Source organism: Lepidochelys kempii, chromosome 1 (assembly GCF_965140265.1).
Source record: "Lepidochelys kempii isolate rLepKem1 chromosome 1, rLepKem1.hap2, whole genome shotgun sequence".
Lineage (NCBI taxonomy): Eukaryota > Metazoa > Chordata > Testudines > Cheloniidae > Lepidochelys > Lepidochelys kempii.
In genome coordinates this window covers 95,462,818-95,719,415 of record NC_133256.1, presented here as the reverse complement: position 1 = coordinate 95,719,415, position 256,598 = coordinate 95,462,818, and the positions used below count along the sequence as shown (strand labels likewise).

At 40.5% G+C, this 256,598-nt stretch overlaps 1 protein-coding gene across 12 annotated transcripts; it reads left to right on the top strand.

The window, feature by feature from the left end:
• The first annotated feature begins 29,436 nt into the window (after nt 1-29,436).
• Nucleotides 29,437-243,879, top strand: ABCC4 (ATP binding cassette subfamily C member 4 (PEL blood group)). Of its 12 annotated transcripts, none has more exons than XM_073347816.1 (32): nt 29,547-29,637; nt 30,404-30,532; nt 55,234-55,344; nt 62,038-62,158; nt 62,991-63,215; nt 71,613-71,702; nt 73,348-73,511; nt 79,209-79,334; nt 82,844-83,093; nt 89,772-89,876; nt 93,754-93,843; nt 94,542-94,733; nt 95,707-95,801; nt 95,928-96,014; nt 103,628-103,724; nt 104,946-105,161; nt 108,059-108,199; nt 109,837-109,874; nt 110,301-110,401; nt 113,086-113,232; nt 153,946-154,025; nt 173,526-173,676; nt 174,370-174,489; nt 177,079-177,189; nt 178,579-178,679; nt 180,634-180,825; nt 188,217-188,372; nt 196,096-196,185; nt 196,632-196,804; nt 201,740-201,845; nt 232,275-232,409; nt 240,354-243,877. In XM_073347816.1, exons 2-32 carry the CDS (start codon nt 30,522-30,524, stop codon nt 240,459-240,461), a joined length of 3,930 nt encoding a protein of 1,309 aa, XP_073203917.1. In that variant the 5' UTR covers nt 29,547-29,637; nt 30,404-30,521; the 3' UTR covers nt 240,462-243,877. The 12 variants fall into 12 exon arrangements, with proteins under 12 accessions (XP_073203909.1, XP_073203986.1, XP_073203967.1 ...); XM_073347824.1 differs by lacking the exons at nt 29,547-29,637; nt 30,404-30,532 and adding exons at nt 31,021-31,217; nt 31,338-31,408 and having other exon boundaries at nt 240,354-243,876; XM_073347808.1 differs by lacking the exon at nt 30,404-30,532 and having other exon boundaries at nt 29,437-29,637; nt 240,354-243,875.
• The last annotated feature ends 12,719 nt before the right edge of the window (nt 243,880-256,598 follow it).

The window sequence follows — 256,598 nt, the reverse complement described above, 5'->3', positions numbered from 1 at the left end:
GCTCAAGGGAGTATACCAAAGTTGTTTTGTTCAGGCTAGACAATAGGAACTGATCATTCCTGCCTATGGGCAGTGTTCCTTGGAGGGAGCTCACAATGCAATTAGGGAGCTTCACTATTTAGGATACTAATAAAGGATTTATTAGTAGAATTGGTCTGATAACTACTGAGCTGGGTGTGTGCAGGCATGGGTTCATTAACATCTGAAGCAGAGATCCCCCATCATGCAGTGCTTCCTTGCTTTTCTGGTCCCAGAGTTCCATACGGTTCTTGCCTTGGAATCTCTATTCTCCATTCTGTATGTTAATGGAGATGCCTCCCTGTCCCATCTTTGATGCAGATGAGGCTAGGGGAGTTTCCTTAATCCTGTCACTCTTATCCTAGGGGTTTAAGTGTGTCTCCCGTTGCCTTTTCATTGCTTTTTGTAAGTCTTTCTTCTGATCAGCTTTGGTTCGAGCAGAGGCAGGGAAGAAGGGGGAGGTCTTTTGAGTCAGACAGGCTGGGTACTGCACCCTGGTTCCCCAAGAACACAGAGCTGATAGGTAACATTTCTGAAGTTAAGCTCTGAGGAAAAAGTTAATCAGTTATTTAAGAAGTTCAAGGCAGAATTAAAAATTAATCTGTTAACATCTTGGAAAATGCTGATTGTCTTCTTTGTAACTGAACAGACATAACTGTTGGAAGAGAATTTTGTCCTGATAGCTTGCTGAATTTCCAAACGAAAAGGGAAGGAAACGTCAGAGCATAGATCCTGATCTGTATTACACTATTGATCTAAAACTTCAAATAGACAAATCATTAATCACATGAAATATGTAATCCTGTGGAACTTAATTGAAAATCATGCGAACAACATGAAATACTGCTATTGCTACGGGCATGCTCTTATAAAAGCATACCAATGCCAATTCCTAAAATATAGTTGGCAACTGAAATTGTTTTGCAGAAAGCTATTAAAGTTTATGTGGGCAAGTAATAGTCTGACTTTTATATTTTGTATATTTATATAAATTAATCTCTTTAACCTAAAATGAAGAGTTCAATAAAAACATACTATTGACTCTAAAATTTTTGCTGTAGTAATGTTTGCCAGGGTGGACTAAAACAATTTTCATGCAAAAATGGCTAAATTCAGATAAAACTGACTACTCTGGTGATCATGTGTATACATGATCAAATCAACTTAACTATATTAGGATTATTAAATGAGTACATTAAAAAAATCCCTATATAAACAATTACTATTCCCTGGAGTATTACATTTTATCACATTATTCAAAGATATGTTTTATAAAAACTAAAAACAACCCACGTGCATTTTCCCACCATTTATTGGATACCAACGCTTTTATTGTTACTATCATATCTTTTTTGTTTGTGAAGTGCTCTGTAAATTTGTGGCACTAGATAAGCAGCAGTGTGCACAAGGTGGGGTAAGCAGGGGCATGACCCTCCACAAACACTGGGGGCACAGAACTCCTCCCAGCCCTGGGAGCTGCGGGGCAGGGGAAGGACAAGCAACTTCCTGCTGGGCCAAGGTGGGGGGAAGGAAGAGTGACCTCCTGCCAGGATGGTGGGTGGGGGGAGCATGCCCTTCCACAAGGAGTCAAAATTAAATTACTGCACACACCCCTAATGATTATTAGTACCATACAATGTTCTGTGTGGCACAGATAATCAGCCTGGTAAAGAACAAGCAAGTAATTTTATCTTGAGGGTTATCTTTAGGTTTATTTTTAACTATGCTTGTTCACATTAGTAAAAAAAGAACTTAAGAAATATCACCAGGCACACTTGAAATGGGTCTAAGAACATACTGATTAAATCAACTCATTGTGCAAAAAAGGTGTCCATTGACTGGGCCAGTCATGGAAACCATAAGTTATGATTACTTTTTAAATGCATATATATCTTCATTCTGCTTTGAATTTCTCTTTAGCTTGCATTCATACTCGTATTCTTTTAAACACACAAATACAATAATCAAGGACCAAAGCAATCTCTCAGATAAGAGTGTTTAAATCAGGGATCGGCAACCTTTGGCCAGAGGCCCACCAGGATAAGCCTCCTGGCAGGTTGGGCTGGTTTGTTTACCTGCCGCATCCGCAGGTTCGGCCGATGGCAGCTCCCACTGGCCACGGTTCACTGTTCCAGGCCAATGGGGGCTGTGGGAAGCAGCGGCCAGCACATCCCTAGGCCCGCGTCGCTCCCTGGTTTAAATACACTTGATGTCATGTGGAGCTGGACATGCATGTTTCTTGACAGAATTTAACTTAATTTTTTATATCTATTTAGGGTTTTTAAATACACCCAAATCATGCTCTGGGCACAAGCACACAAAAGTGCAACATTATACAACCCATGTCTAAATAACTGAGACCTCTCAGATGTTCTGGAGGTCTCCAAAACCAGAACTCTCCTACTGATGCCCCTCCTCTTCCTTCCCTCACTTTTAGGAAAAGCCTGGGAAGACAATAAATGGACCTTGCAGCATAACATGAAATTCAACAAAATCAGGGTTAGACAAGGTAAAGCAGAAAATGTATTCCACTGAGAACCCCTCACTGAAAATGCTCTGTGTCCAGCTCCCTCAAGACCAGGAGTTTTTAGATCAAGGACTTCAGGTCCTCTTAATGGCTGTGGTTATGGTACAGTGAGAAATGACTCTGAGGTGACCCAGGACTCAAACCATTTAAGTTTATAGTGTAGGATATAACCAACACCTTAAATTGCCCCTGGAAATGAATCAGAAACCATTGCAGATTACAAAGTATAGGATTCATATGCTGTTTATGCAAAACACCCTGTAACAAATGGGCTGGCACATTCTGCATAAGAAAAGGTTGTGAGTAAAGGCAACAGCCTATGCACAATGCATTGAAATAGCCTCATCTCAAAGTGACAAAGACCAGGAGCACTGGGGCAAGGTCTGTATACAAAAGAAAAATCTGAAACTTTCTCAACGTGCAAATCGTGGCCACTGCTCCTATCTGAGCATACTGAAGCAGCTGTGGCTCCAACAGGATCTCCAGATTGCAAACCTTATTAACAGAAGGTGGTCAGACTCCCTCAATAGAAGGAGCTGACAATTCTGACTTTTCTTCCATTTGGTTCCCACAACCTACTAGCCTAATATGACTCTTCTGGATTGAGTTGCAGACAGTGCAGTTTTACCCAAATCCCAGTCCCTGCTCTTGATGACATTGAGCAGCTTAGCCATCCCATGGATGTGATGTAATAGACACAGAGGCATAAGCAGTAACAATAGTGGGTATGGTGCAGCCCATGCCCCCTTACTATATCCAGTTGTGTCTCACACACTGATTGCCCTAAGGTCTCTGTAATATTGGTTTCTTTATTTACAATTAAGAAAGAGTTACACCTCATGGATTTTCACTTCTGCTAAACGGTTCTTTTTAGATGTAAAGCAGCAGCAAAACAGTGAGCATAACTCATCATTCTTATGAACAGATTAAAGAGCTTATTTCTTTTTGTTCTTGCTACCAGGAATGATCCTTCCTTCAGTTCTGTATCCTCCTGGCACTGTCAGATCTGTGAGCCATCATTTGCTTTCTGACATTGCCTGAACACTGTTAACAATCCTGATCTTCTGCTCCCTTGCATACAGTGCGCGCACCAAATCAGAGAGATCAAAAAGTGACTAAGTAAGAATATTTTCCAGATAGATTATTGTACAACCCTCTGGATAATGCTGCACTAAAGCCGTTATTATTTCGCACATACATTCCGGTATTCCTCTAATGTGGCTTTAAACTGATGTAGAGTGGGCACAGAAGGAAGAGGCCTTTTAATTTACATAGCTATAACCAGATGTCACTATAAATCTCCTTTTTCATATCCATAGAAGGTACAGTTCAAAAAAATCACAAATACGTAAGATATGCTCTTTGCAAAGAAGTAGTGTTTGGTCTGAACATCCTTACAAGTTTGGTACTTGTAATTGTTCCCATACACTTCAAGTCAATTAGTTCATTCTTAAAAGAAAATATTCTTCCCTGGCATATTCCCAGCTATTTGATTCGTACTTCGTGACTTATAATCTTCTTCAATTCCTAGTATATCTTAGATGCAATGGAAGTAGGACATGCATGTTTACAATGAAGAGTAGCTAGTGTGATAAATTAGTAACAATAGTGAATTCTCACCTGCTCAGCTAAGTGCAATCTCCATCAGGAAAGGAGGAGGAACACATTGTTTGAAGTGTGGATTTGCTTTTCTTTCTAGCACTTTCAGCCAAGTTACACGTTTGCTCTGGGAATCTCTCTGTACATAGATCCAGATTCATAAAAGAATGAAGGTGTTGCCGCACCAACCCCGCCAGGTGCCCTGCTGCCTAGTGGAATTCTCAGTCCTGAGTTAGGTGCCCTGCTTCCCCATCCAATGCATGGGAAGACTTAGATGCCTAAAAAAGGGATTCTCAGAAGCCAGCAAGCTGAGCAGAGAGATACCCAAGCTAGCCAGGAATAAAGTACAGATGAAAGGGATGGGGTTTAGGGCTCAAATCCTCAAAGTCATTTAGGTGCCTAACTTTCATTGGTTTGGAGCTTCGGGAGCTAACTGATGGGTCAGACATGCACACATTCCCAGCTATAAACCCCTCCTCTCAAGTTAAGCACCTAAGCCAGGTCAGCCCCTTCTTGTGAAAAATCCTGCTCTGCTTGTTTTGGAGCAGGGACTTGAACCCACATCCCAGCTGAGTGCCCTAATTACCAGGCTATTGGCTCTTCTGGGACACACTCCTGTCCCACCTTTGTATTTTGTGCTGGGCCCAATCCTTATGTGTGCTGTGAGAATGCCCACAGGATTGGGCCCTACTCGTGAGATAGGTGTGGGATATATAGTTTAAGAATCCTTCGCTGAGACTTTGGCTTGTGCTAGGGCTCCAAGCAGGTCATTAGCTCTGGGGTAACATCAGGACTTAGACAGCTTTGTGCATGCCCACCGCTGTGGACTTAGGTACCTGATAGGTTGGGTGGCAGCTGAGGTTTTGAGAATGGCAGTAGTGCCTAAATGGTGGACTTAAGTGCCTAGGTACTTTTGTGAATCTGGCTGATAGTCTATATTCTAATTTTGGGAATAGAGCCTCAGCTAGTGTTGTCAGCTCCATTTAAGTCTTTGAAGCTATCTGGCTTTACTTTCCTCAAAGCTGCCATTTTTTAATTTTTTTCTTCTTCTTTGGGTTGTCTAGTGCAATATTACCTCCAGCTGATTGATGCGAGTGCTATTTCTTTAGCACAGGTAGACAGATAAGAAATGCTCGAAAATTGTGCACATAAGAAACCACAGATGTAGTTTGACTTCTATATTTGGGGGAGCAGCTCCAGTCAGGCCAACAGGGCCAAACAAATTCCATGCCTGCCCATGGGGGAACCATTTCAGACCTGGGGGAGAGGGGACTTTAACCATGATTCCAGTGGTTACTTAGGCAACTGAAAACTCTAGCGTTTTTGCAGATAACTTAGAAATATCTGACAGGAGCACTGCATCTAATTCCCATATCAAGAAAGAAAATGAAATAAATATTAGACGCACTCAGCTCTAATACTAACATGTTCTGACATCTTGTGGCAAGTCACTTATAGGTCACTGGTTAGCTTTAAAATTGTAATGTATATTCTTACTTAGACACTCTTACTACAGTCAGAAGTGATCATCGTGATCATCTAGTCTGACCTCCTGCACATTGCAGGCCACAGAACCTCACCCACTCACTCCTGTAGTAGACCCATAACATCTGGCTGAGTTACTGAAGTCCTCATATCATGGTTTAAAGACTTCAGGTTACACAGAATTCACCACTAGTTTTAACCTGCAAGGGTTCCATGCAGCAGAAGAAGGTGAAAAATGTGGGAAAGAATTCTCTGTAGTAACTCAGAGCACTCCCCTTCTAATGTCCCATCTCTAGCCATTGTGGATTTTTGCTGCAGGCAGTCGCTGATGGGCCACATGCCACTGTAGGCGGTCCTGTCATACCATCCCCTCCATAGAATGATCAAGCTCAGTCTTGAAGCCAGTTAGGTTTTTTTGCCCCCACTGCTCCCCTTGGGAGGCTGCTCTAGAACTTCATTCCTCTGATGGTTAGAAATCTTTGCCTAATTTCAAGCCTAAACTTGTTGATGGCCAGTTTATATGTATTTGTTCTGGGGTCCACATTGATGCTTAATTTAAATAACCCCTCTCCCTCCATGGTATTTATCCCTCTGATGTATTTATACAGAGCGCTCATATCTCCCCTCAGCCTTCTATTGGTTAGACTAAACAAGCCAAGGTCGTTAAGTCTCTTCTCATAAGACAGGTTTTCCATTCCTCTGATCATCCCAGTAGCCCTTCTCTGCACCTTTTCCAGTTTGAATTCATCTTTCTTAAACATGGGAGACCAGAACTGCACACAGTATTCCAGAAGAGGTCTCATCAGAGCCTTGTATAATGGTACTAGCACATCCCTGTCTCTTCTGGAAATATCTCGCCTGAGGCACCCCAGGACACATAAGCCTTTTCATAGCCACATCACATTGATGGCTCATAGTCATCCTGTGATTAACCAAAACCCCCAGCTCTTTCTCCTCCACTGTCACTTCTAACTGCTAAGTCCCCAAAAATTTATAGCAAAAATTCTTTTTGTTAGTCCCTAAATATATGACCTTGCACTTCGCACTATTAAATATCATCCCATTTCTATTACTCCAGTTTACAAGGTCATCCAGATCTTCTTGTATGATATTCCAGTCCTCCTCAGTATTGGCAATACCTCCCAGCTTTGTGTCCTCTGCATATTTTATTAGCACACTCCCACTTTTTGTGCCATGATCAGTAATAAAAATGTTAAAAAAAGGTTGTCCCAAGACTGATTCATGAGGAATTCCACTAGTAACCTTCCTCTAGTCTAGCCTGAGAGATCACCTTTCAGTATGACCTTTTGTAGTCTTCCCTTTAACCAGTTCCTTATCCACCTTTCAGTTCTTGGATTAAATTTTTTTTATTAAAACTAATGTTAAAAATTATATAATACACAGATTTTAAAAAGTGTCTGTACATCTGGGTGTAGGGCTTACCTTATCCAAAAGTGCAAACTCTGGTTAAAAAGACATGAGATACTTACAGTACATAATCTGCAATAACCCAAATTGAGGTGAATAAATTTAATGGTACAGTTTAGATATTAAAATCTGAAAACTCGGGTACATCACTCATGAAAAACTATACTGATAGTTGGTTGTAAAAAGCAAATATGGGAATGAGTGTAGATTGTCCCTCAGTAATTGAGCATTTAGGATAAATTGTCCCTTAGTACACATAATCCATCAGAGAAATATTTCAGTTACTTTCTGATTTTGCTTCTCATCGGCACTCTGGCTCATCCCTCCTGGTATTGCCAATGCCCAGTGATGTGTTCTAGATAGATGTCCGTCGATCACCTGATGGCGTCCAACAATCCCCATCTTTTCCTATTTAACTAATAATTTCTCATGTGGATCTGTATCAAATGTCTTACTGACATCCAGGTAGATTAGCTCTATTGCGTTTCGTTTGTCTGAAAAATCAGTTATCTTCTCAAAGAAAGATATTAGTAACTTTGTTACAAGCTCTTGAATACAACAACTGAAACAACTGTAGAAAAATCTACAATTATTTTCTATCATTTAGGCTACTTACTTTTTGCAGCTCACCAAGTTTGGAACAGATCATTGAACTTAAGTCTTCTTATCTTAATCAACTGTTAATCACTCTGTTTATAAAAAGAAAAGGAGTACTTGTGGCACCTTAGAGACCAATGGTTAGTCTCTAAGGTGCCACAAGTACTCCTTTTCTTTTTGCGAATACAGACTAACATGGCTGTTACTCTGAAATCTGTTTATAAACAAGATTCTGACTCCTTGCCTCAAGGGCACAAACTGGGAGTGGCACATCTTGTTTCCTCTGCAGAACTCATTGCATTGCACATTCAGGCTGCCTGCCCCTGAGGCTTGCAGTTTGGTGGAGGGAGGGACACCCTCCTTTGCCCCCCCAACCCTCCAGACTCCACCTGTGTCAGACAAGGTCTTTTAAAAAAGCCCTGGAATTCTTACCTTTGCTATGGAATGCTATCTCTTGGGAATATTAAGATTAGGGTGTGATTATAAACAAGGATTGCCAAAAGTTTATCCTGATCCCATAAGGTGCTGTGTACGTTGAAGTCCTGCAAGAGCTGAGAGTGCTCAACATCTTTCATGATGAAATCCAATGTGAGAAAGAACTGCACAAGGTCTGATCCTGCAGTCAATTAAGTGGGAGTTCTGCAACTGACTGACTTCAGAGGGAGTCAAGCTCTGTCCATTGTGAGCTATTTCAAAGATTTTTGTCACCTGGGTGCCAGGTTTACTTCTGGGTATTTCCTATGGGATTAGATGATGGACACTTATGTATTTTAACACAGAATAGTGTAGGAACCTGTTAAAGTATGTTGAAAGGTTTTGCTATTTTTAGGTGAATTGAGTATGGATAGATAGGTCGCACATGAAAGAAGGAGAAAGTCTAGAACAGTTTTAGTGGCTGGTGAGTGTTTTTGATATCTACATACAGGAAAAAAGTAAGTAAAAGGTTGAGATTGGTATGTTGGGATTTGAGGTGATTTTGTTAAATCTGACCTAATCTGGAAAAAATTGGCCTTGAAAAGGAATTTTCTGGTCATTTGTCTATGTGCCATTTCAGAAGACTAAAGCAGAATTTATCTGAAGGTTTGGGACAATCAGAACTATTAGATAAAGGAATGGAGACGAGACGAGTGCTCTGGCTTGAATTTGCATGGAAATTATTTTGTCTTGTAAAATTTTGTTTTGGCAGTGATCCTGGGCTGAGCCACTGAAAGTTGTTCATTGAAATTCAGGCAATGCTGACAATCAATGTCCTGTAAACCTAACAGCTATTCCTAGTAAAATTATGGAAGAAATATTAAGAGAATTTTTTTTTAGGTCTGATCCTGAACAAATGGATGTGCTGATGCACCTGCAAGCATGTAGATAATCCCACTGACTGCTTAAAGGTCAGTGTATAAATCTTTGCAGGATCCAAGCTCCATGCAGAATTAAGTAGTGAAGGTTTATAAAGAATAAATCTTTCCCAACCAACAAGATTCCCTACTTTGCTAGAATCATAAAATGAGTGGATAAAAAAGAATAAAGTAAATGAAATACATTGACCTAGTGAAACATATTATAGTGTGTCCTATTAAATCCTAGATCAAAAATAATTCATATTGTTTTGGATAGGAATACAGTCATGTGGAATAACAACTAGATAAAAAAAGGTCTAGTTCTACCTGACATCTTCATTAACCCTTCAAATCATTAAAGCAGAAAGCACATCACATCTGGTGAACTTCACATCTGGTTTGCCCTCCAGTTATAATCAACATCAACTGGGGGGGGGGTCATCCTTTTTACACTCTATAATACTTGTTAGGATCTTTAGGACAATTTTTAGGACAAAGCGATAGTACATCTTTATAATTTTCACAAGACTGAAGTAATATCTCCTGCCACATGGTGCAGAGGCAACCTGTGCAGAGTTCAATTTCTGGATGCAGATTTGGGCTCTTTGTATTGTGGTAATGCTTCAATAACTTTGTACTCTTTATTTTCCAAAAGGTGAGTATAGTGTGATCACATTGCCAGAACCACTTTTTCTCCTTAGGTCTTAGGAGAGTCATTGTCACTAGGCCAGTTTTACAAATTAAAAATTCCTGCATTGCTAAAGATGGGATCATCTGCAAAGCCTTTGGAACAGTTATTAATTAGATTCAAAGTCACAGCAGCTGCTTTCTTTGCTTCCAAAGAACAGCAGGTCTACCAGTTTCTTGAAAAGCTTGAATAGAATCCGAGCTTTTACCTTTCTCTGGAGAGAAGCTTAATTCTTTTGTACTTCAGTGTGCCATCTACCTCAGTTATATCAGTCTCCAGAAAGATCAAAAGCTCAGCTCTTCTAAAACAGGGGTAGGCAACCTTTGGTACGTGTGCCGATTTTCAGTGGCACTCACACTGCCTGGGTCCTGGCCACCGGTCCGGAGGGCTCTGCATTGTAATTTAATTTTAAATGAAGTTTCTTAAACATTTTAAAAACCTTATTTACATTACATACAACAAGAGTTTAGTTATATATTATGGACTTATAGAAAGAGACCTTCTAAAAATGTTAATGTATTACTGGCACGCAAAACCTTAAATTACAGTGAATACATAAAGACTCGGCACACCACTTCTGAAAGGTTGCCAACCCCTGTTCTAAAATGTTTAACTTCACCAAAATTGGAATATTACATTTGGAGCAGACACGAACGTAATGTCTGGTTTTTGAAATGCCCCCCCCTTGCAGGTTCAGTTGATACAACGTTAAATGCCTCTCCTAAACGGTTATGTAGTAGTACTGCCATCTATTTAAAAAAACAAACAAGCAGTAGTTTTTACCTCCCAGCAGGGGTGAAAGTAATTTAAAGGATTTACCGGTACACCGGAGTCCTGAGTGGGGGCGTGGCCTCAACTGGAAGAGGCAATTTAAAGGCTCCGGGGCTCTCGCTGGGAGCCCTGGGGCCTTTAAATCACCACCAGGGAAGCCGGTCCGGTCTGGTCTGGCATGGCGTACCGGCTCTTGCTGGTATACCGGACCGGACCAGCTTACTTTCATCTCTGCCTCCCAGGTAGCATTTCAAATGAGAGATGAAGTGATCCTTAAGTATAACTTATATTTTTCACTGAAAAACTGTGGGTGTCATCAGTATTATCTTCTGGAGTAGTTGAAAACTCCTTCCAAAAACAGTATGTTGCAGTGATGTTATTGGAAAATACATTAAAAGTGAAAGTGTAAAACAACAACAACTAGTAACGGCTAGTAGATATGAAATAAATATGCTACAGTTAAGGGTGGGGAGAGTAACTTAATAGTACCTCAGTTCAGTGCATGGAGAAAATTATCTTGCAGTTACCTAAGATGGATGACAGCTAAAGTTCTGACCCTGCAAGCAATTACATGTGTGAATAGTGTTTGGCAAGCATGGCCAGCTGCAATAGACATGACCCTGGGTGTCTGTAGAGAGGCGCACGCTGGGTCCCTCTGGTTTCAGCCCCTATTGCCCTCTCCAATCAGTCAGGAACGCCTCAGCTTGATGCAACACCAGTGTTCTTTATTTACAGTTGCCTTCCAGCCACCACTTTCCACCTATGTACAGGTTTCATAGCCAACTTTGCTAAGTGCAGGCCTAGCCAGCAACAGATCAGAAGACTCCCAGCTCCTTATGTGCCTGGCTTTTGTCTTCCTCCCTTCTTTCTGGCTTCCTCCTAGCTTTTATAGGCCTGGCTAATGACGCTGGGAGGTACTGCTCATTATCAGACAGACACAGGGTTATCCAACCAGCCCCAATCCATTCCCCTTGATTGGGGCTGGAGTGGCAGAGGCTGATTAGTTAAAGAAGTACGGGCTGGATGAATGCACTATAAGGTGGGTAGAAAGTTGGCTAGATTGTCGGGCTCAACAGGTAGTGATCAATGGCTCCATGTCTAGTTGGCAGCCGGTATCAAGTGGAGTGCCCCAGGGGTCGGTTCTGGGGCCAGTTTTGTTCAATATCTTCATAAATGATCTGGAGGATGGTGTGGATTGCACCCTCAGCAAATTTGCGGATGATACTAAACTGGGAGGAGTGGTAGATACGCTGGAGGGCAGGGATAGGATACAGAGGGACCTAGACAAATTGGAGGATTGGGCCAAAAGAAATCTGATGAGGTTCAATAAGGATAAGTGCAAGGTCCTGCACTTAGGACGGAAGAACCCAATGCACAGCTACAGACTAGGGACCGAATGGCTAGGCAGCAGTTCTGCGGAAAAGGACCTAGGGGTGACAGTGGACGAGAAGCTGGATATGAGTCAGCAGTGTGCCCTTGTTGCCAAGAAGGCCAATGGCATTTTGGGATGTATAAGTAGGGGCATAGCGAGCAGAGAGAGGGACGTGATCGTCCCCCTCTATTCGACATTGGTGAGGCCTCATCTGGAGTACTGTGTCCAATTTTGGGCCCCACACTACAAGAAGGATGTGGATAAATTGGAAAGAGTCCAGCGAAGGGCAACAAAAATGATTAGGGGTCTGGAACACATGAGTTATGAGGAGAGGCTGAGGGAGCTGGGATTGTTTAGCCTGCAGAAGAGAAGAATGAGGGGGGATTTGATAGCTGCTTTCAACTACCTGAGAGGTGGTTCCAGAGAGGATGTATCTAGACTATTCTCAGTGGTAGAAGAGGACAGGACAAGGAGTAATGGTCTCAAGTTGCAGTGGGGGAGGTTTAGGTTGGATATTAGGAAAAACTTTTTCACTAGGAGGGTGGTGAAACACTGGAATGCGTTGCCTAGGGAGGTGGTGGAATCTCCTTCCTTAGAAGTTTTTAAGGTCAGGCTTGACAAAGCCCTGGCTGGGATGATTTAATTGGGGATTGGTCCTGCTTTTGAGCAGGGGGTTGGACTAGATGACCTCCTGAGGTCCCTTCCAACCCTGATATTCTATGATTAAGTGCTTCTCATTCAGCACCCTGTCACAGTATCCAACATGGAGCCCCAGGGAACCAGGATCCCCAGAAAGGTTCCATGAGCATCACCGAAGCCTCAGTGAGGCAGGCTGGGTTGTGGCCACTAATGGAGGTGCGCTAGATGAGCAGAAATGGGGCTACTGCAGATATGTTGGTATCAGGCCATTAGTCCTGGGGGACCAGATCCTACTCAGGCAGCAAAGGTGCTTCAAACTGAATGCAACCTGGGGCCCTGAACTGCACATTGTCTGTGGGATCCTGTACCCCAGATGGCCATAATACAAGATACGAGCAGTGTTGGCAGATAGAACAGAGACGGTGGTCCACTGGAGCATGCTGTGGCCTTGCCACTTTGAGCCCAAGCCACGAAATGGGGAGGATCATGAGCCTAGTTCTAGAAGCCAGGAGACAGGCCAGAATGAGTCACTGGGCCCCTACTAGTGGGGTGGCTCACTGGAAGCAACTGACTCTAGTCCTGGCTCCATGGGAGGCAAGGAGCAGAGAGGTAGGAGCAAGGAGGGAGGAAGCACCTAAGCCTGGCCCTACAGTAAGGGGACCACAGAGCAATGAGGCAGGAACAGCCTGACAGTCTCAAAGCCCAAATAGAGGGGTTCCCCCTACCTGGCTCATACAGCTGTGCTGAGGATGGCCTAGATACCGGGCTTGAGCGCTACCTGGGGACCGGTATATTTAAGTGGTGAGGTGTGTGGGGGTGGGGTGTGCCGAAACAAAATTGGCTACAGAGCTCCTGGGCGGGTTTGAGCCAATGAGCAGATTGTGGGAGAGAGAGAACAAAGCAGTAGCAATCCCACTGCTAGTGGCAGTGAGCAAGGGGCAGACTGACACCAAAGCACAGGGGTGTGGAGTTTGAAGGAATAGTTGCTAGTGGGAAAGCCACCTGCTGCACTGGTGATTGCAAAGGGGACCCCTGCAGACACACAGCCTGGAGTCACCAGGACAGCTGAAATCATACAGCAACACACACCTTTCTGAGCTCACAGTGCATACCACTCATACATATCAGAATGTGCATACAGCTTAGACTGACCAAAGGCGGGTTGTGGGGCATACAGTCTGTGTCTGTCTAGCTAGCGTTGAGGGACTTGTGCTGTACAAGGGGCAAGGGAGTCTGTGTAAATCCTGCTAGATATCCTTCTCTGGGTTTACTCCCGGCTTTACCTGAGTTAGATCAAGGTTTTGTTCCATTGTTAAATAAGATACTTTTTCCAAGGTGTTAATGGTGACCTCCCTAGGAGTGAGGGCTGGTGTTTGTGAAGAGACATAGGGCTAGGACCTGGGAGTTGTCCCTTCCAACCCCTGGGGGTTGTTCACCTGCCAGTAACGTTTTGCCTGAGGTGGCCTATTGATTTCAATGGGACTAACTGTATGCACAGTGGCCCAAATCCACAACAGGGAAAGTTAGGCATTGTAACACCTAACTTTAGTTGACTAGAAAATCACTGGAACAACACAAAGCCTGAGTTAGGCACTTAGGCTCCCTATATAATGAATGGGAGGGATAGGCACTTTAGAATGCAATCCACAAAAGCCAGTATGCTAGGCAGCTTAAACCAGCCAATGGGAGATGCCGCCCAGAGGGGTGTGACTTAAGCCCCATCAACTCACACAGATAAGTGCTTAAGTCTAGACTGCAGAGGGACACCTATCTCTAGTAGGGATCCATAGCCAGGAACCCCTCTCCTGGAGCCAGGCAGCTTAGGCACCTGAGTTGTTTCTTGTGAGAAAGATTGGGGCACCTGCCTCACTCCACACAAAATAGTGTAGGAGGAGGTACTGCCCACCTTTTAAGTTTTACCCCAGTGGTTAGAGCACTCACCTGGATGTGGGAGACCCAGGTTCAATTCCCTTCTCTACATGATTGAAAGAAAGGATTTGAACAGGGTCTGCCATGCATGAGAAAACCTTTGCCAATCCAGAAGTGGGATGTTATGACCTTCTGGAAGCTGGCTACCCAGACTGCTACAGATCCACTGCAAACCTGTTTGGTGTTAGAAAGTCAGCTGTGGTTAAAATGGTGGCAGAGGTTTCTGAGACAATCAGGCATGTGGTTTACCCCAAGGGGGCGGGCATAAAAGATATTCCTGAAGTAATTGATGGCTTTGAGACAATGGGTCTTCCAAACTGCACTGGGGCCATTGATGGGACTCATGTGCCCATAGTTTGCCCTCCTCAAGGAACACAAGCCCATAAACTGCAAAGAGTGCTACGCCATTGCTATGCAGGCCCCCATGGACCACAGAGGGTGATTTTTTTGAATGGCAGCATGGATTGCACTGGGAAAGTTCATGATGCCAGGATTTTTCACTGATCAGGATTCTACAGTAATGGATAGTCTGGGACACTATTCCTACCAAGTAGTATTGTCATAAATGGAGTTGCTGTCCCCACCATTATTCTGGGGGACCCTCTAGACCCCTTTTGCCTTGGCTTATAAAACCATACCCTGATTTCAGAAGCCCTGGCAAAAGACGGTTTAATTTCACTGTCAGCAGGTGCGGAATGGTTGTTGAATGTGCTTTTGGCAGATAGAAATCCTGTTGCAGACGTCTACAGACCCAATGGATTCCAATGTCATCAATGCTGTCCACATTACTGTGGAGTGCTGTGCTCTTCACAGTCTTTGTGAAGCCTGGGGTGAGCTATTTCCCCCTGAATGGACCCGTGACAGGGAGGGACTGCTGAATCAGTACACTCAGCCAGAAAGTGCAGCTAACACATACAGCTGGAGCTGGCTTCACCTGGGCAACAGAAATCAGGGATACTTTGTGCTCCCACACTATGGGCTTGCATGAAAGAAGGGGCCTGATGGAAGAAGGGGAAGAATGTCTTTATGAATATGCTTGTGGAGGTTGGGCTCATTGATTGTGGGGGGGATTCAGTGCATGGGAGCAGTGGGGAGTTGATTGCCATGCAACGTACTTATGAATGACATGACCACCTATGAAATGGGGCAGGGTGGGATACACAGTATGGCTTGATGTAGGAAATGATTGGAGTATGGATTTATGTAGCTAACTGTATGGAGGAATAGTGTTTACTTACTAATTCCTAATTGTCCCTGATCATGTGTTTATTATTTTGGGTACACATTGTATGATGTGATGCAGTGATAGTAATAAATGTTCTTGAAGAAATATAAAGCTTTATTTATAAAAGTGTATTAGAAAAGTACAACATTCATCCAATGCCAGGCAGGCCAGCTGCCATTACCATGCCAACATACCAGTAACAAAAGTACCTTGTGTAACCCACACACCTCCTAGGTGTGGTGTTCTGTCACATCTAGTGGCACGAACACCATTTAGAGAGAGAAAAAAAATGAGTCTGCTTTACAGCCTTCGCTAACACCCAGTCAGCTTTTAGCTCATGCGGTAGAGGCTCATGCACTAAGCTCAAGAGGTCCCAGGTTTGATCCTGCCTGCCTGCGACCAGTGTCTGTTGGCGTTACACTAGCAGAAAAAAAACATAGTGCATGAACAAGTACAATTAGTGAAACCATGTACAAGACAAACTCCTCATAAAACAGGGATGATATTAGCAAGTTGTGCAAGGTGAGGTTTTAGTCCCTGGTTTTTCAGTCTTGACCCATTTAATCCACTCCCTGCACTGCTCACTGTGCCGATAAATTTGCAATACTGCCAGCTTCTTTGCTAGTATGTGTGAACATTCCACAGCTGCCAGCTTTCACCCGGTAAATAAGTACCCTGACTTTCACAACTGCCAAAAAATCAAGCTAATCCCATTTCAAAACAAGGCCAAAACAAGCCAATCCCTAAAAACCTCAACATTCTATGTGACTAGATCCTCCTGGCATGCAGTTTGGGACTGTGGTGGGCCTTCTGTGCACCCTGACTCTCTCCCCCTTGCCCCCCTCCCCTTGCTCCTGCTTGCTGGGAGCTGATCAAAAAAAAAAAAAAAAAAAGGGAAGCAGCAACAAGCTACAATCCAAAAACGAGCCAACCAACTCACAAGCCAATTAAGCCAACAAGCCCAATTTTTGTGCTTTTCTCATGGGTTTGGCATGTCTGGATCATTCCTGTTATTTTTACTAAAATCCACTGTTTTGATGGCCTTGCACTAGAGGTTTACCAAAACCTGGATGTGCTCCCATGACCATGAAGCAGAACGCTTTGCAAAAGACAACTTCTGTTCCGTCTTCATTGCAAACACAGAAGGCTCTCTGCTGGTGTGTTTGCAGCTCGCCTGTCAGAAAACAATGGAAGAGTTAAACGCTGACTTGCTGAACTGCTGCATTAAACAAAGGAGGGTTGCTTCTGTTTCCCTCAAGTTGATTAGAGATTGTTGGGATAAAGAGGACAAAAGAAGTTGGCCCATGGTATTGTGGGACACCTTTGGTGGACTCCCAGGACCTGAGTCAGTGTGTGTATGTTCTGTGTCTACGCTGCAAAGCAATAGGGCTTGAACCCTGGATCCTGGCTTGAGTTGAGCTTGACCCCTCCACTTCTCTGGAGTCTGACCTAGGGTACTAGGCCTGAGCCCAAAGTCTGAGAGATTTGTGTGTAGACAGAAGGGGGTTGGGCTCAAGTCAGAGTCTGAGATCGGGCTTACATTGCAATGCTTAGGGAACATTTACTCTGAATACCTAGGCATCTACAGGATTAGGTGAAAGCTGAGCAGGGGTTTTGTGGATCGGATTTGCAGTGGTGACTAAAAAGGGGATTTAGGTGCCTAAATATCTTTGTGGATCTGGGCCAAAGTTCTCAAACATGTGTTTGCAGATTCAAGGCCTAAATGTAAATAGCTAGGTTTCATAATCTAAATCAATATAATAATCTTAATTGCACTGCAACAAAACTAAATAAGAAGAGATGGGTTTGTTATGGACATATTTGTATCACAGATGCATAGTAAAAGAATGTACACTCAAATTCTGCAGTCCATACTCACAAGGGTCACTGAAGTAGATCTGAATGGACTATTTGCAGCAAACTATTTCATAACTTTATCAGCTTTTTCTGTTCAGGAATTATTTGCTAACAGACTTCAGTTTTACATATTTGTCTGTGGCATGACCACATCTTAAGTGGTTTGTATAGAGAGCAGAATGTGGCCTCAATTCTCCTTTATACCTCTGGAAACTCCTGCAATACAATAGTAATGAAAAGTCAAAATTCTTTAACAAATGATTTGAGAATATTTTTTTCAGCCTATGGATTACTAGCAAACTATTTGCTGTAACAGTTGCTTTGAGTTATCACTAATTTGCATTTAGCTATTTGGACTCAGTGATTAGTCACATAGTATTGATTCTACTTCCTGACTGGATTAGTCAAGCCCATAAAGAGCTTTCAAGATGGCTGTGGGAACACTTTTAGCAAGAGTATTGTGAATACATAGATCATATATATGTCTGTAGACACTGGTGAAATCCTAACCCTGTTGAAGTCAGGGGGAGATCTGCAACTGACTTCAGTGAGGTCAGAGTTTTATTACTGTGATGTTTGATTCAGACCACTGTACTGCCCATATGGCAGAACCTAGAACTATAGATTCTGGCTAAGGAATGCAAAGAACTTTTCCAAGCCCCTGCCAGTCAGACAGAGAGCCTACATCACTCTACAGTTTGCAGATGGCCCTGGTATGCTTGGACATCCATTGAAATATTTATATTTTGTCACATGCCATGTTGTTGTAGCCGTGTTGGTCCCAGGATATTAGAGAGACAAGGTGGGGAGGTAATTTATCTTTTATTACAGAAGCTGGTCCAATAAAAAATTATTACCTCACCTACATGGTCTCTATATTTTGTCACACTGAGGTACGGATTTTTGCTGAAAGCAAGTTTAAGGCTATGCAAAATAGTATAAATTTACAACCAGTTTTCTTTAAACAAAAGACTTTTTCTTGATAAGAAAATGCCATATCATATAAAGAGACATGCAAGCAATTATTAATTAATTTGAATCAAAGTAAACACATGATGTAAGAACACTCCCTACATTGACTTGAAATAGCCAATGTTGTATTGCCATCAAGTTTTTTTAAAACAAAACAAAAAGCTTACATAGCATAAAACTTACCAAACAGAAGTAAAAAAGCTATAAGTCAAGGAGAAATTTTATATCCAATTAGATAACTAACAATTCTTACTCATTCATGATTGGGAGTTCAACCTATACAAGGCAGGGAGGATATTATTGATCCTTTCTGGCCACTTACTTTATTTCCTCAGGTAGCATGTACATAATGGTCACCACCAGAAAAAAATCAATATGCATTTATGGTTCCCACTTATTCATATCTGCAAAACCATCACTTATTTTCCTCTTCTATCTCAGTTGCCAACATGTAGATAAATGATTATTTTAACTGTTAGCACTGTTGTGCTCTGTCCTAAGTCCTCCTATACTTATTTGCTTGGCTACCTCTAAAGTCCCTTCCTTTTCAGATCGCTCTGTCCTTTACCCTAGCTCCTTTTCCCTAAGGGTTACTCCCAATTTCCTTATACAAGAGTGGAGTCTAATGAGCCATACCTACCCTAAAAAGTTGGCCACAATTAACACTTGCGTGTAGCGTGAGGTAGTGAAAAAATCCTGCCATTCTGCTGCAGACTTCAGTAAGACCTAAATGACAGGTAACTTCTACAGTCCAGTATTAGTCCCTTAAGGTCAAGTCTGAAGCTCTTTGATAGAATAGTTTGGCAGAAAATTCACACTGCCAATCCTTCTTAAAACAGAAGATGTTGTGCTTAGAATTAGTCAAACCAATGTGCCAAATTTGTATGCATTTTAAAAAATTGTGTTTATGTATTTAGTATTGTAACAAAGTTCCTCCTTTACCTTGGTGGGTCCTGCACTTATTGGTAGATTTTGCTCTCCTCAGAGATTCACAGTAGCTCTCCATTTGGCCACTTTCATGGCTCAAATCTGCCATTCACTCAGATAACCTCATCACTGGCCAGCAGAGGGAAAAGGAAGGAGAACAATCCCCACAGTCTCTGCTGGTCCACCTAGTGGGTCAGGGGACAGGCCAGGGACCTTCCCCTCTGGTGGGACCCACAGTCCAAGTCAACTCCTCCTGTATCCAATACAGAGTTGGGGTGATAGGGGGAACCCAGGCCCACCCTCTATTCCAGGTTCCAGCCCAGGGCCCTGTGGATCACAGCTGTCTATAGTGTTTTGTGTAACACCGGTGTGACAGCTACAACTCCCTGGGCTACTTCCCCATGGCCTCCTCCCAACACCTTCTGTATCCTCACCACAGGACCTTCCTCCTGGTGCCAGATAGCATTTGTACTCCTCAGTCCTCCAGCAGCATGCCCTTTCACTCTCAGCTCCTCGCGCGCACGCGCGCACACACACCTCACTAACTGGAGTGAGAGCCTTTTTAAACCAGGTGTCCTGATTAGCCTTAATTAATTTTAGCAGCTTCCCAATTGGCTACAGGTGTCCTAATTAGCCTGCCTGCCTTAATTAGTTCTAGAAAGTTCCTGAGTGTTCTGGAATAGTCCCTGTTATTTTACCCAGGGAAAAGGGATCTGCTTAACCTGGAACTAATGTATCTACCTTCGGCCACTCTTTTGTAGCCATCTGGCCTGACCCTGTCACAGTACATAAAAAGGTTTGCTTGGGGACAGATTTTGTTTTTTAAGCAGAATTTTTGCAATACCTCCAAATTTGTTGTGACATCTATAAGAAACATCTAGATGGGGAGGGCTCTGAGTTGCAACAGAGAATTCTTTCCCAGGTGTCAGGCTTGTGGGTCTTGCCCACATGCCCAGGGTGTAACTGATCACCATATTTGGGGTCACCATATTTGGGGAATTATCTCTCAGGTCAGACTGGCAGAGACCCTGGGGTTTTTTACCTTCCTCTGCAGCATGGGGCAGGGGTCATGTGAAGGTTTAAACTATTGTAAATGGTGGGTTCTTTGTAACTTGAAGTCTTTAAACCATGATTTAAGGACTTGGTAACTCAGCCAGAGGTTATGGGTCCATTACAGGATTGTGTGGTGGGGGTGAGGTTTTGTGGCCTGCAATATGCAGGTCAGACTAGATATCATGATCGTCACGTCTGAATTTAAAGTTTTAGAGTCTAAATCAGCTAATCAATTACACTGGCTAGTTTGAGGGGTAGGTGGGGATAGTTGGCACTTGATAACTTAGTAAAATTGCAAACATATAAGTATGTACAAATTATATATGTTGCATTGTATCCTTCTCCCTTCATCCGTTATATTACACTAGTCTTGTAAGGCAACTGCTTCCATGCAGATATAGGGGTTTGCCTGGGTGGAGGCAACTGAAGGATCAGGTATTTAAGGTCACCGTGGCTATGCTAGCAAAACCCTGTAGTGTAGACACAGCCTACACTGGTGGAAGGATTCTTCTGTCAGTGTAGCCAGGAGTGACAGTAGTTTTGTCAACAGAAATACTCTTTCGTCAATATCACTGCATCTAGGCATAGGTTAAGATACCTATGTCAATCTGGGGTGTGTTTTTTTCATATCCTAGACCAATGTAGCTATCTCAACCTAACTTTTAAGTGCAGACCAAGCCTTAGACTATGAGCTCTTCAGGGCAGTGACTATATCTACATATATATTTGTACAGTGCATAGCACTGATCCTGATGGGTGCCTCTGGGAACAACTGCTCTGTAGATATTAAATAATAAATCTTCAATGAATAGACCACTTTAGTTCCAAGAGTTGTAAATCCAGCTCCTTCCATGATCACTGTTGCAATAAAAAAGAAAAAAAATATTTTGATAACTGTGCTGATGTTGTTGATGATGTCTTTTATACAAAGAAGGAAATGAACAAAGCAGAGCTCTGGTACTTGGTGCTTCATGAGAAACAGAGACACAAGAACTACACTGTGCCAAATGGAAAAAAGACAAACCCTTCAGGAAAAGAAAAGTTAAAAGTCTGGTGGTATTAGATGCTTCAGAGTAAAATATAAACATTAAAAAACTATGGAACAGTTCTTCACATGATCACCTTCGTTAAAAAAATTCCTTTAAAGTACTCTAACATAAAAATCAAAGCTTTATGTTCTAACAATCCATCAGCAATGCAAATGAAATCATCAGCTGCTTATGTGTACTGTGTAACAGAGTGGTCTGCATGTTTAAGGAGCAGCAGGGCTGGGGAACAGACAGCCCTCTTCTGGAGAGGTGCCCAGCAAGCAGGTGCTGGGAATCATCTGACCCAGCAGGACAGAATCTAGTGATTTGGTCTGACAATTCCCAGGTAGGCGATATACAGGACAGCCCGAGCTCCCTGATGGCTATTGTCTCATTTTCAATACAAATGTACAGAACAGCATTTGTCATCTATTTTGAAAACTGATTAGGCCAGATTTGCTCCTGTGAGCATAGAAGGGTTGTTTTTACAAATGCCACTCCCTGAATTTGTGAAAGAGCACTAATGGTGGGATTCATTGACTGAGGGAGAGTGAGTGGAACTACCATTCCCATTCTTCCAGGATTTCTGCTGGGGAAGCCAGCCAGGTTTCACTATAAGCCTCTTTGGCAAAGACTGCCTGGGAAATGGGTTGCATGAGGGCATCTCCTAGCTGGTTAGGCACATGTCATGGGCTGCACCAGCTGGCTGTGCGTCCCCGATGACAGCAAAGTTTGTGTGTGGCTTGAGATGCTGTGTTTTATTATTTCTGCAGACTTTCCACTTTTCGATGTTCTCTGTTGGGATATGGCTGTCCCACAAGGACTTTTTTGTTTTCCTTTTTTTCAAATTAATAAACTCTGAAATAAAAACCACAATGAGCAATACATTTACATTAATATCACAATCAATATTAGCAGCATCAGGACAAGGGCCTGAAAACACATAATTGGATAGCTGTGTGCATCTAGCTATACTTTTCCTTTTATATTTTGACACAAGCGAGGGCTAGTCATGATCATCATATCAGTGCATACAAATATAACACAAATATTTTAATAATGAGTTATATCACAATGGCATTAATGCATCCATGGCTATTTTTTCACTTAAGGTAGTGACAGAGTAGGGTATGTAAACTTCTATGCCTTTGTAATAATATTGCCCCTTTTATATAGCATGACTAGTTATTTACAGTATTAGCTAGTTCTCATGAAGGTAGAAACCTGCAGCACTTTGTGCCAGACGTGAACTCTCAGCAATCTGATCCATTCTCAGTAACGCTAAGAGCTGCAGGGATGCCATAGTGTCCTATTCTATCTTTAGACTAACGTGGAGAGGTGGTATAACAAACAGAGAGGGTGACTTCTCTGATTACTATGGGCCTGGTAAGTTTTTGGGGGGGAGATACACAAAGAAGTTGTAGAAGGGGCGGCACATCAACTGTGTAGAAGTTTTGAAGCCAGGTGTGGTTCAAAATTCCAGTTTAGACACAGTGGCTCCAATACTAATCGACGAGGAAGCAAACTGAACAAAGCAAGTGGGTGTAACAAGAAGTCAGTCTTGCTGAGTAAGAAATGGTTTAAACTGGCTTCCTGTATGATTGAGAGAGTCTACACAGCATTGTCCAGTTCACCCCCCACACAAGAGTTCTGACACAAAAGCTATTAAGGCTACAGGCTGCCTTCTCTGGGTGGGTCTTAAATCAGAGAATGACCTTCCTCTAAGGAAACATTAGGCTCTCAAGATTACTAAAGGAAAATCTCTTCAGAGAATTGAAAGACTGAATGACTCATTCAAAAGCCCATTGCTTGACATGCACAACAAAAGTCTGCAAGATGAAAATGTTCTTCCATATTTAGAAGTTTAATGCTCTTGAATTTGAAAAAAAAACTTATTTATAATGTTTGTTTACTAGCAAAAGAGGCAATTAGGGTGATATTGAGCCTTGTCTTGTAACCCACCATTTTCACATTCCCATAACTGTCAGAAAATTTCTTTTCAGCTGAAATATTCTATGCTTAGTCTCAGCTCAAAAGTGAAATAGTCTTTTGTTTGCTGTTTTTTGCAAAGTTTGAAATAAATACATTCATTGTTGATATGTGAAAGTGTGAGAACCTCCAGGCTGATGACACATGTTTTTCACACACAAATCTCAAAAATGGTTGTGCATTAACAAGCTGAAACCATCCAGACAGCTAGCTTCACTGTGTAAGGCCTTGATCCTGCAAACACATATGCACACATTCAACTGAAGGGTAGTGCTGGTAAAGGCACCTCTGCCCCTAAACCCTCACCTGCGGAATCCTCCAAGGATCAATTCTATCTCTAGTTTTATTCAACATTTATATGCAGCCCCTAGGTGAACCAGTACAATGACGTAAACCCAAGCACTAGCAATATGGAGATGACACATAGCTCTAGCTATCCTTCACCACATATAACTATACCATTACCACCAAGACAGCCTTATAGTTGGACAAGGTCAGTTCATGGATGAAGAACAGCTGGTTGAAGCTGAACCCAAGCAAGACAGAAGTTATGCTAGTGGAGAGATGAAAGCAGTTTGAAGAATGCAGCCATGATGTAGTCTCCTATGGTTGAAGGTACACACCCTCAATTAGTCTTTTCAGTCCCCAGTTTAGAAGTTCTCCTGGTTGCCTCATGCAGCAGCATCTGTGAGTCTACTGGAAAGGGGTAGGATGGAGGACAAGGAGTTCAGCATGGGGTGGATAGGGAGACTGAGATTGGATGAGGAACCTACGGAGGGATCCTGGGAGCTAATGGGGAGAGAGGGAAGAGACAGATTGGACGATGAGCCAGGAAGTGTGGGGAAGTGGGATTGGCTGGACAAGGAGACTGGGTGTGGGGAGAGATTGGGAGTCAAATAATAAACTTGGAGGGTGAGACTAGGGTAATGAGATTGAGACTGGGATGAGAAGGAGTGGAGACTGGGACTGGATGGATAAGGAGAACTGACTGGGACAAGGAACTAGGAATGGGAAGAGACATGACTGGGATAATTACAGATTGGAGGGGACAGGGAAGAAGAAGTCAAGTTGATACTGACTCTGAAACTTGTTCCTCCCCCTGATCCAAAATAGCATGAATCTGGTGACCTGGGCACTCTGCAAAAGGTGCCTGTTCAAAAGGGCTTTTTGAGAGGGCCAATGGTATGTTTCTCAAAATGATGGAAGGATGATAAAGAACTTTCTGTAGGTGGCAAAGTTCCTTTTGGAATAATATTTTAATGCTGCTTGAGTTTTTTGGTAGTATTAATTATGTTAGGGCACTGAGAGCCTTGTATAAACATCTTTTTATTATATTTTAAAACAAAAGAAATAAAAGGCACTAGAGTTAGGAGAGAGAGCAAAACCTGATGGTGTGGAACAAAACCTCGAGAGACTGAAAACAAAGAAGAAAGAGGGAGGAGGCATATGGATGAGTAATTTGTTGTGCTCACAGGAACATGGGGTCAGAAAAGAGGTTGATATTATATGTTTTGCGTCTTGGAATCTGGATCTATGAGGGCTTTCCTTTTAGTTACTCAATGATCTCTGAGTATGGCGTGGGAAGGAAGAACAAATACTAGCTAAAGGATAGAAAAGAAACTTCTAAAATTCTGTCAATGAGCATGAGATTCCCATAAGCAATGTGTCACACTGATGGTAAATAGAAGAGTTCCCTTTGTGGCACCTTCTAAAAGAGCTAGGAGCTAGGATATATATATATAAAGGAAACTTGGCATCCTGCAGAGCCCCCAGGGCTGTGAGTCAGAAGAGGGAATTTATGCCTTCATATGCTATTGGACTAATTTATATTTGCAAAACCCCCAAACTTTTCTAAAACTATTTCAGTTCTAAATAATACAGGAAAAGCAAGCTCTGGATTTCTTAGTGAATAGTATGAAAACTTAAAACCTACTAAATCTCAAAAGAGGACGGATATGCCATCCACTTGGACTGACAGTTCTTATTTACTGAGCATGGTGTGAAAAGTATGTCACCGATCCATCTCTCCCAAACAGGGCTCACATTCTGTGCCTATTGCCTATTTAAGAAAATGGCAGAATGTTGTAGCAGGGCCTTGGTGAATACTTACATACACAATCTTCTGTCATTACCCAAAGATGCCTTTTCAAACACATCTTTAAACTGTCTCTGGATCACCCAGATATTCCTGGTCTGAAGTCCTAAACAAGGTAGACAATCTGTCCAAAACTCTGCAAGAGCAACAGACAACCAATCTCTTATGAAATGACACTTAATTCATTTCAGTCTATCCAATCAGATAAAGCTACAACTTATTCTAGAAGCAAATACACTGGGAAAGTTGGATATAGTCAGAATGCCTTAGTTTCCAGAAGAGAAAAGCTCCCAAGAAAATTAAAATAGGGACTGGTGAACCCATCTATCCACATTCAGCAAAATATTTTTATAAGTAGATATACTTCACAGTAACTGATTTCACAGTGTCCAGTATTCAGTCAAGATTTGAACAGAGACTACAAAATTGTTTGAAATCTGGAAACTCTCAAACACTCCACATATAAGAGAAAAGTAAGTTCAAGATGTGATTTGGGTGTAAGGTTCTGATTTCAACCCTGACCGACGGATTACTCAACTTCCTTTGTAAGCCATCTGCCAACCTATGGAAAGACTATTACTCAGTGGAATGACAATAATCTACTTCATGTGGTTTTTTTTTTTTACAAATAAAAAAATGAAAGTCACTTTCTGATATTGCATTGTTGCAAAAGACTTCTGAATGACTGAAATTAATCAGAGAATTTTTTTTAATACCATACCCACAATAAGAAAAATGGTGTGACAACTGTAATTCACAAGCAACTAGATTTTTGCTATTTTGCCCCAGGAAAAGGATGGTTATGAATACAGGTTAAGATTAAAATTTACATATCACTTTTGGTGATTCCACTCTTTTCTTAGCCACATGAGCCTAATTCAAATAGCATTGAAGTCCATGGGAGTTATATTGGCCCCTATTATAGCATTAACTTTTCTATTAGTACATAGTTGGACAAATTTGATCCTCTGAAAGCACTGGGTTGACCAATTTAACTGAGGGGTAGAATTTGCTTTGTATGTTTTGGGAGATGATCTAAATACTTCAGATCCTATAATATACATTTTTCTGAAATCTAAAATTAAAGTCCTTTCATTACTTCAGCCCTCTATAACCAACAAGTAAGAAGTATACTGTTCCTCCCAAGATCCCAGGGGACAGACTGAGCTAGGACACAGCAGGACACTAAACTAGACCAGCACTTTGCTGTCAGTCCCATCAGTTTCTACTGAATGTGAGCTTACGTTTGGGGAAATGGGATTTATTAGCTTTACGGTTCTAAACCTTTCAAATGTGAATTTATGTAGTGTCTTCAATCTCCACAAAGACAGCCTGAACTGTCCTCTTTCATCTCAACAATGTGGTATCTGGAAGCTATAATGATAGTTTAAATGGCAGCCCTACTAACTATTTCATTGCTGATCATCTAGCAGAAAAAGTCAGACATCATGGAATGGGAAGGCAGAACTTGCAGAGACTTCCATCTCAGTCTCCTTCCTCCTTCCCTGCAACAATCTAACTCTAGCTGAGCACTACCAAAATATAGCGTAGGAAACAATCTCTGACTACTGGGGGGTGCACTATATGACATAGCAAAGATAAGATCTGGGAAAAGCCCTATGCTTTATTTAGATTTATTTTTAAATAGATAAGTATTCTTATGATTCTTTTCAGACTCCTCTCCCATATTTGTATCAATTTAAAAAATGTAGTTTTCTAACAACTTCTCTCGTTGTATCTGTTAGTGTATCATACCTACTTTTCTCAACAGCACCCATTCATGGCTGGCCACAATAACTCTCAAAGCATTAGATATACCTAAGCCCCTTCATTTTCAGTTTCAGCTGATTCTTACTGAAAAATTCCTGGGTATTTTAAAAAGTATTATTCAGTTTTTTTGATTAACAGTATCTTTTGTATCATTCAAATATATAAAAATAACTTGTTTTATTAGGAAAATACAATACATCGTATGAGATATATGTATTATGATAATACGTTAGTCTGAGTGTATATGCAAAGCTGCCTGTTGAAGTAAGGCTATGCATTAGTTTAGAAGATACACACAATAAACAAACAAGCACACATGCTCTGAAGTGCGTGCACATCTGAACGTACTGGTGAATCTCATGCCCACCACATACACATTTCAAACTGTTAGCAGATGACAGTTTAAAGATTTGACACACTAAAATGGGAAGAAAATGAAAATCTGTATTAGAATACATTTCAGAACACAAGAAAGTATTCAAAAGTTTTATTAAAACAAAAACAGGAGAAAAGGATGAAGTTGAATGTATGTCTGTAAATGGTGTGGCCCAACTATTAAATATAAATACTTATAGGCTAATAGTCCTAAGTCTGCAACAGTAAACTGTTTATTCAAATGAAAAGCTTTATTTGGGGATTAGAGATTTATTGTTTTCTTAAACTCAGAGGAAGCATTGTGTTTTGAGTTCTGTTTTAGTTCCACAGCAAACCACATTGATGAATACAATTCAGAGCATTAATCTACTAAAAACTTTTTTCCCCTTTCTGTCCACTAATGTTTACCCAGATGTTTACCCAGAAAAATAGTTTTTTGCACTGATTTGCACCTGTTTTTGTTGTTGTGGCAATAAACACTGATAAATTCCTGGGAAAAATTAAATAAAATAAAAACTGAAAATGAAGGGCCCTAGAAATACCATATATAAGTTATAAAAGCCACAGTGAGGATGAGCTTAACTCATTCTTTACAGTTGTTTCAAGAAGTTCTGTTTGGCACAAGCTATTATTCTTCTTGATATATTGAACTAGACATTTTTGTTCTACCATCATGAAATTGTTTAGTAGGATTTGGAGCACTTTCACTTGCGGGACAATCAATTTTATTAATATCTAAGAACTCAAGACTGTGTTTTTCTTATGTACATTCAGGCTATAAAGTCTTCATTCATGTAGCAACCAAACCATGCAAAGTTTATCACAGCAATTAACTTGGGACTTGGAACTGAGATTTGGAAATAAAATTTTCTGATAATATCTGGAGGAAAGCTTGGATAAAATGCTTCAGAAGCATTAAGCAGTTATATTTGTCTTATTTCAAATTTTTAAAGTCTTGTGGATACTGTTAAGTTTAGGAGTGATGGTGCTTTCCTCCTGCAGCTGTCAACTGCAATCTAATTAGTGCTTATTTGTATTTCAGTAGTGCAAAAAAGGGTAAGCGCTGTACAAACATGTAGGAAAACTGCCTCTCCCCTAAAGAGCTGCCAATCTAAGGAAGTGGTTTCCAACCTGTGGTCCAGCAGCCCCTGGGGGTCTGCAGACTATGTCTTAAGATTTCCAAAGGGGTCCACAGCTTCATTCAATATTTTTTAGGAGTTTGTAAATGCAAAAAGGTTGAAAAGCACTAATTTATGGTCTTGTTCCTGCAAGTTGCCCCATGGAGCTGGCCTTCTGCAGAGTCCCACTGACTTTGCTAAGGCCCAAACCCTGAAAACAGGCGTCTCAGAAACCTTAGTGTACCTGAGCAAACCAGCTGAAGCCAGTGCCAGGACTGGTGTGCATATGTGTTTGAAGGATGGGGGCTTAAACATCTATGGTGAAATCTTGCCCCCAGTAAAGGCCATGTCACAACTCCCCCCGGGGATCTCCAGGCTGACCAGCCATGGGACTCCTCATTTCTTGCAAAAAGAAAAGGAGGACTTGTGGCACCTTAGAGACCAACCAATTTATTTGAGGACAAGCTTTCGTGCGCTACAGCTCACTTCATCGGATGCATCCTTGAACAGGGGCAGCGAGGAGCACGTGGGCTGTGCGTGGGGACTCAGCCCGGGCGCTCGCTAGCCCCGCGGGGCGGGCTCTGCAGCGGCGCCCGGCCGGGTGTCAGGTTTCCCGGAAGCGGCTCCGGCGCCGGCACGGTGCTGCTGAGCCGGGGAAGCCGTTGCTGCCCGGCAGCCCCGCGCCTGTTGCACGCCGGCCACAGAGCGCCCGAGGCAGCGGCGGCAGCAGGTGACAGAGCAGCGGCTGGCGCGGCCGGGGCAGGGGGATGGAGGCGCCGCGGCGGGAGGAGAAGCCCAACCCCCTGCGGGCTGCCAACTTCTGCTCCCGGCTCTTCTTCTGGTGAGTCCCTGCCGCGCCGGCTCCCCGGCCCGGGGCGGCCCCGTGCGGCAGGGCTGCTCCGGCCGCTGGCGCCCGGAGCCGGGCTGTGCAGAAAGGGGGTGGGAGCGAGCCGCGCGCAGGCAGCCTGGGGAGGAGAGCGCCCGCCCCGCCGCCAGCTTCAGCCCGGCGGCGCCTGGCCCCTTCCCGCGCTTTTCCGCTGGGCGGAGGCTGGGTGTCAGTGCGCCCGGGTCAGGGCCGGGGCCCCGCGAGCAGCAGCTGCCCCCCCGTCCCCCCCGAGGTGGCCGTGGGCCGAGTGTCATCGCTGACAGATCATGGGGGCGGCGACGGCGCTTTGCTGGCGGGGCGGGGCGGGGTCTTTCGGTGCGAGCAGCCCGCTTCTCAAAGACTAGGTCTGGTCAGGTCATCTGAGACCCCGTCTCCTGAGGTGAAATAGTTCCGCCTGGCGCTGCCTGCCAGCCTGCTGCACCAGCTGGGCTGCTACGGCGGGTTCTTCAGCCAACCCTCCACTAACCTCTCGTAGTGAGCAGCTGGTTTGAGAAGACCCCCCTCCCGCCCCGGAGCACACAGCCAGGGGCAGGCTGGAAAGTGGAGCTGCGGCGGAATCAACCTCCCTTGCCTGCTTCTGTTACCCCACAGGTGGTCAGGGGCCTTAGAGGCGTGCCCATTTTTAAGTATCCCCTGTGGCTTGCTACTGTGGAGAATGTCCTTGTTTACCGCTGCTTCAAGCCCCGTTACACTATTCCGTGTGTCATTTTGTTTTATGTAGCAATTGGGGAAAGGGGAACCGTCTTTTCTACTTGTGTCAACACTTACCATTGTCTGAGCCACCTGTGCTGAGACCAGTTCTGACGCAAGTTGACTGAAATCATGCTGTTTCTTACCTAATGGATCAGAGGCAAGCCATTCATTATTCATTCTAAAGAAATCTGCCCTGTCTCTAGCAAACTCCTGTTTTCTTAAATGAGATCCCTCAAGTAGCAGGTGGCTCTCTGGGGAATCTCCCAAGGCAACAGCCATCCAGATTATTAGCTGACTGCTTCCTGCAGTATCATTCCTGACCATTGGTTGTATCCTTTTTGGGGTGGTAGAGTTTTTCACAGTGGGGTGGGATGGGGAGAAGAGCCCATACAAATTACTATGTACTTGGGACCAGATTCTCCACTGCATTTGCTCCTTTGCAAAGCTAATGTAAAATTTGACCATTCTGATTTGGTAGCATTTTACAGTTATTTCACACAGGTGTACATGATTACTCAAGGTGCAAGACAATGGAGAATCAGTCTATTGTTTGCTGCACACTTTTTTTTTTTTTTTTTTGAAAAGGGTGTCAGTCTATCCTCCCATCTGTCTTCTCTCACTTTGTGGATCAGGATTCCAGCAGAGCCGATATGGAAAGTTTCCCGGTAGGGTGACTAAAGGAGAAGGGAAGAGCAGCATTTCCCCCAGTGCAGGCTTCACTTGCAGAGAAGGAGGGAGTGGTGAGGGGAGAAGTGCTGTATTCGTTGTTTGGAGCTCTTGGGAACGCAGGAAGAGTTTGAGTAATCAAACTTTGGCCTGATCCTGCAAACAGTTCTGAGCAGGTACAGAAATCTTTTTTAGAGGATGGAGGGATGAACAAACAAAAATGTACAAACTTGGTTTTACCAGATTTGCCTGTTATTTTGGGGTATGCTCATTTATTAGGGTTACTCTTCCTGCAGCCCCCATTGGCCTGGAGCAGCAAACCACAGCCAGTGGAAGCTGCAGTCGGCCGAACCTGCGGACGCGACAGGTAAACAAACTGCCCCAGCCTGCCAGGGGCTTTCCCTCAACAAGCAGCAGCCCTAGTTTGAGGATCACTGGTCTAGATGACATTACTATAAGGTAGATACATAACTACTCCTCAAGTATGGTCTTTCAGCCAGTTATCAGTGGTTTACTCTCAAACTGGGAGTACATATCAAGTCAGGTCCTGCAGGTATTATTCATTATTTTCCATTAATGCCTTGGATGATGGAGTGGAGAGTACGTTTATAAAATTTGCAGATGACACCAAGCTGGGAGGGGTTGCTATCTTATGGGAAGACAAATAAATTGGAGAATTAGTCTGGAACTAAAAAGACAAAATTCAGAAAAGACAAGTGCAAAGTGCTGCACTTAGGAAAGAAAAAGCAACTGCGCAGATACAACAGGGGGATTAACTGGGTAGGCAGTGGTACTGCAGAAAAGGATCTGGGGGATGACTCAACAGTGTAATGCTGTTTGAAAAAGGCACATGTCACTCTGGGCTGTATTAACAGGAGAGTCATATGTAAGACATGGGAGGTAATAGTCCTGCTCTACTCCACACTGGTGAGGCCTCAGCTAAAATACTGTGTCCAGTTGTAGGCATCTCCTTTTAAGAAAGAGAGTCAAAAGGAGAGTAACAACAATGATGAGATACTTTGAAAACATGACTCATGAGGTAAGGATGAAAGAATTAGGTATGTTTTAGTCTAGAGAATAGAAGCCTGAGGGTGAACATAAGTCTTCAAAGATGTAAAAGGTTGTCATAAAGGGGATGGCGATCATTGTCAAGTCCACCAAGGATAGGACAAGATGTAATGGGATTAGTTTGCAGCAATGGAGATTTAGGTTAGATGTTAGGAAAAAAATCTATCTATGAGGGTAGTTAAGCTTTGGAATAAGCTTTGGAATAGATTCCTAAGGGGGGCTGTGGAATCCTCATCAGGTATTTAAGAACAGGTTAGACAAACACAATCAGGGATGGTCTAGGTATACTTGGTTCCACCTTATCATGAGAGGATGGATAGATTACTTCTTGAGGTCCCTTCTGGTTGTGATTGGTAAAGATTAAGGCTGAAAGTCTTTCAGGGAGGTCACAGAAGTCATGGATTCCATGATCTTCCAGGACCTCCGTGACTTCGGCAACTGCAGTGGCTGGTGCAGCTGGCCCCAGGGCCACCCCAGCTGCTCAGGCAGCCCTGGGGCCAGCTGCACCGGCCGCTGCTCTGGCGGCCCCAGGCAACTGGTCCCGGGTGCTGACCTAGCGCAGCGGTCTGGGAGCAGCAGCAGTGCCCCAGGCCACCCCTGCCCAGAGGAGCAGCAGCAGTGGTGGGGCCCCAGGCCGCTCCTTGCCCGGAGCAGTGATGATGGAGCCCTGGGCTGCCCCCCACCCAGAGCAGTGGCAGCGGGGCTCTGGACTGCTCCTCACCTGGAGCAGTGGTGGTGTGGCCCCTGGCCACCACCCCCTGGGCCCAGAGGAGTGGTGTCAGCGGGGAACCTGGTCGCCTCCCGGCCTGGAGGAGTGGCAGCGGTGGGGCCCTGGGTTGCCCTCTGGCCCGGAGTTGTGGTGGCAGGGTCCCAGGCCGTCCCCTCCAGGAGCAGCAGTGGCAGGAGGGCCCTGGGCCGCCCCCCATACCCAGAAGCAGCAGCGTCCACTGGAGCACCCTTCCTCCCCTCCCACCCCCCCCCCCCCCAGCACCTAAGATTTAGGGGTATTTTTAGTAAAAGTCATGGCCAGGTCATTGGCCGCGACTTTTTGGTTATTGCCTGTGACCTGTTTGTGACTTTTACTAAAAAATAGTAAAAAATAATAAAAAATTAAATCGTAAGCCTTAGTAATGATAGGTATTCAGCTCTTGTACAGCACTTTTCAATCTGATGATAGTGCTATTGGCTTACCAAGGAAGTCATTTAAGGTGAGCGACTATCCACTTCTAGATTTTAGTAATTCTCTTCAGTAGTCTTAGTCAAGATGTCAGTGGAGAAGACTCACTACTAGATTAGGGGCAGACAGGCATTTTGGGTCTGGGTTTTTTTTTTTTTCAGTGACTTGCACCTTGTGTAGTCATTTGCACCTGTGGAAATAAGGGTTGTAGTGTTTTACACCTATTTTGCACAGGTTTAGATAACTACATGCTATTTTTTCATAGATTTTAAGGCCAGACTGGATCATTAGATCATCTAGTCTGACCTCCTGTATATAACAGACCATTACATTTCACCAATTACCTGCCAGCTGAGCCCAGTAATTTGTGTTTGACTAAAGCATGTACTGTATTCCAGAAAGGCATGTAGTCTTGATTTGAAGCTATCAACAGGTGGAGAATCTACCATGTCTCTTGGTAGTTTGTTCCACTCGTTAGTTACCCTGACTGCTAAATTTTTTTGTAATTTCTCATTTGAATTTGTGTAAAAGTCAAATGCCTTACAGAAGTTTTTTTGCCTCTACACAGCCAGACTTGTAATCTATTCAAAGAATTAAATCAGGTTTACTTGACAAGGCCTATTTTGCATAAAACAATATTGACTGGCATTAATTATATTCCTATCCTTTAATTGTTTATCAGTTGAATCCCCTATCAGCTTTTCCATTATTTTGCGTGGGTTAAATGTCAGACTAACTGGCCAGTATGAGGCAATGGAGAACCAGGGACCTTTGTGCATGTTTTGCCTATAGTCTCTAAATATTTACCATCACACATTAGCATTTATTAGGTTTAGAGGTTCAAGTTGAAATATCTGCGGAACTCTTCAGAGAGGGGCTCTGCATAATGTAATGCAACTTGGGTATGAGCTATCAAAGTCAAGCTGTGATTTAGAATGTCAGATTAAAATATTAGTCATTGTTGGGCTGTCTATCAAGTTTGCAATGAAGAAAGGATTCTGTTTTTAAAAAAAATGCATTTAAGCACCAAATATGGAGAGACAGTGATGAGGATAGTTGCTCAAATAACTGAGGTCCCAATCACTTACTTCAATAGGGGTGAGGCGGTCTGCATAGAGCCTATATCAGGACTGGGGCTTTTGTACATCATAAACAGAAGCAGTTTTTTCTAAGATCAAAAGGAGGCTGAGCTAATAGGCATTTTGTAATAGATAAAAAGGCAACCTCCTGTCTCTTTGTTTACCAGAAATATAACACTGTGCTGTATTCAAAGTTTATTCATTCAACAATCACATGACAAACTGTGCTCATTTTAATGTAAATTTTTTTTTCTGAATCTATTTATTACAAGATACTTAGTAAACAAGAATAGTTCTTTTATAATAACTTAGTCTCTTTCGTGATACAGTTTTGTGTGGTAGAGGGTTGCCAAATAAACATTACGGTCTACAAGCACACACTTTTGTCACTAGATCTGCTGGCATTTTCCCCATTTTCTGTGTATGGGAAAAACCTTTGTGGGGATATGGCTTATATGCATTTGCAGTTTAGAACCAATCAAATAACCGAATGATTTTTTGCCTCTGAAATGTCCCAGGTGGTTCAGACTAACCAAAAATTTCTCAGAGATTGCATCCTTCACCCCACCCCAAATCTCTGCAAAAATTGAAAATTAGGGCTACAGTGTGCTGCCTGTTCCTGTCATTCTGCTCATAAATAATACCTCTGCCCCTTTGCTTCCTCCACTTTGAGAAATTCCCACTGAACATCTGGAAAGAAAGGGGAGAGAACAACGTCAAATGTGGGTGGGTGGCAGAGGGAATGTTTTCCTAATTCTGTCCACATCCTACACTCCAGCCACTTTTTAAGACAAAGTGCGATGCAAAGTGAAAAGTTAAGACAAAGCGTGATGCCATTTGCAGTAGACTGTACAGATCTCCATATTATGTCTCTTTTCTGCCTGCTTTAATTATCAACAAAATCATTAATATTTAAATTACCACTGATAGGCTTCAGAATCAACAGCTCTTTTAACAGATTAAGACCAGATGGCATCATTATGATAATCTAGTCTGACCTCCAGCATAACAAAGGAAATAGAATTTCATCCAGTATTACCTGTATCAAGCGCATTACTTCTGTCTGAGCTATAGCATATCTTTTAGAAAGACTTCCAGTCCTGATTCAGCTGCTAAAGAATTCACCATTTCCCTATGTTAAGTTGTTCCAATGGTTAATTACCCTCACTGTTAAAATTTAGCATCTTATTTCTAGTCTGACTTTGGTTGCAGCTTGCAACCACTCAATCTTGTTATGCCTTTTTCTGCTAGATTCTGTCTACTGTTAGAAATCTCTTCCTCGTGTAGGTACTTGTAGACTGTGATGAAATCATGACTTAACATTCTCTTGGATAAACTAAATATATTGCACTTAAGTATCTCATTGTAAGGTATATTTTTCCAGACTGCAAATCATTCTTGTAGCTCTTTTCTGAACCCTTTCATATTGTTCAACATCCTTTTGGAAGTGTGGATCCTGGAATGTGACACAATGTTCCAGTTAATGGTCTCAATAACATCACATATAGAGGTAATACTCCATCCCTACTCAATATTCCTGTGTTCTAAGGGTTGTGTTGTCTCTCTTAGCTGCAGCATTGCACTTGGAGCTCATGCTCAGTTGGTTACCCTGTTCCTGTAAGCCTACAGGGGGCTTACCCTGGCAGGCCATGTGCCAAAGGTTGCTGATCCCTGGTGTAACCTATATTCTTTGTTCCTAGATGTCTGACCTTGCATTTGGCTGAATTAAAACTCATGTTGTTCAAATAAGACCACTTTACAGACCAGTCTAGATTGCTTGGGATAACTGACCTATCTCCATAATTATTTACCACTCCACCAATTTTTGTGCAACGTACAACTTTACTAGCAGTGATTTTATATTTTCTTCCAGATCACTGATAAAGATATAAAACAGCATACCCTGAAATGAATAGTGGCGGTTATGATTTCAGGCAGTTTGTAGATTCAGGCAAATAACACCGCATTGTTTTACCCCTTGTTCACTTTCTGAAGATTTTCTTAGCAACGATGGGGGCTAGAGAACCTCCACCCCACCCCTAAATGAAAGCTGTGATTCAGGAACACAAACTGAGGTCACCAAGCTGCTGCAAGTAGGCATAATTTGACCCATGGAAAAGGGACAGAATATTATGAGAGGTTGAAGGTTTTGGATTTCTGAGTGGAGGGTAAGGCAGTTGAAATGGCTTCTTCTAACATTTCACTCGGCACTTTGATATTGTGGAGCATCGGGGGGGTGGGGGTGGCCAGGGTAATGGTACCTCACAATTGGGGGGTAACATGGAAATCACTGGCTGTGTTACTTCTGCTCAACACCACTAAGTGATAGTGCTCCGCAGATTGGAGGATCAGGCCCTATTGTGGAAAAGCTGTGGACAAAATAACTTTTTCTGAGGCTTCAGGGGTATTTCAACCTGGCGGTGTAACTGCAAGTCCAGAGGGCATTGCTGAGTCTCAAAGGCTTTAAAATACAAAGTTTTACACTGAATGTAATAACCTCTTTTGTAGTGCAAGCAAAAAGCAAATCCACTTTTTCAACACCCAAGGGATTGTTTAAACAGAGTGCCAGTAAACAGCAACAAGTGGCAGCCAATCTGCAAATCATAAGAGTTTTTATAACAAATGACATAGCTCAGTCCACTTACTGTGTTAATTGTCGATAGTTTCTGTGATGGGGGATAAATTTTTTTATAAAAAATTATGAAAGAGAAGAGGTGAGCCTATTAAAGAAAACTTAAAGGGAATAACAAAAAAATAATAGGAATGTTACAGGTTACTTACTGAGAATTCACACATTCTATTGTATGTAAGAATACTGAAGTTGTAGTTTCTATCAATACTTCTGGGGATAAAAACAACCAGAAGGTAAATAACACTAGATTTTTTCCAAACTGGGCCAGACCATTGATTCAATACATGAATAAGGGAATAGTCAGTAAGAGAAAGTATGCAGGAACTTAAAGTCGAAGGTAATAGAACCATGCAAAGAACAAATAATGCCAGAAAACTTTATTGCTTTTTGTAGTCAAATTACAAAGCTGATAATTAAAGGGCACACAATGCATGTTGTATATTTAGCTCAGTATTTAAGGCAGTGCCTAATGAAACTACTTGAAAATAAAATCTGAGTGCAAGGGAAAAATTTGGGTAAACAAAATGGTTCGTGTCCAACTCCTGAAAAACAGCTGGAGGCTGAGTATAAACAGATGATTCCTGTAAAGTAATTTACAAATAGGCTTGAGGAGAATTGGAAAAATGCAGTTTCCAAACCCATCTTCATAAGGAATTAAAGTTTGTGGAAATATACAGCATGTGGCTTTTGTTAGGTATTGTAGCCCCACAGGCAGTAACATCGCTATGTAATTTGAAAATAAAGAGCATGGAAACAGAAGAATTGCCATATTGGATCAGAAGAGTGATCAGATTAGTTTGGTATCAGGGGCTGCGCTAGCTTTAGGCAAACTGAGCAGTTGCATAGGATGGCAAATTTGGCCTAGCCACTTCTTCGTCATGACTGAGGGGCAGCCAGGCCAAATCTGCCACCCTAGGCCTGTGAGGAAGGGGGCAGCATGCTGAAGTTTTGCCTAGGCATCAGAATGTCTTGAGCAGCCTCTGTCTAGTATCTGTCTTCGTGACAGTGTCCAGGGGTGAAATCCTGGCCCTACTGAAATCAGTGGGAGCAGGATTTCACCTCAGATGTTTCAGAGGAAGGTGCAAGAATCCTTGTGGACAGTTGTGGAATAATCGGCTAAGGAGGATTTCTTCTTAAACACAGGCGTTAGTAGTTTACATCCCTCTTTTTTATACTATCTAGTGTAACTATTGATGTCATTATTCATATAAATATCTACTGTTCTTTTGAATCCTGCTAAATGCTTGGTCTCAGTGATAATTTTGTGGCAGTGAATTCCAAAGGCTAATTGTGCATGTAATAACATAAATCCTTTAGGCAATTTCTGGAAAACTCTGCAGACTTCTCCTACAAAGTGAAAACTGTTTTTAAATACTAGCTGTTGTTGAGCACAATATAACAGATACTCACTGTCCAAGTGGTGTATTGATCCACCATCCCTAGACTGAGGGACCATGCAAGTGATTCACTGCCAATCAGTTCAGTCTTTCTGTAATAAATTCTTTCCAGTCAGGGAAGAAATGCCTTTTGGATCACTGTCAGATCTCAGAATAGCAGGGCTTTGTGATTTAGGAGATAGGATCCTATTCTTCTGTGTAGAAAACACCTGACAGTGTTGATTCCAAAAACCATAGCAGGGACCTAATTCTCTTCTCGCTTATACTTGTGTAATAGAGAATTAACTCAACTGAGGTCAATAGACCCACATCTGTCCTCACACAGGTGCAAGACCCATTCAAGTTAATATGAGTTGCACCCACGTGCAGGCAGAATTCGGCCCATGAGTTACATTGATGTGAAACTGCTGTGTGAGGAAAATCAGGCCCCAGAACTCCAAGGCCCCAGAACATTCAGGGCCTACTCCCCCCCTCCCCCATGACTTATGTATACTTAAGTTACTGTTTCTTCAGAGACTAATCACCTACTTTGAGGTTCTGCCACCCATCTAAATGTCAGTGTAGTCACTGTAATTGGAGCTGGAAGAAGTCAAACATTTCCCTGGACAGCCTTGAAGCTATTAAGCCACAGATCATCTGTATGTGATCTTAGAGTCCCAGAGAAGCCTTTTTATATGGGACTCAGGATTGATCAAGATACGTCATGTGATAACATACGAAGGGGAGTATGAATGCAGTTATGTCCATCAAGTCCATGTTTGTAGGATAGTCTCATTTTATAACTGCTGGTCCAGATAATGAGTCCCTCTTCCAGTCACAATGTTCTGGATGGTGTCTTAGAGGAGTAAGTGTTTCTGAGGAGGAGTACATCTTGTGTTGTTGTGTCAGGTTGCTAAGTGACTCTGTCTTGACTCACTAGGGACACAGATTACTTCTTGGATTATTTCCAGAGTGGTGTCCTTGATCCTTGTAAAAAAGTTTTTCTCCCAGATGGGCGGAGACTCTGGCCATGCCCAGTTATCTACCGTGGGTGGCCTATATATAGACCCCGGTTTCCTAGTCCTTGCAAACTGGGGACCGTGCCCATTGTGAGTCTTCTTCAGTATCTTCAGATGGGGGATCAAAAAAAAAAATGTCTGTGTCCTGAGGATAATGTCTTCCTGGAGCCAACTCAAAAGGAAAAAGGCCAACAGTACTTTCTTGTTTCAGTGCTGCTTGCATAGCAGTTTTTGAAGAGTCAGCTGGTTGGGCTCACTCTGTGAGGCTTACATTGGGAATACTGCACTCCGTGTAGGGACAGAGGTGGAGATCTTTTGGATGGGAGTTCCCCTTGTGGCTTTAGGGGTCGCTCCAGCAGTTTCCTGCTCAGGGTGATCTCTTCTCTCATCTTCCTGCAGTTTCCTCCTTTTTAAAGGCCTCCTCCCTCATATACATGACTGACAGAGCTGGAGGGGCGAGTGCTCGGCCTGCTCACAGCGCCTCTCTGGTGACTTTCACATCAGTGTGGTACCTTTGCACTCATTCATGATCTTCTAATCCCCTATATTGGGGAAGAGATGTTCTCTTAGCCTGAACAGAGAATGCTCAGGGCCTCTTCCAATAACATCCCCCTTTTTAATATATGCAAATTACTCTCGAGGAACACTTTTAAAGGCTTTGCACAAGTAGAGTATTTTTGAAGGAGATGGTAATTGGCCAATGCACAAGAACGGGAAGATCATTCCAAACAGTAGAGGCAGCATGACAAAAAGCACAAAGGTGAAGAAAGGAAAAAATATGAGGAGCCTACTTTTTTTAAGACTTGAGTTCCTGATGAATTGCCTGACTTACCATCTGGATGACTGAGTCTTGCTAATAGGAGTACAGAAACCTGACCTCTAGGTTATCAAGTCAAGCCCAATCCAGGTTGGCAGTGACTGCAATTAATTATTCTTTGATGGTTGTGAAGTAGCATGTGGGAAATAAGATGGTCTCAGTTCAGTTCTAAATTGATAGATGTCTATGCCACACAATTCACATTCACAAGTGGTATCCCTGTTGTTATTCTTAGTAAATAGTCTAGGGATTGAGTAAGAATAGCAACTGAACTCTTACCCCCCAAAGTGGTCACTCCAGTTGAGACACACTAAAGGTAGTGAAACTTGCACTGCTGTTGCTTGTGCTGATCCTGTTCTGTGGACAAATAAGGAACTTCAGTCTTGGGATGTCTCAAACCAAAACCTTTCTGAAGGAATAAATTCACTTAAAAAGCAAAAACACCCACCTAACCTTTCTTTATCTGTAAAACTTCACTTTTTTAAAAAAAGTCTTAAAACATGAGTTCCCTTATCTAGAGTTATGATAAAAGTTTACAAGGACAATCTAGACTATCAGAGATTTTCTGGTCTCTTAACTGATTTTGAATTCTTAAATTCTCTGTAGCAACAGCTTTTAAAGATCCTTATTGGTGGAGAGAGCTCTGATCTAATCAAATGTAAGGCACATAATGCTGGTATCTAAGAATCTTAAATGAGGTTGTACCATGTGTCTGTGATACTGTGAACATTTGACTTCTGGTAGATGTTCAGCTTCATATAATCCTATTTTGTACATTTGAATCTGTTTCACTTGAGTCTGTCAGTAGTGATAATCAGTTTGGTTTAAGCCTTTTTTTTTTTTTTGGTCCTTTATCTGTATTCCAAAATCTATAAACTGTGAGAACAAGATTTGTAATCCCTGTGAATTATGTGACTTTGGGATGGTGATGAAGTTTTAATTGAAATTGACACAAAAAATTGAAGAACCAAAAAACACAATGTTGGCTATGATTTATCTTGTGTGGAATTCTGCGTCTCTCTTAGATCCAAAACTGCTTATTAGTGTTTAAGTGTTGGCAGTATACTCAGTAGTGTTCAAAACGTAAAATACGGGTACTTCTTCCTTTGAATAGTGCTCTCTGCATATTTCTTCTCATGGGATGCAGCAATAGATGCAGCCAGAACAATAACATTCTACTAGCAGTAGCCATTGGAGCATACCCCCCTCCCCCACCCTCATTACTGAACTCTGGATGTTCTAGGACAACCATCACCAACTGGATGGTTACATTGTTGCTATGTGGATCTAATAGTAGAGGTTACATTAGTACACAGGGTTACCTAGTTTTATTTAGAGATAGTTAAAGGATAACATGATGTATCAGAAGGCAAAGAAGCCTGAATTCAAAAGATGTGTTTCTCATGCCTGGTGGTTTCCCAGCATCAGATGCACATGTCAGATAATTGGCATGTTTGGGGGAAGAGCATTCTCCCTCTAAATGTCCGATCTGCTCAACGTTTACCACAAGGGCAAGGAAAGAGGCAAAACAGGCTCCAGGCAACTTTATTGCAGGAAGCACTGACAGTGGCAGGTGATTCTCTTAATTGGATTTTTGGAGTTTTGATACAAAACTACTCAAGATAGTTAAATCCCAGGCAGACTGCGAAGAGCTACAAGAGGATCTCTCAAAACTGAGTGACTGGGCAACAAAATGGCAGATGAAATTCAGTGTTGTTAGATGCAAAGTAATGCACATTGGAAAATGTAATCCCAACTATACATATAAAATAATGGGGTCTAAATTAGCTGTTACCGCTCAAGAAAGAGATCTTTGAGTCATTGTGGATAGTTATCTGAAAACATCCATTCAGTTTGCGGTGGCAGTCAAAAAAGTGAACAGAATGTTGGGAATCATTAAGAAAGGGATAGATAATAAGACAGAAAATACCATATTGCATCTGTATAAATCAATGGAATGCTCACATCTGGAATACTGCATGCAGATGTGGTCACCCCAATTCAAAAAGATATATTGGAATTGGAAAAGGTTCAGAAAAGAGCAACAAAAATGGTTAGGGGTATGGAACGGCTGACATATTATAGAATCATAGAATATCAGGGTTGGAAGGGACCCCAGAAGGTCATCTAGTCCAACCCCCTGCTCAAAGCAGGACCAATTCCCAGTTAAATCATCCCAGCCAGGGCTTTGTCAAGCCTGACCTTAAAAACCTCTAAGGAAGGAGATTCTACCACCTCCCTAGGTAACGCATTCCAGTGTTTCACCACCCTCTTAGTGAAAAAGTTTTTCCTAATATCCAATCTAAACCTCCCCCACTGCAACTTGAGACCATTACTCCTCGTTCTGTCATCTGCTACCATTGAGAACAGTCTAGAGCCATCCTCTTTGGAACCCCCTTTCAGGTAGTTGAAAGCAGCTATCAAATCCCCCCTCATTCTTCTCTTCTGCAGGCTAAACAATCCCAGCTCCCTCAGCCTCTCCTCATAACTCATGTGTTCCAGTCCCCTAATCATTTTTGTTGCCCTTCGCTGGACTCTCTCCAATTTATCCACATCCTTCTTGAAGTGTGGGGCCCAAAACTGGACACAGTACTCCAGATGAGGCCTCACCAATGTCGAATAGAGGGGAACGATCACGTCCCTCGATCTGCTCGCTATGCCCCTACTTATACATCCCAAAATGCCATTGGCCTTCTTGGCAACAAGGGCACACTGCTGACTCATATCCAGCTTCTCGTCCACTGTCACCCCTAGGTCCTTTTCCGCAGAACTGCTGCCTAGCCATTCGGTCCCTAGTCTGTAGCTGTGCATTGGGTTCTTCCGTCCTAGGTGCAGGACCCTGCACTTATCCTTATTGAACCTCATCAGATTTCTTTTGGCCCAATCCTCCAATTTGTCTAGGTCTTTCTGTATCCTACCCCTGCCCTCCAGCGTATCTACCACTCCTCCCAGTTTAGTATCATCCGCAAATTTGCTGAGAGTGCAATCCACACCATCCTCCAGATCATTTATGAAGATATTGAACAAAACTGGCCCCAGGACCGACCCCTGGGGTACTCCACTTGATACCGGCTGCCAACTAGATATGGAGCCATTGATCACTACCCGTTGAGCCCGACAATCTAGCCAGCTTTCTACCCACCTTGTAGTGCATTCATCCAGCCCATACTTCCTTAACTTGCTGACAAGAATACTGTGGGAGACCGTGTCAAAAGCTTTGCTAAAGTCAAGAAACAATACATCCACTGCTTTCCCTTCATCCACAGAACCAGTAATCTCATCATAAAAGGCGATTAGATTAGTCAGGCATGACCTTCCCTTGGTGAATCCATGCTGGCTGTTCCTGATCACTTTCCTCTCATGCAAGTGCTTCAGGATTGATATGAGGAGAGATTAATAAGACTGGGACTTTTCAGCTTGGAAAGAGGCGACTAAGGGGGGATATGACAGAGGTTTATAAAATCATAACTTGTGAGGAGAAAGTAAAGAAGAAAGTGTTATTTACTCCTTCTCATAACACACGAACTGGGGGTCATCAAATGAAATTAATAGGCAGCTGATTTAAAACAAACAAAAGGAAGCATTTTTTTCCCCACAGTGCTCTCAAAGTCAACCTGTGGAAATCCTTGCCAGAGGATGTTGTGAAGGCCAAGACTATAAGAGCGTTCAAAAAAGAACTAGATAAGCTCATGGAGGATAGGTCCATCAATGGCTATTAGCCAGGATAGACAGGGATGGTGTTCCTAGCCTCTGTTTGCCATAAGCTGTGAATGGGCAATGGGATGGATCACTTGATGATTACCAGTTCTGTTCATTCCCTGTGGGCACCTGGCATTGGCCACTGCTGGAAGACAGGATACTGGGCTAGATGGACCTTTGGTCTGACTCAGTATGGCTGTTCTTATGTTCTCAGGGACTGGCTTTGGCTCTGACCCCATCCAATTCAGCAGGGAAGAAGCGAGATTCAGCTTCTATGTCAGATGCAGGATCCTAAAAAGCTAAGGGGGAGGGGTGGGAAGGAAAGAAAAGTGACATGACTGAATGAGTGACAGACTCTTTCCAGAGCTGTCTCATTTCAAAGGCTCAATTGTGGTACCGAGAAAAAAAAAAAGTGCACCGTCCTCGATGTCGGACCCATTACAAAGAGCCAATCTGGGAGAGAAGGACTTACAGGGACAGAATCTCATTATGGAGCCAGGCTCTGATTCAAGTTATCAGAATCAGATAACTCTGAAAGTCAGCTCCATACAGTATAAATTGGTTAGTCTCTAAGGTGCCACAAGTACTTCTTTTCTTTTTGTGATAGCAGTAGTTCATCGGGCAGATTTGTCTCCGGCTCTGTTGACAGTTGACCCAGATACTGCATCTCAGGACACACCAGGCATGTTACCACAACCAGTCAGGCTGACTACTTCTCTGAGAGTCAGCGAAGAAGAGGAAAGGGCCAGGAGCTCTCTGCTGCTGCCTCTTCCACTGGCCCCTTTGGGATCCCCGGAGAAGAACATCTCTCTGCTCTCTTTTTTCAAGGAGGTTGTGTCAGGAGGACATTCAGTTGTCAGATCCAACAGATAAGGACCAGCCAATGCAGCTTACTCAGAACAAGCCATTTATAGAAATAGGTGAAATATTATCTGAACTGGAGCTCTAGTCTGCCTCAGAAGTAATGTATGAAAATGTGGGGGACATCTCAGTATCATCACCATCGGAAGATGCTATAGTCTTTCATGAGTTAGTATCTTGAATGTCAAAGATATTAGATATTGTCAAGGTTCCTCCCTCACTCTGAACTCTAGGGTACAGATGTGGGGACCTGCATGAAAAACCTCCTAAGCTTATCTTTACCAGCTTAGGTCAAAACTTCCCCAAAGTACAAAATATTCCACCCTTTGTCCTTGGATTGGCCGCTACCACCACCAAACAAATACTGGTTACTGGGGAAGAGCTGTTTGGAAACGTCTTTCTCCCCAAATACTTCCCAAAACCTTGCACCCCAGTTCCTGGACAAGGTTTGGTAAAAAGCCTCACCAATTTGCCTAGGTGAGTACAGACCCAAACCCTTGGATCTGAGAACAATGAAAAAGCATTCAGTTTTCTTACAAGAAGACTTTTAATAGAAATAGAAGTAAATAGAAGTAAAGAAATCACCTCTGTAAAATCAGGATGGTAGATACCTTACAGGGTAATTAGATTCAAAACATAGAGAATCCCTCTAGGCAAAACCTTAAGTTACAAAAAAGATACACAGACAGAAATAGTTATTCTATTCAGCACAATTCTTTTCTCAGCCATTTAAAGAAATCATAATCTAACACATACCTAGCTAGATTACTTACTAAAAGTTCTAAGACTCCATTCCTGGTCTATCTCCGGCAAAGACACAGCATAAAGACAGACAGAGACCCTTTGTTTCTCTCCCTCCTCCCAGCTTTTGAAAGTATCTTGTCTCCTCATTGGTCATTTTGGTCAGGTGCCAGCGAGGTTACCTTTAGCTTCTTAACCCTTTACAGGTGAGAGGATTTTTCCCCTGGCCAGGAGGGATTTCAAAGGGGTTTACCCTTCCCTTTATATTTATGACAAATATTCCTTCTGTTTTTGTGGAGGAATCATCACATCCTATCTTCAATATTTTGGGACAGCGTCTAGTCAATGAGCCTCACTTCTCTTGTTAGAGGGATTGCTTCAGTCAGCAAAGACAGCCTGTAAAACACTCTCAACCATTCAGTCTCTATGTAAAAAGGCAGACAAAATATATAAGTTCCTTCAAGAAGGACTTGCTATGTTTCATACTCATCCACCTCCTAATTTGTTGGTGTTTGAAGTGGGACTTCACAGATCAAAAGGAGCTCAAGCTCACTCTACTCCGTTGGACAAGAAAGGGAAAAGGCTGGACGTGTTAGGAAGAAAAATACTTTCTTTAGCTACATTAAACATATGCCTATCTGACTCTGAAGCTGTCATGGCTAGGTACCAATACCATCTCTAGAGCAAAATGTCCTCTTTTCTTCGTGCACTTCCAAGGGAACACAAACAGTGTCATTCAGTCAAAATGGCATTTGATAAATGTTGCGAAGCAACAGTTCAGAGTGGCTTTTGACTCCTCAGATACTTCAGCAAGATCAGTAACTTCGGCTGTCTCACTAAGGAGACACACATGGTTAAGATCAGTGGGACTTCCTCGTGAGACAAAAATGGGGCTAGAGGACCTTCTATTTGAAGGAGAAGGACTGTTTAAACCGATGAACCACTAGAGAAAATGAAGGAAGGGTACACTTTTCAATCCCCCTACGTCAGTATTACTGACCATGGATGCATCTACTCTGGGATGGGGAGTCCACTTGACCAACCAGTTGTTGGTCAGAGATCACTGGTCAGCAAAGGAGAAGAACTTACACATCAATATTTTAGAATTGATAGCAATCAGACTAACTCTAAGGTCTTTTCTGCCTCAACTCAAAAACAAAGCCGTTCAGGTAGTAAGAGACAGTATGACAGCGTTATATTATCGAAACAGTACTCCAGGGGGAGTAATAGCCATTAATGGACTTAACCTCCATGAATTTATCCAGTTCTCTTTTAAACCCTGTTATAGTCCTAGCCTTCACAACCTCCTCAGGCAAGGAGTTCCACAGGTTGACTGTGCACTGTGTGAAGAAGAACTTCCTTTTATTTGTTTTAAACCTGCTGCCATTGATTTCATTTGGTGGCCACTAGTTCTTATATTATGGGAACAAGTAAATAACATTTCCTTATTCACTTTTTCCATACCACTCATGATTTTATATATCTCTATCATAGCCCCCCCTTAATCTCCTCTTTTCCAAGCTGAAAAGTCCTAGCCTCTTTAATCTCTTCTCATATGGGACCCGTTCCAAACCCATTCTGGAACAGCCTTCTCAGGGGAGTGGCTGAAGTGGACACAAAAAACCTCACTTACTTCAAGACTGAGCTTGATAAGTTTGTGGAAGGGGTGGTATGGTGAGACTGCCTTCAATGGCATGTAGGTAATCTGCAACTGCTAGTAGCAAATATCCCCAATGGCCAGTGATGGGACACTAGATGGGGAGGGCTCAGAGTTACTACAGAGAATTCTTTCCTGGTGTCTGGCTGATGGGTCTTGCTGAAATGCTCAGGATCCAACTGACTACCATATGTGGGGATGGGAAGGAATTTTCCCCTGCGTCAGATTGGCAGAGACCCTGGGAGTTTTTTGTCTTTCTTTGCAGTATGGGGCACGCAGGTCACTTGCAGGTTTCAACTAGTTTAAATGGTGGATTCTCTGTAATTTGAAGTCTTTAAATCATGATTGAAGGACTTCAGTAATTCAGCCAGAGGTCATGGGTCTATTACAGGAGTGGGTGGGTGAGGTTCCATGGCCTGCAATGTGCAGGAGGTCAGAGCAGATGATCATGATGGTCCCTTCTGGCGTTAACGTCTATAAGCCCATCAGAAGGCAGGTCCTGATTCAGCTTACGCTGTCTTGGGGACCTGATGAACCTGAAGAAATGGGTACTGGGTTTAGTATTTTGTACTCTTCCTTATGGTAATATTAGGGATATATGCCATATTTGATCCTTTACCCTGATTATAAGGTCAATAGCTGCCCTTATCTGTATGTCGTCTTTGGGATGTCCATAATTAAGCATCAAGCATTCATAGTAATGATTTGTATCACTTATTTCTTAATTCCTATATGTAGAATCATAGGATCATAGAGTTGTAGCCCTGGAAGGGACCTCAGGAGGTCATCTAGTGCAGTCCCCTGCACTCATGGCAGGACTAAGTATTATCTCGAGCATTCTGGACAGGTGTTTGTCTAACCTGCATTACAAATCCCCGATGACAAAGATTCCACAACTTCTCTAGGCAATTTATTCTTGTACTTAACCACCCTGACAGTTAGGAAGTTTTTCCTAAACCGTCTTTGTTGCAATTTAAGCCCATTGGTTCTTGTCCTATCCTCAGAGGTGAAGGAGAACAATTTTTCTCCCTCTTCCATGTAACAACCTTTTATGTGCTTGAAAACTGTTATCATGTCCACTTTCAGTCTTCTGTTCTCCAGATTAAATAAGCTCAATTTTTTCAATCTTCCCTCATAGGTCATGTTTTCTAGATCTTTAATCATTTTTATAGCTCTTCTCTGGATTTTCTCCAATTTGTCCACATCTTTCCTGAAACGTGGCACCCAGAACTGGACACAGTACTTCAGTTGAGGCCTAATCAGCACAGAGTAGAGTCAAAGAATTACTTCTCGTGTCTTGCTTGCAAAACTCCTGCTAATACATCCCAGAATGATGTTTGCTTTTTTTGCAACAGTGTTACACTATTGACTCATATTAGGTTGTGATGCACTATGACTCACAGATCCCTTTCTGCAGGACTCCTTCCTAGGCACTCATTTCCCATTTTGTATGTGTGCAACTGATTGTTTCTTCCTAAGTGGAGTATTTTGCATTTGTCCTTATTGAATTTCATCTTATTTGGTCATCAGACCATTTTCTCCAGTTTGTCCAGATGATTTTGAATTTTAATCCTATCTTCCAAAGCACTTGCAACCCCTCCTAGCTTGATATTGTCTGCAAACTTTATAAGTGTACTCTCTATGTAGACCATTATCTAAATCAAAGGTCCCCAAACTGTGGGGTCCCCCCCAGGGGGATGTGGAGGAATGTTTCAGAGGGGCACGGCTGGGGCCTTGGCCAGCCCCCATGGGGACTAGGTATGGAGTGCCATCCAGTTCCTCTCCATGCTGACTGTTACTTATCACTTTATTATCTTCTAGGTGATTGCTAATTATGTGCTACATTATCTTTCCAGGTCCTGAAATTAATCTGACTGGTTTGTAATTCCCTGGGTTGTCCTTATTTCCCTTTTTATAGATGGGCACTATATTTGCCCTTTTCCAGTCCTCTGGAATCTCTTTTCCATGACTTTTCGAAGATAATAATGGCTCAGATATCTCCTCAGTCAGCTCCTTGAGTATTCTAGGACGTATTTAATCAGGCCTTGGTGATTTGAAGACATCTAACTTGTCTAAGTAATGTTTAACTTGTTCTTTCCCTATTTTAGCCTCTGCCAATGAAAATGAGGTAGGATCATTCAGTCTAACTGCTTAGATACTGCATAGCAACCTAATTGCTAAAGGCTCCCCTTCCCCAACTTCTTTCTTGCAGAATCCTGTGGTGTAGTATATCTATTTGTGGTTACTCATTTGTCTCTGAGAATGACAGTGCAAAATAACTGTAGATCAGATATCTCCTTAGTCCTACACTAGTCAGCTAACTCACAGCCTCTAGTGTACAACAGACCTAATAACTCATTTGCTTATGTTTATATATTTTTCCTCCATGCATGTTCCTAATACGCTAATAAGAAATACACTCCATCTTATACTTTTATAATGTCATTTTACCTCTAGCAAGCATAAAATCACCCTTGAGTCAGTGTCATAGGTCATAAAGTCAGGTCAGAGATCAACTGGTGAGATATGCTCAGATGATCCTACCTGATGATCCATGCCTTGTGGTCCAGAAGAAGGCAAAACCCCCTCAAGGTCCCTTTCAATCTGACTTGAGAGAAAATTCTTTAATGACCCCAAATCTGTTTGACCCTGAGCATGTGAACAAGACAAACCAGCCAGGCACCTGAGAAAGAAGAGTGTCGGTCTGTATCACCTTAGAGCTCTGGTCAGTGTCCTGTATCCAGTTATGGCCGTCTCTGAAGCTCTGAAGTATGAGATTTTATGATAGTCATTGTCATAATGTAGAGCTGCTGGTGTTATGAGTATATTGAAGGCAATGCAGAATTTACTGTTCTCTCTATGGCCCATGAAGGAAGGGAATGAACAGGGGGATTAGTAGATTCAGACTCTAAGGCCAGAAGGGACCACCACAACCATCTAGCCTGACCCCCGGAACACATGTAGCATTTCTCCCAGCAGCTGGATTAAAGCACATCTTTCAGAAAGATATCTAATCTCCTTTTAAAAACTCCAGGTGATGGTGAGTCCACCACCTCCCCTGCTATGCTGTTAAATTGTTTAATTACTGTCACTAGTAGGAAATTGCATCTTATTTTAAGGTTGAATTTGTCTAACTTCAGCTTCTACTTTTCACAGAATGATAATGTCATATCTGATCTCTCAGTCCTCTTCCTCAAAGGAAACCTGCACAACACCTTCAAAAGATAAGCCTGGGAACTTAAATTCATAACTCTGCTAGACACCAGAAATTATGGACTTAATAAGGACCAGGGCTGGCCCTAGACCAAATGGTGCCCAGGCGAGGAGCATCTTTGGTGCCCCCCTCCATTTGTTAAACTTTTGAATACTTTATTTTTTTTATTGCATTTGTAGCCCATTTCACGACTTTGATGCATGATTTATCCCTGTCATATAAGACTATAAATTCTTACGCTAGGATCTGTAAATCTGTATTTATTTATGCCACATTTCAGTAAATAAAAAAATCCATTTCCACTAAGCTTATAGAAACTTTTTAATTTTAAGAATAACTGAAATGTACTAATACCAAGAAATTTAGGGAGGAATCATAGAATCTCAGGGTTGGAAGGGACCTCAGGAGGTCATCTAGTCCAACCCCCTGCTCAAAGCAGGACCAATCCCCAATTTTTGCCCCACATCCCTAAATGGCCCCCTCAAGGATTGAACTCACAACCCTGGGTTTAGCAGACCAATGCTTAAACCACTGAGCTATCTCTCCCCCACCCAACTGTGCACCAACATTGGTTGGGCCAATATTAAAATGTGTTACAGTAGGTGACAGCCTTAGAATGTTAACCCTAGTCCATTAGTTCAAAAGGTCGCATTTCTTGCCTTTGCCCTCCCGAACTTAAGCACGGCGTCAGAGAGATCAAAAGACTAGCCAATAACATTTTAAAGCGATAAAATAGCAAGTGATGTCAGTCTCTGGTCGCCCATTGTCAATTGAAGATACGTTTTAATTAGCCTGAGCTTCGAAAAGCTGTGCTCACCACTTGTGACTGTGTCTAGCAGCGTGAGTAGAATCCTCAAAGTGTCCTTCAGCTCTGCATCATGAATGAATTGGAGAACTTGGAGGGGAAAGTGCTTCCCATGTGGCAAAATGTGACACATGTCCAATTTGATATAGAGGCCTTTATCGAACATTCAAACATTCCCCATGTGTCAGCGTCCAGTGAAGGTCCGTACAATTGTTCAAGAGTGTTTTCCTGTCTGCCTGCAGCTTATAAGCCCCTTCCTCCCCCGCCCCCAGTGTTTTCATGGTGTTTCATTTATTCAAACCTTTCTTCGATGGACACTCAAGCAGTGTGAATGAGCGACCAAAAAAACTCCCTCTTGAATTTTTCTTCCAAGATTCCCATCACCTCATCTCTGCCCTTGTAACCAAACTGTCTCTTCTTCCGATAACATGAATTTCCTTGAAGACGGGCCCAACTCCTAAGTTTTTCAGTCCTGGTGATCCACCAGTGCCTGCAAGATCATGGAGAAGTATCCCTTTCGGTTGATGTACTCTGTTGCAAGGTGGTTGGGGGCCAAAATTGGGATATACGTTCCATCTATTGCCCTGCTGCAGTTAGGGAATCCCATTGCCTCAAAGCCATCAACTGTTTTCTGCACATTGTCGTGAGTCACAGTCCTTCATGGTAGGAGGCGATTAATGGCCCTGCACACTTGCATCACGGTAACCCCCAAGATGGACCGTGATTTGTGACTGATTGGTAGCAGTCTGGAGTTGCCAGTTTCCATACAGAGATCGCCACTTGCTTTTCCTCAGTGAGAGCAGCTCTCATTCTTGTGTCCTTGCACCACAGTTCCAGGGGAGAACTCCACACACAGGTCCAGGAAGGTTGATTGGCACATCCGAAAGTTTTATAGCCACTGCTCATCATCCCATACATGCTTCATGATGCGATCTCACCACTCGGTGCTTGTTTCCTGAGCCCAGTACCGTCAGTCTACTGTGGCAAGCTAGTTCATGAATGCCAGCAGCAATCTTGAATTATTTGTTTTCATGGCAAACAGCGGGGCAGGCATCACCAATTCACTCTCTGTTTTGAATCTCTGCTCATGAAATACTGCAGGACCAGCTGTGTTGTGTTCATAATGCTCATCATCAGACTGGTCAGCAGATCAGGATCCATGCTGCCAGGCAGAGATGGTGGGCACATAGTTTACAAGGATGGTTGGAAAACAGCACAAAATGAAGTAGGAAGCCCATGGAATGGTGGGATGGAAAGACCTACGTCACGGGACGGCGAGCACGTCTCCATGATGTGCCATGATCCGTTCCCAGAGATTTCAGTGGCAGAGGGTGGCGAGTTGCACAGTGGGATAGCTACCTACAGTGCAACGCTCTCTCTGTCGTTGTAAGAGCGACGACTGTGGACATGTTCCACCAACACAAGGAGCATTGTGTGGACGTGCACAACCGATGGCATTAAATGACTTATGATTATCGATATTACTTAAGTCCACTTAACTCTGTAGTGTAGACATGGCCTCACTCTCTCTGCTATCACTTAAGTATTGTGGACCACGTTATCAATACTCAGTGCCCATAATTGGGGCCATATTTTACAGTGCTCAGTACTCAACAGCTTGCACTGTGACACTTCTGGCAAGATTTTCAGAATAGCTTTTTTAATATACTGAACTTTTTGAAAATCTGGCCATTTATTTTGCTGTCTAGATTGGAGCTGAGCTCTTCGTTAATAGAAATACGTCCCTTTGTTAATCTGTCCATTTCTTCCTAATTGCATTTTTACTATGTCTTTTATTACTATTAATGCTGATAGAACACTTTGTAATGTATTTGCAAAACACCATAACAATCATTCTATATTTAAAACTTTACAATCTGAACATTTTAATTACCAAGTTTTATATTTGTGAGTGAGCTAGCCAACCGGCAGTTTTCTCTGACATTTTTAAACTTCAAAAGCCTTGTCAGGTCAGACAGAGTAAATCTTTTGGCTAGTATTGCATCCATATTCTGCTTAGTTGAGGTTAGCATCTTTCTTTCCATATATTTAATGAATGGATATCAAGCCGTGAAATGTGTCCCCATATAATTTCTTGTGACATATTTATAACTCCATGAGACATTGCAAAGATTTCTCTTGACTCTTTGATGAAGATTCAGCAGCTTTCAAAAGTCTGGTTACATGTTTTTTTTTTTACCCAGCTTAACATAATTAAAATAAGATTTCTGTGTTCACTCACAACCAGATGTGTCTCCTGAGTTACCCACAATTGGCAGAGCTTGGAATTAAAGGTTATTTCTTTTCCTTGGATTTATGACAGAGGAAGTATTTTATACAGCTCTAGAAATAATTCAGGATAGGACATCAACAGAATTTGAGCAGGGCAGTGCCTTTGGCGATATGGGAGTGCCAGAAAATATTTTCTTTATATCTGGAGCTGGGTGAAATTTTTGGAATGAAAAAACAACAACCACCACCAGTTTTGAGTTGACCAAAACTATTTGTGAATTTGGGTCAAATCTGGCAAATAGTTTTGGCCAAAAAAATGAAGAAAATTTTTGAAAAAGTCAAAAATTTTTTTTTTTTTTTTTTACATTTTCAAAATAAAATGTTTATACTTCTAAATCAACCCTACCCTCAAAAAATTAATTTCAGGTTGAGCAGAATGTTTTGACTCAAACTGAACTTTTTCAGGTTTTTTTCTTCATTTCTGTGAGAAACTGAAAACATTTCTGGTTTGGGGTTTAACCTGAAGTGAGGACTTTTTTTTCTGTTTCTGCATTTTTCAGTTCTGCCACTGAATGGAAAATCAGTTATTCCCTCAGTTCTATTTCTATCCCAAGCCCTTTAGTTAACTACCCAAAGTATTGATGAAGACTGTGTTGGAGATGATAATGAAGTATATGGTTCTTTTGTTTTTTGAGATTTAGATGTTTTATCTGATAGTGGACACTTCCTTCCTGTGTGTGTGGGATTTCAATCTCTAGCTTAGTGTTTTACATTTTGGTTTGTCTAGTCTACATGCTATAATTTGTAGAGTTTGGTATATTTGGAAGAGAAATATTATGAAAGAGATTCCAGTTTAAAGAAAATTCTCTAACAGGGATAATTCTGGACCATATCCGCAATGTAATGATTTATTTGGACATATCACTAGAATTGTTGTATAAAACTGTTAAAGGATTTTAAGAATTGTTATTACTCCTATCTCTTTTTAGTCCCAAAATATTACTATAATAGTGTGTTCATAGTGACACAAATTTACCTTATTTTCTGACTTATTTTCGTAAGTGTCATTTCTAACGTATATTTCCTTGCTATACATTTTGTGACTCATTTTTTATTGATGGGAAATTTTAAGCTTTTCTACTTACCCAGAATTCCACTCCTTTTAAAAGGGACTGATTGTCAAAATATTCTTTATTTCCTGCTTTCTATGCTGGTAAGAGTATACAATACCCAGGGTCTGGACAGTGGAGAGGAAGGAAGCTGGTGAGGGTGCTAACTTGGGACTTAAGAGACCAGGGTTCAATTCACTGTTCTGCCATAGACTTCTTGTGTAGCCTTGGACAAGTCACCTTGGGTACATCTATGCTTCAGTTAGACACCCATGGCTGGCCTGTGCCAGCTGATTTGGGCTCATGGGGCTCAAGCTAAGGGGCTGTTTAGCTGCGGTGTAAATGTTTGGGCTCAGGCTGGAGCCCAGGTTCTAGGACCCTGTGAGGTGGGAGGATCCCAGAGCTCAGGCTGCAGTTCGAGCCCCAACTTCTACATTGACACTGGCCATACCTGGGTGTCTAACTGCAGTGTAGACATACCCTGAGTCTCTCTGTGCCGCAGTTCCTTATCTGTAATATCAGGGTGACTTCTTACCTCTCAGGGGTTGTGATGATAAATATGGTAAAGACTGTAAAGTGTTCAGTTACCACAGTAATAGGGCGGTGGAGGCTTGTGAGTACCTGAGAAAACAAATTAATACATAAATAAATTACTCTTTCTGCTCCATTGACTGAATATAACAATTTTTATTGTATATTCAAATAGGTGGTTGAATCCTTTATTTGTTACTGGTCACAAACGAAAGCTTGAAGAAGATGATATGTATAAAGTGCTGGCTGAAGATTCGTCAGAGAGGGTTGGAGAGGAGTTGCAATGGTAAGGAAAAAATCAACACTTCATGTAGTCACGTCTTCAAAGAGGAGTGCTCTGGGAGGAAAACATATACAGTAACTCCTCACTTAACAACATCCTCCCAGTTAATATTGTTTCACTATTAGGTTGCTGACCTATTCGAGAACATACTCCCTTAAAGTCCTGCAATGTTCCCTTATAACGTTGTTTGGCTCCCCCCCATTCTGCCCGCCTGGCGCTCCCGCTGGAGAGTGGAGTCGGGGTGCGGGGACTTCCCCTGCTCTGCCCATCCAGCATTCCAGCCAGGGTTCAGGCAAGCCCCTGCGCCCCGACCACGCTCCCTGGCTGGAGCGCCAGGCAGGCGGAATGTGGCAAGCCCCTGCACTCCAGCCCTGCTATGCCCCTGCCTCAACCAAGCTTCACAATCATTGGTGAGTACAGTATTAAATTGTTTGTTAAAAATTATTTAAAACTTATACTGTGTATGTATATAATGTCTTTTGTTTGGTGAAAAAAATTTCCCTGGAACCTAACCCCTATTTTCATTAGTTCTTATGTGGAAATTAGATTCGCTTAACATCATTTCGCTTAAAGTTGCATTTTTCAAGAACGTAACTAGGACAATAAGTGAGGAGTTACTGTAAAAGAATTTGCATTATTATCTTTTCTTCAAAGATGCTTCATTTGAATGGCACTCTACAAAATGCCTGGAATCGAAGATTCTGTACTCTGACATTCCAGGAATTATATCTTAATAAAGCAATTCTATGCTGTGGTAAAGATATATTATCCAACTTTCTCCCCTTATAGAGACAGGGGAACAAGTCTATGCTTTCTACATTTTTGCTTGAAAAACAAAACAAACTGAATTAGTAGGGGCAAAAACATTCCCTTAGTAAAGGTGAAAAATGCCACTGATTGATAGAGAGGGTTTAGCTGTACAGGACATCTAAGGGCTTATCTTCATTAGGATTTTTTGTACTGGTATAAAGAAAAGGAGTACTTGTGGCACCTTAGAGACTAACCAATTTATTTGAGCATGAGCTTTCGTGAGCTACAGCTCACTTCATCAGATGCATACCGTGGAAACTGCAGAAGACATTATATACACACAGAGACCATGAAAAAATACCTCCTCCCGCCCCACTGTCCTGCTGGTAATAGCTTATCTAAAATGATCATCAAGTTGGGCCATTTCCAGCACAAATCCAGGTTTTCTCACCCTCCGCCCCGCCACACACAAATTCACTCTCCTGCTGGTAATAGCCCATCCAAAGTGACCACTCTCTTCACAATGTGTATGATAATCAAGGTGGGCCATTTCCTGCACAAATCCAGGTTCTTTCACCCCCTCACCCCCCAGGAACCTATCCTTGCAACAAAGCCTGTTGGTAACTGCCCACATATCTATTCAGGGGACACCATCACAGGGCCTAATAACATCAGCCACATTATCAGAGGCTCGTTCACCTGCACATCCACCAATGTGATATATGCCATCATGTGCCAGCAATGCCCCTCTGCCATTTACATTGGTCAAACTGGACAGTCTCTACGTAAAAGAATAAATGGACACAAATCAGATGTCAAGAATTATAACATTCATAAACCAGTCGGAGAACACTTCAATCTCTCTGGTCACGCAATCACAGACATGAAGGTCGCTATCTTACAACAAAAAAACTTCAAATCCAGACTCCAGCGAGAAACTGCTGAATTGGAATTCATTTGCAAATTGGATACTATTAATTTAGGCTTAAATAGAGACTGGGAGTGGCTAAGTCATTATGCAAGGTAGCCTATTTCCCCTTGTTTTTTCCTACCCCTCCCCCGACGTTCTGGTTAAACTTGGATTTAAACTTGGAGAGTGATCAGTTTGGATGAGGTATTGCCAGGAGAGTGAGTTTGTGTGTGTGTGTGTGTGTGTCCCGGGGTGTGTGTGTGTGTGTGAGAGAGCCTGGATTTGTGCTGGAAATGGCCCACCTTGATTACCATGCACATTGTAGGGAGAGTGGTCACTTTGGATAAGCTATTACCAGCAGGAGAGTGAGTTTGTGTGTGTATGGGGGTGGGGGGGGCGTGAGAGAACCTGGATTTGTTCAGGAAATGGCCCACCTTGATTATCATACACATTGTGAAGAGAGTGGTCACTTTGGATGGGCTATTACCAGCAGGAGAGTGAGTTTGTGTGTGGCGGGGCGGAGGGTGAGAAAACCTGGATTTGTGCTGGAAATGGCCCAACTTGATGATCACTTTAGATAAGCTATTACCAGCAGGACAGTGGAGCCGGAGGAGGTATTGTTTCATGGTCTCTGTGTGTATATAATGTCTTCTGCAGTTTCCACAGTATGCATCCGATGAAGCGAGCTGTAGCTCACGAAAGCTCATGCTCAGATAAATTGGTTAGTCTCTAAGGTGCCACAAGTACTCCTTTTCTTTTTGCGAATACAGACTAACACGGCTGTTCCTCTGAAACTTGTACTGGTATAGGTCCAGTGGTATGAGTAGGCTTGGCAGAACTTGATTTTTTTATAACGTGACAGTTAATATTAATGTTTGTTTTGAAACACTTTGAAAATTTAAATTGATAAAAATAAAAGTCATGCAAAATTATGGGTTTTAAGCTTTTTTCAGTTTTTATTGATTGTAATTTTTCACAGCTGTGGGAAGTTTTGGCAGGATCAGACAATAGGAGGGATCAGACAAGAATTATTTAATGACCGACTGAGATTTTAAAAGTTTAAGCTTTATAGCTGTTAAAACACAAATTATCAACATCACATGTGTAAGTTTACAAAGTAACTATGCCTAAATCAGGCTTCTAAGTTTTCAAACAGCATTTTTCTTACTCTGCCTATCTGTAAATTTCTGTTGTTATCAATGGAAATATTTTTTGTTGGCTTGTGTATGTAGGGTGAAATCAATTGGTCTACTGACATTTACTGATAAAATCTAATCCTTCCAAGCGTAGGTATAAATATCCTTTTTCAAGGCAGGCTTAAAGGTTAAGTGAGTCCATTCCAGATATGTGCCAGGATCACGTACCAAGAGTGTATCTTTATTATAACATGTTTTAAGAGAATAACTGTTTATGCAAGTAATTTTCTTTCTTGACTCCTACAGGAACCTCATCAGTACCTCTGTTATAGGAGAGAGGTTTTTATTATATAGTAACTTGAAACAAGTAGTGTTTCAATATATCTGCAGAGGGCTTTCCTACTGAAAGATACTCTCCTCTCTACCAGAGGAGTGGTGGCATGGCCTCTTAACTTCCTGCTGTTACATGAGGTGAGGCAGCTATGGAGGAGGTGGACAGAACCTTCTGAAAGGTCTAATTGTCACTCTTAACTAAATTGGGAGCAGGAACTTCTCTGTAGAGGAGAAGGAGCAAGGAGAGGCAACAACTTCTTTGATCCTGAGTTAGCTAGAGCAGAAGTAGTAGTTAAATTGATAATCCCCGTGGAATGCAGCATTTAACATCTATTCAGCAGATCTTTGCAGAATTCCAAGAATATTAGCATAGTAGAACCTAATTATGGTGGAGGTGAATATCAATTTGAGCGTGTTCTCATTATAATCAAAGTGAAAATCCACTGACATGCCTTGAAGAGTTCAGGGCTTACACTGTAAAGGAGGGTGAAGTCTTTCCAGTGACTCTTGCAATAATTGCACTTCCTTCCCATGTGGTCAGGAAAAATGCTTGCATAGACATAATGGCATATTTAGCAGAATCTATGGGTCTATGTGTGCATTTTCACTTTCTATTCTACTTGACAACACACAAGGAGAATCATTCGTAAATCATAGAATCACAGAATCGTTGGACTGGAAGGGACCTCGAGAGGTCATCTAGTTCAGTGCCCTGCACTCATGGCAGGACTAAGTATTATCTCGAGCATTCTGGACAGGTGTTTGTCTAACCTGCATTACAAATCTCCAGTGATGGAGATTCCACAATCTCCCTAGGCAATTTATTCCAGTGCTTAACCACCCTGACAGGAAGTTTCTCCTAATGTCCAATCTGAACCGCGCTTGCTACAATTTAAGCCCATTGCTTCTTGTTCTATTCTCAGAGGTGAAGGAGAACAATTTTTTTCCTTCCTCCTTGTAACAACCTTTTATGTGCTTGAAAACGGTTGTCATGTCCCTCCTTAGTCTTCTCTTCTCCAGACTAAACAAACCCAGTTTTTTCAGTCTTCCCTGATAAATCATGTTTTCTAGTTTTTAAATAATTTTTGTTGCTCTTCTCTGGACTTTCTCCCATTTCTCCACATTCTTCATGAAATGTGGCACCCAGAACTGGACACAATACTCCATTTGAGGCCTAATCAGCCCAGAATAGGGTGAAAGAATTACTTGTGTTTTGCTTACAACACTCCTGCTAATACATCCCAGAATGGTGTTTGCTTTTTTTGAAACAGTGTTACGCTATTGACTCATATTTAGCTTGTGATCCACTATGACTCCCAGATCTCTTTCTGCAGGACTCCTTCCGAGGCAATTGTTTCCCATATATGTATGCAACTGATTCTTCCTTACTGAATTTTATCCTATTTACTTCAGACCATTTCTCCAGTTTGTCCAGATTATTTTGAATTTTAAACCTATCCGCCAAAGCACTTGCAACCCCTACTAGCTTGGTATCATCCGCAGATTTTATAAGTGTACTCTCTATGCCATTATCTAAATCATTGATGAAGGTATTGAACAGAACCAGACCCAGAACTGATCCCTGCGGGACCCCACTCGATATGCCCTTCCAGCTTGGCTGTGAACCATGATAACTACTCTCTGGGAGAGGTTTTCCAACCAGTTATGCACCCACCTTATAGTAGCTCCATCTAGGTTGTATTTCCTTAGTTTGTTTATGAGGTCATGTAAAACCATCTGAAAAGCCTTAATAAAGTCAAAATATACCCATCTACCTCTTCCCACCATCCACAGGGCTTGTTACCCTGTCAGAGAAAGCTATTGAGTTGGTTTGACATGATTTATTCTTGACAAATTCATGCTGACTGTTACTTATCTCTTTATTATCTTGTAGGTGATTGCTTAATTATTTGCTCTGTTATCTTTCCGGGTACTGAAATTAATCTGACTAGTCTGTAATTCCCCAGGTTGTCCTTATTTCCCTTTTCATAGATGGGCGCTATATTCACCCTTTTCCAGTCCTCTAGAATCTCTCTTCCATGACATTTCGAAGATAATCGCTAATGGCACAGATATCTCCTCAGTCAGCTTCTTGTGTATTCTAGGATGTATTTCATCAGGCCCTGGTGACTTGAAGATACCTAACTTGTCTAAGTAATTTTTAACTTGTTCTTTCCCTATTTTAACCTCTCATTTTACTTTACTTAAGCAAGCAGCCTGCAAGACTAAGGCTTATAGAAACTTCACAAAATCCAACAAACTGCACTGTGGAGTCTGTCATTTTACCCTATTTCCACTCCTCCTCCCCCCCCCGATGATAAGAGAAAATATCTCAGTAATCAAGATAATATCTTTCTGGTGGCTATTCCGCATGCCCAAAGTTAGCGTGCCATCTTTTAGCAGGTTTGAGACATTGGTGTATTCGCAGTTCTTGGACCAACAGGGTCTTGGTGCACAGCAGAATGCACTTGACCTCCAGAAATGAGGGAGGCACCTTATGTGAAAATCCTGTGCTTTAACAATTGTAGAGTGGCGCTGGTGTATTCTTGAACACATTATATGAGCAGAATGATCACTTGTGTTCTTACTGTCTTTTGATTCGGATTTGAACAGATTGTGCCTTGCTCATGTGCAGGTGCCCAGCCCTGCCACAATGCAAAGGTCAAGCACAGTCATAGTCCCTGCTTAAGGAAGGAGCACTCGCTGGGGAAGCCTGGGCTCCACAGGTGGTGCAATCCACTCCATGATGTTTGACACCATCACATTGTTCTCTCTGCTTGTGTGTTGTACTCCTTCCTCCACCCTGAGTCTGTCTTGTCTATTTAGATTGTAGTCCCTGAACTGACGAGCTTGTCTTTTTGTTCTGTGTTGTACAGCACCTAGCACAATCGTGTCATGGTTCATGATTGGGGCTCCGAGGCAATATGATAATGGAAATAATAATAATAAAAAAATTCCACTTCCCCCTCACCTAAGTACATAACCAGGTGAAGATAAGAGAGCGTGCTTCACAACCTAACGACCTGTGGATGTGCACACTCCTCTGTTCTTCTTGGAGCTCCAAGAGGGATTTTGCCGAGGTGGAGCATCTCCACACTGCCTCAGTGCAGGCCAGTGCCAGGAAGGCTTATTGTGACTTGGCCCTTAACTTCGGTAGCTGGCTCAGTCTGATCCAGGCTAAGAACAAACCAAGGACTGTGACTAGCTAGTTCTGCCTTTGTTGTATGTCTCTATAAATCAGCAGCTAGTCCAAGGTTTGTTGATATTATCAGTGTGTTCTTGAGCACAGAGGAACAAAATGAGCCTGTAATGCTAACCACAGGCTTTCATGAGCAAGCAGAAATAAATCAATAAAATAAAATTTTTAAAAAAGATTATTTTGGTGTCAGGTTCTTAAAGAGAAAGTATATGGTTGTGCCAGATGTGGAGTGACTGACCAGATAATTTGGCAATCCTACTATAGACCAAACTCTCTGTTTTACAACTTTAACAAATTATGTTCTGTTTCTGGTGATTTTTAAGTTAGACTTTTCTTGTTTGCCAGTCTGATTTTACTTTATTTTCTAGGTACTGGGATAAAGAGGTGCAAAAAGCTAAAGAAGAAGCAAGAACGCCATATTTAACAAAAGCAATCATACTTTGTTATTGGAAATCCTATTTAGCTTTGGGATTGTTCACACTGATCGAGGTAAGAGATGGAAAATACAATACAATGTATCTTTGAATATCCTTTTACCCAATAGCAATGTAAATCTTGTCCAATAGGCATTTGTGATGAATACTGGTGATTTAATTCTGGGACCCAACTCTTTCCCCATTTATAATTTCTTTCTGCCAGATAGTAGCAGCTACAAACTCTGTACTTTTTGTTTTTCAGAGACTAGGATGTCTCTCCTTAACCCTCTCTCTCTCTCTCTCTCTCTCTCTCTCTTGCTTTCAGAAAAATACACTAGGGCCACACTCTGACTACTAGAAGTGGAAAACACTGGGTAGGATTCTCCGTTCAGTCACAATTGCATAACAGTGGGATTACGCTGGTATAACTGAAAGCACATTTTCTCTTTGATAGTGCCAGCCCCTCCTGTTCAGGAGTTGTTTCTGAGCTCATATCTGCTGCTGGGCTGTACATTACAGTATCCATAGGTTCCTGGGATGAAGCATAAAAAAAGCTTTTTGCTAAATGTAACTATGTCACAAAAAAGTACCATGTGATCTTCAGAAATTAAAGGAGATCTGTATTTGTGTAACTCGTTATGTGACATGAAACATTTTATTGGTGGCTTAAAGAACTTTTGAAAAGTTTAAAATATTTTAATTTTAATACTATTGAAATACATGTGTTAATATAGAAGTCTAGTTCTTCTGGGTTATGTGGCAATAAAAACTGGCCTGGGTTTTATTATTATAATAATAGGAAGAAGGGTGTGCCAGAAATTTCTTACTTGCCTTGGAAGAAACCTGGATAGAAAACTACAGAATACATTATTTCTATTTGTCCCCCCCTCCCTTCTTTCTTTTAGGAAACACTCAAAGTAATTCAACCAGTCTTTTTGGGAAAAATTATTAATTATTTTGAAATTTTTGATCCCCTTGATACTGCTGCTTTGAATTTTGCCTACGGCTATGCAGCTGCTTTGTCTGTATGTACATTGATTTTAGCCATAACACACCACTTATACTTTTATCATGTACAACGGGCTGGCATGAAGTTGAGAGTAGCGATGTGTCACATGATTTATCGGAAGGTAAGCAACCTTTCATTTTTCAAACGTATGTGTATATAAGTTAGGTCTTCTAATAATTAGTTTAAAATTAAGTATTTGAATTATTTTTCACTCTTGTAATAGTTCTGAAGTCATGGCATTTGAAGGAACAGGGTATAAGTCTATATTAATGAAAATCAGGGTTAGCATATGTATATATGTATTGATTTTTTTATACTGAACTCAACAGTATATGGATGCCTATATAATGTTGTAGGTTATTGTCTGAGGTCCAGAGGATGTGGGGGAAAGGGAGCTGTTGACTGTTGTGTGATCATTCTCCTCCACTCTAGAGATGCATTGGGAGAGAATGCCCCCACCCCCACCCCTGCCACCCGCTGCCTTCCTGTCTCAGCCGGGAGGAAGTTTGGTCAAACAAGTAGGGGAATAGCCAACTCCTGGAAGAGGAGAGCTCATGTCCAGACAGGCTGGAGCCAAGCCTCTCCTTATGTCTCAAAGTGCATGTGGGATTGTGCTTGGGGGAGGGGCTTCTCTGCCTCCCTTTGACCAACCAGGAAGGGCATTAGAGGAGCTGATTGGCTCTCACAGCTCCCTCCTCTCAAATTAAAGCCTCCCTAGGGGCAGTATTGCTGCCCCACCTTCCCTCCCTGCAGTTGAGGTATATTGAGCAGTCTTTCTAGGATGCTGTGGGGCTGACTGATGACCAGTTCCTGGGATCCGGAAGGATTGTTTTTTCTTGGCAGGCCCAGAGGGTTTTTCACACATTTCAGGTTAAAAGGAGTAAGAATAGGATGGGAATTTAACTAGGACGAATACAAAAATGTTAGTCCATTGCAACATGAGCCTGGTGTCCAGTGTGAATAAAGGCTCAAAGGGCCAGGTCCCAGAGGTAAATGAGGCCTGGGATGTGGCTAGTGAACCTGTTGCTGTAAGAAGGGGAGACCTGAAGTCTTTGCAGTCTGAATTCACCCTTAGTACCCTTTATCTCCCAAGTGGAGGGGAGGGTGAGAGGAGTGAGGAATGAGTTGAGTCCTAGGGTTTAGGCTGAAGAGGGTTTGCCCTGAGTTATTGATTATAGTGAGAGTCCTGTGATTCTCTGCTGGACCCAATTAAGTGCTTGGTATGTGAGCAGGGGTGGGCAGATAGCACTCCTCTCCATCGTTAAGTTACTGAAGTTGTGGCCTGTCAGTTAATTCTACCCCTGTGTCTGCATTTTTTTCACCTACATGTGCTGATCAACATGTGGCAATCACTATCTAGGGAGAGGAGCCAGGTGATCAGTGGAACAGAAGCAGAAGTAGCGACTACCAGGCCAGAACAGGCAGGGAAAGTAGCTGGGCATCTCACAGGATGAAAAGCTGCTTTCGTCCATTGCCAGTGTGGCTTTTGAGAAGCGATAGCCTTACTAGCTGTCGGTAGCTTCTTTGTGGCTGGTGGTAGCCTTCAAGCCACCATGCCTCTCTCTGCTTTTACCTCCCATGTAGGTAAGCCTGTCAAGAGAAATTTTGGGGCCCCAGCGCATCATGTTCACTGCCTTCCCTCCCATTTCACTTTGTTTACACAAAACACTTTGAGGGGCCCCCTGACCTCAGGGTCCCAGTACAACAGTCCCTTCTTTTCTCCACCTCTTATCAGCCCTGCGTGTAGGAACCATACAGGAGGTGGCAGAGGGGAGAATGTAGTATCTATACAATTAGGGGCTCTGATGGACTTAAATTACCTGCCTTCCAAATTTTTGGAGCAGTGCCCTCCTCACCCTTGCCTCAGAAATGAAGTTTAGGCAGGGATTAGATATTTAGATTACATTCAGATTGAATTTTAATCAATCTTTCTTTTTAAGAGGGGGAAAAACCCAACCCGTCCTCTGTTCTAAAACATGTAATACCCCCACTTAAAGTTAACATTTAGATTTCTCCTCTCTCCATCCTCATCTTTGGACTCCATAATTTATAGTAAACTAAGAGAGAAAAAAGTAGGGAATAATGTCTCAGGCCATTGGACTGGTGAATTGTTGTTTTTTATGCACATATTTATCCTCCTCCCTCTTCTGATACCTTGGAAATTATCCTCTGGGAACTCAGTTCTAACATGGCACACTTCTTTCTTGTACATAAACATATCTCTAAGGAATTAATTTACTATACTGATTATCATAACACACTTTGCTTGAAATTCATGAAATATTTGTATAGCAAGTGTTGTTTGTTTCAGTGTGGATAATTCACTTGGAGGACTGAAAGCTTGGAAAAGCAAAATGTTCACATTGTGTACTTTATTTCTAGGCATGATTAAATTGAATATTAATCTTCTTTCATCTCATAAATGTTTGCTCCCCAGGGTAAAGATTGAGGTAATGGTAGAACACCAATAACTTGGCAATCAGTTACCTCATTTGAGGTGTGTGGATAGGTCATACCTTTTATAAATCCTTGATATACAGTTTTAAAAGAAAAGCTGAATGCTAATTTCCCCTATACTTCTTTTTGGCATTCATTAATATCTGTCGTAAATATACACCTGTTATGCTAAGTTTCTGTCAGTGGTGGCTGTGTGTCATTATGTGTGCTGGTTTTGTTAACCATAGTAAATGACAGATTCCTAGTACTGAAGTTCAAATGCTAGTTACTTAAATTTTTGTACTCCCTTTCCCTTCATCTGAAGTGATAGAAAACGAATTTTATCTGTAGAACAAATCATTGTCTATTTGTGTTGTTAAAACTCCAAAAAGATGTTTTGTGTATACTAAAAAGTATTAGTAATAAGATGCTGCACTCAGGAAGTCGGTTGTAAAGATGGGACGAGAATCTGTCTCATGACTAATTCTCAGTCCGATACTGTAACACAAAGATCATCTATGCATTGCTTCTCTTAAAAATAATTGGCTTCATTTTCTAAGGATTCTCTTCAGTTTGGCAGAAATGAAAAGAACAGAACAGCTCAAGTTGTGAGACCAGTGATTTGTTGGTTGGGACAGGGTGGGCTAATTACTCTAAAACATGACAACGGTCCCTTCAGTGGAAAAAAACTGGTCCTTTCCTCCGTGATATCTCTTTATCTTTCTATACTTGCAACCAACAATTTGGAACAGGGAGAGAACAAAGATCTAAGAAGGGAGACCAGAATTAGTTAACCTGATTCTAAAACAAATCCTAATCCAGGGATTGATGTCAGTATTATTTAGATGGTATTTCTGGTTGAGAGGAGAGTAGAACTGCCTGTAACAGGGGGAAGGAAATGGACAAAGGACCAATGAGTTCATATCTGAAAGAAGGCAGCATTTCAGAAGAAGACAGCAGTGGGAATAGGATTCACCTTAACTTCTCCATAACAATCATTAATGATTTTATGTAATTCCAGCCTAGTTCCCGCCCCCCCCAACCAGGTGTTTACAAGGATCTGTAACTGTATGGAAAATTCAAAGGGACATTAACCAATCTGTTTTTTGTGCTAGAAAGAGATAAACATTTGACAAATAGAAAAATTTCAAATCAGAGTTTCTTTTTAATGATGAGTTTAATAGTCTGTAACTCAAAAAAAACCAAACCAAAAAACAAAAAAAACCCCACCTTGGTAAATTTTCTTTAATCCCTCGAGAAATTCTCTTTTGCCTTTAGAGTAAATTTGGCAATTTTCAGGCCAAACCAACATTCCCAGTCAGTATTTTAGTGGATTGGGAGAGAGCTAAAATAGGGTTTTTTGATGGAGCCTGGTTACAAGCTTAAGGCCATTGCTTGGTGTTTGACATTGCCACTTCTCTAGACTTAGGTCTAGGCTGGTTCTTTTTGTCGGGAAAATGTAAATGTTTCTCTGAGATTTCTTTTATGACAACCATGCTAATTTGAGAGCAGTTAAGCTGCAAGAGCTGCCAGTGACTACAGGGAGGGTTCTCTCCCACCCATACCAGTGGCAGAGAATGATAGAGTGAGCAGCAGGTGTGCTGTAGGTGTGCTTTTGTGTACACCTTCTCCAAGCCCTAGGTAGCCTTTAGAAACTAAACTATTAATATGGGAAATGTCTGGCTGATTGCTTTCTCAGAGGATATCAGCCTGAATCTTTGTAGGGTGGGCAAGTTGGGGCTGCACTAGTGAAGCAGGTTAGCTGGGGTGCCTAGAAAAAGGAGGGAGAGTTGGTGGAACGTAACACACAAACATAACTAATAAGACTTGTACCTAAGACCACTTCAGACATTTTACTGGTTGAATGGTGGTTTGTCTGTCTTTCCTATTTAGGCCCAGATCCTGAAGTCAGTGAGACTACTTTGCTGGAAGATGAGCACATGCTTATGTCTTTGCAGGATCAGGAGGGCTTTCAATTGCAAGCTCTTTGGAGAAGAGACTATTTGGAAAGCACCGGCAATATTTTCAGTAGTGATGCAATATAAATAACAACTCCAATAACTATTTAATCTGCCTCTTAAAGATATATTTCAAGTATACAGTGGGCATCATTAAAAGTCTTGGCATTTTCCCCCCTGCATCTTCATATTTACAGTACCCGTATTTTAGTATTTGCAGTGTTCTCTATTCTTATCATTGGAAGATTGGGGCAAAGCGTCAGCTGGTCAAATTGAGTCTTCAGGATAGAAATTTCCAGTCTAGTTTTGCTCAAGTGTTCTTGACGGAGGGATGCATGTGGGGGGTTTTGGTTCAGGTTTAATATTTTGCCATATTCATAGAATCATAGAATCATAGAATATCAGGGTTGGAAGGGACCCCAGAAGGTCATCTAGTCCAACCCCCTGCTCAAAGCAGGACCAATTCCCAGTTAAATCATCCCAGCCAGGGCTTTGTCAAGCCTGACCTTAAAAACCTCTAAGGAAGGAGATTCTACCACCTCCCTAGGTAACGCATTCCAGTGTTTCACCACCCTCTTAGTGAAAAAGTTTTTCCTAATATCCAATCTAAACCTCCCCCACTGCAACTTGAGACCATTACTCCTCGTTCTGTCATCTGCTACCATTGAGAACAGTCTAGAGCCATCCTCTTTGGAACCCCCTTTCAGGTAGTTGAAAGCAGCTATCAAATCCCCCCTCATTCTTCTCTTCTGCAGGCTAAACAATCCCAGCTCCCTCAGCCTCTCCTCATAACTCATGTGTTCCAGTCCCCTAATCATTTTTGTTGCCCTTTGCTGGACTCTCTCCAATTTATCCACATCCTTCTTGAAGTGTGGGGCCCAAAACTGGACACAGTACTCCAGATGAGGCCTCACCAATGTCGAATAGAGGGGAACGATCACGTCCCTCGATCTGCTCGCTATGCCCCTACTTATACATCCCAAAATGCCATTGGCCTTCTTGGCAACAAGGGCACACTGCTGACTCATATCCAGCTTCTCGTCCACTGTCACCCCTAGGTCCTTTTCTGCAGAACTGCTGCCTAGCCATTCGGTCCCAAGTCTGTAGCTGTGCATTGGGTTCTTCCGTCCTAAGTGCAGGACCCTGCACTTATCCTTATTGAACCTCATCAGATTCCTTTTGGCCCAATCTTCCAATTGGTCTAGGTCCTTCTGTATCCTATCCCTCCCCTCCAGCGTATCTACCACTCCTCCCAGTTTAGTATCATCCGCAAATTTGCTGAGAGTGCAATCCACACCATCCTCCAGATCATTTATGAAGATATTGAACAAAACCGGCCCCAGGACCGACCCCCGGGGCACTCCACTCGGCTGCCAACCAGACATGGAGCCATTGATCACTACCCGTTGAGCCCGACAATTTAGCCAGCTTTCTACCCACCTTATAGTGCATTCATCCAGCCCATACTTCCTTAACTTGCTGACAAGAATACTATGGGAGACCGTGTCAAAAGCTTTGCTAAAGTCAAGAAACAATACATCCACTGCTTTCCCTTCATCCACAGAACCAGTAATCTCATCATAAAAGGCGATTAGATTAGTCAGGCATGACCTTCCCTTGGTGAATCCATGCTGGCTGTTCCTGATCACTTTCCTCTCATGCAAGTGCTTCAGGATTGATTCTTTGAGGACCTGCTCCATGATTTTTCCAGGGACTGAGGTGAGGCTGACTGGCCTGTAGTTCCCAGGATCTTCCTTCTTCCCTTTTTTAAAGATTGGCACTACATTAGCCTTTTTCCAGTCATCCGGGACTTCCCCGGTTCGCCACGAGTTTTCAAAGATAATGGCCAGTGGCTCTGCAATCACAGCCGCCAATTCCTTCAGCACTCTTGGATGCAACTCGTCCGGCCCCATGGACTTGTGCACGTCCAGCTTTTCTAAATAGTCCCTAACCGCCTCTATCTCCACAGAGGGCTGGCCATCTCTTCCGCATTTTGTGATGCCCAGCGCAGCAGTCTGGGAGCTGACCTTGTTAGTGAAAACAGAGGCAAAAAAAGCATTGAGTACATTAGCTTTCTCCACATCCTCTGTCACTAGGTTGCCTCCCTCATTCAGTAAGGGGCCCACACATTCCTTGGCTTTCTTCTTGTTGCCAACATACCTGAAGAAACCCTTCTTGTTACTCTTGACATCTCTGGCTAGCTGCAGCTCCAGGTGCGATTTGGCCCTCCTGATAACATTCCTACATGCCCGAGCAATATTTTTATACTCTTCCCTGGTCATATGTCCAACCTTCCACTTCTTGTAAGCTTCTTTTTTATGTTTAAGATCCGCTAGGATTTCACCATTAAGCCAAGTTGGTCGCCTGCCATATTTACTATTCTTTCGACTCATCGGGATGGTTTGTCCCTGTAACCTCAACAGGGATTCCTTGAAATACAGCCAGCTCTCCTGGACTCCTTTCCCCTTCAAGTTAGTCCCCCAGGGGATCCTGGCCATCCGTTCCCTGAGGGAGTCGAAGTCTGCTTTCCTGAAGTCCAGGGTGCTGCTTACCTTTGTTCCCTGCGTCAGGATCCTGAACTCAACCAACTCATGGTCACTGCCTCCCAGATTCCCATCCACTTTTGCTTCCCCCACTAATTCTACCCGGTTTGTGAGCAGCAGGTCAAGAAAAGCACCCCCCCTAGTTGGCTCCTCTAGCACTTGCGCCAGGAAATTGTCCCCTACGCTTTCCAAAAACTTCCTGGATTGTCTGTGCACCGCTGTATTGCTCTCCCAGCAGATATCAGGAAAATTAAAGTCACCCATGAGAATCAGGGCATGCGATCTAGTAGCTTCCGTGAGCTGCCGGAAGAAAGCCTCATCCCCCTGGTCCGGTGGTCTATAGCAGACTCCCACCACTACATCACTCTTGTTGCACACACTTCTAAACTTAATCCAGAGACACTCAGGTTTTTCTGCAGTTTCGTACCGGAGCTCTGAGCAGTCATACTGCTCCCTTACATACAGTGCTACTCCCCCACCTTTTCTGCCCTGCCTGTCCTTCCTGAACAGTTTATAACCATCCATGACAGTACTCCAGTCATATGAGTTATCCCACCAAGTCTCTGTTATTCTGATCACGTCATAGTTCCTTGACATCACCAGGACCTCCAGTTCTCCCTGCTTGTTTCCAAGGCTTTGTGCATTTGTATATAAGCACTTGAGATAACCTGTTGATCGCCCCTCATTGCCAGTATGAGGCAGGAGCCGTCCCCTCACAGACATTCCTGCCTGTGCTTCCTCCCGGTATCCCGCTTTCCCACTTACCTCAGGGCTTTGGTCTCCTTCCCCCGGTGAACCTAGTTTAAAGCCCTCCTCACTAGGTTAGCCAGCCTGCTGGCAAAGATGCTCTTCCCTCTCTTCGTAAGATGGAGCCCGTCTCTACCCAGCACTCCTCCTTCATGGAACACCATCCCATGGTCAAAGAAACCAAAGCCTTCTCTCCGACACCATCTGCGTAGCCATTCGTTGACTTCCACGATTTGACGCTCCCTACCTAGGCCTTTTCCTTCCACGGGGAGGATGGACGAGAACACCACTTGCGCCTCCAACTCCTTTATTCTTCTTCCTAGAGCCACATAGTCCGCAGTGATCCGCTCAAGGTCATTCTTGGCAGTATCATTGGTGCCCACGTGGAGAAGCAGGAAGGGGTAGCGATCCGAGGGCTTGATGAGTCTCGGCAGTCTCTCCGTCACATCACGAATCTTAGCCCCTGGCAAGCAGCAGACTAATATGAAACATATTAGTTTCATGTTCTGAGTTACTTCTGGAAATGCAGAGGGAAATAGATTTTTAATATCAATTCTGCTTCCTCCCCCCAATATATTATTCTATATGTGTTTTCTACTTCAGAGCCAAATCTTAATCACCAGCCCGTGTTTTAACTGAGGCCTTTAAACTGCAGTTCCAAGAATTCTCATGTGTCTTCATCTTAAAAATACCTCATAATTCATAGCTCTGATGCCGGATTTGTCAGTAGTACATCTAGGCTTTAGAAGAGACAATGCATCTATTTTGATATCATACAATGTGGTAGTTAATTTAAAATAATTTAAGAATGCTTGATTTTTTTTTCTATTTCAGGCACTTCGTCTCAGTAACACAGCTTTGGGAAAAACTACCACAGGTCAAATAGTAAATCTTTTATCAAATGATGTGAACAAATTTGATCAGGTGAGACTTATTATTGGTGGTCTTAGACAATTCTGGTAAGGAGATGAGAGATGGGTCCAAGCTGCAATATTTGAGGGGTGGCATATGAGGTTTTACTTTACAATCATTGTTAAAGTGACAACTGAGGCTCATAATTTAGTATTGATTTTTAAAGGTGGTTTTACCAAACATATTAATAGCAATATCTTCTTGAAATTGGGAAAAAATCTGTTTTCTTTTTGTGTGTAGATATTTTTGCTGTGTTTATAAACCCGGCGTAGTGCTGGTGCATGTAAGTGTATTAAAGGCAACTCTGCAATTGACTGAATTATTTGAGATGCTTTTGGTTTTAGTTTTTAAAAGGTTGTGCTGAGTGAACTGAAACACATTTAAAACTCTTCATTTTAGCTTTTAAGCTGCAATTCAACCAGGATTACTGTAAAAACTGGGAAACACTTCCATGCTTTATGATAAGGTATCCTGAGCTGAACTGATATCTGAAGGCAGTGTTGCTGTTGAATTAATAGGCAGCACCCTAATGTTGTGTGTGTTTGACTAGAATATTTTAAATTTAAACAAAAAGTTTAAAAAATACCTCCACAAAAAACTACATTAAAAGAACATTATTAAAGTTGCAAAGTCAAGCATTCAAAAGTTAGGAAATGCCTTACAATCTCTGATTACATCAGCACATACTATATTTTCCACAACCCCTATCAGTTTCAGTGCATAGGAAGGATGGAACTCACTGAATGAACAGGCAGTCAGTATTTTGTTTTATCCTCATCAATCAGCTGTGGCCGTAGGCCTTATTTAGTGTGCACTATTCAAACTTTGCCCTGAATACAGATTATTGATTTCCTTATAGGCTCTGTGGTGATGGCCCGTGAGCAATATGTTCAGCACTAGGACCCGTGGGAGGCTGGAGCATGTTCAGTGAGGATAGACTCTTCAGAGATTTAGACCTTAAACTCTAACAAGTCTCTGTTCAGCGTGTGTGAACTGTGATTTTTTTTCAAGGGTTTATTACTTGAGCAAATTTGGGTGGATTTTCCTGGAGATGGCAAAAGGCACATTTCTGATACAATGGCCACTCCTTGCCACATTTCAAGTCCCTGCTCCAAAAGAAAAGGAATGCTAGAGCTTCTCAAAGAAAAGGCTGGTGGAATTTTTAACATGGGCAAAACATATTTTTCCTGAACCTTGTTCTCAGAAATAGCTGAACTGTTTTGGCGGACAATTATATGTTTTGTAAATGAAGCAAGAAAATGACAGGACACATGTTATACTCATGGAATTGTCTTGGAATACAGGGTACTCTAAAGTTACTGATGCATAATTGTACAGTTTTCCCATTTATGCAAATGCCTGCACTCTAACTATCTGAGGATACTGATTTTTAAAACCATTATTTAGTTCTCTCTCAATAACTGGGCTGTGAATCAATCTCTCTCCCCGCCCTCGCCTGCATACCATAATCTTTCTGCAGGCTTATTTTTCAGACTGTCTACCAGAAGCACAAAGCATGCAAAAATTTATATTTTAAAATTGAATATTATATATATTTATATATAAAATTTCCCTGCTGATAAGGGTTTTATTGTTTGTATTTTTGTCTTTTCAATTAATGCTAAAAGCTGTTTTTATATCTTAACTAATTGTGCAGGTAACAATTTTCTTACACTTTTTATGGGCTGGACCACTTCAAGCTATAGCAGTGACTGCTCTTCTCTGGATTGAAATAGGCCCATCATGCCTTGCAGGAATGGCAATTCTGATTATTCTACTTCCTTTACAAACCTGTATTGGGAGGTTGTTTTCTTCACTAAGGTAAGGTAAACTTTTGTGGTGCACATTACCTGTGCAGGTTTTCAAAGTGCATGTGCTTGGTTGGCCTGATGTCAAAACTGCCATGGGCAAGGCCCTTTGTTCAATTTCCAATTGTTTGCCAATATTTTCAAAAAGTAGCACCTAAAATAAGAGATGTGATTTGCAAAAGTGCTGAGCATCCAGCAAATCCCATTAAAGTCACTGGGACCTGCTTAGGTGCCAAATCCTTTTGAAAATCAGGTTGCTTATTTGCTTGCCTACATATGGACTTGGAAGTCTAATATTTTGAAAAATCTTGACCTTGATATCTCGCTGCATGGACATTTAGGGACTGGGATTGTTGTGGACAATACTATTATTCCTTGCAACATGAAAAAGAGAGTGCCTTGGTTTTTCACAAGGTTTGACCTCTGAGGATGATGAAGATGTTGCAGTCAGAAGCTCTAAAAAGATTCCTATGCAAGGCTCCTCATTTGTAAGAATGGTACCTGTGATTCAGGGTCTTGAAAGTGGGGAGAGGGTGTAAGGAAACAATGGGGTGGGGGGGGATGGCAATGGGCTCCTGAGGACTCCAGTAGTGGTGCAAGATTTGTAACAGGAAGAGTTTTTATGTATAGTGGCTCTGCAGTAGCTTTCTAACCAGGATTCAGACCTTATGGCTCTCCCCACCCCACCAGCTTCCTCTCCTCCCCCCCCCTCCAAAAAAAATCACATATTGAGAAAAGAGAGGTTTTTTTAAACTACAGTAGTCTGATTTCCTAACTTTCAAACTTTTGTAATGGCAAAGTTCTAGTAATGTGTTAAATTAATAGATAACTTATTTTACAAACATATTCTGAACACATACACATATTGTTTTAATGAAGCATTTGGTAGCTTTGTCTGAGAATGTTATTAAAGCTCTTTAATTTGAGTAACGAGTGGATGTCTGTGAGCTTGGCCTGGCTCTTCTTTGTGCCATAACCTGTTATAGTGTGAATAGTTTCCTACTTTGTCTTTATATAATAAAAACTATATGGCTAGGTACTGACGTTTTAATTTGTTTTAAGATTGGTTGAAGGTAGAATATTGTGAAAATAGTCAAACTGACATTGCTATTGCATAGCTAAGCACTCAAAAGTCTGGAAATTACCAAATTTGAGTTACCCATAGAATGCTGTTCCTTGTGCATGTTCACTATGATACAGTCTTCAATTACATGGTCGCTTACTATTTCTCAAATAATAAAATAATAGGTGAGAGGTTTTTCGCAGGAGTGGGTGGGTGAAATTCTGTGGCCTGCATTGTGCAGGAGGTCAGACTAGATGATCATAATGGTCCCTTTTGACCTTAGTATCTATGAATCTATGAATACAGTTTTTTCCCCACAACTTTAGTTATACATACATGTACCATGTTTTAATAACTTTTTCAGTCTATACACTTGCACTGTTTTCATTCTTGTAATGATCCAATTTAGCTTTACTGACTTAGGCTTTTTTATATTAACAGTCATTATAATACTTAGCACTTGCATAGTGCATTTCATCCATAGAGCTCAATGTGCTTTTTCAAGGTGGTAAGCATTATTATCCCCATTTTACAGATGGGAAAACTGAGGCACAGAGAGATTAAGTGACTTGACCAAGGTCACACAACAAGGTGAGAAATTATCTTCTCTAAGTTATGTAATAATAATGTAATATTATTACATAATGTAATAACATTATTACATATTATTACATATTATTACTGACTAATTATTACATATTATTACATATTACATAATATTTACATTATTAATAATGTAATATTATGTAATAATAATGTAATAATTAGTCAGTGGCCATGTAATATTCAATGTTTTTCAACCAGCAGCAGATCCTTGCTTAGGCTCAGCACAGGGGAAGGAATATGTTGATGAGGAAGATACTTATCTGCACACATATGCATAAGTCTTTCTTTATTTGCAGTTCAGGGAATGAAGCTGAAGTAGATTTCAACCCTGCAATGAGCTATGTGTGGGCATTGAAGTGACTGGGGCTCTGCCTGGGCACAGGGGTCCACCTGCGTGGAGCTAATTGCAGGATTGGAGCCACTGCTACAAGTTTAGGTGGGCTCTACATGAGAAGCTAACTTTCATTATTATGCAGCATTTTATACTTCTGCCCCAGTCTTGCAAATATCTATGTATATTAGTAACTTGGCTCATGCAAATAGTACCATTGACTTCAATGCCTATTTTTCAGAATGGGACCCTTATTCTGTAATGTCTTGAATAAGACTAACTGGTGTACTTGTCATATAAATTACCTTTGTGGTCTCTGGGACACTGTATTATATGGTACTACTGTTAGCCGCACATAAACATTTATACAAAATGTATGTATTATACCGCATTATTTGAGAAACAGTTTGTCATCATGAAATTGAAGACTGTATTGTAAATATACGCATGGGAACAACCTTCAGATGGTGTGAGCAATCTTAGCATTATAATTTCCAGACTTTTTCAGGACTTAACTATGTAATGGTAGCATTCTCTTTAAATGTACTTAAAAATGTAATATTTTATGTGATTTAAAAGAGAAAAAGTTAGAAAAGATTAATTCCACTATTGGGCTAGGCACGACTCTTATGCGCTGTCTCATGCACTGTGGCTGCTACCATTAAAGCCAGTGGGAGTTTTGCCATTGACTTCGAGTGTAAGCACTTTATGAGGACTATACAAGGGACCCTCTCATGCATAGTTTAGGAAGTCTATAGGAAACCTTCGGTATATTTCCTTTTCACACCTAAATTTGGCGTGAGTGCATGCGTAGCACAGCTAACATGTGCATGTGCTGAGCTTAGATCTGTTCTTTTTTAAAATCTGGGGCCAGGTCTTCTGTTGGCATAAATTGTCATAGCTCCATGGAAGTCCATGAGCTACTCTGATTTACACTAGTGAGAATCTGGCCTCCAGTGTGCGTGCGCAAATATGACTTTGCAATGGGTAATAACTCATTCAAATAAAAACTAATTTTCACTGGAACACTTGAAGACGCTCCCATTGAGGACTATTACCATAGGAAACTTAACTTTGTGTCCTCTGAGCCCAGGTTAACAGTCTCAGGCTCACTGGGCTCATGCCACCACACTAAAAATAGCTGTTTGGACAGAGCTTTTAAGTTGTGTGTAGGTCTGGAACTCGGGTTCTGAAGCTTACCCTCCTCCCTAGACTTCAGAGTCTGAGCTGCAATGTCTACACGTCTGTGTTTAGTGCAGTAGTGCAAGCCCCGCGAGCCCGAGTCTCTTGACCCAGGCTCTGAGACTCACTACTTTGGCTGTGTATATGTACCCTCACTGGGGGAGTTTAAAAACCATGAAAAGGATTATTTTTTATTATTAATCTTCCTGACATGAAACAAGAGTAACTGATACTATATCGTCTTCCTGTGTTCTACTAGCAAACCTTGTTTACATTTGGAAGACATAGTAAACATAAAATATTGATAAATTCTTATAAAAGGTTATAGTAGGGTTTATTTTGATACATCATGTGCTATATTCCTAAGTGACATGGTTTTACAGATATCCTGTCATCTCTAAACACAACTTTTATATGAAAGAAAAATGCTTTGCAGGACGGCTTCTTTGGCTATGCATACACAACCCTATTTTCTCTGAAATTTCTCTCCAGTTCCAACAGTAGTAGCAGTGGTTGGAGCACCGAGATAGAATGTGCTGTCTAGCCCTGATGTGCTAGTGCCTTGGCTACACTAGTGCTCCAATAGTTCCTGCTGTTAGTGGAGCTGAGCTGGTAGTAGCAACGGTGGAAAATTTTAGCACATGATGCGTCAAAATAAACCCTACTGTAAATAAGAATTTATTAATATTTTATGTTTACTGTGTTTTCTTTTCTACATGAATGAATTCAATATGGTTTTAGAATACTTTAAAAATAGGGAACCATTTCATACATACGCAAAAATGTGTTAATTTTTCCCCAGTTTAAACGGTGACTTTTTATCATTTAAGAAGCTGTTTTTTTTTAAATTTGTTCACCATGATAAACTCGGACCTTAGTTATAAGCAGAGATCCTAATTTTCCATGATAACAAGAAAAACGAAACCAAAATTCTCTGTTTAAAAAAAAAAGTCTGTGTTTTTCCACAATTAAAATAAAACACTGTACCATAGTTTCCCTAGCCACAATATATACGGGTATCAGTTGAACACAATATTTTATTGATACAGAGGAACCCCTTTTATCAAGTCTAATTGGGACTGGGGCCAGATCAGATAATCAATAATTTGGATAATCCGGAGAGCATCAGCCCTGGGTAGCAGGGCTGCAACTTCAGCTGAAGCCTGAGCCACGCTGCCTGGGGCTGACAGCGGGAGTCCCGTCGCCTGGGGCTCGGGCTGTCAGTCCTGGTTCGGTTAATCCGGAGAGCTGGATAATGGAGGCTCGGATAAATGGGGTTCTACTACATAGGTTTTTATTCACAAAATGTAAAAACTAAAGATTCTCTGTAAAAATGCAAATTCCATGTTTTTCCATGGCAAATGGATGTCTAGAATCCCTGGTTATAAGCAACAGGAAATATGGGGTTAGAATAGATATGCTTAATGCAACCTAAACAACAAATCCTGCTGTCATATTTTATACAGTTATCAACAAATAGTGATAGTGTTTCTCATTGTTTCCTGTTATCACTTCCTTTCACTTTTGTACCAATATTTTATATTATTTTTGGAAATATCCCTGGTGATTTTAAGTTGTAAAGTCTGGAAATATATGTATTTACAAGAAAATTTCTTCCTTACAATTCTTGCTTTCAGTATAATAGATACCCACTGTCCTTTCCTGTAGTATTAGAGGTGGTCTGCTTTCCCTCTCATATTGTCCTACTGCTTCTCGAAGAAACTGCTGGTTTTGGTAGTTGTTAACTGAGTTTATACGACCTGCGTGTGAGGTGTCAAGAGCTCTGGATACAGAATATTATTATATTTTAAGCTGGTCAGAAAACAAGAGTTCACATTTTTTTCCCCTTCATTTGTCAAAAGAATTTAATCTTGATGAAAATTTTCTCACCAGGCCTAATTATAACTAATTACTTTTAATGCTCCATATCGTGAGTTATGCTGTACTTCAGGCAGAATTAGCCATAGAAGTAACCAAGATCAGGTCAATCCCATTCATTGACCTCTTCAGAAGAGCCTCTTTCCCCACTTTGTGTTGGCAGAAAAAGCAGTTGCTGTCTTGGAGAAATGTTTATATTTTGGCATTTTCAACTCAGATTATTTACTTCTTGAATGTCCAGTATTTTTCCTTCCCTTTTTTTTTATCTTGTCTTTTAAATACGTTTGGAAAATCTCTATTATATTGTATATTACACTTGATGAGAGGCATTTTATTTATCAGGTTGTCTTTTTTTATTGGCAAATATTCTTACTCTGGCCAAAATATATTTCAGTTATTCTTAACCATGCAAAAATACATTTTCTTTTTTAAAAATAGGGCATATAATCACAGTGTCTGTATATATGGGTACATGCAATGCTCTGTACTCCTGGTGTAGACAAATGCTAGGCTATTCACTGGAAATTGCATAGATGAGAACACAAAACCCAGGTTTTTACTGCATGTCAAAGTTTATTGTATAAGTGTAACAGTACAGATTGAACAGTCACTTTTGTTGTGAATCTGAGAACTTTTTCTTTTAATTACAGGAGCAGAACTGCAGCTTTGACAGATGCCAGGATTAGGACAATGAATGAAGTCATAGCTAGTATGAGGATAATAAAGATGTATGCCTGGGAAAAATCATTTTCAGAATTAGTTAGCAGTTTAAGAAGGTAATCCGTGTTTCACTGAAATTTATGCCATGGTATTTGATCTAAATTCATTTAAGTTTTTGGATTTAAAATCCAGAAATTTCCTAGAATCCTTGTAGAGCTTTGTAGTTTTTTTCTTCACCTCTGCATAAGGGGTGACAATATGAGTTTGTCTTGAGGGCAGAAAAAAATTCTTTGATGTTTATTAATTTGGTTTTTTGTAAGTGTGAATACAGAATCACCATTTTTCTTGTTTTCACATTTGGTTTATTGCCTATTAATCAGACGTCCTCTATTGATAAAGAGTTTCATCCTTGCAGTCCTGCTTACTGGCTCTCCTGACTTTAACCTGCAAAATATTTTTCTCTGGGGAGTAGCATGGGATTTCCTTTCTCACCTTAGCTATAAATCTAGAATCCTACAGAGGTTATACTTAGACTCCTTTTGTGTCCATCTGAAGTGTAGCCATCAGGCGAAGCCATTAGCCTGTGATCCCACTGAGGGTTACCAAAAGAAACTACACCATTTGCTCAAGAAAATCCCTGAAAAAGCACGAGAACAAATCCGCACAGACACACCCCTGGAACCCCAACCAGGGGTATTCTATCTGCTACCCAAGATCCATAAACCTGGAAATCCTGGACGCCCCATTATCTCAGGCATTGGCACCCTGACAGCAGGATTGTCTGGCTGTGTAGACTCCCTCCTCAGGCCCTACGCTACCAGCACTCCCAGCTACCTTTTGAGACACCACTGACTTCCAGAGGAAACTACAATCTATCAGTGATCTTCCTGAAAACACCATCCTGGTCACTATGGATGTAGAAGCCCTCTACACCAACATTCCACACAAAGATGGACTACAAGCCGTCAGGAACAGTATCCCTGATAATGTCACGGCAAACCTGGTGGCTAAACTTTGTGACTTTATCCTCACCCATAACTATGTCAGATTTGGGGACAATGTATACCTTCAAATCAGCGGCACTGCTATGGGTACCCGCATGGCCTCACAGTATGCCAACATTTTTAGGGCTGACTTAGAACAATGCTTCCTCAGCTCTCGTCCCCTAATGCCCCTATTCTACTTGCACTACACTGACGACATCTTCATCATCTAGACCCATGGAAAAGAAGCCCTTGAGGAATTCCACCAGGATTTCAACAATTTCCACCATCAACCTCTGCCTGGACCAGTCCACACAAGAGATCCACTTCCTGGACACTACGGTGCTAATAAGCGATGGTCACATAAACACCACCCTATACCGGAAACCTACTGACCACTATGCCTACCTACATGCCTCCAGCTTTCATCCAGGACACACCACACGATCCATTGTCTATAGCCAAGCTCTACGGTACAACCGCATTTGCTCCAACACCTCAGACCGAGACAAACACCTACAAGATCTCTATCAAGCGTTCTTACAACTACAATACCCATCTGACAGAGCCAGAAGAGTACCCAGAAGTCACCTACTACAGGACAGGCCAACGAAGAAAATAACAGAACACCACTAGCCATCCCCTTCAGCCCCCAACTAAAACCTCTCCAACGCATCATCAAGGATCTGCAACCTATCCTGAAGGATGACCCATCACTCTCACACATCTTGGGAGACAGGCCAGTCCCTGCTTACAGACAGCCCCCCAACCTGAAGCAAATACTCAACAGCAACCACATACCACACAACAGAACCACTAACCCAGGAACCTATCCTTGCAACAAAGCCCATTGCCAACTGTGTCCACATATCTATTCAGGGGACACCATCATAGAGCCTAATCAATTCAGCCACACTATCAGAGGCTCGTTCATCTGTACATCTACCAATGTGATATATGCCATCATGTGCCATCAATGCCCCTCTGCCATGTACATTGGCCAAACTGGACAGTCTCTTTGTAAAAGAATAAATGGACGCAAATCAGACGTCAAGAATTATAACATTCAAAAACCAGTTGGAGAACACTTCAATCTCTCTGGTCACTCAATTACAGACCTAAAAGTGGCCATTCTTCAACAACAAAACTTTGAAAACAGACTCCAACGAGAGACTGCTGAATTGGAATTAATTTGCAAACTGGATACAATTAATTTAGGCTTGAATAAAGACTGGGAGTGGATGGGTCATTACAGAAAGTAAAACTATTTCTCCCCGCTGTTCCTCAGACCTTCTTGTCAACTGCTGGAAATGGCCCACCTTAATTATCACTACAAAAGGTTCCTCCCCCCACCCCACCCCTGCTCTCCTGCTGGTAATAGCTCACCTTACCTGATCACTCTTGTTACAATGTGTATGGTAGCACCCATTGTTTCATTTTCTCTGTGTATATAAATCTCCCCACTGTATTTTCCACTGAATGAATCCGATGAAGTGAGCTGTAGCTCATGAAAGCTTATGCTCAAATAAATTTCTTAGTCTGTAAGGTGCCACAAAGAAGGTGCTCCTTTTCTTTTTGTGGATACAGACTAACACGGCTACTACTCTGAGACCTTTCTCAAGGGTGGCATTCTGTAGTTTAACCAGTCTGGGGCTGGATCTCTGGGCTGCAATCTCACTGTTTCCCTAACTGTTTGGTATCTGTAAACCTTTTCATTCAGGAGCCTCTGCCTGTTGCTGTTTGTGGTGGGAGAAGCAGAATTCCTGCTTGCTGCAGCTTCTGTGTCTCTCCCTGCATTTCTGTCAGTGCTCTCTCAACCTCCATATTGAATGACTAATTTATAAATGGAAATTAAAGATTTTGAAAATAAATTTTAGTTTGGAAAACATATGCTCCAGCAACCTTCAGATCTCTACGGGGAGATGAATTAGGTGAACAGCCTTGTATTCCTATGAACTGAATCGGTCCGCCCAGCACCGGGTTGGTAGTGTAATGGTTGGCAGAATAGCTGGCACAGAGGTCACAGCTGTGGATCACAGCTGTCAGGAACTAGATCAGCAGTTTTAGGAATAGGGCCCAAATCCAGTGAAGGATCTGGAACAAGAACAGGGAACATTGCGGGGCCTGTGATTCAGCCAGAGGAATTGGCAACCAACTAGCTACACAAGTTCATTTGGACCAGCATTCCATAGCTGAACTCGTATATTTTTTTCAGAATTGCATCAGTTTCTCAAAGTGATGCTTTGTATCCTGATTAAATTAGATACAAGAAAGCACTTCATTTTGCTCTTCCTCCTTTGGAAAAAAAGTAGTCTTATTTAGAGCTTTCCTTTCCTATAGCTGTTGGTGAAGAACCTTGCATTTAAATATTATTCTAAGCCCTATTTAGAAGCTCCTGTGTTATTGTTTTATTTTATTACTATTTGCCAAATGCAATACTGTTTTAGCAATCATTCTTGAGTACATTATTTTTAACATCATGTATCCTTGCATAAAAGCAATTAAAATATCCCAACAGTTAACAACAAAATGCTGAAACTGGGTGTTTTCCTATTATTAAAAGAAGTCCAGGATGAGAGTGAGCCTGTGTGTATGGTCTAATATAGTCATAGCTTTGAAACTATTTTGTGTTATGTTTTTAGGAAGGAGATTTCCATGGTTCTTAAAAGCTCCTATCTTCGAGGATTGAACTTGGCATCGTTCTTTGTTGCAAGCAAAATAACAGTTTTTCTGACTTTCATGACATATGTCCTACTTGGCAATGTTATTTCTGCAAGTCGGGTGTTCATGGCGGTGTCACTATATGGTGCAGTGAGACTGACTGTCACTCTCTTCTTCCCTGCGGCTGTTGAGAGAGCATCTGAGGCAATGATCAGCATACGACGAATCAAGGTACACTGAGAAACTGAGAAATTTTTGGATTTGATGTTTGATGGATATATATACTGTTCCATCAATATTTTAGCGTCGCCAAAACAAATTTTTGGATTTAATGTTTGACTTTATGTTGGAATTTGTGGCGTTTTGGATTCCTATGGCATGACCTTGTTCCAAAATAGACTATCCCATTTATTTGTATACAGTACTTTGGAAAATATCTGAATTACACTACAGTACTCTAAAGTACAATAGACCTATGTTTCTGGGGGTTGCGGGGAGGTTCTACAGCTTCCTTTCTGTTATATTTCAGGAGAGAATTCATACTAGAGAAGTACTTGCTTTAAAATTCAACAGCAAGGTCTCTTGAGTTTGCTTTGAGTAATATTGTAGTATATCACACTGCATCAAATACTTGTATATTAATTTTCTCTGGAGATATGATAAGGAGTTACACAATGTTATTTTATTTAAATATTTACTGCTAACTGCAAATTTCTTATGTTTCTTAAAGCTGCAACTATATTTTTGTGGTTAAATTCTTCCCTTCAGTGTGGAGGCACCAGTTGCAGCAGGGACTCAGTGCCAGCAGAGCCTCCTCAAAATTACAGCACTTAATTTTTGAAGTGCAGAATTAATTTTTTTGAGAATTTAGAAAGCTATTAATTAGTTTGTGTTAAAATGTAATTAAATACTGGGTCCTTTAAGGAAATTTTAGAATCCTGTCTCAGACCTCTTTTGGTCCCAAATGGTCTTCGTAATGGAATAACAAAGAGTGTTCAAACTTCCCATGTAGTGATAATTCATTGAAAATTTGGGTATTGGGTAAACTTGAAGAAAAATTTTAGGATTAAGGGTCTTTTTTTGCCAGTATTCTTCATAACTGAAAGTTTCTCCCTCAGCAGAGGGGAGAACGTTCTATTGCTCAGAATTCCACAATATGCTTTTTCAAAATGGCTGCCATCTCTTATTTTTCTCAGTGGGACTGAGGCAACAGGTTGCCTTTGGTGAAGATGGCCTACCGCCTCCGTGGCTGCTCCTGTGCTCCTCACAGGCTCATCTCTACTTCCTGATGACAGAGTGGGCCACCATCTTCTCTTGGGACAGCTTGGCTTCACTCCTGTTGGGAACAATGCAAGACAGTGGCCACTTTGAAAAAAGGCATCTTAGCTGTGCAGCTTTTGGCTTCAGTCCCATTGAAAACAATAGGAAAGGAACTCTTTGAAAGAGGTCAATTATCTTTGAATTTCTCCAGAGGAGGAGATTTCATTCTTCAGTCTCTGCTTACAGATAAACTTCTAGTTTCCATACTTAACCTAAGTTAATCCTAGGTGATACTACTCTTTCCTTTGATAATGGTACACCACTGCACAATAATGCGAAGTTGAATTAGTATACTGTGTTTGCAAACATAAGCTCAGAAAATTATTAGTAACTCAGTTTTTTCTACATACTTGCGTGGCCAGATCTTCTAAAAGTTAGCAACCTGTGTATTCTCATGGGTGTTAAGGGCTGATTGGTTGATGCTGCAGAATGTACTGGCATGGAGATGACCTGCAATGAGTCCTCTGTTCCCTTCCTATTATTGAGTCTCATAAAACTATAATAATTAAAAGTAAATTTTTCAAAAGTGCCCAAATCTTATTTTCAAAAATGATGAGCACTTAGTCTAAATCTCATTGACTTTCAGTGAGAGTTAGGAACCTAAGTGCCAAAATCAGTTTTGAAAATAGTGAAATGTCATCCCATATACAGAAGATAGTCGCATCCACTCTCAAGGACAATATCAAAATCCCTGTTCTAAAACAATGTCTGCTTCTCAAACTCCTATGGATGGCTTTTGGCAGCTTAACTCCTTTCAGCAGGGTAGATTCTTGAGGACAGAAGGTGCTAAGGAATATTTTGAGATCCCTGAGTTCTTTAAACTAAAAGTCAGTGAGACACTTTTGAAAATTTTACCATTGTGTTTTTCCTATAAATTCCTCAGAATTAGTCAAACAGCTTGTCCCCTTTGTTTTCATGATTTTTATTCAAAAAATCTTTTTCACATACCCCTATATGAGTTTTGTTTCCCTTGTCGTCTTTGTCTCTTTCTCTCTAGTTACTCTCTATCATTTCTGGAGCGAATCCCCAGTGTGTCTCTCATCTTCAGCCCCACCCAGCCAACTCTTCCGTTCCAACTCTTTTTTTTTTTTCTCCCTGTCCGCTATTCTATGTCTTGGAATTCTGGGGACTATTGCTATAGTGCTCCCTATTGGATTGTCAGCAAAAATCTCCTCCTCCTATACTAATCCTATCTGCATATTTTGAAGGAATATTGGTTAAAATAAAAGGAAAGCCCTTAACGTATAAATATAAGATTGTGCAATTGCTTAAACAAGCATCCACTTTCTGCAGTCTACCTATGGATGTCTAACTATGAATTCAACATCTGCTAACCAATCTTGGCTTCATAATCAACTATTCCAAGAGCTGCCTGATACCCGTTCAGAATATTTTCCATCCAAGAGCAGCCATTCTGGGGTTTCCTGGTTTACTGTGTCTCAGTAACTGCAGATCAAATATGTTTGTTTTATAAATAAAAAAGATACTTTTGGTAACTGTTAACCCTGAAAATTACCTCTGGGATCTGAAAGTCTACTTCTGTTCTTTCTGAATTGCACATCAACCATTGTTGCCTGGTGTCTTAAGTGTGTTAGAGGCTACAATACAATTGAGGTGTATGCTTGTGTACAATATGTAGTAGAGATTCTGTGACTGGAACTTAACAATTCCGTTGAGGAAACATGAGCCAAGAAGGAATGGTGTTCATTTCCTTGTATCCCAAGGACCATAGTGGCTGAGGGATTTAGCAACAGAAATAATGTAATCGTAAGCCTTGTCTTTTTTTGCATAAATTTCCCTAGCCTGGAAGGGAGATAAGGGGAATCCCTAGCCTGCCCTGTCTCCAGACAGTCCTATAAAAATCCACACAATCCTGGACCCCACGCTGAGGCCTTCATACATCACACAGGAGGGGAATAGTTTTAACTCTATAATTTTACTTGTCATATAATTTTTGACAGGTTTCCGTGCTCCCTTTCTATGTTGATGTGCCAATGAGAACCTGTTTCACACACTGTGCTGCTCTTTTTGTCTTGCCCCCTTTTTGTCCAGTCAGCAGGCCGTATGATTTTGGAAGTCCATCCTACTCTTTTCTCCTTTTCTGTGACCTTTAGATATCATGTTTAGATACAGGTATATTTTGTCACCATCGGCTACTTTGGAAAAAAAGTTTTTTTAAAAAATTGATTTAATTTATGCTTACTGGAAACATTAAAAATAAATGAATAGCTATAGCTTTCATGCCTTTTCCTCCTTTTAAGAGGAAAATATGTTTTATGCATTTAGTGCAATACTAAATAAAGTCTAGTAAACAGGTCCACAAATTCTGAATGACAGAAGGATAAAGAACTGTTAACATGCAATTTTAGATAATTTTTTATCTAGTTGGTCCTTTTCCAAATAAAGGCATTAAATAATTGTGCAAAGGCTTACTGACCAAAAAAGAAGTGTTAATACATACATATATATAGACATACATGGATTTTTCTCATTTTTAGAGGAAAATAGTATTAACACAGTACATTTCTAAAGAAAGTCATTAAATAATTTACAAGAATCTTAGTAATGATAGTATACAGTGTTAATGCATAAATATGTTAACTGCATTTTTCACTTTTTTTAGAGAAAGATATCTTTATATGTAGTTAGTGTATTTTTAAATGAAAGCTTTAATGTCAGAGGAATAAAGGAGAAGTGTTAATACATACATAAATACACACCCACACACACACTTCTTCTTTTTAGAGGAAAATATTTTTATGCATTTAGTACATTTCTAAATAGCCGTCAAAGCCTTAATGTTAGAGGAATAAAGGATTATTATATAAAATCATGCATTTTTAGCAGAAAATATTCTTTCATCCAGGTAATACAATTCTAAAGTAAGTCTTGTAATAAACAGGTATACAAAGTCTAAATGACGGATGAATAAAGAAGAGTTAATACATTTTTACCTAAAAGTATTTTATCGATTGAGTACTTTCTAAATAAAATCTACTAAGTAGTTGTAGAAATGCTTACTACCAGAGGAATAAAGTAGGTGTGTGTGTGTGTGTAAAATCATTTTTGATAGGAAAATATTCTTATTTGCAGTTAGTACATTTCTAAAAAAGTAAAATTGCACAAAGATTTCAAAGTATTAGTGACAAAGAGACAGAATATAACTGTAGAGTTAGTTACGTTGTGCAGTGTAGAGTTGTTCTACAGCCTCTTTTCAGAGGTGACCAAGAAAGTTTTTTTAAAGTACAGCTAAAAAAGACAGAGAGAAGTGAAACTTCCCTCACCCCTGCCCACCGACAAATCATGTGGCAGAAACCCCTGATCTGAGAGCTTGCAACAAACCCTACCTCATTGGCCTAGCCTAACAGAAGGTATTCTTTAATGAGTGGGCTTTCTGCAGACTCTCATTGTTGGGATTCCCCTGAGATATCTTCCACTCAGTTCCCCAAGAATCCAGCCCGACTCCAGTTCGTCACTCAGGTTCCTGTATCTGGCATACAGAAAAGCTACATGGAGTTGAACAGACACAGGCATAGGAGATACGTATAGGGCGTATCATACATCTAAAGTTACACAGTAAACCTCTTCCTTTTTATATATTTATACATTATATCACATGTTCTGGGATTGGCTTGGTAACTTTGTAGGAGCCAATCCCTGTACAACATATTCTGTCCATGCACAACTTACTATTTATATCATCCTATGTTCCAGGCTTATCTTGTCCATGGTAAATGATTCCCTGGGTGTTTCCCCTTACCTTAGCTAGTATAGACATTCTGTGTCCAGCCTGCTTATCCATTTTCCTCCCTATTCCTGTCTCCAAGAAATGAGGCCTCATTCATAATTGTTCATGTCAAGCCAAGCCTACACATACATCATAGAATATCAAGTTGCATTGCATTTTCCTGATCTAGTCTGAAGGTTTTTATAACCCCACAGCTTTTTATGGGATTATTCACTGTATCATATTAATATATAAGTTAAAGGGGATAAAACAAAAACAAAAACTAAACAAAAAATAAGCAAAATAAGTATGCAGAAAGACTTCTATCAAACTCTTTACAAAACCTGTGTAAATTTATCAATTAGCCTTATTTGCTTTTTTAATTCTGGAACAGGAATAAAACTTCTTTTTTCTTTCACACAATTCCTTTAGCATTTCTTTTTAAACAGACTGATAGAGAGACCATAATGGGAATACATGTCTAACCTGCACTCCAATTTCTCTTATTCCATTTACTCAAATTAAGGTATTTCTTCATAACCTGTAATATATTTGTTGGAAATTAGCACCTATTGTCTTCAGCTGTATTGGAGGGCTCTTCATTTTAGTGAAGTTTTTGAAGGACAGATAAATGTTAAAAAAAAAAAAAATGTTTAGCAAAACATACAACATGCAAACACAGAACACCACTCACAAGCACCCTCCCCTGCCCTACTTCCTAAAAGAGTTAAGTATACATTCAAGCCCACTTCTGTATTATAGATACACCACTCTAAGCATACATTCAGTTAGAACAAGGTTTCTCACTCCGTAGGTCAGGACCCAAAATTGGGTCTCCAAAATGTTTCAAAGGGGTCATGTAGCAGCTCCAATGGCTTCTGTCCCATGGGGCTGGCTGGGCTTGCCTTCCTGGTCCAGGGACTGCAACCTCTGGGTCCCAGCACCACTCAGGTTTGGCCCAGCTGTCATGATGATGGTCGTGTGGGTAGGCCAAATTTGAGTGAATTGTATTGCAATTCCACTTCTCACAAATTTATTTCAGTCAGCGGGGGGGAGGGGCAAACCTGATCAGTGTTGCAACCCCAGAGAGAGCCAAGCCCAGTCAGCTCCACAGCACAGGAGCTGCAGAACCTGCCACTGTGGGGTGAGTGCTGGGCAGACCCCAATCACCGCCCCCCAGGGGACAGGACATGACCAAAATCACTCTGGGGCCTCCACTCCCGGACTATTTACTGGGATGCGACAGGCCATAAACATTTACAAATGGGCCCTGAGCCCAAAAAAGTTGAGAACCACTGAATTAGAAAGCCTGGGCTAGTGACAAAAGGGGGAGAGGGGTGATGTGTAAAAGGGGTGCTCATTAGTGCAATATCCCAGAAAGGGGTGTGGAAACCTGTCATATTATGTGATGAGTAAAGATATAGAGTCAAAACTACTGACAGGTGGGTAAAGGTGCTATAGATGGGGCAGAAAGAGTGGGGAGACCCATATTGTTTTATTGTAAAAATTTCAAAATAAAAATTCAGCTGATTTTGAAGTTCAGATTATGGTACCGACTTTCTCATAAGAGTTCTTAACAAAAAAAAATCCTGAAACCTCATTGGAAGTATTTTTATTCCATGAAATGCACACTTCTGGATAGTATTGCTGGTGGAACAATAGGTAAATGCACAGTTATGGTTAGTTAATTATGGGATACTGTTTGAAGTTTTTGTACGTTGCTTTGGAAACATAATTCCTAGGTCAGAGTACTTTGTCACATATCGTTTCCATTTTTGTACTGTATACCCAGAAACACTTTTATTTTTAATTCACTTTTCTGAGTCCTGTTAAGCAATCCCTGTTTTTTTCTTTTACTACAGAACTTTCTAATACTTGATGAGGTTTCACAGTTCAATCTGCAATTGGAGAATAGCAACGAAAATGTCCTACTTCATGTTCAAGACTTGACTTGTTATTGGGATAAGGTAAATCTCCCTCCGCAAAACCTCATGGATATAGGGTTTTTTTTAAACATATTGAATTTGGTGCTGCAAGTATTTTGAGTCTAAATAAGGTAGTGGGTATATTGTACAATACATTCAATACACAAACTTCATATATAACCTCTTACATATATGTGAAACCATTTAGCGGGTGAAGTCAAAACTAAAGAATAGCTATGAAAACACTATCAAATTAGATTAATTATAAAATACAGCGATCTCTAAATGTTAAAACTAGTTATAAAAGAAGCTACTGTTCTATGTGACAATTTCTCTCAGCTTGGTTGAATAGCACTCTGCTGTCACGCTGATACTCTGAATCCTAACTCTGATTTGTTGCTAGTCAAGGACACAAAACGTAAAATGGAGTATAATGCTCCTTTCTGGTGACCTTTTTATAGTACATTATCAGGTTTTAGTCTTTCATGTGATTCAGAACAACTGACTGCAGATCAGCCATTGGTCTAGAAACAGCATGATGCACTGCCACGCACATTGGGGTTGAGAGCAGGAGCTCACCATGGCGAACCTGGAGCATTTTGTTCTTTTAATTACAATGGCAGCCGCAGAGTTCATTTACAGATTACTCTTTATGTAAAAAGGGCTAAAAACGCTTCATAAACTCAAAGTGGTGTTTAAAAAAGGTATTACATAGGTGATAAATCTATTACATGGACTATTTGGGTTTTTTTTGAAAAAAGATGGTAAGGTACCTTTTTCATTTTAAAACTAGCAATGCTGTGTCAAACAGCAGTCTATTGTGCATTTTGAAACCTTCATAGTTTCTCTTATGGAATGCATCTGGCAGTGCACAGTGACTTCTATCTGTAGTTGTAAGGAATCTTGAAGGTCCAAGAATTATAATGTATATAAATGTAATGTTATCCATAAGATATGCCACATGGCTCTCCCAGTCTGACTTCAAACCCCCTCCTCCCCCAAAGAAGTTACTTTGTTTTTATATATAATAATTTATTTCAGTTGTGCAGTTCAACGTTAGTCCCTCGTTGATGTCTTTATTCAGTAAAATCAGTTTAATAACAGTATTTTTGATGTGAGAGGACATACAAGCTTTTGTTACTATGGGCTTTAAAGAAATAGATGGAACTTTCAAATCTGTGTCAGAAAATGTTTTGCTTGAACATGGTTTCACAGTGTGATTTAGCATTTTGTCTTGTATCTTTTTGTCAATATACTGGCCATTTGTGATTTGATGACAGATTACAACATATCATGATGCTGTCTCTGCCATCTCCTTCTGCGCTCCCACAGACATTTTCCGCTTTTTTTGGTTGTTTTTTGATTAAAAGTCTTCACATTTCTTATAATGGGCCTGATCCAAACCCTGCTGATGTCAAAAGAAGAATTATCACCCCCTTACATACAGAGCCTGCCACTTAATTCTGTGGGCTTTGGATTCGATCCAGTGTAAAGAAATACCATTCCCATATGTCTTCTCCTAGTTTGTCTTGAGAGAGGGCCAGGATTCTGATGGGGGTCAAGATTGAGGTGCATTGCCAGAACTGTAAGGGGCGAATCTTACATACTAACATTTGCCTGAACTCTGCATGGTTCTGATCAGTGCTATCTGTGTCACATACTCGGGCCAAATTCAAAATATATTAAGAAAACTCCTCTATTTGGTTTACTGTGAGTTGTGTATACGTCTGTAAGTTTTGTCACGGAGTTCTGATTTCTCACATAATTTCTGTGGGGGAAAAAAAAAGGGACCTCTAGGGTTTTACATAGTCATGGGCTGTTTCACCCTGATCTGATGACTGCTGAGCAAGACTCTTCCATGGATGTATACACATTTAGCTCTTTTTGTGTATGTAACTGGCTATCTTTATAGCCTTTAAACTATTAATAATAATGATTTTACATTTTTCCTGATGAACAATGTTTATTAAAAAGAATGTATGGCTTGAACTTTCCTTTTTATTAGAACTAAAATTAACTTCTGCATTTTTGCTGTAACTTTTCCCATATCATACAATGATGAATCACCAGTTTTGGACAATGTACACACAAGGAAAGATTTTATTCTTTTTTTTTTTAGCCAGTTAAATTAACCATCTAATGATAGGAAATAGCTTTCATGTGTGTCTTTTTAATTTGTGTCCTGTACAGCGCCAAGCACACTGTTGGCACTTACAAGTAATACATATTGTTTTTGTTAGTGGAAACACTTTTTCAAATAAATGTTTCAGTAAGTAGAGTATTTCAACAAACCATCTGTTGAAATCATGTTGATTATTTAATGACACTAATAACATGTTACAAATATTGTAAGTATTGTGTGCATATTTGTGTGAAATAATCTAGGGAAGATCAAAATATCCCTTTGTACAATTGTTATACATTCTTAAGCACTGTACCCTCAGGCAAGTTGCACAGCATTCAAGCCCAACCAGTATGATGACTAGAATTAGTCTTAATATGCTGGCTAAAATTAATCTCAAGTTGCAGTTTTTATTTTAATTTTTAATTAGAATAAGGAGGTGAGAGTACTCATTTGGAATGAAGTTGTCTTAAGTTTTTAGTAATGTTACAAAATAGTTTATTAGGGGAGTTTTGCTGAAAAGATCATGGAGAAAGATAAGTTATAAAACACTTGTAATTTCATCAAAATATCAAGTTTGATAAAGGTAGCAGTATTAATGTAATATGCTTTGACTGCTGAAAGGCATTTGACTTTGTACCACGTGACATTTTGATTAAAAAGCCTAGAACAATATAGAATGAACATGGCACACATTAAATGGATTAATAGGCTGGCTAACTGATATATTGTCTCAAAATATATTTGTAAAAAGGGAATCATCATTGAATGGGTATGTTTCTGGTGGCATCCCACAGGGATCTGTTCTTGGCCTATGCTATTTAATATTTTTATTAATGATCTGGAAGAAAACATAAAATCATCACTGATAAAGTTTGCAGATGACTCAAAATTTGGGGGAGTTACTGGTAAATAATGGGGAGGACAGGTCACTGATACAGAGCGATCTGAATCTCTTGGTAAGCTGTGGTCAAGCAAACGATGTGTGTTTTAATATGCCTAAATATAAAGCTGTACATCTAGGAACAAAGAATGTAGGCCATACTTATAAACTGGGGGATTCTATCCTGGGAAGCAGTGACTCTGCAGAAGATTTGGAAGTCATAGGAAACTGTCAGCTGAACATGAGCTCCCTGTGCCACACTGTGGCCAAAAGAGCTAATGCAATGCTTCGATCATAAACAGGGGAAACTGGGTTTGGAGTAGAGAGTTTATTTTACCTCTGTATTTGCACTGGTGTGACTGCTTCTGCAATACTGTGTCCAGTTCTGGTAAACACTGACAAATGGGTCATTATAGCTGCTATAATGTATTTTATGGAATCACTTTCTAAATAAATAAACATATATGTTCCAGGTCCCTAGCTGGTGTAAACTGGCATCGCTCTATTGAACTAAACACCAGCAGAGATCCTAGACTGTTTATGCTGGATTGAGAAATCAATTTATAAAAATACCCTGTTGCTGCCACCTTGTGGGGATTAATTATTATCGTTAAAACGATGGATCGTGGCCGTAAGGAGTTTACAATTTAGAAAAGGAATGAATCTCCATTTTGCTAGAAACTGAAATGTTACAATTAAAGGTTGGAAGGAGAGATGCAAAGCATGTGGACAAATGCTCTGTATGAACTGAAGAAGATTTAGACTAGAAATAAATATTTAACAGTTTCATGTTTATTAAGTGTGTGGATTTATCTGCTAGTTTATGTATACTATTCTACTTTTTAAAAGACATTTTTGATATATTTTTCAGTACTGAGAAAAATTAACTTATTTTTCCCTTTATAAATTCATAGAATTTGGAAATCCCAACCCTTCAGCAACTTTCTTTTACTGTCAGACCAGGAGAATTATTGGCTGTGATTGGCCCTGTAGGAGCTGGGAAAGTAAGTCATAATGTGTTGGCCTGTTTTACATTGTTTTTGCTACAGTTCCGTTGGATATATGCATTCAAGTTTTATGAATTTCTTATGTTGTGTTGTATAATACATTTAGGTGCGCATACTGGAGTACAGAGTAGTTAGGGTAATGCCACTTACTGTGAAGAATATGGTTTGAGGTTCAAAATTAAGACACCCCCCCTCCCCCAATGCTTCACTTTCAGTATAAATGTGACGGATACCAGTACATGTGTTCCTGTTTGGGTAAATGGATGAAATGTCTTACTTCATAGTGTGTTGGTTTTAGAATTCTTTTTTGTCCCATTATGTTACAATTTACAAAATGAAGCTTTTAATACAATAAAAATGGCAAAGTATTTTAAAAATGATATAACCAACTAAGTTAAAGGATGAAATTTTCAAAAGTACCTAAGTGACTTCAAATTTCAGTCCCATTGAGAATTAGGTAACTTTGGAGCTTACATCTCATTGACTCTCAATGGGACTGAAGTTCTGAAGTCACTTAAGTGCGTTAGCAAATTTTATCCAAAGTTTTTTTTTACACATTAAAATGAAAAATTAGTTTCTGAATCTGAAGTGGGGGCATGTATCATTTCTTTTCTGCATGTTCTTTATAGTGTTCAAAAACTGAGTTTAACAACTTTTGTTTTAAACTACCAACCAAACAATAAACTCTCTTGCAGTCATCTCTCTTAAGTGCTGTACTCGGCGAACTGCCTAAAGACAAAGGTTTGATGGATGTTAGAGGAAGAATAGCCTATGTTTCTCAGCAACCATGGGTATTTCCTGGCACCGTGAGAAATAATATACTATTTGGCAGAGAATATGAGAAAGAAAAGTATGAAAAAGTTCTAAAAGTTTGTGCTCTTAAAAAAGTAAGTGATTTTCTTTTGAATGTTGATTCTGTTTTAGCAACAGCCAACTTTGTTTTTCACTTTAATGTTATTGCTATGATAGCTAGTATCTGTTGTGATATGTAATTTATAGAATTAGTTACCAATTTACTTGTGAGATAGATGAATCCTATAATTTAACACCGTACATAGTTGTTTTGTGAGATTTAGGTATAAGAGCAAATTCTTGTAATTCATAATAAATTCACTAGAGGGAGATTGATTTTCTGAGAAGCTAGGACAAATTTGACAGGAAAAAGCTAGTTCCAAATATTTTGTATGATAATGAGTTTTAGCCATGTTAATTGCTTTTATAATAGATGCTTAGAGGAGCTAACTGCCTAAATGAGCTAACAAGGTAGAAACAAACATTCATAACTGATGCCACTTGCCACTTTTGTTTTGCAAATAACCTTTACAGAATGCTATACTCCCTTTAAGATGTACAGTGTGCATATTGCAAAGTGATATTCATAGCTCCTTAACACTATAGACTGGAGAACCTGCTGAGCCCTTGTAGCCTTGTGGAAAAAATGTTTTTGAAAGGGGTGTGTGTGTATGTATGTATGTATGTATAGAAGGCATTTGTCACGTGTGATACAGAAGAGGGTTAAATCTATTTGTCAAGAAATAGACATTTTGCTTGATAGCTAAAAGGTATTATTTTGCTGCATATCCTGCAGCATGTTATGATATTCCTATCAGCAGTAATACAGGTGAAAACTAGACTTTTACTGTAATGGAAAATCTTTTTTGCAAGGTTGTTTTACACACTGTAGATAGAACTTCTTTAATCTCTCCTGCTGTTGTGTAATTTAGATCAACCCCCCCCACCCCCAGAGTAGACCAGGGCTTAGTAACTACTAAATACTTTGGGAAAGTAATTTTGATTCAGATGTGGGAGATATTCCTTTTGTAAAGAATTTTTACCACTGTATGTTCTCTATATTCACAGGACATGGGATTGTTAGAAGATGGTGACCTAACCATGATAGGAGATCGTGGAGCTACATTGAGTGGTGGACAGAAAGCCCGTGTAAATCTTGCTAGGTAAAAATTGTTATTTCTCGTAATACCTGTTGGTACCTATCATAGACACTAGTGACTAATATAAGCAAGTTGACTGTAAGAATGTATTTGGCACTGACTTGACTAACATTTCTTTAAATGTTGTAGAGCGGTGTATCAGGATGCAGACATCTACCTCTTGGATGATCCACTGAGTGCAGTAGATGCAGAAGTTAGCAGACACTTATTTGAAAAGTATGTTACTATTTTGTTTTTCTTTGAATTTTAATTTAGATACACTGATTCCAAACAGGGAAATTTAGAAAAATATTGTTTTTAGAGACAATTCTCCTTCTGTACCTTATATTATCAGTATTTTCTTCCTGAACTTATTCTTTAAGATATTTGTATGAAAGCAGTTAATCTGTTCGTGCTGTTTCGTTCCTCACTTGAATCTATAATCTGTTTTTGAGGCCATAATAAATAGGACTATATGTTTTTTAAGGAAAAACATGCCATTTTTCTTGGAGCAAAATGGCAAATTTCATAATGCAATATTACATTTGGTAAGCTAGTTTTAGTCCCTAGTACCAACCAAACATTAGTTTATAATGTTACACTCTATACCTGAAGAAAGAAACAAAGAATTGTCATTCATTTTTTACATCATTAGAGCTTTATGTTGTTAAACTGCAACTGTTTGTTCTAAAAAAGAAAAGGAGTACTTGTGGCACCTTAGAGACTAACCAATTTATTTGAGCATGAGCTTTCGTGAGCTACAGCTCACTTCATCGGATGCATACTGTGGAAACTGCAGAAGACATTATATACACAGAGACCATGAAACAATACCTCCTCCCACCCCACTCTCCTGCTGGTAATAGCTTATCTAAAGTGATCAACAAGTTGGGCCATTTCCAGCACAAATCCAGGTTTTCTCACCCTCCACCCCACCCCCCCCAAACTCACTCTCCTGCTGGTAATAGCCCATCCAAAGTGACCACTCTCTTTAAAATGTGTATGATAATCAAGGTGGGCCATTTCCAGCACAAATCCAGGTTTTCTCACCCTCCCACCCCCCTCCAAAAACCACACACACAAACTCACTCTCCTGCTGGTAATAGCTTATCCAAAGTGACCCCTCTCCTCACAATGTGTATGAAAATCAAGGTGGGCCATTTCCAGCACAAATCCAGGTTTTCTCACCCCCCTCCAAAAACCCCACACACAAACTCACTCTCCTGCTGGTAATAGCTTATCCAAAGCGACCACTCTCCCTACAATGTGCATGATAATCAAGGGGGGCCATTTCCAGCATAAATCCAAGTTTAACCAGAACGTCGGGGCGGGGGGGGGGAAGGTAGCCTATTTCCCCTTGTTTTTTTCTACCCTCCCCCCCGACGTTCTGGTTAAACTTGGATTTATGCTGGAAATGGCCCATCTTGATTATCATGCACATTGTAAGGAGAGTGGTCAGTTTGGATGAGCTATTGCCAGCAGGAGAGTGAGTTTGTGTGTGTGTGGGGGTGGGGGGGTGGGATGGGGTGGGGTGTTGAGAAAACCTGGATTTGTGCTGGAAATGGCCCAACTTGATGATCACTTTAGATAAGCTATTACCAGCAGGAGAGTGGGGTGGGAGGAGGTATTGTTTCATGGTCTCTGTGTGTATAATGTCTTCTGCAGTTTCCACGGTATGCATCCGATGAAGTGAGCTGTAGCTCACAAAAGCTCATGCTCAAATAAATTGGTTAGTCTCTAAGGTGCCACAAGTACTCCTTTTCTTTTTGCGAATACAGACTAACAAGGCTGTTACTCTGAAACCTGTTTGTTCTAAGTGGCTAGGAAAAACATCTCCCTTCTCTTTTAAATTCTTGAATGATTTTCCTCTTCCCTCATTCTTTATAGTTTAAGCCATCTCAGGCAGATGAAATAAGGAGTCATGTCCTGTTGACTAGACACTTGAGAGCAGTATGAGGAGAAAGGAAATAGAAAACACATTTACCATAGAAGAAAGGGGAATCTAGCCCTTCCCTCATCCCCAAGGAAAATAGAACTGTTCTTTGTGAGAATCATGTTCCCTTTCTCATAAATTACTGTGTTTTTTTTTTCTTTTCTCCCATTTCTGCTTTCAGAGGTTTGCTCTGCAAACCCAGATAACTCAAGAACAGTCGAGTAGGCCAATGTACCTGGTATGCTCCTATCTCTGTTGACAGGTCTCATCCAAGGCCTGTTGCAAGTCTAAAGAAAGATTCCCGTTGACTTCAGTGGGCTTTGGATGAGGCCCTAAACAAGATTGTTTTCTTGATCAAGATTTTCTTTAGTGGATGCAAATTCAATCTGGCACACACTTTCATAGCCATGCAGAAAAGTAACGTGTAGGTTAGATAATTATACATCTGAATACCTATTGGTGTAGGCAGTTCTCTGATTTGCAGCTGCATTTTCAGACCAATTGAAAATTGGGTGCAAAATATGTATTTTTTCGCCTTCTCATTGCATCAGACTTATTTTGTTGTTTCTTCCAGTAGCCAAAATACACTTCTGTGAGCCAGCACTACCTGTCTTGTAGGGCTTAAATAAGACTTTAGTGGTGTATAGGCTTTGTGCTAGCCTTGTGTCCTGGGGAGAATTTTGCCTTCTGTGATTGGTGTGCATCCATGATCACGTATAAAGCTCATATATTCTGATGCACTGCATTCCCATGTACACTGTTTCCTTTTCTGCTTCTTGTGGGAGGGCTATAACAGCTGTTAAATGTGTGTCCGTCCACTGTCACTTACAATTTTAATGTCTTAAATTTTCATTATATAGCGTGCAAATTAAAAAGGAAAGGGCATAAGTACCTTTTAGGGCTTAATCTTCCAGCCTGATATTTCCAGATCCATTAATTCTGAGTTCATACAGTGCCTAGCACAGTGAGGTCCATGACTGGGGCTACTAGCTGTTATCACAGTACAAATAATAATGTTTTCCTACCAATAAACACCATAAAGAGGCTAGATGACATTGGTTCAATGACACGTGATCTCCCATTGCTGCTAAATGGCATGGAGAATGAGATATTTAGAAACTCAGAAAAGAAGTAAAAGTTCTTTTCAGTCTTCTTTTCCAAACTCTAGAGTAAAACCAAGATATATTATGGGGGAGGAAGACTTGGAGAACAACTCTTTCTGTGATTACATATGTCCATTCCAATGACGCAGACTTTGGTGGCATCGGTGGGAACCGCTGAGCCGTGGTCGCCAGACAGAGACTCCTTGTCGTCAGAGTCAGAAGGGGGTTGTACTCCTTCCAACCAAGGAGTTGGCCCTGGCATTCCTCAAGGTGTCCCTACCTGGCTGTGCACCTGGGCCAGGGAATACCATCGAGTACTTGGCCTCCTGGTCACTGGCCTGTGACCATGCAGTGGCCTTTTTGGAACTTGTGGGCATTTCCACCGATGCAGGAACCCCAGTCAAGGTGTTCCTATTCGCTGACCTCTGAAGGAAGGGCACCCCCACACCTTTGAGGAGCAACCAGTTCAGACTCCGGTACCAAGGCCAGTGCTGTGTACCAGGAGCAGGTGCCTTGAGATCCGATCAGCGCAGAAGGTGACTAGGAGTGCCCTCAGCCAGTGTAAGGCTCCTCTTCCTCCTCTCCCAACGTTACCATGTCGGGAGCAGGTGCGTCACCTCCCCATAACAACTAGAAGGCCCACCAGGACTTGTTGAAAAGGGTGGTCCAAAATTTGGACATACAGGTGGAGGAAGTCAAAGAGTCCTTCTATAGTTTGATCGACATCCTGACCACGGTGGGCCTGTCATGAGTAGCCCTACCTCTCAGTAAGGCCATCGTGGATTCCACCTCATTTAGTTGACTTTCTAGGCCTTAGGCATGCTAATAAATGCACAGAAGTCTACCCTTAGCCCGATACAGAGGATAGCGTTTATTGGAGTGGTGCTTGATTCCACCCAGGCCAGAGCCTTCCTCCCAGAAGGTTGGTTTCAGATAATCACATCCCTGATAGTACTCCTCAGGGATCATCCCGTTATAACAGCCTGTTCTTGTCTGAGGCTGTTGGGTCACATGCCCTCATGAATGTATGTGGTGCAGAATGCATGACTACACATCAGGCCCCTCCAGCGATGGCTGGCTTCAGTGTATGCCCCTAACCGCCATTATCTGGATTTGGTCCTTACTATACCTTCTCTGTTCTTCAGCTCCCTCAACTGGTGGCTGGATCCGTGGGTGATTTGTGTGGGCATGCCCTTCTCATAGTCCCATCTGCCGATTTCCCTTGTCTTGGACCCATCAGCACTAGGCTGGGGAGCACACCTAGGACCACTCGGGACTCAAAGCTTATGGTCTCCATAAAAACTCTCACTACACATCAGTGTCAGAGATCTCTGGGCAGTTCGCCTGGCCTGTCAAGCAGTCTTGCCTCACATTTCGGGAAGGTGTTTATAGACAACACTGCAGCTGCGTTCTACCTCAACAGGCAGGGAGGTAGAACACGCTCTTCTCCCATGTCCTACAGAACCATACCAGTCTGTAGATCCATCCAACTCTTCACAGTGATCGCTGAAAGGGTAAAAGTCTCTGCTCTGAGACTTTCGTCATGGATCACATCATGCTTTCTCACGTGATACGATCAGGTCAGTGATCCACCACCAGTTATCCTGACTGCCTGCTCCCCAAGAGTGCAAGCATCATCATCAGCATTCTGGGCTCAGGTGCCTATTCAGGACATTTGCAGAATGGCTACATGGTCGTCTGTGCATTTGTTTTCTACTCATTATGCTATTGCGCAACAGGCTAGGATTATGCCAGTTTCAGTCAAGCTGTTTTACAGTCACCATGTCCATGAACTCCAACCCCACCTCCTATACAACTGCTTGGGAGTCACCTACAGTGGAATAGACATGTGCAATCACTCAAAGAAAAAAAAATGTTTACTAACCTTTCTGTAACTGTTGTTCTTCAAGATGCGTTGTACATGTCCATTCCAAGACCCATCCTCCTACCTCTCTACACCAGAGTTGGCTGGAAAAAAGGAACTGAGGGGGCGCAGGCTTGGCCAGGCCCTTTATACTGGCGCTAAGAGTGTGCTGCACCAGAGGGCACCAGAGCCGACCCAACGGGTACACTGGGGGAAAAATTTCTGGTGACTGTGTTTGGGGCATGCACACAGCTACATTGGAATGGACATGTGCAACACATCTCGAAGAACTACAGTTACAAAAAGGTTAGTAACCATTTTTTTCCATCCACAGTCTTCAGGAATACCTCTTTGAAAGTAGAAGTTTTCTTCTGATACTTCCATAACAGCTGTAGAATTGGGAAAGGTCTAAATTTTATTGATGTTCAGCAGCTAGCTGGAATGAGTAACAAATTTTGGTATATGCTTTAAAGTCTCCTGGTTCTCAATCATGCTAGGTAGACCTGAACTCTGAGCACGATCTTTTGTATTTGTAGAATATCAGGCTGTGGTTTCAAAGATAGCACTTTTGAGTCCTGGTAGCAATTGTGTGAACGGCAGAGCAAAGAGCAATGAATGGGACAGGAGAAGTGAAGTACTTTTTAATGAAAACTTTAAATGAACACATTATCTCACCCACTCTAACCTGCTCTTCCTTTTGATTTTATCAGTTCAGATATCAGTTTCAATATATTAATGCTAAATAAAAAAACATAGCATGTATCTGGCCAACCCAAACCCAAGTACAACTCTACAAAATTCTCTAAAGTTGTGATTTGTGGAGAGCTTGCTGGTAACATTATGCTAGTTCTCTTCCTTGTAGTTCAGCTACACCACTAGTACAGTGCATGCTGAAGCATCTCATGAAATGGGAATATATGTAGCAAAATAAGTGTGAAAGGAGAAATGGCATCATAGACGTTTATGTGCATTCAGCATCTCCTTGCTGTATACCACATATTTTGTTCTTTAGTAAGTTGTAGAGAATTCTAACCTGCATTTGTAAAAGCCTTTGTTACTTAGTTTCTGAAAATGTGCAGAAATACTTTGAGCATGTGACAAAGCTCCTGCTCCTAGCTTGGCGAGTTTGTGAAATATTGGACCTTAAACACGTCAGTTGTGCAAAACTTGACTATTGCCAAATCTGCACTTCAGAATAGTGTAATTTTGGAGGGAAGTTCCACATTTTAGACTTGGTTCTGACTAATGTGGAGGAATTCATTGTGCATCTGAAGGTAGAAGGCAATTTGGATTAAAGTGAACATGAAATGATATATGATTTTAAGGAAAGGAATGAGTGAGAGCAGCAGAACAATGGATTTCAAAAAAGCAGACTTTGACAAAGAACTGGTAAGTAAGGTCCCATGGGAAGAAAATCTAAAGGCTGTTGTAAAGAGGACAGTGATCAATTGTTCTTCATGTCCACTAAAGATAGGACAAGAAGTAATCAGTTTACAGCTTGTCTACATGAACAATTAGATTGAGGGAAGGTGGGGTGTGAATCTACCCCTTGCGAGCCTGCCACAGTCTAACTGTCCATGTGTGTTCTTCTGATGCACATTAACTGTTTGATAATGTGCTTTGAGCTAGTTCCATTTCAAAGAGGGCTCAATCAAAGCACTCTGACTAACTGTTAATGTACATCTGCAGGGTGCACGTGGACAGGTAGACCACAGCAGGCCAGTGCATGGTAAATTCACATCCCATCTTGCTGCAATCTAGTTGTTTGTGTAGACAAGCCCTAAATCTGCAACAAGAGAGAGATAGATTAGATATTAGGAGAAACTTTCTAACTGTAAGGATAGTTACGAATGGAATAGGATTCCAAAGGACCTAACTAGACTTCCTGTTATTGGAGGTTTTTAAGAACAGGTTATACCATGGTTCTTAACCTTTTTTTGAATCATGCTCCCCCTTTACCTTTTTTTTAACTTGGAGCACCCCCATCCCTTTACAAAATGAGACTTTCTAATGTAATCTAGATGGAACTGGAGCCATTAATACATTGATTTCAATAAAGGCGATTCTACTTTAAATAAATCAGCCCTTTGATCCTGCTGTCTGTGCGTAGGCTAGGAAACCTTTAAAAACACATACCTTACTGTTCACAAAATTTTCAGGGCAATATTTCTCAGTTTTAACATCTAAGAATGCTAGTGAACATTGTGCCCTTGTGAGGTCGCAGGGCTACTCACTGAAATATGGCCTGGTTACCCCTCCATCTGGGGCACAAGAGAGGGATGATACCACAGAGACAGGTGAACCCCCTTTCTGTGAAGGTGGGATGAAAGAGGGAGAGCTATGCTTGAGGGATCCACCACCATACGCATATTGGAGTCAATATGGTCCAGGCCAATAATAATAATGTTTACTCCTCTGGTTGGTATTAATTACATACTCCACAAACTTTTGGAAATTTAGCTCACAGAAGTTGAATGTTGCCCTTGTTTTTGGATAATTGTCTATGCTACAATATGTTGCCTAACTTCATTCACTTCTGTGAATTTCATTTTGATTAAATAGGTCTGTTCTGTTCATAGCCCTGTTTACTTTAAGACATGTACATATATTAATAATAGGCTGAATGCACAATTATAAGATTTCCTTAGTAATCTCTTTTCTCTAGAATCAGAAATTTTAATTCACAATTTGGTTTATTTCACCTACTTTGTAAGCATACAGTATTTAAATAAGAGATTCCCATAGTGTGCTCTTCAGTGTATTAGAGACATGCCAAGTTAACATAATTTTGACAAGTACATTATTTTGGGTGTCTGCTTGTCCTGTGGTGGTATTTTTCTTCCTTGATGACAAAGTAATTAATATATGTGGTTTTATAAATTATTTCTGTAATGTACAAAAATGTTTTAGAACATTAATGTGCTGTCCATTTCTTTCCTTCTGTTTGCAGGTGTATTTATCAGGCCTTGCACCAAAAGATCTCTATTTTGGTGACTCATCAGTTGCAGTACCTCCATGCGGTAAACCAGATTTTGATTTTAAAAGCGGTAAGTCATATCACTGGCTCGCTTTTAAAACTCAGTTGTTGCTGCTACTCACTCATACTCTGAAGATAAAAATGTGAAGAGTTAGGAAAAGTGATTTTCTATAAAATATAATTACAGTTTATAAATGTATTTTATGTCTCCTAAAGACATTCGTTAAGTGTATCTGTTATTAACAACAGAAGCTGAGAAGAGTTTTCTTAGAATAACTTGCCTGAAAAATTTGAACTGGCATGTTATCATGTTATATATTCTGCTTGTAGGGAAGTGATTTTTACTGAGTATTTAAAACTTTGTTTTTTGTTAAGATTTATTTTAGTGCCTTAATAAATAGGTAGGGCAGGGGGAAGAGCAGAAGAAGCTGTATTTATTAGACTCTGCAGCTCAGTTCCATTTTAATTAAAGACTGAGAAAAGGCCATATGTATCTGAGACAAACTAGTCTTCCAGCAAAAGCAGAGAGCCCCAGACTTGATGGTCCTAAATACTTAAGATAAAAAAAAAAAACTGCAGGACTGTTCCCCTACTTTTTAAGGTTGGGAGAAGCAGGACCCTTTAGGCCTTCTTTATACTTCATAAAGTTGCAAAAAAAAAAGAAAAAAAAGGCCACAACACCCATCTTTTTCCTTGTCAGATTACCTTGAAGATACAATAATCTCTGGCATAGGTGCAAAAGAATGGATTGTGTTGGGGTTTTTTAGGCTGGAACACATGGGGTGAAATTCTGTGTGGCTCCTCTAAGAGCCCCATGGGGAGCAGAGGGCTAAGGTGGCTTTAAGACCTCCCAATTCTGTGTGGCTCCACAACCCCTGGCATATCACATAAGCTAAGAGACCTGTTTATGATATGGAAGCCTGCCTCTAAGCTGTAAGGCTATCTTGTGCAGGTTCTGCAATGAGGGAATCCTCCCCCGTCCAGATTTGGGTCCCTTTATACCACTCTGACCCATTTACCTGGCATGAAGGGGCTGGTTTGGGGGAGGTAAGGATCTTGCCTGTAATGCCTTGCTATAGAAAAAGAATGGATAATTGGAAGGATTTAACCTTTCAGTGTTATGAAGTAAGGGTTTGTAAGAAATCTCTTGAGCTTTTATTTTCAGACAGTACATGTGTCAAAAGCCATGGGGCTCCAGTAATGAAGGTTTATGCAACAGATTGTTAAATTCACCCTGTACAGAATGTGCACACAGCATGTGAACAAAATTTTAAAAAATATTTTGCTGTAGGGTAAAATGGTGGGGAAAGGGACCTATTCAGAGTTCCTGAGTTCTGGAATCGATTTTGCTTCCCTTCTGAAAAAAAATGAAGAGGTTGAACAGTCACCAATTCCTGGAATATCCACTATGAAGTTAGCAAGGAACCGTACCTTTTCACAGTCCTCTGTCTGGTCACAAGATTCCTTGGTGCAGTCACAGAAAGATGGAGCAATAGAACAGCCACCTGTGAGTACATCAAATATGAATTAAACATCATATGACTTGTTAATTTTGTTCAAACTATGATATTCTTATGGTAAAGTAGGCTAACATTGAGGAGAGATGAGCCACTGAGGCAGGGAGACAAGCCACCAGTGAGGAGTTTCTGAATCCGAGATAGCTGCCCTGGAATTGAACCTGTGACCCTTGCATTCCCAGGCCACTGCGCTAACCCCCTGAGCCACAGAGGCAGGTTGTAAATATGTGTATACATAAGGGCTATGTGCTCTCCATCCCTGTGCCTATAAATACCATTATTTAGTCTTCTGTAAAAAAAGAGCATATGTACATACATATAAAAATAAATAAAAAGGAGGGGCAAGGGTTCTCTGCAGTTTTCTGTATTTTAAGACTTTTCAGAACAATCATTTTAGGCCAACAAAACTTGATATTTTACTGTAATTTGTCAGTGATTAGTTATATTTGTTTAAACTCTCTCCCTGCCAGCTGGTACTAAAGCCAGTGGGCTCAATATTTTCATTTCCCATCAAATGTGCCCATGTCATGCTATCTGGAGTGATTCACGATCGTGAGTGCCAACCTCGGGGCAGACTGTCAAGAAGCAGGGCAAAGACCCCAAACGGGTTGTGAGTTCTATAATTAGATTTCACCAACCCAGTAACAAATATGAGCTTCTAACTCACTGTAACAACTTACCATAGAGTCACAGACATCCTTGGCCATTCCCAGCTGTCTGGCCACCCAGGCAAGCTGGACTTAGTGATAGTTGGTTGCAGTACACCAAAGATCACAACATATGCAGGTTGCTTCCAGTTCCAAGAAACCAGTTACTTACCCCAGGTCAATTTATACCTTAGATCTCACACCAAAGACAATGCTTGTAGCCAATCCTATAGTAAACTAACTAAGGATTTATTAACTAGGAAAAATAAATGAGAGAAGTATTTCAAGGTTAAAGCAGGTTTCCGAAAGGTGACAGAACTGTAGTAATCTATCAGCTATGAATGTCTTTTAGGGCTAACCCAGTTTGACCCTGGGCGTATCTGCTTCTCTTTCGTAGCTCTGGCCCTGTAAAAGTCCAAAAAGTAAAAGAGAGATGAAAAATTTTCTTGTTGGCTATTTTTATTTCCTTCTCCCAGAATGCAAGCTGATGGGATGAGCCCTTTTGCAAGTAGCCTCTTCATGGTTATGAAGGGACAATTAACAAAGTCTTTGTATTGTGATGTCCCACAGTGACTCATTTAGTTCTGATATCCCTTCTTGATGAGCAGGAGATGATCCCCCCCCGACAGGTTCACAGTTTTATAGCAAACAGTTTTTACAGTTACAAAGCAAAAACTTAAATATTACCTTATAGCATTTAATAAAGATATTGTAAGTTGCTGCATGCATTAATCTCACTTACAAGCATTTCATAAAGTCTAAGCACTAAACATATTGTTATAAGTCCAGTACCCATCTTAACCATACTAACACGCAGGTGAAACAGACTGGTTTCCAGCAATGAATTTGTCAGTGCTCAGCTGAGGCCTAAAGCTTTGGCAAGAGTTGGCACCTGGTTGCCAGCAAAGTGACATACACAGCCCATGCAAAGTGCCAGCAGTGACATACAAACCCAGAACAGATTATTGTTCTCTTCTTTGTGTGTGTGTGTGTGTGTGTGTGTGTGTGTGTATACTGAGTTCCTCTGCTCCTCTCCCATCCACAATGGAGGTCTGTCATTCCCCCTGTTCCTACACAATCATATCCCTGGACAGCTAAGTGAAACATTGTGTATTTCACTGTATTATGTTAGTACCAGTCTTTCTGTTTGTTGATAATACAATTACTAAAAGTTACTTATAGTCTCAGCAAATTTTTTCATTTCTTCCTTTTTTGCTCATTTACTGTTTTTTTCATCTGTCTCTCTTCCTCCTTCTGTTTGCTTTTTCGTGTGCTCTGTAATTAACTTTTCTTTTTCCCCTTTCCTCAATCTAATTTTCTCCATTTGTCATCCTCTCCTTCTGTTTTCCCCATTAAAAGCTCTCTTGTGGGCACTTACTCTTTGGAGAATTGGCTGGAATGTTGTGGCTCTTGCAATCTGAACTGTTTCAAGGGAGTTGCTCCTGTTGAGTTTGATCCATTAAAGCAGGGGTTCTCAAACTGGGGATCAGGACACCTCAGGGTTATTACTTGGGGGGGTTGCGAGCTGGCAGCCTCCACCCCAAACCCCACTTTCCCTCCAGTATTTGTAATGGTGTTAAATATATAAAAAAGTGTTTTTAACGTGTAAGGGGGGTCTCACTCAGAGGTTTGCTGTGTGAAAAGGGTCACCAGTACAAAAGTCTGAGAACCCCTAGGGTGCACAGCTTATGGCTATAATCTTTATCTTTTTGTTTTTTAATGCCTTGATTCAGAAACACACATGTTTTAAACTGTTCCTATTCAGGGAAGTATTTAAACACATGCTTAAGTGCTCTTTCTGAATATAGATGCTTTCCCATATTGTGATCTTGGTCTATGGAACCTTTATTACTGATGTTGATACATGACAGAGAAAAAAACTCAGTTTGGCTCTCAGTTGAGGTTTAGTTTGCAGCACTGGCAGTTAGAACAAGCATCTTGTTACTTGTAAACTGAGTACTTATAACATGGAGTCACTGAGAGAAAGATAGAACCCCAGAATCCCGTTTTACAGAGTCAAATTCTTGGAGTAGTACTGCGCTGTAAGATTGAATTTCCTGTTTTCTGTTGTTTTTGTGTCACAATGCTAACATTTTAAAAATATTTTAATAAGTATAATTTTATCTCCTTATTTAGTATATTGCTGATTCATAACTATGACCTATCAGTAACTTTTTCTGGAACCATGACTTTAATATGAATTTTAGCATTAGTTTTCTTATCCATTTTATTTTTTATAGACTGAACCTTTGGTGACTGCACTGCCAGAAGAGAGCCGGTCTGAGGGAAAAATAAACTTCAAGATTTACAGGAAATATTTTGCTGCTGGAGCAAACTACTTTGTAATTTTCATACTTTTACTTCTAAATATTTTGGCACAGGTAAGATATCTGATGGGTGCCACAAATAATAAAGAATAGATTTTTGTTTTGTGTTTACATTAACACTGTGTACTTAACAGCTGTTCTGATGTTTATGTGAAAAGCTTTTGATACATGATACTCTTATGTATAATGATTTTAATACTTGGCAGTATACCTGATCAAATCTGATAATATCTGAATGTGGTTTCTGTCATTTAAATTTGTATTCCAGTGGGACATTAGGGTAATAATCCTCAGTTCAATAGTCCTGCTGATCAATTTAAAGCACTTTTGTGTTGTATAATTTATTTTATATTGCCATTCATACAAATTGTATTCCACTACCCTTCTCAGAGATACATAATGTAATTACTAAATTAAATAAAAATAATGGCAGCCATAGATTGCATTTGAGGAAGAGCTATGGGAGAAAATGTGTTTTCAATTCAGAATCAAAATGTGTTGTATGGCTAATGAGACAAATTGATAGAGGCTGTTCCTGACATAAGAGCTACGGAGGAAAAGACTCTCCTGCCAACAGACAGGAGATTCTGGAGATGGGTCAGAGGCTGTTGTTTACCAAGTAGAAGGAGTAGGGAATGGGAAATAGAGGAAGACTGTATGTGTGAGGCAAGCTGGAGCAAGTTTGTGAAGGAATTTTTACGAAGGAGAACAATTTTGAACTGTATCCTGAAATGAATGGGGAACCAGTGAAGTTATTTTGAGGATGGTATGATGTGGGCTTGTTACTGTGTTGTGGTGAGAAGGTTCAAAGGAATTTTGTAGAAATGATTGGTCTTGGCTTCAAAAAGAAGTTTGAAGAAATAGGAGAATTTGCACAGGGTCCTTGAACTGAGACCATCTATGTTTGGGAAGATGGTGAATATGATCTGGTCTCTCTGGGATAGCCCTACAGTATTTTAATTGAATTGAATAGAGTTAGATTTTGATACAAATTAAGCTCTGTTACAGAGCTTGTAATATCATAGTCATCTCTGGTTGGAGAGTGAGGGCAGAAATTATTTTCAGTTTTTCCTTCCTTTTAACATTGTGTTCCTAATTATCTCCTATAAAAATAAAGTTCTGAACTGATAACATCAGGAGTTGGCTCTTATGCCTGTGAGCATATGTACTAAGCAAGAAGCAGTTTGCGATGTCTACAATAGGGAGTTTAGGAACAGAAAGACCCGACCCTTTGCTATATGAATTAACATCTGTTAGAGAGAGTTGTTATGGCTGTTTTTTGTTGAACGTCTTGCTTTCCCCTTGTTTCACCATCACGCAGTTCTCATAAGCAGATAACTTCTTGCCTTCTGGAGGTTGAAGGTCCTAATATGCTCTGCAAATCACTATTGGTCTTAGAAAAATCAGCTCATGCACTTTCATATGGATGCCTAGTATTTGATTTTACGAAATATGCAGTGAGGTGTACTACTAACTGAAGAATGAGATTGGGCCCTAAATATATATGCACCAGCTCAGTATAGTATATAACGGGGGGAAGGGGAGGGGAGAGGAGGGTTTGGGATGGGCAGCATATTTTTTTAATGACAGATTTTACCAGGGGACATAGAAGAATGGCTGAGGAAATTTAGTTCTCTAGTATTATATACTTTTTGTAAATTAATCCAAATATTTGCCTTTATTTATTCAAGGTTGCTTATGTGCTTCAGGATTGGTGGCTTTCATACTGGTAGGTTATTTGACTTCTTGCAGAGAAGTGCTGTGTAATTAATAGAAAACAGAAATATATATATATATATATGGGGGAGAAGCCTGTTCAAAGAAAATTTAGAGTTTGTTCAACCTTCCTTCCAATCCCCTCTTACTTTATTTGTGGGACAAAATAAAGTTCTTGCAGTAAAGTGTGGCTCATAATAGTCTGTACCCATGTATAATTCATGACAGCATGAGCCCAGATAATATTTAGAATTGGAGATCTTGATTGAAGTTCAATTTAAAAGTAGTAGAAGGTACATGTGAATAATATGATAAATGTACAGGTATATGGCAAACTTCAGGTATATTTTTCCAGTTTCAGAATGATTAGATAATGCCTTGCTTAAGTGATCTTCCTGTTGTTTTGATTATTATTTATCTTTTGCATACATTTCTGTAGGTCAAACCAGCAAGAAAAGCTGAATGTCACATCACATGGAAATAGTGGAATAAATGAGACTAGACATCTAGATCTTAGCTTGTATTTAGGAATTTATGCAGGTAAAAATATTTTAATCATTTGCTCCAATATAATAGAGGGTTTTGAAAGGAACACTCTAAGTAGCAGTGTGGGAAAATAGGATTTCTAACAGTGATTCAGTAATGTCTGAGCAGATTAGCAGACTGAGCCTTGTTTCCTGACTAAATTAATAGGAATAATTAAAAAAAAAAAAAAACTCTAGTAGAAGCAATAGATTGAATGCAGACTCTTAATTTGCTCTGTACTGGATTTTGAAAGGTAAACCAGGAATTAAGTATTCAAAAAGGCAGTCTCTGTAAACTTGTGGCTATTGTCTACACTAATAGGTTGTTTCAGCTAAATCATCAGTCATTACGTGTGTGGGCAAGAGGGATTAGAAATTGATCCTCATTCTGCAACTCTCTGTTCCAGTTTTTGTTTATATACAGTGATGGCTTTTTAAAAGTCAGGATGGGTATGTTCCTTCTGAAGTTCTGTAGCAAAATAAAGCATCTTTGATAGGTACACAGGGCCAGATTTTTAAAGATATTTAGATACCTAAAGATGCGGATAGGAGCCTAATGGCATTTTCAAAAGTGCTTAGGTGCTTAAGTCCTATCAATTGGCGTTACATGCCTACATGCTTTTAAAAATTCAACTAGGTGCCTATCTACACCTTTAGGCAGCTAAAATACCTTTCAAAATATGGCCAAAAGTACTTAATTTTTACATACCATCCTGAAAAAAAGTCAATTATATATTAAGAAGCTTCCACCAAATCTTAACTAGTTATCATTCTTTTCAGTTTGTTTAATGTAGTTGTTTAAACTTTTATGAACCACAATAATTTCATGCACTCATTTATTTGTGGTGGTCCTGAGGGACATCAGGGAAACAAACACACACTGCATATGTTCTGATACAGATTTATTGTTTTCATAGCTCCTCCGTGTATATTAGTCTTTTCACAGAGGGCACAGGGAAGTCAAATCCATGCCCTGATAACCTTATAGTTTAAGGGCCAGATGATACCACCCTTTCTCACAGAGCATAGAGCAGACTCATTAATTGCTCTCTAAGTGGTCTCAGTGCCACTAGATGGGACAGAACACCACACCCAGGACGTGTGTGGGTTACATACTTCCCCTCGCTGAGGAAGTGCATCCCGAGCTTCAGACACTTCCCAGCTGAAATCCCAGGCGAGCTCCCACATGTAACACCAACAGACCTCGGTCGTCAGTGGGTGGGCTCGAACCTGGGACCTCTGGAGCTTAGTGCATGAGCCTCTAGTGCATGAGCTAAAAGCCAGCTAAAACATTAGCTCATGAGGTAGAAGCTCATGCACTAAGCTCCAGAGGCCCCAGGTTCAATCCCACCTGACAACCAGGATCTCTCGGCGTTACACAGTTCCATGGGGCTACACAATATGAGTAAGGGTGGCAGAATCTGGCACTTTATGATTGTACAATTAAATCATTTTACAAATAATAAAGTAATTATACAGATTTAAGGCAAGATTTGTGTATGCTAACAAAATAAAGATAAATTTGATATTGTAATTTTAAGATCTCTCAAGGATAGAATTGTTTGTTTTTTGTTTGTAACTGAAAGCAATAGGTTGGTACAATGTTCATTTTACAGAAACCAAGTTTAAACGTCACCCCAAAAAAATCTTAAAAACCAAAGGCAAAAGGATATATCTAATAGTTTAATGTGATCTATGTCTATTGTTACCATTTCTGAATTTGGCAAAAGGCTATGTTTTGTTTCAGATCCTGGGTGATGTGGGGGTGTAATAAATGCTACCGTATTTCCTTCTGAACCTTTGTGTAAAAAGATATTCAGAAAAGTAAAGTATCAGGGGGTAGCCCTGTTAGTCTGTATCCCCAAAAAAACAAGGAGTCTGGGGCACCTTAAAGACTGACAGATTTATTTGGGCATAAGCTTTCGTGGGTGAAAACCCACTTCTTCAGATGCATGCATGTTAGCCTTTAAGGTGCCACTGGACAGAAAAGTAAAGGATATTTTACTGAGGTAAAACTCTAAGCCAGCAGAAACTACTGCAAATAACATGGTACAGTTGATAGACCTGACTATATAAAGTGATTGACATTTAAAAACTCACCGTGTCCCACAGTTGCCATACAGTGGGATCTGAAATATAGCCAATTTCCCCTATCCTTAGAATAGGAAATAACTGGTCAATATGTGGTTAGTATCTGTTGGAAAACGTTGGCTTTTCAATAGTGACCAACATAAGCCACAATTATGTGTAATACTGTATAAAGAATTACGTGACAGAATGGATGTGCAAAGGATATTGTACAGACTATCAGATAGTTAATGAAATTTCCTGGGTGTATAAAGAATTACGTGACAGAATGGATGTGCAAAGGATATTGTACAGACTATCAGATAGTTAATGAAATTTCCTGTGGTTGTATAAAGTTATGCCTCTGTAAATGGTATAAAAAAGAAACTGTTTAAATTGTCAGTTAATTTTAGGATAAATTAAGCTATTAACAAGTTTATAGTACTGCTTCATACTGGAGAGAGCATTCATCCTGAGTCTTAAGCTTTAATGATGATTTACTTCATGTGAACTGTCTGAACACAACTCTGAACAAAATGGATGTAGTTTTAACCAAAATGCTCTCACACGGTATCATTAAAGGGATAGATCTGTGTGTATGTACTGTGACCGTATTTATTTGTTTAATTTTAGGTTTGACTATGGCGACAGTACTTTTTGGCATAGTGAGAAGTCTGTTGGTATTCACAGTTCTTGTGAATGCTGGTCAAACTTTGCACAACAAAATGTTTCAGTCACTTTTGAAAGCTCCAGTGTTGTTCTTTGACAGAAACCCTATAGGTAAGATGAACATTTAAAAAAATTACATACTATCTCCATCATGACGTATGATAGGAAAAATGAAACAAATGTGTGGTAATCCAAATTAAGTCTTCTGGTACTCACACATTTTTGCTTTTTAAAAAATAAAAATCTTCATATTTACTACTACATCATATCAGTTAGAAAGCTAGAGTTACATTTTTTAAAGCATATTAGTAACTGACTGATCTTATTCTGGATGTTTACCTAATCCTGCACTTGCACATGCAGACAGAAGCTGTTGTTGGTATTGCACACTTATCTACCAGTTGCATTACTAATTACTTGATTTGTGAACATGAGTTTAAGTTTTTCTGCGTGTAACAAGTATATGTGCATTTTTGTGAGGTAATTTGTAGTGTCTTTCATTGAAAAATTGACCCTAAATGTTGTTTGTGGAATTGACCCTAAATGTTATTTGTGGATGGCAAAGATGTGTACAGAGATGATTTTAAACAATCTATTTAAACTATGCTATAGCGGTTCAAAAATGTGTAGAAACAACAGTTTGGACAATGACTGTAAAAATATCTCACTCACACACCCAGAATGGATAGAAAACAAAACTATGCAATTTAAAAGATATAATCTGGGTCAGGTTTCAGAGTGGTAGCCGTGTTAGTCTGTATCAGCAAAAAGAACGAGGAGTACTTGTGGCACCTTAAAGACTAACAAATTTATTTGAGCATAAAGGGAAAGGTGTTTGGATGCAAAGTACACCTGATAAATTTGTGATGTGATTATAATATTTGAGGAGGGGGAGAAGTGAAAGGAAGTGAAAGTGAAGCAGAGTGAGGAGGAGTGGGGAAAGAAAATACCAAGAGGAGAATCACTGGTCTTTGAGAAATGGAAGGATGATGTGATGTGTTCCTATAGAGGTTTTTCTCCTATAAAACATCTTCTTCCAGGATTGTGAGAATAAGTCTAGGTTGCTTTTCATTGAGAGAATTATTATTTTTCCTTTGCATAAATGTTCATATGAAGTAAAAAGCAGTGGATGTGAGATTATAAGTGCAGTAGATAGCCATGGTACCATTTTTTGAACATAACATGCATTTAGACATGCATAGAGATATGTCGGTGGGCCAACATTATGGGTATGTGGCAGTCTAGGCGGGAGGGCTCAAAGAGAAACTGTATGCTCAGCTAGGGGGCTGGTGAGTGGAGAGCTGGTGCTCAGTGGAGCAGGATATATCTGTTTGTGTGATGCCTGTTGGAGCTGGTCAAGAGGAATGGCAGGACCAACCAAGGGGGATATCACCAGATATGCAGCATTTCCCCCTTTGAAGTGTTTAACAAGGTACAGTAACCCCATCTGAGGGGAGATGTAATCATCTTGTAGTAAGCTCAATGAACATAATTTATTATAAAATCTCTAGGTCATATCTATGGGATAGAATTAAATAGCTGCATTCAGTCTGCATTACTTACCAGTCTGCTTTGTAATGTACTTTGAAACCTATAGATAAAAAGTGTGATGTAAAAGATCATTATTTTGTTTTTTAACAACAGCTATGCACAGAACAAATACACCAGTATTACCCAGATCTCTCTATGGTTTTTACATGGATGTTTCCATTATTAGTTATTACATTATTATTATGTTTCCATTATTATGATTTAGGAATAATTTCTGTGTACACATGTTTCTTCTCCTACATCATTTGCAGTAGCATATAAAGTAGCATACAGTAGCATATAAAGATATTCTTGTATAGGTGTTTTTGCACATCTTGTTTCTCTCATAAAGAAGGCATATGAAACTCTGGTTGTTCTTATTCAAAGTTGCAGCAGTCAGCAGTTCTGCAATTTAGTGCTGAGCACGATATGTGCACCATCTTTCAGTCATCTGGAAAATCTTGTACTGTGTATGCATCTTATTTTAGATCTTCAACCTAGGGATTCCATTCTGCTATCAAATCCTGTGCAGGTAGCTTTTGAACGGGAGCAAGATTTGCCTGGGCTAAAGATGTCTCCATTTATTAAAAGAAGTGCCTTATTGATTGATTGAATGAACTACAACTTTATTTTGAAAGTATTGTGTTGCTCTTTTAATATTATATTTACACTGTTATATGCACCAGTAAGGATGAGATTGTAGTAACGCAGAAGTTAAGGAATTCATTGTTAACATCCCCACAGCAATCTTAGCTATCTCCTTACTTCTCTGTAGTTCAGGAGGATCATTCTTTATAAGCAGCAATACTAAATACAAGAGCCAAGAATTTAAAAATGGTGGACTAAATTAGGCTACTAAATCCAATTAGGCAACTAATAAGTGGTTTGATTTTGCAAAAGTGTTGAGCACCTAATAGTTCCTGTTGGGGAAAGAGGCTAGTAAGTAGGGCTAGGGAAGTGACATTGAAAAAGGGAAATAGGTGATGAATCATGACCTGTTCATCAGCTCCCAGTGGTGTATCTCAAATCAGTAAAGATGTTTATGGGAATCATGGGATTATGGGAATAACGTTTTAAAAATAATATTTTACTGATTAACTTATGACTCAGATATGAGGATTGATTCTCCTTTACATGCAAATCCCTTTATGCTATTCTGACAGTTCCAGAAGTGTGTAAAGGTGTCATGGTATAAATGAGAATTAGGAACGATTGAGGTAATCTGGAATAATTTTGGAAATCTAGATATCATGATGTTTTAGGAAATAAAAGAAACAATAGAAAAACTTGTTAAGTATTTTAAAAAATATTATATTTAGTAATGAAAATAAAGGTTTTTAAGTAGGCAGATTCTACCATTATGTAATATGACACATATGTAAAAATGCAATTAGTATTGATTGTTTAAGTGTGTTACTGGTAACACTATTTGGTAACATTATTAGAAAGTACCTACATCCAATATTCAGAAGTGACTTACGATCTATCTACACTACAAATATACATCCGCGGCTGGCCCATGCCAGCTGACTCATGTTCATGGGGTGTGGTTCTAAGGGGATGTTTAATTGTGGTGTAGACGTTTGGGCTCAGGCTGGAGCCTGGAGTGTCCCAGCATCCAGGCTGGTTTTTAATTGCAGTGTAGACATATCCTTAGGAGCCCAAGTGTCATTGCAAATGGGACTGAAGTGCCTAAGTGACTTAAACATTTTTGAAAATTTTACTCTATGTGCAGAAGTGGTGATTGGAAATTAGGGCACTGAAATTCAGTTTTAGCTGTGGATCTCGACAGATCCCTAATTATGGAGTCATAATAATGTTTGATTTATATGTGATATCACATTGTTGGGTTTCAGACTTTATTATTTATTGCTTGTCTATATTGGTTAATAAAACTTACTTGCATTCTTTTAAAGGAATATACAAGTTATCCTTTGCTCTTCAAACTTTCCTCTGCTCCTCCATCCAGATACCAGTATGGGAGTCTGAACATGCATTCCAGGTTAGCTCTTAGGAGGAAACTGTGGACATTTTCCAGTTCATAGTGAATTCTTCATATGTTCCACTTCATCTGTTCTCCAGCATGAATAAAGAAAGGCTTGCTCTCTTTTGCAAGTCTAGCACAAGAGGGCAGCATGAGCCATTTTATCCTGGTCTAGTATTACAACAGTTTATTAGAAAAATAACAAAGATTCATCTGGTCTATTTTTAGAAGCAATCTTTCAGCATTGGACTTTGAATTTTTCAATCTATACATTGGGCAATAATATGGTTCTCTGGTATTATCTTGATTACATACAAATATAATATTTTCCCTTAATTATTCTCACTGTAAGTTCGAAGCCTGTCTTCTAAGAGATTAGAGTCCACAAACTGTGTAGTCTTGTCACCAAAGGAGGCAGGTAACATTATGGATTTTACCTATTTGGCTCATATAAGGAGGACTCTAGCAACACTTAGTTTCTTTTTCTACTTGTTTGTAAGAAACATTTGTCATCAAATTTGACAGAACTATGGGTTAGACACCAAGATCCCACAAGGAGTGACTGTTTAATTGAGAGCTCCTACTTTGAAATATAGTTCCATAGCTTTTAAATATTGTGTTTATTTTTTCTGTTTCTTGGATCTTGTGGGCTGATCTTTCTTTCTCTCCTTAGAGAAGGGATGCTGGTCCTTGCAATAATTTTAGTTTTTGTGGATGGTCTACATAATTTTTCTGTTTAAATTTAGTAAACTGAAACCTGCTGCTGCCATGCTATAAGTGCCATAGGAATGAATAAAATAAATGATTCATATGTATGAATTTGTTCAGATAAAATAGAAACCTGTTTTCCCCCCAAAGCTCTGTCGAGAACCAGAAGCACTACTGAGATGTACACAAAATGTTCTCAATCTTTATAAACAAAACAAACAGACGCTTAGTACTCTTAGCACTCTGGGTTTCGGGCTGGGACTAGAACAAGAAGAGCCGCAATACTGTGGACTGCGGCCCTAACAGCATTTCTGGCCTGCTCAGCAGCAGAAAGTACTGAAAGTCTTGCAAGAAATGTCCTGTTTCTGGTGAAATTTTCAGCCCATTTGTGCCAGAGGGCTGGACAAGCTGTGAATAAGCGTTCAGTCTTTTGGGTGCTTCTATGCCAAACTTTTTGAGATTCAGGCATCATTATCATAGAAAGAAATAGTCCCTTACAGCCAAAAATGATATATTAAACTGAAAGCTACTAGCCATGAGGCAAAAGCAAATCCCAACTATAAATGTGGTAGATAAAAATATAAAAGAAAAGTGGTTTTATAATGCAGTTTATTTTTTTCTGTCGCATAGATTATTTAATTGTGGTGTTCATAAATCAACTGATTAAACACCTATAATTTGACACAGAAAGTTCCTTTGTTGGGTGACAAGCATGTTCATCAATACACAAGTGCCTGTCTGTTTTATTTGCAAGTTGAAAGTAGCTTCAAATGGGCAATGCTGTTAAGGTATTTAAATGTATAATATTTTCAACAAGCACATTATTTCAGCATTCTGAAAATTAGAACACTGATAATGAGTTTAAATTATAGCTGTATCAGTTGGATGGCAAAGCTGCTTAAGTTTGTGTACTTTAATCTATGCTTGTTCACACAAGTGATTCTGCTGAATAAGTCAGCATGTTTAAACAAGAAATACTAGTCTCAAATTCTATGATTTATGGTAGGTGATGTTTTGACATATGGGACAGGCAGTTTACAAGGCAAGGCTTCATGTTAAAATATTTCGCTAGTTTTATAATTCGTTGCTGATAAAATATTCAGTAGCAATGTCAGAAAATTGGTTATATGCCTATATGAGTGAAATTACTCAACTGGTTTCCTTTTATAACAAAATATATTATATACTGGGTTTTTAAAATAGTTTTTTGATGTTTCCTTGTGATCAAGATGAACTTCAAGGAATGGTGAGTAAGGATAATAGCTATTTGACAGCTCCCTTAAGTAGAATATTTTTCATATTAGCTCAAGTTCCACAGGCTTTGTTTTTTTTTCCTCTGTGAGCCAACTTTTAAAACATATTCACGTGTACACAGGTTTGTTAGTTTATGTTCAAAGGAAGGAGTTAGTCGCTGTAAGACAACCTTTATTATAAAATAAAAACACACCGTCCTTTTCCTTGTTAGTAACAACAAATGTGAGTGATTATAAAGATGACAACACAATAGATTCCATCAATCATAAAGATCCTGAACAACCACATAACACTCTAAATATTGTTTTTGTGTGTTTGAATGGAACTGTTTGTAGTTTAAAGTAGGTGTGGTAATTAAAACCTGTTTGATTGCTACATGTTTTGGTTTTTCTAAAGAGGTTTAATTTTTTTTAACATAACAATGGTTATATGTGCTTAGTCTTATCAGGGTGTGATATTAAATGATATTATATGGGAGTTGTTCACTTACTGATAGTCTCATAGCTTTTGTTACGAATTTAAATAGACTTACACTTACGTATATTTGATTGCTATTGTGATTCTGCCAATAACCTTTATAAAGTTGATTACTGTAGGAGTAGTCTAAGGTTAGTAAATATTACACCAGTATTTTGGTTACATTTATTATCTATTATCACAACCTATTTCATCTTTATTCTTATTTTTCTTCGTAATAATCATTGGCTGAAGCTCAGTCAGAAGCTGATAATGAGACAAGCCCACTACCTTTGCAGTTCGTCAAGTTGCCATTCACTCTATTTACCTTTAATGTGTGAAATAAAATTAAAATCTTATAAAAGCTGTTTAGAAGAATACTGCACATATTTGAAACAGATATAGAGTGACACTTGTGCTTGCAGCCACTTCCAAGTCGCAGTGTCCTGCTTCACTGGCACAAGATTTCAAGTCCCTTCACAGAGATTTTCCATCTTCCTCACAGTAAGACCCCCTGCAAAAGAATGGCCTGCTGTGAATCTCATTTCTGACCATATGCTGACCTGCCCAGATACTGCAATTCTATGCTGCCACTTGCTAAAGCAGTCAGAAAGGCAGCCGTTCCATCTGAACCAGATGTAAAGGGGTAGGGAGAGAAGCTGACAAAGGGAAAGGAACCTAATTAAAAGTATTAAATTTAGAAGACTGAATTAAAGTCATTCATGAATGTGGCATGCAGAAAAGTAGAAGAGGAGTTATGCCATGGTTATAAACAGATTCAGGACATTTTAACAACTCACCACAGGTGGGAAGGAAACATTGATGGTTCAAGGCACTTTCAAAAGGAAACAAATGGAGAGTGATAATATTAGTGAAACAATGTGTGAGCGATTTAAAACTGTAACACTGAAGAATAGCCCAGTTAGTGTGACCCCACCATAAAATAAGGATTTGGAAATAGACAGATTGGTAGACAAGTATGGTTTAAAAGCTAGTAATAAGTGATCTGAGGGATAGAGAAAGTAATAATCTAGTTGTTTAAAAATTGTGGGAGGCTTCTAGGTTTGTTGTGAATTGGAAACAAAACAAAGAGTGTGAAAAAGTCATTCTGTCTTGCTGTTTATGGACAGAGCGCTTGGTCCCGGTTATATAAGTCTTTGAAATATGAAACCAAAAGGCTTCCAGGAAACTGCACCTTGTGTTTAAAGTTATATGTTGGGATAATCAAATTACTAAAAACCTTCTGTTAGTGTTTAATGTCATTTCTAATTGATAAAATGGATACAATTTAAAGCACAACATTGCCTGCAGAGACGTCAACCTGCTGGGTGCTGTGAACTGAGCTGCTGCAAGTTGGAATGAACTGAAGAGCATTACAATTAAAAAAATGTTTCATTAACAGTGCTTTTCTGTTTTGTACTGCACAGAACTCTCTCTCCCAGATGATCCTGGGTAATCTGCACTGCAGCATCTGGATGAGTTAATTAGTTTCATACCAGACTGTAAGCATCTAGCAGATTATGCAACAGTTGAAGATTGTTTCTCTGCATGTGAGGCTCTTGAAGAAGACTGGGATGAAAAGACATTTCTCAGATTTACAATCCAAAATAAAAATTTCAGTAGAAGATATGAATGAAAATTGGGATGATGCTATATCTAAAAGTCTACCTACTCCAGAAATCCAGATTAAAACCTGACATATAGCAATCAGTAGCTGCGGGAGTGCCGAGATTTCTGCACTTGATAGTGATAGTGTTTAAGTGATCACTGCTCTGATGTTGTTTAATTAGAAAAGGTAACAGCTAGAATTAATTGCCAAACCATTAGAAACAATCCAGAATAAATTAGCTTGTTGGTTTTTCCCCCCTTTTTTTTTTCCAGAAAAAGATGTATGTTGGTGTTTTGTCAGCTATTTTAAATCACAGCGCATCATGCATTAATATGGGTAGAAATGCAGGAAGTCTAAAGAGAATCAAGATTTGGGTATTTGTGACATTATCTTCCACTGTATGAATATATCCTAAATAATAACATGATTTCGTATTTAGGTATGTAGGTGAAGGAACAGCTTGATGGGGTAGGTGTGTTGACAGATATCAGTATTTTAAATAGCTTTTGCATTAGTAAGTTATTGCCCTTGTATGGTGTCTAAGCTGATTGCCCACTCTGGAACTTTGAGTGCAGAAGGTGGGGGCCTGCAAAGATTCTAAAAATTAATACCGGCCACTCCAGGCTTGTATTAAACTCCCAAGATTGTAGCTTCTCTCTGACCTTGAATGGATAGATGCTGCCACCACTCAAGTGCAAAAAAATCCCTTTTGAGAACCCAGAAAAGCACACCTGGGAATTCCTTCCTGTGGGGTACTCGCAAGCCCTTTCACTCCCACTCCGGGGAAGAAGTGAAAAAGAAAAACGAAGGAAATCAGTTGTTGCCACCAACTAATTAAACAACATATGCACAAACCTCTTAGGGCACAAAAATTCAATCCTGTTCTTAAAAAAGGTAAATTTTATTAAAAACAAAAAAGAAGAAAATTTGGAACTTAGTCTTTTTGCTAGATTTAAAAAGAACCACTTATAAGGATTAAGCATCAAAATAATTTTCTTGAGGTCCAGCTTAAAGGTTACAAGCAAAACAAAAGCATTTGGGGGTTAGCACAGAGGAGTCCACAAGCCAATAAGAAATAACCCTAATCGTGTCTTCTTCCTAAACATTCCCTCCTATACTTACATATCTGGGGTTTCAGATACATAGTCTCTAGGTATGATCTGATGGTTTTTCATACCTGGCTTAAAGCTTTCTATGGCATAGTTTAGCCCTGTTTCTGCTCTGCATCTCCTTTCTCTGGAGAACAACAGATAGCCAAAGGGGAGTCTTGTTTCAATTTTAAAAAGTTCTAGCCTTCCCACTGGCTCTTTTGGCAGGTGCCCACTCACTTCCTTTTACTTATGGATGCAGTCAGACTTTTTAACCCTTTACAGGTAAAGAAAGTAGAGAACAGCTACTAAGAGGGACTTTAAAGCTAACTGGCTGGCTGGGTGTCCATAAAAGAAAGCTACCCCTCCCCCCCTTCATTTATCACATATGGCTTTGTTTAATTCATTATTTTTTAAGAGTAAAAAACATAAAAAGTAGACATATGTTGTGTGTCCACTACAGAGGCTCTGGGAAGTGACTCCATAGCTAGGGTAGTATTCTAAAATGGGTGTGTGTGTGGAAATTTCCCTCTAAATGTTAGGTGTCCATTTGGGGTGAAATTTTACACTAGTTTAATTTTTATCCCCTTTTGAATATTCTATGCATTTTGATTTGGTTTATCATATTTTTAATAGGAAGCATTTGAATTTGGTCTCCTGATGAATTATTTTCCTTGGCAGTCCTGTTTTATATTGTTGATCAATATCTTTTTAAAAACATTGTCTATCTATGCAAAACTTGGCAGGGGGGTGTCTTTTGAGAACAACTCGTGGAATCGGAGTTTTTAAGAAATAAAATGGTGAACTGAGGATCATATTTAACCATTATAACAAAGCTTATGCACTGTGCACACTTGGTGGGGCAGGGAGCTTGGATGCCCACAGGGCTAATGGGTTTATCCTTGGGGGAGTGTGTCAGGATGTGCATACAACCCTATTTGGTTGGTTGATGGGTCTGGGAGTGCACAATATCTTCTCAGTGGTGAACTACAATTTTTTCTGTGAGATTTTATTCTGTAACTAGGAAGGACTCATGAATACCTGATGATTAAGGCTACAATTTAGTCATGGGTATTTTTAGTAAAAGTCATGGACAGGTCATGGGAAGTAAACAATAATTGTACTCTTCCATCCACAACTACATGCCTTACCAGTGCCCGGGGCCAATGGTACCAGCTGCCGGGGTCTGCGGACTGTTGCCAGTGCCAGCGGACGACCACAGCTGCTCCAGCTGACTGGCCAGCAGGGGACCACTGCCCTGGTCCAGCAGACCTCGGCAACTCTGACCAGTCATGGACAATGAGCCAGAGGATGCCAAGTATAACTGATGAATGCAGTGCATGAATTAGCCCAAACTGGAGGATTTATTGATGGCCTAGAAGAGTGGTTACCTCTAAGGGAGCCATTTGGTGGGTGACTGGTCCCTATGAAAGGAATGACACATGTATGGACTCCACTAACTTGGGGAAGTCCTTGTGCTGGTGGGGATCTTGTGTGCTCAAGATCTATGAAATTGCTTGAGGCACTTGAGTCCAGCAGCACCTCTACGTTGGTGTCAGGCATGGCAGGGTGCCAGAGTTGAAGATGTTTTGGATGCTGATTGGCCATCACCAGGATACCATGAGACAAATGTTGGCCTGCAAGGAGAGGAGAAAGGCTCTATTGGAGCTGGAACTTGGTGTTTCCCAAGTGACCGCAGCTCAGACCTTGGTAGGGCTGCTTGATGGAAGTGTCCTGGTTCCCATACAGTATAGGCATAGGCCCAATGTCTGGCACTGATTCTTCTCCATGTTAGAATCATAGAATATCAGGGTTAGAAGGGACCTCAGGAGGTCATCTAGTCCAATCCCCGGCTCAAAGCAGGACCAATCCCCAATTTTTGCTGCAGATTCCAAATGGCCCCCTCAAGGATTGAACTCACAACCCTGGGTTTAGCAGGCCAATGCTCAAACCACTGAGCTATTCTTCCCCCAGGAGAGGTGGGGCTGATCCAACTGCATTTGTTAGGTTACTTGGAGTCTGTCTTTGCTTCAAGCCCTGAATCCTGACAAACACTAACCCATAAAAGTAAGGAAGTGAAAAGTTAAGCCACCGAGCGATTTGTACTATCTACTCTTCCATCCATAACTACATGTCTTACCAGTGCCACAGCTACTGTACCTCAGACAATATACCTCCATCTCTACTTTGCCTATCTAGGAATGCCATCCTTCCATCACCTTCTTTAAACTTCCCCCTGCACGTACTTTTTTACCACTCTAACTTCTCTCAACACAACCCTACACTAAACGACTCCTGGTGTTGAGGGAAAAAAGAATATGATGAAGGGGTGCATGCAGAAAGGTAAATAAAGGCCACAGTTAAGATTGTGGTGCATGGTCTTTTGTGTATGGCAGTTGTGGTAATGATAGTGTGTTGGTCGGTGGAGAAGATGGTATATGTACAGTTTGGTGGCTTAACTTGTCATTTCCTTGCATTTTTCAGGCACTTTGTCAGGCACAGTACTTCACAGTTTTGTCAGGCACACTATTTCATGGTGAAATTTTAATACATATAAGATACAATATAGACCCCTGCTAATTAGTAAATAGCACACATAAAGCCTCATATTGTGGTGAATCTTTTTCCATCGAAGAGGTCTGGTCACGGCTTCCTCGATAGCTCATCAACATTGTTCCTTAGTTGACTGGAAAGGTCACAAGAAAACAAACACAAAGTACTTTCTTCTCCTTGGCCACAGCATTCTCACTCCATAAATTAAGGACAACATTTAGATCCCAAAGCTGGGTTCCCCACATGTAAGCGTATTGTACCAGCATTGAGATTAGACCAAGATGGTTTCAAAATCTATTTTTAATATTGGATATTGATCCTGCAATGTGCATTTGTTGCTATTTAAAAGGCCAAGAAGTATGCAACTAAATACATATGGCATCATCCTAACAAACATTGGTATGTTCTTTCTGATAACTCATTACACTTACTCAGCAAAACAGACCATGGCATAAAAATTCTGTCTTCAAGTCAAGAGATTTAAAACGTATGGTTAAATTATGACTCCTTCTGTTAAAGCTATGGTGTGGGTGGGGTGGAGAAAGGGTAGGAAGTGTGGTGATAATGGGAGGCATTATGCATACAGAACAGGAGCAAATATGATGCCTCTGGTGGTGCTGGAGAAGCACACTCCATAGTACTCCTTTGTATAACCACTGAAAAGATGTAGCATGGATTGCCCCCAACAGACCTCTCCAAAGCCTTCTAATACAAAGGAAGCATGGCTACATATCTGGATTGTTCAGAGCTGGTGGCAGCATCTCTCCCTCTGTCTCTCTCTTTCTCCCTGCTCCAAGAATGGCAGGCAGCAACATTATCACTACTTTCTTTGCATGGGAGCACTGGCTGGCTGACAGGGCAAGGCTAACAACCTCTCTCTAGCTCCCACAGTGCCTACACTGGAGCAGCCACTATTTGGCTCATAGCTTCATTACTAAAACTGCTTTCCCTAATTAAAATGAAGTTAGGACACTTTTAATTAAAATATATTTATTGCAAACTAGTAAACTTCTACATGTCAAGCTGCTAGATGATGATATAGGGACACTTTTTCCTCCACAGGAACATCTCAGGTACAAGATGAGGAAACTCCAGATTCACTCACTATCCAAATCCAAGTCAGTCTGTGTGGGAGGAGGTTTGCCCCACTCCACAGAGTGGAAAGGGGATCTGGCCTCCAAAATTCACACGTCACAAGATATTATTGAATCCCAGATATCTAGTGGCGGCCCAGGCTATCTGCATACAGACATATATTGTGGTTCACAAATCTTACTCTTTCTCCAAGTGGCAGCATGAATAGGTTGGTTTTGGCTGCCGTTGAACCAGTATCCCTTTTGGGTAATGTGGAAAGGTTTTTATTATGGGAAGAACAATCCACTTAGGGAGATCTGCAAATAATTTTTTTAAAAATTTGGGCTTGTGGCCTTTTCTGCTTCTTTATTACTTCTGGGGGAATTCTGTGCCAAAATATTAAAAATTCTGCATATTTTATTTGTCAAAATAACACAATATAATCATGCCAGTTTCCATTATTTTGATCATTTATTTCAAAATACCCGTCAGCAAGTATGTCTGTAATAATACAGACAAAAATGAAAAGATTCAGGAAATATATTTTTTAACAAATAGATTCGTTACTAGGCAAATTAATGTATTAATTACGAGTAATTCATTTAAACTACAGTGTGCTAAATCTTTGCCAAATGTGTCTTTGCCCAAAATGTTAGTCATTGAAGTCCAATTTGTGTTAAGAAAAAAATAGTCTGACTAAAAAACATTCCATTGTTAATTGCTCAACTTTCATTCTTTTGCTGTTGTCATTTCTCCGTCTCCAATCACCTTTAACCTTGTCTGTAGGAAAAAAAGAGTTTCCTTCTGCTATTGCTAGTCACCAGCGAATGCAGTTGAACATCATGGTGAACAATGGTGATCACAGTTTGTCCTTGGTTGCACTTGCAGGTGTAGCACAAGTTCAGCTGCATCTCTTTGAACACCCATTGTCAATAATGGATACTTTTCCGAGTGTAGGCAAGGTTATCTAGTCTTTCAGGACAATTGACCTGAATTTCTCATGTAGGAAAACAGCTACCATTTCTTTTTTTAGGACCTTCCCTATACATCAGACTTTCGCAATACATCTTTTCCTTTGCACATCAGCTGTAACCCCCCCAAAACCCAGTCACCCCCACCCCCAAAATTCGAACATCCATTCCATTTCTATGCTAGTGCAGTTATTTTATGTGTGTGATCCCTGCGGTCTTCCTCGGATACAATATCCTGGAGTGGCTGTCACCTCTTCAATTAGTCTAGCCCTTCTGAATGGATGGAGTCCTGACCATGAGGTTTTTGTATGCAGGACTTCTTGCAGTATGAGAGTCAGTGTGGAGCATGACAGAGAAGCATTGCCCTCATTTATGGGTCAGTGGGCTTGTTTGCTCTTTCTTGCTCTACATGGCAGAAACGAACATGTGACCTATAGTGCTGACTATTTGCAATATATACTGTAGCAGATACATATATAAAATGCCTTTTATTTTCGTTATGATCTATAAACAATGATCAATCATTGCAGCATCCAGTGAGCTAGGTACTTTCATATTTCCAATTTACAAATGGAGAAATCGAGATTAATTTAGGTGCTAAGGTTCCCAGGCCTATGTTTAAACATTTATACAAAATCCTGTTGAAGTGACACTGCATATAATCTTAGTACTTCTCATAACAGATCTGCAGAAGCGTTTATTTCCCAACCAGGAAAAAAATCTGAGTTTGAGGGTGACTATATGTGTTGTGAAATGTCCAGACAATAGAGCCCAATGTTCTAAAATTGCTAGTAGTTTTTTTTTTTTAATTTGGGGAGGGGAAAAAGATGCATACAAAATTTGTCTGTCTTTGAGTAAAAGCTACTATTATTAGTTCTTCAAAAGTAATTCTGGTATTCCTCGACTAAAAGAGAGTGTAATTGTGGAAGATGCCTTAGATGATAGTAGACCTCTTTATTAATCTTGCACATCTTTGCTATTCAGAAGGAACTTCTTGGTACTTGGATAGGATGGAAGGTAATAAATATAGGACATTTCAAGTCAAAAGTTATTCATTATGTAATCAAGTTCTTGTTAGTTTTTCAAAAATGTTTCTCTTTTCTGTCGCAATTCTATTGATCATAGAAAAATTGTAATAATCTTTCTAACATTTTCAACAAAAAACATTTTAGACTTGTTCTAATCATCAGAAATTTATCCAAAGGAATAATTTCAAAAGAGAACCAATTCATCCTGTGAGAGAATATTGACTTGAGGTTTCTTTCTGAAGCATTGACAGGTATATTGAAGACCTTCGTTTTTGAACTATGTTACTAATGACGGCAGTACATATTTTTTGGTAATAAAGTAAGCTAGTTACCAGCATTGACACATACAATGAAATTTAGCATCGTCTTCAAAGTCATTTACCAAACACTGTTTATATGTATGTGTAAAAAACAACAACAACAAAATACAAACCCCACATTACCCCCCCCCATCTTAATGATTAATCCAGTGATGCTCAGTCTGTAGTAGAGACTTAGGGGAATTGTTCTGCAGGTGATCATTCTAAAACAGGTGTCAGACACATGAATGGGGTAGAAGGCAGAAAGCTTGCATTGATGCTGTATTCTATATGTGGGATGGACTTGAGTGTGACCTGGTCTGTTATCTGTCACCTTTCACAAGTACTAAATTCACTTATAATATTAGAAATATAGTTGGAAAAAGGGATTGTTTCCTTTTTTCTTTTTGTAATGCTGTCAAAATAATTTTAGTGAAATAGTTATGGCTGCACTGTGTTGATATTTTTAGCCAATTGATTTTGACTACACCTGTGGTTGGATATTAAAAATGTTTGAGAGATCCAAATAACCAAGCACAGCCAATTTATTGTCTATAGACAAAGAAATATGGTGCACAAAAGAAAGAGTTAATACATCAGCAATGCATCTAGGGAAGCAGTGTGTTCAGTTCATATTACACAGAAGGTGTGCTTCGGAAATATGTATTTAAATTGGCTATATTTATGGCATGGTTTCACAAGTTACAAAACATTCTTTTCAGAGTAGCAGCCGTGTTAGTCTATATTCGCAAAAAGAAAAGGAGTACTTGTGGCGCCTTACAGACTAACAAATTTATTTGAGCATAAGCTTTCGTGAGCTACAGCTCACTTCATCGGATGCATTCAGTGGAAAATACATTCTTTATGTCTCTAAAATTCAACTCACCAGTTTCTGCCAGTTCTTTAACTTATTGTTTTGTACCTTGCTTATCTTTGTTTGCAAAATAGTATTTCAGTTACTGGTCCATGAAAGTACCTCCCAAGCTTGTATTGGGGCAGAACAGTAATGTACTTTGTTTCTGACAGTTTTCCTATCCCCTTATGCCAAATACTGAGTTGTTCTGTATCCAGGTATTGTGGGATATGCCAGTGAACAAGAGTGAACAGCATTGTGGGAAAAAACAGTACAATTCAGTTGGAGTAACTGCCAAAATTTATACATACAATATCCATATTGTGCATTTAAACCATAAGAATGTAAGAAGTAACACATACATATGTTGACCAACACCTTTAATCTATTGCTAGCAGGGACTAAAATTATTTGTAAAAAGAAAAATTGTGTTATCAAACTAATCTCAGTCATGTTTTCAGCCACAGATACAACCCTATGAGATCAATTTCCATGGTAATAACCATAGAGTCTGCTTTTGTTGTGTGGACTTGCCATGAGCTCTTGCCATTAGTTTATCACTTTGACAATGGCACTGCTCTCTTTGCACCCCTCCATTGGATCCCAATTCTCTGTGGCATCAAATATCAGTTCCTTCTCTTCATTTTCAAGGCCCTTCATAGTCAATCCCCACCCTACCTATCGTCTCTCATTTCCTTTTCATCGACACTCACTTCTGATTGGTCCATGGTGCCAATTTCCATCTTCATTTGTTAAGTTTTCAAATAAGCACCTCCATGTCTTTTTCCATGCTGTCCCTGAAGACTCCCCATAAACATCTGCAAGCCTCCTCATTATCCACTTTCAAATCCCTCCTCAAAAGCCCTTTGTGCTGTGTTGCCTACAAAAGACTTGACATGGGGAGTAGTGGGGGCAAAATACCCAACTGGCTTCAAGACTCGGCTTGATAAGTTTATGCGGGGGGTGGTATGATGAGACTGCCTACAATGGGATGTAACCGATCTGCCACTCCTAGTTGCAAATATCTCCAAGGCCAGTGATGGGACACTAGATGGGGAGGGCTCTAAGTTACTACAGAGAATTCTTTCCCAGGTGTCTGGCTGGTGGGTCTTGCCCACATGCTCACGATCTAACTGATTGCCATATTTGACTTCAGGAAGGAATTTTTCCCTGGGTCAGATTGGCAGAGACCCTGGGGGGTTTTCACCATCCTCTGCAGCATGGTTCAAACTAATGTAAATGGTGACTTCTCTGTAACTTGAAGTCTTTAAATCATGATGAGAGGACTTCAGTAACTCAGCCAGCGGTTATGGGTCTATTACAGGAGTGCAGGAGGTAAGACTAGATCAGGGGTTCCCAAACTTGGTTAGCAGCTTGTTCAGGGTAAGCCCCTGGTGGACCACGAGACAATTTGTTTACCTGAGCATCCACAGGTATGGCCGCTTGCAGCTCCCAGTGGCCATGGTTCGCCGTCCCCGGCCAATGGGAGCTGTGGGAAGCGGTGGTCCGGCCTGCATTGCTGCCCACAGCTTTTGGGTATCCAAAATACTGTGTGAGGTAAACATGAGGGCTTTCTACAACATCTTAGATACATGAAAAAGAGATTGGTGGACTGCTTAAAAAGCACTTGGGCTTGGTGTACAGAAGTAAGTCATACATCTTTGGCTCTAGTTTTAATGGGAATAGAGGTTCTGTTGCAATAGACTTGAAACAATAAAGAAGACACCAAAATATGCCACTCCTTTAAGAAAGGAAACCTGACTGGTATAATGCTTGTTCTGAAAACTGTTTGCATCTTGAAGTATGTCTTTCTATTTCTGCTGTAATTCCAAACACAATTCTGGAAGGAAACAGAGCAGAGCAAAGAAGTACTTATTTTAATTACTGAACTCTAGACAATCCTCAAAGAGTATCTAATACTTCCATCTAATTCAGTGTGCAACAATTTCTGTTGAGTCTTCCAAGTACTCCAGACTTAGTAAAATAAAGCCCCTTTCTTCACAATTGTCCAATTTCATTGAATCTCAAATCCTGGTGATAGATTTAATTGTCATCAAAATAAGTCTTTGGTTTCTGTAATTTTTTTTAATCTCAGTTGCTTTAGAAGTGACAATATATTTTCTTTCACAGAGTTTAGATATTGTTTTCATGTGGTATGCGGAGTGAAGTTTGGACCTACTAAAGATATCGCTTCAATTGTTTGATTTCTGTCAGGAAGGCTTACACAAAAAGCTTAGTCTCAGATCCTTTAAAGTTCAAGCATCTGCCACTAGGGACAAAAATTTATTTTCCTGTAGGCAGTCACCCTTCATTATAGATTATAGTGCTTCTTCTTTTAGCAGATAATCTAATTTAAACCTGAGAGATGACTCATGCATCCTCAATAGGATTCAAATCTAGTTTAAATTCTCAGATGTCAGAACCTTTCAGTTCTTCCTGTGTCTCTTTTCTAAACATAAAAGTGATCCTTTGGTTGTCTGTTTCTGCTGAGGAGAATAGAGGAATTGAGTGTGTGTAGAAGCAACTAATTAACATTATTTTCAAAGTATTTCTGTAGTACTTGAAAACACCTAGAGTTTGTTACTAATGTTCATTTGGATTTCCACACTAACGACCCTGTTCTTCAGTCACTTTTAAAGCACATAATTTAAGCTCTCATCCTGCAAGATGATCCATGTGAGCAGATGCCCATCTTTAAAAAAGGGAAGAAGGAGAATCCGGGGTTCTACAGACTTGTCAGCCTCACCTCAGTCCCTGGAAAAATCATGAAGCAGATCCTCAAGGAATCCATTTTGAAGCACTTGGAGGAGAGGAAGGTGATCAGGAACACTCAACGTGGATTCACCAAGGGCAAGTCATGCCTGACCAACCTGATTGCCTTCTATGATGAGATAACTGGCTCTGTGGATATGGGGAAAGCAGTCGACATGTTGTTTCTTGACTTTAGCAAAGCATTTGACACAGTCTCCCACAGTATTCTTGCCAGCAAATTAAAGAAGTATAGGCTGGATGAGTGGACTATAAGGTGGATAGAAAGCTGGCTAGATTGTTGGGCTCAACGGGTAGTGATCAATGGCTCCATGTCTAGTTGGCAACTGGTATCAAGTGGAGTGCCCCAGGCATTGGTCCGCAAGTTCATGGATGACACTAAGCTGGGGAGAGAGGCAGATACACTGGAAGGTAGGGATAGTGGAAGATTGGACAAATGACCAGGGAAGAGTATAAAAATATTGCTTGGGAATGCAGGAGTGAAATCAGGAAGGCCAAATCACACCTGGAGTTGCAGCTAGCAAGAGATGTTAAGAGTAACAAGAAGGGTTTTTTCAAGTATGTTAACAACAAGAAGAAAGTCAAGGAAAGTGTGGGCCCCTTACTGAATGAAGGAGGCAACCTAGTGACAGAGGATGTGGAAAAAGCGAATGTACTCAATGCTTTTTTTGCCTCTGTCTTCACGAACAAGGTCAGCTCCCAGACTGCTGCACTGGGCAGCACAGCATGGGGAGGAGGTGACCAGCCCTCTGTGGAGAAAGAAGTGGTTCAGAACTATTTAGAAAAGCTGGACGAGTACAAGTCCATGGGGCCAGATGTGCTGCATCCAAGAGTGCTAAAGGAGTTGGTGGATGTGATTGCAGAGCCATTGTCCATTATCTTTGAAAACTCATGGCGATCGGGGGAGGTCCCAGACGACTGAAAAAAGGCTAATGTAGTGCCCATCTTTAAAAAAGGAAAGAAGGAGGATCCTGGGAACTACAGGCCAGTCAGCCTAACCTCAGTCCCTGGAAAAATCATGGAGCAGGTCCTCAAGGAATCAATTCTGAAGCACTTAGACGAGAGGAAAGTGATTCATGGATTCACCAAGGGCAAGTCATGCCTGACTAATCTAATTGCCTTCTATGATGAGGTAACTGGCTCTGTGGATGAGGGGAAAGCGGTGGACATGTTGTTCGTTGACTTTAGCAAAGCATTTGACACAGTCTCCCACAGTATTCTTGCCAGCAAGTTAAAGAAGTATGGGCTGGATGAATGGACTATAAGGTGGATAGAAAGCTGGCCAAACTGTCAGGCTCAACGGGTAGTGATCAATGGCTCCATGTCTAGTTGGCAGCCGATATTAAGTGGAGTGCCCCAAGGGTCGGTCCTGGGGCTGGTTTTGTTCAATATCTTCATTAATGATCTGGAGGATGGTGTGGATTGCACCCTGAGCAAGTTTTCAGATGACATTAAACTGGGAGGAGTGGTAGATATGCTGGAGGATAGGGATAGGATACAGAGGGTCCTAGACAAATTGGGGGATTGGGCCAAAAGAAATCTGATGAGGTTCAACAAGGACAAGAGCAGAGTCCTGCACTTAGGATGGAAGAATGCCATGCATTGCTACAGATTAGGGACCGAGTGGCTAGGCAGCAGTTCTGCAGAAAAGGACCTAGGGGTTTCAGTGGACGAGAAGCTGGATATGAGTCAACAGTGTGCCCTTGTTGCCAAGAAGGCCAATGGCATTTTGGGATGTATAACTAGGGGCATTGCCAGCAGATTGTGGGACATGATCGTTCCCCTCTTATTCGACATTGGTGAGGCCTCATCTGGAGTACTGTGTCCAGTTTTGGGACCCGGTCCCAGACACAACCCTAGGAACCTCAATCTTGCAGTGTCCAATGATGCCTGCTGGACGCTGCAAGCTTATATGAGTTTGTCAATTTAACACAGGAATTGGTGTGCACCAGGCTTGTTATCCCAAGGGCACTCTCTGACACGCTTTAAACCAAACGCACTGCTTCAGGTGAATAAACAGATGTATTAACTACAAAAGATAGATTTAAGTGATTATAAGTCAAAGAACAAGAAGTCATGAAATAAAAGTAAAATGCATTCTAAGTTGATCTTAACACTTTCAACGCCCTTACAAACTTAGATGCTTCTCACCACAGGCTGGCTGGTTGACCTTCAGCCAGGCTCTCCCCTTTGATCAACGCTTCAGTCACTTGGTGGTGGTGTCTGTAGATGTAAGTGGAAGAGAGAGCACATGACAAACGTCTCTCCCTTTTATCATGTTCTTTCTTCCCTCTTGGCTTTTCCCCACCCCTTCACAGTCAGGTGAGCATTACCTCATTGTAGTCCCAAACTGACCAAGGGAAGGGGGGGGTGACTCAATCGAGAGATCAACAGATCCTTTGTTGCTTCCTAGGCCAGCGTCCTTTGTTCTTGTGAGGCTGGGCTGAGTTTGTCCCATACATGCCCTAATGAGGTGAGAACTGCCCCTTTGCTCCTGGAGAGTTTTTTGCCTGGGCTTGTTTTAAGCCATGAGGACACATTTTCAGCCTCACAACTATATACATGAAATTACAACCTATAACATTACTGTAACAACAATGCTCAGTGCATCATGAGTCTTCCAAAGACACCCAACATGACAAACTTTGCATTGGATACCACACAATCATATTATAAGGATGAACATGGGATTGCAGGGTGTTCCCCCAAGGTACAGAGTGTCACAGCAGTTCTGCAGAAAAGGACCTGGTGATTACAGTGGATGAGAAGCTGGATATGAATCAACAGTGTGCCCCTGTTGCCAAGAAGGCTAACGGCATACTGGGCTGCATTAGGAGGAGCATTGCCAGTAGATCGAAGGAAGTGATTATTCCCCTCTATTCAGCAGTGGTGAGGACACATCTGGAGCATTGTGTCCAGTTTTAGGCCCTCCACTACAGAAAGGATGTGGACAAATTGGAGAGAGTCCAGCAGAGGACAACAAAAATGATTCGGGGGCTGGGGCACATGACTTATGATGAGAGGCTGGAGGAACTGGGCTTATTTAGTTAGTAGAAGAGAAGAGTGAGGGAGCATTGAATAGCAGCCTTCAACTACCTGAAGGGGGGTTCCAAAGAGGATGGAGCTCGGCTGTTCTCAGTGGTGGCAGATGACAGAACAAGGAGCTGTGGTTTCAAGTTGCAGTGGGGGAAGTCTTGGTTGGATATTAGGAAAAACTATTTCACTAGGAGAGTGGTGAAGCACTGGAATGGGTTACCTAGGGAGGTGGTGAAGACCCTTTATCACTTGGCCCCTTCACTTGGCCCCTTCTGTCTTACCTTATCAGGACCCATCTTTTTGGCTCAGCCAGTGATGGCAACCTATTATTATTATTTATTAATAATCATAAGCATACTAGAGAAATGTGGTCTAGGCAAAATTACTATAAGGTGGATGCACAACAGTTTGAATGACCATATTCAAAGAGTAGTTATCAGTGGTTTGCTGTCAAATTGGGAGGGTATATCTAGTGGGATCCCATAGGGGTCAGTCTTGGGTCTGGTATTATTCAATATTTTCATTAATGACTTGGATAATGGAGGGTGGGGGAAGGTCTGTAACACACAAGCCAAGTGAACAATGTGACAGCCCCAAACAGTATATTAGTTCCACAATATTTTGGGGTTGGAGTTACTAAATGAAAAGAAAAGTGAAGGGGGAGTGGGGACATTGTAGAGAATGAGACTGAAGGGACAGGATGGGGAGACGAGGGTAAGAGGGACAGATGTGGAGTGAAGCTCAGGTGAAGCAAGTTAAGGAAGTATGGGCTGGATGAATGCACTATAAGGTGGGTAGAAAGCTGGCTAGATTGTCGGGCTCAACGGGTAGTGATCAATGGCTCCATGTCTAGTTGGCAGCCGGTATCAAGTGGAGTGCCCCAAGGGTCGGTCCTGGGGCCGGTTTTATTCAATATCTTCATAAATGATCTGGAGGATGGTGTGGATTGCACTCTCAGCAAATTTGCGGATGATACTAAACTGGGAGGAGTGGTAGATACGCTGGAGGGGAGGGATAGTATACAGAAGGACCTAGACCAATTGGAAGATTGGGCCAAAAGGAATCTGATGAGGTTCAATAAGGATAAGTGCAGGGTCCTGCACTTAGGATGGAAGAACCCAATGCACAGCTACAGACTAGGGACCGAATGGCTAGGCAGCAGTTCTGCGGAAAAGGACCTAGGGGTGACAGTGGACGAGAAGCTGGATATGAGTCAGCAGTGTGCCCTTGTTGCCAAGAAGGCCAATGGCATTTTGGGATGTATAAGTAGGGGCATAGCGAGCAGATCGAGGGACGTGATCGTTCCCCTCTATTCGACATTGGTGAGGCCTCATCTGGAGTACTGTGTCCAGTTTTGGGCCCCACACTTCAAGAAGGATGTGGATAAATTGGAGAGAGTCCAGCGAAGGGCAACAAAAATGATTAGGGGACTGGAACACATGAGTTATGAGGAGAGGCTGAGGGAGCTGGGATTGTTTAGCCTGCAGAAGAGAAGAATGAGGGGGGATTTGATAGCTGCTTTCAACTACCTGAAAGGGGGTTCCAAAGAGGATGGCTCTAGACTGTTCTCAATGGTAGCAGATGACAGAACGAGGAGTAATGGTCTCAAGTTGCAGTGGGGGAGGTTTAGATTGGATATTAGGAAAAACTTTTTCACTAAGAGGGTGGTGTAACACTGGAATGCGTTACCTAGGGAGGTGGTAGAATCTCCTTCCTTAGAGGTTTTTAAGGTCAGGCTTGACAAAGCCCTGGCTGGGATGATTTAACTGGGAATTGGTCCTGCTTTGAGCAGGGGGTTGGACTAGATGACCTTCTGGGGTCCCTTCCAACCCTGATATTCTATGATTCTATGATTCTATGAAGAGCCTGTGAAGGAACAAGGGAAGTGGGGGAGGGGGAGATAGAGCCATTCAGCACAGGCAGAGAAAGTCCAAGAAGAACTGTAGAACATTCTCTGGATGTCCATAGGTCCCAGATTTGGCTACTTCTGCAGCTGCTCCTACCAGCTGGAGTTTGATTCCTTTCTGCAATTTCCTCCCATGCTACATGGCAGAGGGGAGATCCTAGTGCCCCCATATTAGAGCATCTCCCTTGCACAATTCTGGCTCCAGGGGGATACGTCGGGGGGGGTAGCCCTGCTGGACCCCATTTTAAGTCCTGCCCCACAGTGCTGAGGTTGCTTCTCCTCCTACCCACTGGAGTGTCTGTAGCTGGTTCCTCCCTGCAGTTGTTCTCCTGTCCATCACCACTTTGTCTGCTTCTCTCACAAGGTCGTATATGTGTTCTTCATGCCCTCTGTGCATGAAAGACTGTCCTGAACTTATTCACAAAGTAGATCTTTATTGTTCTTGAAGTCCTTTGTCAAGAGCCATCTCTGCCATGATTCCCAGAGTTAAACTACCAATGGATAATGGCTTGTAGAAATTTATTAACCTCTCCTCTCTTCTTTAATTTTATTTATTTTTTCCTTAAAAGTAGGTCTTGTGACCCCATTACTGTTACCCTCTTCTCCCTTTTCCTGTCCATTTCCCTTGTTATCTGCTGCAATCCTTTGTGTCTGTGTTTTGTCTTAATCTAAATTGTGAGCCCTTCAGGGCAGGGACTTTCTCTTACTGCATTCGTGTCCAATACCCAGCACAATGGGGTTTTGAGTCTCACTGTGCCTTTGGGTGCTACCATAATGAAATAACTAACAATAGCACCACTATGTGGCAATCCTAAACACTACACTTTTGTTTAATTTGTTTCTATTTTGTAATCACTTGTTGATTTGTTGGTCCAGTATAAATCAAAGCTTAAAATATACTTTTTAAGTCTATTTGTAATTGCGTAACGTATTTCTGTAGACATGAAAAAAGTTAGATTTATAGGATCATGAGATTTTTTTCCCCTTTAGAGTGATTTGCTTTTAACATACATGCATGTCTCAAATGTAACCTACTTATTAATGTAAACAATCTATCTTTCAGATCTCAAAGAATGGAGACGATACAATTAAATTATGCTTGTGTATGATAAGGAATGATCACTGTGGTGAATGCTGAAGAATATTCATAAGGTGTAAAGTTTGCTTTCATAGGTTTAGTTTCATGTATCACTGCCCTTGTATTTATCACTAGAACCCCCTGGGATAAATCATGACATTGTATTCTAATATTAACTACTTTGTGTAACTGTAATGACTGGTATGGTTTACATCTTTAAGAAATGTAAATTTCTAATAGCTGACCAGTAGAGGGGGTATATTACTGTTGTCAAGTATTATTACTTAAAATAATGTGGATTTTTCTCTTTTTGTTTCATATATCTAATCTTATATGCCATTATGGATTGCTTAAGGAGAAATTGTTAACTTTGTTTGTCTAATTAGAAATATAGGGTATAAGATTTCCTATACATTCAAACAGCTTTGCTGTTAGTGAAAGCTATAGATAAGGCTGTATAATTATTTTTATGATAACCCCTTTTTTCAGAAGCTGATTGCTCAAAGGAAGTTTTACCAAAAAAAAAAAAAATTCCTATGCATAATCTCTGTCCATCAGTTTGGGTTATCATTGTGGAAGGAGGGAAGAAAATTGAAGGAAAATTTATTCAGCCATATCTTCGTTTTAGTCAGAGAGAAATTTTTTCCCCTCATTCTAAAAAAAACTCTCTGTTACAATTCCAAGATTGGGAATAAAGGACGAAAGACTAGCTGCAGATTGCTTGCATCTGGATAGAGGCCAAACTCAACATCCTGCAAAATTTAAGTTGCTCTTTGAACCTGATGGTGGGGTAAGCACGCTTACACTGTTGTTGTGCCACTCCTAAACACAGTGGGTAGAATGATGGCCCCATTAAAGTCAGTAGCAAAACTCCCACTGGTTTCAGTGGGGCCAAGATTTCAATTATATTCTATATAGATTTGTATACCACGCTCATCAGTAACTGTGTGCCTTCTAGTACTACATCAGGCAGTGTGACTACATCTATGCCATGTGTTTGTTCTCTTGTCCTGTCCTTAGAGGGTGAAAGGCATGGAGTGGAGTGTCTTATTTTGGTAAGGTTTTTTTGTTTGTTTTTTGTTAAATATTCCTGTTGTTATATATTTATATTAGAGAAGGGAAGGTCAAAGAAATGTGCCTTGCACTTGGAGTGGAAGGTGGTGAGGTTTGTGATAGTCTTTACTTCCTGGGGGAGTTTATTCCATATTCTTGGACCAGCCCTGGAGAAGGTTCTGCCTCCCACACACAGACAAGCTTTACTCTAATTGTTGAGAGTTCCGTTGTTCCAGAGGAGCGAAGTTGTCGACCATGATGTTCATCCTGGAGCTTTAAGTGGTCTTTTAGGTACAGTGGGCCAAAGTCATGAAGCTCTTTGAAGATGAGGACCAAGATCTTGAACTTGATTCAAAATTCTGTGGGCAACCAATGTAAAGAACAGGGGATAGATCGGATGCACTCATGGTAGCCTGTGTTGCTAAGAAGATGCATTGTAGCATTTTGTATTAGTTGGAGTTTCCTAAATGCTGAAGAGTTCATACCCAGGTATATCACATTGCTGTAATCCATCCAAGAGGTGACAAAGGCACGAATAACCAAGGTCAACTCTTCATCCACTAGGATGGGATGGAGTTTCCTAGCCAACCAGTGGTGGTAGAAAGCATTACTCACAGCCATTCCATTTGTTTCATAAATGATGGGCAAAGACATGGAAAATCAGATAGTGCTAACTTTTCCAAACTTTGGGTAGCAAAAACACCACTAGTATGTTATCTTCTTTGACAGTAAAAGCTGATGGAGAAGAAAAGGCACCTTAGGAATCATATGAGATGTGGCACTGCTAAATTGTATGGTAGAATAGGCCTTTTATTAATATCTGTTTTGTAGCTATCCTCGCTAGGCACTTTCATAAATATAAAGGGAAGGGTAAACACCTTTAAATCCCTCCTGGCCAGAAGAAAAACCGTTTCACCTGTAAAGGGTTAAGAAGCTAAGATAACCTCATTGGCACCTGACCAAAATGACAAATGAGGAGACAAGATACTTTCAAAGCTGGAGGGGAGGAAAAACAAAGGGTTCTTTCTGTTGGCATGTTGCTTTTGCCGGGACCAGAGCAGGAATGCAGGTCAGAACTCCTGTAAAGAGTTAATAAGCAATCTAGTTCGATATGCGTTAGATTCTGTTTTGTTTAAATGGCTGATAAAATAAGTTGTGCTGAATGGAATGTATATTCCTGTTTTTGTGTCTTTTTGTAACTTAAGGTTTTTCCTAGAGGGATTCTCTATGTTTTGAATCTGATTACCCTGTAAGGTATTTACCATCCTGATTTTACAGAGGTGATTCTTTTACTTTTTCTTTAATTAAAATTCTTCTTTTAAGAACCTGATTGCTTTTTCATTGTTCTTAAGATCCAAGGGTTTTGGGTCTGTGTTCACCTATGCAAATTGATAAGGATTTTTATCAAGCCTTCCCCAGGAAAGGGAGTGTAGGGCTTGGGGGGATTTTTGGGGGAAAGATGTTTCCAAGTGGGCTCTTTCCCTGTTATTTTTGTTAGATGCTTGGTGGTGGCAGCAATAAGGTCCAGGGACAAAAGGTAAAATAGTTTGTACCTTGGGGAAGTTTTAACCTAAGCTGGTAAAAATAAGCTTAGGGGGTTTTTCATGCAGGTCCCCACATCTGTACCCTAGAGTTCAGAGTGGGGAAAGAACCTTGACAGGTACTTTACTGGTTAAAGCCAGAGGTCAGTTTGGACAAGACTAAAATAGATTTAAAGATTAGCAAAGAAAACGTTGATGTAAAAGTCTTCAAAGATGCTTGGGTCAAAAAATAACAACTTAACAAAGGGAAGATGAGGCTCTAGAAAATCAGATGAGGGTGTGAAACGTCACATTTACTGTATTTTTTAGATGGAGCACAGTCCTAATTATCTTCTTCAATATGAGGGAGGATATTATAAAAAAGCTGCTAAAAGTTCTGGAAGTCTTATACAGGATGGTAATAACATATGCTTTCCTGACCATAGCCACAGGACACAGGCAGGTGGAAGGCCTTTTAAATGAGCATTTTAAAGGAAAGAGTTGTGTATTCAGTGATGTTCTAATTATCATCATACCAATCTGACTCTGAATGATATATCATTGCAATCTGCATTGCCATTCACCTGGACCCTCTCTGACTCAAATCTCTCCAAAGTTGTGGGGATTTTGCCACACCACTCCTAATGGCATGCATATAAAAATTTGCTGGTTTGAGCATCAAGTGGTTAATATATCACTCAACACTGTGGCAAAAGAATATCTGGTCAGGTAGCTACCATCCCTGTGTACAAATGGAGGTTCTAACTTCTGTATGTGCAGTGCTAGAAATGCTCTCATGTCTTTCTCTGGACACAGCAGTTCATCTGAGCATTCTTTTAGTTCTGTTGTGGACACACATCCCTGTTTGATTAGTCTTTGACTCTTTCTAGACCACTGTTCCAATAGACCACTTTTTTTTTTTGCCATGCTAGCCTCTGGAAAATATCCTGCATTGTAAATTTTATCCATGCATGCTAGTGGGGATTATATTGTTTTGTAATAAATTATATATTTTTATAGTATTGCCAACTCCAAGCACAAAGACATGAATCAGATCTGCAAAATCATGAGATTGTCTTTAAAGTCATGAGATTTTTAAAATAACTTTAGGTTATCTTTTTATTTGCCTTTTGAGCCTTTAGACTGCAATAGGGTCATACTGTCAGTCTTTTCTCTGCCACCATGAATGTTAAAAACTGTCTTTCTTTTTTTCTTCAATGAAAGTTATGATTCTCAGGTAATCATCTGACTCCAAGAACTGGGACTTTAAGAAAATCACCAAAGATTGTGAGACTTTCAAATAAAATCTTGAGAGTTCGCAACACTCTTTTTATATTGTTTAAGAAGTTCACTGTTAATGTTTAATGGTGCATTGTGTCCAAAGCCTGTTTTGAATTCTAGCTTCTGGCATTATACCACATTAGCAAGCAATTGTTTTTTAATATTCTTGGAGAGCAGACTTACCAAAAAATGTCACATATTTCTATATTCTTCTTTGTTTCCTAAAAACAAACTAAAAATGGCTTTGAAAGGAAACATAAATATGTCTTTAGCTATTTCAGTCCATTGTTCTAGCTTCATAGGAAGAAAAACAAGATACAGTGGATGTGGTTTAATTCGGCTACAACTTTATTAACTTATCTGGGAATACTGGGCAATAAATCATACCGTGCAGGTCATCGTTCTTCCCTTAATCATCTCTACCTATTGGGACTAACAGCCCCCGCCCGCATTCCCAACCTGGAAGTAGCCCATTGTTGAGAAGCCCTATGTGAGGGTTGAGAGGAGCTGGAAAGAAAGGGGGTGCCAGATGTTACAGGCACCAGTCCCCTTCTCCAGCTTGTTTAGGAGATGACTTCCCTAAATCCCCTTCCATCTCTTGTTTATCAGGGAACTAGAACCCTTTTGGAATGATTACGTGCACTGGAGACCTACCACATCTGGCACCTACTGAGCTGTGACATCTTGAACTAACCTTACCTACCCCCACTGGATCTCTGATCTGCTATGAGGAGGGTGAAAAAACCCACCCTGGCTTGGCCAGTCTGGCAGAGGGAAAAATTCCTTTCGAGCCCCAAAGAACAAGTCAGCTAGCACAATGCCTACAGCAGATCAGAAGAGACCCAGTCCTACTCTGATCCCATGAGTGGGAGGGTGAGTGCTGCTGGTCGGTGCAGGATTCCACATGGAGGGCATGGGGTATAAATCCCCCCCCAGCCCACCTCACCCCTGTGTGCCTGATAGGTCGATGCTGCCACGGAGCTGGACTTCTGGCTTACCTCTTGCTCAGTGGAGACCCTCAAAGCCGCCACAACCCCTTTTCTTTCTCATGCTCAGACAAAGACCCACTGCATTCAACAGCAGTAAGCACATTGTTTAAATTACTTCCGGGAAAGAGATCCAAAAGAGAACAAAATGAAATAAGAAATAATCTGAATACAATCAGGATTTATATATCATCATACAGTTATATCACACATGCTGAAGTGAGCTGTAGCTCACGAAAGCTCATGCTCAAATAAATTGGTTAGTCTCTAAGGTGCCACAAGTACTCCTTTTCTTTTTGCGAATACAGACTAACACGGCTGTTCCTCTGAAACATGCTCTTTCAGAAATTAATGTCTTCATGGTACACAGAAATCCAAGTGAGAGTCCAGTAAATGATCTGACTGGTAAAGAGCCAGCAAATCATACATTTTATATGACCTATTCCAAGTTTCTGCTACATTGGTGCTTTGTAAAAATGTGAGTAGATGAAGCATTTGTGCATAATAAATGTGAATGGTTGCACATATATATATATATATACTTCAGACAATGTTAGCGATGCATGATGCCATGTCCTCTTATTACTGGGACCTGTTCATTCATAAAAAAAAACTGCTTATTTTATAGATTGTTAGACTACTGGAATTACAATGCTCTCGCTCCTCATACTGTCATATAAAAGTAGACGTATACAAGAAAAATACATTAATATTGAAATGTTTTCACAATGCATTTAAAGAGGTGGGATATTTTATTTCTTGCTTTTGTATTCATCCTGTTTGCATTACATCCAGCACTTAATTTTTCTCAAATGCAGGGAAATTTGATAATTAAAATACCCTCCTCCCCAACAAAGCTAGTGAAAAAAACAAGTCAAGAATCTTGAGTGCAGTCAGTGTTTTTGGTTGTCTTTTTTTTAGATGTTAGTATAAGAAGGACAAGATTTAAAGCTATTTCTGAAAGGGAAAGGAGAGAATAAATAAGCTGTATTATTATGAGTAAAGATCTCATTATAAACTGAAAAAAAAAGATGTGGTTTTGTATTTGGTGGATAAAGCTATGGTTTTTAGCTAGAGGCTATTCAAAATTGTTAAATGATTCTGATCTCTTTATTTACTGTGAAGGAACACAGTGATTTAGGAAAATATTAATATATGAAGTGAGAAGCAGTAAGTGAGCTCAATGATCAATAATTTGAAAATTGCTTGTGAACATGCCATGAAAGAAGGTAAAATCTTTTGTAAAACAGATTATTTAGGAGCTTATTTTATTGCAGCTAGTAAATCTTATTCTGTATGGAGAATCCTGGTAAGACTGAAATTGTAGAGAAAGTGGTTAACTGGTAATGCTGTATTATAATAATAGAGTGTTTTGACACTTAAGGTGAGGGTAGTTTGAGAGCGAAAAAGTAGTATAGTAGTGGGAATCAAGATACTTTTAAATGTAGTTATTGGTAATGAGGAATTTGCATACATTCTGTGCTGAAATTTTAACCTCGGGAGATCAAATTTTAACCTCGGGAGAATGTTAATAACATATGTGTTTTCCTGACCACAGCTACGTGAATACAGTTGCCAACTTTCTCATTGCACAAAACCAAACACCCTTGCGCTGCCCCTTCCCCGAGGCCCCACCCCTGTGCCCACCCTTCTCTGGGGCCCCACCCTCACTCCAGCCACTCTTCCTCTGTCGCTCGTTCTCCCCCACCCTCACTCACTCTCACTGGGCTGGGGCAGGCGGTTGGAGTGTGGGAGGGGGTGAGGGCTCCATCTGGGGATGTGGGAGGGGGTCCGGGCTGGGGCAGGGGGTTGGGGTATGAGAGCGGGTGAGGGCTCTGGCTGTGGTATGGGCTCTGGGGTGGGGTCGGAGAGGAGGGGTTTGGGGTACAGGAGGGGGCAAACACAAACTGTGCTCAGATTTTCTTGAAATTTCTTAACTCTTTTCCTCTTTTCTTTTTGACAGTCTTTTGACAGTCAAGTCTTTTTCAAGTAGTAAATTAATTTGGGTAGCAAGCACCCCATCTGAATTTGTTACATGCTGGCAGTTCAGATAAATGGATATTATGATCTCAGCACATTTCTGCCAGCACCACTGTGCCCATTTGCAAGAATCTGAGAAAGTGATAATATTCCTGTCAGTTTCAGGCCTCTGAGAAAATATGGGGCAGAATTCGTTTGTATTTATGGGATGCCTGTAGGGAAGCCAGCAATGCTGTGTGGCAGTTTACATGGGCATGTGGTGCTAACTCCATAAAAAAAAAGATAAGAGGCCTATAGACATTTATTTGTGAGAACATGGAAAGAAAGCCAGAATGGATCAGTAACTGTCACTTACACAGGAGATGTATTTTCAGATTTCTCGTTGGAGAAATCTGTTAAATTTATGTTACCTTTCAGAGTCTGTCCATTTTTAATTATTTTGTTGATTGAATTATTACATTAAGTTGTATTTTACTAGGTTGATGCAATGTGTTCTTCCTGCCAGCATTTGGTATGGACAAATCCACTTTTTTTTTCTGCTTTGATAAACTGGAAGACTTCTTATAGTTGAGGTAAAATTTGTTTTATTAAACTATGTGTATACACTCAGTGTAGGTGGAAAAAAAAAAGTGTGTATGTCATAGTTTAACAGACCAAGACACATATGATATTGTTACCAACTTATACCATGAGCAGAGCAGAATAGAAAAACACATTTAATGTGGGTAAATTTGGGTATGTTTGTACCACAGAATATACAGCTCTGTGTGTAAAAGTTCAGTTCTGCATAGTTATTGCCTTTCACTCCCATCTTGTGTATATTGTTGTTGAACTATATATAAAATCATTTAAAAATTATTTATGATTTGGGATGGTTAATGCATGTGTGATTTTTTTGTATAGTTAGTGATTTCCTATCCTTATAGCCAATCTGGTGTAAATTCATTTGTTATTTATATGCAGCTGTAATGCACCCTGTTATGGAAAAACCCTTAGAAGCATACCAACCCTGACTCCTCCTCTTTGCTTGCACCTTACATCCCTGCTTCAAACAGCTTCTGAAGCACATATTGTCAGCGTAACACTTCACTGGGAATTTCCACCCTAGTCTTGCTGATGTAAGCAGGGGAATAGTCCGCTATTGTGGGGAATTTTCCTGGCTTCTGCATTACCCTGGTGAAGTGGGCTAGTGAAAGAATCTGAGTCCTCGCTCCCAATTCCTTTACCCAGCGGCCTCCCTGCTCTTGAGGACTCCCCTTCAACTCTCCTGTCTGGGAGAGTCCTCGTAACCCCAACAAAGCTGGGCCCAGGATTTCTGGGGGGCTCGACCCCCAACACTGCTGTGGTCACCTAGGACAGGGGCTAGGGTGTCCCCACTCCAGGATACTCTCTCTGCACTGGGCACTTCTCTGACCCACTGATCATTACATACAATTTAAAGCAAATGCAAGTTATTTAATCAACAATTAATTTGAAAAAGAATAAGGGAAAATGGGAAAGGTTAAAGGAAACACATCAACCCGCTCTGTGGCAGGGGAACATCACAGTTTCTCTGGAATGTCAGGGCAGTTCACAGTCTGTTCCTTGTAAGTCCCAGCCTCCTTCTCAGGCCCTGGCTGTGCTGCAGGGATGCTGTGGGTTAGACGCTCGCTCTGGTGGTGGCCACATGCTCTCAGGCTTGAGGTGGCAGGGCCCTTCTTCCCAGTGTTGCCCCTGCCCTGGCAGGGTTACCAATCCCTCTCCGAGTCTGGCCTGCAGAGCTGCCTGGCTGAGGCGTCTCCCTGTGCTGGGCCTGCTGCCCGGGGTCCCCCCTCGCTCTTCCCAGCTGCTCACCGCACCCGGCTCTGGACTGGTCCAACTCCAGCTCCAACTCCACTCTGTCTTAGCTCCAGCTCCACTCTGCCTCAGCACGGCTGCTGCTCTGCCTCCAGCTCCCTGGGCTGCTTCTTTGGCCCCTCTGCCTCTGGTTGCTACAGCTCTGCTCCCAGGACAGGTCTGCTCTGCAGGCTGTTTCTGTGACTCTGCTCCCTGCACTGACCTGCTTCGTGGGCTGCTTTTCTGGCCCCTCTGGATCTGGCACAGCTCTGCTCCCCAGCTCAGTGTGGGTCCCAGTTTTCTCCTTAGCTCAGCCCCACTCTGTCCGACCCAGGCAAATCCAGCTCACATGGAGGACGGGACCTCCCTGGCCTCCTGACTCTGATTAGCCTGCCCGCCCCCTCATTCAGGCTGACCTGGAGCATTAGCCTCTCCCCATTGTTCCTGGGGGCTGTCAGTCTCAGGGTCCTGATTTCCCATCGGCTCTTCCCCCCTTTTAGTACTGGGAGCTAGCAACTAAGACACCCCCACTGAATGTTAGTAAGGGGTTAGTTAGTTACACTTAGTAGAAAAGATGTTGGCCAATTGCACACTTTCTACTGTGTAGCTGCCCCCATTGAAATCCTGTCTAAAGCAGGTGAGAAACTGTTTTCCTCTCTTGCACAAATTTGCAAGATTTTGAAAAGTGTGTGTGTGTGTACGTACACGCCTGTTGTCCAGCTGTTGGGGCACTAGCCTGGGATGTGGGAGACCCAGGTTTAAATCCCTGCTCTGTCGGATTCACCTCCAAGAAGTGACTCGCTGCTCCAACTGCTGAGATATGGTCAGTCTCTGTCTTTCCATTTTGTCAAAAAATTCCCAACCACATCTAGTCCTGGCTCAGCTAAGTATTTCAGCACATGCATAACTTTAAGCATACAGTAAGCCTGAAGAAGTAAATGGGACTACTTGATCCTATGTGTATGTGCGTAAGTACCTTGCTGAGGCAGTTCCTAAATGTACAGATCCCCAAGCACTCTATGTGTTGCTTCCACGGGGTTTGTGAGGGCTTGGAGGCAGTGAGGGATGTTGCTGTTTGGCTCTGTTACCCTTCCTTCAACCTGTTTGTGGCCACTGGAGCAACATTTTTGGAGTGGGTGGTAATGGCCCCTAACGTAGTTTATAGAAAAGCAGATGTCCTTGAGCATTAAACCTAGTGTTTAAGCCCATTCCCATGTAATTGTTCAGGTTACAAACATTTTATTAATAAAGTGTACATTGAATAAAAGTGTAGAATGTTCAAAATGCTCCATACTAAGGATTAGCCTAATCTCTACAGGGAAAACGTTCTAGGCAAAAAACAAGCATCTCTAAGGCTCTATCCCCAGCAGTCTTACTCTAAAACCTTTTCTTGTTCGAAATAAGGGAGTCAGCAGACCAGCAACAACAGAGTAGGTCTGAAATGTATGATGACCCAAGTGAGTATAGGGCTTTCTAAATTAATTGCAAGACTTTAAAATCAGTCCATCTATTTTATTCTGTTGTAAAGGAATGTTTTGATTAATACATTGGCCAGAAAGTAAAGCAGGATAGTAAAATTCATTAAACAAAGATTACTAATCACTTGATTTTGGGAATTTGGATTGTGTAATACTAAATGCTAATAGTAGTACATGAAGGTTAATGTGATTGATAATAATGTGAAACTGGTAGAAGAAAATTCTTTCATTTTCTGGTGTTTAGATCATAAATGTTGATTCAGTTTGGATTATATTCCTTTAATCATTTAGTATGAATAAACATTTTAAATAGGTGTGGTAAATTGTCAAGTATTTTCATTGTTTGGATGAAAAGATTTGAACATCTACTCCAAAGTACCAACAAACACTTGCCGAAGCAAAGTGGCTATAGAGCACCTGAACACATTCTGATTCATGAAATTAAAGCAGTTTACAGAGTTAGTAAGAAAAGAATATCACACTCTGAGGTTTGATGTCCTTTTCATGCAGAAGAAAAGAGTTTCGATTCTTTCACTTCAAGTTTAGCCTAACTATTATATTGTAAGGGAGGTTTAATGAATCATTGTTTAACTTAGATACTGCCAAGTATTTGACAGTTAAATAGTCTCAAATGTGTACATAGCACTTTGCTGACAGACCCTTATTTAACTGTGATTAATTGGCATTGAATAGTTATTTAATTACTTCAGAATAAATCTAAGAACAGAGTGTGGTTTGATTAAGTTATTTAATATAGTAACATACATGGAACTGCTGGAGTGAGCACGTTCTCCACTGCAGCTTGCTACTGAAATTACACAAAGCGTTTGGAAGTTTCATAATACTAAAAATAGCAGGTTCTTTTGGCAGATTCAAGTACTCTTGCAACACTGACACTTTAAAATATTTCTGAATTGATTTATGGGAAGACTTTTTTTGGTCAGTGGAGGTTATCCATCCATTACTATACAATGTCTATATTTTTAGTAATTTTGGTTCTTTTAAAATGCTATGTGAAGAAGATGTGATTCGTATTTGAATAATTCAAGTTGCATGCAGTAGTTGAGTTTGAAAATGTGGGTTAATTCTAAGGCAGGATTTTTGTGGGGACTTACCTACTACGCGTTCAGTGTCCTGAAAATACCACAGTCCAAATGATCCATAGAACACTCACAGCTTATTTAAGGGACTTGGGGAAGCGTAAAGGAGCCCATAGAAATGGTGATAGGCTATAAGGGCCCCAGAGGGCTTAGAGAAAATATTTTCTGTAGGCCAGCTTAACAGGTCCCAGATATCAGGTACAACAATCCTTTGAATCTGGGGAGCAGCCCTGGGCAAATTGAGTGTGTGAATGCTGGCAGAAAATGTGTAATCATGTTCTTGGGAAAGGTTTGAAAATTTTTGCAAGAATGATTAATTTTGCTTTCACATCTAGAATCTCTTCTCTTGCACAGTTAATAGTGCATACCTAAGCAACTAAACCATGTGCTATTTAAAAAGGAAAAGTAGAATTATGTTTCTTCATATCTTGTGAAACAGTCTTCAGTTTGAATTAGAAACTTAGGGTAATGTCTACACTGCAATTAGAAACCCATGGTAGGTTTGTGACAGTTGTCTCAAGCTTGCGGGGCTTGGACTAAGGGGCTGTTCAACTGCAGCGTAGATGTTCAGGCTCAGGCTGCAGCCTGACATCTGGGACCCTCTCACCTCACAAGATCCCAGGGCTCAGGCTGGAACTATGGCTCTAGGACCCTGCAAGGTGGGAGGTCCGAGTTCTCAGGCTCCAGCCTGAGCCTCAATGTCTACACTGCAACTGAAGAGTTCTTTAGTCCAAGTCCCACAAGTCCAAGTCAGCTGCACAGGCCAGCCATGGGTGTCTAATTGCAGTGTAGACATATCCATACTATGAATATGCAGTCTCTACCTATGCCACATCAGAATGGCAAATCCCTGAATGGGGCACTGAAATTTGGATGCAGGCTATTCTCTGTGACTGGTCCCTAATGTTGGAATTTGCTCTGTCTGATAAGCTGTCGTTGCCGGAGTTTATTACTGTTAAGAGAAGTTATACCTTCTGTGAACTGGGTTCCCTGGGCTTGATTCTGATCTCATATAGTCAATGGAGTAACACTGGGGTAAAATCAGCTTTTGTGAAAGTGGGATTAAGGCCCGTTGCTTTGTTTGTTTCTTCTGTGCTAGAAATTTTTTGTTTTTATTTGTGATGCACCCGGATACAACAGTAATGGGCACTAGAATAACTAATTAGCAATAGGAGAAAGAAACATGAGCCTTTAGGAGGCAAACACTTCCATGAGCTTAATGATCAGTCATGCTTTACCAAAAGGAGTGTGCATAAATACCGAATAGACAATAAACAACTTTGTGCAGTAACTATTGAAGATTCCAAAATATTAAAATCTTGCAATTGTAGATAGACCTGAATTTCCTATTTAGGAATTGGTTGATCCAACTCCAGGATGTTTACATTTCTTTTCATAGGGTGGATTGTAGGCGGGCCCATTCCTTTCAAGTTCAGTCATGTTCATACACCAACTGTTTTTCTTACTCATATTTTAGTCCTTGTCATTCTACAGAATTACTATATTTACATTCGAATGTGGATTAAGCAGATTAAAAGATTTTTTCCCATTTTATTGATAATGTCAGATTAATTTCTACTTTCCTATTACCTGCTGTATCAAAAACATTCTCTAAAAACATATAACAATTTTATAAGGCAATCACCAAAATTACATTTTTGGTATTAGTTAGCAACTTGATTACCCATGAGAACTAAGTAGGAGTTTGATTAGAATGTGGATATGAGGAGGAGATAGTCACGCCAGAGGAATCTTTCTTATGGTTCACCCAGCTTGGTTTTAGCGTGGGTCTGTATGCATCAAAGAACTTTAGCCAAATGAGATGTTATTGTAAATGAGAATATTCTGGAACTTGTTCTTGGCAGTCATAATGAGTTTTGGTATTATTTTATAAAATGTTTGTGTTGTGTATCAGTTGTGGTCAGTTTGGATGAGCTATTACCAGCAGGAGAGTGAGTTTGTGTGTGTATGGGGGTGGGGGGATGTGAGAAAACCTGGATTTGTGCTGGAAATGGCCCACCTTAATTATGCACATTGTAGGGAGAATGGTCACTTTGGCTGAGCTATTACCAGCAGGATAGTGAGTTTGTGTGTGTGGTTTTTGGGAGGGGGGTGAGGGGGTGAGAGAACCTGGATTTGTGCAGGAAATGGCCCAACTTTATTATCATGCACATTGTGTAAAGAGTTGTCACTTTGGATGGGCTATCACCAGCAGGAGAGTGAATTTGTGTGTGGGGGGTGGAGGGTGAGAAAACCTGGATTTGTGCTGGAAATGGCCCACCTGATGATCACTTTAGATAAGCTATTACCAGCAGGACAGTGGGGTTGGAGGAGGTATTTTTTCATATTCTCTGTGTATAAATAAAGTCTGCTGCAGTTTCCACGGCATGCATCCGATGAAGTGAGCTGTAGCTCACGAAAGCTCATGCTCAAATAAATTGGTTAGTCTCTAAGGTGCCACAAGTACTCCTTTTCTTTTTGCGAATACAGACTAACACGGCTGTTACTCTGAAACCTGTGTTGTGTATGTTTTATTTTGTTTTAAAGAGCCAGAACAGAACTTTATTACTGTTGCAACTTAAAACTTTCTCCATCTGTCTATGGGGGCTGTCGTAGAGCTTTGAAACTTTGAGGTAGTGCAAAGGGGTAGTCACAAACTTCTATAGTAACAAACCTCTAACTTTCACTTGTAAGTTGCAATAAAAACCTGCCAGAAAATGGACAACAAAACTTCAGATAGTGTTGGGATTGAAACTTCAAAGTGATAAACTGCTTTGTGATAGTTTGTGAGCATTTCACTACTAATTTGTCTCAGCCTTCTACCCTTCACGGCCCTGTCTACAAAAAGTACAAAGTTAAACTATTTTCACAGCTGTGTTAGAGTAACTGTAATGCTGCTCCAGGAAGGAATTTGCATGTGCTATCTACTCATTGAATCATGGGACATGATGAAGGTATTCCAGGTTTCCTGACATTGTTAATAGTGACCTGCACGGTACTACTGGTGTTGAAGCAGCCAGTCTGAAAGAACTTGCTTTGTTGGTGCACGTTCTGTGTATTATGGAATTTCCTCTGAGGAGTAACCAAGATAATTCTGCTGCAATCTCTTATCACTATTACAAATAAACCAGATTAAAGGTGAATGCCAAAACAAAATTTAAAACAGAGAGAAGCTCAGGCTTCTGTACTGTATGTCCCTGTGCTAAGCAGGCCACGGGGGCAGTCTGAAGAGAAGTTAGCACTAAACTTTTTTAAATGATCTTTTCCTTTGTGAAATCCTCTTGGTACTATTTGGTTCCCTTGAAGATATCCCAGAATGTGATGTAAGAGCTACCAAGAGTCTCACTGCAGCACATGCATTTCATGGGCTGAGTCACCCCTCCTGTGTCAAAACCCCCATGGGGGGATCAAAGGGAAAGAAACCTCCAAGCTGCATCCCTTGATGGAGTTTCCCTGATCTTTCTGTTCCAACATGAAACAACTGGCAGGGCTCATTTGCAAATCTGGAGGATACCCAAAAACTGCAGGATCTCTGCGCCATCTGCACAGAGGCCCTGTGTCTCAGAGCTATCTCCATGCCCGTAACGTGCCCTTCCTCTCCCACTACAATGGCTCTGCATGGACAGAGGTGATTCCCCATGATTCTTAAAAGGTGATTCCCCATGATTCAAGGGCACCTGAGAACAGGTTACTGTGCCAGGATCAGTTAATTTTCCTGAGTACTCGTTACAAGGTTGAAAGAGTGATTATGTGTTTCTCACTTCATCCCACTCCCACCCAATGTGGGGTTTCCCAGTCCCTGTCCATCCCACAGCACATCAATCCTGACCCTGTGAACAGTCTTCTGTGAGCTACTAGGTAAGTGGGGATCGTGCTGTAGAAGTAGCTGTCCTTTCCCACTGTGTGGTGAGATCTGCATGGAGATTTTAGGAGTACAGCCTGGACACATAGTGTTTGTGATATCACAGAATAATGCACTTTCAGATATCTTCAGTAAACCTAGACATACCAAGAGGTTATATCAGAGAGAGAGGAGAGACTGTTGAGAAAGCTGGTTTAAAAAAACATTTGTGAACTGAATAATCCTCTCCCACCTGATCCTGGCTAATGAGACAGATGTTCATCACAAAAATCTCAGTTTAACTCCGTTTTTATTTTTTAATCTGCAGTTCATCTTTATGCCAAACTTTTAAACTCAACAGAATTTTCAGCAGAGGACCCGCTCTTGCCCCTCTGCCAGAGGAGGATTTGAAAATCACTGATTTTTGTCACTTTTCTTAAAAAAAATACATTCTTCAATTCCCTCTCCTTATGATCCATGATTCCAAAAGAGAGAAAAACTAAATCTCATCACAAAATTCATTAAAATAATTGAGGTAGATAGAAAGAAAGAAAGAAAGAAACTTGAATGTGTCCACATACATAAACCCCTTATGAAAGGTAAGATTCTCATCCCTAGGTTAAATGGTACCTTACTTCCTGAGTAGAAGCATCAGTTCGTGGAGTAAAGTACTAATCTATCTAATGGTGGCAGAATGGTGACATTTATAATTAAAGCTCTCTTGCTATGACTGAATTTTTTTCACACAAGTAGACCTTAAGAAAATAGAAGAGAATAAATGCTTCAGTGATAATAGATTAAAAATGTTATTAGTTTTAATAAAGATCAGCATTGTCAAGGTTTTGAATAAATATAAAAAACATGCTTCATCAACATAAAAACATGCCACATCAATACAAACCTAACTAAAATTTGATTCCAGAATAGCTGCAACATGAATTTAAAGATGCTAAGATTTCTTTACTTTTGTGAAATCTAAGTTGGTTAAAAATCACAGAACTACTAAAAAGGACAATATTAGGCCTTGCAGTAAATGCATACAACTCAGGTAAATGTCAGTGGAACTTGCAAGCAAGGACCAGAGTCAGACAGGTTATGGCCCATATTGATTGATGTATATAAGTATTAAGAATCTAGTCCTATAACTGTTTACTTATGTGGATAATGTCATGCATGTATGTAAGGATTTGCAGGATTGAGGTCTTAAGTTCTATCTAAATGACTAGTTTCAGACTGTTATGAAACATTTGAAATGGTGGTGACCACACACTATCACTATTAAATAAACAATTTATGTCTGTATTAAAGAAGCATTCATTCAAAAATAATATTTTTATTCTTTTTTAGCAAAATGTATTGCACTAGCTGTAAAAAATCTCCTTTTGTGTTCTGTTTTCAGAAGATCTCCTTTTTTGTTTATTTTCAGATGTCAGCCATTTTCTTCTTGATTTTCTTAAATTGCCTGTAAAACTAAAGCATATTGTATTTTAAAAAATATTATTCTGATTTTTTGTGAATTTTTAAAAATTGTCTTTGAAAAAAACTACAATTTCTTTTGAATCCTGTTTTTATAGGGAGAATCTTAAATCGTTTCTCCAAAGATATTGGCCATCTGGATGATTTGCTTCCACTGACAATTTTAGACTTCATACAGGTAATGTAGTTGCTACTGTTTGAGAATTTTACCTTGTGCTATGAATTTCAAGTCCTCTATACTCAGATGACATACAAAACCCAATCACTTATCTGCCAAAGTTTTAGTTGAATGAATTTAATGAAAGTGCTTGTTTGTGAAAGAAAGGTGTGGTCAAAATTTAATGTGCAAGTGAAAAGCTATCATGAGCAATAAGTGGCAGGTAGGTGTGGCTATACAGCTTGCTATCATGTCAAGATTTCAGTTCATAGTAGCTACATGCTTCATAAATCACTCCGGATTTGCCTCCAAGCACTCTGGCAAGCCTAGTGTGTTATGAAATATATTTACAGTAAAGAAACAATCAATTCACATGGCAAGATAGCACAGATTAACCTAATTATGCGTGTACTTCCACAAAGAAGCAAATGCTTACCACACCATTTTGGATTAAAATAGGTGTGGCTTTTTACAAAGAAAGGATTAGTAATAACAGGGTGAAAATAATAGTCTTAATAGGAACAAGAGAAAGAAGTTACTGCAAATAGAAAAATGTCTATAAGCACAAACAATGTTAGTGACAATAAAAGGATTAAATTTATGATATTCCAGTGATTTTGATTGGCATCCCAATTCATCCTTTTTATCAATACTTCAAAAGCAAAATGTTTACAAAAACAACCGCTGTATGCTAAAATATTCTTAATGCCTGTAGACTTAAAATTCAGAATTGCAGAAATTAGAGATGGAAAAGACTGATTAGACCGTCTGTAGATTCATCATTCTACCTATTCAGAAATGTTTCCTACAGTAATATTACTTAGTGCTTTATCCAGTCTTACGGATGACTCCATGGAGATTTAACCTGTTTTTTTCATATTGAAATTAAATGTACTTTGGGTTTGTAAAAGTTACTTTTATCACATTGATAATACTTAACTCTTGAAGTGTGCTGAAAAATTAATTTAAGACATTTTTAGTTAAAACACATTTTTTAGAAAAGACCTCTTTTCTTGCCTAAGCAAGGCCTTAAGGTTGAAGAGCTTTTTGTCCTGCTTTTCAAAGCTGTTCAGTGCAGTAGACCCCTTTGAGAGGGAGATGGGATGGCTTTTTTTTTTTAATCTGCTTGCAGGACCTCCCTTAGAAATTGTAAACACTTTTTACCATTATCTGCTGTTTTTCTAACTCTTAATGTTAAGTTTTTGAATTTGCCTAGTTTCCAAAGTATACAAGAGATCTGTCCTATGGGCAGAAGGTAAACAATCTGCTAGAGCAGGGGTGGGCAAACTTTTTGGCCCGAGGGCCACGTCACGGTTGCGAAACTGTATGGAGGTCCTGGTAGGGAAGGCTGTGCCTTCCCAAACAGCCTGGCCCCTGCCCCCATCTGCCCCATCCCACTTCCCGCCCCTGACAGCCCCCCTCAGAACTCCCAACCCATCCAACCCTCCCCCGCTCCTTGTCCCTTGAACGCCCCCTCCCAGGACCCCCCATCCCTAACCGCCCCCCACCCCCCAGGACCCTAGCCGCTATCCAACCCCCCCATTCCCTGTCCTCTGACTGCCCTGACGCCTACCCACACCCCTATCCCCTGACTGTCCCCCGGGACCCCCTGCCCCTTATTTCCCCCCCCCCCCGCTCCCTTACCATGCTGCTTAGAGCAGCAGGAGCTCGCCGCCTGGCTGGAGCCAGCAGGCCAAAGCACCGGCGGCACAGCGAGCTGAGGCTGCAGCGGAGGAGGGACAGCAGGGGAGGGGCCAGGGGCTAGCCTCCCCTGCCAGGAGCTCAGGGGCTGGGCGTGATGGTCCTGCGGGCTGGATGTGGCCTGCAGGCCGTAGTTTGCCCATCTCTGTGCTAGAGTGTATGTGTATTGGCCATTTATTTCTATCAGTTATATGGAATCAAAACTTTGTTTTTCTTTAGACTTTTCAACTATCTTTTATTAGGACATCTTGCTTTGTTTCAATTGGTTTAGGCAATGTATTTTTGTCCTGCTATCCTGCTGCGTGCCCAGACTACTCTGCATACTGCCCTTTTGCTAGCTTCCTCTCCTGCGTATAGTATGCTTCTGCTCTCTCCACTGTGTACAGGACTGGGTAAGTCCAGGCTGCGGACAGTGAAATGACATGGCTTTGCTGCTGCTTCTGGTACTTGATTGTCTGCTCCTGTAATCAGCATGAAACTCCTCTCCTCCACAAAGCCTGGTGGCTGCTGCCAAAGCTGGAGAGAGTTGGAAAGAATTTAGGGGACAAAAGGAAAGGGGAGGTGTTGAGAAACTGAGGCAGGGAAAGGGAACAGAGGTAAACAGACAATTGCAGGGGAAATGATGTTCCGCATTGTATTCCTCAATTTAGGGTTAACATGTCCCATGTTGTCACTCATTTGAGAATAGGGATCTCTCTGGGGTCTGTCTCCTATTGTGGAGTGTCTGGAGGTAGAGAGGTACAAATATGTCTTTCCAACTAGTGCAGATAATTTATATTATTACATGCATCTTTCAAATGCCTGCCACTGTAGTTAGTAAGTGCTCAGATATTACAGGCAAATGGGGGTAAAGTCAGTGTATTGTATGTTTACCCAAACAAAACTGATCTGGGATGAAAGAATAAAGCATTTCATTGTAAATGTGAATTTCTTGTTCTTTTGACTGTTATCAAGCCTCTTATCCATATTGTGAAAACTGCAATTTGCAAAAGTTTCCCATCCAAAATCTCATGTGCTGAGCTACTTAGTTCATCTCTTGTAAATAGGGCATTTAAATATTTGAAAGACAGGTGTTCTAAAGTTTGCACTGTAAGTGAAAACACACAAGCTTTGGGAACAGATGTATGGTATAGTTAAGTGGGGGTAAAAGGATTTTTTTTAAATACACAGTTGTATACGTCCAGAATCTTTACAGAAATTATTTAAATGATTTTCGTTGTACATAAATTTCAGTGCTTCCCTGTTCTGTTGGGCATAAGAAAAGAAGCCTTAGTTAGTTAAATCCTATTGTAGGTTTGTTGCACTTAGCTATTAAACTTCTGAGCATGAGAGGAAAAACATTCCCTCTCTTTGTTAAAATGTACCACTGCTGAACGTCGGTGATGCATATTAGTTAATACATCTTGAATTTAACAGCAAAGTTATATTACATTATCTCTAAGGAAGCATAGATTTCTAGAGAGGATAACTGTTATCAATTATGATAAAGATCTTTTGTCACTTATTTTGTTTGCAGGTGTCTTTTATAAGACTTTCTATAATCCCTTCAGGAAGAAATATTTTCTTCTTTTTAAGAACAGTATTAGCGAAGTATAAAAGCTCTGATCCCTACTATTATTGTTGATTATTTGAGGGACATTTCCCAAAATTCATTGTTTTAAATGGTTGTCAGGAGGAATCAAGTGAAATTTAATAAACAATGCAGTAACTGATTCATTTTACTTTATGTGTAGAAGCTTTTCTTGTGAAGATTTGCATTGAAGAAGTGGTCCTTGTTGTGAGTTATCGTTACTATATTAGCAAGTGTATAATTCATTTCTGAACAAATAAACTTAACTTGGCTGGGCTCAGATACTACAATGAGGAGTGCTGTAGAAGTACCTATAAATAAATAAAAATTTACTAGTTTCAGGAATTTCATAGTTAAAAAGAATATAGATTTTAAGAGAATACCAAAAATTCCCAGTATTACCATAGACCCCTAATAAAATGTACACACTGCACTACAGTTCTAATGAACATGATTAGTCTAGATAGCTATTCTGGATGAAAAATAATTCCTAAAATGGAAATAATTACATTTATTTTGTCCGTCATTGGATAAACCAGAAAGAAACAGTTTGTTTATTTTTAAAAGAGACTAGAAATGTTCTGGACATGTAATAAAGAGTTGTTAGAGAAAAAAAATTAAATGGGGGGCATGCAACAAGCACAAAAATGCTTAAATAAAGCCTTACTATATTTGGGTTCCAGAGCTGACCATGTTTTTCAGAACTGTGGATCTGAAAGGGCACCCAAAGTCAGCTCCTCATAGTCCAATATGTGAGGATTAAAGAGCAGGAGACTATAAATTCTGCTTCCCTTGTTTTGTGAAAAGATCTGCTCAACTTCAGCATGAAGGTATTAAAAAGAGAAGATTTTGGCCTTACAGAATGAGGAAATCATTTTTTGCCTGCTACTTTGTAAAGATCATGTTCATTTGATAACTGTCTGTTGGAATAATTGCTTCCATCATTTTATAAATAAAAATTAGAATGATCTGTCAGAGCACACATTTAAGGATGTATGCTGCTACACTGATATCAAATGGAGCTGTATGTGCAGACAGAGGGTTATTATCGGATATTAGGTTATTATACTTAGCTGAGTTTCTTTGAATTTTACATTTACGGTCTGATTCAAAACTCATAAAAGTAAATAGGAATCTTTTCATTAACTTCAGTAGGCTCTGTATCAGGCTGCTAGCGTTCAAGGCCTGTATCCAGAAATTGGTGCACTGGTTTGGGCCCTTATGCCTCTGATGGACTCTGCGTGGGCGTAAGTTTCCATGACAGCTCATCTCTTTGTGCCATATTTATTAAATTCATAACTGATCATTTTCATTTACTGCTATGTTTGCTATAGTCCAAACTGATTTTTAGAAAGTTAGTGACTTGAACTAGTGGAAATAACTTGAAAAGCAAAATGAAGGTAACAGTGTTTGGTTGATGTAAGCCCATATACTTTGTTAGTCAGTTACCTTATAACTCTTACCCTCATTCTTCCTTCCCCTTCCTTTCCTGCTGTTGATTACATTCATTTGGGACATCTCGTTTTCAACTAAGTTGTAAGCTCTTCAAGGCAGGAACCATGGATAAAATGTTCAAAAGTGCATTGATGACTTAGGTGACTGATTCTCATTGACTTTCAATGGATTTAGACACCTAAAATTACTTAGGGTACATCTACACTGTAAATACAATAAAGGGTTAGTTCTTAACTCAGGTTAGCTAACAGGTTAAAAAAGCAGTACGGACAGGAAAACTCCGCTATTATCTTGAATTTGAAGCTCAAGGTAAAGCCTGTAGCGGAGTCTGGTGTTGCACTCAAATGCTAACTTGATTAAAAGCTGGGTTGCGATGTCTTCACTACTATTTTATTCTGAGTTAGCAAACACCTTTTTTTGCACTGAAAGACCTCTCCTTAGATGCTTCCTAAGATTTTATTCTATACCTGCTTATATGTTTGTACTGTATCTGGCACAATAGGACTTTCATCCTGAGTGGGGTCTAGAGGTGCTACCAGAATATAAATAATAGTCACAAATATCCTTTGTTTAGTGAACAATAAAACTGATCAGATTTAATTAAATAGATAAATGGGCTTAAGGATGTTCAATGCCCAACTTCTGTTAAAAGTGAATAGGACTTTGGCACTCAGCTCCTTCAGGCTCTTTTGAAAATCCCTTCTAAGCTCACTTAGTATCTTAGCCAAAATTTCCTGACTCTATCTCTAGCACGGCAGGGACGCAAGGTTCCAGCCATGTGGAGCTCATTGACAAACTGTGGCTTATCATTTAAATACACTGTGGTTAAAATATTACAGCTGTATACAACTTAACATAATAAATTTGTATATTGGCTTTTTTAATTGGAGAAAGAATCCAGGGGTGGAATATTATAGTACTCATAGTTTAATAAGAAATGTAAGGTATAACATAACATTTTATATACAATAGCCCATATTTTCAAAAGTGGCCACTGTTTATGATGCCTTGATTTCTGCATGCTCAACTGGAGACACTTTGGGGCTTATTTACAGAGATGCTGAGAGTCCATATCTCATTAAGTTCAAATGGACTTGTGGGTGCTTAGCATCCTTGAAAAATCAGCATTTTCAGTGTCTCAAGTTGGGCTCCCAAAATTAGTAGCCACTTGAAAATGTTGGCCAGTATGATCATCTTCGTAAAGTTCTACGGATTCTTCCATTTCCAATAGCTTCACCATTTCATGCTCTTTTTTTAAATATTCCCTTTCTTCTACAATAGTCACTAGTTGGTATTTAAAGTCAGCATAATATAGATGTCTTAGTTTATTGTCTTTTTGATAACAAAATATAAATCCTCTATGATTTCATTATTCATATCTAGATAAATGAATTGCTGGTTTAGTTTCCCTTATATTTAAAGAAGACACTGCTTTTAAATTATCTCCCACTCCTTTTGATTTTACCCTGTGCTGGATTTTAAAAAACTCAAGATTGTTTTGTTTCTGGGGAACATTGTGAACATGTGAACTATCAGCAGCTGCTCTTGGTAAAGGGCAGTGATTTATTGAGGAAAACTGAATTGCGAAACCTTTTTCCTCCCAAAATCAACAGCTTGACTGAGCTTAAATAACTGACTTTTCATATCCTTTCATCACATACAAAGACCTAATCTTGAGCCTACTTGAGCCACCAATGTAGGCTTTGGCTAAGACCACCGCTGAATGTGTCATTCCCTTCTCACCACACACAAAACACATTGACTGCAGCTTTATGAAGTGAAAATACTGAAGAAAAGGAAAATGTGAAGAAGGTGTCCACAGTCATTCCTTTTAAAAAATAGCTGCTGCATCTGGATATTAAGAACAAAAAGTGCCTAAGACTGGAATAATAAGCTAGGGTCACTTGCTTTCATAGGTGCAAAAGAGTGGAACTGCCTTTACTTGTTTCAGTATCACTGACCCTTGCATTTTATTGTTTGGCAATGTCAGGGAAAGTGTGTAGAAGGAATTCCAGCATCTTTTAGCTTTACAATGACTTTGTCATTTTGTGATTCTTACAGTTCATTTTTTCCCCCCAAAGTTAGTCAGCTTTTGTATGTGTAAGATAATTTTAAGATGTGTGCATTGGATAATTACATAAAAGTTCTTTGTCTGCTAAAAGATTATGTAACTTGGTTCAATTTTTATGATATTTTAAAACATTAAAATAATGAGGGTATCAAAAAATACCCAAGGACTGGGATCTTTGTTAAATGTCTCTCTGTTCTGTTTGGTGAAGCAGGTCATGCAAACATGTATCTTTTGTGTGTGTGTTGTTACATTCTGATTTTTGAGTGGTATTAGTTGCAAAGATTCTGTGATTTTGCCATTATAGGAAGTTTAGCTAAAAGAGAACAGTAAATAGCAGCTTGGTGACAGTTAATCATGGGGGGACTCTCTGAACCTTTTTCTGCTTGCATCTACACGTTCCAATTTCTCTTGTCCAGCATCCATGCCACAATGGATCAGTTAGTATTTAACATAGGGCTAATTAAGTCTTATTGGGACAGGGGGACAGGCGAAAATAAGAATGTGATTTTTACCAGGTCTATTAGAAGAAGGCACAGGCATTTAGATAGAAATATGGTGAGGTGGAAATGTTCATTTTAAAAAAAAAAGGTGATTCTGTAACTTTTTCTGAAGTTCCTTGATTTTTTTTATTTATTTATTTTTGTATTTTCATGGTTGCCATTAACTCAGAATAAAAATATACTATTTACACTGATGTGAAAAAAAGGAGGGGAGGATTTCTGCCTTGAAGATTAAAAATGCTGTAGGTGTGAGGGTAACATGGTGTGTTGGCTAAATAAAGCTGCCCTTTATTTGCTCTCTCACTCCTCTTTTGAATGCCCCAACTATTAAATCTCAGGAACCAGATGGAGTAATCTTGATGATAACCAGTATATATGCTAAAGCCATTGCTGTGTTTTTACACTGTAACTGTCATCCATTTTTCTTTAATGTTTTAAAAAATTATTTCTTGTACTTCAACCAAATATCTGGGTAGGCTGGTCATCCAGATTTAGGCCAGAGCCATGCAGAGCTCAGAGATGTCTCCAGTTTCCAGTTTTTATTTCTACTCTACAACTATTTTCAGCATTATTAGTGACAGGTAAAGTTTCTTTCTCTCTCTCTCTTTCTCTCTCTCTCTCTATATATATATATGCATGCAATAAGGTTTATTACTATAGCAAAACAGAAATTTAATATAAAATATCAAATATACAGATAACTATTTCAGTGTTTTCTGCATTTTGTTCTTGTTTCATATCTGTTCTATTTTTGAATAAAATAAATTCTTAATGAGATGCCCCCTAACCTTTATTCATATGTGGAAGAAGACAGTACACAAACATTCCTCTTAATTATTTTGCATTTATCTTTTTCCCTTGATGACTCTGTTTCTCTCTTTCCTGACCTTTTTCTTCTTCATTTTCTTTTCACTTTCTTGTCTTTTTCTTTGTGTACTTCCCAGCTTACAACAACATATTGTACCTAAGTTATTTCTCTGATTTTTCTCAATGAATTGGGGGAAAGCAGTGTTTTGAATATAGTATCTCTCAGTTCCTTGAAAAATAAAACTAGCTTTCATTTAGTGATATGAACTCTTTTCGCTGTAGCTCCTGGTCTAGAGTACTGGAAGTCTCATGTGATGCAGTCTTTTTGCAAGATTTCTAGTAGTTCATGGTTTTGACTGGTTGCAAGCAGCGGGAATATAGCAAGGACAGCTTTTCTCAAAGTATTTTGGTGCCTCTGGATGAAACCAAAAGGTGGTGAGGTTGCACAAAACTACTTTAAAGTTAAATGAACAACCAAACAAGGGTTCAGTTCTACTTTTGGATAAAAATTTAGGTCAGACCTTACCTTTGGCATTCATATCCCTATTTTCCTTCCCAAGTTACTTTGGAACAGATCTTTAGCTGGTGCAAATCAGCTTAGCTGCATTGAAGTGTACCAGCCTTTACACCAGCTGAGGATTTGGCCACCCAGAGGCCAAGTGAGGAGTTGAGTTCACCCAAAATTCCTAAATGTCTTTCAAGAGATCCTGCTGATCCTAGACTCTTCAAGTCTATTAGAAGTGGGGTTTGGTATATTTTAGTATGGAAAGGCCACAAAGAGGTATTCATAAGGCTAAGCAAATATATTTTCTACAGTTTGTTTGTATTTTTTCTCTATCTTTTTTGTAATACTAAATTTGCTTTTGGCACAGGGGTGAAGCATTTGATTATTTATTTAAATGGCTTGTCAAGCATTTTTATAACCCTCCACATTTGTAGCACAACCTGATTATTAAAAAAAAGACATATCAAGGTCATTAATATTTCTAACACTTCACAGCAGCTAGAAATCTTTTAATTCTACTGTCAGTCATAGAATGTAACAATCCTGTTCCAAATGGCGATAAGTACAAATCTTCTAGATTGCCTTAAACTATTGATATACTATAGATATGACTTATGTGCTTACAAACAAAGTAGGATTTCACTGTTTGGCAAAAAGACTGTAGATTTTACTTTTGATTTGTGAAAAAAAACTGAGCATAATTTGAATGACTAAGTTATGTTTACTAGTGTGGGTATTGGATCATTATACATATTTATTCTGAAAACAAACATGAGGACAAGAAATTATCTGTAACAAAAAAAATCTCATAGAAATGTGCTTCTCGGGTTACATGTGCATATCATGCAGTACTTCAGAACTTTTATCCTGCTTTTCACAAGATCGGAAATTGATATAGTTGTTGATCAGTGAATCCTCCAGCAGATTAAGGAGTTGCATTGATGAGTCCACAGACAGTACGTCGTCTATGGATTGATTTAAAGAAAGGCAATTTAAATCACTGATTTATATCACCAAGTGGAAATCCTTGATATAAATCATCAGTTCTAATCAAGTTTTTCATTTGTACTTCAGTTATTTTCTAACTACATTCTTACCGGTTGATAGAACCATAAAAACATGTTGACTTACAACTAAATAAAGCCTTTACACTAGAATTGCTACCTCGGAGGGTCCATTATAACTATATACATTTATTTAACATTTAACATTGAATAGTTTATTTTTTCAGATTATTATTAATTGTATCTTTTTATTATGTTAGAATATGGTAAATGATGTGTTGCTTGTTTGCTGGATAATTAAGATTTTTTTTCTCATGATTTGTGTCAAGCTGCATTAGGGTGGGAACTGGAATTTAACTGAACACAAAGCAGCATATACAATTTTTTTAATGCTTTAAATATTTTAGATACATAAATTTCAATTATCAAAATGTTTCACATTTACAACTAAACGATTTCTTAAACAGAGGGGTTAACTGTAGTCAGTAAACTGAACTATTATTTCAGCCCAACATGGTAAATTTTTAAAAAGATGTACAAGTGAAAATGACTGGAGCTTAAGGTTCTACTTGCCTAAGGGCAGGTCTACACTTAAAACACGGCAGCAGTGCCACTGTAGTGCTTCAGTGAAGACTCTCTGTGCCAACGGGAGAGCTTCTCCTGTCGGCGTAATTAATCCACCTCCCTCAGAGCGGTGCCTGTGTTGAAGGAAGCAGCTCTCCCACTGACAGAGAGCTGTCTACACTGGGGTTAGGTCGGTATAATTGTGGATTATTTTTCAACCCCCTGAGCGATGTAGTTATACCAAAGTAAGTTTATAATGTAGACTTGGCCTAAATCTCTTGAAAATGAGACCGTCTATTCTGTTACTTAGACTGTCCTTCAAACTTTTAAAACTAGGGGATCTTATTCCCTCCCTCCTTGTTTTTATTCATAGACAAGTTTTCCTTCTTTTTCAACTCCTAATTGACTTCTCAGCTTTGAATGTATTAGTCCAAATGAAGAAAATATTCTTTCTGTGCCTGCAGAAGAGGCTAGTATTGTCAAAAGCAGTTGTAGCACTTCAACAGGCTCTGGTTCCAGGTGCTTAGCTAGTGACTTCCACCAGCTCAGTGGTGTGACTTTCTTTAAAAGATCATCAGCAAACATGTACTGCTTGAATGGTTCACCTCCAACCCTGAAAGTCATGATGATTGGCATGATTAATGGGTGATTATTAGATGCTCATGTCATAGTAGCATCTCCTTCAGCAGTTTAAACATCTACCCTGGTACTTTGGGTTGGGAATATTGCAAGAAAATGAGGTGGAGTAAGTGCTTGATCCATCTGCTTCTTTAATGCCTGCAATTTAACTTTGTTGTTGGGTATTTCTTTCTTCAATGTTTGACATTCTTTCCACATTTTAACAGCATCAACAATAGAGCAGCAGTCTTTGTGCAGGTTGTCCAAGGCTATGGAAATAGGTTTCAGTTAAGTTGGCCATAAAATAATGTCTGACGCTTGGGTCATCTAGTACATTGAAAGAGGAGGGCACTTTTCAGGGACTGAAAAGGGATGTAACATTTCTTGCTTTGGGAAGCATTGCTGTCTTTTGGTATTAATTTAATAGCACTTTTTACTTCCTCAGTACATTTGGATTATTTTCTCTAGTTCTGAAAATAGAAGAAAATTAGAGGGAAAAAAGAACTTTCACTTTCTAGACAATAGCTATTCCTGCATTATTGTGGAAAGCTACTATTCTAAACCATTGTGTTTACTTCCATCTTCTTTTCCCCAACTCTTGTTTTTCAGTGGGCTTTGAAATACAGCACAGTCCTTTATTTGCAAGTCATTTGTGTACTGTTAAATGGATTATGTTAGGTCCTCATTGCTGAGAAAAAAATGTTAGGCTACCAATAGGTAATACACTGGCTTAGTAACGGTTTCCCTTATGTCTGCTTCCATAACTAACAGCCTATAACTTACTCATAGCTAAAAGACAGGTTTCAGAGTAGCAGCCGTGTTAGTCTGTATCTGCAAAAAGAAAAGGAGGACTTGTGGCACCTTAGAGACTAACAAATTTATTTGAGCATAAGCTTTCGTGAGCTACAACTCACTTCATCGGATGCATTCAGTGGAAAATACAGTGGGGAGATTTATATACACAGAGAACATGAAACAATGGGTGTTACCATACACATTGTAACAAGAGCGATCAAGTAAGGTGAGCTATTGCCAGCAGGAGAGCGGCGGGTGGGGGGTACCTTTCGTAGTGATAATCAAGCCATTTCCATTTCCAGCAGTTGACAAGAATGTCTGAGGAACGGTGGGGGAGTGGGGAGAATAAACATGGGGAAATAGTTTTACTTTGTATAATGACCCATCCACTCCCAGTCTTTATTCAAGCCTAAGTTAGTTGTATCCAGTTTGCAAATTAATTCCAATTCAGCAGTCTCACGTTGGAGTCTGTTTTTGAAGTTTTTTTGTTGAAGAATTGCCACTTTTAGGTCTGTAATCGAGTGACCAAAGAGATTTGAAGTGTTCTCCAACTGGTTTATGAATGTTATAATTCTTGACATCTGATTTGTGTCCATTTATTCTTTTACGTAGAGACTGTCCAGTTTGGCCAATGTACATGGCAGAGGGGCATTGCTGGCACATGATGGCATATATCACATTGGTGGATGTGCAGGTGAACGAGCCTCTGATAGTGTGACTGAATTGATTAGGTCCTATGATGGTGTCCCCTGAATAGATACGTGGACACAGTTGGCAATGGGCTTTGTTGCAAGGATAGGTTTCTGGGTTAGTGGTTCTGTTGTGTGGTTGCTGGTGAGTATTTACTTCAGGTTGGGGGGCTGTCTGAAAGCAAGGACAGGACTGGCCTGTCTCCCAAGATGTGTGAGAGTGATGGGTCATCCTTCAGGATAGGTTGTAGATCCTTGATGATGCATTGGAGAGGTTTTAGTTGGGGGCTGAAGGTGGCGTTCTGTTATTTTCTTTGTTGGGCCTGTCTTGTAGTAGGTGACTTCTGGGTACTCTTCTGACTCTGTCAATCTGTTTCTTCACTTCAACAGATGGGTATTGTAGTTGTAAGAACGCTTGATAGAGGTCTTGTAGGTGTTTGTCTCTGTCTGAGGGGTTGGAGCAAATGCGGTTGTATCATAGAGCTTGACTGTAGACAATGGCTCTTGTGGTGTGTCCTGGATGAAAGCTGGAGGCATGTAGGTAGGCATAGTGGTCAGTAGGTTTCCGGTATAAGGTGGTGTTTATCTGACCATCGCTTATTAGCATCGTAGTGTCCAGGAAGTGGATCTCTTGTGTGGACTGGTTCAGGCAGAGGTTGATGGTGGGATGGAAATTGTTGAAATCCTGGTGGAATTCCTCAAGGGCTTCTTTTCCACGGGTCCAGATGATGAAGATGTCACCAATGTAGTGCGAGTAGGGGCATTAGGGGGCGAGAGCTGAGGAAGCGTTGTTCTAAGTGAGTCATAAAAATGTTGGCATACTGTGGGGCCATGCGGGTACCCATAGCAGTGCCGCTGATTTGAAGGTATACATTGTCCCCAAATGTGAAATAGTTACGGGTGAGGACAAAGTTCAGCCACCAGGTTTGCCATGACATTATCGGGGATACTGTTCCTGACGTCTTGTAGTCCATCTTTGTGTGGAATGTTGGTGTAGAGGGCTTCTACATCCATAGTGACCAGGATGGTGTTTTCAGGAAGATCACCGGTGGATTGTAGTTTCCTCAGGAAGTCAGTGGTGTCTCGAAGGTAACTGGGAGTGTTGGTAGCGTAGGGCCTGAGGAGGGAGTCTACATAGCCAGACACTCCTGCTGTCAGGGTGCCAAGCCTAAGATGATGGGGCGCCCAGGATTTCCAGGTTTATGGATCTTGGGTAGCAGATATAAAACTCCAGGTCGGTTTTTCCCCCCCACTCTCCTGCTTAATAGCTCACCTTAAGTGATCACTCTTGTTTCAGTGTGTATGGTAACACTCATTGTTTCATGTTCTCTATGTATATAAATCTCCCTGCTGTATTTTCCACTGAATGCATCTGATGAAGTGAGCTGTAGCTCACGAAAGCTTATGCTCAAATAAATTTGTTAGTCTCTAAGGTGCCACAAGTACTCCTTTTCTTATAGCTAAAAGAGTTCTTCATAGCTCAAGAGGTAGAGGGTTGGGTTTTTGGTTCCAGTTTTGATATCTGCCAACAACTGTGGAAAGTGCATATATATAGTTTGTCAAAAATACACTCTAAAAGTTTTATATTTTATCTACAGTGTTGTTAAGATAGTTTATTTATTACTCATTCAGATATTATCTGTAATTCTCAAAGGCAAGAATACTGCAATAGATCCCCACTCTGGAGTGCATGATTGAAGTTAGAACCTACTAGGGTGACCATATTTCCCTATGCTGAATAAGGGACACCTGGTAAAATTACTCATATTCAAATAAGTTCAACGGCAATCAGAACTATGCAGTATAACCATTCAAAAAAATACAAACCTGTTAAAAAGTAGTTGGATTCTTTTTATTTACTTTCTTATCTTTAAGACTTTAGGGAGGGGTGACACACAAGGGGAGGGGTGACACACACACACACACACTCGGGTACAACTCTCTCAAACGGGGGAAAAATTAGTGGGTACAGAGCATCTACCGGCACTATGCTTCCCTCTCTGCTCCCCTCCCCCGCAGCTCTTGCACTCCGGCAGCCCCGTGCTTACCAACTCCTCCTCCACCCTCCCAGTGCTTCCGGAGTGCCGCAAACAGCTGATTTGTGGCTTTCAAGCTCCAGGAGGGAGGCGGAGGACCTGGGGCTGGCCACAGGGACCCTAGGTGGCAACGGGGCCCCGGGCGGGGAGCCACACTGGGTGCAAAGCCTGGGGGTGCTGCAGCACCCCCCGCACCTTTACTTCCCACACCTATGGAGACCCGCTGGCACTCTGCATTGACCTCCCGTGGTTTGGTAAATTCTCTGGTTCAGAACTGGGTCAGGTCCCGAGGGTGCCGGACTAGAGAGGTTCAACCTATACTGCTTGTACTGCCTCAGGAGAGACCAAGATTCAGAGGTCTTTTCTGTTATTGGAGTTATACAAAAAATTATTTCTAACAAATCCTTCTGATATCTTCTTCTCATAAGATAATAAATCCCTAAGTTACATGCACGAGACCTCAAATGCTTGTGGTGGTGGTAATGATAATGATATTAATTATAGGAGCCCTAGTCATGGATCAGGACTCCATTGTATTAGGTTCTGTACATACACAGAGGACAAAAAATTGGTCCCTGCCCCAAAGCAGTAAATATAAGACAAGAGAGGGACACAGACGTGGGTGTACAAGGAAACAGTGAGACAGTATTGATCAGCATGATGGGCAGTGGTCTCAGCATGCCAGTGGCCTAATTAGTAGCCTAACTTTTCCTGCCTAATAAGGTATTGTTACATGAGCTAGATCTCAGCAGCGCTCCTCCTACCCACAACAGTATTTGGCAAAATGTTGTGGGTTATCATCACTAAAGCTCAAATTTGGATTTTTTTTTAAAGTTAATTTACCTTGTACTGTATATCAACACTGGCCTCAAAACTGACTCCTGGAGAGTTACCCTACTAACTTATTTTAACTCTGATGAATAGTGGGCTATAACAACTGTTTCCTATTGTTGAATCTGTGTATAATTCACAGCAGGACTTTACCTCTTATCCCTTAGTTATTTTCCTTAATAATCTTTTATGAGGTACTGTAACAGGGTGGCAAAGTGCATAATCTTACATAGGGATGCAGGGTTCTTTTGTTGATCCATCCTGTTATCAGGAGTTAGAATCTTGCATAAAGCTGATGAGTAAATTCTGTTGATTCATTATGCCACCAAGATATAACAGAAATGTGTGTGTAGGACCCTTACATGTGTGTAGGGGAAATTAATGTTCAAACAGGAAGATCCTGTAAGAAACCCTAAGAACACTTAGGCGTAAGGGGAGAGGTTCCTCTGAGGTTTGTGCTGATTGACTCTATTGGTAACTCAAAAATAACACAGCCAACATGAGGGGGCACGTTTGACTTTATTAAATATGTGTGGACTTTATTAGAAGTAAGATGGGAATGCTTCCTGCTTCATAGGCAACTTAATGGAAAATATTATGAAAATCCAGGTAATTCAGTTTATCCATTTGGTCATCCATATCTGATATTTCATTCATCTTTTCCAAATACCTTTAAAAAGATAAGGATTGATGCTTTCCTGCCCAAGTCTTGCTTTCTCAAGGCCAAAGGGAGTCCCACATTTCCATTGACATCTGGAGATCAAGCAGCAGCAGTAGAATTCAGCTGGAATTTAGTTACACACAAAAATTCATAAACTAGAAGGGATTCCACATCTAGGAGCTAGTATGGACTATGGAGAACAGTTTTCTAACAGTGTACCTTCCAAGAAGTAATAATTAACACTGAGCAGGAATTTGACATAAACCTGGAATTTCAGCTATCTGCATGTCATAAAGGCTTATGTTACCTACCATTGGGTACATATGTACCATTGGGTACATACACTAAACAACCAGTGGGGCCCCTGGATGATTGAGATACAAAAGGAGCACTTAAAGACGATAAAGTCATCACAGAGAAACTAAATTAATTCTTTGCTTCAGTCTTCACTGCTGAGGATGTTAGGGAGATTCCCAAATGTGAGCTGTCTTTTGTAGGTGACAAATCTGAGGAATTGTCACAGATGGAAGTGTCACTAGAGGAGGTTTGGGAATTAATTGAGAAACTTAACAGTAACAAGTCACTGGGACCAGGTGGCATTCACCCAGGAGTTCTGAAAGAACAAAATGTGAAATTGCAGAACTATTAACTATGGTTTGTAACCTGTCCTTTAAATCAGCTACTGTACCCAATGACTGGAAGATAGCTAATGTAACACCACTATTTAAGAAGGGCTATAGAGGTGATTCTGGCAATTACAGACCAGTAAGTCTAATGTCAATACAGGGCAAATTAGTTGAGACAGTAGTAAAGAATAAAATTGTCAGACACATAGAATATAAATAGTTGTGCAAAAGTCAACGTGGTTTCTGTAAATGGAGATTGTGTCTTTCTAATCTATTACAGTTCTTTGAGGGGGGTCAACAAACATGTGGACAAGGGGGATCCAGGGACATAGTGTACTTACATTTCCAGAAAGCCTTTGACAAGGTCCCTGTAAAGGAGCAGACTACCCCTGCAGTGCCTCCTGCTGGTCATCCTTGGGAATTAGCTCTTTTCCAGCCTGGAGCGCCCTCTGCAGGCTGATGATTGCACAGCTCTGGCCCCTGTGTCTCTCACAGACCCCAGCGCCCCTTTCTCTGGGGTTCTGCCCCCTGGCAGTACCCCCACACTCTGCCTCTGGGTCTCCCCTTCCTGTGGAACCCCCAACCCACTATCCCCACCTTGCCTCAGGCTGGACTACTGCCAGTCATCACCAACCCCCGCTCCCTGGGGCAGACTTCAGTGTAAAGGCCACTCATCATAGGCAAGGGGGTTCAGACCTGTTGCCTTTCTCTGCCTCCCAGTACTTCTATGGGCCTTGGACCAGGCCTTTCAGCCTGGGGAGTTGCCAGCCTGGAGCGCCCCTGCTCAGCCTGCTCCTTCCCCAGCACTGCATCACCCTCAGTGTGTTTGTTCGTTTGTTCGTTCGTTCACTCACTCTGTCAAGAGACTCCTTGGGCCTCTGGCTCACAGCCTTTTTATACAGGTCAGCTGGGGCCTGATTGGGGCGTGGCCCAACTGCGGCTGCTTCCCCAATCAGCAGTCCCCAGCCACAGCCCTCTCCAGGACTGCTTTTAACCCTTTCTATTTTAGGAGTGGGGATAGCCACCCCTCTACAGTCCCTCACCAAAGGCTCTTACATAAATTAAGTTGTCATGGGATAAGAGGAAAGATCCTTTCGTGGATTGAGAACTGGTTAAAAGACAGGGAACAAAGGTTAGGAATAAATAGTAAATTTCCAGAATAGGAAAATAGGAGGGGTAACTAGTGGTGTTCCCCAAGGGTCAATCCTAGGACCAATCCTTTTCAACTTATTCATAAATGATCTGGAGAAAGGGGTAAACAGTGAGGTGGCAAAGTTTGCAGATGATACTAAACTGCTCAAGATAGTTAAGACCAAAGCAGACTGTGAAGAGCTTCAAAAAGATCTCAGAAAACTAAGTGACTGGGCAACAAAATGGCAAATGAAATTTAATGTGGATAAATGTAAAGTAATGCACATTGGAAAAAATAACCCAAACTATACATACAATATGATGGGGGCTAATTTAGCTACAACTAATCAGGAGAAAAATCTTGGAGTCATTGTGGATAGTTCTCTGAAGACGTCCATACAGTGTGCAGCGGCAGTCAAAAAGCAAACGGGATGTTAGGAATCATCAAAAAAGGGATAGAGAATAAGACAGAGAATATCTTATTGCCCTTATATAAATCCATGGTACGCCCACATCTTGAATACTGCGTACAGATGTGAACCCTCATCTCAAAAAAGATATACAGCATTAGAAAAGGTTCAGAAAAGGGCAACTAAAATGATTAGGGATTTGGAACAGGTCCCATATGAGGAGAGATTAAAGAGGCTAGGACTTTTCAGCTTGGAAAAGAGGAGACTAAGGGGGTATATGATAGAGGTCTATAAAATCATGAGTGGTGTGGAGAAAGTGAATAAGGAAAAGTTATTTACTTGTTCCCATAATATAAGAACTAGGGGCCACCAAATGAAATTAATGGGCAGCAGGTTTAAAACAAATAAAAGGAAGTTCTTCTTCACTCAGCACACAGTCAACCTGTGGAACTCCTTGCCTGAGGAGGTTGTGAAGGCTAGGACTATAACAGGGTTTAAAAGAGAACTGGATAAATTTGTGGAGGTTAAGTCCATTAATGGCTATTAACCAGGATGGGTAAGGAATGGTGTCCCTAGCCTCTGTTTGTCAGAGGGTGGAGATGGATGGCAGGAGAGAGATCACTAGATCATTACCTGTTAGGTTCACTCCCTCTGGGGCACCTGGCATTGTCCATTGTTGGTAGACAGGACACTGTGCTTGATGGACCTTTGATCTGACCCAGTATGGCTGTTCTTATGGAAGCACTCGCTGCCCTGAGGATTTCCACACCCTAGACAATTAACCTTCTCACTCTAGTATCTCCAGATTTCTATAGGTCAGCTTCAGGTTTAGCCCAGCTGTTCAGTCTCCTGTTTCTTGTTGGATTCTTAACCTGGTACACTGGTCTCTTTGGAAACCTCTCTTGGCAGTGTTCCATGTTGTTCTTCACTGTAGAAGTTACCTTTCCTTTTATCAGATTAATCACACAGGCATAGAAAGTTCAAACTTTAAAAATACTGTCAGGCAGTCGGATCTTCAGTTTATGCTGGGCAAGGTGGTTCAAAGAACACTTAAGTTTCTGTCAAAGCTCAATTCAACCTTTCACCTGAGCTAGAAAATACATCTATATGGTTCTCTGAATGGCTGCAGAGCAATTAACTATTACCTATCTTGAACGTGTCCATTTTAACCATTTGTAAATCAGGTACACTGTTAGTTATTTGCAGGATCACAGGAAATGGACCAATGCCATGAAAGCAAGCTTTTCATGTTGGGTCACGTTGATTGTAGCAGCTCCCATTAGACTCTGGCAGAACAAATCATGCAGAAAATAGAGTAAATTCTACAATTAATCTGAAATACTAAAAATATTAAATCTTATAATTATATTGTGAAAATAATTGTGATCTAGCTATTATATGAGAGTTGTTGTTTATCCTTTTAATTGGAGTGTCATCTTTGTCTGAATATTTAACCTTTTAATGATGTGAAATAGTTTTTGAGCTTGTTTTAAACGGAACCCTTCTGGGTAAGGAAGTAATGTTTTCTCTTGCCTATGTTGTTGCAGACTCTCCTTCAGATTTTTGGCGTAGTAGCTGTGGCTGTGGCAGTGATTCCTTGGATACTCATCCCTTTAGTTCCACTTTGTATTCTTTTCATTTTTCTTCGACGGTATTTCTTAGACACAGCAAGAGATATTAAACGTCTGGAGTCCACAAGTACGTTGCTTGGATAGAGCTGATTTTTAGTCTGAGCAACAATTATATGAGATGCTAAAATTCTGCAAACAATCAATTAATCAGGAATTTTTGCTGTAGTTTTGCAAATTACTTGCTTGTTGTCTTGAGTCTTAACCCAGCAAAATCCTTCAAAACTTGCTTAACCCCAGGCTTAAGTTCACAATTAATGTCTTTGAAGTCAAATGGACTACTCATATATTTAAAGTTAAGGACAACTTAAACTTAAAGTTAAGTTTAAATGATTTGCTGAATCTTGGCCTTAGTGGGCTAATTGCACATAATAATGTAGGTTTTGACCCAGTATGACCTTCATAGATTCATGATTATCTCAGTATTTCAAATTGATTATTAAATAGCAGAGTCTGAGTCTTTAGCATCATGAATAAAAAAAAATGGGTGCGTTATCTGATTAGTGAAAGAAACAAAGGAAGAAGTCATGGATGATAACAACTGTTGAAAACGTTTTTTGTGTCAATTAGATTAATCCATTTTGCCATCCAAGTGGGTATAATTGAGTAACAGGAAAATAGGTTTATCCTATGTTTATCCTAAAAGATGTGATTCAGTGGCTTGTGTCAGTAAACAGAGAAGTAGGATTAAAGGTTAACATAGTGCAAAAAATTACCAACACTGCCCTTCAGCTACAATAAATTAATCTTTTTTACTTTGCAGCTCGAAGTCCAGTGTTCTCCCACTTGTCAACATCTCTCCAGGGACTTTGGACAATTCGTGCTTTCAAAGCAGAGCAAAGATTCCAAGAATTATTTGATGCTCACCAAGATCTTCACTCAGGTTTGTCACCAATAGACATGGACAACTAAGTATGTAGCTCTTTCAGAGGGAAATATTTTCTCCCCTCAGGTACACATGTGCAGCGTACATGCACAGCTCACACTGATTTTAATACATCTCTCTTTAGGGAAAAATCTCCCCATTAGTTTTTTCTTCTGTTTTTCTGGATTTGTAGAATACACTTTGGACTCTAGTATAGTTTGAGAGAGCCAAGCATGCATAATAACAATATTTACGATAAACATTTTAAAGTATACCCAATAAGTATATTTAAAATTCATTTTTCACCAAGATCTTGTATTGCATAATATTTTAAGGCAAAACAAGTTATACTTAGCAATATTTAATATTATTCAGGTGGAACACTAAGGATGCATCTACACTAAAAAATTGAGTCGCCCTGTATTAGGTCGGTTTACAGCCACCGCAGTAATTACTGCTGTGGTGCATGTCCACATGACTCTCCTTGGGTTTGTGGTGCGTATCTCAACAGGAGCGCTTCCACTGACCTAAGAGGGGCAATGTGGGGAGTTGAGAGCCCAGTCTCTCAGCTCTGCTGGCAGATCCCTGCCAGGAACCCAGCTGGCTGCCCGCCCCATTGGCTCCCTGTTCCCTGCCAGGAGCAGGAGAAAGCCTCCCAGGGCTTTTCGCCTCTCCATTCTCCTCCAGGAGCAGGCGGGGAAGCCCGCTGGGGCTTCTTGCCTGCTCGTTCCCTGCTGGGAGTGGGGTCCAGATTCCCAGCTCTCCAAAGGAGTAGGGGTAGCTGGGCTCTAGCTGCCTGGCTTTCTTGTCAATTTCACAGCAAGCAGTGAAATTGACAAGAGAGCTAATAGCTGATGTAATTAACACAGTGTTTGCACAGACTCTGTGTCACCCTAACTTCACCGACATAAGCCCTGCACCTCTTGTGGAGGTGGAGTTATTATGTTGGTGTAGTAGGGCAGTTACATTGGCGGGACAAGGCTGTAGTGTGTACACTGACATAATTAGGTCAATGTAAGCTGCCTTACATTGACCTGATTGTGTAGTGTAGACCAATCCTAAAACTGTACAAAAATATTTAATGTAAATTATCCTTTGGAAAAATATAAAAACCTGTTAATCTCTTATCTTTTTTGTCTGAGCAACTTTAAGAGCTCCTGTCTGTGTTAATACTGTAGGTTAGTTTTTATTAAAGTCTACTTGGCTGCAATATGAATATTCTGTATGCAAAAGTAATCTGAATTATGTTTGTACTAAGTATTCTATACTAGTTTGCCTTCTTTTTTTTTTTTTAATTGATAGAGTCATAGAGTTTCAGGCAAGAAGAGACCATTTTATCATCTAACCTGACTTCCTGTATTTTACAGACCATTACATTTCACCTAGCTACCCCTGTACTGAGTCAAGAGGCATGTGTTTGGCTAAAGTATATCCCCAGAAAGTCATCCAGTCTTGACCTGAAGTATTTGTCTCACTTCGGCTTTCAACCATTAGTTGTTATGTCTTTCTCTACTAGAATAAAGAGCCATGTAGTATGTGATATTTTCTCCCCATGCAGGTACTTATACAGTGTAATCAAGTCACTTCTCAATCTTCTTTTTGATAAACTAAACAGATTGACCTCTCTAAGTCTCTTGCTGCAAGGCATTTTCTTCAAATAACTCAACTCCAAATAATTTGTGACTTTTTTCTGCACCTCCAGTTTTTTTTATATATTTTGAAAATGTGGCCACCTGAACTGTACATAGTATTCAGTATCAGTCTTGACAGTGCCTTATACACAAAAGTAAAATTGCCTCCCTATTTCTACTTACTACTGCCCTGCTTATACATCTAACGAGCGCAATAGCCCTTTGTATCACAGCATCGCACTGAAAGTTCATGATAAGTTGCTTGACCAGTATGACACCTAAATCCTTTTCAGAGTCACTGTTTTCCAGAACACAGGTCCCCAGTCTGTAGGTATGGCCTTTTTCCAAGACATGTAACTTTGAATTTGGCTATATGAAAATACATTTTATATGAACAGGCCCAGATTACAAAGCAATATAGAATTCTATCTGATGCCTATTTGACTTCTGTTATTGGCCCTAACTTTGAATACTTGAATTTTCATCATACAGATTATGCTGCATTCTTCTGTGATTTATATCATATAACCTCCACTGTCAGTAATACTCAATTCTCTGAAGCATATTGGGATATACTTTATCTAAATGTTATATGAAAGAAAATTGCAATGGTATTTTACATAGCATACTAGGCATCTGATCCAAAGTCCATTGAAGTCAATGAGAGTCTTTTTGTTGGCTTCAGTGGGCTATGAATCAGGCCCTAGCATCTTTTATTTCTATTCCAACTCCTATTTGATATACTAGTGTCAGCTGTGTTAAACGGTGTGAAAACCTGAAAACTGGCCAGCACTAGCTAGGAAAATAGGACATCATCATCAACACATGCAAACACTCTCCAAGACAATGGTATTTTTGCAGCTTATGGAATTAGTCCATGCTAATGTTATATTACTGTCTTATGGGAGTCCTTATAGAACTTATTTTTTCCCCAATAACTTATTGTTCTTATTATGACTTTTAAAAAACTCTTTAGAGGCTTGGTTTCTGTTTTTGACTACCTCCCGATGGTTTGCTGTGCGGCTGGATGCCATCTGTGCCATCTTTGTTATAGTGGTTGCCTTTGGTTCCCTGCTTCTCGCAAAGAGTAAGTACAGATGCTAGGAATGTTAATGCTATAATTACAATATATAGCAATACCTTATTCTTTTTCAGAATTTACTTTCTCTAATTGTTTATGGATTGCAGTTACGTAAAATGTTTCTTTCTAGATCCTGGTCTGTCCCTCTGTCCAAGACATTCCTGTAAGTACTGGAGACCGTTTAGACTTCTCTGGACTCAAGGGATTGGCCATGAACCTAACAACCTTTCTCCAGATTATCTCCCCACAGTGTTGCAGGCAAGCTTGCAATTCTACAATCTTGCCTTTACTGTTGAAATACTAGCTTTTAAAGCTGTCTTTGGGACAACAACATTTGTTTCCCTTCTTGTCACGGCAGACTAGGCAAAACAAAGCAGGCTGAACATTCAAGGATTCAGCTCAAATGTCTTGGATTCAGGGAGAGCCCAATCCCAGAAAGGGAGATTGCATTATAAGAAATTTTATATTCATTGTCATTCTGATGCTGTTGTTTTATATGATCATCCTAGGATGTAATTATGGTAGATGTTCTAAAACTAGATAGTCTTCTAAAATACAAAGGAAGTAATTATCTTGGACATGAAATTTGGGTGCTAGTTTGCTGTTCTTTGTTTCCTTTATTTTTCCTTTAGATAAATTATATATAGACCTATATACATGGCATTATAGAGATTTCCAACTAGGTTTCAAGTTACTAGACTTGAAGACAAATCAAAACACTGGGTTTAATTTGTCTCTCCAATCAGTATAAGGAGCAGCTTTTGTGAAGTCAATGGAGTTATGCTGATATAAAATGGCTATAGTGAGAGGAGAATCGGATCCCATATTAGGACCAAATCCTGTTTAGTTTATTCACAAGAGCTGACTTGCTGAGTGTAATGAGTCTGTCCATATGAGTAGGGTGAGCAGAAGTTTGCCCTTCAAAAGCATCTTGTCTGCTCTTACAGTGCTTTGCACCCATTTATACCAGTACATAGTTTGTGTAAATGCTAGCAATGTGTTTTAGTAGCATTTTATGCTCACTATGCACAGGTTTAGGGGTCTGATCCAACTCCCTTTGAAATTAATTGAAAGATTCTCAATTGCTTAACTGACTAGCAATGACCCTAAGCTTGTGCTTAAGAGATTAGTTGATTCTGGGCTTTTTTTTTTTTTTTTTTTTTAAGACAAGTTGCCTTGCAGTGGAGAACCAGGACCTTATTGTCAAACACAAATATAGTTTTAGAAAGCTTACAAAAGTAATGTGACAAGATAGACTTTTTCCACAGAGCTACTATTTAAACTGGTGTGACCAAGAGCCAGCTACCACTTCAGTGGCATATTAGATTGAAGGAAGAGTTAAGCAGAGTTTTGTGTAATTATATAGATGTGATTTTTCTCCTCCTCGCCCTACAGCTCTGGATGCAGGACAGGTTGGCTTGGCATTGTCCTATGCAATCACGCTCATGGGAATGTTCCAGTGGGGAGTTAGGCAAAGTGCTGAAGTTGAAAATCTGGTAATATTAATTTCTCAACTTCGTATTTTTCACATCTCTTTGCTGTTCAGTGACATGAAATACATTAGAAGTGTTATCTTTGCATTAATGGAATTTTAAAGACCCTGTTATTTCTATCTAAAGCCTTAGACCCTGTTAATTTGTGTAAAGGTAACAAATATTTAAGATGTATTAAATCTTTATTCAAGTCATACTACATAAGGTCGGCATAAATTTCCAAATACATTTTTGCATATGGTAGAACATCAATTTACACTATTTACTAAGATGCTGTTTGTTGCATATTAATTTTTTTAAATTAATGAGTAAGCAACCACAATAAAAAAAATACAACATCAAAAATCTACTTATTCATTTGTGTTGACAGTTTTGGTTTACTTGTAATTATTTATGATGAGTCACCGTAACATTCTGGTAAATACACCTTGTACACTACATAAAGAATAACAAAGGCTTATTTAGTGTTAAACTGTACTACAACACTCCTGCTAATAATAATTTTGTATTTAGCATTTATGCTGTATAGCTTATTGCATTTTCAAAGCATGTTGCAGGCAAGAATTAACCAATACTTATCAATCTTTTTGGAGAAGTGGGGAGAGACTGCTAAACTTTTTGTCTGAATTATCAGGTTGTGGATTAATGAAGTTCAAATGTGTGAGGCTCTCCTGTGGGGGTGAATTACTCTGTGGGAGGTGAAGATTCAGAGGTATCATAGAACAAGACATACCATTTACTAGGCTGACACTAGTGTAGAATGTGGAGTACTTCGTGGAGCTATTGTAAATGACTTCCTTTTTCCATGACTCACAAGAATCCGAGGTTTTGTGGTTTTGTCCTACTTAGCTCTCCTTCACTAGTAATTTTTTCTTACTTCATTCTGTCTCTCATGTGTTTCCAACTGAGGAGGAGAGGTCCAGAATGGAGAACTTGCTACTGCATTGTTCACTTTCTGGGACTGACTCCCTCCCCAGATCCACTGCTGTCGAGATAAGTCTTTGGGTATTGTTATGATGGTCTCTTCATGGTTCATATATGAAGTTAACAAAGCTGAGTAAGGTGAAATATAATCTGTTAAGAAAAGTTTAGTTTTTTCTTACAGTTTTTGATGTAATAATCTGTTGCGGGGATGAAAGGGGTGGGGGGAAACGGTACCCCATGGCCAAAACTGAACTGCCTCCCATATTTGCAAGAAGAGAGAGGCAGCCCAAATGTCTCAAATTTGGGGAGAGGTTAGTTCCGTTAGTTAGTCTTTTCCATTTAGAATCCCATAAAATCTCAGTTAACAATAGATCTTGCTGCCTCTTTCATATTTGTATGTCCATGGATATGAAAAAAAATTCTGCTAGCTATCTAGCCAATACTGTAGTAACTAGTATACTGATTTGGCTCTACCGCTGAATTATAGATATTCATTCCAAGCACATAGTAACCTTAGCCAGAGCTGCAAGGGACAAGCTCGTTGGTGAAACCCCAGAGATGGTGGTGGCTCAGAACACACAAAAATGATAAACTTATCAATGGTATTATTAATAGTCTGGATCTTCCTGTAGCTCAGATATAAGTCAGATCTTTAGTATTACTCCCATGGAGGCCCAGCAGAAAGACAACCTATCATGTAGAAAATAAGGCTCCAGTCCTGCAAAGCACTTAAGCATGTGAGTAATGCCATTGACCTCAAATTAATGCTTACATTGACTCAATTAACATGCTTTAAAATTAAGTACATACTTAAATGTTATGCTGGATCAGGACCTATATTAGGAGGTAAGACTTGCATTTCTGTCTAATAAAAATAGGACAGTACCACGATTCATCCTCTCTCTCTCTCTCTCTCTCTCTCTCTCTCATATGATTGAAAGAAAATTTCTCCTGTTATTTTGTAGCTTTTTTTATAATCAAAATGTTACCCAAAATATAAAAGAGTTTCATTGCTTGTGTGACTTTTTTCCAGATGATCTCAGTAGAAAGAGTAATGGAATACACAGAACTTGAAAAGGAAGCTCCTTGGGAGTCCAACAAACGTCCACCAGCTGAATGGCCAAGCCAAGGAGTGATAGCCTTTGAAAATGTTAACTTCACTTACAGCTTAGATGGACCCTTGGTGTTGAGGCACTTGTCTGTTCTAATTAAATCAAAAGAAAAGGTATGCATTGCATGCTTATTTCAGATATACACAACATTTTCATTAAGGAGGTAATACCTTATGGTCTTTTTTTCCAACTCTATACAGTGCTATAAAATGTACCAGGGGTGGCCAAACTGTGGCTTGTGAGAGGTATGCATCTCTTTTATAGTTAAAGTGCAGCTTGTGGAGTCTCCTATACCCCCCCATTCTCCACCTACCAGACTGAGGCATAAAGCTCAGGGCTTCTGCCCTGCAGTGGGGTGGTGGGGTTAGGGACTTCTGCCAGAGATGACTGGTGCCTGCTGAGAGTGGGGGGTACAATTTAAACAGTTTGAGTTGCACCTCCAGGTACGCCTCCTCCCCCCTTACCCTCAGCGGCCCCTCCCTGCATCTCCCTGGTGTTAGCTCCACATGAAGAGCCAGCAGCAAGCAGCTGGGAGCTTCAGGGAGGGGCTGCTGCTTTAGCTCTGCAGGAAGCAGCAAAAGCAGCAGCTCTCCCTGCTGCTCCCAGTTGCTTGCCACTGCCTCTCCACATGGCCTCAACTTCCAGCTTGCCAGCTCCAGGAACTGACCGAGTGAGGGCCAGCAAACCCTAGCAAAAATCGGGGGGGCACGTGATCCCATGAGACCCTCCATGCATCACTTCTGACTTCTGCCCAGCAAGAAGGGGGCCTCAAGCCCTGGCAGGCACTTCCCACAGGGCTGAAGCCCCAAGACCCCCGTCCCTGCCAGGTTGAAGCCCTGAGTTCCAGCAGGCGCACCCCAGCTCTCGAACTTCTGAAGATTCTCGTATGTAGCTCAGAGGGTCAGTAAGTTTGGCCAGCCCTGAAATATACTGTCTTTAGAAAATGAGGCCTGTCTTTAAAAAAATAAAAATAAAGTAATTATATTACTTATATTTATTAAAGGATAAAGCATGTTTACTTACAATAAGTTATGCAGTGATGTTTGGTAATATGCATGGTTATGAGTAAATAACCTACTTAAGAACCTATGAAACTAGGGACTTTGCCTATTGCATAAACTCCAAAAACAAAACGCACTTAGATTGTATGCTCTTCAGGGCAGGGACTTTTTCTTGGTTATAGGTTTGTAAAGTGCCTATCCCAGTAGGGCTTGGGCCTTTATGTGCTACATAATGCAAATAATTATAAGAAAACAAATGCAGGCCTTGATCCTGTGACTGGATCCATGTGGGCAGATCAGAATCCTTGTGTATGTGCAGAGCCTTGGTGACTTCAGTGGGACTCAGCCCAGGCATATAGATCCTCTTGCACGATCATGACCTTTATTTCAAAATGCAACTAAGGTCACTAAGAGAAAACAACATGCATGCCAGATGTTGTTTACAAAGTCCAGAATTTAAAAGCAAGGAAATGAATAATTAAGGGTATGCTAAACTGTTAGCCACCTTATGAACACATTACTCTTATTAACTACAAATAAATGCTTATTTTGGGACAATCACACTTTGCTTGAGAGCATCTTCTGTCTCTGCCACTGAGAAGACAAAGCTGCTCTGATGATTCCAACGGTTTGTATCCATTAGGGAGAAAAAGGGTCAAGGACGGATTGAGTTTAACTAACTTGTGTTAGCTAACTGCATGTAACCTTTTCCCTAGTTTAGATGCAGGTTAATTATCTTTTCCATCAGCATGGGTCTTGAGAAAGAAAATTATTAGGAAGCTAAGTATGGATGAGAAAGAGGGGAGACAAGTAGAGCCGTACAAAGGGACACTGAGGATCCACTAAGGGAAACACAAAAGGGGTAGGGAGGGGCAACACAAAGGGTGGACAGTGACCATAAAAAATAAAGGAGGGTGTATGCAACACACATAATCCCAGGATAGGGGAGAAGGAGAGAAAAGGCTGGGGAGTCGATTGCATAATTTTAGGATTATGATTTAGCACATGATTTTATTTCAGATCTCCCCCGGGGGATTGGCTCAATTCTGTACAATCATTGCCCTTGTTTAATTTGTGACACACACTTTCATTCAGCCCCCACCTCCATTTCATTCCTCAAGTGAATCATTTTAGTAACAAGTATGTTTCAAGAATTCAGCCCTTCTGTCCGGTACAAAGATGATTTCACAGAGAAAAGTAAGTGGGAGTTGAGGGCAAGGAGTTTACAAAGTGTAGCAAAAATGCTGTTTTTTTTCTCTGTACTTTTCTTGCCTTTGGGCCAGCTCTGTAGCAGTTATAATAAGCCACTCTAGTGTAACAGTGAATAAGAAGATGTAAATTTCATGGTGAGAAACAGACATAAAATAAAAGAACCGAAATAAGAGAGGTACCCAGACAGTGGCGAAATACTTGTTGTTTTTTTTGACCTGCGTGATTGTGCTGTGCGTTGGTCATCCTAAAGTAAGTTTGTCCAGTCTAAAGCTCTTGCAGCTCTGAAGAGAGATTTGTTTCCTTTTTAGAAGCTACTGTTTTTGATAATGTATCACATGGTGTGACAGTAGGCCATCATCAATATAATGTGTAAAATAATAGGTTTCCAAGTATCTGCCCCTGTTCACTGGATTTTAGTAAGAGGGAAGCATTTCTTGAAAATCTGGAAGTTGCTAACAGTTTAGGCCATGTCCATGCTACAGGAGTTACCGTGGTACAGCTATGGCACTAAAGCTATGCTGCTGTAATCCCATAGTGTAGACGCAGGTGACCGTGATGGAAGGGGTTTTTCCGTCACTGTAGGAATCCCATCTCCCTGAGCGATGGTAGCTAGGTCAATGAAAGCATTCTTCTGTCAGCCTAGCTGCCTCTACAATGGGGATTAGGTTGACATAGCTATGATGCACAGGATTTTTCAGTCCACCTGGCTTAAGGTTTAAATATAGACTAGGCCAAAGTATTTTCTCACTGTCCTCTAAGGCCTCAAACAACATTTAGCACCTAACATAGATGAAGACTATGTCTACACTATGGAAGCTTCTTGGAGCAGCTAGTCCTGGGACCCACAAGAGGAGAGGCAATTCTTGATTTAGTCCTAAAGGGAGCGCAGATCTGATCCAAGAGGTGAATATAGCTGAACTGCTTGGTAATACTGACCATAACATAATAAAATTTAACATCCCTGTGGTGGGGAAAACACCAAAGCAGCCCACCACTGTAGCATTTAATTTCAGAAAGGGGAACTAGACAAAAGTGAGGAAGTTAGTTAAACAGAAATTAAAAGGTACAGTGCCAAAAGTGAAATCCCTGCAAGCTCCTTCAGCAGGAGTGGGGCTGAAGCCTCGAGCCCTGGCAGGTGCCTCCCACGGGGCTGAAGCCCTGAGACCCCCATCTCTGCAGGACAGAAGCCCCTAGCCCCATGGTTCTTAACCTATTTACCATCGTGGGCCTCATTTACAGCTCTCTATGTGTTATGTGGGCTGCATCCACACAATATATATATTATTTGTATGGCCCTGAGAATGTCACATGGTCTGTAGCTGTGTGCTGATTGGGCCGCAAGCAGTTCATGGGCCACAGGTTGAGAACCACTGCTCTAGCCCCACCACCACCGTGCTGCGGGGCTGAAGGCCTGAGCCCTGGCAGGCATGCCCCATGGGGCTGATGCCCCAGCAGGTAAGCCCCACCACCCTGCTGTGAGGCTGATGCCCCAAGCCCCGACAGGTGCACCTGGCTCTTGAACTTCTGAAGATTATCATATGCGTCTCAGAGTGTCAGTAAGTTTGGCCATAGAGGATAGACCCATTAGTGGCTGTTATCCAAGATGGTCAGGGACACAATCCCGTGCTCTGGATGTCTCTAAATCTCTGACTTCCAGAATCTGGGACTGGATGATAGGGGTTGGATGCCCTGTTCTGTTAATTCCTCTGAAGCACCTGGTATTAGCCACTTTCAGATGACAGGATACTGGGCTCGATGGACCATTGGTCTGACCCAGTATGGCCATTCTTATGTTTTTATGGTATAAGTTTTAAAGGTAGATCAGGCCAAAAATAGTGGTGGCTTTTAAACACAAGTCAACTGTCTTTGTCAAAGCTAGATGGTAAGTGGTGTTTAAAAACACATTAACACATGTCAGTTCATACAGTTGCTAAACATAAGTTATTTTCTTTGTCTGGATGACCTAAATTATGTGTTTAGTAATCAGGAACCCAATTCTGCTGACAGACCCTTTTGTGTATGCAGGTAGCCATTGGCTTCAGTGGGGCTGCACAAGGGCCTGCCTGCCTGGTTTTGCAGGACAGATTTGATTATGATCTGTATATGGAAAAATAATGTGCCTTTTGAATAACATGATTTATAAAAGGGAATAAAATTCTGTTTACTGAGAGCCAGTTCAAATTCATGTTGATTTTAGCAGAGTGTAGTCAATTTAGAGAAATCCATTTGTATTTTTGGTCAAACACTGAAAAATGCAATGTTTTCATTTGATGTCTGCCTGAAAGAGAGATATTGACAATATACAAGCAGCTGCATTTTTATTTTAAGAGTTACTTTATTTTTGATAATGTTTTTTTCATGTTGTTAATATAATAGTGTATATCACTAAGGTTTTCAAAAGAAATGCTTTTTAACTCTTTCTTCTTTAAAACACTTTGTGTGTTCTCCATTTAGCTTTTTCTTTCTGATTTATCTTTTCGAAGGAAGAGGAGCTTTAGTAGAGGTTCTTCAGAAATATTTCTCATTTCAGTTTTTTTTTCCTTTTACTTTTATACCATTCCTTTAAACAGATTTGCTAAAACTATGCTGTGTTTTAGGTAACAGTAATATAATGATTAGCACTTACATAGTACTTCGTGATTGTACACACCTACGAGAATCAGTTATTCAATAAAATCATATAATTGGAAAATTTAGAGGTAGAAAAGACCTTTTAGGTTATCCAGTCCATCTTCCAAGTTGCTTCTTCCAGTATATTTTCTTGTGCTTAGTCTAGGGTGTTTTGTTTCTTTTAAATGCAGGTTCTGCCATTTTGCTTGGGAGCCTGTTCCATAGCTTAATTTCTCTGTTACAAATTTTTTCCTGAAATTCACCTTAAGTTTTCCTTTCCTTAATATCATTTCAGTATCTCTGTGTATCACACTACATAATTGCCCTCTTTTGTTTGGTGTTTGTACTTTTCAAATATTCTTCTGTTGTCATGTGCCCTCTTAATTACTTAGCTATGCTACACTGTACATCAGTGATTCTTAACCTTTTCAGACTACTGTATCCCTTTTACAAGTTTGATTTGTCTTGCGTGTACCCCAAGTTTCACCTCACTTAAAAATGACATGCTTTCAAAATCAGACATAAAAATACAGAAGTGTCACAGCACACTATTACTGAAAAATTGCTTACTTTCTCATTTTTACCATATAATTATAAAATAAATCAATTGGGATACAAATATTGTACTTACATTTTAGTGTATAGTGTATATAGAGCAGTATAAACAAGGCATTGTATGAAATTTTAGTTTGTACTGACTTCGCTAGTGCTTTTTATGTAGCCTTTTGTAAAACTAGGCAAATATCTAGATGAGCTGATGTACCCCGTGGAAGACCTCTCCCTACCCCTGGTTGAGAACCACTGCTGTGCATATTTAACTCTTTTATCTTTCCTCATAAATCAGTATCTCCAAACCATGATAATTTTTCTTGCTTATCTCTGAAATCCCTCCAGTGTTTGCCAATATCTCTCTGGAAATGTGGTGCCTTGAACTGAATGCAATATATACATAGAACCTCAGAGTTACGAACACTTTGAGAATGGAGGTTGTTCATAACTCTGACTTGTTCGTAACTCTGAACAAAATGTTATGGTTGTTCTTTCAAAAGTTTACAACTGAACGTTGACTTAATATAGCTTTGAAACTTTACTATGCAGAAGAAAAATGGTGCTTTTAACCATCTTAATTTAAAAGAAACAAGCACAGAAACTGTTTCCTGGCTTTGTCAAATCTTTTTTTTTAAACTTTCCCTTTATTGTTTTTAGTAGTTTATGTTTAACACAGTACTGTACTGTACGGTATTTGCTTTTTTATTTTTTGGCTCCGCTGCCTCATTGTGTACTTCTGATTCCAATTGAGGTGTGTGTTGACTGGTCAGTTTGTAACTCTGGTGATCATAACTCTGAGGTTCTACTGTAAGAGGTTCTGGCAGAGCAGCTCTATATAGAGAGTTATCCTAAGCAGTGCTCTGTGAGACAGTTGATTGGGTGTACATTCCGTTTTTCTAAGTAATCCCTTAGCTGCTTCTTCTGAAGACAGGTTTCTTGCAGAAAGGAGTTCACTAGCTGAGTCATATTTAGTCAGCATTAATTTTGCCCCTTTCTTCATTTATTAATAGACATACGATCTCCCTACGTATTTTTTTCATTTGATATATTTGTAAAAGATTTTTTAGTTCCATACCATTAGGCTTCTTAGCATTTCCTTATTTTGCATTTTTCCTGCATTTTCTGTGAAAGCCTTACTGACTGAATGTGTTAGTTGTGTTGCTTCTCCATTTTTTTTTTCTGTTGTCAGTATGGTTTTTTTAATCCTCTGGTTTTTCAATGGCTCCTTGTTGAGTCATATTGGCAGATTTTCTTTTTGTGAATTCCTGTTTTCTGAGAGGATTTTTAGACTGTGTTGTGCCTTATAGTGTCTTCTAGGATTGGTCGGCCTTCTTCCACTTATTGTACTTAACTAGATTTCTTAATTCCCTCAAATGTCCTTCTTTGAGATCCCTGGTTATGAGATATGTGGCTCTGGTATTCAGAGCTTTGAGAAAAGCAGCATATCTGTCCCCTGCAGTGATCTGAACTTTGAAAGCTAGGCTATCAAAGGAATCCACTGCCCCAGCCAGCATTAGTTTCTTCTTTACTGCAGCTCCTTATGGCAAACATTAGGACCATCTCTCCATGCCCTTTGCTCAGATACTTTTTGTAGCTCTATTGTTAGTTTTGACTTTGTTATGGCTCCTCACTGAGTTACATACTATTCAGCTTGAGTGAGGTCATCAGAATCTGACTCAGAATTGTCTCAAGTGCAGTTAGTAATGCTTGTTTAATACTAATAATGTCCATAGGCAGATCTCAAAGTGCTTTACGAAGGAGTGTTAGTGTCATTGTTCCCTTTTTACAGATAGAGAAATTGAGGCACAGGGAAGTGACATGATTAGTGCAAGGTCACCCAATAGGCTAATGGCAGAGCTGGAAATGGAACGCAGGACTCCTAAGTACCAGTTCAGTGCTCCATCCACTGGCCACATTGCCTCTCATTTAGGCATTCCGCAACTCATATTAAGGGAGGCATTTTGTTAAGAAAACATTCATTTCACTTTTGAATGAGATGATCTAGAAAATTCTTAAAGCTTCAAATCCTATCCAACTCCAGGGTGTTGTTCTTCTTAGCATTTACCTTAAAAAAAAAGAAAGAAAGAAAGAAAGAAACAATTTTAATCATACTGGCTTGGTTGGTTTTGCAGGTTGGAATTGTGGGAAGAACAGGAGCTGGAAAGAGCTCTTTGATAGCAGCTCTCTTTCGGTTGGCTGAACCCAAAGGACGAATTTGGATTGATAAGTACTTAACATCAGAACTAGGACTTCATGACTTGCGAAAGAAAATTTCAATCATACCTCAGGTATGAAGCTGACTTTGTCTGCCACATCTATTTTCATTTTAGGGCTGTAACATTTCAAAAACTCTGTCAAGATCATTTTTATAATCATTTTTTCTTTTTCTGCTTTCTGTTTGCAGTATTCTTAGGTCCCAGAATTTCATCCTTGTCTGTTTTGCAAATATTAGTTCCCCTGTTCCCCCACTGTAACCTGAGAATGGAGCTGAAATAATCACGGCTTTTTTTAACAACTTCATTATCTATGGATTCCTGTCATGTCAACCAATTATTTTGTGTGTGCATCAGTGATATCAATATCAGCACAATTCTAGAAAGAGTTTGAATTAAGTTTCTGGCTAACTGCTGCTGAAGAGCCAGCACAGAGCATAAAACATTTGCTAAAAATACTAGTGGCTATTGTTTTCCATAATATCTCTGGAATGGACTACTAAATTGAAAACAAGAGCCTATATATTTCGTATCCAAATGATTCAGTCTGAAAGTAGGGCAAATTTTGAGGCCATATGTCTTAATCATTTAAATCGGTCCATTCTTGTGGACAAGTTCTTCAAGAACTGGTAAGAGACAATAACTGAGATTGTGCTTCTGTGTAATCTGATGTATTTGAAAGAATTTGAATAAGATCACATTATTTCCTACAGAGTGCCTCTTCCATAACGTATAGGATCAGCCCTTTGGGTCTGACTCTTTCCTCTTCTCTGTCCTCTTTGTGCTGCTCTGACAGGAGTGTAGGGGAGTGCAAGCAGTATGCCACCCTCCCCACCAGGAGAAAGTTGCAGAGAAGGCATGTCAGGGTATGTTGCACTCCAGCAACATCGGGCATATGATCCCTTAGGGACTGTTGCCAGCTGTGCAACCTGCACCAGGGCAGAAGCTGGGGAGAGAATCACAGACCTCCACTGGCTTCCCTGATACCCATCTCCCACCCCTCAGCTGGACTACATGGAAAGTGGTGCAGCAGAGAATGTGTGTGTGTGTGTGTGTGTGTGTGTGTGTAGGATTTTATTATTATTCTCTTTTTTTTAAAGAAAAAAAGCAAAGAAAGAAACCCTGCTCTCCCCTCTCAAACACATACATGCTCCTGAAAGCTAGATTTATTTAGCAGTATGTGATTTTTGGTTTTTCATGTATTTGAATTAAATTCTGAGTGAAAATTAAACACTTTTTTTTGCATTGATACTTTAGGCACCTAATTGACGTGAATGTTTGGAATGTTTTCTTATTGTACTGGCTATATCCGTAATATGATTTGGGTGTAAACACAAAAATTAATCATAAACAATATCAATGGCTAAACAAGACTTCACAACTAAACATCTGTTTGCCCCTCAGCTCCTCTCTTCAACAACAGAGCCTTTCTAATTTTTAAGTCACTTTCCTCCTTCCCCCAGAAATGACCATACATTTCCTGCCAGCTAAAATGCCAGTCTGAAGAGATGCTATTTGCACTGCATCTTAAATATTACCAGGTTCTGGCTTTGGACTATCGAAGGGATCAAACTCCAAAGCTGAAAGCCTTCTCCCAGAAATGTCTTGCCTCCTCTCCCTGAAAAAATGAGTCTTGTTGCTGACCTCTAGAGCATTCTGCGTGTGGTATTGCATGGAAGTTTTCTTTTGAACCTCATCTGCAGAAGAGGTATAAAAAGGGGGAGTAATGGAAGAGATCACAAACTGTAAGATGGACAGTAGCAGCAAAACCAATTGTAGCCCAACAACAGCAGTTCTTACTGTAAATCACAAAGGAGAAACAAGCCAAAGCAGTGATCCACTAGCTGTGTTTCCTATGTTCAGTAATCCAAGGACACCAGTTAAGCAGCCAGTGAGTACCATAGAATCATAGAATATCAGGGTTGGAAGGGACCCCAGAAGGTCATCTAGTCCAACCCCCTGCTCGAAGCAGGACCAATTCCCAGTTAAATCATCCCAGCCAGGGCTTTGTCAAGCCTGACCTTAAAAACCTCTAAGGAAGGAGATTCTACCACCTCCCTAGGTAACGCATTCCAAGTGTTTCACCACCCTCTTAGTGAAAAAGTTTTTCCTAATATCCAATCTAAACCTCCCCCACTGCAACTTAAGACCATTACTCCTCGTTCTGTCATCTGCTACCATTGAGAACAGTCTAGAGCCATCCTCTTTGGAACCCCCTTTCAGGTAGTTGAAAGCAGCTATCAAATCCCCCCTCATTCTTCTCTTCTGCAGGCTAAACAATCCCAGCTCCCTCAGCCTCTCCTCATAACTCATGTGTTCCAGTCCCCTAATCATTTTTGTTGCCCTTCGCTGGACTCTCTCCAATTTATCCACATCCTTCTTGAAGTGTGGGGCCCAAAACTGGACACAGTACTCCAGATGAGGCCTCACCAATGTTGAATAGAGGGGAACGATCACGTCCCTCGATCTGCCCCCTTCTCTGTCCAAGATTGAACTGGATGATGACCCTGATGCCTACCTCTGAGTAGTGACCAATGTTGTTCAGTGAGGGCAGTTGTTCTAGGCCTTCAATTTATTAACAGAAGAGGCATAAGCCTTGTGTTAGGTCCTGGCTGAGGATGATGCTACCAGCTACAAAGCCATAAAGTTGCCATCCTAGACCTGATGAGGGGCGTTGGAAGAAAAGTACTTGTGGTGGTTCTGGAAGTACGCCTTTTCCTCTTCAGAGCAGCCACACACCTTTACCCTACAGCTGACTGAAACAGCAAGCTAGACATTGTTGCAGCAGAAGAGTTTGGTATGATCCACATCTCTTTGGATAGCTGGGCCTATGCAGGTCACCAGATTCCATGGGGACTCTGACCTATCCTCTGGCCATAATTCCCCTTTGCGGGAGAACATGGCTCTAGCAGCCATGACTATATGGTGCTCCCTCTGCAGTGCCCTATTCCTTTCCTGAAGGCATGTGCTTTGCAGGTAGCTCATCCTATTTGTTTGGGTGATGGGAGGAAACACTTGTTTAGACACCAGTGGAATTTGCTTAGTAGGTAGCATTTTAACTATTAATTTCCAGCTTTCATTCTGTTTTGTTTAATAACGTTGGATCCAGAGGCCTTTGACCATATTGGTGTCTGAATGTTTGTTGGTTCGTCAGCTGGATGAAGAAATCACGGTAGCACTTACTTAATGTACTGTTTTATATGTTTATATTCTGTTATCTCTCTTTTTAAAAACAACTGTGAATGTGATAAGAAGGTTAACAAACAATGGCTCTTTAATGCCTCTCCATCACCTGGCTTTCTTTTTTCTTTCTTGAGAATAGAAGCCAAACAGAAAGAGGTAGGTATGCTGTTACTAGCAAAGACATACAATTGGATTGCAGCCTCATGTGGGCCGTCTTTTGTTTCTGCATACTGGAGGCTTCATTAATGCACAGTGGTGCTACTCAGTGGAGTTAGTGACCTTTTTCTATCTAAAGAGGACTTTACATAAACTTACATTCTTTCTCTTTTGTTTGTGCACAATGTTCTTTTCTCCTGAAAACGGATGATGATCAGTTCATTCAAGGGCTACAGGGTTTTGAGAACTTTAACCACAAGTATTTCAGGTGATTTCCACATTTGGATATCTGATCCCAGGTGAACAAAATATAACTCTAGAGATGGAAAACTGCTGATCTAATGCTGTTCTACACCTTGAGCACTCATAATTAATTGTATATTTTATTCATGCAGAAGTTTCCTGACCTGGGCATAAAATTATTGTAATGAAGTAAAATGTTGTTATTTTTATCTTGCTAGTTATATAGAAGGTTTTTGTCATGGTCCCCAGGGGTTTTCAGTATCTGAAGGTTAGCAGGTAGGGTTTCTCTTCCAGATAAAGAGAGGTTTGTTTTCTATTAAGTATATGCAAAGGTCTAAGACCAAGGAATGACTTTAACCATTTTGGAGAGTGGGGGAATAATTATACTACAATAGACATTTTGTACTATATTACTAATATTTGTATGAGTAATAAAAATAGCTACATAACATAGGGCAACAGTTTGTAGCTGCAACCCTCAGCATTTTCTTGGAAAACTATGTAGTCTAGCTGTAGGCATTTGTAAAATATATCGGGTAGCATGCTAACTGAGTCACTCTCCAGAGAGTGAAGTTTTCTTAAATCTGAGTTTAAATATCTACTCATAGAAATAAAAATGTCCTTAGGTTTCTAATTGTTTGCTTGGATGGAGCTGTATGAAGGTTGTGTCTGTCTGTAAATATTATCTGTTACCCTGACTGCAAGCATTTCTACAACAATTATTTACAGGTTTGGCTTATTAACTTCCTCTCATAAAACAGGCTATTTTAAATACTAATCTGTGTCAGAAATGATAATTAAAAATTATCCTTATCTACTGTTGCAATACATGTTTGATTTTAGGACCTCTTATAATAGTTATGAACATTTTATAAATTCAATTTCTTATTTTGCCAACCTATAAAAATAGATTGAAACGGAAAATTATCTTAACAATACCTTCAGAACATCTCAAATAACTTATTAAAATGTGTATTGTTAAACAAATTACTTGCAGTGTTTTTTTTTAAAGAAAAATGTTCTCTCAACCCTTCTATTAAACGCCTTTGCTCATTCAACAGGTTTTTATTGGTCCTGGTGCAACAAATACTTTCAAATACTTGGCACATAACAAGAAAATAAAAAGAAAACACATTATCTTCTTACATTTTTATTGTACCACATTCTGCCATCATCAATACCTTCATAATACTCCAGGAATGGCTTAAAAATTAACACATAATCATAAAAGGTTTAGGTCCAAATTCTACATGGGCTTTCTACACCCACATGCAGGTCCATGGACAGCAGTAGGGTTACATGGGGTCTTAATCAGGGCAGGATTTAACCTTTAAGATGTGTGATGGTTTTAAAAAAATCATATCATATATAAACAAGTGTTTACTCTTTTTTTTTTAAAAAAAATATAGATTTAAGAACCTCTGGTAACAAGTCAGATATTTCACAGTCCTCAACAGCATTGTGATGGTTTTTTGGGCTCAGATATCTTGTGTATAACACCAACAATTACTGACATCCTAACATTTCCTACAGTTCATGATTCTCAGACTGTGCCGTCTCTGCTTGAATATCAGTGGCATTCAGGGCTGTTAGTAGGGAATTCTGGGGCAAAATCATGTCCCTCTTGCTTTTTTTGACTTGAAGATCAGTTTGTGGCATTGGGCTAAAGCTTAGTGGTTCAGTGCTCTCCCACTTTTGTTGCCTTAACCTTTTGATTTCCTTCAGGGCCTTTGGGTAGGAACAAACTTATTTCCTGGTCTTTTCACTCTCTCATGCCTCTTCTCCCCTTCAGAGCAGCATGGAGATCTTTGCCTTCTGGGTCTTCCAGTGTAGTGCCCCCCTGACAGGTCCCTCTGCCTCTTCTCTTCATGGTAGAACTGTCCAGAAGACACCAACCAGAGACCAAGCAGCGTTCATCTAACGAGGCAGTTCTGTTTAGCAGCTCAGGAGAGCTTTGCCATGCCTGTCCGCAGTTTGTGGACCCTTGCTCTGCCTAGGGGAGAGGCTCTGAGTTGGACTAGTTTGAGAGGGTCTGCCTCCCATCAAGCCACAATATATTCCACACTGAGAGAGAGAACACAGAAAGAAAGGAATAACCTGATTGGCTCACAGGAGGAAGAGTCCAGGCACCCAATGTCTGCTCCAGGAGTAAATCTATCAAACCCAACCCCTCTCCAACCAGTAATAGTTCCACCTAGATGAGTTCTGCCACAAGTCTTTAAATAGGACACTTCTCATTAGGCAAGGGGCAGGCATCCCTTCCAGCTTCCCTTCCTCTCAAGATGAGGGCAGGGAATTTTAGAGGGATACCCTAGTCATTTCTTCTCTTGGATGAGGATCCAGGGGGTGACTACTTCTTTGCAAAAGCTGTCTCTATCCCAAGGAGCAAAAAGAGCACAGCTATCCCACCAGAGCCTTAACAGTGATTTTACACACCCACACAGTAAAAAAAGGAAGAATGAAAATCTAGCAGGTATGTGTCCCCGTCACAGGATTCCAGTCCCAGCTCATCAACTGATGAGGGCTGCTAGAACATGACAATCAAAACAAGATGGGGGAGGGGTATTGAACCCCATTTGCTCAGTAACTCCATAGGCAGAAAAGTGGGGTGGCCACAACTGAAACCCAAGAGCAGAAAGGTGATCAGTCCTCAGACTGCAGATCAGAGGCTGCCTTTCCCCTATATAATGAATGAAGGAATAGGGACACTTTTACAAGGGAAAAATGTTTTAGAAAACAAGCTACAACATTTTAGTAAATTCAGGAACCAAAGATGTCATCACATTCCTGCCTGAGGTCTGTGCAGTGGTAGCAGCCCTAACCCAGGGTATGTTTAGTCCCTCCATAGAATAGACTAATAGTATATCTTGGCTGTCTTCAGAGGGAGCATTAGGATGCCAGCAGCAGATCTGAGGGATTCCTATTGCCCCAGCTGGGAGAATAGGCCATAATCCTCCTCCTTCTCACTCTTTGATTCCCTCCACTGGCTCATTGTATTTCACTGTATCAAATTCAAGCTTCTTAACCTCCCCTCAAGACTCTTTACAACTCTTCCTTCCTTAGTCATTTGCTCATTCTTATCACCCCCATACTCTGTGCTCTGCCAATTATGTCGTCCTTTAATGCCCATTTGTCTGCTTCTCCTACAAATATCTCCAGACTTTTTTCCACATTGTCTGTAACATGGAATTCCCTCCCTGAACTAATCCATACTTCTGCTGTGACACCTACAAGAAATCAGTCAGCCATGACTAGGTTAAAAAGAAAATTCAGATGATTTGGAACCATCATCTCAGGCATGTGTCTAGCCTGTGTAACTGCATGTTGTTTTCTTTGCCACCCTTGTCTCACTATCCTGTTCTCTCCCTTGGTTTGTCACACTCAATGGGTTGAGTCTTGTTTGAAATTAGAGTGTAAACTCTCTGGGGCAGTGATTATGCCTTGCCATGTGTTTGCCTAGAGGTGCCCAAATTCTCTCTTGGTGCTACTGAAGTACAAATATTAGTATTAACCATCATTGACAGATACATGTGTAGACGTAAATGTTGCAGAAAAGTTGTGAAATCTATTTATCTTTCAGATTCTTTAATGTTAAACTTGGAGAGTTTCTCCAAACTGAAATAAAACAAAAATCCCAACACCTTGTATTCTACCTCTTGAGCCACTTGAGTCTTCTCCTCTGTCTGTGCCTTATATAGTTAGGGAGCACAGTTTCAAAAGCACCCAAGTATCCTAGGAACGTTAGTGCGTTGAGTGGATCTTCTTGTTGTCGCTTGTTTCCGCTAACAGTGTCAGTGGATTTAATTGCCTAGCTTATAAATATACTATAAAGCGTTGTGGTGTCAAGAGTAGCACAGATAAGCCAGTTCAAGTACAGACAGAATAAATTGTTGGATATATATCGATTTTGTCAAAATACCTGTATTTGTTTCATCTGTTTTATTAAAATATCTTCATGCAGGCTTGTTATGCATTTATCTTATTTTTTTCTTCCACATGCTCCTAATACACCTCTGAGTTTTCTTTTATTACTTCTCTGATGTAAAAAGAATCGCAACAGTTTTTTCCCCTTGTCTTGTACTAGGGATAATTTGTTGTTGTACTACATGTATGTACCATGCATGCTTCAACTCAGCTTTACTGTGTTTAAATTCTGTATTGCAGTACGAAAACTAAGTGTATATAAAGTAAAATGTAATGTTTCATTGGTTTGTAGGAGCCCATTCTGTTCACTGGAACGATGAGAAAAAACTTGGATCCTTTCAATGAATACACTGATGAAGAGCTGTGGAATGTCTTGGAAGAGGTAATTCCAAATATCTGATCATTTGTATCTAATGTTTACATATAAAATAACATTATTCATAGTGTTTATACATATTAGGTTTGAGCTGGTTTGTTGGATTACGTAAGGATATGGCCGACAGAAGAAAGGAAAATAATTGTGGGGTGTATAAATGTATATAAATGTCTCTGTATATAACATTGACCTGCTGGATCTTGCATTAATATTTTTTTTATCATTCGGGATGCAGGTTTGATATATTTTGATTAATTAAAAATAGATTTTTAAACAGTTTTAGACTTAACTCTAGAATTGAATTACATAGTGTATGTATATGAGTATGAAAGGTAAATCTTACATGCTTATTGTTGTGTAAAGCATAACAAAAAATAGGCAACCTAATCACAACAACCATATTTTGTTTAGAAGTGAGTTACTCATCTTACAGTACGTTGGCATACCTACAGGTTCAACTGAAGGAGGCTGTGGAAGAACTTCCTGATAAAATGGAGACACAGTTGGCAGAATCTGGATCTAATTTTAGCGTCGGTCAGAGACAGCTCGTGTGCCTTGCCAGGGCAATTCTCAAAAAAAATCAAATTCTGATTATTGACGAAGCAACAGCAAATGTGGACCCAAGGTAAAACACCAGAGGCCATAGTAAAATGAATTATCCTGTTTGTACATGGTTGGTGTACACAGAGGTGAACTGAAAAGCTTCGTATCTTGTGCAGCCCGTGCTGGGGTTTGCGTTCTCATGAACGCTGACGGCATCACTAATGCCTATTCAAGAGCAGGCAAACCAAACACGGTATATAGCTTAAGGGGTTCGATCATGAAAGCTCCCCTGAATGCATCCTAAGAGGGGATAGATACAGGTTCTGTCTCTGGAAGGAGAAAAATATCCTTGATTTCTATGTGTAAATTAACATTCAAAGCTATTTACCCTACAGCAGCCATGGATAAAAGACTCCTTTTGGAAATGCAGATCACAACTGTCAGGATAACCTCTTAGAGAGACAGAATGGATGAGGCAATATCTTTTATTGGACTAACTTCTGTTGGTGTCTCTCTAGTATCTTAGGACCGACACAGCTACACTGCAAACAAAAGATAAACTCTCAAAAGACTTCACAGAATGGAAAGATTCTTAGGCCACCACGATCCCACAAAGATGAGGGACCTCATGATGAAAAAGTTAGGCATAGTGTTGAGGTCTGTTGATCCAGGAAGGGTATCCTGTGCACATAGTGACAAAGACGAGCAAGGAAAAATGACTGTGACAAATAACAAATAATATTTATTAGTTTTCATTCCTTCCAAATGCTCGGGATGCTATTCAGTACACACAGTGGGTTACAGATAAAACCCATTAAATAGAGATCAAAATCCTAAGAGATCTTCAAATATCATAGGAACTACAAAATAAAGTAGTCTTTAAAGCTCTTTTGAACACTGGTGGGATTCACTAAAAGAGACCGTATTTTTTGAAAACTCTGCAAATATGCTGCATCAGTTTGAGAGCTGAACAGATAGTTCCACCAAAGTATGATTTGAGAAAATCCAAGGACAATAAAACAGCAAGTCCTTCAAATAGGTTCATTTACTATTTTATACATCATCAAAACAAATTGTAGTTCACTCATTGGTCAAAGAATTGATGCTATTTGTTCATGACTGGTCATTCAGTCATTTTTTTGCACTAGCTGCAATCAGTAGAGTTGCTTTGATATTCCAGTATAAAAGGAGTTATAATAATCAGTTCTGGATATAAAAGGATCTGAACAGCATTAGTGAGAAATCTTGCCTGTAGTATTCCAGCGTGCTATACTTAATATTATTATTTATTTGAATTACCATAGCATGTAGGAGGTCTAGTTATGGAACAGGACTCCATTGAGCTAAGCAGTGTACAAACGGTCCCCGTTCCAAGCGGCTCACAATCTGTGTATAAGATTAGAGAACAAATGGAGATAGACAGACGGCAGAGTACAAAGAAACAAGGAGACAGTATTGGTCAGCAAGATAGGCAGAGTTCTCTGCACACCAGCAGCCTGATTGTTGTCAAGCTTTTTGTAGGCATCGTGGCAAAGGAGAGTAATGCTATAATCATGCAAGATGATCAGTGCAGGTGGACCTCCTGTGAGGATCAGCTTGCGGGATTGGGGCCTGTTTGGTTTTTGATTTGCTCACTGTAGGTCACTTTCGAGTGGCAATGATTGTAGTTTTCCTGAGGAAAATTAAATTTGGGTGCTAGCAGAGAGAGAAAAGCTGACTGAGGAGTTGTGAACATATTGCCACATGCAAAATCAACAGATTTTGTGGCCGTTTCTGAGGAGGTAGTACAAATCTTTGATTTCCCCAAAGAAGTCAGTCATTCTATACATAATACACAGTTACTTCCATCACTGCAGTGCTGCATATTGCCAAACTGTTTTAGTACTGTGTGAGAGATTGGTAAGATGTGTAATGGTCCAGTGCTGGGGGAAGTTACCCTTCTGTATCAGAATGCCAAACTTCAAAAATGTAAGGGCTGTGTCAATGAAACCCTCCCAACTGCAGTTAAGTGTACCTGGTTTACCTATAGTAAGTCTATAATTCTGGAAGCAAAGTATCATTGTCAGTTCTTATACTGCCGATAGCAAGGTGGCATTCCTCTTTCCGCAGAAGAAACAGGCTATTTTATTTTCACTTGTATTTAAAAAAAATAAAACACCTAGCATTAGCAATTAATAGACTTCTTCCAGATTTCCGTGGAGTCCAGAACCGTAAATTCATCCTTCCACTGTGGTATCTGCCCATGACTCATTTTTGTAACCTCTTCCTGGGAGAGAAGTGGTGCCAGCAGAGAAGCTTTGCAGTGAAGCATGCATTTCATTTCTAAAATCTTTAGAGAAAGTGCCTTTCGTTCTCTATAGATTTTGGGCTTCTAGCTTATTTTTGGCTAAAAAGAGATAATATCTGTGATTTAATCAGACCAATGGAAATTTCATATCCTCTTATTCATCCTCCCCATTTTGACATCTTTATTTTTTTTATTTGCACTATCCATTTAAATTATCTTACTTGACATGTGCTGCAGATATATTGCAATAAAGTAAATGTTTACTAATAGCAACCGTAAGCATTACAATACAAATGATTGAAGAGGTATCAACTTTAACTTGGAGTTTCTTCTTTGAGTTGGTTTACACTGCAGTCTTTACTACCTTTTTCTTAACCTCTTGGGCGTAGCTATGGTGGTGGACTTTTAAGCAGTACAACCTAATAGGATGCCCATCAGGAAATACTGCAATCTATTGTCAAATAGGAAATGGTCTAAATATTGTGACTCTGTCCTTGTCTCCATGGGTCTTTCACTTCCTGGAAGATTTTGCTAGCCTCAGAGGCTCACTGTGAGCCCTTCTTTCTCTAGGGGCAAGGGTCACAGCCTACTGAGCCATTTGCATCATAAGCCAGCAAGGAAGGTGGGGGGAAGCAACCCTCCCAAGCACAGTCTCTGTTGTCTCCCAGTCTCAGTGATTAATCAGGGAGTTGTGGGGGAGGGAACCTGGGCCCACCCTGGAGTAGGACCCAAGGACCCTAATGGTAGCAGCTAGGGTAGCTGACTTTTTGAAAATAGGACTCGTACAATTCCCTGGGACACTTCCCCACAGTAGCCCCCACTTCCTCAATATCTACGTCACCCTTACCTCAGAGCCTCCTTCCTTGTGCCTGAAATGGTTTGTACTGCTCAGTTCCTCCAACAGCGCGGCTTCCTCCTATAGCTCCTGAGACTCATGCCCAACTGACTAACTGGGAGGCTTTTAACTAGTTTCAGACAGCCCCTAATTGGCTTCAGGTGACCCAATCAACCTAGCTATCTTCCCTGCCTTCTGGAAAGATCTTAATTGGCCCCAGATGTCTTAATTGACCTGGAGCAGCTGCCATTTACTTATTCTGGTAACAGGGATTTGTTTAGCCTGGGGCTAATATATCTGTCTCCCACTACTTTTCTATAGCCGTCACAATATGAAAGTTTACCTAAGCCTGGTGGTCTAAGTATTTCACATGATGATTGATGGAAATTTAGCACAATTTTAGCTTTTCTTCGTGGTCATGAATTTGGAATTTTTATCCCCATGAATAAAATAATTCTGTAATAGTTAAATGATTCTTAAAAGTTGCACATGAAATCCTTGGCATTAGAAGTGGAAATGATATGAATCACTTTATTTCCAGCATTATATCTTGGAAAATCTCCAATAATTGAGACTTGTGAAACTTTCTGGAGAGTTTACATCCCTTTTTCACCCCCAGATAAATCTGTCTGCATGAAGTTTAATTAAAATAGGGTTGGGTTTCTTTGTCAGCTACCATTATTTGATTAACATTCAGATGAGGTTTTTGTTTTCAAACATATGTGAAGGATCAGGGCTATAGTGAAGCTGGCCCACAGAGGTGCCTGCTCCCAGTGCGAATTCTCCCTGCGGAATGGCAGAGCCACTGCTACTTTGCCTCAGTTTTCCACTGAGTGGGTGGTTGTAATTCACATTGGAAATAGCATTTGCGCTCAGTCAGCCCAGGCTCGCTGGCTATACCCATTTTCCAGTTAAATCTAGGAGGGGCATTTTTTGAGGCTGTGCTTGCTTTCTTCCCTCCCTTGTTGAAGGTGAAGTTGCAGCTGCTTTCAATCACCACAACCTCCTTTTTCCCCTTCCCTCCAGCAGACTCTCCTCCAGAATCTGAATAACCTTGGGGTGAATCTGTCTCAGAACCTATCAGTGATAGGTTCTATATTATTTTGTAACCTGTGCTGTTTTAAGTATGGGCCCCCACTTTTTTCTAATTAATATAGTTAACTCTTCTTTTGGCAGCCTCACTTTCAGAACTTTTTGAAACTGCACATACATGCAACCATTGGTTTATTATTAGGGATCAAGGCCCCATTGTGTTAGATTCTGTCCAGAATATAAGCAAACATGGCATCTGCCCTGAAGAACTTACTAATAAAAGATTCAACAGGAGAGTGCAACAAACAATAGGAAGAAAGGGAGGACAAGGATGATGGTAAGATCGTGTGGCTACAAAGGCTGACAGTGGGCACAACTCGAAAGTTCCAAATCATTTAAACTTTATTTTTAATTGTTTTCAGAATTTCTTATTAAGCTATAACTCCTTGTGCTCCCTTAGTGCCCCCTCAGTAAAAATAGTTCTGAGCTTAATGACTGTCCTTTTAAAAAAAAAATGTTTCTCCCTCTCTTCTATATAGACCATCCCCAACCACCCCTCTATCTAGAATAATTGGAGAGGAGGGGTGTACATAACCTATCCTCACAACTGCTTCAGAGAGTGGGACCCTTTGTCTCCCCTGGGCTTCTGTCTCCCAAGTGACTAAGAGATTGTCAGGGCCCTCTTGAATAGCAGCAGAGAGAATAGCAAGGATTGGTCTCTGAGAAGAGGACAGAAAACCTGTTGGTTATGGATTGAATGATATTACAGTTATCTACAATACAATCATAGAACTTCTCTGCAGTCAGATTGTTGTTCATGTAGATCTCTCACTTCCATTTCCACTGCTCTTCCTGTGTTTCAGAACGGATGAGTTAATTCAAAAGACAATTCGTGAAAAGTTTGCCCAGTGCACTGTGCTGACCATTGCACACAGGTTAAACACCATTATCGACAGTGACAAGATTATGGTAAGAAAGTTAACAGCATTGGTTCAAGTTCCCTCTAAATATTACTGTCATAACCATACAGCTAAGGGTAGCCTAGAATTCCTCCTTACCTGTAAGGGGTTAAGAAGCTCAAATAACCTGGTTGGCACCTGACCAAAAGGACCAATGGGGAAAGAAAATACTTTCAAATCTTGAAGGGTGTTGTGGGGGGAAAGGCTTTGATGTGAGTGTTCTCTTGGAAAGCAGAGAAGCATCAGGTCAGAAAACTCCTTCGCCTCCTTTAAACCATCCTAAAAGTCTCTCATATTACAAAAATTGTAAGTAAAAGCCAGGCAAGGCGTGTTAGATTATCTTTTGTTCTGCTTGTGAATTTTTCCTTTGCTGGAGGGAGGTTTATTCCTGTTTTTTGTAACTTTGAAACTAAGCCTAATGGAAGTTCTGCTGTGTTTTTCAGTCTTTTGTTACCCTGTAAAGTTATTTTCCATCCTGATTTTACAGAGGTGATTTTTACCTTTTTTTAAAATAATATCCTTCTTTTAAGAACCTGACTGATTTCTCTATGGTCCTAAGACCTAGGGCTTTGGGTATGTGATCACGTTGTAACCAATTGGTTACGATATTATTCTCAAGCCTCCCCAGGAAAGGGGGTATAAGGGTTTGGGGGGATATTTTGGGGGAATAAGAACTCCAAGTGGTCCTTTCCCTGATTCTTTAAGTCACTTGGTGGTGGCAGTGTACCCTCCTAGGACAAAGAGTTTGTGCCTTGGGGAAGTTTTACCCTAAGCTGGTAGAAATAAGCTTAGGGGGTCTTTCATGCGGGTCCCCACATCTGTACCCTAGAGTTCAGAGTGGGGAGGGAACCCAGACAACTACCATGACTAGCAGCTCATAGAAGATAGGGATGGGAAAAGACCTACTCGATCACCCAGTCCCTCTCTCTGCTGATTCAGCATTGTACTCTAAAGTCAGGGTCCCATGTACTCTGCAGACATATGCATTTATTAAATACCTTTCGTTGCCATCTTCTGCTCCCCCTCAGCTCATAGCTGAAAAAGACTCAGTGAAGTGCAATCTGTTGATTATTTTTCAAGAGGGGATATTTTTGCTGTGCTCTCCCGGCAACCTGGCTGCAGTCCCTGGGCCGTGGCTCCTACAATGTTGTTTAGCCTGGCTCAGAAAATTCTTCCTCCTCTGTGTTCCAGGGGGAAAAGGGAGCTTGTCGATAGCTTTAGCAACTCCTTTCCTCAGCTTCCCAGTGCTCAGTTGCTTTGCTGTTCTCCAAACAACCCCGCTTCCCAGCCTGTACTTCTGGTACCTGGTCTCCCTCCATCACCCTTATCTCTGCCCCAAGCCCCCACAATCTTGCTTCTTGGGTGCAAACTGGACATTTTAGGCTCCCAGGCTCGAAGGTTGCAGGAAGGGCTTCAAAGGCCTGGGAGACATAAAATGACAGGCACCTGGCTTTAGTAAAATGCTGACTTATACAGCAAAAATGCTGACTATTTTGGAATATGCCAAATTCTGTGTCTATAGAATTGTGGACCCTGATTGAGATGAATTAAACAATTCCCAGCTCTTGGGGTTATTGTTTCAAGTTGTCTGCAGGGTCAGGCTGGTATTACTGCATTGGTTTACGCTCAGTTAACTTCTTCAAGGTTATCTTCATGAACATAAGGGCTAATAACATAATGTGTCTTATACAGGAACAGATTCTGGAGATTAATTTTGTAACAAGAATTTAATTCCACAGCCATTGCATGCAAGTGGCCCTGCCTACAGTACATGAATTAGTATTTCCCCAAATAAATGTCCCATGTGGTGGTGGGGTTTCCACCACTTCCCTTGAGAGACTATTCAACAGGAATATGAGAAGAGTTGTATTGATATTTTATATATTTTCTTAATTTCATCACATTATAGTATGAATACTGCCTTGTACCATCCTGATATAACTTTTCCTCCTTGAAGTCTTCTGCAGCATTCAGATATTTTTATCTCCTCTTTTATAGTCACCAAACCAAACTATGAATACTCAAGTGAGACATTTAAGTCTTTCCTTGTAAGTAAGTCCCTCCAAATTCCTAATTATTAATCACTGTTGTTTCTGTTCTCTGAACTTCCTCCAATTTGTAAGGATCTTTCTGGCATTGATTTGTGTGGAGCTGCAAACAATATTTCATGTGCAGTTGTCTCAGAGCTATATAAAGAAGGACCGTTGCTTCCCTGCTCCGTCATTGTGTCTGAGCAGCCTAAATTTGTATTGGCCTATTTTGCTCCCATATTGTATTGCAGACTTGTGTCTAATATGGTCCCTTGTTCCGCTCTGAATCTTCTAGCCCTCTATCAGGAGTACTGCTTTCCAGATTATTTCCTCCCATTGAATATCTATGTAAATTGTATCTCGGTTTGTTATTTGCTCCCCATGTTTCTTCAGTCATTTGCGCTATCTTACTATAAGAAACTTGAAAACTGGATATAGATACCATCTGGATACATCAAGATGGAGGTCAACATGATAAGAGAATGGAATGGATCATCATCATTATCATCATCATGTTCCCTTTACGCCTCTGGAAGCAACGAAGCTCCTCACTCCTGTCTGTTTCTGGCAAGTCTTTCAATGGTCCCCCAGCTGTGCCCCAGGTTTTTCAGCTTGGCTTCCACTGCTTTTTGCCATGTTGTTTTGGGGCGGCCTCATTTTTGCTTGCTTTCAGGTGTCCATCTTATTGCTACTCTGGTGATGGAATCAGTTTCCATCTGAAGCACATGGCCAATCCAATCCATCTCCCACGCCTCCTGGCAAAGATGGTGCTTGTGTCCTCTTGGCTGCACTGTGTCAATAGTTCTTGGTTTGAGATTGATCTGGGCCAAAAGATATGGAGCCTTTAATCTCTTATTGATTGGTTTGAAACTAGCTTGATAGTCAATGAAAGCAACTGCCAGTTATTTAATGGTTTACTAGGTGTGGATCTGTCATCTCAACTCATTTCTTAGGTTCTGATTATGCTACTCTTGTACGGAGCTTCAGTCAAGTTAATGCAACTCTGCATGGGCACAGCTGTCCACCCATGTGCTATTCATTGTAAGATGAGGGCCTTTGTGGGCACTTACATCACAAAAAGCAACAGTAGAAATGACACAAGAGGTCACACTTATGGTTGAACAGAAGGGTCTTCATATCAATCAATATCCACCAATTCAACTTCAAAAAAGAGCTTTGCATTTGGAGGAATCTTGGCATCAGTCTGCCCTTTCTTCCCATAAGCCCATTCAAGTTCAATTTCCAGATGAGCTTTCTCCCCTTTAGTCATTGTCAACAGAGCTTCATCCCAGCCTCTGATAACTTTTCCTACACCAACTTTGAAGCTTAAAGATTTGGCTCCTTTACAGAGCTGAAGACTGATATACATCCTCCTGCCAGATGAGGATGATATTAATAAAACCATCTTTATTAAACTTTTTCTCTCTTAAAAGCTGAAATAGGGAGTGTTTTTATTCTCACTAGGTATTTTTTCCTTTTGGACACCATAAACACATTTTAAACCAATAGTCAAGGATTGTAATGGTTGTGTGGTGTGTACAAAAATGAAGCATCTGTGCTTATTGGTGTTCTGGAGCATCATAAACATTAGGCTATGAATTGAGAGATTATAGTTTGCTGCTTGCTAGTCACTTCATAAACATTGTCATAAGTCATGTAACTGCAAGTGCTTAAGGTGTAATCATTAAGTATTCCTTCACTGGTGAATACTTCCCCACAAAGACTGATGGATCTGGTTTTGTTTACCGCCACTATGTTGAATGAAAGGCTTGTTCGGAAACAACTGCAACCTAATTAATAACTTTGTTTATATGTTGGCTATCCAAAGGGATTTCCACTGATTTTGGTTCATTAGGCACCATTAACATGTTAGGTTCAGAATGCTGTTTTATAAAGATGTTTTCATGTTATTTAGCATGGTACAGTCATAATGATAGCTACTTAATACTTTATTTACTCATTTGCTATAAAATACTGGAGCAAGGTAGACAAATTAAAAATAGTCTTTCTTCCCATACTGCTCGCTCTCTTACGACTGAAGATAGTTCCTTTGTTGTAGCTCTAGAATTAGCGTGCCATTTCTGAAGTTTTATTGTTTCCTTTTAGCTTACATTACAGACCTGTCCTTTACAAACCCTTTATGTCCACATACAATCCAATCTGACTTCTCTTGGAATGGTTTTGCTGTCCTTTCTAGATTGTATTAAGGAGAGGATTTACAAAGTGTCCCATAGGTGCAGCAAGCTTTACTAGTCCACATTGGTGGCTTGAGAATTCTGCAAGAATTTGCAGGGGGGAGAAACATAATACCGAAAGAATGAGAAATTTTAATACCTATTGTGAGCCATTAAGAAACCTCTTTTCTTCGTCACTACACAGAGCTTTTCCTGGCTTGGAGCCACTTACAGCTGGTTTCCAGTAGCTATGAGTGAGACTTAATCTTCTCTCACTACACTAGCAGCAAGAAGGATACCAACATGAAACTATTGGCTCTGCCTCCAGAAGATCAGAAGCATTGTACACCATTGAAAATAACAACATAAGAATGACTGTACTGGGTCAAACCAATGGTGCATCTAGCTCAGAATTGTGTCTTCCAACAGTGGCCAATGCCAGGTGCTTCAGAGAGACAGAACAGGCAATTATCGAGTAATCCACTCCCAGCTTTGGGCAGTCAGAGGCTAAATGGCAGTGTCTATGGAAGGGATACTTTTAAATAAAAGTATACTTTAAAAAAAATCTGCATTCATATATACATATACCTTATGGGAAGTGACCTATTAAAGAGGCTAGAAGGATCCTGGAATTGTAAAAAAAAAAAAAAAAAAGAAAAAAAGAAAACCAAAACAGTGTTCAGTATTCTTACAACAGCAAAAGACTGTTCTTCATTGTGGAAATAGCAAATCTGGTACCCCTAAATACATATATTCCGTGCATGCAAACTAGCCTTAATGGATGATTCAGGTTAATAAACAAATTACTCAAAAGTCAGAGAATTTCAAAAGTTAAGGCTAAATAATTAACCTTAACTGTATTCCCTTTGTGCATATATTTTCAGATATGGGCTCTCAATATCACAATGTGTTATTTCTTAAATACAAATGTGTAACTGTGACAAGGTATGTAAAGCCCACACCAGACAGGAAGGGGTTAAGGAGATGCTCTGCTTTGGAGTGGTCCACACTTGTGAGTCACGTCAAGAATGGAGGAGGAGGAGGAGCAGCTCTGAGAGGAGAACTGAATGCTCAACTTGCTAGCTCCCAGGGCAGAGAGCAGAGCCTGGCAGAGAGCAGAGCCTACACCCTTGCTGAAAAGAAGGCCCAAGTCACCTGAGGCAAAGGAGGCTGTATCGTATTCCTTCCACTGTAAGTGAACCAGTGGACCTGGAGCTGGATTGTACACCATCCAAGGCCCCTTGAAGGAGGAGAGGCCAATTGCCTGGCTGGGACTGTCTGTATAGTCCCTTTTCCTTCATTTATGTTGCTACTCCTAAATTGTTTATTCCCTGGGACCTCGAAAGGGGTAAACATCCTAAGGAACTTGGCTGGAGGGCTGAGAATCCAGCCCCTTCAGAGTGCTATTGAGTGCCCCCACTTAAGTGACCGGACCCAGAATAAGCGTACAACTCTGTCAACACTCCAACGAGGTGTTGTTGAAGGGCCATAACCCTGAAAATAATATGATACAAATTGCGGGGCGGGGGAGGGGTTAAGAGTATAAATACAAAAACGGAAATGAACTATTTATCTTCCAGGACTTGTAATTTTCTAAGCCTTTTATATTTTTCTGCTCCTTAAGAAAACTGCCTCCAATTCTAGGCCATCCCAAATTTATGCTGTCTCAAATTGTAGGCTTTCAATAACTTATCAGGATTCAAGTGCAGACTTCAAACATAACTTTAGACTTGCTGAATTGACTTTCTTCAAGTTGGGCTTGTTTTATAAATCTCACCAAAATCTAATAACTAGAGCTAGGCAGGAAACTGTTTTCTTGCCTCGTGAAAATTTCAAATATTTTCCCATTATATACCAGACAAAACCGTGACCTTTTTGAAATTTTGGTGAGAGAGAGTAACACCAACCCAGAATAGCCCATTGGGGTTCCACTTTGTATTAAATATTCATTAGTACAGAGTGCGAGAGAAAGCACGTGAGACTGACTTTATATCCCACTGGTTAGGGCACTGCTCTAGGATGTGGGAGACCTAGGTTCAAATCCCATCTTCAGATACACAAAATGGAACAGCTCTGACAGAAGACAGTGAGAGAGAGTCATCCAGAATACCCAATAGTCTCATCGACTTTAAGGCCAGAAGACACCATCATGATCATTTGTTCAGACCTCTTGCACAATGCAGGCCATAGAACCTCATCCATCCACTCCTGTAATATACCCCTAACCTCTGGCTCAGTTACTGAAGTCCTCATATCATGATTTAAAGACTTCAAGTTACAGAGAATCCACCATTTACTTCAGGTTCATCAGGTCCCCAAGACAGTGTAAGCTGAATCAGGACCTGCCTTCTGATGGGCTGATAGACTTTAAGGCCAGAAGGGACCATCATGATCATCTGCTCTGACCTCCTGAACATTGCAGACCATGGAACCTCACCCACCCACTCCTGTAATAGACCCATGACCTCTGGCTGAATTACTGAAGTCCTTAAATCATGATTTAAAGCCTTCAAATTACAGAGAATCCACCATTTACACTAGTTGAAACCTGCAAGTGATCTGCATGCCCCATGCTGCAAAGAAAGACTTTTTTTCATTAGGCTAAACAAGCCAAGCTCTTTGAGTCTCCTCTCATAAGGTAGGTTTTCCATTCCTCAGATCATCCTAGTGTCCCTTCTCTGCACCTGTTCCAATTTGAATTAATCTTTCTTAAACATGGGAGACCAGAATTTCACATAGTGTTCCAGATGAGGTCTCACCAGTGCCTTGTATAATCTCTACTGATGCATCCTAGGACTGCATTAGCTTTTTTCACAGATGCATCACATTGGCAGCTCATCCTGTGATCAACCAATACACCCAGGTCTTTCTTCTCCTCTGTTGCTTCCAACTGATAAATCCCCAGCTTACAGCAAAAATTCTTGTTATTTGTCTGTAAGTGCATGACCTTGCACTAATAAATTTCATCTAATTTGTATTACTCCAGCTTTCAAGGTCGTCCCGATCTTCTTGTGTAATATTCTGATCCTCTTCCGTACTGGCAGTACCTCCCAACTTTGTGTCATCTGCAGATTTTATTAGCACACTCCCACTTTTTGTGCTGAGGTCATTAATAAAAATGTTAAATAAGATTGGTCCCATGGCCAATCCCTGAGGAACTCCACTAGTAACCTCCCTCCAGCCTGAGAGATCACCTGTCAGTATGATCCATTGTAGTCTCCCCTTTATCCAGTTCCTTATCCATCTTTCAATTCTCATATTAATCCCATTCTTCTCCAATTTAACTAATAATTTCCCATGGAACTGTATTAAATACCTTACTGAAATATAGGTAGATTAGATCTACTGCATTTCCTATGTCTAAAAAATCTGTTATCTTCTCAAAGAAAAAGATCAATTTGGTCTGTCACCATCTACTTTTTGTAAAAACATGTTGTATTTTATCCCTGTTAATGTTTATCTCTATGTCCTTAACTACTTTCTCTTTCAAAATTTGTTCTAAGACCTTGCATGCAATGGAGGTTAAACTAACAGGCTTGTAGTTTCCTGGATCACATTTTTTCCCTTTCATAAATATAGGTGCTACATTAGCAATTCTCAGTCATAGGGTATGACCCCCGAGTTTACAGATTCATTAAAAATCCTTGCTATTGGGCTTGCAATTTCATGTGCCAGTTCCTTTAATATTCTTGGATGGAGATTATCTGGGCCCTCTGATTTAGTCCCATTAAGCTGTTTGAGTTTGACCTCCATCTTGGATGTGGTAATTTCTACTTCCATATCCTCATTTCCATTAGCCCCCCTGCCACTACCCTCAAATTCCTCATTACCTTTATTAAAACTGAGGCAAAGTATTTGTTTAGGTGTTGGGCCATGCCTAGATTATCTTTAATCTCCACCACATGCTCAGTGCTTCTTTCCTCCTTTTCTTTTTATATGGCTATAGAATCTTTTACTATTGGTTTTAATTTCCTTTGCAAGGTCCAACTCTGCTTGGCTTTTTCCCCTACACTTTCTGACCTCCAAGAGGTAGCTTTCCTTGCCTATCGATCCCATCTTCCATTCCTTGTAGGCTTTCTGCTTTCTCTTAGTCACCTGTTTGAGATGCTTGTTCATCCAGCTTGGTCTAGAATCCTTCTCTATGAATTTTTTCCCCTTCTTGGGATGCAGGCTTCAGATAGTTTCTGCATCTTTGACTTGAAGTAATTCAAAGCCTCTTCCACATTAAGGTCCTTCAGTTCTTCAGTCCAGTTCCCTTCCCTAACTAATTCCCTTAATTTTTTTAAGTTTGCCCTTTTGAAATCAAGCGTCCTTGTTGCAGATCTATTTTTGTTTATCTTTCCATTTAGTTTAAAATGGATTAGCTCATGATCACTTGAACCAAAGTTTTCCCCTTTTTCTGTGAGGTCCTCGCTACTCACCAATAAAAATTCTAAAATGGCATCACATCTTGTAGATTTGGTGACTGTTTGGTGAAGAAATCTGTCAGCTATCACGTCCAGGAAAATATAGGTCCTACTATTATTAGTATCACTTGTCCTCCAATCTGTATCTGAGAAATTAGTCTCTCTAAATCACACAATTTCCAGTAGTATTTATTTAATTAAAATCATTAAAGAGGTCTCTATCCATATCCAAACTGGATCCTGGGGGTCTGTAGCAAACACTAACCCAGGGGAGCCTTTGGTAGCTTTCTTCCCCAAAGTGATTTTGGGCCCAAACAGACTCTGTTTTATCCATTCCATGACTTCTAATTTCTTTGCAGTCTATTTCATCATTAATATACTGTACTACTCTACCACCTTTACCTTTATTTCTGTCTTCCCTGAATAGCACATACCCTTCAATACCCTGAATAGCACATACCCTTCAATACCCTGAATAGCACATACCCTTCAATACCCTGAATAGCACATACCCTCCAACCTTTACTATTCCAACATGTTTCTATTATCCCTATAATATCTGGTTTCACTTCCTGCACCAGTAGTCCTAGTTCCTCCATTTTGTTATCCAGGGTCCTTGCATTGGTGTATAAACATCTTATTTTTTTCTGCTTGGCTTCACCCAGATTCCTCACCCAATTGGGTACAAAAAGAAAAGGAGTACTTGTGGCACCTTAGAGACTAACCAATTTATTTGAGCATGAGCTTTCGTGAGCTATAGCTCACTTCATCAGATGCATACCGTGGAAACTGCAGCAGACTTTATATATACACAGAGAATATGAAACAATACCTCCTCCCACCCCACTGTCCTGCTGGTAATAGCTTATCTAAAGTGATCATCAAGTTGGGCCATTTCCAGCACAAATCCAGGTTTTCTCACCCTCCACCCCCCCACACAAATTCACTCTCCTGCAGGTGATAGCCCATCCAAAGTGACAACTCTTTACACAATGTGCATGACAATCAAGTTGGGCTTGGAGAGTGGTCAGTTTGGATGAGCTATTACCAGCAGGAGAGTGAGTTTGTGTGTGTATGGGGGTGGGGGGGATGTGAGAAAACCTGGATTTGTGCAGGAAATAGCCCAACTTGATTATCATGCACATTGTGTAAAGAGTTGTCACTTTGGATGGGCTATCACCAGCAGGAGAGTGAATTTGTGGGGGGGGGGTGGGGGGTGAGAAAACCTGGATTTGTGCTGGAAATGGCCCACCTGATGATCACTTTAGATAAGCTATTACCAGCAGGACAGTGGGGTGGGAGGAGGTATTGTTTCATATTCTCTGTGTATATATAAAGTCTGCTGCAGTTTCCACGGTATGCATCCGATGAAGTGAGCTGTAGCTCACGAAAGCTCATGCTCAAATAAATTGGTTAGTCTCTAAGGTGCCACAAGTACTCCTTTTCTTTTTGCGAATACAGACTAACACGGCTGTTACTCTGAAACCTGTCAATTGGGTACAGTCATTTTATTGCCAGTATCACCTACCTGTTAGCTTCATTGGTATTGGCGCTATCTTTTCTCTTGTTGTCCATTCTCCTACTCTCTATTATTCCTTTGTCTGTTGCTGTATTCTCTCTTACTTGATTTTCCTCCACCTCGATGTTAGAATTAGGCATGGACATTACATGAGCATCTCCCAGCCATCTCCCCTGAGTTCTTAGTTTAAAGCTCTTTTAATCACTTGTGCCAACCTCCGTCCCAGAAGTCTATATCCCTCCCTATTCAGGTGGACTCCATCCTATGAGAACAGACCTCTGTCCATGAATGCCTCCCAGTGGTGAAACATCCCAAAGCCCTCCTTATACCACCACTGCCTGAGCCATCTGTTGATCATCATAATTTTGTCTTGCCTTTGTTCTCCTTCTTTAGACTGGTAGTTAGGGCACTCAGCTGGGAAGTGGGAGAACAGCAGAACAGGGACTTGAATGTAGGTTCCTCCCCCCCAGGTGAGTGGCATAACCAATGGGCTATACAGAATGGGGCTGGGAGGGGAGGGTCTGTCAGGCCAGAAATTCCATCCTGGACCTGAGAAACCTTTTGCGATTAACATTTAATCAAAACCGGTATATTTTGGCAAAATGTTTGGATTTCAGTGAACCAACATTATCTGATGAAAAACTGTTCTGTTGAAAGTAATCAGACCACATTTCTAATTGGAATAGGGGACAAGTTGTTGCTGGTTTTTGTTTAATGCTCAAATATTTAAATGGCTAGATTGAGTTTCAAACTTTCAACAATATTCATGTTTAGGTTGAGTCCAATCATGGAAAATTTTAGATCAAGGAAATTTTTGAAAAAGTCATGAGCAAATATAAATGTTAGGTTAGTGTAAAAATGGTAAATCTTCTATTCATACCCACTATAAAATCTGTTCAATTTTGGAAAAGGAAAGTAGCTTAACTGAAAGAGAAAAAGGAAGAACAGAATGCTTTTTACCCAACTACAGACAGAGCTGGCCTTAGGAATTGTTTTAATTCTAGTTTGTTCCATCCCTAAAGCCATATTTCTGGTTTCATAATCCAGGTCACGCCTTAAGATTATCTCCACTATATTGTTCTTAATTACAAATATGTTTATCAAAACTTCAAACACTTGAAATCATTGAGAGAAGAGTTGTATTGTGTAAGATGATACTTTTCCAACACAATCACATCAAGGAGTAATAATATTTTGCATTTATACAGAACCTTTCATCTGGAAATTTCAAAGCTCAGTACAAACATTAATTAATTAAACCTCAACAGCCCCGCGAGGTACGGAAGTATTCAGAGTTATTGAAACTAGAATTGGAAAAGACTTGTTAGGTCAGGTCATCTAACCCATCTCCTGTAATAATAATGCCATAATAATAATCTTCCCATGTTACAGATGGGTAAATTGTGGGACACAGAGATTAAGGGACATGCCCGAAGTCACAGTGAGGCATCAGCAGAACTAAAAATACTCGAGTTCTGAAGCTTTTCTCTGCTCTGAACCCTGCATCATGGTGCTTTTCTATGAGGAAAGCCTTATAGGAATCTTTGAAGTATTAAGAAGTATTTGCCAAATTTCTGAATTATAGTGATGTTTCCCTCCTGGAGACTTTATTATCACCAGAATGTTTCTTTGATATGGAAACTCTGTGTGCAAACAATACTACTTCTTCTAATTTAAAAAGATGTAGTTCACCATTCTGGTAAAAGGGAACTTCAAACTGATGGGGAGTGTTACTTTGTTGTACAGAAAACATGCTTTGATTACATCCTGAAATGACTAATATCCAAGCAGAAAATGTGAAAGTACTGTAATGTACTTCACAGCCAGGGCTCAAGAGTTCAGGCAGCAATAATCCAATATCCGTTGTTCTGTTGGGAAATGCTTAGACTCAGTCTGATCCACTCTATTTTATAAGAAACTGTTATACCAGTCTGGCCTCATGTCTGTTTGTAAGTACCAAGCAGAGGTAACAAAATATAACATCACTTATCCTACAGAGGCCATGGAGTTTTTAGAAGCATGAGAATCAAGAAATGATACTGTTGAAGGAGAAACGAAGAGTGACACACGTTATGTGTTGTTGGTGTATTCTCTTTAAAGTGGTGGATCCATGTGTAGAGTTGTTCTTTGTTTTTTAAATTGAAAGCATTTGCCAGTTTATATTGAGAAACCATTGAAATTTCTCATTACCCAAGCAATTTACAACTGATTTTTTAATCTATCGTTCGTGTGAACTAGAGTTGTGTTCTCTGTCAAAAGTTATTTCTTAGCTCTCCAGTGAATCTCTTTCATTCTACTTGTCCCCATGTTTTTTGTTGTTTTTAATGTATTGTGCCCTTGGTAAAGTTTATTCCAGGTTCCTATATATTGTTGTGCTTATCTTGCAGGTATGGATGAGCGTACTAGTTTGAATGGGGGAAGCTGGTAGATAGGATAAATGCTGTGTTAGCATTACTCTGAATACAATGGTTTACAGGCTCATCTTTTGCTTTTTGTGTTAATAGAAATCATTGGATGTCGTTATTATAGATAATCTTACAAGTTCTTTTAGTTGACCATATAGGCAGTTTGATCTCGTAGAAAAGTGTGCACTTAGTTGCAATGCAGTTTCTTGTAGAAGCTGAGCATATCACCAGGAAAGCTATTCTCTCTGCCGAAGGGTTTCTGTCTAGAATCATTTATTGGTGGAGAGCTATTGCCTAAAGGACATACTCACTCCTGCAAGCATTACATGAGACAGAAGCCCTGCATGTGCAAAAGCTGGCTGACGTAGATGGTAGATTTGCTGGAGCCCAGCGTGAACTGGGAAACCATGAAACATCCTGAGGAGCAGAAGTTTTGCATGCACAATTTGCATGCACAGCTTGAAATTCAGAAGTGGAGAGAACTGCAATGAGGGTATAAAATGTGTACAATATTATATAGTAAAGCACAGAAACCCAAGAAGCATCTGATCTTATAGTGATCCTGGATCATGAACTGATCAACTGGGTAATGTCAGTGGGAAACATCACAGTTCTAGTGCCATTGACACCAATCAAAACAGATGACGGACTGAAAGAATGCAAAGATGTTTTAAGGATTACTGCAGTTATTTGGGGGCAACATTGTCAAAACTCCCAGGCTAAAGTCAGGCTCCTAAATCCATATTTAGGCATCTGAATAAATAACCCTGTCATTCTAAAGTACTAAGCATCAGCAGCTTCTATAGAAGTTAGATTTCTAGTTTTGAAGATATTGGCCAGGGAACACCAGATTAAGGTCTAGATTCCAATAGGTCTTAGAGTACGTACCACGGTCCAAGAAAAATCCCTCTTGTACTGCAACACAAAAATCAGTCAGTCAGCTAATGAAATATTGAAACTGGAACATGTAGGGGTAATTGTCAAAGTAGGTGATCCTACAGAGAAGGCAATTGAACTCTGCAGTGGTAGAGGAGAAGCTGCACACAGGGGAGCTACAGCTGTGCTGAGTCTGTGACATCTGAACAAGGGAATCAAATCGGACCATTACCAGATGCATATGTCTGATGAAGTGACAAGTACATTCTTGGGATACCCAGTTTTCCAGTGTCTGAAAGGCAAGGTTGGAAAAACGGGAAAAGAAATTCAATACTTATCACTAGAGCTGGTCAGAAAAATTCTGACAAAATGTTCTGTCATCAGAATTTGCCAATACATCAAAATCAAAACATTTTGCAGAAACTGTTCAGTTCTGACAAAATCCTGCTGGAAACCAGGCAGAATTCCAGCCAGGTTGCCTCCTCGTAAGTCTTCCTGGCATGCTTCTGAGGAGCCTGAGCTTTCACGTTCCAAGCTACTTGGCAACCCACCAGGCTCATGAGTCCTTGGCAGCCCAGGATTTCTGGGTTCCCTGCTCCTCGGCAGCCCACCAGGTGGGCTATCCTGGAGCTGGAACTTCCAGTACAGCTGGGCTGAAAATTGGAACAAAACCAAATTTGGAAATCTTGAAATTCTCCACAAAATGGAATTACCATTCTCTAGCCAGGTTTACTAACCATGTTTACTGTCCCACAAGAAACTTATTTACCTGCTTACTCTTTGGTATTCATTCAGCTCAAGAAGTATTTCAAAAACCCCTGGATTAAAGCTCTGCAGGGCTTTGTGGGGTTGCAGTCATTGAGGAAGACATCTTGATGTTTGTGCTTTGTGTTGAGGAAAACAATGCCGAGCCATGTGCCATGCTCCAGATATCTGGACAAATGTATTATCAAAACAACTGAAATAAAGTATGTCAGTCACATTCCCTCAGCTGAAGGTATCAGGCCTGGCCCAGCAAACTCAGCAGCAATCTCTAAAATGAGACAGTCAGAATCCTGCTGAGCTTAAAAAGAAAATTGTTGTTTTGCCTTGCCAAGTTCAAACCACACCTCTCAGATGAGTTGGCACCATTGAGAGATCTCCTAAAGAAAGAGTCAGACTGAGTTTCAATAGGACGCCCAGCAAGGTTCTGCCGTCACCTAAATGAAACAATTAATTGTTAATGCAAGCACATTTGGCGAAAGCAGTGTCTTCACATGGAAGCATCGAAGTGAAGACTTGGATTTGAGTTACTGCAAGAAGCGAATACTGATTCATGCATTCAAGTCTTTCATCTGCACAGAAGTAATCTATGCCCAGATCGAAAAAGAAATTCATGTAGTTGTGTTCATTGTGAGCACTTCCATCAATACAATTTGGTGGGGGGGAGGACAATGGAGTCAGATCCTTTGAAGGCAACCACGAGCAATAAAACCCACATAGCAGCAGCACCAGACTAAAAATAATGCTTTTTTTTTTTTGCTCCTGAAGACACCCAACATTATTGTTAAACACTGACCAGAAAAGGACACACCAGTTACTGAAACCTTAAGCATCCGACGAAGTGGGTATTCACCCATGAAAGCTTATGCTTCAATATGTCTGTTAGTCTATAAGGTGCCACAGGACTCTTTGCCGCTTAAGCAGATAGTTTCTGGCATAATTTGCAAGAGTCATTTGAGCCACAAGTTCATTGTCAAGCATGAAAATGGCTGATCTAAGGGTCGCAACCAAGCCAGTTCTCCATTTATCTACACCGAAGAAAACTATCATTGCTGGCTGGTCATAAGAAAATGTTTGTCACAGTTGTTGAAGTTCTGGACATTCCGTGAGTAGCTAGTAGTTATGTATGATCTGACTCCTCCAGGTGAAATATTTGTGGTTTCATGGTCACTGAGCTTGGAAAGGACACACTGTGATGAAGTAGTGCATGGCCCAAGCTTTGCTGTTTGGTCTCTTAAGAATGGACAAATAGAGGAAGTGCTAAAGCTTGTGCTGCTGTGAGGAACCTTCAAGTGAGACTCTTGGAAGCATGTAATCCCTTAACATACTGTCTTGCCCATGGCAGGAGGTGGTACCAGACCTTTGCACGCTGTATAGTGAAAACTACATGAATCTAGTAGTATATTATAGATGTTGTTTTGAGTTGCAGAGATTGAAGAATGCAAAAACTTCCACAGTGGCTGGTACACATAGACGTCTTTGCCCAGCACAGAATACATGAGGTGTTGGTATCAGACGATGGTCACCAGTGTAGGGATTTCAGCAGTTTGCACATGGCTATGATTTTTGTTATGCCATAATAGCTAGCCACAGATGTCTGCAATCAAATGGGCAAACAGAAAAAGAGTAGACTGTTAAGCATCTACAAGTAAAGGTTGACAAGAATGGAGGTGACTCATGCCTTAATTTTTGGGGGTAAAGCAATTTGCTAATTGATGGTAGCATGGTCAATTTCCAGTGAGCTATAATTTAAGACTAAGCAGACCCACCAGTCCAGATGCTAGAACAAGACTACTTAAGCATTACTTCTGCCCCAGAAAGTGGGGAGAGCATGTATTCAGAATCCTAATGGTCAGCAGCATTGTCACACCACAATGGAGAAATGGTCAGGGGCATGAAAAGACAACAGTTCAAATCAAATGAAGTTAAAGGTGCCATTGTGCTCGGTACTGTATGGGGGTGTGTGTGTGGGGAGGGGGAGAGATACAGCAAGTGGTATGTGAAATCAGCGCCAAATTTGAGCTGCCTTTAACAGTAGAGTAGTTGTACCAAATCTCAGGAAGGGTGTGGGGAACATTTATATTACATGTGGAGAGTAAAACCTTTGAAAATTATTCCTGAACTACATTTGCAGTATTCTTTGTGTCCTCAGGTCACAACCGTGTACCAGGGAGGATAAGATCTACAAAATGATTCTTATGAGAAATGTGTATAAGTTTCCGAGCCGGCTAGGCAAACCATGATGAGGAGGAAAAGGCTTAAAACTTAAATCTGAGTTTATTCAAACTGGGACACAAGCTGCTGAATTCTTTCCCACAAAGCTATGCATTATCTAGAGTCTTGGATAAAATATATTTTTTTATAATTATGATGCAATTAAAAGTGTCTCCTAAGTACTCCTCCCTTGCCAGCATTTTGTTGAAGATCGGCTTGATGTGTCCTCTGAGGATAACACTGTTTAAAGTATTTTTCCCTAGTAGGATTTTGAACTTTAGAATAATTTTGTTGTTTAGTTATGTTCTCCCTAAATCCAAATTAATTCAGATATATTCCCCTGGAGAAAATTTGATTGAATTAGTTTCCTTTTTAATAGGAAATAAAAACATTTATGGTCAACTCTTGAATGTCCATTTTTCCTTGTGGCTATACAGTGAATACTGTTCATTCTTTAATAACTGAAATACACCACCACTCCCTTGTAATCTATTTTTCTCAGAATGTTTTATAACTGTAGTGATTCTATTTATTTGGCTGCTTTCATTGTTGAAAGTTAGAAAATAATATATACAAAGTTTTAAAAAGCAGTTTACCTTTTGTCTCTCTGGATAGCCAGTTACACAATATTTATTACACCACTTTCAAAGGCTGTATGCTTTACCTTAATCTGTTGCTTGCGATACATTAGCTTGATGAGGTAATGCAGAGAACACAGATCATGTAAGAAGAAAAGTATTATTCACTTTCAAAATTAGTATTTATATAGAGTATGGTGAATGTATGTCATTTGAATTCACCAAGTCCTGCATAACTCAGTAATGTGGGACAGATACAGGGATATACAAAGAAACATAAATAGTGCACATTCATGGCTTTGTCACTTATGTTTTGATGCATTTGTTGAATCTTGTTTTATATAGTATGTACTTTCTTTGTTTTCAAAGTCTTTTAAAACCCCTTTTCTCTTTGCCAAAAAGACCTTTAGATTTAACATAACTTTTTTTTATCCTGTATTTTATACTTTGGCTTATATTTTTCTGCATTTGTTAAGTGAGCTGCAAAAGTAAGCATGAATACAGAGCAAGCAACCAAAATGTGCTCAATGTCCAAAATAAGAAAAGGAGTTCTTGTGGCACCTTAGAGACTAACCAATTTATTTGAGCATAAGCTTTCGTGAGCTACAGCTCACTTCATCGGATGCATACTGTGGAAAGTGTAGAAGATCTTTTTATACACACAAAGCATGAAAAAATACCTCCCCCCACCCCACTCTCCTGTTGGTAATAGCTTATCTAAAGTGATCACTCTCCTTACAATGTGTATGATAATCAAGGTGGGCCATTTCCAGCACAAATCCAGGGTTAACAAGAACGTCTGGGGGGAGAGGGGGAGTACGAAAAAACAAGGGGAAATAGGTTACCTTGCATAATGACTTAGCCACTCCCAGTCTCTATTCAAGCCTAAGTTAATTGTATCCAATTTGAAAATGAATTCCAATTCAGCAGTCTCTCGCTGGAGTCTGGATTTGAAGTTTTTTTGTTGTAATATCGCAACTTTCATGTCTGTAATTGTGTGACCAGAGAGATGGAAGTGTTCTCCGACTGGTTTATGAATGTTATAATTCTTGACATCTGATTTGTGTCCATTTATTCTTTTACGTAGAGACTGTCCAGTTTGACCAATGTACATGGCAGAGGGGCATTGCTGGCACATGATGGCATATATCACATTGGTGGATGTGCAGGTGAACGAGCCTCTGATAGTGTGGCTGATGTTATTAGGCCCTGTGATGGTGTCCCCTGAATAGATATGTGGGCACAGTTGGCAACAGGCTTTGTTGCAAGGATAGGTTCCTGGGTTAGTGGTTCTGTTGTGTGGTATGTGGTTGCTGGTGAGTATTTGCTTCAGGTTGGGGGGCTGTCTGTAGGCAAGGACTGGCCTGTCTCCCAAGATTTGTGAGAGTGTTGGGTCATCCTTCAGGATAGGATGTAGATCCTTAATAATGCGTTGGAGGGGTTTTAGTTGGGGGCTGAAGGTGACGGCTAGTGGCGTTCTGTTATTTTCTTTGTTAGGCCTGTCCTGTAGTAAGTGACTTCTGGGAACTCTTCTGGCTCTATCAATCTGTTTCTTCACTTCAGCAGGTGGGTATTGTAGTTGTAAGAATGCTTGATAGAGATCTTGTAGGTGTTTGTCTCTGTCTGAGGGGTTGGAGCAAATGCGGTTGTATCGTAGAGCTTGGCTGTAGACAATGGATCGTGTGGTGTGGTCAGGGTGAAAGCTGGAGGCATGTAAGTAGGAATAGCGGTCAGTAGGTTTCCGGTATAGGGTGGTGTTTATGTGACCATTGTTTATTAGCACTGTAGTGTCCAGGAAGTGGATCTCTTGTGTGGACTGGACCAGACTGAGGTTGATGGTGGGATGGAATTGTTGAAATCCTGGTGGAATTCCTCAAGGGCTTCTTTTCCATGGGTCCATGTGATATATGCCATCATGTGCCAGCAATGCCCCTCTGCCATGTACATTGGTCAAACTGGACAGTCTCTACATAAAAGAATAACTGGACACAAATCAGATGTCAAGAATTATAACATTCATAAACCAGTCGGAGAACACTTCCATCTCTCTGGTCACACGATTACAGACATGAAAGTTGCGATATTACAACAAAAAAACTTCAAATCCGGACTCCAGCGGGAGACTGCTGAATTGGAATTCATTTGCAAATTGGATACAATTAACTTAGGCTTGAATAGAGACTGGGAGTGGCTAAGTCATTATGCAAGGTAACCTATTTCCCCTTGTTTTTTCCTACTCCCCCTCTCCCCTCAGACGTTCTTGTTAAACCCTGGATTTGTGCTGGAAATGGCCCACCTTGATTATCATACACATTATAAGGAGAGTGATCACTTTAGATAAGCTATTACCAGCAGGAGAGTGGGGTGGGGGTAGGTATTTTTTCATGCTTTGTGTGTATAAAAAGATCTTCAACACTTTCTACAGTATGCATCCGATAAGTAAGCTGTAGCTCACGAAAGCTTATGCTCAAATAAATTGGTTAGTTTCTAAGGTGCCACAAGTACTCCTTTTCTTTTTGCGAATACAGACTAACACGGCTATTACTCTGAAAAATGTCCAAAATAATCAGTCTGTGAGGGGAGTTCAGTACATAATAAATTCAAACTAATCTTAAGCAAAAAGTAATGTTCCTGAAGTCTGCTGGCCAGTTCTCCTTGCTGTGGACACTCAGAATGTATCATTCTTTGAGATCACAGAGAGTGAAAATATCTACTATTGCACAGAGTGGGTCCAGGTTAATATATAAAAATGAAGTTATAAAAAATAATCCTTAATAATTGCACCGTTGAGGGGAGAAAACATACTGTTGCAATAGATACCAGAGAAAAAATGGCCAACAAACTTGTGGCATAAAAAAAATCTTTATAAAAAAGTAGCTCAGAAATATTTTTTTGGCAAAAGCAAATAGCCCCCAGAGGCTGGCTAGAGAGGCCATGGGGAGGATATATTTTTGTATGGATAACACTGCACTTCCGAATTAGCTTCTGCAAGTTACTGTAAAATTGCTGCTTTCCTCTAATTTTGCTAACTCCTTTCCCACCCTTTTCTCTGTTGATCTCTCTCTCTCTTTGTCAAACTAAACTTTAGTAGTGCTTTCTATCCAATCCAATTCTATCTATTCCCTTTTGGTAACTCTCACACTAAGTTGTGTGTGATGGGGTGGATGACAGCTATTCATCCCCAGAAGACTCCACAACTCAGATAAAACATTCTGTGGTTCAGAAATGGCTAGGGGGTTCCATTCAAGAACCAAGAGACACATTTACACATTTTTAAAGTAAAATTGTATGGCCAATGCTGCCTGAGTACAAATGGCATTCTGGGCAGAAATAAAGTATAATCACATGCACTTTGCATATTAAGATGGATCGATGTCTTCCATTAACTTTAAAGATGAACTTTCATATAGTCCTGTGGGTGATCACCAAGATCCTGTCTTGTAAACTCATACTCATGTGAGTTATTCTTACTCAGGAGAATAGCCCCATGCAAGTAAATGACAAGATTAGACATAAGGGTCTGACTTTTCTCAGCTTTGCCCCTGTGTAGTCATGTAAAAAGTGGGTAAAAAATGCTGCCAAATCAAAATGGTTGCTTTTTACACTCACTTTGCACAGGTATAAATAAATGATGCACAAGGTGCAAGACAGTAGAGAATCAGACCCTAATCTATATACCACTACTTTGGGTTTATAAAGCGTTTTTATCCAAAGATCTCAAAGAACTTTACAACCAGTTCATAATTCTTACCACATCCCAGTGAGACTATGTCAGAGTTCCCTCCCACTCTGAATTCCAGGGTACAGATGTGGGGACCTGCATGTGGGGACCCTTATTTCTACCAGCTTAGGGTAAAACCTCCCCAAGGCACAAACGCTTTACCCTTGGAGGATACGCTGCCACCACCAGGTGATTTAACAAAGAATCAGGGAAAGGACCACTTGGAGATCCTATTCCCCCAAAATATCCCCCCAAGCCCTTACACCCCCTTTCCTGGGGAGGCTTGAGAATAATATCGTAACCAACTGGTTACAAAGTGATCACAGACCCAAAGCCCTGGGTCTTAGGAAATCAGTCAGGCTCTTAAAAGAAACAGAACTTTATTAGAAAGAAAAAAGGTAAAAGAAGCACCTCCGTAAACTTAGAAGGGAAGCTAATCTCACAGAGCAATCAGATTTAAAACACAGAGGGTTTCGCTCTGGGCAAAAACTTCAAAGTGACAAAAAGAAAACCAGGAATACACCTTCCTCTTAGCACAGAGTAAATCACAAGCCAAAACTAAAGTAAACTAATGTCACGGGAAACCTGGTGGCTGAACTTTGTCACTTTGTCCTCACCCATAACTATTTCACATTTGGGGACAATGTGTACCTTCAAATCAGTGGCACTGCTATGGGTACCCGCATGGCTCCACAGTATGCCAACATTTTTATGGCTGATTTAGAACAACGCTTCCTCAACTCTCATCCTCTAATGACCCTACTCTACTTGCACTACACTGATGGCATCTTCATCATCTGGACCCATGGGAAGGAGGCCCTTGAGGAATTCCACCAGGATTTCAACAATTTCCATCCCACCATCAACCTCAGCCTGGACCAGTCCACATAAGAGATCCACTTCCTGGACACTACGGTGCTCATAAGCAATGGTCACATAAACACCATTCTATACCGGAAACCTACTGACTGCTATGCCTACCTACATGCCTCCAGCTTTCATCCAGGACACACCACACGATCCATTGTCTACAGCCAAGCTCTACGATACAACTGCATTTGCTCCAAACCCTCAGACAGAAGCAAACACCTACAAGATCTCTATCAAGCATTCTTACAACTACAATACCCACCTGCTGAAGTGAAGAAACAGATTGACAGAGCCAGAAGAGTACCCAGAAGTCACCTACTACAGGACAGGCCCAACAAAGAAAATAACAGAACGCTACTAGCCATCCCCTTCAGCCCCCAACTAAAACCTCTCCAACGCATCATCAAGGATCTATAACCTATGGTCCTGAAGGATGACCCATCACTCTCACAAATCTTGGGAGACAGGCCAGTCCTTGCCTACAGACAGCCCCCCAACCTGAAGCAAATACTCACCAGCAACCACACACCACACAACAGAACCACTAACCCAGGAACCTTTCCTTGCAACAAAGCCCGTTGCCAACTGTGTCCACATAAATATTCAGGGGACACCATCATAGGGCCTAATCAATTCAGCCACACTATCAGAGGCTCGTTCATCTGCACATCCACCAATGTGATATGTCATCATGTGCCAGCAGTGCCACTCTGCCATGTACATTGGCCAAACTGGGCAGTCTCTTTGTAAAAGAATCAATGGACACAGATCAGACGTCAAGAATTATAACATTCAAAAACCAGTCGGAGAACACTTCAATCTCTTTGGTCACTCAATTACAGACCTAAAAGTGGCAATTCTTCAACAAAAAAACTTCAAAAACAGACTCCAATGAGAGACTGCTGAATTGGAATTAATTTGCAAACTGGATACAATTAACTTAGGCATGAATAAAGACTGGGAGTGGATGGGTAATTACACAAAGTAAAGCTATTTCCCCATGTTCTCCTCCCTCCCCCACTGTTCCTCAGACATTCTTGTCAACTGCTGGAAATGGCCCACCTTGATTATCACTACAAAAGGTCCGCCCTCCGCTCTTCTGCTGGTAATAGCTCACCTTACCTGATCACTCTTGTTACAGTGTGTATGGTAACACCCATTGTTTCATGTTCTCTATGTATATAAATCTCCCCACTGTATTTTCCACTGAATGTATCCGATGAAGTGAGCTGTAGCTCATGAAAGCTTATGCTCAAATAAATTTGTTAGTCTCTAAGGTGTCACAAGTACTCCTTTTCTTTTTGCTAGTACTTACTAATTCTAATGGAGCTGGATTACTTGCTTTCTTGATCTCTCTCCGGCAAGCACACAGACCAGACAGACAAAAGCCTTCTCTCTGCCCCCCACCCTAGATTTGAAAGTATCTTGTCCCCTTATTGGTCCTTTTGGTCTGGTGCCAGCCAGGTTACCTGAGCTTCTTAACCCTTTATAGGTAAAAGGATATTGTGCCTCTGGCCAGAAGGGATTTTATAGTACTGTATACAGGAAGGTTGTTACCCTTCTCTTTATATTTATGACAGGCTACAAATAGTGAAACTGAGGCACTGAGAAATTAAGTGATTTCTCTTAGGTGTCAGATAAAATCTGTGTTGGCACTTACACTGAAATCAAGATCTGACTTCAGTCGAACACCAATACCTGTCTCCATGCTTATTTTACTCCTGTCTGATCTTGCTAACTGAGAGTCTGTCTGGCTTTTCTGGACCAAATTCAACAGCTACAACTACCTGGGAAAGTGTCTGGGCTGAGTTTAGTCATATTGTACGGTGGTATGAGTTACACTTTGGATGTAATTTCATCAGAAGATAAGTGTCAGTGGTTAAGGGCCAGATTTTACCTCTCTTACATTGATTAGCAGCTTACTTTGCGAATAGTGATACTGATTTTAATAGGTCTAACTCCTGGAGTTAAGTACTATTTATTTTGATTTTTATATTTGGCCACTTAAAGAAGAGTGCCTATCTTTTACTCAAGGCATTTACGGACTATTCTTAAATATATAAGGACCAAATTGACCATACCTATAGCCCCCCCATTCCTTTAACCATTAATCAGTATTCATATCTACTAATGATAATCCAGCAGTGAAAAACATATTTAAAATCATTAAGAACTCCCACTGCAGCCTTCCGGTTTCCTGACAGCTAGCAAAAGCATATGGGCCTTTCATGCTATTCCAAAGATTGATAAACTAGAGCTGTTCTAAACTGAAGTGGATAGTGAGTTCAAAAGCTGAGGAGTGTGCATGGATAATGCCACATCAGCTGCTTCCCTCTGATCCTGGGACTCCATCTCATCTGTCCCCTGTGAATGCAGCTGTGGCAATAGTATGGCACTTTCAATAAGTAGATCCCAGGACATTTAGGGCTTTTATAGGTCAAAAACTTTAAATTTTATCCAGTAGTTTGTTTTTTGTAATGTTCACAAAGTTCTTTGTAGCTTCAGGACAATCTGTATTCCATAATAGTATAAAACAGTATTTTACATAGGGTATGTCTACACTACGAAATTAGGTCGAATTTATAGAAGTCGATTTTTTAGAAATTGATTTCATACAGTCAATTGTGTGTGTTCCCACTTAAGACCATTAAGTCGGCGGAGTGCGTCCACAGTACCAAGGCTAGCGTCAACTTCCAGAGCCTTGCTCTGTGGGTAGCTATCCCACAGTTACTGCAGTCTCCACCACCCAGTGGAATTCTGGGTTGAGATCCCAATGCCTGATGAGGCAAAAACATTGTTGCGGGTGGTTCTGGGTACATGTCGTCAGGCCCCCTTCCCTCCATGAAAGCAACGGCAGACAATCATTTTGTGCCTTTTTTCCTGGGTTACCCGTGCAGACGCCATACCACGGCAAGCATGGAGCCCGCTCAGCTCACTGTCACCGTATGTGTCCTGGCAGACGCGGCACTGCATTGCTACATAACAGCAGCTCATTGCCTTGTGGCAGCAGACGGTTCAATATGACTGGCAGCCATCATCGTCGTCGTCTCCTGGGTGCTCTTGGCCGACCTCAGTGAGGTCGGTCGGGGCGCCTGTGCAGACATGGGAGTGACTCCAGGTCATTCTCTTCTGAAATTTCATCTCATGGAGATTGTCTGCTTGGAAACGATGACGGCTACAGTCGTACTGCACCGTCAGCTGGCGAGCACCCAGGAGACAACGACTGCTAGCAGTCGTACTGCACTGTCTGCTGCCAGCCTACCCCTTGCCCCCCCTTCCGTGAAAGTAACGGCCGACAATAGTTTCACGCCTTTTTCCATGCGGGCGCCATATTGCTGTCAGCATCATCATCCACCCGCCGCTTCTGCTGCCACTCTGCTCTCCTGCAGATGCCATACCACGGCAAGCATGGAGCCCGCTCAGATCACCATGGCAGTTATGAGCATTGTAAACACTATGCGCGTTATCCAGCAGTATATGCAGAACCAGAACCTGCAAAAGCAGGTGAAGAGGCGATGGCAGCGCAGTGACGAGAGTGATGAGGACATGGACACCCTCATAACATGTGGGAATGGTTTCAAACAGCAGCGCAATTTAAAAGGAAGGGCTGCAATTTTCGAGTTAACGTGCAGCACAAATCCAACTAACCCCCCCACACACACACCCAATTCTCTGGTATGATTGCTTCACCCCTGCTCCCACAGCAAAAGAGAGACAGCGGGGAAGATTTCTGTTCAGTCACAGGCACACAGCCCAGCAGGAACGGCCACCCCCACACACACCCAATTCTCTGGGATGATCGCTTCACCCCTCCCCACACTATGTGGATAACAGCGGGAAATATTTCTTTTCAGCCACAGGCACACAGCCCAGCAGGAACAGCCACGTCTGAATGTCCCCTTAATAAAATTACCCTATTTCAACCAGGTGACCATGAGGAGTGACCATCCAGGAGAGCTTTATGGAGATGTCCCTGGAGGATTTCCGCTCCATCCCCAGACACATTAACAGACTTTTCCAGTAGCTGTACTGGCCGCGAATGCATCCCAAGTCTTCGGGGCAAATTAATCATTAAACGCGCTTGCTTTTAAACTGTGTATTATATTTACAAAGGTACACTCACCAGAGGTCCCTTCTCCACCTGGCGGGTCTGGGAGCCCGCCTTGAGTGGGTTCAGAGGGTACTGGCTCCAGGTCCAGGGTGAGAAACAGTTCCTGGCTCTCGGGGAAAACGGTTTCTCCGCTTGCTCGCTGTGCGCTATCCTCAACCTCCTCCTCATCATCATCTTCCTCATCTCCAAAATGTGCATCCCTGTTGTGTGATAATCCATAGATGGAGTCAAAGCACAGGGGTGGGGTAGTGGTGGCTCTACCCCCTAGAATGACATGCAGCTCATCATAGAAGCGGCATGTCTGGGTCTCTGACCCTGAGTGGCTATTTGCCTCTCTGGTTTTTTGGTAGGCTTGTCGGAGCTCCTTAAGTTTCACGCGGCACTGCTGTGGGTCCCTGTTATAGCCTCTGTCCTTCATGCCCTTGGAGATTTTTTCAAACGTTTGGGCATTTCGTCTTTTGGAACAGAGTTCTGATAGCACGGATTCGTCTCCCCATACAGCGATCAGATCCCGTACCTCCCGTTCGGTCCATGCTGGAGCTCTTTTGTGATTCTGGGACTCCATCATGGTCACCTCTGCTGATGAGATCCGCAGTCACCTGCAGCTTGCCGCGCTGGCCAAACAGGAAATGAGATTCAAAAGTTCGCAGGCCTTTTCCTGTCTACCTGGCCAATGCATCTGAGTCGAGAGTGCTGTCCAGAGCGGTCACAATGGAGCACTCTGGGATAGCTCCCAAAGGCCAATACCGTCGAATTGCGACCACACTACCCCAAATTCGACCCGGCAAGGTCGATTTCAGCGCTAATCCCCTCGTCAGGGGAGAAGTACAGAAATCGATTTTAGGAGCCCTTTAAGTCGAAAAAAATGGCTTCGTTGTGTGGACGGGTGAAGGGTTCAATCGATCTAATGCTGCTAAATTCGACCTAAACTTGTGGTGTAGACCAGGGCATAGGAAATAGCTTCATTTTATCTACATACTTCTTCACATGAGAGAGAAAGTGTCCTATATTTAGAGAACATGCTTTGTCTTTGATTTCATAAGGAGAGGTTACATAATAAAGTGCTATACTTTAAAAAAATTGCACATTCAAGGCACCTAACTTGGAAAGCCATAGGTCATCTTAATTATTATGTATGTACTGTATATAAGATAGATTCAATTATCCTTAAATGCTTAAGAAAGCTGCATTTAACTATGATTTACTGTAGTAAATAAAAGATTGCAATGAAAATTACATTTGTAATTTATCCTTAAATATGCAAATTAATAATGATAGGTGTAAGAATATTGAAATATCTGCATGTATAATTAATACCTGCCCAGGTGACATACTTTGAGCATTTATTATAGAGTAAGAGTGATTTATGTGCTGTGTAATATAACTTGAGCTTGCAAAAGTTTTCCATTAACACTTTGTACATCCATACACACAACAGTACTGTATATATTGTTCTCTAGAGGAATTCATTGCATATACTTTGCATTTTTCTTTACTATAGAAGCTTTTTTAAATGGAAAAAAGTCTATGGGCTACTTCTCTGCAAACTTTTTTTGTAATAATTGCTGCATATGATCTTGATTATCATATGTTCAAATATAATGTATCATACTTCTAAATGTGTAATAACTGGTACATTACTGGTATAACCACGATTTGAGGACTTCAATAGCTCAGACATAGGTAAGAGGTTTTTTGCAGGAGTGGGTGTGTGAGATTCTGTGGCCTGCGTTGTGCAGGAGGTCAGACTAGATGATCATAATGGTCCCTTCTGACCTTAATATATATGAATCTATTATAATTTAACTGGTAGCTTAGAGCTGGGAGTTTGAATTTCCCAATGCTAGGTCCAGATGTTTAAAACACATTAGCAGAAAGCATCAACAGTGCCTAATTCTTACATGGGACTGCCACATGGATCAGTCCATTGGTCCAGTTCATCCTGTTTTCTGTCACTGACAGTCAGCAGTACTAGCAACTTTAGAGAAAACTATGAGAAACCCAAAAGTTCTGGAATTACCTATTTCATGGGCAGTTTCCTCCTAACCCCTAAGAGTAAGAGTTCGACTTACAATCTGAAATATGAGAGTTTATATTGCTTCCTACCTTTTTTTAGTATTTACTATTATAATTCTGTATATTCTTGTTATCCATATAAACATCCAATCCATTCTTGAATCCTCCTAACCTATTGGCCTCAATGATATATTGTCACAATGAGCACTATAGGCAGGGTAGGCATTTTATGAAGCAATTTTCTCTTCCTCATTTTGAATTTGCCACCGTTCAATTTCATTGAGTGTCCGCTGGTCCTGTGTTATGAGACAGGGAGAACAGGTCTTTGAGCTACCTTCTCCATGCTACTTACTATTTTGAATACTTTTATCATGTTCCCTCTTATTCATCTCTTCTTTAAAGTAAATAATCCCAACTTCTTTAACATCTCGCTATATGAGTTTTTGTCTCTCTAATCATTCTCATCATCTGTCCCTGGCTTTCTGCTTTATCCTTTTTGAAAGCTGAGTAGAGTATTCCAGGTGAGTGCATATCATTGATTTATATAATAGAAAAATATTTTCTATATTATTTTCTATTCAATTCCCTTCTGTATCCTAACGTTTTGTTTGCTATCTTGACTGCTACTAAACTTAGAATATAGTTTGTACACCATGATATCCAAGTCTTTTTCCTGAGTCATATAGTTAATTTAGAATCCAGTAGAGTATATGAGTTGTTAAAAGAAAAGGAGGACTTGTGGCACCTTAGAGACTAACAAATGTATTTGAGCATAAGCTTTCATGAGCTACAGCTCGCTTCATTGGATGCATAGGTCGTTAAGTGTTCCCTCCAATATGCATTACTTTGTATTTGTCAGAATTTATTTTCATCTGCCATTGTGGTGCTCATTCATTTAGTTTGGTAGGGTCCTTTGAAGTTATTGACAGTCTTCTCTGGTCTAGACTTACCTGAATAATTTTGTACCATCTGCAAGTTTTGACACCTCACTACTCACCTCTTTTCCACACAACAAATAAATATATTGAACATCAATCTTTGTATGGAACTTCGTGGTATCCTGCTTTTGCCATGTTAAAAATTGACCATTTATTTCTACTCTTTGTTTTCTATCTCTTAGTGCGTTCCATCCTATCTCTACCGTGCATACTTAGTTCCTTCAGTAGCCTTTTGAAAGTCCAAATAAATTGTCAACCAGTTCTCCTTTATCTACTGTGTTATTGATGCATTTTAGAATAGTTTGCAGATGACACTAAACTGGGAGGAGAGGTAGATACACTGGAGGGTAGGGATGGGATACAGAGGGCCCTAGACAAATTGGAGGATTAGGCCAAAAGAAATCTGATGTGGTTCAACAAGGACAAGTGCAGAGTCCTGCACTTAGGACGGAAGAATAGGGACCGAATGGCTCGGCAGCAGTTCTGCAGAAAAGGACCTGGGGTTACAGTGGACGAGAAGCTGGATATGAGTCAACAGTGTGCCATTGTTGCCAAGAAGGCCAATAGCATTTTGGGATGTATAAGTAGGGCCATTGCCAGCAGATCGAGGGACTTGATCATTCCCCTCTATTCGACATTGGTGAGGACTCATCTGGAGTTCTGTGTGCAGTTTTGGGCCCCACACTACAAGAAGGATGTGGAAAAATTGGAAAAAGTCCAGCGGAGGGCAACAAAAATGATTAGGGGACTGGAACACATGACTTACGAGGAGATGCTGAGGGAACTGGGATTGTTTAGTCTGCAGAAGAGAAGAATGAGGGGGGATTTGATAGCTGCTTTCAACTACCTGAAAGGGGGTTCCAAAGAGGATGGATCTAGACTGTTCTCAGTGGTAGCAGATGACAGAACGAGGAGTAATGGTCTCAAGTTACAGTGGGGGAGGTTTAGGTTGGATATTAGGAAAAACTTTTTCACTAGGAGGGTGGTGAAACACTGAAATGCGTTACTAGGGAGGTGGTGGAATCTCCTTCCTTAGAAGTTTTTAAGGTCAGGCTTGGCAAAGCCCTGGCTGGGATGATTTAGTTGGGGATTGGTCCTGCTTTGAGCAGGGGGTTGGACTAGATGACCTCCTGAGGTCCCTTCCAACCCTGATATTCTATGATTCTATGAATTCTAATAAATTTGTGAGGCATAATTTTCCTTTGCAAAAGCCAAGGTGGTTAGATCCTAATTTATCATGATTTACTAAGTGCTTTATAATTCTATTTTTAATTATCATTTTGATCAAATTACCAAGGAAAGTAGTAAGACTTCACAGTCTGTAATTTCTGAGATCACCCAGTCAGTATCTTTTAAATATATATATGTACAATATTTGCTACCTTCTAGTTCTTTAGCTGATTGTAACGAGAGCCTGCACATTTTTCCTAGCAGCTCACCGACTTTACTCTGAATTTTTTTTCAAAATTCTTGAGCGTGTACTGCTGACGTAACGACTTAATGCTTTTTAATTGATGAATTTGTTCGAGCACTTCTTCTTTTGACACCTCTATCTCTGATAGTACCTCATCTTTATTACGAGTAAAGAATAGAGTCAGGGTAGGTATCTTCCCTGGTCTAGAAACAGAAAATATACCATGCGCCCACTGAAAGGATATTAGAATATCCAACCTTCAATCCATATAATGCATTTTAACATTTAATCAAAGAATACAGCCTAAAAAACCCCACCTACCAGCCCTACTATTGTAGTGAATTACCTATAATATGTTGTTTCAGAATTTCATGTGTTAATAGGTGTGTTGCTGCTCATTAACAGGTTTTAGATGCAGGAAGACTGAAAGAATATAATGAGCCATACATTTTGCTACAAGAAAAAGAGAGCCTGTTCTACAAGATGGTGCAACAAGTGGGCAAGGCTGAAGCTGCTGCTCTGATTGAAACAGCAAAACAGGTAGTTTTAAAATAAGTTGTAATTAAGTTTGTCTCTATAGTCTTATTTTTCACATGTTAGCATATTCAGTATTAGAGCAGGCCCCATCCATTCCTGTAGTTAATGATCTATCAGCTTTTCAATTCTAAACCCTTATATTCAGTGCTTTATTACTGGGATATAAAATAATATACATCCAGAGCTCAAAATGATATATATCCTGAGTTGATGCTTGGGATTGTTTCCATCTGTATGTGTTTGTGCACATATGCATGTATAAATAATATAGTGTGTGTTATAGATATACATCACTCACAAAAAAATGATAAGCTATTACCAGCTGGACAATGGGGTGGGAGGAGGTATTTTTTCATATTCTCTGTGTATATATAAAGTCTGCTGCAGTTTCCACGGCATACATCTGATGAAGTGAGCTGTAGCTCACGAAAGCTCATGCTCAAATAAATTGGTTAGTCTCTAAGGTACCACAAGTACTCCTTTTCTTTTTGAAAAAAATGAACGTGAAAGAACGTTAAGGTTGGGAGGTCAAGCACTCAGAAGTTAGAAAATGACAAAATTAAGGTTGCCCATGCGACCTACATTTGACCCCCTTATGACACAACTGTTAGTTATATGATCATATATTATCTTTTCCTTGCTCAGTGCACAAGATGAATGGTGCTCATTGAATGAGTGGGTATTCAATATTTTGCTTTCTCTTCATTGTATTGTCCCAGGCCTTATTTATTGCACACTATTCAAACCAGCTCTGAATAAAGAATTATTAATTTCCTCATGAGCTTTTTTATGACTCTTAACATTACAGCATCTGAGTGTTTCACAAACATTAAGTGATTTATTTTCACAACATCCTTCTGAGATGAGGGGATAGTATTATCCCTACTATACAGATGGGGAGCTGAGACACAGAGACATTAAGATCAAGTGTGTACTAATTTGGGGTGCCCAATTTGATATACCTGTGTCCTGATTTTTTAGATAATTCAGCATCTTATAACACTTTTTGTTCTGAATGCACAGGCAACTTTATTGTGATATTTCCTAATTTCTGACTGCTTGACTTTGCAATCTTAATAGTAAAGTAGTTTTTTGTATGTAACTTCCTGGATTTTTAAAAAAGCAACCTGAAAAACCAAATTCCATCACATGAAATTGTATGGTCTCCTACATAGTGGTTCAACTGTTCCAGAATCATAGAATGATAGAAGATTAGGGTTGGAAGAGACCTCAGGAGGTCATCTAGTCCAACCCCCTGCTCAGTCTGAATCTTTAGATCCACCACTCAGACCTCTGCTACTTGAGCTAAAGGAGTAGCCGATCTCAGTAGTAGGTTGTCATCTGTGTGGGCCAGCCACGGGAGGTAAATGTAGTACAAATTTTGCCAGTTGGTTATACAGCTATTTGCTGAGTAGAGAGGAATATTGATTCTGGAATCCTGGTTTCTATTCTAGATTCTGAGGGGACTTTAGTGGCTACAGACACTTCTGCCCCTGACCCCTCCAGCCTATCCTTGTCCCAATACCCCACCCCTTCAGCTCCACATCCCAGTATTCTCTCTTGTCCTTTATCACAGTCTCTTTGCTATGTTTAGAATAGCAGCCATGTTAGTCTGTATTCGCAAAAAGAAAGGGAGTCCTTGTGGCACCTTAGAGACGAACCAATTTATTTGAGCATAAGCTTTCGTTAGCTACAGCTCACTTCATCGGATGCATAAAGTGGAAAATACAGTGAGGAGATTTTATATACACACAGACCATGAAAAAATACACATTGTAAGGAGGGTGATCACTTAAGATGAGCTATTACCAGCAGGAGAGTGGGGTGAGGGGAGAGAAAACCTTTTGAAGTGATAATCAAGGTGGGCCATTTCCAGCACATTTCCAGGAGTTAACAAGAACATCTGAGGAACAGTGGCGGGGGAGAGGGAGTAATAAACAAGGGGAAATAGTTTTACTTAGTATAATGACTCAACCACTCCCAGTCTCTATTCAAGCCTAAGTTAATTGTATCCAATTTGCAAATGAATTCCAATTCAGCAGTCTCTCATTGGAGTCTGTTTTTGAAGTTTTTTTGTTGAAGGATAGTCACTTTGAGATCAGAAATCGAGTGACCAGAGAGATTAAAGTGTTCTCCAACTGGTTTATGAATGTTATAATTCTTGACATCTGATTTGTGTCCATTTATTCTTTTACGTAGAGACTGTCCAGTTTGACCAATGTACATGGCAGAGGGGCATTGCTGGCACATGATAGCATATATCACATTGGTGGATGTGCAGGTGAACGAGCCTCTGATAGTGTGGCTGATGTTATTAGGCCCTGTGATGGTGTCCCCTGAATAGATATGTGGGCACAGTTGGCAACAGGCTTTGTTGCAAGGATAGGTTCCTGGGTTAGTGGTTCTGTTGTGTGGTATGTGGTTGCTGGCGAGTATTTGCTTCAGGTTGGGGGGCTGTCTGTAGGCAAGGACTGGCCTGTCTCCCAAGATTTGTGAGAGTGATGGATCGTCCTTCAGGATAGGTTGTAGATCCTTGATAATGCGTTGGAGAGGTTTTAGTTGGGGGCTGAAGGGGATGGCTAGTGGCGTTCTGTTACTTTCTTTGTTGGGCCTGTCCTGTAGTAGGTGACTTCTGGGAACTCTTCTGGCTCTATCAATCTGTTTCTTCACTTCAGCAGGTGGGTATTGTAGTTGTAAGAATGCTTGATAGAGATCTTGTAGGTGTTTGTCTCGGTCTGAGGGTTTGGAGCAAATGCGGTTGTATCGTAGAGCTTGGTTGTAGACAATGGATCGTGTGGTGTGGTCTGGGTGAAAGCTGGAGGCATGGGTAGGAATAGCGGTCAGCAGGTTTCCGGCATAGGGTGGTGATTATGTGACCATCGCTTATTAGCACCGTAGTGTCCAGGAAGTGGATCTCTTGTGTGGACTGGACCAGGCAGAGGTTGATGATGGGATGGAAATTGTTGAAATCCTGGTGGAATTCCTCAAGGGCTTCTTTTCCATGGGTCCAGATGATGAAGATGTCATCAATATAGCGCAAGTAGAGTTGGGGCATTAGGGGACGAGAGATGAGGAAGCGTTGTTCTAAGTCAGCCATAAAAATGTTGGCATACTGTGGGGCCATGCGGGTACCCACAGCAGTGCCGCTGATTTGAAGGTATACATTGTCCCCAAATGTGAAATAGTTATGGGTAAGGAAAAAGTGACAAAGTTCAGCCACCAGGTTTGCCGTGACATTATCGGGGATACTGTTCCTGATGGCTTGTAGTCCATCTTTGTGTGGAATGTTGGTGGAGAGGGCTTCTACATCCATAGTGGCCAGGATGGTGTTTTCAGGAAGATCTCCGATGGATTGTAGTTTCCTCAGGAAGTCTGTGGTGTCTCGAAGATAGCTGGGAGTGCTGGTAGCATAGGGCCTGAGGAGGGAGTCTACGTAGCCAGACAATCCTGCAGTCAGGGTGCCAATGCCTGAGATGATGGGGCGCCCAGGATTTCCAGGTTTATGGATCTTGGGTAGCAGATAGTATACCCCAGGTCGGGGTTCCAGGGGTGCGCCTGTGCGGATTTGTTCTTGTGCTTTTTCAGGGAGTTTCTTGAGCAAATGGTGTAGTTTCTTTTGGTAACCCTCAGTGGGATCAGAGGGTAATGGCTTGTAGAAAGTGGTGTTGGAGAGCTGCCAAGCAGCCTCTTGTTCATATGCCGACCTATTCATGATGACAACAGCGCCTCCTTTGTCAGCCTTTTTTATTATGATGTCAGAGTTGTTTCTGAGGCTGTGGATGGCATTGTGTTCTGCACGACTGAGGTTATGGGGCAAGTGATGCTGCTTTTCCACAATTTCTGCCTGTGCACGTCGGCGGAAGCACTCTGTGTAGAAGTCCAGTCTGCTGTTTCGACCTTCAGGAGGAGTCCACCTAGAAATAGGATTCTAGGTCACCACAGAACTGTATCATGTTCGTGGGTGTGGAGGGGCAGAAGGAGAGGCCCCGAGATAGGACAGATTCTTCTGCTGGGTTAAGAGGATAGTTGGTGTCACGGTTCCTCCCCCACTCTGAACTCTAGGGTATAGATGTGGGGACCTGCATGAAAAAACCTCCTAAGCTTATCTTTACCAGCTTAGGTCAAAACTTCCCCAAGGTACAAAATATTCCCCCCGTTGTCCTTGGACTGGCCGCTACCACCACCAAACTAATACTGGTTACTGGGGAAGAGCTGTTTGGACGCGTCTTTCCCCCCAAAATACTTCCCAAAACCCTGCACCCCACTTCCTGGACAAGGTTTGGTAAAAAGCCTCACCAATTTGCCTAGGTGACTACAGACCCAGACCCTTGGATCTTAAGAACAATGAACAATCCTCCCAACACTTGCACCCCCCCTTTCCTGGGAAATGTTGGATAAAAAGCCTCACCAATTTGCATAGGTGACCACAGACCCAAACCCTTGGATCTGAGAACAATGAAAAAGCATTCAGTTTTTTACAAGAAGACTTTTAATAAAAAATAGAAGTAAATAGAAATAAAGAAATCCCCCCTGTAAAATCAGGATGGTAGATATCTTACAGGGTAATTAGATTCAAAAACATAGAGAACCCCTCTAGGCAAAACCTTAAGTTACAAAAAAGATACACAGACAGAAATAGTTATTCTATTCAGCACAATTCTTTTCTCAGCCATTTAAAGAAATCATAATCTAACACATACCTAGCTAGATTACTTACTAAAAGTTCTAAGACTCCATTCCTGGTCTATCCCCGGCCAAGACGACTACAGACAGACACAGACCCTTTGTTTCTCTCCCTCCTCCCAGCTTTTGAAAGTATCTTGTCTCCTCATTGGTCATTTTGGTCAGGTGCCAGCGAGGTTACCTTTAGCTTCTTAACCCTTTACAGGTGAGAGGAGCTTTCCCCTGGCCAGGAGGGATTTCAAAGGGGTTTACCCTTCCCTTTATATTTATGACAGTTGGATAGATTAACAATATTGCTGGGTGGGTTAAGGGAACCATTGCTGTGGCCCCTTGTGGCAAGTAGTAGTTTAGATAGTTTAGTGTCCTTTTTCTTTTGTAGAGAAGCAAAGTGTGTGTTGTAAATGGCTTGTCTAGTTTTAGTAAAGTCTAGCCACGAGGAAGTTTGTGTGGAAGGTTGGTTTTTTATGAGAGTATCCAGTTTTGAGAGCTCATTCTTAATCTTTCCCTGTTTGCTGTAGAGGATGTTGATCAGGTGGTTCCGCAGTTTCTTTGAGAGTGTGTGACACAAGCTGTCAGCATAGTCTGTGTGGTATGTAGATTGTAATGGATTTTTTACCTTCAGTCCTTTTGGTATGATGTCCATCTGTTTGCATTTGGAAAGGAAGATGATGTCTATCTGTATCTGTACGAGTTTTTTCATGAAGTTGATAGATTTCCACTCCATACGGCTAAATGCAGTGCCTTGCATAATGACAGGTTTCAGAGTAGCAGCCGTGTTAGTTTGAACTCGCAAAAAGAAAAGGAGTCGATCAGGGGACACCATCATAGGGCCTAATCACATCAGCCACACTATCAGAGGCTCGTTCACCTGCACATCTACCAATGTGATATATGCCATCATGTGCCAGCAATGCCCCTCTGCCATGTACATTGGGCAAACTGGACAGTCTCTACGTAAAAGAATAAATGGACACAAGTCAGATGTCAAGAATTATAACATTCATAAACCAGTCAGAGAATTCTGCCCATTTCAGCCACTTAGCATTTCTTATTATTTTTCTGCAAATGTAAAAGGTAACAACCCTGGCATAGTATGATGCAGCTCAAAGTCCATCCTGCTGAGCATGCTCAGAATTGCTTATGAGTCTGAATGCTGTGTGACACTGCTCAGCCACCTCAAAGCCACTCTGCAAGATTGAGTCCTAAGTGAACATTGTTGTTATCTATGTTCAATTTAAAAGGAGCTGTTAGGAGATCATCATAAGAAAAAGAGAAATAATTGTTGGACAGAACAACATGTTCATTGAGTTTAGCTTATTTTACGCCACTGCTGCACACTCAACAATGATTTATTCAGATAAACAAAATTTACCATTTGGACTCCAATCCTGATGTCAAGGGAAGCTTTGCTCTTGACTTCAGTGGCACCAGGAGTGGGCAGTTATTGTATTAACAGCCTTTGGATATATTGATAAAAGATTTTTGCTTACAAATATATATTTAAATATCAGCTATTATGCATGCACAGTCATTACTGTATAGACGTTTTAATGTCATTACTGTCCTGTTAATGTTAGTGGAAGACCTGTCTTATGTGAGGCTCTAAGCACCTTACACACTTGAACTGTGGGCATTCCGCATCTTGCGATATCAGGCCCCAGGTGGAGGATTCCCGTACACGTACAGTGAGATGGTTGAAAAAACTACTGCCATTTCATTGTATCCCCGGTAATGTGCTGAGGTTTTCTATTACCTTTTCTTAAGAAAATTCACTGTCAAAAGCTCCAGTAAAAATATGTTAAAATTATGTCTTAAATCAGTAAAAAGATGGAAGTGAACTACCAAGGCTTCAACGGCCAATATGTAGATGCAGCCAGGCACTAGATTACTTTTCCTCTTGTGCGCCCCATTATGGCTGGTTACTGGAGAATACTTGACTTCCAGTCCTTTTGTTGATTCAAATCATAACCTTAATGTTCTTTGGAAATTGTACAAATACACTGCATTAGTGTGTGTGTGTACACAAAGGGAGACATTCATACATATAGGAGGTTTTGTATAATATAGCTATTTCTTTTTTATATCCTATGTCCTATACATTTATTCAGATATGAAAAGAACATAATTATCAGGCAAAGCTAACTTTGTTGACAGTGCCCCCAAAATATAAATAGGAGAAATGTTTCACAAGCCATATTCAGGACAGCATGAATATGAGACCTAACTTGTGACACATGTCAGCCTCAGAAAGATCGCGTATTTTCTGTTTTTTAAAGACTCAAACAAAACTTTTCACATTCTTCTTTGAAAAAATTACATTTGAAGTCCTTTCTCACCCAAACACATTTTCAGATAAGAGCACACAAGTCTTGACATTATTTCATTTTGTAATGCGCATCTGTCAAGGAACAGAGATATGATACAGCTACTAAAAACTGATGATTGTGGAACAGTGAAACTTGACAGCATTTCATTTCCTTTATGTTCTGATTATACATTTATCAGGAAACCTGTATCTCTTCTAGTTCAGCTAGAAATTGGTAGAATTCAAGAACTCAAAGGCTTGGCAAAGAACTGTCCTATTATTTGGTATCATCTTACATTTTAGAGAAGTTGCTTGGTTGAGTCATTGTTAAGGCTTTTGCTTCTCCTTTCATTGTTGTGGTACACTATCCAGAGATCACATTTCTATAGGCCCTATAACTGCCCTGCAGCACAAATTAAACGCTGGGATATTTCATACATATACTGTGAAGTTTCAATGGTTGTCAATCATAGTTTGTAAAATATAAGGATTACAACCTGATATTAACATCCAGATCCATTGTGTTCATTTTATGTGTGAAAATGAGAAACCCTTGTGCGGACTCTAGATTTCCCAGCCTCTTTGTCATACTGTTTTTAATTTATCTCCATGTTTTGAGCCAGTAAAATAATTTTACTTATCTGTTTAATTTTACTTATCTGTTTAATGCAAAGTGATGTACTATATCTAACTTGAATGGATCTACAGGTCATGTGAGGATTCAGTTACACTTTATTCTGATCAGAGAGAAAGATCGGACAGTAATTTTACTAATTCCTCAGTGAATAAGGAGCTATGTCTTGAATTTTGTTAAACTAAAGTTCCTGTTCAGTTTCCTGATGGAAATTAATTTCTGTGCTTACATTGCATTAATCTGGAGAACTATGTCTTTTGAAACTAAAAAATGTTTAACAGTGATGGGTAAAATTAATCAGTGTATGTATGTTTTCTTTTTCTAGGTCTACTTCAGTAAAAATTACCCAGAAGTTATTCAGAATGGTCAAATTGTCACAGATTCTTCAAAAGATGTTGCCTCAGGATTAATCATTTATGAAACTGCACTGTGATCCAGCGTAGACATGATTGCTTTCTGTAGAATGCAAACCTGAAACCATCTAAACTGGATGACTGACAGTGTTTAGAGGGGAGCTTTTTGCACTAGACAACAATCATATTTAATGTTTAGAAAAATGTTTCATCTCTCTAGCTCTTTAATTTCAGTGCAATACATTTATCATTTCCATCTAAATAAATTTCCATTACTAAAGGAATTAGGCAGACCTAGGTTGTTGTTTGTTTTTTAAAGTTACATTGTGGAGACTTTCATTTTTAAATCACAGGTGCAAGGCATCTAACAATTCTGGGGTGCAGTTTTAGAGATTATTACAAAACCTGGAGTTTCTCTGTTTTCCCATTTGGAAAGCATGTAAAATCAATTTGTTTAGTGTCACTTTAAAATGACAACTTTGTCTTACCGCAGTTTTGATAATATAACACACCATCTTCTAATGCAGTACTTTTTATATAAGCCATCTTTTTAAAGCAGTTTTACAAACTGGCAGAAACAAGAACTGAACCAACCAAAAATACATTTTTATAGAAATAAGTGAACAAACTGTTAATTTTTAAATTAAAATGTAATACAGGTATGGTGTGTAGAAATTAATGTAAAAATTTCAGTTTTCCTTTGCTGAGATCCAAATGCTAAAAATCAGTATCAATCTACTGTATTTTAGAAGAAAATGGTCGCATTGTATTTGCACTGCTGTATTTGTAATGCTTGTATTTTGCACTACCCCAATATTTAAATAATTGAATATACATTCCTCTTTTTGTCCAGGTAATCAAAGAAAAAAGTATTAAAATAACTAGAGGAAATACTTATTGAAAGACTTGTCATCAGTAAACACTATGTAGCAGAAAGTTATCTTCTGCAAAACACATTGTGAAAATGTGTACATTATTTGCATTTATTGTGCCTTAATACAATTCAAGCCAAATCTCCACCTGCAGGGTACACAGCAAATTCATTAAATATACTTTATTTTACTGTTTTAAATTAATGCATTTAAAAATTTTGCATCAGGAATTCTGTTTAATTGAACCTTTGTGAAGTTGCCATTTCAGCTCTCATGAGTAGAAAAGTATCACTTGTAATTTTGAATGCCCTTACTGATATTGACAAGAATTTAAGGAAAGGTCTGTATTCTGTGTTCATAAGTTAGGTCCTGATCCAGTAAAGAACTTAAGCATGTAGCACTATTCGCATGCTTCAAAAATTAAGCAAGTGCTTTGCTACTTCCAGTTCTTTGCTTTTGATAGAGATATTTACAATTTGAGGTTCAGTGCAGTCTAAGGTTATTCACCTTACATTTTAAATGGTGTTTTCTCTTTCGTCGACTGAAGAGCAGCAAATAATGAAGAAAAATGGAAAAGAAAGTTGTGATTTTTAAAATCCTGTAGAATATAATTGTTATATTATATGATAGATATTATTTTCCCAGTGAAGGAAGTGACTAAATTAAGGGAAATTCAAACTGTTAATCTTATTTCAAGCAGCAATACCAGCAAAAATCTGATTTAAATGCAAAATTCCGCTCTGTCCACAAGTAAGATAATTATGGTCACACCCTAAATAGAGACCAGCTGCTACAGAACTCTGCTCTGTGACATTCAAAGGGTTGTGGCATCCCTGTATGTGGGTTCTTTATGGTATGGGCCACCTGACAGCAGAAATGATCCATTTCCGCTGCATTTGGTTCTCATTTGCCCATCTACACAGGTGTGGCATCTGGCTCCTAGTAACACTCTTTTATTGTTATCATGAAGTTCCAAAATGAAATACTGCTTGGGCAGATTCTGACACCCTTTCTCTTGATGAGTAGCACCTTACTCCACAATTACTCCCATTAAATTCAATAGGAGGACATTTGATATGGTGCTATTTAACATAAGGGTCTCACATTCGGGCCCTTTTATTGGGCTGAGTCTAATCTCACCTAACCCTGTTTTACAGTGGTGCAATTCTATGGCCTTGCATGGATGTATGTCTTTGGTTTACGACAAGATAAGAGGAGAATCATGTGTACTGTGTGTGATATGCTGGAGTTTTTAAACATACTACGAAAGTGCAGGCATCTGGCCATATTGTACTGTGAATCTATGCCCATAATTTCCATCAATATTCAAGGGAATCATGTGCATGGATCAAGGGTATATTGTGGCTCTAGACCATTTCAGCCAAAAATGCTTCTATGGTATATTTGAGAGAAGAATCCAAAGTTTTTGGCTTCTGCAGGCTCACTGGCATGAAAGCTAGACAGATCTTGCTTTATCAACTAGTCAACTAGTATACTTTACTTACCAGGACATTAATTTGATACTGTAGCTTTTTGAATGCACACAAAAATGCTTGGCATCTAGGAGAATGTGGATTATACTGTATGACATGTTTTGACAGGACAATACCAGCTATATGTCTCAAATGTCAGTGTCAGAAATCAAAATGAAAACCTGTGTAAGTTGTTGAACAGGACAACTGGTACTGGTATGTTCATGTTCGAGTAACTTCTCTCAATGCCATTAAATCCATATTGTACTCTTTTAAAAAATAGTTAAGCTAAATAATACAGGTTAGATTTAACCAATACATCATTGTTCCATTTTTTTCTTAACATCTGTTGCTGTTTTGTTTTAACAATTATGTAACATTGGCTGGTCCATTTACTTTCAGATGAGTAAAAATGTGTCAGTGCACCTTATTGTTAGCAATCAAATTTATGACTTAGTGTTTAAGTAAAGTGTGGGAGGGAATTAGCCTTCCATTTGCTGGGTCTCTTGACTGTTAAATGTACATAGTTCTGTTCCAGGTAAGCCTTTTACGTATCTATTTCAGGTAGAATTCAAACTGTTCTCACATCTACATTGGAAAATATTCTTAATTTACCTAGAAGCAACAAAGCTGGGTTGTCATGATCTACATTCCTTAATTGGAATCTCTTGGAAATGAATTCCATCTTCTGAATTATTGAAGCCTTTTAAAACAATTTCTTCACCATCAACTGCCTTAAAATTCTCTAGAATCTTAATTCTACTATAGACTATTTAAAATACAACAACTTCTGAAAGTCATCAGTGCATAGGTGTGTCATAAATATAAAGGGAAGGGTAAACCCCTTTGAAATCCCTCCTGGCCAGGGGAAAGCTCCTCTCACCTGTAAAGGGTTAAGAAGCTAAAGGTAACCTCGCTGGCACCTGACCAAAATGACCAATGAGGAGACAAGATACTTTCAAAAGCTGGGAGGAGGGAGAGAAACAAAGGGTCTGTGTGTCTGTCTATATGCTGGTTTCTGCCGGGGATAGACCAGGAATGGAGTCTTAGAACTTTTAGTAAGTAATCTAGCTAGGTATGTGTTAGATTATGATTTCTTTAAATGGCTGAGAAAAGAATTGTGCTGAATAGAATAACTATTTCTGTCTGTGTATCTTTTTTGTAACTTAAGGTTTTGCCTAGAGGGGTTCTCTATGTTTTTGAATCTAATTACCCTGTAAGATATCTACCATCCTGATTTTACAGGGGGGATTTCTTCATTTCTATTTACTTCTATTTTTATTAAAAGTCTTCTTGTAAGAAAACTGAATGCTTTTTCATTGTTCTCAGATCCAAGGGTTTGGGTCTGTGGTCACCTATGCAAATTGGTGAGGCTTTTTATCCAACATTTCCCAGGAAAGTGGGGGTGCAAGTGTTGGGAGGATTGTTCATTGTTCTTAAGATCCAAGGGTCTGGGTCTGTAGTCACCTAGGCAAATTGGTGAGGCTTTTTACCAAACCTTGTCCAGGAAGTGGGGTGCAAGGTTTTGGGAAGTATTTTGGGGGGAAGGACGCGTCCAAACAGCTCTTCCCCAGTAACCAGTATTAGTTTGGTGGTGGTAGCGGCCAATCCAAGGACAACGGGGGGAATATTTTGTACCTTGGGGAAGTTTTGACCTAAGCTGGTAAAGATAAGCTTAGGAGGTTTTTCATGCAGGTCCCCACATCTGTACCCTAGAGTTCAGAGTGGGGGAGGAACCTTGACAAGGTGTATTTGTTGGGAAAGAGACTAAGAGCAGACCCTGATTCTGATCTAAATAATTGTAATTTAGATAAATGATAGTCATGGCGTGTCTGATATCTGTTTGTACAAAATAGACAAATTGTGGAAGAATAAACACCATCAGGAGGAAGATTGCACAAAATTCTTTTAAATAGTGTTTATCTCTGGGTCCGGTGGGCCTTGTGGCAATGTTCTGTTGAATTCCCTGCACCAAGTTCTCACTCTTAGGGTAGATCTAGGCTAAATTGCAGCAACACCAGCATGTCCAGTCCTTGAAAGAGATCATCACTTTCTTTGATCAGGATCAGTTTATCTGGTTGTCTGAGTGATTGTTGACTGGTTCCAGCCTATGGTTAGAAAAATAGTGGTATGATGCGTTTGGATAAAATTGTGGGGAAATGGAAGATCCTTAGGACTCCCAAGAAAGGTGTAGAGACCTCCCTGAAAAGTGTTGCTTTTCAGATTGCCTGATCTCTCTCCCCCACAAAAATCTGACCTTTTCATCTCTGCATTCACTCTTCTTTTTTTAAAAAGACTAATTATTTCCTGTGATGAGGGTGAACTTCTGACATTTTAACAGAAGAATGGATTTCTACACACACTTTAGTTTCGGTAACGTGGCATTGTTTGAGAACTTTCACTGTTTTGCTTGGAATTTGTATAATGACTTTTGATTGTTATTGTCATAGAAGGGTTTTTAGTTGACTATATGGTATGACGTATTGCTGTGTGAAGAAAGTGTGATGATGAAATCCTCAAAAGTATGTGTAACCCTGTTATAATGAGCACACACATTACCATGTAAAAACACAAATGCAGTATTGCACTTGAAATAATTTGTATTATGGCACTGTCCAGAGGCCTCAATCAGGTCCCCTTACAGTTGTGTTTGATGCTGTAAAAACACATGGTAAGAAACGGTCCCTCCCCAAGAGGGTTTACAACCTAAACAGCCAGATGGACAAAGGGTAGGAGGAGAAACAGATATTTGCAATATCTGTCACAGCCCTGACTCCAGAAGAGTGTTCTGAGTCAAGAGGGCCCTTGCTGGTAAGGAGCCTGGATGGAAGGGGGATGGTGGACTGAGGTTAATTCTGCTCCCTTCCCCTGCCAGCGAGGATGATGGTGTGGAGGCTTATTTGTGCAACATGTTCCCTTTTGGAATGAGTAAACTAGACCCCTGAAGGGGCACTGTTCAATATGTATCAGCCTCACTGAACTTATTGAAAGCACGTTAAGAGAAACCAAAGCAGAGACACAACCTGGTTCCTCCACAGGCTGCCAGAGATTGCTCCAGCTGTGAGTGCCCACCGTTACACCTGTTTGTTGTTGGGATGTTTACTATATTAATATATTGATTTAGTTTAATAGCAGGCTTTAAGCAAACAAGCAGGAAGAATGAATTCAAAATGACCTTGACAAATTGGTGAATTGGTCTGAAATCAGCAAGATGAAATTCATTAAAGACAAGTGCAAAGTACCATACTTATGAAGGAAAAAATATCAAAAGCACATATACACCATGGGGAATAACTGGGTAGGCAGTAGTGCTGCTGAAAAGCATCTGGAGGTTTTAGTAGATCACAAGTTGATTATGAGTCAGCGATGTGATGCAGTTGCGAAAAAGGCTGTTGTGACAATAAAGGTCCAAACACCCGAAGGAGAGAATGAGGGAGTCTGAACCCCCCAAAATAAGCAATTGAATCAACTGGTTATCGACAGTGTTATTATGTATATAAAATATGCCAACTAAGTTCTTTTGTGAAAACATGTAATGTCCTGAACTTGATGGCCATTAGGAGATATGTATACAGGTTATGGTTATGAATTGATGCATGTATTTATGTGTAGAAAATTGTAATCGTACCCATAGTGCAACTGCAGCATCACCTCACAGCAGTGCAGTGAAATAATCAGGCAGGGAGGGCACCTCCCAGGCAGGTGTTCACACTCTGAGCACCTAGCATTGTCCAGGTAGGAAGAGACAATGGTGGACCATTAAAATTAATGGAAAAAACACTAAAACAACTTGAAACTGAAAAGAAAACCCCATTCTGGGAAACCCCACCCCTGTTGTGTTACTAATATATAGTATTGTATTAATGTATAGTATAATGTATAATAATGTATAGTATAATGTATAGTATAATGTATAAATTACCATAGTCTGGGGGGAAAGGAAGAAAACTCTGCAAACTCTGTTGAAAGGGATTTGAAATGAAGGCTATCCGCAAATGAAGGGCCAGCATCTAAGTGGGGTGCTTTCCATGAAGCACTGGATCCCCTCTAGGACAGGGCCTGCTGGGAAACTGTTCAGAGGCGATAGATAACTTGTATTAACCGAGGGAATTTAGCTCATATAGAAACGTAAAGCCTCAGATTGTGTCTCTGTTCTGTGTGACTTGTATGTATTTTGCTTTTCCTTACTATTGCAGCTTTGAATCTGTGATTTCTATTTCTATTTTTTTTCTATTTTTTTCAAACTGTTTCTTTGTTTCTGCCTCAAGCAGGCCTCTGTTGTGCAGACAGTGGGGAGCATGAGCACCAAAGTGAACGGATAACTGGGGGCAGGTTTCACACCCTTAGGGGTGATGAACTGGAGGGGAAAAGTCCAAGTGGCTGGTAGTTAAGACCTCCGGGAGAAAGATTTGGGGGGACTCGGGACCAGAAGGGATTGTTGTGGTAACCCTGTAAGAAGTAACTAGGCTGGTGGAAACCAGGATGGGACCCTACACTGGTAGGCTGGCTACTGGGGGCAGAGCCATGAAGAACAACAGCATAGCACTAAGACACCCAAGTTACGTGGCAGTCAGTGACAGAATTCCTTACTGATCCCCAAAAAGGTCTGGCTGTACAGCAGTAAAACCCTTTATTGTAGAAGGCAAAAGCAACAGAAATGGTGTCCTTTGTTGGGAAAGAGTAAAGAGACAGACAGGAAAAGGGAACCGCTCAAGAAAGATCAGCAAGTGGAGTTATGCAAAGAAAGGAAGCTAAAATCTTAAAGCTTAAGAAGTCAGAACTGGGGTCTTTGCTGTGTGAAGATAACCGGGGGCTTAAAGGGTACCTACCAGACCAGGACCTAGGAACTGCCCAAGTTCTCTTGTAGGGTGTGCAGGAGCCCAAAGAGACAAAGGCCAGAACAGACCAGCAGGATGAGGAAACTGCAGGACCAATTCCCAAGAAGAGGCATGGAGGAGGAAATCTCTCTCCTTCATCCTCACTCAGAGCTGGTGTGAAGCTACAAACCACAATATCTACACTATCTCGAATGGGACAACTGTCGTGTTAGAAAACTGATAACTATTCTTTCATTACATATCTTCTAAATTAAAATATGTAACTGATTCTGGCTTGTAGGGGTTTATTCTGCCAGACATTTCCATCTTTTCACTTTTTCATTCTGCATGTACATTGTTCAAAGGCAGGGCAGGCTTGTTATAAAACGTAGCTGTGAGGCTAGCTCTTGAAGGTCGGTGTCTAGCTTCCAGTTGCACTGAAACATACTGTATATCTAGTACAGCCTTTTTCTCCTGTCAGATTTTTTTAGTATAGCAGACAAATTGAGCAATCCCCATCTTTTACAAATGGCACAATATATATGTGTGTAGTCACTATCAGTCTGTAATATCAGTTACCTCTATGAGGATTTCAGTGTACTTTACAGGGGACATTATTGTTTTTGAAGAACTGGAGTCCATGTTTTCTTCCATTCTCTGAATGGCATTTTCACCTTTTTTAAAAAAAATTATATATAAATAAATATATATATAAATATATATATAAATAAAATAACTCAGAAGTCTTTCCTCTTAAACTTAAGCCTTAGTTTTCGCAATTTATTCATGACCTTATGAAATCTAGGTGGGGGAAAATAAGAAATAGGATTTCAAATGTGCAGACTTATTTGAAAAATTTATATTGTTGCTTTAGGACACAGTATTTTGGAGATGAAAAAAAACTTTTTAATGCTGCTTCTGAAAAAGGGAAAAAGGCTGCTATCTTATATTTTCTGTTTCATCTTTGACTGAAATCCTAGACTCTGGGATGAGATTGTCTGTCCTTGCTGCCATACATCTTATGAGAGAGACAAGGTGGGTGAAATAATATTTTTTCTTGGGCCAACTTCTGTTGATGAGAGAGAGAAGCTTTTGAGCTACATAGAGCCCTTCAGGTCTGGGCACTCTACAGTCAGAATAGTCATACAAAGAATTTATGCCAAATATTTTTTAGCAATTAGGTATTCCTTCTCATCAGGGCTTCTCACTTTAAGTGTTTATGGGAAAGTTTCTTTGTCAAAGCCACATGTCTACAATAGTGACTAAGTTTCCTGTAATTTGGACTATTATAGATCTTTGTAAGACTCTAAAGGCCAGATCCTTAGCTGGTATAAATCAGCATAGCCCCATTTAATTCAGTGGATCAATGCCAATTTACACCTGCTAAGATCTGGGCCCAAAAATTGCTATTATGTTTATATGAATGATATTATTTGTTGTAGCCATACTTGAGCTTAGTGGTCTGCACTGAGGGTAGGAATTGGCCCTCAGCCATATTTCCATATCATCAAAGAGTGCAGTATCAGCTAAAGAGAAAAAATGACATATAGGACCAGGACAAATTCAGTTCTCCATAAATGGGCACAAACCCCACTGAAGTAATTTGCTCTGCCAGCTAAAACCAAGGATAGATGTGGTCTAAAAATTTGTGTGGCACTTAAAAAAACAAAACAAAACAAAAACACACTAACAGGAGGACTTGTGGCATCTTAGAGACTAATAAATTTGTTTGAGCATAAGCTTTCATGGGCTACAGCTCACTTCATTGGATGCATAGAATGGAACATATAGTAAGATATTTATATATACATACAGATAAGTTGGAAGTTACCATACAAACTGTGAGAGGCTAATTAGTTAAGATGAGCTATTATCAGCAGGAGAAAAAAAACTTTTGTAGTGATAATCAAGATGGCCCATTTAGACAGTTGACAAGAAGGTGTGAGGATACTTAACTTAAGGAAATAGATTCAATATGTGTAATGACCCAGCCACTCCCAGTCTCTATTCAAACCCAAGTTAATGGTATCTAGTTTGCATATTAATTCAAGCTCAGCAGTTTCTTGTGTGTGTGTATGTGTATATCTATCTATCTATCTTACTATATGTTCCGTTCTATGCATCTGATGAAGTGGGGTGTAGCCCTCGAAAGCTTATGCTCTGATAAATTGGTTAATCTCTAAGGTGCCACAAGTACTTCTGTTCTTTTTGCAGATACAGACTAACACGGCTGCTACTCTGAAAAAAAATTAAGTTCAACTTGTTTTGAAGGCTCAGAAAATACACTATCTGAGTGGGTCAGATCTAGTGTAAGTGGCCATAGCTCTGGGGTCAGATTTCTATAGAAATGTACCTTTTCTTAGATGTCTCAAAATAGCACGAAAGTATTTTATGCAGCTCTAAACTGCATGGTTGTCACATAAGATTTTCAATAGTGGCTACTTAACAGCCAAGAAATTTTCCCATGATGGACCCAGAATGCTGGACTGATGGCCCAAGGATTGTACTGTATTTTTTGGTCTCTGATCTATAATTCATACTGTCTTGTAGCAAAGTGACAACTCACCGGTGCAGTGCCTCCTGCTGGTCGTCTTGGGAATTAGCTCTTTCCAGCCTTTGGAGCGCCCTCTGCAGGCCGGTGTCTCACCTGCCACTGGCCCCTGAGTCCCTCCCGGACTCTGGTACCCCTTTACCTTTAACACATCAGTGGAACTGGAAACAAAGGGCCAATATTCCCTGGAGGGGCTGTTATTGATAGGACACTAATAGAACGGGGAATAAGGCTGGAAGCAACTCAGCCCATGGACAGAGCCATGCACAGGGTTTTTAATGAAATTTCACTTGTGGAACCTAAATTGTGTTCAGCTTCACACTCCATAAATGAAACAGACATGAATTTCTTGGATTATCTAAAGTAGAAAGTTTGTGAGCTTTATTTGAAGTTAAAATATATATTTATTTTACCTCATTTATATTTTGCAGTCTCTGTGCATAGGACTCCAAGAGGCATTGATTCATTTATTGGATAAATGTACATGATTCAAAAGAAAGGACTAGAGATGAAATGCTGAGCTTCAGCCTCTCCTTGAATGATCTAGCTCATGGTAAAGGTTTGTTCACTGAAATTAGAATTAGCTAAAATAAAGAGAGTGTAAAGTTGAATTTTTTAAAGTTAGGCATTTTCATTATGACAACCATGTTTATGGTCCCAGTCTGCAGACACTTAGGCAGGGAGTGGGACTGCTTCCATGAGTAAAGATACATCCAGTTAACTGTACTAGTTATGAACCAGGGACTTCTAATCCCAGTGATGTAAATGTGTTTATGAAAATATGCTTATGCCTTAGAAAAGAAAAGGGAACAAAACAGGAATCAAGATTACTAAGAACATGGAAGAATAGTATACTAGAACGATATCTTAGAGTGTTTAACACAATTGGTTTTGGTATTATTCTATTCCTATTTGCCACACAAAGCAGAAAATGCAATAAAATAACACTTAGATGCTCTACTAAGAGAATGCAAACCAGAGCACACAGACAAGTTCTATGACTGACAAAATACACTGTACCCACTTAGCACCTTTCAGTGAGCGGCCCAAACACTCTACAAACATAAAGAAGAACAAAAATAAAGAAGAAAAGAAACAGAGAATAAAAGGGAGAAAAAGGCTGCCCACCTGCTAACTGTGACGCCCAATGAATGTATTAACCCGTAGAACAAATGATAGGGGAGATGGTTCCCCTTACAGAATCAATCCAAAAATGGATTCCAGCTGAGGTCATGGTCATCCACTTTACAGATTTGTAAAGGGAATCCTGTCAAACTCACTCTTGTCCTCCAGCTCAATACACGGTCTCTTATTTTGGTTTTCCAGTTCACCAAAATTATCTTTTTTTTTTTGTAGCCCTCATTATTATCAGAACACCAAAGTATTCTTTCAGTGCTTCAGCATTTTCAGAGAGTTACGGCGGCCTAGAAGAAAGGCTGCTTTGTCTTTTTCCTGGACCTATCAAGAGAAAGGCCAGTACTTCTCAGAGCTGTGTTCCAAAAGTAGGCTGCTATTTACAAGGTAAACCCATGAAGGACTGTATCCAGTTGTGCTACACTGCCACCAGAAGGTGCCATAAGGCACAATTGGGTGGCAGTCCAGAAAACCTGACTTGGTCTAGATGGGTCTAGTTCTCTGCTCCATATAAAACTTTTGGCTCACCTAGATAATAATAATCCAGTCAATGATACTCACTTCTGTAGTGTTTTGTTTAATAGCTTTAAGCCAAAAATTAGCTCCTGCTGTGGTTAAAAATAAAATCAACTTGTATATACACAATAATGGAATCAGTACCATGACTAAGCAGGTGAAATCTAGTATGTGGCTCAACAGTGACTATTCCTTCCTGAACAGTTTCCCAATCTAATTCCAGGAATCTTAAGTAAAAGCAGATTTTATTGGCAAAGGACGGAAAATACAAATAAAAGCCCAGAAATAAGTGTTGAGCAGAATGCAAATACCATTAGTCTAATCACTAGGAAAAGTGGATCTTGCTAAGCCCTAAGATTTATTAGGCTTTTATACTCATATTTAGGCATCTGATTTCAAAGGTGAACTCTCAGTTCCAGCAGAAGTCAACAGGTGCCTAAATATAGGTTTAGTGCCCCCCTTACACACCCAATTTAAACACTATGGCAGAGGTCGGCAACCTTTGGCACGCGGCCCATCAGAGTAATCCCACCAGCGGGCCACGAGACTTTTGCTGACATTGAGCGTCTGTAGGCATGGCCCCCCGCAGCTCCTCTCGCAGCTCCCCGCTGTGGAATGCAGCGGCCAGCATGTCCCTGTGGCCCACCTCTTCCCCCAGCTCCTATTGGCCGGGAATGGTGAACTGCTGCCAGTGGGAGCTGCGGGGGGTGTGTGCCTGCGGTCGGTCAATGTAAACAAAATGTCTCATGGCCCGCCAGTGGATTACCCTGATGGGTCGTGTGCTGAAGGTTGCCGACCCCTGCACTATGGCCTAAGTTTTTAACAATAGTAATTATGCCAGATGAAAACCTCCCAATGTAGAAAGTTCTAGGCCTGTGTGATGTTCCCTTCTGGTGTTATCTGGACCAGTGATCTGCTAGGCCTCTCCAATCCTTGATTCTGGGAGCTAGCCTTACCCTGCTCTGCTGTGAGAACTCCCAGTCCTGGGCTGTTCATGCACAGCCTCTGGTATGTAAGCTGCTCCCAGCTACTTGCAAGCGAATGACATGAGCCAATATCTCTGGTCCCAGACACAACCCTAGGAACCTTTGTCTTTAAGCATCCAGTTATGTCCCTGGACGCTGCAATCTTATATGAGTTTGTCAATTTAACAAAGAATTGGTATGTACCAGGCTTGTTATCCCAAGGGGAGCCTCTGACACATTTCAAACCAAACGCACTGCTTCAGGTAGAATAAACAAATGTATTAACTATAAAGATATATTTTAAGAGACTATAAATCAAAGCATAGCAAGTCAGATTTGATCAAATGAAATAAAAGCAAAATGCATTCTAAGCTGATCTTACTTTCAATCTCCTTAAAAACTTAGATGCTTCTCACTACAGGCTGACTGGTTACTTTTCAGTCAGGCTCTCCCCTTTGACCAGCGTTTCAGTCGCTTGGTGGTGGTGATGTCTGTAGATGTAGGTGGAAGAGAGAGAGCGTGGCAAAATGTGTCTCCTTTTTATCATGTCCTTTCTTTCCTCTTGGCTTCCCCCCTCTTCAGAGTCAGGTGAGCATTACCTCATCACAGTCCAAAACTGACCAAAGGAAGGGGGTGACTCCCTTGAGGGTCTAACAGCTTCTTTTGTTGCTGCCTAAGCCAGTGTCCTTTGTTTCTGTGAGGCTGGGCTGGGTTTGTCCCATCCATGCCCTGATGAGGTGTGAACTGCCTCTCTGTTCTTGGAGAGTTTTTGCATGGGCTTGCTTTAAGCCATGAGCATACATTTTCAGCCTCATACCTATATACATGAAATTATAACCTACAACCTTACTATAACATTACTGTAACAATTACTATAACACCACTATAACAACCATGCTCAGTGCATTATGAGCCTTCTGAAGACACCCACGTGACAAACTTTGCATTGGATACCACACAATCATTTTATAAAGATGAACATGGGGGTGTAGGGTGTCCCCCCGAGGTAGAGAGCATCACAGCCTGATGCAGCAGCAGTGTCACATATCTCCCAACTGTATATCTCAGGCTGCGATTCTGGGCTTTACAGTAAACACGTTTCCCTTCTCTTCATCAAAAGTCTGGCCATGGGGATAGGTTAGCCATAATAAGTTACTTCCACCAAAATGAATTTGGCTTGACAGATGTGTCTTGTCCAGCACAATAGGCCAAAATAATAGGCATATAATATCCTCTTGGAGTATACATTTCCAATGCCACATGCGAGACTATTAATCAGACCAGTTCTCCAATAACTCTTTCAAGGTAACAGATTTCAGAGTGGTAGCTGTCTTAGTCTGTATCAGCAAAAACAACAAGGAGTCCTTGTGGCACCTTAGAGACAACCAAATTTATCTGGGCATAAGCTTTTGTGGGCTAAAACCCACTTCATCAGATGCACAGAGTGCAACATACAGTAGGGAAGTATAAAAACACAGCATATGAAAAGATGGGAGTTGCCTTACCAAGTGGGGGGTCAGTGCTAATGACCCAATTCAATTAAGGTGGAAGTGAGCTTGTCAAGGTTCCTTCCCCTCTCTGAATGCTAGGGTGCAGATGGGGGGACCTGCATGAAAACCTCCTGAGCTTACTTTTACCAGCTTAGGTTAAAACTTCCCCAAGGTACAAACTATTTTACCTTTTGCCCTTGGACTTTCGCTGCCACCACCAAACGTCTAACCGGTTTTATTTTATTAAGAAAGAGCCCGTTTGGAAATGTCTTTCCCCCCAGTATGCTCACCAAAACCTTGCACTATGCTTCCTGGGGAAGGTTTGATAAAAATCCTCACCAATTTGCATAGGTGACTACAGACCCAAACCCTTGGATCTTAAGAACAATGAAAAAAGTATTCAGTTTCTGAAAAGAAGAATTTTAATAGAAGTAAAAAAGAATCACCTCTGTAAAATCAGGATGGTAAATACCTTACAGGATAATTAGATTCAAAACATAGAGAATTCCCCTAGGCAAAACCTTTAGTTACAAAAAGACACAAAGATAGGAATATCCATTCCATTCAGCACAGCTTATTTTCTCAGCCATTTAAAGAAATCATAATCTAACGCATATCTAGCTAGATTATTTACTAAGTTCTAAGACTCCATTCCTCTTCTGTCCCCGGCAAAAGCATCACACAGACCCAGACCCTTTGTTTCTCCCCATCCCTCCCCCAGCTTTGAAAGTATCTTGTCTCCTCATTGGTCATTGTGCTCAGGTGCCAGCGAGGTTATCCTAGCTTCTTAACCCTTTACAGGTGAAAGGGTTTTTCCTCTGGCCAGGAGGGATTTTAAAGGTGTTTACCCTTCCCTTTATATTTATGAAAGGCTATTCTCAACAGTTGACAAGAAGGGGTGGAAATCACTTTTGTAATGCTCATGAGGCCAATGTAAACAAAGTGGCCCATTTCAAACAGTTTACAAGGTGTGAGTATCAGTACAAGGCAAAGGGCATTGCTGGCACATGATGGCATATATCACATTGGTAAGATGTGCAGGTGAACGAGCCCCTGATGATGTGGCTGATGTGGTTAGGTCCTATGATGATGTCCCTTGAATAGATATGCGGACAGAGTTGGCACCAGGGTTTGTTGCAGGGTTTGGTTCCGGGGTTAGTGTTTTTGTTGTGTGGTGAGTATTTGCTTGAGGTTGGGGGGCTGTCTGTAAGCAAGGACTGGCCTGTCTCCCAAGGTCTGTGAGAGTGAGGGATCGTCCTTCAGGAGAGGTTGTAGATCCTTGATGATGCGCTGGAGAGGTTTTAGTTGGGGGCCGTAGGTGACAGCTAGTGGCGTTCTGTTACTTTCTTTTTTGGGCCTGTCCTGTAGTAGGTGACTTCTGGGTACCCTTCTGGCTCTGTCAGTCTTTTTCTTCACTTCAGCAGGTGGGTATTGTAGTTGTAAGAACACTTGATAGAGATCCTGTAGGTGTTTGTCTCTTTCTGAGCGATTGGAGCAAATGTGGTTGTATCTTAGAGCTTGGCTGTAGACAATGGATCATGTGATGTGGTCTGGATAAAGCTGGAGGCATGTAGGTAAATATAGCAGTCAGTAGGTTTCCGGTATAGGGTGGTGTTTATGTGACCATCGCTTATTAGCACTTTAGTGTCTAGGTAGTGGATCTCTTCTGTGGACTGGTCCAGGCTGAGGTTGATGGTGGGGTGGAAATTGTTGAAATCCTGGTGGAATTCCTCAAGGGCCTCTTTCCCATGAGTCCAGATGATGAAGATGTCATCAATGTAGTGTAAGTAGAGTAGGGGCGTTACAGGATGAGAGCTGAGGAAGCGTTGTTCTAAGTCAGCCATAAAAATGTTAGCATAGTGTGGGGCCATGCGAGTACCCACAGCAGTCCTGCTGACTTGAAGGTATAGATTGTCCCCAAATCTGACATAGTTGTGGTAGAGGACAAAGTCACAAAGTTCAGCCACCAAGTTTGCTGTGACATTATCGGGGATACTGTTCCTGACCTTGGGAGACAGGCCAGTCCTTGCTTACAGACAGCCCCCCAACCTGAAGCAAATACTCACCAGCAACTACACACCACACAGGAACCAAACCCTGCAACAAACCCCGGTGCCAACTCTGTCCGCATATCTATTCAAGGGACACCATCATAGGACCTAATCACATCAGCCACACCATCAGGGGCTCGTTCACCTGCACATCTACCAATGTGATATATGCCATCATGTGCCAGCAATGCCCTTCTGCCATGTACATTGGCCAAACCAGACAGTCTCTACACAAAAGAATAAATGGACACAAATCTGACATCAGGAATTATAACATTCATAAACCAGTAGGAGAACACTTCAATCTCCCTGGACACTCAATAACAGACTTAAAAGTGGCAATTCTTCA

Bases quoted from the DNA above. Each gene is read 5' to 3' on its own strand.
- ABCC4 (XM_073347808.1), top strand. From the start codon at position 29,564: ATGGAGGCGCCGCGGCGGGAGGAGAAGCCCAACCCCCTGCGGGCTGCC. The intron at 83,094-89,771 runs GTACACTGAGAA...CTTTTACTACAG, and splicing joins TCAGCATACGACGAATCAAG to AACTTTCTAATACTTGATGA. The intron at 177,190-178,578 runs GTAAGTACAGAT...CTCGCCCTACAG, and splicing joins TTCCCTGCTTCTCGCAAAGA to CTCTGGATGCAGGACAGGTT.